This window comes from Dryobates pubescens, chromosome 6, assembly GCF_014839835.1.
Source record: "Dryobates pubescens isolate bDryPub1 chromosome 6, bDryPub1.pri, whole genome shotgun sequence".
Taxonomy (NCBI): Eukaryota; Metazoa; Chordata; class Aves; order Piciformes; family Picidae; genus Dryobates; species Dryobates pubescens.
In genome coordinates this window covers 40,341,971-40,601,943 of record NC_071617.1, presented here as the reverse complement: position 1 = coordinate 40,601,943, position 259,973 = coordinate 40,341,971, and the positions used below count along the sequence as shown (strand labels likewise).

Genomic DNA, 259,973 nt, shown 5'->3' with positions numbered 1-259,973 from the left:
TTTAAGAAGGACATTGAGACACTTGAACGTGTCCAGAGAAGGGCATCGAGGCTGGTGAGAGGCCTTGAGCACAAGCCCTATGAGGAGAGGCTGAGGGAGCTGGGATTGTTTAGCCTGGAGAAGAGGAGGCTCAGGGGAGACCTCCTTGCCCTCTACAACTACCTGAAAGGTGGTTGTAGCCAGGAAGAGGTTAGTCTCTTCTCCCAGGCAACCAGCACCAGAACAAGGGGACACAGTCTCAAGCTGTGCCAGGGAAGGTTTAGGCTCGAAGTGAGGAGAAAGTTCTTCACTGAGCGAGTCGTTTGTCATTGGAATGTGCTGCCCAGGGAGGTGGTGGAGTCGCCGTCCCTGGAGGTGTTCAAGAGGGGATTGGACGTGGCACTTGGTGCCATGGTCTAGTCCTGAGGTCTGTGGAGACAGGTTGGACTTGATGATCCTCGAGGTCTCTTCCAACCTTGGCGATACTGTAATACCTCCAGGGATGATGACTCCACCGCCTCCCTGGGCAGCACATTCCAATGGCTAGCAGCTCTCTCTGTGAAGAACTTTCTCCTCGCCTCGAGCCTAAACTTCCCCTGGTGCAGCTTGAGACTGTGTCCTCTTGTTTTGGTGCTGGTTGCTTGAGAGAAGAGACCAACTCCCTCCTGGCCACAACCACCCTTCAGGTAGTTGTAGACCACAATAGGGTCTCCCCTGAGCCTCCTCTTCTCCAGGCTAAACAATCCCAGCTCCCTCAGCCTCTCCTCATAGGGCCTATGCTCAGGGCCTCTCACCAGCCATGTTGCTCTTCTCTGGACATGTTCAAGAATCTCAATGTCCTTCCTAAACTGAGGGGCCCAGAAGTGCACACAGTACTCAAGGTGTGGCCTAACAGCTAACGCAGGCAGCATGAATAAATGTTTGGTTTTTAAATACATCAGATGGCATCTCCTGTATGACAAAGTCTTTGTGGTTTGTTACACAGTGGATTATTAACTTTCCCTGAGAAAACAACTCAGCACTAGAGTGAAAAGGGTACATTTTTCTCTGTGGACATTGTTGCCTCCAATAATAACTAAGAAATTAACATGTATTTCTCAGATGCACTCTGAGAAATACTGAACAGAAGCAACAAAAATTGAATACAGTTGTGATAGGGGGTATGTCAAGTTAAAAATTTAATGTCAAATAGTATAGATAGCTTTTAGAAATGTTGGAAAGGACTTAAGCATGGAAGAGTTGCCTTTTTATTTGGTTCCCTTCGAGATTGCTTTTATTAATGCTGGATAAATGGATCCAGAGCCTTTCCTTATTGTAGGAGAGTTTTATTTCACGGGCTTTTTTTTAACCATTGTTTCACTTCCATTTTCAGACATACTTGGCTATGTCTTGCTTATGTATCATTTAAGTAGTTGTAGGTGAATTCATTTATAAATTGATCACTGATAAAGAGCTTATCTGGATGTCAGTGCTTTGATACTGTGCCTGGTTTGCTGGCCTACCTCAGTGCCACAGAAAGCAGACCATGGAAGCCTTCACTAGACAGGATGTTTTATAAATACCTAAATGTGATTTGAAAAGTCTGCTACAAATAGTCCAACAGCTCTTACACTAAGCTGCTAGCTAAAGGGCCTCTGAAGGACATAATGGAAAAGAAATGTTGCTGAAAATATTGTACATAAATCTCTCAACCTTACACTACATTAAACCAGTTTTGAATGTCTCTAGGCTGTTTTGTATCCCTAGCAGTTCTTCAGTATGGTGCTCTAGGGGGCACAGGAGTACTGCAAATGCGCTGTGTGCTTCCCCTTTTCATACCCAAGGGTATACTCAATATTTGTGTTATGGTTAAGAAAGCAAAAGCTGAGAAGCTCTCATCAAATTAGGTCTTCTAATGCCGGGTTCCAGAGAAGCTCCTACTCGTCTTCTGGCTGTCTTCCAGCTTTCAGATGGCTCTTGGTTTTCTCCTAAGAACTATGGTCTGCATAGTGGAAAACCCAGAAGCAGTGTCTCTAGAATGGAGGGGTATATAGTGAAGAGGTTTCTGGAGTTAAGAGGAGGGAAGTGAGTGAAGGTGCTAAAGTGCAGAGGAAATGCATAGAGTATTTCCATTGGAAGAGACCTACAATGATCATCTAGTCCATGAAGTGCAGATGTATGAGATTAAAAGGAGAGAGGATCCAAGACATTGACATAGAAGGTGGAAGGATGAAGTCTGGTGATAAGAGTGGATTGTACAAGAGTGGAATAGCATGATGAAACTGCTGAAAGCATCCTTTTCACTCATGCACATTACTGTGGCTCCTGTTAACGGTAATTGTGCCTTAACTCAAGTAGTATTTCCTCTGAAGAAGTGTAGGGAGCTATTAGACGTTAGAAGTTACAAATTTGGCATGAAATGTAGTGGATACTGTTAATTTTTCTGTACTTTTAGTCCTCAGATTTAGAAAGGAGATGACAGTGACTAATGGGTTGAATGGAGAACCTCAAACTTGCTGAAACACAACCTCAACCTACTCAAACAAAAACCATGTTTGTAAGAGGTAACACCTTGGTGAGAGCCCATAGCATAAACTGAGTGCTAACTGACTGTTGCAGTGAAGAGGCTGTGGTGGAAAGTGAGGTTTTAAAAAACTAACATAGAATAGAATAAACCAGGTTAGAAGTGACCTTCAAAATCATGTCCAACCCATCATCCAACACCATCTAATCAACTAAACCATGGCACCAAGCACCCCATCAAGTCTCCTCCTAAACACCCCCAATGATGGTGACCCCACCACCTCCACAGGCAACCCATTCCAATGGGAATCACTCTATGAAGAATTTCTTCCTATTCAGTCTAAACCTCCCCTGGTGCAGCTTGAGACTGTGTCCTCTTGTTCTGGTGCTGGTTCCCTGGGAGAAGAGACCAGCCCCTGCTGGTCTACAACCTCCCTTCAGGTAGTTGTAGAGAGCAGTAAGGTCTCCCCTGAGCCTCCTCTTCTCCAGGCTAGGCAACCCCAGCTGCCTCAACCTCTCCTCATAGCGTTGTGCTCCAAACCCCTCACCGACTTTGTTGCCCTTCTCTGGACATGTTCCAGCAAGTCAACATCTTTCCTAAACTGAGGGGCCCAGAACTGGACACAGGACTTGAGGTGTGTCCTAACCAGTACAGTGTACAGGGGCAGAATGACCTCCCTCCTCCTGCTGGCTATGCTATTCCTGATGCAGGCCAAGATGCCATTGGCCCTCCTGGCCACCTAGGCACACTGCAGGTTCATGTTCAGCCTACTTTCAACCAGCACCCCCAGGTCCCTCTCTGCCTGGCTGCTCTCCAGCCACTCTCATCCTGGCCTGTTGCACTGCATGGGGTTGTTGTGGCGAACATGTAGAACCTAGCACTTAGATGTATTAAGTCTCATGCCCTTGGACTCTGCCCATCTGTCCAGCCCGTCAAGGTCCCTCTGCAGAGCCCTTCTACCCTCTAACAGATCAACACCTGCCCCCAGCTTGTTTTCTGTAAATTTACTGATGATGGCCTCAATCCCCTCAATTAACGTTAATGCCCTCATCATATTTTAAGTTATTTTAAGTATTTGTGAGGCAATAAATTTGTTGTTTATCCAGTGTATTGTCTTCAAATATGGAACTGCATCAAAAACATCCCTTGATGTCAGGGTGCTTGGACAGACCATGCTGAGGAATTCCTTGTGTCTTGATAGGCATCGAGTGACCAACAGTATCCAGCGTGAAGCATTTTGCTTTCAAATTTCTTAGTGCTTTCAGCACCTTTTTTCTTGTTCAGTAGATTCTTAGCTGTTTGATGATGAGCCTGCGTGCTGCTTTTGAGTTTAGCCACAATGCTGCTCACTGAGTACCACAACTTCCAATTTTATAAAAGCAGCAGGATTTAATGAAATAACTGATCCAAAGCAACTGATAGATGAATGTGTATGCATCTTTCACATTGTCAGTTATTGAAGCAGAATTAGTTGCTCTTTTTTCTTTTTTTTTTTACTTTTAGAAACAAATAAGAAATTTTCACTTGGATTCCCTGAAGCACAGAGATGGACTAACAAGTGCAGGTTGGTCTGCACTGTGAATGCTGGAGTTGAATAGCATCGCCTCTGTTAAGGGCTAGGGTGAAACTGTGCCATGCAGGCAAAGCAGGTGATAACTTTCTTCTGTAGCACTAACAAGATCTTAATGGTTGTTTAAAAATCCCAATGAAACAAAGCCAAAAAAGCCCTTCACTGTCTGTTACCAACTATATTGAGTAGTTCTATTCCACAGGGAGGGGGAATACGCTGATTACAGAATGAGATCTTAAAGAGTATCTTCCTGTAATTCTAGGCCTAGATGCAGTAGCACCACTAAGCAAAACCCCTAATCTGTCAAAAAGGGTGATTGCCCCCCCCCCCCCCCAATACTACCTTAATTGTTCTGAAGTTGCACATTTCTAAACACACCTGAGTATTTAGCAGAGATGTGTTTTCTAGGTTTCTCTAGTCATCCTTGAACAAGGATGAGACATTGGTGCTGAATTACAGCAGCTCTCAATTGTACTGGCTTTTCTGCACCTAGTAAGTTTGAGCTAATCAGCAGTTCCTTTACCATTGAAAAATCTTCAGTGAGCCTATTTTTTTCCCCACAATTGATGCAAATGATTGCAATTGACCAAAAGTATGACATCAGCACTTCTTTTGAGCTCTTCTTTCCAACCTCTCTCAGACACAAAGTGGAATGGTAGTTACCCAAGAAGCTTTCAAGTTAATGAACATATGTTTTATAATGTGTTTATTTCTGTTTCATAGAAAGTACCTGGCTTTCTGGGATTTTTTGTATTTTACTTGTCTCTCCTAGTGTAAGTTCAACTGTTTTCAGCCATGTCTTGTATAAATCACCTCTGAGCATGCTTTTCACTCGCTATGTGTACATCAGAGAGAAGATAATTCTGCCAATTTTGCATTACGCGTAAGTGGTGAAAAAGATTTTCTCTGTTGTCTTAATTTTGATGTTCATGTTGACATGACTGATGTCACAGTGGTTCTTCTTTTGGTATTTCAGTCTCCTCTCAGGGAGGCAGCACAAGCTGGTACTGAGCACTTGAGTATCAGCCTGAAGCAATGCATCCCACCTTGCAGGTTGACATAGTTCATTTTCATTGACTTTACAGGATGTGCAACAATGGAGTCTAGACCCAGAGAAGAGACGAAAAACCAAGCCTGTTTCCTTCCTCTTCCTAGGAAGTATAAAACTGAACAATTTTTTTACCAGTTTCGGTCAAGATATTAAAAAATAATGTGCCACTCCCTTGTAAAAAAACTCTCTCTCTAATCTTGTGCTGTAAAATGAGGCGTGGATCACAGATGCTTAACCTGGTAGAACTGGCAAGCAGGGCCTCCCCTAAGTCCAACACACATCATGTTTATCAGATTGTGTTATCTAGCAGCCTCTCTGAGATCTGCTGCATTGCATGCAAACATCTTGGGGATCACACTTCCAAATTTGCTGTGAGATGAGTGAATTTGGGTTTATCTGTGCCTTCTATGCACTCTGTAAGTACCCAGTGCAAAGATAAGAGAGAGGTCGTTGCTTTCGTGCTCGTTAGTCGTGAGATTTGCTTATTATATTCTGAACACCTATTATTTTTGTGTGCCAGAGCCCTTTGTAGCCAAGGTCTGTGTATAGCTACTGGATTCATTACACTTGTTTGAATCTGGGCCTTTCTTTGTTTCTAATTTGTCAGTTTCATGTTTTTTAACGGTAGGAGGACACCACTTGCTGTCTTACATTGCTTCTGCTTTTAGTTACAGCTAATTAATCTTCCTACTCTAATAGAATAGATGTGAAATTAATAGACTGGAACTACAATAAAATGATGTGCTCTGTCCAGAATTCCATATAGGCTGTGTTGCAGTATAAAACCACAACATTATATGACAGCACTATGGAGGTTCCTTGTTTTAAGAGAGAAAAAACATTTGAGTCATGACTGGGAGGAAGGTCAAGCAGCTTGGAAGAATTCAGCATTAGTTTACTGCCCTCCATTTCTCTTCTAATTTCTGAAATTATTTATAATACTTTATAGTTTTGTTGAGATGGAGTGCTATTTCAGTTTTCCTTCAAAAAATCAGCCAGCTGATTTTTGAAGATCTATCTTTGTCTCCAGTCTCTCCAAGATAATTGTGTTGTGGTGATAATAATGAAATACTATGTTGGAGAAATTAAGTATGTTAGGATGTAGAAGGATCTAAGAATGCTGACCTGTATCTGTATGTCAGTATGCATTAATTTTTGTTCTCTCCAACTGAAGCGACCTATAGCTTTACAATGCAAACTATGGTGAATTAATGAGTGGGACAATGCCAGACCTCTTAACTTGGCAGGATATTAAATCCCTATCCTCTCCCAAACCCCCTCTCAAATTGAGTTATTGTGCCTATGGTTGAATCATGTTGGCAGAACAGACTACCCACAATACTTTATATCACATGGTAGCTGCTCTGGCTGTTTGCTACCTTTTTGCTCTCTTGACCAAGTGGAATCACTTCTTTGCAATGCTGGCAACAGGCTGGCCAGTTTATATTTTCATATTCTTGGAGGTGTGTAGTCCTATGTCAGAGAACTGTTGCAGCAGGCCTGTGTTTTGCATTGTGCAGTTGCTTCAGTCCAAAGAGTCTGTTTGGGGACCACTGCAATAAACTGGCCTGCAACCATTACTAAACAAGTGGCTGAGAAGGGTCATTGCAGAGATGATATCTGGTGCAGAAATAAACATATTACTAAAATGAGTTTACAGAAGAGCCAGGGACTGAAATATAGTAGTATGCTTGCCATTTCCCCCAGCTGTCAAGAGTTAGGGCAGGTTTCTTCTTACCCTAGGGTACACCTTTGCTTCCCAGTAAGTACTGCGCTAAGTTAACGAGAAAATTGCCAATTCAGAAACTCGGTAGAAACAGGAAGAGTATAAGGATAACAATGCTTCTCTGAAACAACATGTCTCTTGTGAAGATGCCTGTATGGTTACTGAACTTGCAGGCTCACTGAAGGAATCTTTAGCCAGTGTGTCCTATTGTATTTTAAATTATGCTATGCACAAACATTGGTCATATAGTGGAGTTGTACTTTGTTCAGGATGTTCTCTGAATACAGTCACTTGGAACGGGTATCAGGTTCAGTGGCTTTAGGCTCTTAGTCACATAAAGCACAGGACATCCCATTTCCCTTAGCTGTGTTTTCAAAGAAGTCCTGGAGGCTGTACAATCCAGCTCCTCTGTTCTGCTGCAATGTGGAGATCCTTTGCAGTCAAAGATCTTTGAATCCTGGGAACAGAATATGAATTGCGGGCAAGGTGAACTTGTACTCCAAGACAGGTTTTTTGTGTTCCCCCTCCCTTTGTACTTCATTATGACTGTAGGGTGTAACTATCCACAACATTGTTTGGGTGTTGCGTGTTCACACAGTATAACCCCACTGTTACTGATCAACTGATCCTTGTAAAGGAGGCCCCAGGTCAAGTCTCCCACTTTTCTCTCTCTCTTTTCTACCTCTCCCCCTCTGCCTCCTCCCCCCCCCCCCCAACAACAAGCCTGTTTAAGCTGCCTGTGTGTGTTCAAGTGATCACATGAGATTTGGCAATTCCATTTTTGCTGTGTGTCTCCATTTGATTAACATTTCTTTGTCTCATCTGCTTCTGAATGGTTGCTGCTTATTTTGTACAATGCACGTGATCTGTGGGAAGTGAGAGAACCAAAGGCAAAACATAGAGCTGCACTTTGGCATGAAGATTGACTTGTAGCTTTTTCATTCATCCTTGCTTATGCAACAGTACTTCTCTAGTCCAGTAGAAGAGTAGGAAAGCATCTAAAATAAAGCTAATGTCTTTTTCTCATAGCACATAGACTTCTGGAAGAAACAATTGGCCTTCCACACACACGTTGACCTTCACCCTTGTGCAGTAATATGGTACAAAGCCTATGAAACATTTAATTCCCATTTGAACTAAGGCATTTGTGCCAATGTGAATAGTTCTCACTGTGGTTAGTTGCCCTTCATGCATGTAGAACATCATAATTTTCCCCTTAAACTTTTTTCTTGAACACACTATGTTCGTATGGTTCTGTTGCCTGTAAGCAGGCAAGCCTTTGGGTTTCAGACAAGAAGAATGATAAAATGAATGTACTGTGTTTGAAATTGGACTAGATGATCTAATGACTCTCTCTGGCTTTACATTTATCAGCCTGTTGAAATAATTTTTCTGAAAATCAATGGGACTACTCATATGCTTAAATTTAAGCACCTGTATAAACATTTGCATGAGTCAGAATGTTATTCAACACATAGTTATAAGCTGGGTTTTTTTAGATGGTATCAAAGATACTATTTTTTTAGCACTGACATTTGTGCTGTTGAGCAGCTGCTTCTCTTTGTAGAGCTATTTTAATGTTGTCCAATATTGAACATCGATTTCTTGCTGTGTTTTAACTGGGCTTCTTTTTGTGTTCCCTTTATACCAGTTCTTCTTTTTGAGTGAGACTACTGTGGACTGTACACACGTTCTCAAAAATTGTTGCTTTGCCCCAAAAAAACACCCTGGTACTTCTAAGCCTCTGCTCCTTTTTTTACCCTGTAATGTTGGTGGACTTGACTCTGACTTGGAGGACAAAGCTCCCTTGTAAGAGCATACGGTGTAGTGGAATAGGGGCTTAGGGAGAAATTAGGATACTTACACTGGAGCAATTGCATGAGGAATAATAAATCCTACTAAATGTGAGCTAGCTTTGCATGAAAGCGTGGCATGGTTTGTCTTTCACCCAAAGAGCATTATTTTTTTGAGTCATGTGATTGTACTTTTAGTCAGTTGGCTTTCCTGGAGCCAGACCCATACTGCCCACATAGTAGTTACAGTCAGGTTGGACTTGATGATCCTTGGGGTCTCTTCCAACCTTGGTTATACTGTGATACTGTAATTGAATAAAATATTTGACAGCCCTAGACTTCTTTATATCTTCTGGCAGAATAATGGCAGGGTAGAAAGCATGTGAACCTCCACTTCCTTCTGGTATATCAAATGATTTCATTTAATTTTTAGCTTAGAGCCTTAGTTACAACTCTGTTAGTACTTATGAACACTCAAAAGTGTTTATGTACTTGTTTATGTACAAAGAATCTCCTGTGAAGTAGTTAGACCCTAGCAGGTAGTAAGATTTTATAAGGTGCTGGGCTGTAAGCTTCATTCTAAGGCCTTCTGGAATGATTGTATCATCAGGACAGAACTCTTGGTTTGCAGACTTTGAACATATAAGCTTGTGAAATTCCACAGTTTTGCAACAGATCATCTTATGTGTGTGGTTCCTCCTCCCCCCTCCCAAATGCTACTTCTGTGATTATGTGACTACATGAAGCAGTTGCCATTTTTTAAACTAGGGTTATGCTAACTCTTGCAGTTACAGTGACAAGCTTAAAAACACTGGTATTAAGTTCTTGAAGAAGGAAAACCTAGCACTAATGTCTAAGCCAGTTTTTTTTTAAGACAATCCATTTTATTTGGTAACAGTAGTATTTTTTGAGCACCACTAGCTGTACTGCTAACAAATTTCCCTCCATTCTGAGTTGCTTTGAGTCTGTCCAACATGCTAAAATGGGAGAAGAGATTGAAGAAAGAGTAGGGTAGTTCAAACTACTATCATGTTCATCCCACAAGATACAGTAAGAAACAGAAACTAGTTGAGCAGCCAGTGGTGTAGGTTTGTCATTCAGAAGAAAATACTCCATTCTGAGTGGTGGAAAAAACTTTCTTGGCTTCAGTGCATTTGTGTCCGTGGCTTTCATGAGAAATTCATTAAAGATGTGTATGTATTATTAATGAGGCAATTTCCAAGTACCATCTGTAATATCTTTACCACAGATAAATGTGAGAGTGTATCAGTATATCATCACCTCTTTCTGCATCACATTGTAACTAGCTGATTTGCAAATGCTCATCTTTTGGCTGAGCCAGGGTCTCTGTTTTGTTGCATTCATTCAGTGATATTGAGCTTTAAAATACAGTTGTGGTGGGTGTTGCAGACCTGAATAACTCCAAGTGATCCCATGTTTGCTGTTCAGTTGTACTGCAATAGCTTTACAACTGACATCTCGCGACTGCATTTGTTCAACAGCAGAAATTGACGTGCTGCTTTGCTTCGGTAACTGTCTCTGCCTCCATTGCTGCTCTCCACCCAACGAGTTTTACAAAAGCTTATCAAATATAACAGTGGTTACACATTTTAATCTTAAATTTTTAAATTAAAACTTTTGTTTTCTTTTGTTTTCTGCCTTAGTCCGGGGCAATCAGTTGTTGAAATTGAAAGCAAGGAATGTTACCTAAGAGTATGCTAAGCTGTTTACTCAAATTGCAGTCAAAGGGGCTTCTAGTTTTACTTCCATTACAGGATTTTTATTCTCCACAGAGCATTCATTTCATTCTTGGAAATGAAAATTACTGTAAATAATGGAGTACTTGGAAATCAGACAAAGAAGAGCCTGATCCTTTCTATGAGCAGTTACTAATATATGCTTATTTGGAATTGCTTAGCACCTCCCTGGATCGGATTTTCAGCTGACTGCTACTGTTTACAATTGTCCTATCACAGCTTTTCACCTACATGGATGACATCCTGCCTTGCTATCTTCACAATAACAGACTCTAAACATAATAGCATCCTAGGGGGATACAGTAGAATAACAACACATCACACTTCCTTTTTACTTACCAGCTACTTTTTACAATAAAACACCAAGCTGAAGCAAAGTCTGAACAACACATGAATAATCTGATTGACATATGCATAGAGGGAAGGGAAGCTAATGCAAAAGTTGTCCTCATAGATCATTCAAAGAAGATATAAATAGAATTATAAACCCCGGAATCTAGTATTCTACAGTTTCCATCCTCCTCCTTTCAAATCACAATGGTGTTTCCTTTGTTAGAAGAGCAAAGAATATATTGGAAATTGACGAAATCAAACACAGTCTGAAAAGAACTTTTCATTTTCCCCCTTCAAAGTCTGTCTTTTTAATGCTAATTTAACAAATGAATACTATCTGTACACTGGTATGTCTTAAAATGGAGCTTTTTACACATGCAGTTATGATAGTCTAACTCTATATACAGTATCTGAAAACCATCTGACTTAAAATTTCCACTCCTTTTACTGTCGGTTTAAATTAGCCCTCAGAACGGTAGGTATGTGGTTTTTTAATGCTAAATCACAAGGAATGAGATCTATCAATTCTCATATATAGTACGTTTTTGTGTACATGCATGCACACAGAGACTCACAAATTACCTGCCACAATAAATCCTAAAACTATGGGAACTTGTAGGTGCTTTAATTGTGGCTAAGTTCCTGACTTTAAACATGCCTCGTGACTGAATGACCAAATTCTCCCAAAACTTCAGTTATAAGTTATGTCCATTTTGATGTGGTTGTGTCTTCTAAATCAACACATCTAGTATAGTTATATATTACATATACTTCTCCCTCTGTCTCTAAATCTATGTACTTAACCTGATACAGGGATGACTTCATTGTTTTTCTGAGGGGAATATAGTTACCATCAACATTTCTTTAGTACTTAATCACTGATTGTAAGATGAACGTGATACTGGTGAGGAAAATGCAATGATATCTAACGAATAGACATCAAGGGATCCTTTTGCTTAAGAAGAGTTCTGAAGAATATGCAATTCAGATGTCTTTATCTAAAAATCGGACATCCTGCCAAATCTTTACCTAAAAATCAGATGTGGCTCCTTCTCTAACACTCATTGTTTTCAGTTACCAGTTTGGCCACATCTGAAAAGACGTGGAGAATGCAGCAAGCAGAAATGCCAGGAGACACTTACCTTAATTGAGTAAGTGTCTAAATTTCGGCACACTCCTGTATTATTCTCACAATGTTGAAATGCTGAGATTATTTACTGCCAAACGGTGTCCTGTCACACTCAGCAGCCCTGAAGAGAGAAGCAGGCTTGTGCTGCTGTTCACTCCCAGCGGCTTCACTGAGGCTGGGACTCTTTTGAGCTCAATTAGTTCTAGATTGTTTGGCTAAATGGCAGCCACACTTCCTTCTATTCTTTCCCAACTTAGTTTTCCTGCCTCCAGTGGTGCTTTTTCCTTTCTTTGGACTATAAATAGGTCTGCCACAGCACAGTCTATAGCCATTAGGAAGGCAGGAAATGCATTTAAACAAAGGAAAGATCTTAGAGGTTTTTGCCCTCCACCACCAGTATAACAATTTGGTAAATACTGTGCTGCAGACACAGTTGTCTTGCATGAGGAAAACACTTGTTCAAAACCATTCTGGGATGTCATCTTTTGTACTGTATGAAAAATGAGGAGACATCGTGGCACTAAGCCTTTCAACCTTAGTCTCTTAGTAATTATCACTTCCAGTAAGTATTTAATTTTGATTAAAACTTGGAAATTGGTGAGACTGGAGAGTTTGAACAGAGGTTTTCTTTGGCTTAGAAAAACTGACAAAGATGGCTAACATCCTAACATTTTAGGATGGTAAAATATGTGTTATAGGAGGTGCAGATCATGCTTAAGAATGACATTTAAAGTCTGTGAATCATCTAAGTACCTTTCTCTTCAGTGAGACATCCTTTGCAGCCTCAAGCCAGAGACTAGGAGGTTGGAGGCATTTAAGCAAACTACGTGCATTTACATGCAGGGAAACAGAATTTTCTGCAGGTATACAATAATGTGCAATAATGCCTGTGCAGCTAAGTTAAAATCCTCAAATAATTTTTATGGCTTAATTTGAGGTAAAGAATTATTTTGATCAGCTTCACATAATTTTTTTTCTATCAGAAGCTTTCCAATTTGAATGATTTTCATCTTAGTGTTTGTAAAAATACACATCAAGCCTTCAAGGGTCTGTCAAGCTTAAAAATAAAATTCCACATTATAATAAATTAAGATTATAATATAGTACTATACTTACCTGGCTCTTTGTTTCTTCTCCCTATTCCCACTTTTTCTGCTCCCTGAGGCACATTCTTTTCCTTTGATTTATACAGATTAGGTAAAGTGCTGTAAAAGCTTTCTGCTGGTCTTTAAAATGATAGCTTCATGTGCATCAGGAACAGTGTGGCCAGCAGGAGCAGGGAGGTCATTCTGCCCCTGTTTGCACTGCACTGGTTAGGCTACACCTTGAGTACTGTGTCCAGTTCTAGGCCCCTCAGTTTAAGAAACATGTTGACTTGCTGGAACATGTCCAGAGAAAGGCAACAAAGTTGGTGAGGGGTCTCCTATGAGGGTGGGTTTGCTGCTAGGGAGCTGGGATTGTTTAGCTTGGAGAGGAGGAGACTCAGGGGTCACCTTATTGCTCTCCACGACTTCCTTAAGGGAGGTTGTAGAAAGGCGGAGGTTGGTCTCTTCTCCCAGGCAATCAGCACCAGAACATGAGGACACAGTCTCAAGCTGCTCCAGGGGAGGTTTAGGCTGGAGGTTAGGAAGAAGTTCCACAGAGAGAGAGTGCCCATTGGAATGTGCTGCCGGGGGAGGTGGTGGACTCACCATCATTGGAGGTGTTCAGGAGGAGACTTGATAGGGTGCTTGGTGCCATGGTTTAGTTGATTAGGTGGTGTTGGATGGTTGGTTGGACATGATGATCTTGAAGGTTTCTTCCAACCTGATCTACTCTACTCTACTCTACTCTACTCTACTCTACTCTACTCTACTCTACTCTACTCTACTCTACTCTACTCTACTCTACTCTACTCTACTCTACTCTACTCTACTCTACTCTACTCTACAACAGCACCATGCTTATTGAAGATAGTAAAGATTGTAATGCATGGTGTGGGGGTTGGGATTATTTTAGTGGGAAGGCCAAGACTTCAAACGTAGTTGTTGCCACGTGGATAAGTAGTTTTTCTTCTGTTTTAAGATTTGTGGGTAGAATACACACAGGTCCTGTTGAAGGTGGTGAGAGTTAAGGACCCTTGGCATTTGAGGAATTTGGGAAACTTTAAACCTTTTGTTTCAGTTGTGTTATGTAGCAGTGATCATGACTGTTAGCTAATACGGTGTTTTATGCAGGAGTTTGCAAATCTCTCTTAGCTTTAGATAGGCTGGAAGACACCATAGCAGTTTACATAAAAATCATGAGCCTCTTTAGGAAAGTGCCTGCCTTGGTGAGAACTCTGCAAAAAGTGTGTTTCTCATGACAGGAATGTGATTGTTTGTTTAAAAAACCAGAGAGCCATACAAGTGGTGGGTGAATAAACATTTTCGTTGATTTTGTTGAAAATGAATAATAGCTGAGACCAACATTTGCCTTGAAAGTACAGTACCTTTTTATAAAGTTAAAGCAAAAGGGAATGCTCCAAAGGAAACTCCTCTCAAAACCAGTGTTTTCATTTTTAGAAAGGGATCTGGAAGTTACAATATTTATGATTGGGGGATTTTTTTGTTAATATTTGTAATTATCAGACGAGTTTAAAGACTTTGGAAAAACGCCCTTTGCAGATCACATGCTACAAATCTGACAAAAAGGAATGCAATTCTTTGTAGTGAACCATGGATCAACTACTGACTTCAGCTGAAGCGTGGAACCAGTTTTAGCTGAAACAGTTCCATCATGGAGATGAGTGAAGGCAAGCTGCAGGCTTTCTGGCTCTTTCAGACCAAGGCTGAAGGACTGGCAATGTGTAAAAGTTGAGTCATTTCTTTTCATTATTGTAGAGCAGCTATGGAGTTGGCCTAACTAACCCAGTTTCTGCAGTGTTCATCTCTACAGCACAGCAGAACCGAAATGCAAAGCTGCTTAGCTGTATTCCACTTGTGCATACCTTTATTCAAATGCAGTTTAGTTTAAATCCCAAATCTGCTCAATGAGTTGCTAGTGGTTACAGACTTGAATCACATCAGACACAGTAGATGCAGTGCAGTTAGCACCAGGCACTGCCAAGAGCCCTGGAGAGGCTTAGTCTTGAATAGCTGCTCGCTTTGTGTCAGCATGGTGCCAATAGAGACCAGTTGCAGGAGCCTTCTTGCACTGATTTTGGTGGTGGCCTTTCTTTCAAACACACACATCTTTTCTCAGTGTCACTCAAAACATCTGCAAACATAAAAACCAGGATGCAATGCTAAAGCAGGATTTCTTTCCTTTGTCATTCTGACTTTGCACACTGGAATAAATTCTCACCCAATGTGCAGACTTTTTCATTCCCACTTTACCCTTGCAGTCTTGAGGAGAGTCTATCTTAGGAGAGGTCTTCAGAGGTTCCTTTGAGGATTGATCACGTAGTTGGTGGAGCTACAAGACAGCTAGGAGCAGGGTGAAAATGTTACTGAGTGCAAATGCAGGTACATTTTTTGTGTCAAAGCAGAAGAGATGTATTTTCTGTGGTAGCCCCATTTTTATGCTTTCCCACATGTTAGCCTTTACAACAAAAAATGCCTGCATGAGCAGAGTTAACACTGTGTTGCCCAGATCTTTTGGTAACTTGGAATTCAAAGCATCTTGTCTTCACAGCTCATTTACACTCTGTGCCCTAAAAATACATGAATGTGTGCATGTGCTGAGCCTGTAAGCAAACTTCCACTCCAGTGAGCTCTTGTGTGTGCAGTCAGCTTATTCATGTAAAGAGAACTGTGAATTCTTCACCACATAAAACTTAGACTAGCTATCAAATGGCAGCATGGCAAAACCACTACTTTTTGCTGGGCACCTCCAAGGGCTTCACATGACTACAGTGAGGCAGAAAACATCTAGATGCTTTGATATGGTTTTCCCCCTAGTGCTGATTACTGAGCTAGTTCTAGTTCTGTGTCTGACTTTTCACAATTAGAATGATAAAAATTCCCATGAAATTTGAATAGGGAAGCTTTTCAGAACAGCTTCCAAAATAAACAGCTGACCTGCCTGAGCCTTCTCCTCTGCTTTTATGCTGCTGCTTGCTGTGCTGCTGAGCAGCAGTGTGAATGGGCTTGACGTAAAGTCAGCATGAGCAGGCCATGGCAATACACTCTAGTTTGTCATGCCTATAATTCATTAAATAGCTTGAATTCTTTATAGTGTTATTCCTGTCTTTCTTCTCAGTTATCTCCTTCCTGCCTTCACATTTCATTGCCCCATGGAATATGTTACAAGAAATTACTTAACTGTCCCTGATAAAGCTGTACTGAGGAAGAAACAATAAACAGGTTTTTATCTCGTACAGTCTTGTTTAGTCTACCTGGCTTAACACCGTGGAAATCACTTGTCTTAGTAGTATCGAGTAAATTATCAGGACACAGACTTTCCTTTTGATTTCTGATCCTGTCAAACACAGATGGTCTTTCTGGACTGCAGTGCAGGCTGTGGGCCAGGTTCCTAGCTTCTACAAATTGGTATTGCTTCATCAGCTTCAGTGGAGCGACACTGATGTGATCTGTCTGGGGAATCAGGCCAGTTGGTTTTAGTGGATCTGTGCCAGTTTATAGCAGCTGAGAAGCTGTGAGTTTAAGGGCCTTTCTAACTCTAGCTTACATTCACTGCATAGAAAATATACTATTTTCCTCATTGTTCTCCTCCCTTTCACCACTGAAGAAAATCATCAACGTCTAGAAATATCCTAACAGATCTGCCACTTACAGCTATGGGGCAAGATGAAGAACAGTTCATTGTGATCTTAAAAATAGAAGGTAGGGAAACCATAGGTCATACTCAAGCTTGTGAGTGAATACACACACACATAGAAGATAATGTGCTGGTTGCCTGCCCTGTGTGTTTGTGGCCTCATGAGGTTAATACATTTAGTACAATCATAAACTGTCTCTTTTAGATCAATTGTGTGGTAAGGAAGGGAGGCCATGAATAGAAGTAATTGTTTTTCACCTTCTCGGTTACCAGAACACAATGTGTATTTTTTTCCTTGGTACCTTAAACAAAGAATATGCATTAAATCTGATGGCAGCCTAGGAGTGATGGAAGTTAAAGATTCATGTACAAAATGTTAAAGTTCTTAAGACTCAAACCTTCTGTGCATCCCCATCTCTTCCCTGCCATTGATTTCTTGACCACCGGGAGTTAAAAGCTTTTAGGCGGGTAGTGACAGAAAGAAACATCCCCATGATGTTGATGAAGAAACAGAGCAACTTGCCAAAGGTCTCACAGAAGTAATACTTTTATCTGGAAAGCTTATTCTGTTGGTTCTTTCTGTTTGTCATCTTTTTTCCCTGCCTTTTATTTTACTTGTCTCCTATTCCCTTTTTAGTTACATCTTTGTTTTTGGGTTTCTTTGTATTCTACTTCTGTCCTGCTCAGTGTGTGCATAATTTGCTCTAGCAGAGTCGATATTTGCTTCCATCCAGCTCACAATTTCATCTTCTGTTTCATTTTAGGTAAATTTTTCATGCAAGTACCTTTGTGTTTTCACCCTTAATTGTGAGAAGCTGCTATAAACAACTGTGACATTACCTCACTGTTTTTCTGCATAACTTTCCTTCATCCCACCGCCCCCCCAAAATGTCACCACCTTTGCTGCAGGGTGGCAGGTGGTATGTATTCCAGAAAGGTAAGAGGGACAATGTAAAATTCCAACAGGTTCTCCAGCTGTCTTCTGGTGCTGCCTATCTTTGTGGGTGGATTTTCTGCTCGGGATGCCAGGTCAGAGATTCTTCACTGTGAGAGTGGTGAAGCCCTGGAGTGGGTTGTCCAGGGAGGTGGTTGAGGCGCCGTCCCTGGAGGTGTTTAAGCCCAGGCTGGATGAGGCTCTGGCCAGCCTGATCTAGTGTGGGGTGTCCCTGCCCATGGCAGGGGGGTTGGAACTAGATGATCCTTGTGGTCCCTTCCAACCCTGACTGATACTGTGATTCTATGATCCCTGACTGCCCACAGAGTAGGAAGCTGCTCTCACTATTGCTAGGACTGCTTCAATACTATCTTGTATACTTTTCCCACCTGTATCCATCTTACTTTCTCATTTTATACCTCTGTTGAGAGAAAGCCTTTTTAACAGCACTTGGGAAAACAGGATGACCATTTTTGACTCCCACTATGACTCAAAGATATTGGTAATGGGTAGAAGACCCCAAGCATTATAGTCCTCCACTTGAGCTTTTAGATGTTTGATCCTTTCTACTCTTGTATTTATTTTAATGGGTGCCTTTTAGAACTGATTTTGGTTTTTTAAGGAAAAAAGTAACAAATCTGTTTCTTCTGTTGTATATATTGTACTAATAAAGGAGCAATACTGTATCTCACAGGTAATGCATTTCTAGCAGAAAGACTTCCTTACTGAAATCTGTTAACTTTTCCAGGGTTGCTAGAGGCTGGGTGCACACCATTTAACTTATCTTTTGTAGCCAGGTGTAGATTAGGAAAGAAAAACATTTTTAAATGGCTAAAATACACCTGCTAGGATGAGGTAGTTAGGTTCTTGTTTACACTATTTGCCAGTGCCATAATTCGTTGACCATGATGATTAACTTTCCCCATTTGTCAGTGTGAATTTATTCTCCTGTAGTTTCTTTTGCTGCTGTTCCAAAGGGCTTCTGTTTGCTGACCAAACATTTCTGGATTTCAAGGTGTTGCTTTCCAGTATCTGCCAGAACAGGGGAGGCAGATTAAGCTGTGTCAGCTTCTGGAACACTCTGTAATCCAAGCTTCCTTACTGCTTTTTGGGTAGTCTTCTGTTGGAGAGAGCTGACACACTGAAATACTGGCAAACGTGCCCTGTGCTGGAGCTGTGAATTGCACACCATAAACAGTCCTTGAACACTAATCCCTTTTCTGGCACATGTACTGGGAGGGGAGGTGACTGATTTGCCCTGCTTCAAGGTGACATCTCTTCAGAGCCAAATCTCTCTTGTCTGCACTTGTCTTGAGAGCGCTGCAACCTCCCCTTCTAAAAGGAAGAAAGAGTTTCTCTGTCACTGGTCCTGTCAGGTGCTGTGAAAGCCTGTCACCTCCTGGCTGTGACAGTAACTGGGTCTTAGAGAGGCCCCAGGGGACACACATAGCAGAGTGAACAGTGAGACTCCTTAACCATGATGTTTCTCCAGTAATTTCAAAAGGTCAAGGATAACACAGTGAGTTCTGTTGTTTTGGGAAAGATGAGTGTCTGTGGGGGTTTCCCCCTGCATTCCTAGGAACTGATCCAGCACAGTTAATGCTTTCCCCTATATCCTTGACCTGCATGTATGAGCTAGCTTTACATGAGCTAGACCAGCTGCTCAGAGTCTAGGATAGGAATGTTGTTGTACCAGGAGATTAAATTAATTATTTCTCATGCATCAAAAAGGGTCCTCAGAATGTTAGTCATCTGGGCTTTTTAAGTGATAGTTTTTACCTTAGGCTAATGGGTGGTTTGAAAATAGTCACTATTGGGCTCCAGTTGCTCTTGGGAACCTTTAAACCTGTAGCTTGCTTTTACTCTGATTTTGGGTTCAGGCTTTTTTTGCTGCTGCTTTGTTCTTTTCCTGAGGCTTCACGTCTCTCCCGTTGCAGAAACACAGATTTTATCTTCTTGGAACTGTTTTTTTAAGACCACTATTTCCTCTAAGAGTTGTGGATTGTATCCCTTAAACGTGAACAATGTTTTACTTCAGATGCTGTGCTGACCTCTAGTGACAAAGACAAAAGAAAGGATCTTTGCGGTTAAAAGGGCAGGCTTCAGTGGTTTTAAACTCTGGGTTTTGGGGTTTAAGTTATCTATATATAAAGCATTTTATTATAGGATCATAAATGGGATAAAGTAACATCAGCTTGGAAAATTTGAGTGTTGTAATTAATCGATATTAATAAAAGCTAGCAGAATTCTCCCACTGCACGACTTACCTGTAGGTTTTAGATTAAACCAATTATAAGAGCTTTATCTCTCCCACTGTATCTCCAGATCTTTGTGATGTTTGATAACATTTCTGCCCCGCTGTTGAACAGCTGGTTCTGTATTCAGCTCTTCTGCTGGTTGTGCAGTGGGAGAATCCTGCTAGCTTTTACTAATATTTATCAATTATAGCAGTAATGTATTTTCCAAGCTGATGTGTATTTTATCCCATGTATGATTCTACAGTAAAATGCTTTATATAAAGATGACTTAAACCCCAAAATCCAGAGTTCAAAAAATTGGTTTGACCCTTAAGATTTGTCCTTTTTAATTGCAAGTAGATCTTGGTTCATGTTTTGTATTGCCAGCAGGGGAGTTGGAAGGATTCAGTGAGCTGCCCAAACATGAGCCAGCAGTGTGCCCAGGTGGCCAAGAAGACCAATGGCATCCTGGCCTGCATCAGGAATAGTGTGGCCAGCAGGAGCAGGGAGGTCATTGTGCCCCTGTACTCTGCACTGGTTAGGCCACACCTTGAGTACTGTGTCCACTTCTGGGCCTCTCAGTTTAAGAAGGATATTGAGACTCTTGAACGTGTCTAAAGAAGGGCAGCAAGGCTGGGGAGAGGCCTTGAGCACAAGCCCTGTGAGAAGAGGCTGAGGGAGCTGGGGTTGTTTAGCCTGGAGAAGAGGAGGCTCAGGGGAGACCTTATTGCTCTCTACAACTACCTGAAGGGAGGTTGTAGCCAGGAGGGAGTTGGTCTCTTCTCTCAAGCAACCAGCACCAGAACAAGAGGACACAGTCTCAAGCTGCACCAGGGGAAGTTTAGGCTCGAGGTGAGGAGAAAGTTCTTCATTGAGAGAGTTGTTAGCCATTGGAATGGGCTGCCCAGGGAGGTGGTGGAGTCACCATCCCTGGAGGTGTTCAAGAGGGGATTGGACGTGGCACTTGGTGCCATGGTCTAGTCATGAGGTCTGTGGTGACAGGTTGGACTTGATGATCTTTGAGGTCTCTCCCAGCCTTGGTGATTCTGTGATACTGTGATACTTACTTTGATATTTTGAAACATAGAAAAAATTATTAGCAAATCTCTCCTTTCTTTTTCAACATGTTTAAAACACTTTATTCCTCATAGTTTTGAATGGGTTTAGTTTTTGAAATTTTGATGTGCTAGAAAAAAAATGCTATGGTTCATTGTATACTTGGAGCATGTGTGAGTCACTGCAGTCAATGGAGTTACACCAAAATTATCTTGGTAAATGTTAATATAGATACTGTCACTAGCACTTGTACAGAAGAATAAAGAGATGAAAGTGGAAATCAGAACTAAAATAGAGACAGAAGTATAAGGGAGTCACAGTGAGACAGAACTGCTGCAGGGACCTTTTGTTTGGTCTGCCCTGGAGACCATGTGCAAGGATCTCTTGCTCAAGGCCTTTGCCCTTGAGCCATGTGTGCTGGAGTGTCTCTTGGAGCTGTTTTGAATTAGGTGTTTAGACAGGGAAAATACCTATTGTGCTACATTTTCCTAGACTGTCTTCCTTGTGGTACACATTTGCAAGTGTTTTGTTAGCTCTAGCGTATGGTAGGCAGGTTTTCAGCAAACACTCAAGCATCAATCAAGTTTTACTGGATGAAGTAAGGTCCATCTTGGCTAAAAACAATTATTGCTGCCTTTTAGGGGAGTAAGTAACACAGTACAAGAACTGTTAGCAGATGTGAAATTAATGTGGATGTCTGGATTCACTGTGTATTGTTTTATTCAATACTGAAACCCTCAAATGCTCCCTATCATCTCCTTTGGTTTATACTCAATGTACTGAAATGAACTAACATTGCAATGAGTAATGTAGTTGCTGTACTTCCTTTTGTGATTTCCCCCCCCCCCCCCCCCTTTTGTCTTAGGGGAATTTTAAAATAACAAGTCTCTATTTTTTTTCTTTGGTTTTTGAAAACAACTTACATCTAAGCATGAGCAAATGTGAATGAAAATTCCATGTTCATTCAGCTCACTGTTGTGCAAATGAAAGGATTTCCCTTTCCTGTTTTATTTTTGAAACATCCTTATTCCATGCTTGCTTGTCAGCTCAGTTGGGTGATGCTGCAGGCCAAAGAAGAATACACGCCCTGGGAAAAGCATGCCTGATATTTCTTGCTTGTGGTAAAAGAAGCAAAATGAATGTGTGTCCAGAGAAGGGCGGTGAGGCTGGTGCCTTGAGCACAAGCCCTACGAGGAGAGGCTGAAGGAGCTGGGATTGTTTAGCCTGGAGGAGAGGAGACTTAGGGGAGACCTCATTGCTCTCTGCAACTACCTGAAGGGTGGTTGTAGCCAGGAAGGAGTTGGTCTCTTCTCTCAAGCAACCAGCACCAGAACAAGAGGACACAGTCTCAAGCTGCACCAGGGGAAGTTTAGGCTCGAGGTGAGGAGAAAGTTCTTCACAGAGAGAGTTGTTAGCCATTGGAATGTGCTGCCCAGGGAGGTGGTGGAGTCCCCATCCCTGGAGGTTTTCAAGAGGGGATTGGACGTGGCACTTGGTGCCATGGTCTAGTCATGGGGTCTGTGGTGATGGGTTGGACTTGATGATCTTTGAGGTCTCTTCCAACCTTGGTGATACTGTGATACATCTCCCTGGATAGTTTTGGGAAGAATACAAAGTTGACTCGATGGTGGTGCCTTGTATTCCTGTGAGGGGTGAGGTTGCTGTGAGGAACATGATCAGTTTCTCCTGGCAGAAGATTTTTCTAAGTACCCCGTGGTAGCTATCCATTTCACCACATGCCAAATCTGTGTTTAGACACTGAAAACTACTTTGTGAAGTCCAGCACCATTGAAGAGGAAGGAATGGGGATGCTGAGGCTTTGAGTGATGAGTGAATGACAGGGTATGCAGAAGCAGAAATACAGTGAGGACTGACCCTGAAAACGGATCTTGAATGGCACAGAAAGTGGAGAATGCTGTTGTGGCTGGAGCTGAGATGGATAGCTGCCTACAGCAGGAAGTGGAGGCATGGATCCTGAGAATGGTGCTCACTGACAAAGTGGCAGGAACCATTTAGATGTCAGGAAAGTTTAATTCAGTGGAAACAGACTGTATCCTGCTGGGGGTTTTGGAAGAGGTCCTACCCAGCTTTCCAGGCCTGGATGAGAAGTGGCAGAATTAAACTTAAAATGTGAAAGACATAAAGAATCTGTTTAACTGTACTCAGAACTTTTCTGCCAGACGCTTTCCTTGTTAAACATACATTGTGGGGTTTTTCAAAAGAGCTGAGTGCAGCCTTTGCTCTGCTGCCACTGGAATCTATAGAGGTGCCACAGATTTCATTTGGAGGACAGCTAAATCAATATGGAATGCTTTGGAAAAATCTAGCCCAGAATGAATCCTGGCAGTGTGAGTAGATAGGGATTGGAGGTGATGCTGAAATTGTCACGTAGAAATTTTCCATGCTGGCTAGCCCTGTCCTCTCCATCCCTCTTGGTTCAGAGCTAATGGAAAGCAATGTGTGGCAAAGCGTGACTTGAGGGGAGGGGAAAGTCAGTATAGAAAGAAATAAGAACATCCTAATTACTTCCCTGCTTTGTGTCATTTTCAGGACAAAAATTTTACTGCAGAATTTCCCTTCTACCTGAGGTTGCTACCTACCTCTTCCGGAACATATCGGTTGATAACAAGCAACTGTGCATAATGCTCCTTCTGGATGGGACTCTCCTGAGGTGAGCTGTGCAGATTAATGCTCTGTTTTCTCCAAAGTGAAAGGTACACTGCTGGCACATGTTCAGGGGTCACATCCCCTCTGTCAGGTTCCCTGTCTCATATAAGGACCAGAGGCTGCTGGCAACCTTCTTTCACACAAAAATGCAGCTTGGAAGGGACCTCTTGAGGTGCAATCTCCTGCTGTGGGCAGGAAAGACTTCAAAGTTCAGTGAGGTTGCTCAGCTGCTGAAGCACAGAGCTGTTGTTGCAGCCCTACAGCTTGAGAGGGAGAAAAGCAGAACAGTCATAGGCTGCAGAAACAGCTGGGATAGAGCATGCAGCCTGAAGACTTCCATTAGGAGTCTCTGAGTCAGAACATGTATCTGGTGATGGAATGAGCTTGAAGAAAATCTGACATGGCTGACATCCTGCATTTCTTTGGTGATGGAGTCACCATCACTGGAGGTGTTTAGGAAGAGACTTGATGGGGTGCTTGGTGCTATGGTTTAGTTGATTAGATGGTGTTGGATGTTGGGTTGGACGCAATGATTTCAAAGGTCTCTTCCAACCTGGTCTGGTCTATTCTATTCTATTCTATTCTATTCTATTCTATTCTATTCTATTCTATTCTATTCTATTCTATTCTATTCTATTCTTTCCATGCTGGATAGTAAAATCACTTACTAATGCCAGCTGTGACACAATAATCCCATTTCAACACGTTCACTTTTTGATACATAGGCACTCAAATGGTAAAGGTTGGTGGGAATGGTGTGTTGTTGGAGTTCAAGATCTTTCACAGCTTGGTGTGCAAACACACCTTGTGCCATCTGTGGAGGCAATGCTCCAGGAGGGTCCACATTTTCTAGTTCTGCTGTGTAAAGTTATTCCTGCAGGTGAATGTAATGGCTGTAGTGCCATCCTTGGCATTCTCCCAAAGAACTCTGTACTCTCTCACAAGGTGACACTGTCAGTCATTGGGGAGCCTTCAGCAAATGGCTGCTATTCCTCATTCGCTCTTAGTTATTTTGCTTCTCTTTTGGATACATCACTCAGTTTCCTGATGTAAATTTCAGCTCTTCTCAGAGGAGACAAAAAAAGCTATATAAATAGCAAATAATTTCAGAAGTGAGCAGTAGCCTCTGTAATACATCAACTCACCTCTTGTTTGCTTGAATGGCTCCTTAATAACTCCCTTGGCCTGCTTGGTGTTAGCAGAGTCCCGTCAAGAAAAAACTAGTCTCCAAAGTGGGTGGTATTATTAAAAGAACAATAGTCTGGTTTAGGGGCAGCAGAAGGACTTTTAAAGTCTGCTTTACACTTTGAATTTTAATTGCTGGCCAGATCAGGCCCATGACACACACCAATGGGTTCTGTCACCTATTCTTTAGAGAAGTTAGGAAAGAGTGCCAAAGCCAGGAGCCTCTACGCTGCCAGACTCAGAGTCAAACCCCCATTGGGGTAAGGATGTCTGTGAGCTAATAGGTCATGACAACCACTTTGATGCCTTTAGTGTTTTAGGACTTCACTTAGGAATTTATTTGAGTATGTAATTTGCCACTGACTAGCTGAGTATTTGTCATGGCTGCCAGTTTTCTCTCTTGGATTGAAATGACCTGTGCAGCTGCGACTGTTTTCCCTGAGGAATGGTAGTGCTCATTTTGAGCAGTTTTAACATTGGCTAATTTTTCACTGAAGGGTATCCCAACATGAATGCATCTGTTCCTATCACATGTCTTTCTAGCTGAAATGTAATTTTAGTTCTGTAGCAACTTAATGTTCTCATTAGCACAGCAGCATTATAGAGGAACTAGCAGAGTTCAGTTCTACCATGTCAGCAGTTTTATTTTTTTTGTAGCAAGGAAATGGCTGACTGAAAAGGGACTAAAAAGTCTTTGTTTTTCTTTTAAGGGTCCATATGGATGTAAAAAGGGTTGGTGCCATTTGGTATCAATTGTAATCAATTCCAAACTCTTGCATTCAGAAACCTGAATCATGGAATTCTACGTGGTGGTTTCTGTGTTTGGAGGGCTCTCACCTAAACCACAGCGCCTTTAACAAGTAAATGGCTACATCCATGGTGTCCAAGCCCTCAACTTAATGATGTTAAGAAAATGTTTAACTATGTTTCAAAATGTTATTCCTAAATCCTGCAGGTTTTAAGGTGAAATGACAGAACCAGCCTTGCTACACTGGGGCAAAGTAGGTGGGCTCCAGTGGCTAGGGTCAGATGGGCAGAATTTCCCTTAATTCCTTCAATTGTGGTTTCTTTGTTAAAACATTTCTGAATGCCTGGATCCAGGCAATGTGGAATACTAAGCACACTGGGATGTACGTGGAGTTTAGGCTGCTTGGGCTACTTCCATCTCCCTGTGCACGGTTTAAGGAATGTTAGCGGTAAGAAGAGGCAGCAGGGAAAGGCAGAAGCATGCACAAAGCATGTTGTTTGCTTATATAGTCTGTAGTAGATGAGTGCAACTGTGAGGAGGACAGGGTTGTTGAACCAGAAAAACATTTTCAAGCTTCATTCAGGGCTTGGGTCAACTGCTGTTCTCTTGAATCAGGTAGAGAAGGTGCCTGGACACACTGAAACCTCTTCTGTGAATTGCTGGTAACATAAGTCACAGCATCACAGAAGCAACAAGGTTGGAAAAGACCTCAGAGATCATCAAGTCCAACCCATCACCCAACACCTCATGACTAACCAAACCATGGCTTCAAGTGCCACCAAGCAGCCATTAAGGTTTTGGTTTGGTAGCTTTTAACCCAGTGACCAATTTCAACCATGCGTGTAAAGCAAACAAGACAAAAAGGCCAGTATGATCTGAGATCTGTGAAGTTTGATGAACAGTTAGAACAAGTGACCAGGATAACACTCCCTGCTGAGAGCATGGACAACATCATTTGGCAGCAGGTGCATCAATGCATCTGCATCCATTGCCGTGTCCTGGCTCCCTCAGCTGCAGATGGGTACTGCCTGTGCTTGTTCAGTGTGGAAGAGATGAAAGGAGCTGGCGAGAGAGTTATGAGGAAAGCTTATAGGAGGTCAGGCTTCATTTTTCAGTTTTGTTGCTTGTGGAACAGCACGGGTGAAGGTTGTTTCTTTGTCCGAAATAATGCAAAGTAAGTGGTCCAAGTGCGTACTGTCTGAGAATGGCAAAGTCTCAGGCTACTCTAAACTTGCTGTTTTAAAAAGGTGTAGTAAACCAGCCAGTCTTGTGGCTCAAAGTTACATGTTCAGTACAGTGTTTATGCCCAGTTGGAGATTCTAAGGGTATTGAAGTTTGAGTGTTGCTTCCTAAGCTGTCATACTGGTGTACTCCCAGGAAAAACACAGATTTGTGTTGCCATTTTAAGGCATTCACTAGGGAAGAACTGCTGGATGTTGAAAATCTGAAGCTGTGGTGCTGATTGTAATGGCAGCTTGGGGGCCTAGGCTGTCTTTCAAACATGAACACAAACCAATTTCTGAAACAGGAGGACAAACAAGAGGACACAGTCTCAAGCTGTGCCAGGGGAGGTTTAGGCTGGATGTTAGGAAGAAGGTCTTCACAGGGAGAGTGATTTGCCATTGGAATGGGCTGCCCAGGGAGGTGGTGGAGTCACCATCACCGGTGGTGTTTAAGAGGATCCTGGATGAGGCACCTGGTGCCATGGTTTAGTTGATTAGATGGTGTTGGGTGACAGGTTGGACTCGATGATCTCGAAGGTCTTCTCCAACTTGGTTAATTCTATTTATTCCATCATAGGCCAGCTGGAGGTGGGAGTCAAGGGAGCAGTGTCTTGTCTGACAAGCAGACAAGAGCTCATCTTGAATTTAGTGAAAGGCAGTAACTTTGATGTTTTATTAAGATTGAAGGATTAACTTTAGGCAGGACAACTAAGAGCTCTTTTGTTATGGAATTCTCCAGTAAGACCAGACCTCAGGTGAGACCTTCCTCCTTCTAACCAGGACAATGAATTCACAGATGTTTTTTATTTTAAATTGGTAATTATGGACCATTGCTAGTGTTTGTAGTTTCTCTCTGTTGACTGACTGGCTCTCCATCTGCTTAATTAAGAAAAGTCCAGGGAGTTGGGCACATTACAAAGAGCCTCCTTAAAGATGCCTCCCCCCACATTTTTATTCAGAATTTTTTTCTTGCATTTTAACATACAATCAGATCCTCAAGGCACAATATCTTCACCAGTCCTACTGTCAAATTCCAGCAGATAGAGAGGAGAGAACCATGGGAAGGACAGATGCTTCTGCACATTAACAGGCACATGGGTTTTAAGAAGATCTACTGGGTGTGCAGTATTGAAAGGAATATAACTTCTCATGGTTTTGGTTCAGAAACTGACCAAAACACTGGGAAAGAAATTGGATTCAGAACATACCATTTGTGTGTGTGTGTGAAACAAGAAATGAAAATCTAATTTTTGGACAATTGGACCCAATTTGACTTACTTTTTAAAAGTCTCATGTTACTGTTTTCCTTTTAATGCAGAGCAGGTCTAAAAGACACAGCAAAAATGTTTCATTTGGAAACTATCAAAAGGACCTGCTTCAGGATTTCCAAAGAAAACTCTTTCACTCTGGTTAAGGTCAAGGTGAAACATCTGTCAGTCCTCTAATCTCCTTCTCTCCTTCCACTGAAAAGTAGAGCTGATGGAAGGATACAGTTTATCAGAAAAAGAAACTCTCCCCCTTCTTTTCCACATTTTCTGAAAACCAGGCCATCATATTGAAGAGCCTTATTTGCAGATGTAGTGGGAAACATGCCTAAACCAGGAGAGAAGAAAAATTCCATGGGAATCAGTTTCCAAGTCAAACAGTTTCTGCAAGTCTGTGTTTGAAATCTTCCCTCTGGAAGCCTAACCTCAGGCATTAACTAATTCAAGTTCTAGTCTTATTAAAACAGCATGAGAAGGAGAAACCAGCCAGACAACTCCTTTTAAATATTGTAATGTAAATTAATTCGAGTACTGTAAACACTTGAGGAGTGAATTCTTGGAACATAAACACCAATGAAATAATAGTAATAAAAAACTGCCTACAATTAGTAAATAGCTTTTTTTTTTTTTTCTAAAAAAAGAGGTGATTTTATTGAGTGTTAATATACAGCTTTAATATGTTAGGGTAATCATACAAGATCTCTCTTGTGTTCAATTTACATATTACAATATAGACGTGAGCTAAAAATCTTTTGGTTTAATGTACAAAAGGAATCCGATGTTGTCCACTAGCAGCTTTGAACTTGGCAAGAAAGGTTCTAGAGACTTTAAGTGCAGTAACAACCATACAGGATACAAAAATGAATATAAGGACTTTTCACCAAGGTACATAAACGTTTGAAAACAAAATGTTGCCTGCTCCACAGGGCAGACAACTAGCAAATTGAAAAATAAAAGTCACTGACCAATGTTCCAGAGGAGAGGCATTACCCTGTGTAATGGTTCTTACAAAATGGCCTAAGAGTATCTGCAGTATAGAACTTGTACTGATCAGAACAAAAGATCTGAAAAGAAACGGTAGGCAAAGAACGGAACAACCAAAAAAAAAAAAGACATAATAATATAAAATATTTCCATCACTATTTAAATGCCAAATTAACCAAGCAATAGTAAAAAAAACAAACAACCAAACCCCAAACAAACCAAACAACAAACACAACAAAAAAACCCCAAACGAACGAAAAACCAAAGCTCTTCTGTTTAAAATAACAGCACTGGTTTTGCTTATTTTCAAAGGTTACTTTTCCTTATGAACACACTAGATATATTTGATTACTTCTTTCATACAGAGTAATGTGTCCATTTGGTCTGTCACTTTAGTGAAGCTGATACACAATCAGCCCATGGTGTCTCAATTTTGACACATTTGAATGCTTTTCTCCCCTTAAGTTTGCTGCTCCGGTGCCTTCTCTTCTCAAGTTAAATACTTTTTCTTCCTTTTCTTTGTACAGTGCAGAGTGTATGGGCTTAGGATATGGAGATTTTCCTCTACTCCAGTTCACTGTCTAGTTCTGAGTTCAGTGGTGTGCAGTAGTTTGGCTTGTCTGAAGGTACATACCCCGGGAGACACAAACACTTGTATGAACCTTCTGTATTAATGCATTTGGCATTCTTGCAGAGAGACATCCTGTTGTTCAACTCATTGCACTCGTTCACATCTGCATAAAGGGGACATCAAAAGACACATATTTAAGTCTGGTGCATAGGTAAAACTCATTAATCTCTGTCAGAAGTAGAACTTGCTTTATGAACACACAGAGAACTTTATTTTCAGTTAAGGTCAGGTGGAATTAGGCTGGGTCAAAAGCTGTAACAGGTGAGTTGGAAAGAGAGAGAAGTCATCACAGGAGATCAGTAGTGTATTCAGTGGCCTTAAACTGTTAGGTTACCATGTGCAAATTCAGCTTAAACTGCAAAACAAAAATGTAATAACTGATTATAAGTTCTTCTCTGATGACTGAAAAGTGGTTTATAAGAAAGAAGCTCAAAGCTCTTAGTATAATATCTGTATTTTAAAATATCAAGTATTTTAGGAACAGTTGTTGTTAACTAAATAGTTGTGAACAGCAAACCACCTGTGCTCAACATCGTGCAGCTTTGGCCTGAAATACGCAGGAGTTACAGCTTTTCTTCCTAAGGAGGCCCCTTGCCATACAGTCCTACAGATTACAAGGCAGGGAGGCAGTTTATCATGATACAGCTGGAAAACCTCATCTGTAGGCTATGAAGTGCAATGCTAACTGTGGTTACTACAGACCTCAAACTGAAGAACCCACACACTGTCTCTACTAGGCTTCTACATTTAGGGGTGTTTTGGTTTGTCTTCTGACACTTACTGTTCCCATGTTTTCTTGTCTTAATTGAAGACATAGTCCTTAGATGTCCTGGTTAGCATCTGTACAGATTTACTAGTCTGAGAGTGAAAGGAATAGTTGAGGCTGCTGAAATCAGTGACAGTCTGGGGCTAAACCTCATCAAGTGGTTATCTGCATATTTAGGTGATTGAACTGCTCTAAAAGTCAGCTCCTAAAATTACTCTTCTACTCTGTATCCAGTTCCACCCTCTTAGCACACTGAAGCCTTTGAAAAAACATTTGTTCTCTGTAGTAGTGTTAAATTATTTCTAGACTCGAATACAGCTCTAATGAGCAAGATGAACTGAGATACACCAATAGAGTTATTTCTGTAAAGATATTTACTATCCTTTGCAGTAAATCAAAGACAGCTGCCATATTTAAAACTATTTAGGTGATTATCTCCAGTCCCTTTGTTTCAGCCTCTCCCTGGGGCTAGTGACAGAGTAAACCGACAGGCTAACAGAAAAAGATGGAGTAGTATGTTGTCCTCACCGACACAAGTCATTTTGGCCATGTCCAGGTGATAACCATCAAAGCAGTCACAGGTGTAGCCTTCCTGGACTCTTACACAGCGGCCATTTTCACATCCGTTCAGAATACCACATTCCTCTGCTTGCAACTCTTCAAAGCTGTTCAGAAAACCTGTGTGGAGAAAGAGTTGCAAACAATTAGTTACTGAGCTCTTGAATCAGTACACCCAGATGTATAGTCAGAGGCTGAAATTCTCTCAGAAGTTCACTGGAATGTGACTTGACTTTGTGAAAAATAGGTCAGCTTTAGCAGATCTGCACCATCTGGAGTTTTGAATGCACTAGAAAAGTACTGTGATACATTTCAAGAGGAAAACTGAAAACCTTTGTAAACTGTGAAGCTTTTGGGTTAAAAAAAACAATCTGTGATTTGTTTTTGGGGGGGGGTAAAGGAAACTGCATAATTTGGCAGTATTTGTTTTAAAGGATAACCCAGTGTGTTCTAAATAGCACCCTTTATTTGAAATCCTCTGTGTATCAACCTTTATGGAAACAAAAATAAGAAGTGGTAGTGCAGTCTGGAGAAGAAGTTTCTTAAAACAGTATTCTAGGAAAATAAGGTGTGTCAGGGGGAAGAGATGCATTCTAATTTCTCTAGGAAAAAAACATATTAAAAAGAAAATCTCCACTGCCTTAAGGAAAGTAAGAAGAAATCAGAGACTTGCTTTCCTGTTGTGGTTTTGGTTAACAACTCTTTGGCTGGTACTTCAGTGACTGGTGCCAATACAAATACCTATGATCTACCCATTGCTCCTTGTCATGATTCTGGATGGTGAACAGTCCAAGCCAAAGAGTTGTCTTTGTATCCAGTGGTTTGTACAATGACTTTTGTGCTCCCTGTCTTAGGGCTTTTTTAACTGTTATGCTTTTATGTATAAGGAATTTAAAAGATCATTTGACATTTTTATGTGTTCAGAGATTCTATCTAGGACTGAATTGCTCCTGTTAGTCCTGCACAAATTTTTTTCACTAGCTTTCTCTTTGTGGAGCAGTGGTGTAACAGAACTGCAGATGGCAGTCCCTCACATGAAAAATACTTTTGAGGAAAGTGCTGAGAACATTGGAGAGTTGTATGTTTACCAGCATAATGGATATACAGCATAGAAATGGAGTGGCAACTGGAACTGGAGTGGAATAGAGGAGGATACATTTCCCTGTCTGTCCCCATAACGCACAGTTACTACAGTGACTCCACAAACAAATGGTTGGTTTACCTAAACCCTGTTTACTGATTCGTATTGTTGTAACAATTTTGATATGTAGACTTGCAAAGCTACCCAGGAATATGAATTTCTCCCTTTCCTTGTGCTTGTCCTGTTTTTTATATTTACTCCATCCTGTCTTGGCTCTTGAGGCCCTTTTTCTCTTGTCCTGCCTTGACCTTCCTACTTTGCCATTTCCATACAATTCTCCATTACACTTCTGGACTGTCATTTCCATTTCTCTTCTCTTTGACTGCACATGTGGTTTCTATCTTGGGTTTTTCCTACCATGGTGGGATTCTTAGTAAGGATCATATTGGTCAGTCATATACTGAATAGATTCTGGAAACACTAAACACAATGTGACAGAAGTACTTACTGACATATGCCACATCTCAAGAACGTATATAATGCAAAGGATGTGTACAAATGTACACTAAGTGGGAAACACTACAATTGTTTCCATGAACCTGGTACGTTACAGTGCAGTAGTACTGAGGATGTTGGGCAGACAGTCGTGATGTACGCTAACAATATAGTAAGGAACTTCACCAAGTTTCATTATATTTGAGTCCTCTAATAGAGCTTGTAGAGAGATCAAGAGAGTTCTTTAAAGTGAAGATCTTTGCTAATTTAGAAAACAGATAGTGCCAAGAAATTAAAAGGTACCTTCCTTCAATACATAGATATTTTCTAAATATAGAGTATATACATGTATATATGCATCTACGCTTGAACACGTGTTTTTTCTCTCCATCTCCCATAAATGCAGTACATTATAATTAACTAGCTAAAACCAAAGTGTTTATCATGCACAGCAAGTTCTGTTTCACAAAATACTCCAAAGCAGCTGGATGGCACTTGGGTTGTAATTCTAACTGGTGTGTTTAGTTCTGTAGAAGTTGATTGCACACAGGTGACAAATATTACATTAAAGTACTACCACAGGACAGAAGATATTTCTGTATTCCTCATACAGACCACAGCAGGACTGTAGCCTTGAAGCCTTTGATGCTCTAAACAGGTTGCAACTGTATCTGTCAGGGAATATTCCTCTGAGGACAGTCATACAGCTGTGTGCTTTGGTGTTTCTTATACATTAGTTTGCCAGTGTATCTAATTCAGCGATAAGATGGGAGCAAGACACAAGAGCTCTTCAGCCTCTGTCCCTGAGACAGTGGACTCAGCTGTGGATTCAAAACGGTCCATGGTTTTACTGTTATTTATTCATGACTGCTTAGAACTTACAAAGTGCTTCTTTCCTACCTTCTCTTTAGAGATTCTCTTCTTTGTAGCGCTAGATCGTTTAGATGCTAAAGAGACAAACTAATTAGCCTGATTTGTGTAGTTCTGGATGAATGTATGAAGTGCGATGTTTGCAAGAAACGTGTATCACCCTTTTAAGAGTGTGCTGCAATCATCCTGCTCTGTTCTCACCTGTTACTGTTATTTTAAAAATAACTCCTTACACAGGGGAGGCACTTTGGGAAAGAGCACAGTGACAATTTGTAGGCCACGTGTATAAAGCACGGGAAGTTGCTGGTTCGTTTTGATACCTCCTCTTGTCCTTTTTTTCCTCTACTACTGTGATGAAGTGTGCTTGACCTATACAGTGTGGCTGACTTTGAGGAAGATGTTGAGATACGTGAGCATTCCTCTCACACAATTCTTAACAGTGACTCGGGCTAGACCCATAAAGAACCTTAACATTGCTCAAGTACAACTGAGATGCTGTATACAATCCCTCATATCCTGCTTGGCAGGCCAATCCACTGAGCCTGAAGGCTGTATGCATGTACACTCCCTGATCATACCGTGCTGTACATTTTCTCTGTTGAGCAAGAATGACTTGTGTGCTTTCCAATTCCCCCATGTAAATTCTGCTGGAAAAGCATGGAAAGTTGGCATGAAGGACTTTTTTTCCCCCCCTTTTAAACTAAATGCACTCTGAAGAAATCTGTCCCATACTCCAAAGGAAAATTGATTTGTGAGAAGGAAAACTGGCAATCCTTCTGACCTTTAGCTGTAAATCTGTTGGTAAATACAAACTGAGTACAACTGGCACAAACTACTTCACTATATTGAAAACTGATATTGTACTCTGAGCCCAACCAGACTATTATACAACACCAGCTCTTGAGCCAGAACACCTGACTGAAAGCTAGTGTCAAAGGAATAACTAAAACATAAAACAGACCACATTTACTCAGAAGCAAACAGAAGAGTGAAGCCAGCTACAGGAAAATAATTCAACTTACAACCCCTATTTCAATTATTTTACATAAGAGGGAAACTTGCTTACGGTCTTCAACAAAGTAAGGATTAGTTTCTGGAGTGTAGTGCTCGTCAAGGTCAACCAAAGCATCTTGTCCATATGGCCGTCGAGAGCCTGGAACAGGAATGTTGCACAGCTGGGCATAATCCTCTGGGGAGGGAAAGAAAATAGGATATAAAACTAAACACACTTGTAACACAGGCTGCATTACATTAGTCCCATTGAGCTGTGGTTCATATTAGCTGGAAATAAACTTATCTTCCTAGAAACACCATAAATCTGCAATTTCCAGAAAGAATTCTCTCTTTAAGAAGAATGCCATTAAATGTTAATGAGCCAAATGCAGACTATTAAGTCATAATAGGAATAACACCAGGGATAGATTTGAGTCAATAACTGTACAAAAACTTAGGGGTGGGGTTCTTCTGGCCTGCATGGGAAGCAAGAGCAGAGGGATGCTGTGTGTCCTGCTGACAATGCACTCCTCTCCAGCATCATCTATGGTTATGTTCCTCCTTCTAGTGCAAGAAAGGCTTCTCCAGACTGTCCTGGCTACTAGCAGAAGTCACCCCAAAGGAAGCAAACTATAACAGGTGGGTCTGTATTTCTGTCACTGTCAGCCAATCAGCAGAAATCAGAGAATGAAAAATCCTTCTAAGCCCATGCTCATCTGCAAACTCTATCTTCAAACCACAGGCTTAAGTATGAGTGCATTTCAAAAACTCCTTGGCTATGGACCAAGGGGCAAGGGGAAATAGTTATAATCTGATTTTCTGCCTCTCTACAATAGCTGTACTACACAAGATGAAGCAAACTAAATTATATCTTCATTTTAGGTGTCAGAGTCCATGTCTGAAATGCTGCTGGAGAATTTTATTTGATTTATTGTGTCACCTCTGTTTACTAAAATATAGACAAGAATTGTCTGCATTTGGAAATAGAAGCGGTGTAAAAATACAGCACTCCAGGTATGCCTTTGCTCTTGATACAGACTATTTAGCATCTGTTTCTGTGAAGATTGCCTGGTGTTCTGAGAATCAGGCAGCATGAGGACGGGAAAGAAAACCACCAAAAGAGAGAGAGGAAAAACAAAGCCCTAAGCAGATACAAAATCCAAGAACTGCAGATGGCTACAAGGCCAGAAACCTCATGCTGTGTAGAACTCTTGCAGACAGCAAATAGTTGAATAAATTCAGACTGTCTCTAGACAGTGCTGCACACAGCTCTACTTGCTGCCCAGCATTGCAATTTTATTTTCACAGGTAGCATCTCCACCTGGAGTGGCTTTATTGTCTACTGAAAACAACACAGTGTTCAAAGTGTCTGTTTGAATTCTGTGGTCAACAACTTGGCTGTTTGGGAGCGTGAGACTGCAGAGTATAAGCAAAGTCTGTCTGCACATCCAGAACTGTCATGGGTGCCAATCTGGGTCTGCAGAATAAATTCCCCAGAGAATTTAGAAATCATCGTGAATCTCATCACCTGTTTGAAGTGCAAAGTGATTTAGTGCGATATGTATTCTCCAGAATATATTTATATACAGTAAGATTTATATTCAAGCAACCCTCTCTCAGATGAAAAGTACAATGCTCAAGAAAGACATTCCATGACACATGAAACAAAGCCAGCATGAGAAAATAAGTGATATATAGCAAGTGTTACTCACATTCCTTAATGCACAGTTTTCTACTGAGATGTGATGATAACATGATTAGTTTGAAGAGCTGCCATAGGATCAGAAGCACCCTCTTTTTCCTTCCTCACATCTAACCCTAGATAATGCCCACATATGGGAACAGCTAGATTATCATCTCATGCTGACCTACTCATTATACCCATACTGGTTCATGACAGCCTGCTCTCACAAGCAAGCTCCCCCTGCAAAGACTGGGAGGGAAAAATAACACAAATAGCCCTGGGTTGAGATAAGGATTGTAATGAAATAATGCAGTGTACAACTACCTTAGCTTGTTTTGCAGAAAAGGACAGCAAAAGTAGAAACATCAGCAGAAGCCACTGATAAAAACAACCCTCCTGTCCCCCAGGCCCACAGCCAGCCCAGTGGAAAAGACCAGCATCCCCAGACCAGAAGCAGCAACCGGCAGCAGGAAGCCTCTCATGTTACAATCTGAACTACAAGCCTGTGATACTTTGCTCCAGACAGTACTTTCATTTTAAGGCTGGCATGGTATTGAATACCCATCAGCAGATCAATTGGTCAAACCCATGACAATAGCCAAGAGCTTTGATACTTTCACAGCAAAAAGCTGTGCAGACGATTAAAAGCACTTTTTTCCCAGCTGCACACAAATGTTCTTGGCAAAGGAAATCTGTGCTCTACCACAAAACACTAATTCATCTGGTCTGTGTGGAAGAAACCACCACACAAACCCAGGCAGTGAAAGGCAAGGAGACAAAGCAAGCAGGTCTGAGGGATCACTACTACTCCCACATTAATATGATCTGATGGAAAGGATCAGATAGAACTTGGATGTTGGCTTCTCAGATTACTCAGCGGTAATGCTGCACTTAGTGATACTGGTAGTAGAAACAATGTTTTTCTTCTGAAGGAAGCAGTTGGAACGTTTGAAAAACCCATAAAGCTGGAGCTCTTGGGTACACAAGAGTCAGGTAGTTTCAAGATTGTGCAAGACTATTTTATATTGTATGTTTACCAGTGTAAAATTGTTTATTATGTAAAGAAGAAGAAAGAAATGCTGACAATAAAAACTTGTTTCCTGCCACACTGGTCCTTTGCCAGTCACGTTCGGGAGGTCTGCATTTTTAGGTCTTCTTATAAGTAAATTAGTGGCTACAAAATGATGTGAAGCTGTTTTAGGACCTACTGTAAGCACGGTGTTTGTTACAAAGAGCTATAACTACATTGCAGTCCATTATGCTTAATTAACCATTTGTCAATACATTATTTCAATATTTTACACATTGTATATACAGCTTTAATGTAAATGCTGACAGAGCATTTACGTAGTTTTAAGTTATAATGTATACACTTTATCCTCCTTATATATAATTGATATAATTTTTTTGATACATACTGTAGTTATTTGGAATTTTCCATAATACTCTTTTAATACTGTACGTTCTATGTAGTTGCTCAAGTAATAGAGACTCTCTTTTGTAATATGTGATGTAGTTACTAGGTGCTCAAGAGAGAAATCCAAGGAGAAGAGCAGCAACTCACCTATGAAACCAAGAGTAAAAATTCAAGGCTGGTAACAAGGGAAAGTTATCTATGACACCTTGTTGAGCATGTCTCTCTGGTTTTTTTTTCTTTTCTTCTTTTTCCAGGGAAGTAAAGGGTGGACAGGTACAAAGAGTACAAAGACTGAAAGCTATTCAGGGGACCACATTCTGGAATGATGACAAGAACCAATGTTTTGAAATAAGGATGCCTGAGAAAAGGGAATCTATGAGAGTTCCCTTCTGGAGGATAGAACAAGTTGCAGCAAGACAGGTATGTGTGTACAATTTCTTTTGTTTTACACTTCTCCCAGTGCTATGCTCTTTCTGCAGTTCAAATTAAAAGAGAATATTTGGGTTGCTGTGCTGTATGCAGGTTACAGTTTTCCAGGAAGGGAACTAACTGAATAGATCTCTTAAGATTTGTGGATAAAAGCGTAACTGGTGCATAGAAAGCTGCAGCAAGTATACAAATGATAGAACAGGATGATATTGCCCTAGGGAGATGACAGTCAGAGACTTAGTTCAAAAAGGTAGTAAAGGGGCAGAGAGCAAGGGAGAATGCGTAACTACATCTGAATGATAAAAAGATTTTGGTTGTCACAGAAATTAGTACTTTCAAAATAATCTTACATGTAAAGTGAAAAAAACCCCAAACCCAAAAAACAAAACCACTTTCCTGCAAGTCACAATCAAAGATAAGACCTTTTTTCTAGATGGACTTACTTTCTCTGCTCACTCATCTCCTGGCTGTGATCAGAGACCATACAACTGTAGTGTGTTCTGAATGTAACTTAGCCTACATTGCTCCATGTGTTTCTAAGTTTTTCTCCTAACTTGCAAATGAAGCACTGAGAAAGCTTGTGGTATAACTCAAGATAGCTAGTGTAAAAAGAAGTTGACGTATGCTTCCAAAAATGACAGTCGTGTGTTAGGGGATTACAGCTAGATGCACTGGCACAGATGTTAGCTGTAACAGGAGATGAAAGCTAGGCTGAGGTGACAATGCAACATAAACTGGATGGACTGACTGGCCTTTAGATGCTTGTTAGCACAAGTACAGCTGTGCAAATGTGCATCTAATCTGAACATACAGTTCTTGCAGCTGTGCAAGCTTGCCTAGGCCTTATTTGTACACAGAGGCCTAAAAATCCTAAATTCTCTACTCAGAAGAAATATTCTGTATTTCATGTACTGAAAGTAAAATATTCTATATAAAAAAAGCGTTTACTGACATAACCATGGAACAACACAGCCAATGTTAGCCTCCTGCCCATAAAGCGAGCTTTGTTTCTGTTACAGCTCACAACTGTCATCATCACACACATACAAAAGAGCCCAAAGCTATCAAAGCTATCAACAACACGGAAATGCCTTCAAATATTGAAAAATGGAAGTTTCACAATGGAAGGAATCATTGGAGAGAAGGATAAAGCCATGAGAGCATTTAATTACATGTAAGAGGTGTCCCTTCCCAACCACAGGTTCTGAATATCTGAATCCATTAAGAATGTGCTTTCCCTGGGGACTGCATCATCTGTGAATCAAAGCTGAAGACATTTCAGCTCTGTATTTAGATTGTGCTATTTAACAATTAAGATAATTTCATTGACATCTTCCAGGAACAGATGGCAAGTTTTGTGGTGGACAGCATTCATATGTATTCTACAACTCTTGGTGCTAAAGAAAAGGGGAAGGGAGGCAGTCTTAAAGGATTTTTCTCAGGAATTGAGAAAGATATTCATATCCTCATATGGACATATTCTAAATGAAATCACTGGGGAAAAGCTCTCAGTGGATGTAAAGCTCTTGTTAAAATGGAAATAATTACCAAATGGATTATTTCCAAACCTCTTGGTAATCACCTTTTGTTTCTCAACTAATGCTGCTCAAATTTCTAAACCAATCTCTCTCCTACTGCTTGAGGCAAAGCGTTAAAAGTTGTAGTAAGAGTCAGGTTGTTTCTGACACAGCTTTGCAAATAGCTTTCTGACTCCTTGCTGACTCCCATGTAGACTTGGAAAGTAAGGTTCCATGAAGAAAACCCTTCCAAGGCTATTCTGCTTGTTTCCCCTAGACTTCAGAAAAAAACCACTGAAAATCTTCATCACAGAAAAAAAAAAAAGTAGCAAAAATCTGCACAACTGAGCATTAGACTTGGAATATTCAAGGCCAAATCATTGTAATATTTTGAGTCCAAGACATAATCCACTTTTCCAGTGTCCTTACCAGAAAGGAAGGAGGCACAATCTCTTCCTAAACAGAAAGATAAACAGTAGCCCCCAGAAATGAACTCAGTGCCTCCCTGCTGATCTTTACCATCGCAAAAAAGGACAGATGGAAACTTGTCTTTCCTTTGTATTCATTGGTTTTCTTTGCACTTCCAGATCATCATGAGTGACATTAGCCAGAGCTTGAAGGGAACACCATGTTCTCAAGTATGGAAACTCAGCCCCAGAACTAACTTGCAATGTTTACAAAGGACACACAGAGTTCCTTGTGACAAAAATGCAATCCAAACAGTCTGTTCTGCCAGAAGAGGTAGAATGCAATACCTAACATGTAGGCTTCTCCAAAGGTCTGCACTTGAATTAGTCATCCAGTGTCCCTTTTTAGTCCGTGGCAGGACAACCACTTCTAAGACACGATATACTAAGTAGATGTCTAGAATGGGTCTGAGGAACTTAACACTAAGGGTGCCTATTTCTCTATAACTGATGGAAAAGGAAACTGGCAGGACCAGCACTGATGTCAGTTTCTGTTTAAACCCCAGCAGTGTAACTGTCCAAGAGAACTCCTACATTATACAACACCCCAGATGATTCAGATTACCCACTGCCCTCAGTCTCTTTCTAGTCTGGACTTTGCAAATGCTCTGATGGTGATAAAAAGAAATGCCAAGGAGTTTCACAAAAGCCCACAAATTACTAGAATTTAAAACATACAGTGAAGGAGTAAAAGGTATGTCTAAGTTTACACAAATAAACAGGCTGATAAAGTTGTTGTTGTGCCAGGGGAGGTTTAGACTCGAGGTGAGGAAAAAGTTCTTCACTGAGCGAGTCATTCGTCATTGGAATGGGCTGCCCAGGGAGGTGGTGGAGTCGCCGTCCCTGGAGGTGTTCAAGGGGAGATTGGACGTGGTACTTGGTGCCATGGTCTAGTTGTGAGGTCTGTTGGAACAGGTTGGACTTGATGATCCTTGGGGTCTCTTCCAACCTTAGTTACTGTGATACTGTGAAAGGGAATGCTTGTTTCCTAAGAGCGTGCTCAGAACATTTCCATAGTAGTAAGTCACCAAGTTTTTGCTATTGATGTATTAATATACCCCCACCCTTGGTAAATAGTTACCTCACTCCCTTTTTCTATATTAAAACTTCTCCAGACAGACAGCTGCAGAAGGACAAAGCACCCTTCTTAACAGACTGGCATATCTTTAGGTACATGGTTTCACCTTTCTAGCATCCTAAGGTGAAGCAAAGGTGGTACTGCACGGCAGTAACAGACTCCAAGAAGATAATTTTGCAAGTACAAAACCGGCAGTCTTCCTACATTAAACACTGACCTTGACACACCACCTTACACAGCATTTTCCACTATTACTTCTAGCTCCTCCTCTCAAATTTCCTGTAACAATACACCTTGTCTAAAATGCACTCCAGTCCCACAAGGGTTTTACAGGATCTTCTGGAAGCTCAGCAAGTTTACAATTCAGATGCTCTGTGTTCAGGTTAACATGAGGTATAGATTATTTTAGATACCATATTTTTTTCTACTCTTGGCCAGTTGCTCTATTGTCTGGCATGGGTGCCTTGACCAGGCTCCTAAACCCCTAGGTGCCTGTTCTGCAGCCAGTTACTAAGGTGTGGACTCTGGATGGGTCTTAGTGCAACAGCAGTAAACTGGTTATGGAAGCAGAACTTCTGAATGCAGGTCATCCAACAGAGTTTTTTTGGAGGGGGCTGCAATGAAGAAAGGGTATTTCACTTCTGTTATCTAAAACAGAGGTATCCACTTCCCTGATTTTCTTCATTTGGTCAGTTATTGCAGATTGCAAATCACAAACCTCAAATAGCAGAGGGGTTTCTTAAGGGTAATTACTAGAAGTTCTTTGGGCAAGTAGACCCTAACACACCACAATGAGCCCACAGAGAATACATTTCAGTAGTTCATACTTTGGTACTGGATGCAATCTGTGAAAGCCTTTATCTGTAATCTGATAAGATCATAATGTTAGAACCAATGTCATTGAGAACTGCCTTTGCTTCCTTTTTTTACTGACAAGAAGGTCTGCCCCACAACATTATTTGTACAGTAACGAGTACTCAATCACATCACTACAGTTCATGTTTGCACTGCTTTGATCAGGACTTTGAACTAGCATTTTGACTTTGATCCTTGATGTTGTGATGTTGTCATCAAAATACTTCGTCTTACTGTTAAGATGGTGCTGTTCAGTTGCACTACTTCAACAGGTGCTACTTATTTTTGCCTCAGGCTCTGCATGTTTAGCATAATTTTCAGTGGGGTCTGCCTGGTCAAGCACCTGTTACTATTTTTTAGAAATCTTAGCACCTGTGTAAATTCTGTTTTCATACTAATGAAAAGCTGGAGTTCTTTTTTAATGTATAGGGACCAATTCTACAGAAGTTTTCCGTCTGCCCATTGGTTTTATGCTGGATGCTACTCAAGCAGGACATTTAATTCTTGTAATGAAAAATGGAAGTGTCTTATTCAGCATCTTCATCTACAACCTGGGTGAGGGGATAAAGCGCACCCTCAAGTTCGGTGATCATACCAAACTGGGAGAACTGGCTGATACACCAGAGGGCTGGCAGTCATTCAGTGAGATCTGGATAGACTGGAGAGCTGGACAGGAGAACCTAATGAGGTTCAACGTGGAGTGCAGCACCTGGGAATGAACAACACCGTGCACCAGTAAAGATTAGGGTTTGGCCTGCTGGAAAGTAACTCCATGGAGAGGGACCTTGAAATCCTGGTGGACAGTAAGTTATCCATGGCACAGAAATGTGCTCTTGTGGCCAAGAAAGCCAATGGTATCCTGGGGTGCATTCAGAAGACTGTGGCCAGCAGGTCAAGGGAGTTTTTCTCCCCCTCTACTCTATCCTGGTGAGCCCACATCTGAAGTATTGTATTGGGCTCCCTAGTTCAAGAATAACAGGGAACTACTGGAGGGAGGCCATCAGAGGGCTAGAAGGATGATGAATGGACTGGAACATCAGTGTTATGAGGAAAGGCTGAGAGACCTGGGCTGTTTAACCTGGAAAAGAGAAGACTAAGAGACAATCTTATTAATGTTTATAAATATCTGACGAGTGGGTATCAAGAATCAGATACTAGTTTCTCTTCAATAGTGTCCTGCAATAGGACAGCAGGCAATGGATGAAAACTAGAACACAGGAAATTTCACTTCAACCTAAGGACAAACTTCTTTACTGTAAGGATGATGGAGCACTGGAACAGGCTGTCCAGAGAGGTTGTGGAGTCTCCTTCTCCAGCGACTTTCAAGACCTGTCTGGATGCATTCTTGCGTGACCTGCCTGTAGGTGACCCTGCTTTGGGTAAGGGGTTTGCTTTTGATGATCTTCAGAGGTCCCTTCCAACCCCTGGCATTCTGTGGCTCTATGATTCTGTATTTCTATATGCTACAAACCTTCAGAATGCCCCTAAATGCTCCCAGAACTTGTGAAATAAGCAAACATTTTCAGTAGTAAATCTGGTGAACACAATGCACAAATATTTTAAAATGGAAAAAGTCCAGGTTCTCCAGCCAGAACGTGAACCTGTGACCTCCTGGCCCAGAGGTGTGAAAGCACTCCCTTGAGCCAATGATATCACTTTATAGCACTACAAACTGAAACGATTAATTGATTCAGTTCAGTCAGCTTTAAATCTTTCTTAGTAAATGCTCCTGAAAACAGAGAAAGGCTCCCAGGTTTCTGTGTGTGTGCGTGCGCACGTGTGCGACGACACACAAGCATATCGCACCCCCACTAAGAAATGTGAGCTTGCATGTTTGTCCTGACATAGAAAAGACTCAATATGCTTTTGTTTTTTAACTACGTTCCAATCTATACGGATGATTTAATGTACTTTGGATCAAAGTATGCCTTGTAGTTTCAAGTTAAAGCAGATACTTTTGAGTGCATATTAGACTTCACATAAAAATGATCTTATGTCTGGAGGGAGAAAGATTTTATGATCCAACACAGTGCCCTTCAGCTTTGACTGAGGGTCATCCAAGTGACATTGAGCACGTTACCCATCGGGAGCCATTAGGTCATTTTCAAAAATAAATTTCCCAAGTTTCTTCATAAAGCTTGTTGGAGCCTGCACCCCACTGCAACCCCCACAGCATTGCTGCACCACTGTCCTGTGGTCCTAATGATCAGCATCCATTTCATTTCAAACCTAAATAGGTTCAGACTAAGCTTGTTCCAAATTCTTCCTCGTATCAGTACTCTTGGTTAATTCAAAAGCTTGTGGGAATCCTCTGTGATTGTGCTGTATAGCAGAGTCTCTGCTCTGCACCTGCATTTGGTTTTTGTATCATCCCTTGGATTCTCTGTTCCCTGACAATTTCGGTAGTCCTCCTCTGTTCCTTTTCAGATTTATCCTGCTTTAAATGTAACTGGCTAGAAATCCTGAGAAGCAAGTCTCATATCTGTCTGAACTCTACCGGGAGCACCTTTCCCTCCATCTCTCGGGATTGCATACTTGCATGACATCAACGGGTCACTGTCACAATGTGATGGACTTTGTACAAAGAAAGAAAGAATTAGCTTGCCCTGTATTGTTTTTTTACTATTACATTGTGTTCCATTGCAATTGCTATTTTAACAGGTGTAGCAATTCAATGTCTGTGAATGTCCTCCTGTAAGATTTGTTCTGACAAAGACATTCCAGAGATTGCCATATCTTATAAATCAAGCTGCTGCCATGCCCTGCTTTTGTTCTTCATTCTGTTTCTTAGGTAAGCATCGGCTTGCAGTTACTCCAGCCAACATCATCACAACAAGGCACTTTTTTCAGTTGCTGCACTTCCAAAGCAAACTCAAACAAACAAAGATATATAAGAACAGATTCAGGGACCTCACAAGTAAATTATAAAAACATAAAACCCAAGCAGACACAAACAGCTACATTAATGCTTCACTGAGATTCTTTCTATGTAGTTTAACAACAGGGCTCTTGCTAGAAATAAAACACATACTTCTGTAGCCACAACATAGAGTAACAGAGTAAAAATCCAGGTATGATCAGAATAAAACACTTTACTAGTGTTGCATGGTATTCCTACATGGAAAATCATACCAGTGTGGAAAGAAAGTTACATCCAAATTGTGCCTTCAAACAGTTTATATGGGGGAAGAAGTTTGTGCATACCAGGCTGCGTATACCAGGGCTGACGTATCTTGGGCACAGCATGACACATACCTAGGCTGCTTCCTCTAGTCTTTTCTCCAGTCCCCAGAAGTAAGTCTGTGTGTCAATGACAACATTTGTGTCTATACCCCCGTTTAGCTTTTGTAGCCACCACAAGAAGCAGCTTCTGCTTGAAATACCTTGGAACAATACCTAATTTCTAAACAGGTAAACAAAACAGTCTTCAAAAATTTGACTGTCCAGTAGCTTGCTTTAACATTAAATTATATTCTCTTGAAATTCATTAGACCTTATTTCCCTTATCTATCTGAAATTGCTCATTGTGAGAGATTAAATCTTGTCTCTCTTGATGTGACTCAACAGAGATAAAATCACCTTTGCTGCGGGCTCAGGCAATGGACTGAGGCCACTGCTATTGATACCTTTGGGAATATGCATAAGCAAGATCATCTCCACCCATCAGGTACCCCTGGAAAGGGAGGATGGTGAGAAAATGGATTCACCACCTGGCCCCTGATGTGTATTGGATGTGTGGGCAGGTAAATGGAGAAGGAGGAGACCAAGGTGCACCCCCCTCCCCCCCCACTTCCTCCAGACCCCTGTCCAAACACAAAGGAATACACAGGAAGGTTTCCTGGGGAACAATACCTGGACACTTACCTAAGGACTAAAAAACTGTATAAAAAGACTTGAGAAACTACTGGCTCAGTAGAAGGAAAACACAGAAGGAAAGGATGTGGACAATGCTGCTGAGAAGGAAAACACGAGAGAAGGAAAAGCCCGGGGCAATGCTGCTCTGAAGAAAAACAGAGAGAATACCAGGAGAGAAAAATGACAGAGACATCAGCAGGTAGCCTGGAAGAAGCAGACCAAGAGGAAGCCTCTCTCCTTGTCCTAAGTTCTGCCTGCTACAACTCATGGAGCTGAAGAGGCTGCTCAGAGGACAGCCAAAGCTGCAGCACCCTTTCTCTACAGACTCAAGCCGTCTTGGGGGGTGGGGGATGTGGTAAGACAATTTCTTTCCTCTTCTCTCTCCCTCTTCTCTCCCTCTCTATTTTCTCTCTCTCCTTCTGATCCATCTACTTTATTTGTGTAATAAATAGCCTGGCTGTTGATCTTTTGGCCTTGTTTGTGCCTCTAATTTCATAACATGGGAACATTCAAAAGAACTGAGTCTCTTTTCCCTCTCTGGACCGCGACACTCATCAGTACATTTCATAACATGTGAGTATAGAGCCACATAATAACAACTCTGACAGCTTTAGTGAACCACAACTTTCCAATCCTTATCAAGCAAACACATCTAATTGCAGCCAGCCTGGCAGAACACCACACTGAAAAATGAATCTGAATGTATAATATCAGAAACAGAAATCCAAAGCAGTTGTGTAATCTGTTGAGTGTCATATATCTGCACATATGATCTGCATCTGTGTTTTCACAAAGGGCTTTTAAATTGTCAGTCATCTTAAGGAGCCCTGCTACCCTTAAAATGTCCTCCTGTTTCCATCAAGGTCATAGGCTACCAATCACCCGTAGTTTCACCTAAAGGAAATAGGTCCTGTAAGTGCCACAAAAATAAAGGTAGCTAAATTTTTTAAATCTAGACTGTAATGATTTCCCCTTAATTAATGAGAAGTTTTCCATTAGTTCCTGAATGGTTAGGGTCTTTTGTTATTTCTTATGGTATTAGTCCAAATATTAATGCTAGGGATTAAACTGATGAAGTATTTGGGGTTTCACTCCGACAACGGACATGTACGTTTCCTTACCTGACTCCTTCATAGGACACAGTGCGCACTGCATGCCCCAGGCTTCACCATACAGGCAACAGCACTCAGTGTATGTAGTCTGCTTTCCAACCAGAGGTCGACTACAAACAAAATCATCACTTAGATGCTGCCAGCAAAGATCCTGGTAGACTTCAGTTTCTTCAGTTTGTTCTGATGAAGAAGAAGAGAGTATTAGATCATCATTGCAGCACTGTTATATGAGAAAGAAATTGGCAAAATGCAGAAATTTCTAACTTAGATTAGAACAATAACTTAGCTTTACAGGTTTAGGCTGGAGGTTAGGAGGAAGTTTTACACAGAGAGAGTGATTGCCCACTGGAATGAGCTGCCTGAGGAGGTGGTGGGGTCGCCGTCGCTGGGGGTGTTCAAGGCGAGGCTTGACAGGATGCTTGGTTGTATGGTTTAGTTGATTGGGTGGTGTCGGATGATAGGTTGGACATGATGATCTCGAAGGTCTCTTCCAACCTGGTTAATTCTATTCTATTCTATTATATTCTACAGGCTTTGCTGAATACAGATTCAAGTATATCCTTGGCACTATCCTTAGGCACATCAAGGACAAGAGGGTCACTAGGAGCAGTTGACACAGTTTCACCAAAGGGAAGTCATTTCTGACCAATTTGAGAGCCTCTTATGAGGGCATAACCAGATGGATAGATGATGTTAGAGCAGTGAACGTGGTTTATCTTGATTTCAGTAAAGCATTTGACACCATCTCCCACAGCATCCTTGCAGGTAAACTGAGGATGTGTGGTCTGGATGATCAAGTAGTGAACTGTTTGAAGCAAAGAAATCAGAGAGTTGTGGTCAATGGGACAGAGTCTAGTTGGAGGCCTGTGTCTAGTGAAGTCCCTCAGGGGTCAGTACTGGGACCAGTACTATTCAATATATTCATCAATGACCTGGATGAGGGCACAGAGTGCACTGTCAGCAAGTTTCCTGATGACACCAAACTGGGTGGAGTGGCTGACACACCAGAGGGTTGTGCTGCCATTCAGAGAGACTTAGGCAGGCTGAAGAGTTGGGCAGAGTTAATGAAATTCAGCAAAAGCAAGTGTAGAGTCTTGCACCTGGGAAAGAACAACCCCCTGGAGAAGTACAGGTTGGGGACTGACCTGTTGGAGAACTGTGAAGGGGGAAAGGACCTGGGGGTCCTAGTGGATGGGAGGTTGACCATGAGCCAGCAATGTGCTCTTGTGGCCAAGAAGGTCAGTGCCATTCTGGGGTGTATTAGAAGGGCTGTGGTTAGTAGGTTGAGAGAGGTTCTCCTCCCCCTCTATTCTGCCCTGGTGAGGCCACATCTGGAGTATCATGTCCAGTTCTGAGTTCCTCAATTCAAGAAGGACAGGGAGCTGCTTGAAAGAGTCCAGCACAGAGCCACAAAAATGATTAAGGGAATGGAACATCTTCCTTGTGAGGAGAGACTGAGGGAGCTGGGCCTCTAGCTTGGAGAAAAGGAGACTGAGGGGTGACCTCATTCATGTTTATAAATACATGAAGGGTGAATGCCAAGAAGATGGAGTCAGGCTCTTCTCAGTGATGCCCAATGACAGGAGAGGGGGCAGTGGGTGGAAGTTGAGGCATAGGAAATTTCATGGAAACACAAGGAAAATTTTTTTCCACTGTGAAGGTGACTGGAACAGGCTGCCCAGGGGGAATGTGGAGTCTCCCTCTCAGGAGATATTCAAGACCCACCTGGATGCATTTCTGTGTGACCTGGTATAGGTGATCCTGCTCTGGCAGGGGTGTTGGACTAGATGATCTTTTGAGGTCCCTTCCAGCCCCTACCATTCTGTGATTCTGTGAAATCTTGACCATTTTTCAGTGTCTGAGGTGGCTCAACCCTTGGGTGTTCAGCTTTGCAAAACTGTTAAAAGGTTCTGATCTGGCCCATTTGAAAACACACTGGGTTAGACACCAAAGAAATACAACTTCTTAAATCAGTAGTCATTGCCGAACACTTAACAGTCACTTAGCTCTGCTTTCGTGGAATTTAACAGAGCTTGATAAAAGTCAATGTTAGGACAGAGGTGAACATGTGGGGCACTCTATCTACAAAATGAATGTTTAGAAGTTCTTATTTTGCTTTTCCTATATTGCCATTGATGGCATCTGAAAGAACTGGGCAGAGCTGAACAAAAATTTTACATGGCCTCAACGGGAGACTGGACAAATACTTGGAAGAGAGTCCCATTAACTAAACAGACAAACTACATCAGGCTCAGGAAGTCCCCTGAGCTGAAAATAGCTGGAGGCTGACAGAGTGCTGGGGAGGGTGAGGAAAAGTATTGTTTATCTGCTCTTTGGGTCCCTAATCTACTTACAGCTATTGTTAGAGACAGAATACTGCTGTGAAGTACAGTCACATTCTTATGAACAGTAAGAAAATGATGTATTTTTGTCAAAGCTGGAATATTTCAGAGGCATACTAGTTTTGACAAAGATCTCAGTAGGCACAATTCCTTGTCCCAGCAATTTCTGATCATTGTGGCTTGAAGGGAGAGGAACTGTAAATTTAATCTTTCACTTGGAATGTAAAAACCTCAGCACAATTGTTTTGTAAACACATCTGCAAAGGTTTGATTTTGTTCCAACATGGAGTGAAAAAAAAAAAAGTGTTGCCACAAACCAAGGCTCTGTTTTGTCTGTGCATATCTATTTACTGCATTTGTACACCATGCCCTGGTGCATGGGCGAGTATAGAATGGAAACCTCATTCAGAAGCAAAGCATTAAGTTCTGAAAGTGCAAAGGTCATCAGCATAAATACCTCTTCTACTAAGAGTTTTCCAAAACACATAGTGAGCAGCAGCAGTGGATTTAGCAAAGCAAGTCCGAATTCTGCTGGCAGCAAAGGAACCAGCCTGTCCCCTCATCCTCTGTGTTAGGGAGGACACTGCCAGTAGTGATACATGGCTGGAGTGCTTTGTGCTGGGTGAGATCATTGCTGTGTCAGACCCAGTGTCGCATTTTGGAAGACTCTTTGGGCCCTTGCATTTGCTTCATGTCCTAGATGAACCCCAAGGAGAATCCTGCTCTTGGTTTGTTTAACTGAAGACTGAACAATAGAAATGCTGTGGTTCTTTCACAGTTTCAGGCAAGAGGATGACCACATTACTTCTCAACAAATACCAGTCTCATAATTTGGAGTGACTAAAGCAGGCATTGAGTCTGTATTCCAATTTCCTTTCAGAGAAGCATCTTAGAAAAAAGTCATTGCAAGTTGCAGGGATCAGAGTTCTGCATTTATGGCTATACGGTGCCAGTACTAATCAAAACCATTGTAACATTTCTTTCAAAGATGTGTGTGGCATAGACAAAGCTGTGCAGTCTGCACAGTGCTCTGGATTTCTGACATGGTTCTAAGAATCTTTTTTCTGAAATCAGTGTCTGTTGAAATTAGAAAAGCATTCAAATATCTTACTTTCACAGTGGTATTGCAGCCCACAGCTTGAATATATGAGCTCAATGTACCCTCAATGTTCATCAATTCAAAACAAAGACACAATTTCAGCTGTTTTCTCCTATATCCTGTTATTCCTGGTTTTATTTCTTGCTTTGTAGAAGCAGTTGCTCACTCTGAGCTGTACCTGCAGAGTTATTTAGTCCACAGCCAAACTCCAGCATTAGTGAGGCAGTAAGCTGGCTGTGGCTCATTACCTACAAGGCTGGACGAGACATACACAGAGCTGGTGAACTGAGGGGCTGAAGACTCCCCAGCCCAAGCTTAATCTCATTACTACTTCTAGCCATCATCTATCTGCACTGGCAAAGTGGAGCCCTGTGGAGTCCTACACGGTGATGCTTTCTGGATTAACAGATGATGGCCCAAGCATTGCTTTCCAAAATCCTTCAACAGAGCAGGGTCATCCAAACATGACCCAGTTTACGCTTACTGGGGTCTGTAGCCGTGTCAGCACCACCTCACAGAGGTGTACTCACTTCAGTAATATGTATAATGGATCATACCACTTGAATCTGCTGGTCTGATGCATCGCTTTTCTGTTGTGTCCAGAACCATTGGGTGTGTACAGAAACAGTTGTAAGATCCTTCTGTGTTAATGCACTGGCCATCAAGACAGCTGTTTGGGTCCTGACATTCATCCGTGTCTTTAAAATGGAAGGAAATATATCAAGGAGAGCCAGCACAGAGCAGTCGCATTCTCTTAATCCATGTTTATATTTTCCGATCGTAGGAGTGGATTTCCCTGCATGCCTTCTGCTAATGACCACAAATACCAGCTGCTGGCAGCAAAATCCTGTCTGTGCCCATGGAGAAGGATAGACACACCAACAGGATGCTGACCTCTAATCCTCAAGTACTAGGGAGCATCTGGATGAGGAGGCTTGCTGTTGGGGTTGTAGTGCCAGGCATACCCTGCACCCAGCACAGCGGCAGTTGCTTCCCATGTTCCTATGCCTCTAGGGCTGTACCCGCAAGCATTAGAGGTGGGCATACTCTCAGATTCTTCATGAGCTGGTCAGAAGGGATCACCTTAGCTAGCCACAGCAGTTCTATTCCTCAGTTGGAGGAGAAAATCAGAAACTTAGCTCATAGGGCAGAACAGGCGTTTTAGTTGACATAAATTACATTAAATCAGCAAAACCTCATCCTTGGTAAAGAACAACCATAGAATCCCAAGGTGAAAGGCTCTCCTATTGCAGCTGCAAAAATTACTTCCTTTCATTATGCTACTCTGCACATTATATGTGGCTTTCTGCTTACAAAGCAAAAGCCGGGGGCATGGCTATGAGTGCAATTTTCAACTGAACCAGAACCAAAACAGTACAAGGTTGTGCAGACCAAAATGGGCTTATCAATGACCTGAACTGAAATTTCACATTGCACAGTAACTTCCTGAAAAAAACCCAACCTTCATTGATCTGATTTCTTACAGTAAAACCAGCACAGTTACCAAATAAAAGGTGAGCTTCAACATACAGGCTTTCACTGCTCACCACATAACACAAAGAACAGAAGGCCAACTTATACCTTGGCAGAGTGAAGCAACAATGTGCATATGGGGAGGGAGCTGGTCACTTTGTGCTGCCTCCATCAAAGCTGGTACCAACTCTAGACTATGCATTCAAAGGAGCAAATGGGGCTGTTTCGGAGATGCAAACTCCTGGGAGCAATTTGCTGGAAAAAGAAGCAAGTAAAGCAAACCCTGCTCTACATGCCATCACCATGTCAGCCACAATTGCTGCCCAGCCAAGCAGAAGGGAAGGGAAATGACCCAATGCCTCTTAAAAAGCCGCTACAGGAATTTGGAGGCCCAGCATTCCTCCCCTTGCTGAGAATACCGCAGTTCTGATGGGAATCCTGCCATGAGTCTGCTTGTTTTGCCCATCTGCATACCGTTATAGTGACAAGGCCACTTTAAATAAACTTACCAAAGCACTGGAGCTTAACGGGGTCATAGTATGTGCCTTGTTTGCAGTAGCACTCGTAACCTGGCTGTGTATTCAAACAGAAGCCATTTTTACAGATTTCTTGTCCAAAGAGTTGGCATTCATCAGCATCTGGGGAGAAAACATTAAAGGCTGTGTTACCATAATTATTATGAAGCCATGCAGAGGAGCAAGATGGAATAAAGCTTATACACTTCACGGCTCAAGCAACTTGCTCTTAAAAAAACCCAACAAGTGGTGGGGAAGAAGCTAGTGTGCTCATAGCCAGAATGGAAAAGGAAAATGGATAGATCATGACTTTCCTTTTCCCTTGTCAGAGTAAATCCTGCTGCAAAGAGAGACTGGAAGAATATGCAGCTCTCTTTTCTGTCCTTTGGTATCTCATTGCTCTTAGCACCAAGCAAAACAGATTAAGAGTATGGCCTGTATTTTCCAGTATAATTTGCTTCACGTGGGGGATTCCCAGCATGGATCCAATTTCATCACACTATCTAATTACAAAGCTAAGTGCTTATTGTTATGGATGGGCTTTGCGACTGCTCTCCTCTCTCCGTACAGTCTGGTGACTCTACTGTGCATAGCAGAGAATCTTCATATGCATATTGCTTGCAACTGACCAACAAGGTTTTTTATTCCATACACATCGTATTTGGTACAAAGCTGAAGGATCACAAGGGTTCTTGTTCAATGGCTAGTGTCCAAGGGGGCCTTTGTTCCGCGTGTTCCTCAATTCCATTCCAGAATCCAGCTCCCATCTGCTGCTGAGTCTAGTCTGGGAATTCATCAGTGCTTGCCCACAGCATCAGTGCTGATGGTGACTTAACTGCTGTCAGGGGGTTTGGTTTGATATCGGTTTTGTATATATTTTATTATTTTCATTAATGTTGTTTTAGTTCTCTCCTCCAATCCATAAGTCTCTCTCCCTTATTCCCTTTTTATTCCCCTTTGGGAAGGTAGAATGATTAATAGAGAGCATCTGACACACATTCAGTGGCCGGACCAGCCACAACTCTTGAGACTTTCAAAGGAAGCTGAATATTTTCAGGAAGGTTTCATGGGAAATATGACAGCTCAGATACAGCTTTACACATCTTTTTCTCAGTCTTGCATTTGCATATTTGTTACAGTTGGAATTTCATTCACTTCCTTTTTAACAACCTACTTTTCAGTTGCTAGACCTACTGAGAGTAGTCTGTTAAAAGAGCACAGTGTAAAGTAGGTGGTTCTCCTCTCAATATCTGTGGGCCTAAATCCACTGTCTTCTGTAGATTCACTGCCCATTTGCTTTGGAGAAGCACAAATTTTAGCCCAAAGCTGTCATTTCAAGCTGTCATTTCAAGCTGTACAGTGGTTTCAAAGGTGTGTTATTTAAATGCTTACTTTTCCCAGAAGAACTAAAAGTGCTATAAAGCCATTTATTTTTAAAGCCACTCTTCCAGCCACTGAGTTGCATCAAACATTAAATATTTGTATTGCTTAGCAGCAAGAACAATGCAAACAGTTAACAAGAAATGTCATGTGCACATCAGTCTTTTCCCTGTGGAACATGAATTTGCGTCTAGGGAAAAATAGGAAAGCCTGGGAGCAAAGTCAAGGAAAGCTAGCTGAGTGTATTCACTTCTGACACATCATTCTGACTAAGAAAATAGTTGTTCCTACAAACTTGTGGACAAAAGTGACAGGAGCATATGAGTTAGGGTAACAGAGAAGGATCACATTACTAGAAGTAATTATCCTTTCATTGTTTGTCTGTTGTGCCATTCCTAAGGTTATTACAAAATAAACTTACAGAAAGCAGAAAATTTCACTGATCTCACTCTTCCTTAGTGATGCCAACTCCCTCCCACCCACACCCACCCACTCCTTCTATCACTCACATATCTCTACCATCTTTTGATCAATAATTATTTCATTAAATCCTGCAATTAAAATACCACTGCTGAACTTCTTCAATTTTTATGTTCAGAGGAGAACTTTTCTCCTCTCTCCTGACATCCTCTACATTTACATAAATGAGTATTTGAGTTTTCTGGTCTCAGATCCCTGCTCTCACAGTATATAGCACTTAGTAGAAATCAACCCAGAATATTACAGAGACTGCATAATTGATATTCCTAACAATCTGTCAAATGATGATTTTCAGTAATGCTTTGTATCACAAGCTGGTTTTGTCACTCAGTAAAATTTCATAGAATCATAGAATCAATAAGGTTGGAAAGACCTCAAGGCCATCAAGTCCAACCTGTCACCCAACACCTCATGACTACTAAACCATGGCACCAAGTACCATGTCCAATCCCTTTTAGAACACCTCCAGGGATGGTGACTCCACCACCTCCCTGGGCAGCGCCTTCCAAAGGCCAACAACTCTTCCTGTGAAGAACTTTAGAATAGAATAGAATAGAATAGAATAGAATAGAATAGAATAGAATAGAATAGAATAGAATAGAATCAGCCAGGTTGGAAGAGACCTTTGACATCATCGAGTCCAACCTATCATCCAACACTATCTAATCAACTAAACCATGGCACCAAGTGCCCCATCCAGTCTCTTCCTAAACACCTCCAGTGATGGTGACTCCACCACCTCCGTGGGCAGCATATTCCAATGGCAAATCACTCTTGCTATGAAGAACTTCTTCCTAACATCCAGCCTAAACCTCCCCTGGTGCAGTTTGAGACTGTATCCTCTTGTTCTGGTGCTGGTTGCCTGGGAGAAGAGACCAGCCCCCACCTGGCTACAACCTCCCTTAAGGTAGCTCTAGACAGCAAGAAGGTCTCCCCTGAGCCTCCTCTTCTCCAGGCTAAACAAGCCCATCTCCCTCAGCCTCTCCTCATAGGGCTTGTGCTCGAGGCCTCTCCTCAGCCTCGTTGCCCTTCTCTGGACATGCTCAAGAGTCTCAATGTCCTTCTTAAATTAAAGGGCCCAGAACTGGACACAGTACTCAAGGTGCAGCCTAACCAGGGCAGAGTACAGGGGCACAATGACTTCCCTGCTCCTGCTGGCCATGCTATTTCTGATGCAGGCCAGGATGCCATTGGCCCTCTTGGCCACCTGGGCACACTGCTGGCTCATGTTCAGCCAGCTGTCAATCCGTACCCCCAAGTCCCTTTCTGCTTGGCTGCTCTCCAGCCACTCCGCCCCCAGCCTGTAGCTCTGCATGGGGTTGTTGTGACCAAAGTGCAGCACCTGGCACTTGGACTTGTTGAATGTCATCATGTTGGACTCTGCCCATCTGTCCAGCCAGTCAAGGTCCCTCTGGAGAGCCCTTCCACCCTCCAACAGATCAACACCTGCTCCCAACTTGGTGTCATCTGCAAACTTACTGATGATGGACTCAATCCCCTTGTCCAGATCATCAATTAAGATATAGAACAGGATGGGGCCCAGCACTGATCCCTGGAGGACACCACTGGTGACTGGCAGCCAGCTGGATGTGGCACCATTCACCACCACAATTAGTAAGTTGAAGTGAATCAGTAAAATTGAATGTTTCCATTAATGGCTCAGATTTCTACCAGAACTATTGAAATAATTAAACTTAATACTGACCTATGTAATTCTGAGCAAGAAGCCCATAAGATGATTCTTCAGAGGGAATGAAACCTTTTCCTTCAGGACACAAATCAGCAAATTCAGCTAGGAGAGAGAAAGCAAAAAATTGTGTTAAGAAAAAGTTAGTCACATACATAGGTTACATTGGTGTTTCCTGGTATCTCAAGAAAGCTGAGGTGATAGTTCACTATATTTACAGCTATCAGGCAATCATACACACCTTTAGCTAAACAGGGTTTTTTAATGCTATAGCCACACTCAGTTTGGAGATCCAGCTTTCAAAAAAACCTAGCTAGAGCAGCAAGAGCATCACAGTGCTCCATACAAACTTATTTCTTCTGTTTCTTGGCAGGACAGTGTAGTTCTTTCTGGGTTTTATTGTGCACTGCAGTTCTAACAATATCAGTAGCCAAACTATCATAACTAAAGCTAGCATGGGTGTCTCTGAACTATGCTGCAAGCTGCAATTAGGCATAGCCCAACTGAGATGCAAACCTCTGTCCACATTCTTCAGTCCTTATACAGGAAAAACACTAATTGACTGGTGTGGAGTACAGAGGAGAATTATTTAAAGTCTCTTGGAGACTATATAGAATTAACTAAACCTATGCAAGTGGAAAGGCTCATTTCATTCAGTTTCACTAATTCTAAAATATGGCTAACTTGGGAATTAATCATGATGATATGTTTGTGTGAAAAGCAATCTTTAGTGTTTCATCTCAGAATGTTCTCTTGCGAGATTTTACCCCCCAAGCTGGATACTGAATTTCAGCCATCACTGTTGATGTTTCAAGTACTGTGTTCAACATTTGTGACAAACATCATATGGCTACGTTTTAAACTATAGAGGTTAAACAATGGTCTGCAGACAATGTGATTAAATGAATTATGCATTAAGTAGCAAAATGTAAAACTACTATCATCTTATGTATCACCAATTTGTAGTGCTGTAGATGCAGGCTCAGTAACATTGTAATGCTTAGCTTTATTTTCCAGCTTGTGGGAAAAATGTAATGCTACCATAACATCTGGAAAAAGCTTCTCTGAGAATCCATCTTCATTTAAAACCAGTTGAAGATAATGCTCTTCAGCAATAGGCTGTTTTGATCCCTAGGGTAACTGCAGTGAAGCAAGTGGATTTACACCAGCTATGAATTATTCCTATTGACTTTTCCTCTGTGGAAGTCTCCCACCTGTAAGCTTACCAACATCTACTGAGTATGTATGTAATAGACAAGCCTTCTCTGAAGGCAAAGCACACTACTGTTAACGTAAACACGATGCTTCAGAAGTTTGCAAAGGAACAGAAGGCCTCCTCTTACCAGTTCCAAAGACGGGGCATGGGAAAATTTCACAGTTATCACCCCAGCCAGCACCCAAAGTACAGCAGCATTCTTGTTTGGTTACATTAGATGTAAGCACATTGTCACAGAAATTTGCATCATTCAGATTGTAGTAGCACTCCTTCTTTCCATCGTCATGTTGATCAGCCTCTATTGGCAATTCTGGAGGTGAAAAGAAAACATAAACCACACAAGATGACATAAGTTCTACAGGAGAATCAGAAGAGCCACACTGTGTCAGTTTCACATCAATGAAGGGCTGCGTTGTTATTGACTCCATGGTAGGCAGAGGCATACAACACAGATATGTTGAAGTCAAGTTAACTGACTTGCTGCTTTACTATAAAATAGGCTTTTATTTAAAACAACCACCCTGCCAAGAAATTAGACTTTTCTGCCTTTAGCAGTTGAGTGGATTCTCTCACAATATTTGTAAGGATTGGAGGCAAAGTAGTCTTTCCCCTACATTCAATAAAAACCCCTATGAATACTCAAAGACCTTTATAAGGCAAGGCACTTCTAAGCGCACCAAGAAGCAAGTTGGAGAGTAATTCCCAGTTAAAGCTTCTATGTTTGCAGAACTTTATCTAACCTTTTACTTCCACAAAAATTCTCATGAAGACCTCAGAAGAGGGAACTATCACCTGAAATTATTATTCACACTCAATCAGTATGAAAAACTTCTCACAGGCCATCCATAAAGTAACCACGTTCTTAAATTACAAATGCTCACATCTATTATTCAAACCCAAAACTTTGCTCAGGAAAGTAAGAGGGATAAATCTTGAGGCTACTAGTTTCTTTCCCTTGTATCTTGTGACATTCTCTATGTTTAGCACATAACAAATGTTTAATTCACAAATTATTACACGTTGGCTGATTTTCCATTGTTTGAAATGTCATTAATTTCCACTCGGGCTCTTGCACAGTATGCCAGTCATGTGACATTTCTTGAGTAACACACGTATCCAAGCAAGGAGCAAAACTGATTTTATACCTGAGGGACCATGCATTAAAAAATATTAGAAGATTAGTAAGTTCCAAAGAGCTGTGGCATATAGACCACTTCTGTTTGCCTTGCAATCCTTTCAAGAAAGAGATTAAGGCTTGCCCATTGTGACGGTTTTAGGCTAGCCTTTAAGAAAGGGACAGTTACTGAAACACTCTGGCTGGATGTTTTGGTGTGAAAAGGAAAACAAAAGATAGTTCTAAATGAATTTCATTGGTAGATCAGTGAGAATGCAACTTTAAATTTTAGTTTTAGTTCAGTTTGTCTCAGTCTGTCTGTTTCAGTCTGCCTGGACAGCTGCTTCTCTTTCTGTGCTTGGCTGACCTTGGACTAATGAGATAAGAAGCTAATTATTTTTTCTTCCTTTAGCATATGCTTTGAACTAACAAAATTCCCCCCCTAATAATTACTTTTCTCTCTCTAACCCTTTTTGGGAAAAAAGGGAAGAAGGGGGGAAAAGGGTTTTTTTGGGGGGGGACCCTCCTCCAGCGAGGAGGGGCAGGATTTCTGTGTTACATTCTTTGCTGTGCATTTTTGTGTATACAGTAAATACTGTGTATTGTGTATATATTCATCGCATTTCATCCTGCTTGTAAAATATAGCCCTTCCAGGTTTGCTTCTCCGAATGAGTTAGCTGTGGTTTGTGTGTGTGTGGGAGAGCTGAACACCTCTCACCACCACACCCATTTACAAGTATTGGTATATCTGGGAGAGCCAAGGTCAGCTGACCACCTCATCTGTCTGACTCTGTTTCTCAGAGGTCAAGATCATTAGCCTCTTTATGCTTGTTACAGGATGGATTTTCTTCTAATCCCATCCACTTAAAAAATAATGTCTGAGAGGTGGAAGCTTGAAGATCATGATTATCCAACAAATGTTGAAGAAACTGAACAAATTCCATCTCTCCTTATCTGAAGCCTATAATCCCTGCCCACTCACATTCCCCTAGGATAGGGGGCAAGGCAACTTTACTGAGCATGCAAATACTAGATTTGTTCTGAGAAAAGTAGGTTTGAAAGCATCACCATGGATCGCCTATTATTCCACTTCAGTAGTATGAACGTGTGTAATAGTTCTTTTGGCTCCTAATGCCAAACAGACAATTGGATTTATTGCTATTTTCCTGAGAAAAGTGACTGTTGAGGGGGAATTGAGGAGCTGGCAGACACCTCTATTCAAACTTAGTACAATGTTGCCACCCACAAGGCAAAATTGCCTTTGCTGTTTTGCCAATATAACCAAGCTGTACATTAAAGGAAACACCCAGCCCAGTGCTTATTTCAGCTTTCTTAGTTTAGCCTGTGGTCTCCCGTCACCAGATAATGACAATTTTCCATAATGTGCAGAATTTCATGAAGTGTGGTGGGTTTGTGGTATCAGCTGCTATCCAACAGGAACTACATTAAGACCATCATGTCACAGAAACACAACTGAACTGAGTCTCTTATTCCAAGGTGAGAGAGCAGTACTTTAGCCACCACATTCGACATTTTCCTTGGCCACTTGCCATCTGTCTACCAGAATCACAGCCAAATAGTCAAGAAGAAAAAGCATGCCATTTTTCATTCTGTTTATCAGAGAAAGAACACCAGAAGCTGTCTGGAGAAGAAGGAGAGACAATCTCATCCTGTCATTGTTCATTCCTGTTTTACATACAATGTGATCGTTTCTCCTCCTGTTATCTGCTCACCAGCTTAAAATTCTGTTGTTTATACAGCTGTGGCTGAGGGTTAGTCAAGAAGGTATGATAAATATTTGGAAAGCAAATAAGACACAAATCTTCCATATATTTTTAAAAAACAGGACCAGTCTGTGTCTACAAGCTTATGGTTTCCCTCTCATACATTATTAACCATTTAGTAAACAGGTTGTTTTGAAAGTGGTTTCAGTAGGTTTGTTCACAGAATATGATAGGAAATGGATGCTTATTTTGCTGTATTGTTGCTGTTTCAGTCTAAATTAGCTGTAGGCACCTAAGTGGGTCCTGGTAACTTAATGGAGTTCTCCCACTGGAACTGTTACCTGGCTGAGTTGCAACCCAAATGTATGATCTTATTGACCTTTGTATATGTAAGCGAGATTCCTGCCAATATGTTTGTGTTTACACACACTTCTCTTTGCAGTTCTTGTTTCAAATCATACCTTTTACAATCCTCAAATATATACTATCCTCCTGGATTCAATGCTGGACCTTGTATTAACAAACAAAGAAGGACTGGTTGTAGATGATAAGGTTGGGGGTAATCTTGTCTGTAGTGACTATGACATGTCAGAGTTTAATATCACTAGGCAAAGCAGCAGGGTGATAAGTAACATTTCAACCCTGGACTTTAAGAGGGCCAACTTTGCCCTATTCAAAACTCTACTTAGAAGCACCAGTGGGCTAGGGTCTAGAAGGAAGGGGTGCCCAAGAGAGATGGTTAATATTCAAACATTACCTCCTCCAAGGTCAAGAAAAACGTATTCACTTGAAAAAAAAACCACCAACAAACAAGTAAGGGAGGCAGGAGACCTGCATGGATAAGCAGGGAACTCTTGGAAAAACTCAAAAAGAAAAAAAGAGGTTTACAATATGTGTAAAAAAAGTCTGGGCAATTGGGAGGATTGTAGAAACATTGACAGAGAATGTAGAGATGCAACAAGAAAGGCCAAGGCCCTCTTGGAAGTAAGTCTTGTCAGGAAGGTGAAAGAAAACAAGAAGAGCTCTTTTAAACACATCAGTGACAAAAGGAAGAGCAGGCAAAAGGAGAGTCCACTAGTGAATGATATGGGAGATATGGTAACAGAGGATGCAGAGATGGCAGCATTGCTGAATGCCTTCCCTGCCTCAGTCTTTACTCCTAAGACTGGCCTTCAGGAACCTTGGTCTCTGGGAACAGGAGAGGTGCCTGATGACTGGAAGAAAGAAAATGTCACTCCAGTCTTCACAAAGGGCAAGAAGGAAGACCCAGTCTACTACAGACCAGTCAGCCTCACCTCCATCCCTGGAAAGATGATGCAGCAGCTCATTCTGGAGGTCATCTCTAACCACATGGAAGAGAGTTAACAGGAGTAGCCAACATGGATTTACCAAGGGGAGGTCTTGCTTGGCTAATCTGATAGCCTTCTATGAATTTGATCTCTGGAGGTCCCTTCCAACCCCTAACATTCTGTGATTCTGCGATATTCGGTATATATTTGCAGTTTAAATGTATAATAGAATATGCATTATTCTCTTACTGAGAAATAACTATAACCTTGGTATTATGGATTGTTACTCTAACTGCATTCAGCTTCATACTTGCTAGAAATTCGTCATGGATGGATTTGTATAACTTGTTAAAAGAGCAAATGAGAAGACTATAACCCAAACCAGGCATTTTTTAATCTTTTAGGTACAAAGATGTGCAACAGCAAAGTTTTCATCTAATATAGAGTTCTTTCCTTCCTTCTGAAGCATTGTGAATGACAGGGCAGGGAGGAGGGCAGTAAGACAATCAAACCTTGCACCTTTTAATTTTTTTTCCTGTTTGTTACTGGAAGTGACCATATGGGTTTGATATACACACTGAGAAGATTGTTTCAGGACACAGCTAACAACAGATGAAGTTCCATCAAGTGAAATCTAAAGAGAAGCAAGTCTCGAGAGCCCTAATGGCAAGTAAAGTGAGTACACGCAGCATTCCACAAAGCTAACAGCCTTTAACCACGTGCAAGAAAGTTCCCAAATTAAAGTAACATTTGAAAAATCTTTCCTTATTTGCACTTGATATGAGGTGGAGGAACATTTGTTTATGCACAAAAATACAAAAAGGGGGGGTAAGTAAAGGCTGACTAAACCACACTGAACTACAGACATCTGCAACAAGAGAATGCAGATTAAATTCTTCTTTTCTGAAACAGGCATGATGCTAGTTAATGCTGACAGATCATGTCCACATGCACTGTAGAGGCTCTCAAAGCACCGTGCCTGACTTGAGTACGTGGCTTGTCAAAGCCAGAGGATATGTGGCTATTCCATCTCTATTTGCATGGTATTTCTATACAATCATGCTGCAGCTGGTCTTGGGAGAGGCTGAAGTACTTATCACTGGGCAAAACAACATAGCTGTTTCTTGTTCATCCTGCATCAAGAGCACATGGGAGGTGTGTCACAAATGGCAAGGAAAAGACTGGTTTTGTTCCCTCTTCTGTTGACAGCTACGCAAGGGCCACCCATTGGTTCCCAGAACAAGACAAGAATGAGCAAAGTGAGCAGATGTAGAGGAATGAAGTGTGTATTTTCATCTCCTGATATACCAAATCCAGAGGTACATGGAATAATGTCACCACTTGACAAACAAACACCCCAAAACTAGCAAAGGGTGCAAGACGTACAGGAAGGCAAGGTTCCTTTTTAGGAAGAAGTAACAGCAATACTTTCACAGAATCACAGAATCACTCAGGTTGGAAAAGATCCTCAGCATCACCAAGTCCAACCGATAACCCTACTCTACAAAGTTCACCCCTAAACTGTATCCCCCAAGCACCACATCCCAATGACCTTTAAACACATCCAGGGTTGGTGACTCCACCACTTCTCTGGGCAGCACATTCCAATGCCTGACCACCCTTGCTGGGAAAAAGTTTTTCCCAATGTCCAGTCTAAACCTACCCAGTCATAGCTTGAGGCTGTTCCCTCTTGTTCTATCACTAATTGCCTGTGAGAAGAGGCCAGCACCAGTCTTTCATACAATGTCCTTTCAGGTAATTGTAGAGAGCAATGAGGTCTCCCCTCAGCCTCCTCTCTTTCAAACCAAACAGCCCCAGCTCCTTCAGTAGCTCCTCATGAGATTTATTCTCCAAGCCCTTCACCACCTTCATTGCCCTCCTCTGCACTTGCTCCAGCACTTCCAGGTGCCCAAAACTTGACACGATACTTGAGGTGTGGTCTCACCAGAGCTGAGTACAAGGGGACGATCACCTCCCTACTCCTGCTGGACACAGCATGTCTGATACAAGCCAGGATGCCACTGGCTTTCTTGGCCACCTGAGCACACTGCTTGCTTGTATTCAGTTGCTTGTTGATCAGAAACCCCAGGTCCCTTTCTACCAGACATCTTCCCAGCCACACTTCCCCAGGCTGTAGTGTTGCTTGGGGTTGCTGTGACCCAAGTGCAGGACCTGGCATTTTGCAGATGGTGTGAGGATGGGAGTGCCCTGCTAAAGCTCAAGGAGGCACGGCCCAGTGCGGAAGAGTTGGAGAGAGTTGGTTTCTATAGCAACAAGTGCCAGTACTAGTACTGCCACTGCCTTGTTCGAGAGCACACAGTATAAAGTACATCTCACTGGATCCTAATTTGTATGTATTCTGGTCTCCAGTATCAGATCTTCCTCATTATGATCTTATTAGAGAAGAAATAAAAATGAGGTGCATTTTATTCCTTTATTAGGGTCCAGGGAAGGCTGTAGGGGAAGGAAGAATTGCTCCTTTCCAAACTGATCACAATAAAGCTATGTTCACTATGTAACAACAAAATAGAGTTAGGAATGGCAGAGGAGTATTTGTTGACAGTGCAATTGGTCACATGGGGTTTTTCATCTCCTCCCTCCCCAAAGTTATATTTGGGTATGTCTCTGTATGCTCCCCCGACTTTGACTTCATTTTACACAGACTCAGGTCCTTTGCTAACTTCCTTAGCTTTGGTTTTGTTTTGACTAGCAACTGAATTATTTCATATACGACCTCCTCGCAATACCACAGCCATGATGGCATTTGCATCTCCTGCAATTCTGGGTAACTGAAATAATCTTATTCCATAAATTTACAGAATAAACTGAAATGCTGCTACTTCAGCTATCATCAGAAGGTATGTAAGCTAAGCTGCTTCGTGGTGGAAAGGTACTGCCGTATTTTTCCTTGCAAAAAGGCACAAAGGCAGTACACTTGGGTATTGCTCTGATGCCTCAGTCATCTTAATTTCTTTCATTCCTCCTTCAAAACCAAGCCTCTGTAAGCCTGAATCTTTCTCACAAGATTTTGCCAAGGTTTAGGTTTATCAGTGAGCTATTAATGATACTTCACAGGCAACTTCTTATATACTGCTGAGTGCTACATTCAGTGATCCAAATACTCGTTACAATTAGGTCACAGATATTTCAAGTCTGTTTACAAGACTGTTTTCTCTGATAGGAGGAAACAGCCACAGTCTTGTAGGCTGTAGAGTCTGCATCCTGTCACTAAGAGCCGGTTAGATCAGCCTGCAGTGTACAAACAAGCTAACAAAAATATCAAGCATTGCATTATGGAGGGAAGAAAAGAAGAGCTGTGCAAGTAAATCCCTTTGTTCCTTGCACTCTGTTGCTCCGTGTGGTTAGCCTTTCCTTTCTCCAAATTGGATCATTGCAGAAATATGGAGGTAACTTTAAGAATTCTAAACTCAATTCTAATGAGTGTATTTCTAGTAGTATTTGCAACACCCAAACCAACTGACAACACACACAAATCCAGTACAATGGACTATCAAAAACATCAGGACAAGACAGACAAGATGGAGCAAAAAAAGCACTCAAACAGACTGACAGCAATTCAGTGGTTTGGTTTTTTTTGCTTTCCCGACTACTTTTTCTGAGGAATTGTGTTTGTACTAAACAAGGCTTAGAGAACACTGTTATATACACATTTAGGTTTTAACTACATGCTCCTTTAAGCACTGTCTGAGCAGACAAATGGATGTTTGCAAAAATGTGGACAAAAAATAAAACCTTTCAGGCCACAGACTTAATTCCATATCACATTTTGTTGTTAGAGAGTACATCAAACAAGTGCTTGTTTACTCTTAACTGCAATTACTCTTCATTATTACTATCAAGTCTGTTGAGGTATAAAATCTAGAAGGTGTTTCTGTAACGTACTCCGTCCCAGAAATGTCTCCTCTCAAGCACACACTTTCAAAACAACTAAGTTTAAAAATTTTCTGCTGTAGCTAATGCAATACCAGCATTTAAGTGGACTTCACCTTTCAATTGGTTACATATGCAGTGGAAATAATGCCAAGCACGCAAAAATCTGCTGGCATTTTACCTGGTGAGGTACGGAAGCGACACTGTCCGGTCATTGGATCGTATTCCTGGTTCTCATCAGAGCACAGGCACAGGAAAGAACCATCGACATTTTCACAGAGAGCTTCACCACAGACTCCACTCAGCATTTCACATTCATTCACATCTGGGGAAAAAAATCCAAAACATAAATCAACTCAGACCCATTAGTCAGTTCTTTTATCTGCTGTATCTGTGCCAATATTGTCTGCCAGATTATAGATGTGATCTCTGAGGAAGGTTTAAAAACTCACTAATAGCTAAGTGGATCCATAAATAGTCAGTCACTGCTTTTCACATTGGGTTTCTTTCTTTTTTTTTTTAGGCTGGTATGAATTTCTAATTTCTAAACATTTGCTTTTATTTGTACGCTCTTCTTGGCACATAAGATTCAGGCTCAATTATTTTCTTTGTTATCAAAATTCCAGTGAACTCAAGGAGCAAAACGAGTAGGTTTCAGTGTGATTCAGAAAGCACTATGGAAAAATAATTCCCCTTTCTTCTCAAAATCCTATTTTCCTTGCAAACATCCACTGAAAAGTAAATTCCTCAGCCCCACTCCTACCATGTGCATGTTGTATGCACAGCCTCATAGGCTGCTCTGGAACCCACAAGGGTTATGCCCAGGTCACAAAGGGAGTCCCTGCCAAACACTGCAAATCTCCTCTCCCCCAAATCCCACATACTTCTAGCCTGATAACTACCCTGAAATGCTTTTTTGATTGATGGAAGAGTTGTCTGCTTTTTAAACAAGGGTTACACCAAGTACTGTCAGGATCACTTTATCTTCTTTTCGGTTGTTAAAGTTCATATTTGACAATCTACTTCATCTATTAATTACAGAATCTGAATACTGTAATTCATGTATCACAATTCAGAAACATCTATAATTGAGTGTGGTCTAAAGTATAACTTGTGAGACATTTTATCCTTTTTTAACTCTTACTTAGCAAGAATGAAAAAACCAGCCATATGACTGAATGCTGATGTTTGTGTATATTAACATGCACTTTAATTTACTGTTTGCTCTGCATTTTCAAAATCCTTACATTTTTCTTCATCTTTATTGATTGATCCTTATCATAAGATTCCTTGCCTGGCCAGGAACTAAAGAGATTTTACTTTCTCCTAAAGCTGTTTTGGTAGATAACTGATATATAAGAGTATTTGATATTATACAGTGTATACAAGACAAAAATAAAAAGGCATTATTTTATGGTGCAGAATCACGTCACTGCTAAGTCAAAATTAAATTCCATTTCACAGTAACATTTGTGCTTTTTTCCCCCTTTTTCTTTTTTCCTTTCTTTCTTTGCTTTGTTTTCATCTGTGAAAAGTCACTATGTGCAAAAGATACACATTGGTATATTGCTAAGTAAATGCCAACCGGCATAAAGAATTTTGCCACAAAACTATTTAACATATTAGAAAACTCTAATATATTAGCAACTCTAATTTTAACTCCTCCTTTCTGTTTGGTATTCCATTTAGATCTCTGTTCCCAGTACATGTGTTTCATCCTGAATCTGCCTTGAAGAAATTGCTTAATGAATACCTGTTCTTGAACTGGTCTTAATCTTATATTAGAAATTTGTGCTGCCTCAGTCAGTTCTCAGGTCCAGCCATCACTTTTAACAGCAGATCTGGAAACCTATTACTCACAAAAGAAATGTGCAGCATTTACACATCTACAAAAATCTCACATCTTTTCATGGTGATCGGTGTCTTTCCTGGAGTTCAAAGCCAGCGTTAAAATCTGTTCAAATAGGATGTGTCTAGGGAGGTATGCCACCAAAGCCAGACTGGCTGTACCACATGCCAGACATAATTTCCTGTAGTGGGTAGCCCAAAGTTCTGGTTCTGCAGCTAAAGGACTAAACAGATGTGTTTAAATGGGCTGAAGTATTAAATTCTATTACGATTTGCAGAAAGGGACCTGGGGGTACTGGTTGAACATGAGCCAGCAGTGTGCCCAGGTGGCCAGGAGGGCCAATGGCATCCTGGCCTGTATCAGGAATAGCACAGCCAGCAGGAGCAGGCTATGGGAGGTCATTCTGCCCCTATATTCAGCACTGGTTAGGCCACACCTTGACTCCTGTGTCCAGTTCTGGGCCCCTCAGTTTAGGAGAGATGTGGAGTTGCTGGAACATGTCCAGAGAAGGGCAACAAAGACAGGGAGGGGTTTGGAGCACAAGCCCTGTGAAGAGAGGCTGAGGGAGCTGCGGTTGCTTAGCTTGGAGAAGAGAAGGTTCAGAGGAGACCTTATTGCTGTCTACAACTACCTGAAGGGAGGTTGTAGCTAGGTGGGGGCTGATCTCTCCTCCCAGGCAACCAGCACCAGAACAAGAGAACACGGTCTCAAGCTGTGACAAGGGAGGTTTAGGCTGGATGTTAGGAAGAAGTTCTTCATAGCAAGAGTGATTGGCCATTGGAATGGGCTGCCCAGGGAGGTGGTGGAGTCACCATCACTGGAGGTGTTTAGGAAGAGACTTGATGGGGTGCTTGGTGCCATGGTTTATTTGATTAGATAGTGTTGGATGATAGGTTGGACTTGATGGTCTTAAAGGTCTCTTCCAACCTGGTCAGTTCAATTCAATTCAATTCAATTCAATTCAATTCAATTCAATTCAATTCAATTCAATTCAATTCAATTCAAATTTGTAAATAGTCTGGCATGCAGATGTAGTGGGTTTTGTTTTCTTTTAGAGAGATAAAATGAGAGGCAAAACTTATTTGCTGTTGATTTCCATTCAATCCTAACAGGCTCTCATTAAACAGACACACAGGTGAGTTTCCTTCTGGCATCAAGTTCAGCAAGTAACACACAGCTCAACCTTATTTTACTAGTAAGTGATACAACTTCAACAAAAAATGATGAAAAGCAAAAATGTTCTTGTGAAGAAATGCAGTCTGCTCATATGCTGCTTCTTGCTTACCAGAACCTTGTAGAAATGACTACTTGCACCTAAGAACTCACCTGTACAACCTTGCCCATCCTGTGTGTCCTGATACCCTTGGTAACAGAGGCAGCGGTAAGAGCCATCCATGTTTTCACAGAATCCATGATTGCCACATATTGTGCCATTGGCACATTCATCAGCATCTGCAAGAAAGAATTTTAACATCAGAGAGGCTATGTGACAGTCAAAGGCAGGCATTCATGAGGCACACAGCAAAACAGATGGGCCAAACAGATGCAGCAACATCTCTCTATACATTGGGAAAGAAAACACAAAGGACAAGATGTGTAAGCACATGTCCAATATAAAAAATTGGTTCAATGTTTACTTTGCCAGAAATGGCTTATGTCAGACAACAGTTTTGGCCAACTGTTTCCCATCTGTATCACCAAACCTGCCAATTGTGGTGTGATACTGCATACCACAGAGCAAGTTGTAACTTACACATAACCATCTCTTTGGCTGACTTACAGCTTCTGCCAGTGTAGTAGCATTGGACAGTCAACAATGTGTGTGAAACTGAACCCACTATGCCTATAGGAAGAGTTCAAGGGTAGGGCTGCATCCATTGTGCAGAAAGTGCTGCACAGATCTGGCTCTGAGAATTTCATGATAAGTGGTAAATGTTTGTGTACTGAGCCTTGTGTCTTTAATCTTGTAAATTTACACACATGAATATTCTCAATCAGGTCAGTAAAGTAATCACAACGCCCGCATGCTTTCTGTACTGGCCCTTTCATTTGTAGTTCCCTTTTGTGGTTTGCTAGTGTTACAAGTAAGAGTGACTAAGTCTGTTCTTTGACTCAGCTGCCCAACAAACTATAATGTGGCAGAACGTGGTTTATTTTTGTAAGCATATTGCAAGTACTAGGAATGCATTATTTTTATTGTCACCCAAAGTAAGACCTAAATCCAAGGCTCTGTCCATCTGTGGTCATTAAAGATGTCATAGTGTGTTTTTCAGGAGGAACAAAATAAACTGAAACTTGGAACCTGCCAGGATACTAGGATTGGTACCTTCTGCCTTCTAAATTCCTCTGCAGTTTGAAGCAGAGAAATGATTGCTATATTTCTTTCCTAGAAACCACTATGGGTGTTGAGTAAGGTTGCTGTCCACTTGGAGTTGTCTTCTGCAATGTGCCTCAGAGGTAATTACATTTTAAATAGCGAAGATTTGCTTTTGATTTATCTGGGTACTAGCTACTATTTTTATTTCTATGCATTAGAATACACCTTTCTGTGATGGAGCCTACCTTCAGTGAGAGCCATAGGCACCCACTGAGTTGGTGGGATTGTATCCTGCACTGCCACAGAGAGAGGGCTTCTCTGAACAGATGAGCAGCACTGAAAGGAGAGAGTAGGGCTCCGTGTAGTCCTGTCTACTCCTTTAGCTCTTACAGCTGTGTCAAACAAAGGCCTAGAAAAGTCAGCAAAGATGCACCTCCTTCTTCTCCTAACAGTGTTCATCCAGCAAGGATGTTTTAACTCCAAATTGTGTATCATGCTCAGCACAAAGGGAATTCTTGCTCTTAAAACAGTCACATGGTCACAGCTCCCCAAGCCATGAAGCAGCATGTCATTACCCTCCACACAAGTTACCTGTTATTCTGCCTTCCTGCCCCCTAACTGCTCAGATTCATTCACACACACTTCTGTATGTGTGGGGGTATTGAAGATAATTTTTTTTCCTATGTGCTGTGCTTGGGGTTTGAACAGGTGTAGAATCACATATGGACTTGAAGAGACTACCTACAACCTCTTAAATAGATTAAAAACTGCCTGGCAGTTTATTCACCAATGGAGTAAACTCTGGAATTTTAACATCTTTTTCAGAAAAGCATCTAATTTTGCTTTAGGGTGTTTCAGTGATAGGAAACTCACCTCTTCTACTGAACTGATCCAACAACCTTCAGCTAAAATACAAAATCAGCATAAAACCTGTATGTGTTGTGTACATCAAAATCTAGGAGAGACATATAACTAATTATTGTAAAAATATTACTTGCAGAGCAATTTATGTAGTTGGTTGGATTTGTCAACAAAGGTTTTAAAGGTCTCTGTGTAGTGATTTATCAAATGAAGGAAAAATGCTGAAGGCATCTTATAAAAGGTTATCTGAATTTGTCAAAGAATATAATAGCTAGTGTGCCTATTCTTAAGGAACATAAGTATGAAAAAATGGGTAGTTTCTGCATACTGAATTTGTTGAACTCTACCACAATCCCTCTCTAGCAGAATTAAGTCACCAACAAGAACAAGCAACATGTTTCTATTGAAGACACTATTGCTGGTGAAAAGTCAAGTATTATCTTTGATACTCTTCTTTTCCTGTCACCATAATGACTGCATAGATGCATATGGAGTTACTAGGAGGAAGAAGATACAAATTTATGGCTGTATTTTTCTGGTCCCTGCCTCTTGCTGCTGTGCACTACACCTGCATAACGTATTTTAATATTTAGTGCCATGTGATCAACAGAGTTTCACATATCTGGTCAAAAAAAAAATCTGAATACTCTTATCTCTTATTTGGACACCCTGTTAAGAAAAGTAATTCAATGTGAGTAAACTACAGTGGATTGACAGACAGAAATTTAAGCCAACAGACAATAATGCAGTGTTTTATTTTCAGTGGCCAACTGTAGTTTAATAATTAGAGTTCCTGAGCCACAGGACAGTTGTTCAGTTAAAATCCTAGACAGAAGAAACTACAATTGGGGATTTGGGAATTACCTAAATTACAATGTTTCTCTTACTCCATATGTTAAAGGCAGCACAGGAAGGGATTGTGCAGCTGGTTCTCCAAAGGTAAACTAAGGTCATTGACTAAAAATTGGAGAAACAAAACCTGTGATTGTAGCAAGTCTCCTAATTTAGTATATAATACAGGCACAGAAGATGGTTTTGTTTTTAAAAAGCACAGAGTCTGAACATGACTGGATAGTTCAGTGTATGGGACATCAAAGAGAAGGTCCAAGCACCAAATATTTTTCCTTTTCTAGACCACTCACTAAAAGAACTCCTGCTTTACAGATGGAAAGGGCATTTGTTTCTTTAATCACCCTGTAATGCATGAGGCTTGTAATTGGTGATACTGTTGCTGTACAGAGACAAAGCAAGGAGAAAAACTAAATATGAAACTAATATATTCTTTATCTGCACAACGACTAAAGCAATTCTCTGTAATTACAACCTGTTTCAGAATTCATGACTCAGTGCTGCCTGCTTTAATCACAAGTCCTTTGATCTAACATCATCAGGATCTAAAGAAAGGCAAAACATGTGTGCACTCAAACGCATTCCTATTCAACTCAACACTGTGTTCCTGTTTTCTGCCAACCTGAACAAGATGAAGGCATACTTAACCTCAGACGTGCTATTGGAATCTCCCTGAAATCTACTTACATGGCAAAGTCTCTGGAAGAGGAACTGTTTCCTAAGACAGTTCTATACAGTGCTTAGGGCTATACAGAGCTCTGACTTTGAGACTTCCAGGGCCACCCATGACACCATACATAAAAAACACCGTCATGAGAAAATCAGGAAAGTGCGTATTTGAATAGAGACTTTGGCTATGTAGAGGCAACAATGCTGGATGGTCACTTCAACATTGCAATGACGTGGCTAAGAAAGAGATTATTTTTTTCTCCCTTTGTGTTCTCACTTTGCTAGCTGGCATTCAGATAAGAAGTAACTGGTCTCCTAAAACACCTCTGCAAGCAAATGTGAGAACACTGGTGAAGTCTGTGATTACTCACTGTGAAATATGAAGGTAGCTCACAGGGGAACACTCTGCAGATGCATACTTGAGTCTGCCTTTGGCAGAAGCCTGAGCTTTCTTAATTGGTGAAGCTGTGGAATTGTCTATTGCATAAAATTTACTTCATACAACAGATAATACTCTGCACCAAAGGCAGTTCTACATTTAATATACCTTTTTCCCTGCCTCGTCGTTCCTAAATGTGGGCAGAATTATGTCTGTAATGTGAAATCACAACAAATACCTACTCTCTTTAAATCTCTTTGGTAGCAGAGACAACATACATTATTCACAGCTTTACTGTCTCCCTGATTTTCAGACTTAAGGTATGCAGTCATCTTAGATTATGGAAAATGTAGCATCTTTGTGTACAGATTTGTGAATTATTCTTTGAGGCAGGCAGTGAAGCTCAGGGCTTGGGGCAAAGGGAAAAGTGAGGGAGCCTCTGAGAGACAAATGAGATTGGACGTGGGGATAGAAGAGGCACTTCTGGTAGGGTATTCGCTTAAGCATTAGAGAACCTCTAACTTGAGCGTTTGCCAAGTTGACTAGCAGCCCAGAGAGGTTGACATGAAGCTAGGGAGCACTCCGAGAGCCTCCTGTTCAGAGAGCTTGGCACAGGCAAATTGCTGAGCCTGGGGCCAGGCAGCAGTGGAATGTCACTGCTACAACAAAAGTTTGTCTACACCTTGGAAGAAAGTAGAGTCTCCACAGCTGTTCGGTTTATGTTGGCCAATGGTCAAAAAAACTCCATACCAGAACTGAACCACAAGAGGTTCTTAAATGTTTTAGGTTGTTGTTTCTGACTTCTTAAAAAAAAAAAAAAAGAAAGAAGTCTGGAGATATGGAAAATCTGTTCCCCAGGTACAGAGAGGCATCTGAATCCAGCAGAATTTCCTCAGGTTCTTTCTCTGATGGTAGAAACAGCTACTCTCACTCAACCAGAAGTAAATTCACAGGGGCACCTAGTGTAAAGAACAGTAGCTCTTGAGACTGGAAGCCACATCCTTTCTCAGTATCTGGAATGTCACACGTTCCTTTTGCTTTTAGTCCCTTTGTTTTGTCTTGCTTTTTTTTGCATGAAGCTGACACTGCTACAAATACTAACACTGATGCTGTCAGTCCCCCATTCAAATTCTTGTTTTCAATTCTAGAACTGTTTTTATTAAAATGACACAACAGATAAAATAATTGTGGCAGAAAAGGAGTGCTGCTGCTGCTCAGAAGACTAGAAGTACCCTTGCTTTGCCAAGTTATTAAAATACTTTTCCAACTGCCGAACATAAAGTCTGATCTGTATTCCATACACAGCACCAATTACTTGTGAAGCATGCTCAGATGGTTTTGTACTTCTCGTTTTATTCTTCATCACAAAAGTTCCAAAACCACTCACAATCCTGGAAATAAGATCTTGTGATTTCATCTTTTTCTATTTAGTTAAAGTTTGTATTTTTTGTTCCAGTGGAGATTAACTTTGTACTTCTTCATCACATGTGACAGTAACCCTTCCCTGGGAAGGAAATGTGATGCTTTATTAACTGTCAGAGACCCAGATAGAGGGGCTCATTTTTTCTGGTACATCTCCTAAAATCTCTTTTTTAAAGGTGTGTTTCTATTCAGTTCTGCCCTTTTTTGTTTGTTTTGTTTAAATTCTGAGAGTTTGATTTCACAAGATTAATTAGATTTCTTCTAACTTTACTTTGGAATAAAGAGTTTGGTTTCTACTAAGAGCAGGCTGCATTCTTCTCTGACCACTTTTCTTTTTTTCCCCCTAGCTATGCTCAATAGTGAGGCAAAACACCTGCTACTAGTTTTCTTGCAGAGATATTTAACCATATCCTTCCTAAATACTGCATGACATGTATACATGATGCCAAAAGGCTCCGTGAATGTGCTTTGAAATTATCTTCATTAACTGAAATGGTAAAACACTGTCCTGCCCGTCAGTCACTGGAGTTATTCAGATTCATTCTTTCTAGCCTTCTTGACTAGTCTTTTATCTTGGCAGTAACAGAATGTTTCTTTTCAATTTAAGCCATGATTACAAAATAAAGTAAGGGTTTACAAAGAAAAAAGCAATAAAAATACTGCAGAATTCTTTTTTTGCTATCAATAATAATCGAAACACAAATAGCATGTTTGATGTCACGCTATATCTAACTATACAACACTTATTCCCTTACATCAACATAACTATTCTTGCCAGCAGTGTATTTCATTTCATTAGCTATTGTATTACTAATTCTATGGCAGGTTATATGCTGCCTCAAGTAATAAGGCTGTGATGCTGTTTTTCCTCTGATAAAAATAAAGGGAGTAAGTGCAACAGTCAGAAGTTCCAATGTATCTCTTGTACTGAAGGAAGAGCATTTTCACTATCACCAAGTGAGCTATGAGAAGAGCTGGCCCATGAAAACCAATTACATTGGGATTTACTGGTCTGTAGCTTTGGAGGGAGCAGCTTACTTCTCAGATTTGCTAGTCATAGGTTTTGCCAGTGAGCTATCATCTGCTCAGTCCTTATCTGCATGCATTCTGTTGAACTACTCCCATGTAACTTCTTCCCCTTCTGATTTTTTCCCACAAAGCTTCTTGTCTCAAACAGTCCTCCTATCCACAAGAACAGCCATTCTTCATCCAATTAGAGGATTTTTTTTTTCCCCTCTGGCAACAGCATGGACTACACAAAAGCATTCTTGGTACCATCGAGCATGTCACCTATCTTAAATTCAGTGCATGAGAGTAGAATCACTGGCAAGTGTGTGCACTCCATTAGCAACAGGATATATTCTCATCTATAACCAATACACCCTACTTATACCTAAATTCTAGGCTCCTGTTGGATGTATCTCACCAGTGTTATTATTGAAACAGCTTTTACAACCTTTGATAAAGAATACCTGTTCAGGTTTGCTTGCATATACTTAATAATCTGGCTTTAGCACTGTAAAGATGAATTACTGTTAATCATTCCATCTGGGCCATTTCAAAGTGCCCAAATTTCTATCGCAGATGGAATTTTACTACAATTTCTCCCTGGAATTACTTCTGCTGTATGGATGATTCATCTGCATGTTTTTTTAACAACAACAACAAAGTCTTGACAGCTCTGGCAGTGGGGTTGGACTTCCACTCTTGCTAAAAGATAGAAATAATTTCCCATCTCTGAATAAATTTCTATATTATTACAGATGCCCACTGTTTTCATATACCTGAATGTGAGAATATCACTCCCTCCTTCAAGATAATTTCCCACAGTTCAGTTAGCATTCCTGCCTTTTCACCAAGAAAAACACAATCCAAGTACCATAGTGAAATTTTTAAAACTCAGGAAAAGTAAGCCACAGCTTGTTAACTACCTTTGTGCTGTCCAATTTTGTACATTTCCTGTGATACTTCTTCCCGTTCAAACAGCAACGCAGCACATGGTGCGTTAATGAAAAATGGAACAAAGGGCCTTTAGGTGGCAGATTATGGATTGAATAGTCATTTGGGGGTATTAGACACCAAATCAGACCACTTTTCTCCCCAAACTAATAACAGTGAATCAATGGGAATGCAATACTGTAATTTGTCTCACCTTCACATGTCCGGCCATCTGTAGACACAGAAAATCCCCGCTCACAGATGCACTGGTAGGAACCATCCGTGTTTAGACACTCCCCGTGCGGTGAACAGAGGTCAGATCTCTCACATTCATTGATATCTGAAAACACAGAGACATTGATGGCTTTGCTGTTGTAGTTTGAGCTGGGTGCCCCCCTGGTGCATTCACTTCCTGTGTCCAGAAGTCCAGCCCAGAGGGATGGACACAGGAAATTGTGTATTTCCTACCATAATTCTTTGCACCACTATAAGATCCAGTGCGGAGTCTGGCACTTCCTCTTTCCTTCCCTCTCCGAGACTTGGTAACTGGGGGAGAGATCTCCCGGCCATGGGCCTGGTTGGGCCCAAGGCCACAGGGGGATGGGCAGTCTCAGGCCTGGCCAGCTGAGACTAGCCCAGCAGAGGGAGGGGGAAGAAGGAGCCCTGGGGGTTTTGGATGCACCCTCAGGTGGGGATGGGATCTTTCTTTGTCACTGTGCTTTGGGTTTTCTGTAACATTCATCGCTTTCTATTTAAACTTTCATCACCTTTGCAATCCATTTGTCTGAGTCGTTATTTCTGCCTGTGGTGGGGAGGGGATCTGCCCCAACCCATTACACTTTGCAAATCATCGTATCCCTAATATTAAGACCAAGTTTAATCACTTTTAAAAGCAGCTTTTATTCCTACCACCTATGTAAATAGCTATGTAAAAAGGACTCATTTTTCAGAGTAAACAAATTCTCAAGGATGATTCTTAAATTCTGTATAAGCATCGGTGTGTCCTGCTGTGTCACACTCTCACTCTGTGATGAGGATGAGCAGATGAGAGCAATTTTTTAGGTATCAGTATAAGCTCCATACTAGCCAACATTTCTTCTCCATTAGGGGAATTCTAGGATGGCTCTGTGTGATCGTTTGAGGCTGTGCCTTTAAGACAAACAGTGCTGGGACACACTGGCTAAATGTTTTCGGTACTAGAACCAAAACATTCTGATATTCTAAACGAATTTCATAGGTGCATGGATAAAATGCAACTTTAGATTGTGGAGCAGTTGGAATTTTTTTTTTCTCTCAGTTCAGTTCGGTTTGGGAGTTGGGGAAGTTTGGGTTTCAGCCTGTTCTCCCTGCCTGCTCTCTCTGCGAACTGCTGGAGTTGGCCTTCAGATAAGCAAACACTAATCCTGCATGGGCTTTTGAAGCTTACTAACAACTCTTTCCCTTAATAACTTGCCTTTCTTTCTCTCTAACCCCTTTTTGGGAAAAAAAGGGAGGTAGGGGGGAAGAGGGGGGGTTACAGGGAGGGGATCCCTGCTGGGGGAGGGATTTTTGTTGTGTTATTTCTCTTTGCTGTATATTTCTGTGTATATATTGTAAATACCTGTATATATTGTGTTGTACATAACCTGCTTTCCATATATGCGTGTAAATATATAGCTTTGCTCCTTCGACTGGGCTAGCTGTGGTTTCTTACTCTGTGGAGGAGGGAGAGCTAAGCCCTCTCTCAACCTACCACACTCTGTCTCACTGGTGTGTGCTGGTCTACTCGAGCATCTGGCTCCATGTGTTACCAGGAGGTCTGGAGTAACATCTTTCCCAGTAGGCTAATTTTATATCATTTAAAACCAAACTTTTTTTTTTTCTTTGCTGGTGGGGAATGGTCCAAAAATGTTGCTATAAGAGTCCGTTCTAACTGGGTTTGTTTTCTTTTGTTTTATTTTCAAGCTTTTTTTTCAAACATTACCTTTCAGACACTATTTTTTTTTGACTGGGGGCTCATCTGAATAACAAAAGGACTGCATTCATTCACTGCGGAGGCACCACTTTGACATGACTTGCCAGTCACATTGTAACTGAACTTTTGCATTTTGCTTTACAAAAACCCATTGAGAAATTTTCAGCGTCATGCTGAGATCAAACACAAATTTACAATTAAAACTTTCAGAAGGGGCTCATTCATCCATCATCACAGATGTAAAGTTTTGTTATTCTTAACTGTGCCTTTGTTGCTTTGATTCCGGGCAGTCACAACCCTATAAAACGCGGGATGACAGAAATTTTGGCTACTAGAGATATTATTTCAACACCATCATTTCAAGATCCATGGCATCCATTGCAGAATGTTCTTTAGATACAGACTATTTCTGTCCTGTGTGTAAACCTTGCAGTCTGGTGTCATGAAGTCGCAGCACATGTGAAGAAAGGAGAGAGGCAGCTTGTGGAAAGGCAGGATTTGGGGCTGGAGAGGTAGGCTGAGGAGAATCTCATGAGGTTCAATAAGGCAAAGTGCAAGGTCCTGATGATGATGAATTTGAGAGCAACTCTGCAGAAAAGGACTTGGGGGTTACTAGTGGATGAAAAGATGGACATGAGCCACTTGCAGCACAGAAGGCCAAATTGCCAAAGGTCAAGTGATTTTGCCACTCTGGTCTGGTGAGACCTCACCTAGAGTACTATGTCCAGCACAAGAAAGACAGACCTGCTAGAGTGGGTCCAGGAGGGCCACAAAGATGATTGGAGCACCTCTCCTGTGAAGACAGGCTGAAAGAATTGAGGCTGTTCAGCCTGAAGAATAGAAGGCTATGGGGAAACCTTATAGCTACATTTCAATATCTGGAGAGGACCTACAGAAAGACTGTGGAAAGACTGCTTAGAAGGGCTTGTAGCAATAGGACAAGGGACAATGGTTTTAAACTGGAGCAAGGTAGATTTAGGCTGGACTTAAGGAGGAAGCTCATTACAATGAGGGTAGTGAAATACTGGAACAGGCTGCCCAGGGATATGTTTGAGGCCCTGTCCCTGAAGATACTCAATATCACACTTATGTGGCCCTGGGCAGCCTGGGCTAAATGGAGGTGTACCTGCTGAGTGCAGGGGAGTTGGACAAGACGACCTTTGAGGGTCCCTTCCAAGCTGATGCAATCTGTGAATCTGTACGAGGTGCACAGGGAAAAGACAAGTGTGCTGCACTTCACACAACACCTACATGTATAAAGTTTTCTCTGAATTCAGAGGAAATGCAGACCAGTGACATAGTTCCTGAAGCTCTCCAAAAGCCAGTAAGATGGAAGATCTGTGACAACAAGGACAGTATGGTACCTTCTCTGGACCCACACTGTTCTCAAGACTAATATGTCAGTGTCTTAAAGCTACCAGAAAAATACTGGAAACCAAACAACTGATTATACAAGGCAGAATGATGTTGAAATGACCAACAAGAAATGCATACCAGAAAGCTGGGGAGGGACTATTTACAAAGGCATGCAGCAGCAGGACAAGGGGTAATGGTTTTAAGCTAGAGAGGGGTAGATTTAGATTGGATCTTAGGATGAGGATGAACACTGGAAAAAGTCAGCCAGGGAGGTAGAGGCCCCATTCCTGGAGACAGGTCAGGCTTGATGGGGCTCTGAGCAACCTGATCTAGTTGGGGATGTCCCTGCTTACTGCGCAGGGGTTAGACTAGATGACCTCTAGAGGTCCCTTTCAACCCAGTGCATTCTATGATTCTATGAAATGTAAATAAGTCATCATTTATGATACATATATTGCTACTTTTGTCCAGTACAAAACATGGGACAAGAAAATATACTAAAGATTTCCATTTTGACAAATAGAAATTCCACTACTGCATCCTGTAACAGCTTAGTAAGTAGTCAACAGCGTAAAATAAGTCTAACCATACTTCAATTCTGCTAGCCAAAGTTAGCCCTTTATGTTCTTTTGCTGTGTCTAGCTCTGATATTCTCGCTTGTCTGTATTCATTGTATCAACTCCTCCTTCCTTCCATTTCTTTTCATATTGATCTGGCTATTTCTCAAGCAGCTTCACTCCCCTCTGCAGCAAGTTGCTATTTTTTGGTGTTGGTGGTCTTCTTTCTCAGGTGTATGCTCTTACTTGAAATTATTTCCAAATAAATGAAATTATTTCTTCATACACATTTTTCTGTTGAAGACACTGTCTGTACTATCTGTCCTCTATCTGACTCACAAGTGCTTTCAGCTTTGTTACATTTATCCATTTAAAACATGAAGCCTATACACTACTACTTTACACAGTGGAGCAGAAAGAATAGTTAACCAAAGCTGGCATTGATTTATAGGTTGTGATCACTGCACCTCTTTTTATTTGCTGAAGTGAGGCCCAATACAACACTTCTGTATGTTAAATGCAACATTTTGTCACTTGGAAATCAATCACATAGAACACTTGTGACTGTTTGACACTGTGCCTCTAAGAAAGGGGCACACTGGCTAAATGTTTATAAAATATTTTGGTATTCTAAACGAATTTCATTGGTAGAATTGTGGGAGGTGAGGTTAGACCCAGGGGAGTTGGGACTTTCTCTCAGTCTTCCTTTCTTCGCGGTCCCTTTCGGCTGGATCTGCTTTTGGGCTTCTTGCCAAGAGATAAGAACAAACTAACTTCCTCTGCACAGGCCTTTCCGCTTCTTTCCCTGTCCTGCTAACCGTCCTCGTCTCCTTTCTACCTCTTTGGGGGGAGAAGGGAGGTAGGGGGGTGAAGGGGGCACAACACTCAAAACTTTTACAGGGAATTTGCTGTTGCTTGCACAAGATCTTCAAATGCAGAAGCTGGAACACAGTCTCTCAGTTGAAGTCTAAATTGTGTGTGAGAGAGCAGTCAAAGCAAAGTCCAGTCACTTGAAGCACAAACATATTACCACTGTCCAGCTTTAATACCAGAATTCTTGTCCCATAAAAACGTATGGCAAAGGGGAGTTGTGAGGCATGCTTGGGAATTGTGCCAATGTGGAATTGGGATTGTTCAGAACTAAAACCTGGGAAATATTTCTTTTGAGTTTGGCAATGCTGACTCAGCCTTAGATAACACATTCTCTTTCTTCTCACCCATCCTCCACATAGTAATGCAAGTATTTTAGAGCTGAGAGAGTTTTATGCCCTATGAGGAGAGGCTGAGGGAGCTGGGATTGTTTAGCCTGGAGAAGAGGAGGCTCAGGGGTGACCTCATTGCTCTCTACAACTACCTGAAAGGTGGTTGTAGCCAGGAGGGGGTTGGTCTCTTCTCCCAGGCAACCAGCACCAGAACAAGGGGACACAGTCTCAAGCTGCACCAGGGGAAGTTTAGGCTCGAGGTGAGGAGAAAATTCTTCACTGAGAGAGTCATTTGTCATTGGAATGGGCTGCCCAGGGAGGTGGTGGAGTCACCATCCCTGGAGGTGTTCAAGAGGGGTTTGGACGTGGCACTTGGTGCCATGGTCTAGTCATGAGGTCTGTGGTGACAGGTTGGACTCGATGATCTTTGAGGTCTCTTCCAACCTTGGTGATACTATGATCTGCTGTGTCATGATACTAACTATACTGCTCTTTCTGTTTCCATTACTGATTCACAAACATAGAAGCTTCTACCAAACTAGATGTTTATAGGACTTGGGAAAATGCAGCACTCTATCTCTCTTAGTTCTCTTCCAAGTTATGAGGGTGGAGATTTCAGCCTCTTGAAATATTTTCTCAGCATACATTTACAGATGGCAATAAAAAAAAATGAGAAGAGCAAAAAAGTAGTACCAGCAATAAATAAAACCAGTTTCTCTTCCACAGAATGATCTGTGCCAATTGCAAGTCATGCTTACAAACTTGCATATTTAAAATAATGATCCAGGTCTTTTTTTTTTTTATGGCTGTTTCATACCTTGACATCCCCTGTTTGCTATCTGCTGGAAACCGTCTGGACAAGTGCACTTGTAAGACCCATCAGTATTCATGCAGTTTCCTCTATGGCAAATATCACTGTGCTGAAGGCATTCATCAACATCTGAAATAAAAATTTAAATGAATTATTAGGTGACATAAAAACTGATGAAACTTTTCACAGTGATACCTTGATACTAATGTAGCCATTCAAAGCTAGAAGGACATTTAATAACAGTAAGAATGTGTGGAAGTCAGGTTTACTACACTTTACAATGTCCTTTTATTTTTTCTTTCACATCAAATTTGTTCTTTTTCTAAAGAGCTTTAAAATTTGAGTTTGTATGTCATTCATTCCTAGAAAATTTGTCTAATGTGCCATCTGCATCTCTCATGAAAGCTATCATAAAAGATTGTTACATCACTCTCTACTCTGCTCTAATGATGAATGTGGTGTTATAGTAATGCAGTTAAAAAGATAATCCAAGCAGCTGTACCTTTAGAAGACAGATAAAAAAAAAAAAGCCTATTAATTCAAATTTGTGCTTTTCAATATCCATTTTTGCACATGTTTAATCCACTACAAGGAGATCCCTGAGCTCAAAGTGACCTGACTCAGATATCCCCAGAATATGGGCAAACCTAAACACGGAGTGTCACATCAGGAGACACACCTGCAGAGATTACTCACAAAACCACCATGTGGGAATGAGGCTTGTAGGACAGGGCTCACATTGTGCATACTGCTGTGCTAACAGTCACTTTTTCATGCAGTACATGCAATGCAATACAGCCATTTTGCAGGCTGAGCAGCTTGGCCACGAAGTTGAATAGCTGTTTCTGCACAGCCATAAATCCAGATTCAGAGGCAGGACATGCAGGGCCTAGGTCCCAATTGCCTATCTATACATGATACTCCCAGCATCAAGCCTCAGGCCTCTAGATATCCACAGGATACATGTTCTGACACATAGCAGGAGAGGTTTAAGGATACAAATTAGACACAAAGTAATGATATATTTCAAGAACAAGACACTGGCCTTGTCTCCACCTATTTTCTTCCCTATTGTCTTTCAAAAGGTTTAAAGGCAGCCCAAAGGAGGAAACTTAGCACAGCTATTGTGGGTACAGGATTAACTCAGCAACTCCCTATGCTTCAGTGATATTATACAGTTTTGTTACAGTTAAGATCACAAGATATTTGATGACTGTACCTGTAAGTTTTAAAAAACAAACAGAAAATGAGAGCCAAATAATAGAAGCATCTCATAAGCATGTTTCCCCTGCCTCCACAGTGCCCTTCCTTGTAATTCACTGAGTCTATTACTCTGATAGTGTGGATAGTTTCCTTTGAAAAACAACTATCCAAGACTTCTTCCACTGTCATTGATTACTTTGATTTCTTAAGAATGGATTTTAGCTGATAGAATTCTAATTTTTTCCCGTGTTGGAATTGATAACAATGGTAATTAAAAAAGCTAACGTGACCTCATTTCTACACTTATCTCTGGAACGCTTACACTACATCACAATGCAACTATCCTTGGGGTTTCATCTGTTTGATAAAAGTAAGAAATAAGGATAGCTTTCTTAAATAAATGAATGGTATTGCAGCTAAAACTGCTTAATGCTGATGGAGTTGTGATCTTTTGATGACTGCATGTTTTATAATAATTTCCCCCTGTGAAATAAGTTGTGGTTTGTTTATTCAAAGCAGCAATTCATTTTCACTAGGAGCATGAGAAAAAAAATAGCAACTGCCTTGTGCTGAGTTAATGTAAAGTCTCACAATACCAAGGTGTCTTTGGCCAAATTCAGTCAAAATTAATCAAATATATTATTTTCTGCATAGGATGCAAACTTTCTTTTTTCTGACACAAGTCTTGACAGGTCCTATGGTTGCTGCACAAGAATCTCCAGAAAAATCGGAGAGATTAACTCATGCTCGAAATGGCCAGTAGTTTTCACCGCCCTTTAACATATGCATGTGTAGAAAAGCAGTGAGAAGCTGTGTCTTCCATGGTTATCACCAGCTACAGGAAACATACCAGAGACTGGGAACCTTTTAGGTGCTAATACCACACCTACGGTGAGAACTTAACTGTGAGTTTTTTCCCCCTAGGGTGAAATGAGGAAGAAACTGAGGCACAATTTTTTTCAGCTCAAGGTGACTTCTATAACAACTGAGCAGTGCAACAGACGTACTGTATCAGGTGGTATGGATAACAGTGGAGAAGAGGGAGTAGCCTTGAGATAATTAATGAGAAAAAAAATCTGTTTCCCAATTACTGGGCAATCAAGTTTTCTACTTAAGAGATAACAGAATGTTTCTGTTTTCTGTAACACAATATTCCTCTCCTTGCATTTACTGTATGTTTTTCACCTCTTATTTTTGTTTTTTACAAGCTTAGTATGTTGACTGCCTTCTGAGACAGTGAAAGCTGTGAGCTTCAACAGATCCCCCTGGAGCTCATCTTATAATACATATTTTGTCCTGCCAGTGCACATGTGGGATTGTGGTGGCTGGCTACAGGCTCCCAAAACCAGCTGGAGAAGAAGTTTGAACTTAGCAGGTCCCCATGTGAATAATGTATGCTGGCAGGAGCTTTTGTAATATAGAACCTCTGTGTCAGAATTTGAGCAACAAGGTTTGGAAAGACTTAATTACTTTTGGTAATAATGTCAAACGCTCTTCCAATCGTACTGTTGGAAACACGTGCTGATTTCTTGTACATGGAAAGATGACAAGGACTATTTCTAGGAATTCATTAAATGTGCATCTGTGTAGGTGGGGACTGCTGAATGCTTGACAGTAAAGGAGAAGCAACATATCTTTCTGTCCCATTCTCAAAAGAGTTCATGCCTATAACTGAAACACTCACGATCTTATTGAAAATCAATTAATCAGTTGCTGAAGTCCACAAACTTACCTTCACACTGATCTCCACTAGATGATATTGTGTAGCCTTGGCTACAAATACATCTGAAAGATCCTTCTGTGTTCCTGCAGCGTCCATTTGTACAGAGTGATAGGTGCTGGCATTCATCTATATCTGTAGTGAACATAAAACATTTGAAAATACCAATTACTAATCAAATGGTGTAATAACCAGTCCTGGGGGGAAAAAAAGCAGTGTCAATATCCAGTACTACTTTCTCCTGGTCTTATTTATTAAAAAATGACAGAGAGAGTTGAAACAATGCATAAAATACATGAATTTTCGGACTGGATTTCCTTGAGATGATTGCACTCAGCATTCTCTCCTGCAGCATCAATATAGCCCTCAAGGTACAAGTGTGTACACAGAGACACAAATACACACATGCTGCCTGAGAGCTGCTTTTGTTTCCTTTAAGGTAATAAGCCAGCCACTCCAGTGAGTCAGCAAAACCCACAAAATACTTTCCAGCAGGATCACCACCTTTTAACAAGGTGTGGTTTTTAGATGCACACTGACAGGCTGTTCCCCTATTAAACTGTACCTTAAAGCTCTTTTAAATACTTGTCTTGTTAGAGTATTAATTCTCTAAGTATGGGGAAATGTCTCTTTGCTTCCACAACCACTGCTAATTCCCTCAACACTTCAGTTCTCACAAATTGGGGTCAGCTGAGGTCAACAGATGGATTTGAATATCAAACTTAAGTTTTCCTATGAAAAAACCCAAAATATTGGAAGGGAGTGGCACTTTAAATTCAGAACATAGCACATGTCTTCTTTGAGCTAGGAAGCCTGTTTTTCCTCCCGTATTTATAAATGACTCATTTAGGAATGATAATTAAATTGATATAGTAGGTTATTAGTAATTTCTGGGATTTAGGCACATCTGAATGTCTTCCTGAAAATACATCCTGAACAGGAGAAAGTTACTCAATGAGTTTTTGAGGTCAAAGTTATGGCTACATAGTCTGACCTTGTGAGTAATAGTTCCCTGTGACCACATTAGCTTTTAATTTAAGGATCACAGAAATCTGTGGGGCTGCATGAAGAATCTGAGCACATGCACAGGTCCTTACTTCGGAGGGTGCACTTTAAGAAGAACTGTCTGCACATGCCAGCTCAGCTTGGCAAGGACCCTTTTCCATGAAAGGCTCAGAGGAAGCAGTCAAACCTTGTCTACATACTTTCCCCAAGACCAGTCTGCTGTGTGTCCTGGGCTGCACATTTAACTCACTCAAGACACTTAACTCATACTGATGTTTTCTTTCAAACTTCCTGATGAATTTACATCAACAGTCATTTAGTTTTACTGCTTTTTTTTTTTAGCACTCGGAAGTCTGAAGATGTTTGATGCTGTACACAGACATTTAGGCAGGGGTGGGGGGAAAAGAAGAAAAAACCATCGTCTGATAAGAAATGTTCAATTTCTGTGTGCTTCCACAGCATGGAATCATTCTCCCAGATTCAACAAGTTTCAAAAAGTCCTCTCTCCCTAAGGAGAAGTATATTCATACCTCTTGTACATAACTCTACATTGTCTCAGAGCACTCCACTCTGACTTCAGACCTGTTCTTTTCCATTGGAGCAGTCCTGATGAAAATTTTAGATGTAGAAAAAGTGCTGACCCTGACACTTTTTAAGTACCTGTGCTCTTCTAAGAAGTATGACACCAAACTCTCTCTATTAAATGTACTACTTGAAATGCAGTAACACCATTGCAGGCATCAGCTCAGTGTTACCTCCTGGGCACCAAGAGGGTGCAGCATCAGTTTTTTGATTCCACTAACCCACATAAAAGAAAACAAAAATATATAAAGAAAAATAATTAAGGCAGGAAAAGTCACTGTCCTCCAACCTCCAAAACAACAGAAATACCAATGATTTTGCAGAAATTCCAACTTGGTAATATAAACTTACTAAGTGCTCTTGACTGGCTCTATAAGAAAGGTCAAAATCTGCAACGTGACCATGAAAGCCATAAAATGGAAATACCTATTCTTACATTATTGGATATTTAGCTTCAATATTGTCCATCTGTTATTTCTCCATTAAAAGGAATGCTGGGAAGGAAAAATATTATCTAAAAGGTAAGTGTAACCTTATGAATATCTGTTAAGTTTTTCCTACCTTCACACTGATTCTCTGATGCAGAGAGTTTGAAACCTTGGCCACAAATACATCTGAAAGACCCCTCCATGTTTTCACAACGTCCGTTTGTACAGAGATTGCCATACTGACATTCATCAATGTCTGTGAATACAAAGAAAGCATGAGTGTATATATTGGTACTTGGGTGCAACCTCCTTTCATCTGATCTTGGGAAATTATTAAAATTGATTTCCCTGTATATTATTGACCACAACAATTCTGCAGCGATTCTCATTTTAAGAAAAAGATTTGAACTTGAGCTTCTTTCTTGAGCTAAACACTCAACTACACCTACAGCCTGCACAACTGAAGCAATGCTTTCATCCCATTGCTACAAGGACTCTGGTTTAGGCTAACAAACCACCTTCTTTTTTTTTAATTTTAATTTTTATTTTTTTAAAATTATTATTAGGGGTTGCAATATGAACTGACTGTCCACATCATCTTTACCTGAATAAGATTATTTTGCCTATGATTTTCCTACAAGTAGCTTGAACCAATGAAGCTTTTGTACAGAGAAGAGGTCAGCGAAAGCTGAATTACACAGATTTACCCTTAGGATACACACCAGTGGAAAAAAGCACTAGCAGCTGCCAATACCTTGTAACCATTACCACTAATCCTTTGATACTGGCAAGGAACAGTCTAGAATAGCAGATGCAGCTCATGTTGGCAAGGCTGTGTTAGAAGCTCTTCTCTCCGAAGCCATTTTTAAAACAACATGTTTCTGGTCAGAATCCCCCAACCTGTTGCCTCCTCTTGTTTATTTGGGGCTTACCTATTGATGTGTAGGAGCAGAAGGTCCTCCCAGAAACTAGAACCGACCTCAGACACATTTTCTGCTATTGAGTTCGTCCTAGTTTTTAAAGCTAGGTCAATTAATGTACAGAATTTCAGAGAGTTCCTCAGTGCATAAGTTCACTATATGTGAGACTTTTTTAGATGACATTTTTCAAGATGACTTAAAGAAGGCAGGTTCTAAAGCACTGAGCTGACACCTGAGGAATTTCAAGGGGATTTCTGCACTTCATGCAGGTCCCTTTGTAAAGCTACTCTGCACTGGCAATAAGGAACTCCATTGGATTATGCTTTTATAACAGACATTTTAGAAGCAAAATCCCTATTCCTGGTCACAACTATCCTTTATTTAGAACAGAATAGTAGAGAATAGAATAAACCAGGCTGGAAGAGACCTTCGAGATCATCATGTCCAACCCATCATCCAACAGCATCTAATCAACTAAACCATGGCACCAAGCACCCCATCAATTTTCCTCCTAAACACCTCCAATGATGGTGACTCCACCACCTCCCCAAGCAGCCCATTCCAATGGGCAATCACTCCCTCTATGAAGACTTTCTTCCTAACGTCCAGCCTAAGTTTTCCCACAGACACCTATGTCTTGGTTTTGGTTGGGAGAGAGTTAATTTTCTTTAGTAGGTGGTTCAATGCTATGTTTTGGACATAGTGTGAGAATAATGTTGATAGCACACTGATGGTTGAGTTGTTGCTAAGCAGTACTTGTCCTAAGTCAAGGACTTTTCAGTTTCTCATGCTCTGCCATGGGAGGGTGCATGGTCAGGACAGCTGACCTGAACTAGGCAAAGGGATATTCCAGACCACAGAATGTTATACTCAATGTATAAACTGCGGGGAGCTGGCTGGGGCAGATCACTGCTTAGGCATCAGTCAGCAGATGGTGAGCAACTGCACTGTGCCTCACTTGTCTTTTCTCAGTTTTCATTTCTTCCTCCCTTCCCCCCCCCCCCCCCTTTTTTTTTTTTTTTTGGTAATACTCCTTGTCATTCTTGTTAGTATAATACTTTATTTTAGTTATTAAACTAAAGGAGGCAGGGGTGAGTAGAGCAGCTGCATGGTGTTTATTATTTAATGGCTGAGGTTAAACCACAACAACTGACTTTCCTCATTCTCTGAAAGAAGGGTTTTAACCAGATGGGCCATTCTCTTTAGCCAACATGAAAGCTGTTACATTACTAGTTGACACATTAAGAGTAATTTTCAAGAATTCCTTCTGAATACAATTTGTATAAATCAACAAAGAAAAAGCAGCAAATGCATAAATAGCTAAACCCAGCCAGAATTAATTCAGTACTGTAAAATAATCAATATTGTCTTTTTCTTAGAGTGGATTTCATTGGGGGAAAAAAAAAAGTTAACTGTCAAATAGTATTTATTTATTTTGGGGATGTAATTCACAACAGGCAGGTGTCCCCTGTTTGTATGGAAAAAAGCTGTGTTTTTTTAGCTTCAGTGATGCAGAAAAAAGAATTACACCTTATTTGCTTTTATGTGCCAGAAATCATTTTACTCCAAATTATCCTCTTTTGCCACCACAAAGCACACAAAATCTATCAACATAAAAGAGTAAATCTGTTGATTATTTGAGCTATTTAGGCAGCTGTAGCACAGGAAGAGATGGATTAGAAGTCTTTAAATCATCATCATGGGTCTTAATGAGCCATTGTCAATACCTACAACAACTACCACTCTTAGCTCAACTGAATTTGAATCTGAATTTGTAAGGTCAGAGAATGGTCTACCAACAAAAACATAGAATACATAGAATAAACCAGGTTGGAAGAGACCTTCAAGATCATCGCGTCCAACCCATCAACCAATCCAACACCGCCCAAGCAACTAACCCACAGCACCAAGTACCCCGTCAAGTCTTCTCCTAAAAACCTCCAGTGATCTCCCCAGATACAAATGAAATCACTGTTACTGTCCATATTTCAGATGACCTACCATTCTTGTTTCCTCCCTTGAGCCTCTAACTCTGTAAGTAAGATGCCCTGTTGCAACATGACTAGAACATAAAGTGGCATCTTCCCAGGAGATGACGGCACAGATCCACAGGTTGTCTGCTATGGCAGTTCAGTAGGTGACAATGCTTACACTTTCTGCAAGTCTACTTTCTCAAATTCCTACTGTTGCAAAATGTGCTTGCTCAGCAAAACACAACCTTTGCTTTCAATGTGTATGATCAATGCTCTACTTCAATAATCATTAAAGCACAGAGAACCTAACGCAGCAGTCAGGCCCATGAATTTCTGAGTAACAAATCTGCTTTTTACAGATTCGTTTCCATCTACTTATCTCCAAGCCTCTTGAGAATGAATCCTACAATAGTATTTCTGATTTTTGGGAGGGACTCAAAGATCAAGAGACTTTCCCATGAAGGAAGGCATCAGAAAAGCCAGGAACAGAATCCAAATCTTATGAGATTAAGTCTAGAGCTGTAACTGATTCTATTGATTCTCCCCACAGAAGGGTTAGAGGTATATTAATCAGCTCTACTGACCACTTTATTGGGCTTGAAGTCTGATACGGCCCCATATATGATGAATATTGTTAGTTAACCACACAGCTGCAAAACTCACCACAGTGATAACCATGATGATGAAATGATCTAGAAAGTTCTGCCAATCTATTTTTTTTTCATTTATTTATCAATACACAGAAGAATTCTCTACATTCAGGTTACTTATTGTTATTTTGCATCATGCTATATCACTTCATTTGAATGTGCAAATGTGGAGAAAGAAAGATCTTATTTCAAGTAGTCCATGTATGACACAAATGCATTAAGGGACCTGGGACAGTGCCAGTTTTAAGACAATGAGGGGGCAGGGTTATGCAGGTGCCATTTTTTGTTTCTTTCAATATGCATCTCAATTTGGATATTAAATGTATTCTACACAAGTTTGACTTGAACTGACTGACTTGCCTTTATTAAACAAAAGCAGCTATATTCCTGGCTTTAAGTCCTGGATATTACAGTATCATTGGCCTCAGAGAACTGTGGGATTGCTGCACTAGACTTTCTAGGGCATAAAGTGCAGGCAGAGGAATGAGGTGAGGTTAAGGAATAAAAAGTACTGAGAACAGCACTGGGGAATAAACTACAGAGCTGCAATTGACCTAAGCTAACAACAGGAACAAATTAATGTATGGAACAATGGACCTAAATACCCGTCACAGATAATTTGGGACGTATTTTCCTTTCCAATGAGTTTAGATCTGTAGCTTTGCAACATGGTACAATTTAAGACAAACTGTCTGCATTACATTTTCTAAAATGTATATGGCTCATTTCCAACATGATGTAAGCCTAGGATAAACAGAAAAAGAAAACTGATGAAGACTCACTAATGATGTGAGATGTCTAGGCTTAGAACATTTCATAAAACAAAGGAAAAAGCAAAACTACTTGCAGTAATAGAAGGGGAAAAAAGTATCAGTAATTTGGAACCAAGACTTATCCCTTACATAACTTAGTTCTATTTGTAAATCTAAGCAGAGTAGTGACTTCTTTTCTGCCATTTTGCTCCTATGAACCTTGTTAGTAAGAGCAAAACAAGTGAAAGTTATGCCATGGCATTTTCAACCAGGCTATTTTCATAAGCAGCTCCAGAAATCAAACTTGATGTTCTCAGACTGTGTCTGAGAGTGTAAAGTAATTTCAAAAATCTCACTTATTCAATTATTGTAAAATGAAATGGGGACCTAGGGCACTGTGTTGTCATGTGGTTGTTACAGTGATGGAATAGGAAATACAGTATTTCATAACAAGGATTATAGCCAGAGATACAAAGAGTACTGAACATACCATGGCACTGTCCATTCCAGCCTCTGAATCCCACTCTGCAAGGAATGCACTGGTAAGAGCCAGGAGCATTAATGCACTGTGCATCTGGACAAGTAGTTGGAGTCAGGCATTCATCAATGTCTTCAAAAGAAAAGATCAAAGGGAATACTTGTCAAAGCCGTAACAGAATACTGAATAATAAACTAATCTGGTTATTCTGACTGTGCTCATACTATACCAACACATTTAAACAGCTATGTACTGTACCTGTAAGAGACCCAGGAAAGCACCAGTTAGCACAGATTTGTACCACCAAAAGGACATCTCAGAGAGATAAACTATAGCCCACACAAATGAATTGGGATTTTCTGTTACACTGTGATCTTTGGTAGGCCCTCTGGAACACACAACAGGTCCTATTTCTGGCTTAGATAGGTAAAGAATAACTTTGCTTATGTCACCCCTTTACCATATTGAAGTGTCCTGAGGTTCTTCCTACCGTCAGTCTCGAGAGACTTCGGAAGCCCATGGCAGTCACGAGAAAATTCTAACTGGCTTCTCAAAGCAAAGAGCAATTTGGTATTCTTCAGTGTGTAAGTACTATGTGAACTATAAATGTGTGTGAACAGTAATCAAAGATGTTTACAGGGAGTAGGGCATTAATGATGTCTGAAAGAAGACACAAGCAACATGCATGACTGAGGCTGGCAATACTTAGGTTGACAGAGGGACTTGTTGCATCAGGAGAGGTTCTAGTTTACTTATGACAAAACAAGCGATGCTGGAAAGACTTAATGGGTCTCATGTCCAGGCTCTGAGCATCTATGAAGAACTTCTTACCCTGCACCAAAAAAACTCACAATATGTGTTATACATGCAATCTAAAAGAGACCACATACAAAATGACATTTACAACCAAGTTGCTGTCAAGTGACCAATGATCAGAAGATGCTGGAATTAAAAGTGTTGGCAGCCTCATTCCAGTCTACTCCTGTATTTGAGTATCAATTTATAATATTAATATGGTCTTTAATTACACAATAATTATAACCTTTCCTACCAAATACTTGCTTCATGCACTGCACAGAACAAATGAATTTGTCAAAGAAACCCTTAAACCCAGCTTTATAGGCTTCTGTCCCTTTCATGCCCCAAGCCTAGGTTATGTCTTCTTCAATCACAGACTGCTACTTCAGCAGAGATAGTAGGGAGGCAATTTAATCAGCTTTGGGAACAAGCTAATGGAAAGAAAATAGCCTCCAACACTTGTAATTTAACTGGACAATGCTCTGATGTTTAGAGAATTGGAACATCCCAGAATCAAACAACTCACTGTATGTGGGCAAGTCACATTTTTTCACAGAATCATGATTGTCCAGCTGAGAATACATTCTCACAAAAAAAAAAGGCAGCTTCAGCTGGAATGATGCAGACCTGCAAACGTTTCTCAGTGAAACTGTGAGGGTTTTCTTATTTAATTAACAAAATCTACTGAAATCTGTTCTCAGAACTGCCTGGACTCTATGTGTCTCAAAACACACAACAGAAGTTTTCAGTCAAAATAAAATCCAAATGCTGCAAAGCTTAAAGAAATCACAAGAAGATCTTATAGGAATCCTTAATTACAATGCAATGACGTTCAGGTATGTCTGTAACACTACACAACAGACTCTGCAACAATATATATATCCATTCTTTATATTTCCCGGGCTAAGCCTGTGACAAAGCTTGTGTGAGTCAAGCTTGAAGGAAGAAGATGAGATGAGGGAGTGTAAGTGAACTGTGTTCACTGGGTGCCAGTTGGAGGATTCTTGCCTTTGTTTTTGAAGTGTGGAGGAGGTGGAAAGCAGTTATTTGTGGAATCTGGAATCTGTCAGTAAAGTGACTACAATGTGTAGGTGTAATGACAGTGATATGATTCTGTGAATGTGTCACTTCCTTGGTTTGATAGATTTAGTGTAGGAGGTTTTTTCCCTTAAGCAACCTTAAATAAATTCCAGCAGAGAGTTTCATTTCAGAAATTACATATTGTTAAGTTAAATGACAGAGAACTACCACCACACTATGTGGTAAAATACAAGCTAATAAGAAATTTGACATGCTGTGATATTCCAATTTCCAGCCTATTTTAATTGAAGATTCCCTACTGAAAGAGAAGATTTGGAAAAAGTGGTTGTAAGAGTGGAGTGTGAGACACATTTATTTAAACAAATGACTCAACATAAAGAGAAATCTTTTAGCAATGATCAGAGCAGCACATATATTCACAGCAGATTTAAACTGCTTGTTTGCTACGCAACCTTACAAGTTATCAACTTTACTCTGTCTTAAGTAACTTAAACTAAAGCATGAAGTAAACTACATTTGAAATGGGTGCCTGTGATCTTTAGTTCACAATTCAAGCTGAAAATTAATAAAAGAGAAGGAAAAAAGGCAAAAATATCATGCTTAAAAATAATGTGAAGTTCGTCCTAGAAGCTCTTGCAACATGAAATGCCTGCTAGATACATATTTCCTATATAGAGAAAAGTCAACTTTATCATTTGCTAACTGCTATAATACAGGAAAAATTATACATTTCTGGGTTCTGAGCCAGAAACTTGGTAAAATATGCAGGGAGGGACTAACAATTAATAACTAACTAACAAGTTAAGAGATGGCAAGAGATGTGTACAGGGGAAATTAAATGACCTGAAGGCAAATTAAACAAAGAAAGTAGCTATGAGTGAAATATAGCAGTAAGATTAAGATGGATAAATTACCCATGGAAATAAGCAAAGAGTGGGATGGGGAAAGGGAAATCTGAACACAAAAATATATAAAGCCACTGTGCCAAGACATTCCATCTGAAAACAAACATCCAAATGGAAACTGAAAGAAATTACAAGAAATATAACAGGTACAAAAATACTGAGTTAAACATGAAAAAAAAATCTGTGTTGAATTATTTTAATATTTCTGCCTAATGGCCAGACTTCTTCAAAAATAAGGAAATATATGTGATTTTTTCTGCTGGGACCAGTAACAGCAGTAAATGTGAATCAGTGGCTCATCCCATTGCAGTTTGACTTGGCAACTGTTACTGTTGGTGAAAAGTCCAAACCTACCTTCACATTCACCTCTCCTGTTCATTTGGTATCCACTGTCACAATATTCACATCTATATGACCCAACGGTATTTACACAAAAGCCTTCCCCACAAGTATGAGGTCTTGAACATTCATTAAAATCTGCAGATGAAAAAGAGAAGTTAACAGAAACTTTGCTTCACCATGAAATTACTGCATTTCCCCTATCCCCTGTTTTAACTAACATAACTAAGTAAGTTTGGATTTGTGAAGCTGTTTGCACACCACAGCCTCACGGCTGTTCTTACTGAGCAATTCCATCTTTACCTCCCTGCTTGTAGCTGCAGAGAGAATGAGATTTAGATACAACCAGGCTGTAGGAAGAAGGCCAGTGGGTAGCTCTGTGGTTGCACTAACCTAAGGAAGATCACAGACAGTTTAGGCTGTTGGTATTGCTCTGTGAAGTCTGTTATCTGTTTGCAGCTGTATTTAAGCTGTGTATGTTTGTTACAGCTGCGAGAGATTAAAAGTTTTGGGTATTTGTATTTTCCACCACAGAAGGTGTTTTTACTAAATGGTAAATAAGCACAATACTGAACAAATTCTTGGGTTTTAACAAATAATAATTTTGAAAATCAGTGGGACCTACTCAAATGTTTTCCTTACCACAATACCTGGTGAGAGCATGCTAGAAACACTTTGACATGAGTCCAGTATCAATAACGCTGAGGAAAAAAACTGAAAAAGGAACTGTGGCACGGTTCAGACAAGCTTCTTCATTAATTTTTATTTTCTATAAAGGACATCAGTAATTACCAACACAGTCGGTTCCATCTTCACTGGCCATGAATCCAGCTTGGCAAATACATAGGAAACTTCCTTCTGTATTTTCACAGCGTCCAAGGGAACAGAGGTGGGGTGCCTGATTACACTCATTAATATCTAGAAAAGAAATAAAAGCATAAGACTACAGAATAACACATTTAATTGTGACTCCTTTAGTGCATTCTATGCTATGCTTTTGAAAAGACTGATCCAGTATTTACTTCAACTAGATCCAAAAGTATGCTTCCTCTCCCTCAGAACGGCAAAAAAAAAAAAAAGCATTCAATAGTTTGGGTTGGAAAAAAAATGCACTTGTGGCCTTAGAGGATAAGAACATTGCACTAGCCTGAAGCATGTGAAATGATTGCTACTCAAATCACCTCAGTTTAAGAAGGAGATTGAGACACTTGAGCATGTCCAGAGAAGGGCAACAAGGCTGGTGAGAGGCCTTGAGCACAAGCCCTATGAGGAGAGGCTGAGGGAGCTGGGGTTGTTTAGCCTGGAGAAGAGAAGGATCAGGGGTGACCTCATTGCCCTCTACAACTACCTGAAAAGTAATTGTAGACATAGAATACATAGAATAGAATACATAGAATAAACCAGGTTGGAAGAGACCTTCAAGATCATCGCGTCCAACCCATCAACCAATCCAACTCCGCCCAAGCAACTAACCCACAGCACCAAGTACCCCGTCAAGTCTTCTCCTAAAAACCTCCAGTGATGGCGACTCCACCACCTCCCCAGGCAGCCCATTCCAATGTGCAATCACTCTTTCTGTATAGAACTTTTTTCTAACATCCAGCCTGTATCTCCCCTGGCGCAGCCTGAGACTGTGTCCTCTTGTTCTGGTACTGCTTGCCTGGGAGAAGAGACCAACATCCGTCTGTCTACAACCTCCCTTCAGGTAGTTGTAGAGAGTAATAAGGTCACCCCTCAGTCTCCTCTTCTCCAGGCTAAGCAACCCCAGCTCCCTCAGCCTCTCCTCGTAGGGCTTATGTTCCAAACCCCTCACCAACTTTGTTGCTCTTCTCTGGACTCGTTCCAGCAAGTCAACATCCTTCCTAAACTGAGGGGCCCAGAACTGGACACAGTACTCGAGGTGCGGCCTAACCAGTGCAGTGTACAGGGGCAGAATGACCTCCCTGCTCCTGCTGGCCACACTGTTCCTGACAGGAGAGGCTTGGTCTCTTCTCCCAGACAACCAGCACCAGAACAAGGGGACACAGTCTCAAGCTGCACCAGGGGAGGTTTAGACTCAAGGTGAGGAGAAAGTTCTTCACTGAGCGAGTCGTTCATCATTGGAAGGTGCTGCCCAGGGAGGTGGTGGAGTCACCGTCCCTGGAGGTGTTCAAGAGGAGACTGGACGTAGCACTTGGTGCCATGGTCTAGTCGTGAGGTCTGTCGAGACAGGTTGGACTCAATGATCCTTGGGGTCTCTTCCAACCTTAGTTATACTGTGATACTATACTGAGTACAAGCCGAGCACTCAAGCACAAATCATTAAATACTTCCAGTTCATCCAAATTGTGTTAAAATTGCCATTTGTCTGTGTGTGAGTGTAAACTAATTTTTTTAATACAGTAGTTGCACCTGATAGCATGTGTACCAGGGTGAAGTGACTGAACATTTTGTAGCATGACGATAGCATGTAATATGGTAACACAATATAATAAGCTCTTTCTGATGCAAGTTACAGAGGAACCAGCATAGTCTGAGTGAAGTAAAGATAGTGATACATCTGCTTCCAAATCTGAAGTGGCTTATGTACAGCCAGTCTGGGCTCTGCTTCATGTTCATCTGAGCTGTCTGTTCCAGAACTTGCTAGTTTAGAAGGGGATAAAGACCTCACTTTGCAGATGTACTTTGGGGATGTTTAGGACATACTTTCTCTTTTCAGTAGAAGGTTGAAAGGAAAGACTTAACAGAATGAGTGGATTCAGTCCAGCTGCAGAGCTGGTAGCTGGGTAAATCGTTCCAAGAAGCAGGCACTAATTCAATCATTCTTTCTCCAAACAGAAGTGTATTACTTCCTAGCAGTCTGATGATTTTAGATACCTCATATAAAGCTGAGAAGAGATGGTCTCTCTAATCAGTTTTTCTCTTGTCTTACAATGGGAAAAGCTTTCATTCATTTTAGTCAAATTCATGTTCAGTTCTGAGCAGCTGAAAGGTTATATCAGAGACTAGCCGGCAAATTTTATTTGACATACAAAACCCAGTTTCTGTGTAGTTTGGAAGCATTCAGTAGAGGAAGCAACTCCTGACTGCTCTGTAGCATATTTTCCCTGACCAGACTCTACATTTCAAGCACTTTATAGCATGGTTATTTCAGAGTTTTGAAAGCATCAATTCATACCAAAGCACTTTGTCTGCTGATCATTTAGTTTGTACCCCTCATAGCAGATGCAAGTGTATCCCACAGGCAAATTAACACAGTGTCCTGCTCCACAGATATCAGGATTAACTGTACATTCGTTGATTTCTGTGCAAACAAACAAACAAAAAAGTGCAATGTTAAAACCTCTCACATAGTTCCCTGAAAGCACAATATTCTGCAATCCAAGTAGAAAGATCAGGCCTGAAAACATCTTTAAATAAAGTTTCTGACTTCTGAGTTTCTGTAATGGAAGAATCTAGAAACCATCTAGGCTTTTCCTACTGACATATTTTCATTTCCTATCCAAGACCCATAAATGAGTACATAAAAAATAAAGTAACATGAAGAGAATATAAAATCAAAAATTATATATTTTAACTTTGCATTGAAAGTTAAGAAAATAACTTTTGTGGATTTCTGATTATTTTTACAGAATTCTCATCTGTTACTGGCTAGGATATATTTTGTAAAGCAAGGAGATTCAGATACAGGCAGTGCTGGACGCTAAACCCATACAGCAGTTTTAGAAATTCTAAAAGTATATGTGTTACTGCAAAAAAAGCCAAACCCCAAACACTAGTGACCTTGCTTAGTTGCAATTTAAACTAAGGTTATACAGCAGCATGAAATCATGATTCCTGAAAAAGAAGTTATCTGTAAATAACAAACATTTATCTAGGTTACATTTAAATTTAACTAAATCTTAAAGTATGGTATTAATACATTCAGAAACTTCTCAACTTTAACAGCATATGGGGTTTTCAATCCAAATTAGGATTTTTGTCCTGCAAGTCCTGCTTCACTTGTATTTTACTCTCTCTCATGTATCTGAACAACACTTGGAACCGTATCTGAATAAGATTGATTTGTTTGTTTACAGCACAGAGCAATTTCTAGTTCCACTCCCTTTCTTTAGGAAAGAAAAAACAGTGGGACATGGAAAAGGACCATTTTGGGGTTTTTCTACTACCATTCTAACTGATGCGAGTTCCCAGCAGAGTAACTTCCTTTCTCTGTAAAGCTGGAGCTGGCTGTCAGAAGGGGCAGAGCCACAGTAAAGCCAGCTCCTACATTCTCACTAGACAATCACCTTTGATAGAACGTTCATATGGGCTTGATGAACTGTAGCTATAGGCAATTGAAGGGGGCAGCTGTATGCCTACAGAAGGACAGGATACTTTCTGCCCTTACAGTAGATTCAGGAAGATTTAACTGCAGACAGATTTATGTTTGAAATAACTGGGTGACTTAGACCCTGCACATGTTGTGTGTAACTCAAGCCCAGTCCTGCATGAAGGAGAGCTTTCTCTGAAGAATTAAACTTCTATTACAGCACGTGTAATTCCTCACTATGAATGCAAACAGGAAAGCCTCTTGGAAGGCCCAGATTCCTCTAACATGTACAATACTGCATCTTAAAGTATTTACCTGAATATTGCAATTATTTCAAAGCCTGTGCTAATTCTGAGAAACTAACCTAGGCGACACTGCAATGCTCTCATATATATACACACAGTACATGCACCTGTTTGTTTTAAAATTTACAGTAAGTGAAATTTTCATGCTTTTTGGACACAGTCACCACTTAGGCTCAGCTATGACAGGAACATTACTTGCATTTCTGTTATTGTCACTTGACACAGCTTTAGTGCTTTAAAAAAAGGAAGAAAGACAAACAGCAAAAAACATTTCAAAATGGATCTTACAGTAACTCATCTGCTTTTTGCAGAACATGCTGATCTACATCCCACAATCTACATCCTTCAAAGAACATGAATATATGTACAGACTATCTAAAGGCCTGACTTTTATCCAAGAAGTCCTCAGTTCTGGACTTTGATTTCAGCTGATGTAATCTGAGATGGAATTATTAATTTTTCCTTCTATAATTTATTTGTGGGCACAAAACCAGCAGGTACATCCTGGCTGGGCCCAGTCCTAGCTCTGTTGACAGTACTCTCATTGCAGTGCTGCTTTGTACTTTCTGTGCCTCTTTATGGTATTCCCTTCTATTCTACAGCGGCCTTCTCTTTGCTATCATTATTCAGAAGAAGCATGGAACAAATTACAGTGTCAGGAAGTCAATAATTATTTTAGTTCTAAAAAGGAAGTACAATACCTGTAACTTGAGTAGGTGCAATTACTTGACTGGCACTTGAAGTAGAGACTTCAGGAGCAACTTCAACAGGCAGAGGAGGAGATGTTTTCTCAATCACTACTGTGACATGGAATAGAAATCAATCACATCCAAAAAACACCCCTTAAAGCATTCAAGAAGACCAACCCCTTAAAAAATTCACACTTGATACTGAATGAGCCAGATGCTATGGAGCTTTTCATTAGTTTATATTGCTTAGATCTGGAGCAGAATAAATAGCTCAGTTTTCCATCATTCTACTGCTTGTGAAAAAATATGAGGTGCTAAAGAAAGCAGGCACAACAGTAAAACTTTTCCAGCAAAATTTATGTGTAAAACTAAAAGAAGGCACCTAAGGAAGGCTTCCTCTTCAAAGGGGTAGAAGACCTCAACTCTGCTGACATTAAAATTCCCACGTATGCAATGCAGGGTATCACTTTTGTCTAAAATACGTCTTTGCCTCCTAATAAGTCACCCAGCCAATATCAACCTCCCAATTCCTCCTACTTCAGCTTCCATGATTTTTTTTTTTTTCCTGTATTTTGCTCATGGAAAAATTGCTTATGAAGCTGAGATCAAGTTTGTATTAACTTCTGTTACAATTGCTACCTTCCCATTCTTTGAAGAATTGTAAGCACTTTCTCATACTAAAAGACAAGTCAAGAACAAATTACCTGGAAATTGGGGATGCAGGTTAATTGTTGAAATTCCAGGTGAAAGCTGAGGCTGCCCAGGCTCTAGATTAGGCTGCTTTTCTTGATCAAAGGAAGCCAGTTCCTAAAAGAATGATTACAAATTTACATTCTGAAAACATTCTCTTAATTCAGCTATCATAACAACTCACAAACTCCTGTCTTGAGAAACTGGTAACATTCTCATGAGCAGCTATGGATAGTAGAACATTCACTATCACAAATTTAAGGCTGAAAGGACATGGAATACTCTGTTCACATGATGGCACAAAATTTCACAGTGGTTTTCTTTGAAGCAGCCATTTCATGGAACTTCCAGTTGTATTTTTTGCTTTATTACTCCATAGCTCTCCCATCCTCTTGTCTTTGTAAGAGTATTTAACTGCAGTTCAGCATCACACAAAGGTACATAATCACATATGTCTATAAGCTTTTGACTACTGTGAAAGGTTCTCCCTTAGATATTGCATTGATCATCTTGTTTTCAAAGAAGTGTTAAATGCTTCTAAGTCTTTAGCAAAATGAAATTAAGTACAGCTGCAGTTATTCCCAACAAATCCTATTATCTTCAGCACAGAGAACCTGGAACTACTAGTATGAGGGAATTAACATATATACAGACCTGCACTTCTCCCCTGAATACAAAGCAACCCTAAAAAATCAGGAAAGTAACTGAGGCAGTAATACAAATCTCTTAAGCAAGTGCTGCAAATGCCTCATATTGTTTCTTTTGAATTAATTTTCTTTATCTGTCATTATCCAGGGCTCTCCTTTATCCTGTCTACATTTTTCAATATCCTCTTTAATATACAGGTTCCAGAACAGGATAGAACAATATAGTACTAGACCCTCCACTAAAATGAGGTTAAAGTTATCTCCTTCCTGTACCTTACTACCTGCCTGCTGTATACAATAACAGTAACACAAACTCTCTCTGCCTCAAGGTTTGCTCTGTAAGTCTACAATGAGTTGCCTGTTCCTTAGAAACCTTCAATCCTTTTCAGAGTTACCATATCACATCTCATTGACATTCTCTGCATAGTAATTCCCAGGTAAATCACATCATGTTTTACCTGATCAGGGGCTGCAGTTGCCACTGAAACCAGAAGGAAAAAAGAAAAAAAAAAAAAGAAAATTAATCAATCTTTACATGAAATTTACTTACACATTCTATTTAAAATGCAAGCACATTTGAAAGTAGTTGTTGCCATTGCAGAATAATCTCAGGCTCTAACTTTATTCCAAAATGGTGCAAACTTGATATTCCTGAAGCAAGTGTAAAAACTAACCTTGAAACCAGAATAAGATTCTACATTCTGACCAATGCTTATAATTATTTACTTAGGATTCAGCTACCTTGAAGGGTTCTTATTTGTTTGTTTCCTTTGAAAAAAATCTTAAAAACCTCACAGGTTATTAACTCAATGACTAAACTTTCAAAATTCCTTCCTAGGGATATCAACATTTGCAATTATTTTAAAGGTAAATTAATATCACCATGATATATAACTACCCCTATAAAAAATTGTGCTAATTTATGACAGGGGGGGAATCAATTTCTGAAGGGTGCTTCTTTAGGCAAACAAAAGTGGTATGAGCTCTTTTTTATCTCCAAAAAAAATTTGTTTTCCACTGCACTTTGCCTTTTTTTAATTTGCATTCTAATGATTAAAATCTATATGCTTCTGTAAAAAAAATTAACACTTTTTTTCCTTCTTCTTTCTTCTTCCTTTTTTCTTTTTTTTAAGTAACACTGCTCTTGCTCCAGTTTCTTCAGTACTAGCAGGGAAGTGGATTATGAGATCTGGAAGACCTTTTAGTATAATCTCAAAAATTTCAAATCCAAAAATGGAATATAAAACTTAAATGTGTACACATCATTACTGGCTTAAAGTAAGTATATTTTAAAAATTTTTTAATTTAAACCACAAAATAATTTTTTCTCCAGCTTCTCAGCATTTTGAGATTTCCTAGAGTGTGGCAACCTTTCCAATTCCTCAAGTAATATTTTAGCAATGATACACCACTTTTCCGCACTTTGTAACACAGAAAAGAAGAGAGTGATATGTGAGATTTTATAATCCAACAGTCTGTTAAGGAGTTTATTTTTCTCTCCAGATTCAGCTTTGCTCCATTTTCTTTTTGAAAGCAAAACTAGCATAGAGATTTTAACTGGGAAGTAACATGGCGCACGGAATTTTGCTAAGTCAGCTGACTAAAACTCTTTCTAATAACAGTCTGACATACAGATACATAACTGCTACCTGGAAATATCCTATTAATTAATCAAGACCACAAAAGGGTTCTTCAGCACTGCATTTCTACAGTTAGTTTGCTGGCAATATATTCATAATGAAGCTTCTTTCTGCATTCCTTTGCTTCTGCATTTGTTTTAAAAACAGAGTCGGGACAATTGTGGCTACTACAAGTTCTTATAAGACCTTGCAGAAAGCAAAGTCTGAGGAAAATATCTTAGTGGAGTCAACTATTTGTTAAACAGTCCAGCAAAGAGGGGCTGATCAAACAGGCTCACACCGAGGGAACGCGCAGCTGCAGGTGTGAGAGCAGACCACATGAAGAGGATGCACACCCACATCAGGTGGTGCTCATCTACAGGATTCGATAGAAGGAAGGTGAAAACCACTTAGCTTCTGCCACCCTGAACACGAGTAAATCAAAGCATGAGTTGAGTCCTTTCTTACAAGTTGGAGATTATAAATATATTTTAAAATGTCTTACAACAAGTATTTGCTATTTCCTATCATAAAAATTAATGACATTAAAGTGGTCTCTCTCTCCATGGTGTTCTTGGCATCTGGCAGGACCTAACCATAAAATTTCAGAAGTCACTCATGCAGTACAATACACTCCACAACATGGAGTGCTCTGCTGCGGGAAGTGATGCCTCTTTGTCCTGCACCATACGCAGGTACATCACAAAGAAACATACCACCGATGACACACGCACACAAATACAGAAAGACTACATGTTTCCACTCTCACCTTCTTGCACAGCCGTGTCAGTCTCACTTTTCTGTGAGAAGGTTAGTGCCTCCACCGGCTCTTCCTTTGCTGGGAGAGGTGGAGGAGAAGTACCTTTAGCAACAGGTTGAGTAATCGGGTTCTTGCCAATGACAGGTGGCTGTACTCTAACTGCAGGGTGATGATAAAGCTTGTTTCTGTGAGGGCCAGAAACCGTATAACCCATTCCACCAGGGCAGATTTCCTTAAAAGCAGCTAGATTTGGGATGGGAAAATATTCCTTTTAGGAGTCTAAAAGTGCAATATGTTGACATAGTGGAAAACATAACAACTACCACTAATAAATTTAATCTCATATTCTATAAACATTTTTACAAAAACCTAAAGATGAGCTATGCATTGCATGCGGATATGAATGAGCACTCTCCCAAAAGGATGTTCTGGCTGCTGTTCCCAGAAGGTTTCCACTCCAGATTACCATAATGTTTAACCATTATGTTTAACCTATCATTATATCTAGATAATTTTTTTTGTATTAATCCTCTTCAAACAGTATATCCTTTCTGACTATGAATATGCAAATTTTCATCCTCATGATCGCCGTTCCTTGCATAAGGAATGAAGGTCACTATGTCTATCAATATTCTTTTTGAAGAAACCAAAGGATAAAAGCTCACCATCCCTGTACTAAAGCAGAAGATTACCAACCAGTAACAATATTCATTCACAGGATCCTATTTGACTACATCAGGGGTCTCATACCAGCCAGAATCCAAATTTCACTGAATTGATTAAGCCTTTGCTCTTCAGTGGGCTGGATTAAAAAAAGGATGGGGATCATTAAAAGCCAAATCACCACTGAAAGAGAGGGAAATTATCTCATTCATACAGCTGCTACAGAAAAAGGTAATGAAAGTCAGGCAGCGGCACCTGCTCTGATCTATGCAGTTGCTCTACATGAGCATCAGGTATTGCAGTTACAGTGGAAAATTATAATTCAAAAGAAATACAAGGGAGCCTTCCTCCCCATCAAAGATAATAGCTATGATCCTGTCAGGGACAGGGAAACCTTCAGGAGTCTCGAGAGGGTAGTTTTTCATGGTCCTTATCACCCTAGGTATAGCTATGTTGGGATGAAACACCAAAGATTTAGTCTCCCATATGCCTGATGTAATTTTTAACAGCCTCTTAAGAGGTGTATGGAATAAGGCACTGGTGAGTTCACAAATTCTACTTTGAATACATCAGGGTTTTAAAATAAATTAGCATCTAAAATAAACCCACAAAATACTAGCTATAGCTACTCCACAGATTAATTAAATTATACAATAAATATCAGTATGCAATAATTGCATATCATGTTCTGATGGTGCTGCAGTAATAGAAAAGCTAAAGGGTCAAACTGATTCAATTCAGTGGCTTCAGAATAACTAACTACTTTTTGTTAGGAAATGCTATTATCAAAACTTGCCACATAAACACCTAGTCAAGGGCAGTAATTCTGGTCAAAGGAGGAAAACAAGGAAAGTTTGAAGCCTGTCCCTTCAGAATCATACTAAGAATGAAGGAAATAATGCTTTGGGTCATAGTCTCTCAAATGCAGAACAGAAATGTGAGCTTTATTCTACCACAGTTCTGATAAGGGTTTTCAGCACTCTCTTTTGAGGCTGTTCTACTTTGTACAAATATTTAAATAGATATCAGGGAATGAGATAATTGCTTTTTAATCCACTCTTACATTAACATTGGATGCTGCAATACATACATTACCCCATTCTGGAGTATCTCACTTTCACACATTTTTCATAGAAAACTCTGAAAGATTATGAATTAAACCTGTCCTAGAAAGGAACATATTTTTAAATCATTAAATTTGTCACGAAATGGGAAACATGTTTCCTACACAGCTCATCAGAATTTTCCCACTCAGTTTTCTTCTCTGAAGTCTTTTCTTAAAAAAAAAAAATAAAAAAAAAAATCACTAAAAGAATCAATTCCACAGAATAGTCAACAATGTAGTTTCTATGACAAGGAAGTAGTCAACAAAACAGATATATTCTTTGCTCCAGGATACACAAATCTGAGCATAAAGGCTTATTCAATATTCTCACATGTACAGCATTTGCATTTAAATTGCAAGTCATCTGAAGAGAGTATTTTTTTTCTCTGCCAGAAAGCCATAGAAAGATTATTTATCTGAAAGTGAACCATACTTAAAACACCTTTATCAGTGATCTAGTAACCCAATGGTCATGCAGGAAACAATGGCTTCAAAAATCAATTTAAGTGCTCAAAAATGGTCACTTCCATTTCTGTAAGCCTAAGTTTAAAAAGTAAGCAATCTGCTGCTCTCGTGTCTCCAATGCTAACTCTGGATTTTCCAAAGCTGCTATCTACTTCTAAAAATCTGAATATTGACAAAATACTCCAGAGAAATACATGACCTGTATCATAACAGCGACACCTGTAGCAGTAACTTCAGTAAGAACAGTAGATTACCGTTACAGATACTTGTGCTAAAATACTAAACGGTCTGGACGTCATGTACATTGCAATAAGCAACGATGCTTTAAAACAAACAAACAAACAAAGATTAATTTGACCATACATTTGGACAAAAAAGTAACATTGAAGTGATTTTGACTACAACTTTGGTTACTTAAGTTTTAAGCAAAATTGAGGAAGAGAAGATACTTGAAAACAGTTATCAGTATCTACATTATGTGGTACGTTACCCTATGAACAGCCTAAATAACAGTGGTGACCAAGCGAGCTCATATTTTCCACGTCCTTACATATTTATAAACCAGCAGGGCTCCAAGTGAACACTGACAATACAGGTGAGCTTTATGTATCAAGTAAGGAATTAAGTGAAAGGTGGCATGAAATGTTTAACCAGCAGTTTGTTGTTAAGAAGGCAACACTGTACTTAGCACATTCCTCAAAATGGATGGTAAAGATATGCACAAAGGTTGGAAAGAAGAGATACTCCCATATTTACCCCACTAACTGTAATGGAAACTACAACACATGACATTCTGTGACCAGTTCTCAAAAGCTGCTATCCTTTCATTGATGCCTTTAACAACTACAGAGTATTAATTAGATTTTACATTAATTTGTCTGTACCTGTAGTCAGAATTTAACGCACAATAGATTCATCTCCATGCTATGGAGCACCAAAGTTCAAGGACAAATTCTGAGATACAGACACTGCTAATCTGGAATTCTACCACAAATTACCAAAGACTTTTTAAAATGTTAAACTTTTATTTTCATTATCACAAATCCCTGTACAACAAAACTACTATGTATCTGAGTATTCCACAGTCATGTAGACAGTATTACTGATGGACGCTTCCCATTTAAAAATCAACGTTTGGATTTTAGATATCTTTTAAGTATGCACAACAAACCAGGTAGAGCGAAGAGCTTGTATTATGAGTGGGCAGTTCTTACCTGTCCCTGGAGGTGGACACTTCTCACAGTTTGGACCCCAGGCTTTGCCAACACTGCAACAGCAAAGCTGCTTGCTGAGCTGAACAGAAAGAGGATGCATGCATTGCTTTCCAGCACTAACAAACCGGTAGCAAGGTCCTTTCTCTTCAGCAACTATAGGATTATCAGCTGCAATGGAAGTGGAAGAGAGGATGGTACTGTTTACACAAAAAGCAAAACAAAGCAGTATTACCACCTGCCTCAATCTGTAATCACAACAGAAAACTCTTACTTTGCATCAAACGTCCCTGAATTCTAACTCATCCTAGACCAAAGATAAAAAGTGTTTAAAAGAATAAATACAAATAAATTCCAAACCAGCAGCTGTCATGCTGCCACAATAAAACTCAGATGAGGAGCTTAGGAAATTAGGTATTTTCCAATTTAAACATTCTTCCCTAAAAGCTGAGAATTTAGTTGTTCTCTATCCCTTCTTTTCTTCTTGAGGCAGTTAATTCTCAAACCAATTACAAGCTGATTAACACAAGAAAACGTCTGCATCCATGCTGTTTTACTTTTTCTTTCTTCTAATTATTTCTTAATTTTTAATCCTTCTTAATTAGAAGGAAAATGTGCCAAGTATCATTCTGGGCTGACTGTTTAGTAACAGAAGCTACCCAGGTCAAAGCTGCAGAATTGGAAGAGGGGTGGGCAGGACACAAAGATGATTGACTGGGGAACTAGCAGAGACAAAGGAAAAAACCATTGTGAACAAGGAGAACTCCAGGCTGGTAAGAAAGACCGAATGCGTGTTTTGTGACAAGAAACCCAGGAAAAGATGGCAAGCATTTCAGATAGGCACTGGTGGAGACAAAAGCTGCCAGGACAAAGAGAGAGAAAACAGGCATGAGCACTGAGACTGACTAAACAGAGTAAGTGAGGATGTGGTGACAGCAAAAAAGACAGAGACAACTTGAAAGAATAAGGACCAGCCAAACAAATCCTCATCTAAAGTGCAAGTAAGTCTCTGTTTTGGTACTTTAACACCATTACTTACGTATGCATCTTGAGAGGGTAGGATCTGGCACAAATCCCATTTTGCAGGTACACCTATAGCTGCCCATGGTATTCAAGCACTCTCCATTAGGGCATATACCCTGTAACTGACACTCATTGATATCTGTGGGAAAATTGGAAATAATCAGATACTGAAACATGTTTTGTTGTTCTCCTTTCTTCAGATGCTATCTTTTTTTAAATTTGTGCAGGAGAACTATTACACTCTGACACTTTTTCCCATACTGGCAACACCACTGAGAACGTTAACAAAAAACTAATTACATTTATACATCATTCTCAAGTACTCCGAATTAACAAAATAAATACACTTTGAATGGCTTATTAATCCCTGCTTTATAGACTACATGATTGCTTGTACAGTCAAACACAACACACAAGAGCAATGTATATTTTATACAAGATGGAACACCACTTGGCACATTAAATACAGTTTTTGTTAGTATTTGTATTAAGTAGAGCCTGAAGGTTCATTGTGCTGGAAGAAGTACAATGGAAAAATACAGTCTCTAGCCTAAAGAGCTTACCATTTTAATAGCAAGAATGTGCTTCAGGAAGCACAGACCACATGTTATATGGAGTGAGAAGGACTGCATCCATGGGAACACAATTTTGTAACAATTAACAACTGCTTTGATAAAGTTTGTCGTTACTACACTACCTCATCAGTGTCACTTTCAGAGTCTCACTAGGCCAAGCACTTGGGGGTGTATCTGTAATTCACTTAGCCACAGAATCACAGAATGGCAGGGGTTAGAAGGGACTTCTGGAGATAATCTAGTCCTGCCCCGCTGCTAACACAGGTATGCCTAGATCAGGTTGCACAGGAATATCTCCAGGCAGGTTTTGAAATCCTCAGAGCAGCAGACTACACAACCTCTCTGGGCAGCCTCTTCCAATGCTCCTTAGAATAGGACCTGTCTGGCAATCATCTGGATACCATCTGTAACTAAGTCAGCCAAACTAGGATTTTGTTTCAGGAGACAGTAACGATGTGGCTTGCACCAATAACCAAAACCTTAAAATAGAAAAATAATACAAAACCCAATGCCCCCCTCAACCTGTAATTGTCTCTGTCATAAATTGTCATGTCTCCTCTTTCAGAAAAACAGAGACAGCACATTTAAACAGACATACTTTACAATATTTACATGGCACTATTTCTACACAGGACTTACCTTGCCTATCCTTAAGCTAGGGAAAATTGCCTGTCTTGCTGGGTAAATAGGTTACAAGTGGAAGCCAGATATTCCAGCCAGCTCCTTGGAAAACAGTTATTAGTGATCATTTTATCTAAAATGCATAGCATTTATTACCTTTCTTCTCAGATTTTATAAAACCTTCACCATTTTATTTGGCCTCATCACATGCTGCTGCCTGATTGAACACATTGATGAAGGTAAGGAGTATGTAAAACATAACAGATGTGCAGGAGTTTGCTTTTGGAAACCCACAGAAAAAATCACATTCCTGCCTTCTTCATTTTCCTCCACAAGTTTGGCTACCTGTCCCACTACACAGAAGCACAAACCTTCAGCTCACAGTACAGCAGACTAACAGTTGCTATGTCAGCTGCAATTTTCCCCAGATATTCAGTGCTGAGTTAATCCCTCAGCTCTTCCAATCCTGTACCTAATCTAGTATCTTGACACCACCTGGAACAACTTCACCTCTATGCATTTAGCCACACGTGACAAGGAGTGATAATTTATATCCTAGAAATCTGGATGAAATGTAATAGAAACCACGTGAATGTACAAAGGATCAGCTCTTCCTCAAACGAATTTTCAAGTGAAATTCCCAGACTACATGACTTTCTGACCTCAGACAGATGGAATGGTATAAGAATACAAAAATCTCCTAAAATTTCTCCTACAGCAGTTTATGTTTTGACTGATCCAGTCTTTGAACAGGAAGAGTAAGTAAGTAAAGGAGGATCTTATTTATGAATTGCATTAATACAAAATATTTAGTAAGACAGACTTCTCCTGATGCACTCATTTATTTTTTTTTTAAGAGAGTTTCTTCAGTTCTTCCTTTGTCCTGAAATCTCAAAATATAACTGGGGGCATCTGCCCAGTGAAAACTGATTCCAAGAGGAAGATCGGCATTGTTTCAATATAATTCATGATTTTTTGAAGGGGTGAACTTAAATCATAACAGCTAGCAGAAAATATAATTGAAACATCCCTAAATACTGATGCTGTTTTAAAGTTATTGGGAGGAAAGGACATCTTGCTAACCCTCCATTTTTGTACATCAAGTGTGACAAGGAACATAACGTTAAAGGAGACTGAAGTACCTAGAAGCCTATACAAAGAAAATTCCTGAACACTGAAGAAATCACTATAGAATTTTCTACCTGATGGTGTTTCGGGTTCTCAGATCAGTCCTCACATGCTAAACCATGGGACAATTCTACTTGCTTTGATGAAGTGCTGACTGTCACTAGAAGCAAGTTAGAGAAAGAGACAGTATGCTTTACTCTGAATACAGGAATAATCTCAGTATTTGGGTCATTTTCAACACAATTACAAATACATAATTTGCACATACACACAAAAAGTATGTCTCGATTTTGGAGGAAGAAGAAAGCAAGGAGATATTTGGAGATGAAAGAAAGATAATATAAAAATTTTTAAATTGATACATATTTTTAACAAGTATTGTGTGCTCTTTTATGCAAATCTGGAGTTTGTTTTTGGTCATTTAATATTAATTACTTGTTGTTGTGAAAGTAACAGTGAAAATAATTGCTCGCTTTCTACATTGCAATCGCCAGACATTATTAGACAACTTTCTCCCTTCATAAATTTTAAGCATACTGGTTTTGTTATAGGAAAATTAAACTATACTACTGGAAAGAAAATTGGAAGATATCTCCCAGGGGACAAACATAACACATCATTTTTTATTGTAACTTTACCTGGAATATATATCCATGTAGAATTATAAGAAATGTTGATTTGGCACTTTCCTGTCTAGAAGAATAACTACTATTCACAGAATCACCAAGGTTGGAAGAGACCTCAGAGATCATCAAGTCCAGCCTGTCACCACAGATCTCATGACTAAACCATGGCACCAAGTGCCATGTCCAATAGCCTCTTGAACACCTCCAGTGATGGTGACTCCACCACCTCCCTGGGCAGCCCATTCCAATGGCTAACAACTCTCTCAGTGAAGAACTTTCTCCTCACCTCAAGCCTAAACTTCCCCTGGCAGGATATGTAATTACATAACTTAAGCACCTCCATACCTTCAATGTTTAAAATGATTAATGTTTTAGGGAATGTTAGAAATCGATATATGGGCAAATTCTATTTGAGTAGTGAAAGTATATAGGCATGTAAAAAAACCCCAAAAGTAAAATTCTGCAAAGCCACAAATAGATCAGAAGACATTAAAAAAGTTAATGAAACTTGCTTTCAAATTTGAATTTGAGTAATTTTATTCCCACCACCATATTAGCTGTACTATTCAAATGAACTATATCTTGTAAGTTTGCAGCGATATATTGGTATGTTGTAGTAGATAAAAATAGTGTTTGTTGTTATTATTCACAAACAGTTATTCAAACAATTGTTTAAATAGCTTAAATACTGAACTGAAATGCGTGCATATATATAAACATATATATACACCCAGAGAGAGTTACAGTGAAATAAAAAGTCTGTTCTGTAGAACAGGGCTCAAAATCTGGCTTTCCATTTAAACAAATTTGGGCTACAGACTTTAGCTGGCTGAGTGATCTGGAATATCTCATAGCAAACCTGTGCTAATTGGATTTTATAATGAATTTTTTTTATAACATTGCTTACATCTATGTCTTTATACAGATATCCTGTAATTGTGAATTTTAAAGTGGATGTAAATAAAATCTCAGTAGAAATTATACATGTTTCTACAGACCTGAACTTTATTTCCTGCCACTGCTAAGAACAACTGACACAGGAACATATCAGATGCATCTGGTGATACTGGGAGAATCTTAGTTTAGAATTTTGCCTACGAATAGCAAGTCTTTCATGGCATTATCTACCAAAGTGGCTAATTTGTAGTTAGATGGGATCTTCCTATAATTCAATACACAGTCATTTTTCTTTCCAAACGATTCAGTGGGAAACATACACAGATGCTGTCATTACTGCCTCTGTATTAAATCTCCTCCTAGATGAACTGCTCTTGTACATCTAGTATTCAAATATATAACGTCCTGTCCACAAGTACCCTGTTACTGGTATTTAATGTGGGCACTGCCACATTTAAATATCAGCCTACATCTATGCAAATATCAATGAATGTTCCTTCCAGAGGTAGTCCTCTTGCTAAATTTGCCCAGTTTTTGAAGGTAAGTATTGTGCATGTTCTGATGCCTCAGCATAACTTCCTTAGTGTATTTTTAATGCCTCTTCCAAATCATGTCTTCTCAATGAGCTCATAGAATTGCAGAGCTGATGCTCTATGCTGAACTACATAAGGCTATCTAGGGATTCAAGATAAACAAGACACAACCTAATTAAAAAAACCTTTCAAATTTTCAAAAGAAACATACATGTGTAAGAATAGTGTTCCAGAATTTTAGATGAGGGGGGACACTCACACATTATTTCCAGATTTAGAATTAAAGAATCATAGAATTAGTAGATTTACTATCTACTTCACTTTGTTTCAGATTTTGGTAAAAGGCCACCTACAGAAATGTGTATTTTCTACCAACTACCAGCCTACCCAGCTGTGCAGTTGTTTGGGCAGCTGGAAAAGAAATCCAATTCGAGATTAATAGTCTTCTCTTTCTTTCTTTCAAGCTTTTTGGCCCTCTATTTCTTGTATATGGACACACATAACATTTCAGTTTTAAATTATTATACCAATGCAATTTCATTTGGTCCACTGTAAAAACTAGACAGGAAGCTACTTTGAAGTTGTCTGAATAATCTTTCATCGTGCAGAAGTACAAACTGATAACATGCATGTGGAGTCATTTGATAAAACAAAACAGCTTTATCTACATGGAGGGAATTTTTAAAGCAGTACTATAAAACCACACACATGTAAATAAATCTTTCTAAATACCAATTAAATATTCATTTTCATTTTTCAAAGAAAATAGGGTAACAAAGTTCCACTGCTAAAAAGCCTCTGCACTCGTGATATGGAAAAGAATAGATTAAGCAAGGAGCTTTTCCACACAGCACTTTCCATGATTCCACAGGAAACTCTCATAGTATGTGCTGGTAAATAAAGTATTGATTTTGTAATAGTTGGTGCTTGTTTAGCCTGGAGAAGAGGAGGCTCAGGGGTGACCTTATTGCTGTCTACAACTACCTGAAGGGTGGTTGTAGCCAGGGGGGGGTTGGTCTCTTCTCCCAGGCAACCAGCACCAGAACAAGAGGACACAGTCTCAAGCTGCACCAGGGGAAGTTTAGGCTCAAGGTGAGGAGAAAGTTCTTCACTGAGTCACTAGCCATTGGAATGGGCTGCCCAGGGAAGTGGTGGAGTCGCCATCCCTGGAGGTGTTCAAGAGGGGATTGGATGTGGCACTTGGTGCCATGGTTTAGTCATGAGGCCTGTGGTGACAGGTTGGACTTGATCTTTGAGGTCTCTTCCAACCTTGGTGATTCTGTGATTGACAATGTGAATGGTAATGAAGTGGCATAACCCCACTGGCATGAAAGAAATGTTGTCATTCTGCACTGACAGTCTGATCTTTCAGTTACTCTTCAGTATTATGTATGCCAAATGAATGGAGAACTGGTCCTTGACACACTGTGCCTCCTGGATTTGGTAGTCAATTTCCATCAATGTCTGTTGAGATGGCAGTGGAAGCCGCCATGCCAGAGGCCCTGTTGGTGACTGTTTTAACTAGTTTGTCCAAATGCATGGACACTTTACCACAACCAGGGTTGTGACAGTAGCGTTGTACCATACAGAAGAGACTGCTGCACCTCAGCTGTTCCTATGCGGTCTTTTAAGCACACAGCTTGATGTTATCATGAGGTCAGCCACCATGCATTCCTCCAAATTCATCACAGTGCTCCTAGCCTTAAGTAACCCAGATGCTGTAACCAAATTGTTGTTAACCTATTCCACAATCTTCCCCATGAAGGAGAACCTAACACAGTCCTCTCTTAACAACAACAGTTAGTGTTTGATATCTGTCCACAGACTTCGATAGGTCTCCTGGGTGTCAGGTCAACCTGCTCTCAGAAAATGCAATGTGTTAAGGACTCTCTGCCACTGGCTTTCCTAAGGAAAAAAACCCCAACGAGCTAAAACAACCATTTCCTAACAGAATGCTTGTCTGCTTATGCGAAGAGTGTGACTACTAAGTAATTTTCATGAAACTGAGAGACCCTTCAAAAGCAAACACACACGAAACAGGAAGATAATATTAGATGGTATTCATTCAAACAAGAATGAACATGCTAAGGCTGAACTTGTTATAAACCATGTTAACTATACAAAGTTTTAATAAGTCCAAAAATAATTTCATCTTCAAAGAACTTTACATTTACTTTAATTAGTAGACACAAGATGGAAACAGGTAATAGATATCAAAATGAAAATTCACTTTACTCATGGCTTCTAAAAATCTTCACAAAGAAATGTTACTTGGATTGTTGTCCAGTGTAAGACAATCTTCGAGACTTCACATTAGAAATACCCCAAAACACAGTGATGATTTGACAGCACTTTACCAGAATTATGTTTCACGAATAGTTAGCAGAATCAGATGAATAACTGACCTCATTTTTGACTCCTGACCCCTCCCCCAACACACATTTGCAATTGCATGGCCTGAACTAAATTTTGTTAAGTCTAAATGCTCATGTTGCACATTAAGATGGAATAATCAATGTCAAACTAATTTGTGAAAATTTGACCCATTCTGGTAGGTACATACTGGACTTCACTAGCAGCGTTCATCTGACTGCATGATCTCCAAGCTGACTCAATATGTAGGCATCATTACTACAACAACCTATTCTTTTCTAATAACTGTGATTGAGGGAAGGATTAAATAGTTTAGAAGACATTAAAAGAATGGAAAAGGTTTGAAAAACAACTTAATCTTTATTTGTTACTTTCCCCTAAACAGTACTTGCTTAAAGATCTTAAACCCCAATGCTTTTCAACATTTCAAGCTAGATTAGGAGTGTTGGGCTCTTTCACTCAAGAAAGAGTCTTACACATGTTGCACACTGGGGAATTGTGATGACTGATAAAGAAATGTATGAATAAAAATATTAAAAGGATAGAAGTTACATGTGGGATCAAGTTCTGTTCTAAGGTACTTAAAGTGACAAAGCATTTATACACCTATGGAAATCTTACCTCTGGCTAATACACAGCTATGTCTGTACAGAAGGGTACAATACAGTAGAATATTTTTCTCTCAGAATCTTTTAATCTCACTACTGTATGATGATGAATGGAAGAACTCTGTGCTGGAGGGGAGGATGTGCTACAGAAACTATTATATTCTGATGTTCTTCTTGTATTCTACAATGGCTTTTAAAGTAGATTACTGTGTCAATTTTAGGCTGATGCCTAGGAAATTTTCCACAGATCTTGAGTAGAAAGTGGTAGAATGTAAATAAATTACCTTTGGATGTAAAGGGAAAATAATTATAAGGTCTAAATAATCCCATTGGTCTGATAACTAACATAAAGTTAGTTTTGTAAACTATTCTGTCTCTTTCTTAACTCTTCACTCCAGCTGATACTAGCTGGTGGCTTTTGCTTAGCTGTTGCTGACCTTGGCTGCATCCTTGTTGTGGCTAAGGAACTAACAAGCTACTTTCTGTGGAGGGGGGAAGCTATTGGTACTCCCCTCCATTTTTGTCCAGGGGGTCCTTGTGTTGTTTGTAAATTGTAAATATATGTAAATATTGTATATTTTGTACATATTCATTGCATTTCATATTTCTAGATTTTAGTTTGCTTGTACATACAGTTTCATTTGCTTCCATCCCAAACTGAACTGGTCTGGCAATATTTTTTGGGGGGATAGTTCTCCAAATTTGTTACAGGGTAGTTTCAACCCACCACAATTACAAGTATGGGGCTGCATTAGCTACTGTTCAACACTGCTTTGATTCTCTATGGGAAACCCACATGCATTATTCTCTTACCTTTCCTCAAGCAATTGCATATTTAATTCAATCAGACTCAGGAAGTGAATCACTTCAGCTTTATCCTAGGATTAATGACACCATAATATAGCCTGAGTATCCTTTCTCCAAGAATAATAAACCATGCCAAGTGTAAATGCCCAGTCCTAGGAAAAAATCCTGTATCTACTTAAAACAAGATCTGTACCTGTTACTTACTGATGAAAGAGTATGTTTTGATGGTCACTGCAAAACATGCCAAGTGATTTACCGGATGCATCATAAACCTATTGTAACCTCTAATTTGCCCACTTTACTGAAATATTTTACTAGATTCCTCAGCAAGCAAATATGAAAATGCTTCATAACCTACTGGTCTTCTACACATTAGCAGGTCAAAACTACCTGAAGAACCTGATGCCCACTATAGCCAAGTGAAGTGGTGCAGAAGGACTAGTTGATCAGCAGAGAGCTGATCTGCTATAGACAAACCAGCAAAAGCTGACAGTTGGAATATCAGCTCTCTAGTGTTTCCCTTTGACAGCCTCCAGCTGGCAAAGAATTTAGGAAGAGAAGTTCACTGTATTTTGGCTGTGTTAACCATTATAACAGCTCTTCAGACCACCCAGGCCCAGCTGGCCTAATGCAAAATCACAGGAAACACTAGAGTGGTGTAAAGCTGTCTTCTCTGCCTTCAGTCTTGTAGGATGTGAGTCCACTATCTACCCTTTTCAGAGAGCAAGTGAGACCCATATTTGGTTACAGACATACTGGAATTTGAAACATTCCCATAAAATTAAATTCATTCATTCATCTCCATGCTAAATGCACTGAATTTATGCTCATCAAGATCATCACAGCTTGGAGCATTTAACTTAAAAACAAAATTCTAGAACTGAATGTGTATGTTTATTAAGGGGTTCTGGTCAAAGCCACAATCTTCTGACAGTATACGATTTAAATCCATCTATTCATTTTAAAGAAAATATTTTTGCTCAAGAAAAGCAGTCTATGAGCTCAAGAAAGTCAAAGGCCACCATGAAAAATTTGAATAATGTAAATGTAAGCAACAACAGTATTTGCTTTCAGAAATAAATCATTGCTACTATTCACGTAAAGAATGCAGGCACATTTCAAGAGTACTGATAACTGAAATGATCAAAATTGCATGAGGGTTCATTTTTTACTTTATTATGTTGAAGTAACCAAAAGATACTTAAATTTTGATAATCACTTCAGCCTTGCTTAAGGCTGAATTGAAAAAATAATAATAATAATCCATCTTTTGAAACCATAGGTCTCATTTATTGACAATGTGTTTTCTATTTTGTAGGTGAGCTTTCACTACACGAATAAATCTGTCTCAAAACACATTGAAACCCCCAGATTTCCAGCCACACTACATGCATAAATGGAAGGAAACAACTTATAATTTGACAGTATTTAAGACAACACATGACAAGGCATAAAAATGAAATATACAACAGCCTCCATCCAGGACAGTCATGATATCCAGAAAGATTTTATTAACTGGACCAAGAAAGGGGAGTTGTACAAGCATAAAAGCCTACTCAGATCACCATAGCTGCAGTAGCTGTACTGAAATATTCAGAATCAACTTGTGTCTAGAAATTATTGCAGGCCTTCTAATCCCCTCTTGTAACCAAGTGCCTGGTGCCAGAGGATACAAGCAGTCCCAAGTGATTCCAGGCCTAAGCACCACAGACAGGCAAATTTCTGAAGGGGAACTCATTTGGACTTAGCTCTGAAATCACATTTCTATGCTTTCCAAAAATTTACCCTGTTTAAAGCTGAACAGAAAATTTTTATCTCCCTTTGATGCAAAGCAAGCAACTTGCCTTTCGATAAGAAACACATGCACTTAAGAAACTTTGCTGTATTTGAGCAAACCAATCCTTCTAGATGAATTATATAGTAAACAGAAATTGTCAACGTACTGGGCAACTTCTTTGTTAGAAATAACCCAGCAGTCAGACATTAACTGTTTTTTAGTTAAGATCTGACAGATGTTTTCATGCAGTAAGTGGTTTAATATACATGATAGCTCATGTTGCACGTTAAGATAGAATATTCAATGTAAAACTAATTTGTGAAAACTTGACTCATTCTGGTAGGTATATACAGGACTTCTCTAGCAGCATCATCTGACTGCTTGATCTCCAAACTGACTCAATATGCAGGCATCATTTTCCAGTCTCTTTATGAAAATCAATTACAACTGTAGTGAAAATCAATTACAAGCTCCTAATACCACAATTGTTGTAGCTATATTGTTAACTGCTACTAACATCCTCAGTTCTAAGAAAAATATAATATCTAGATTTTCCTGCCTTCATTATAGTTGTTTCAATAATAATCTGATTAATGTGAATTAAGGGGTAAAAGAAAGAAATAACAAGGTTTTGGTTGGTAATGAAATTATAGCTGCTTTTTCTTTCTTTCTTTTTCTTTTTTTAATTACAGAAAAAAATTAGTTGCTTATTCTAAGAAGTGAATCTCTGATTTCAGTGAGCTAACAGAATAGCAGCAGCAGAAATCTACTCAACTTGTTTTGTGCTGCGTGGAATTTACCAGAATGTGAGTTTGCACAACCACACTTTTCAAACACATAATCAATGTCCAAACAGCAACCCAGCCCAGTTTCTGGAGATATACTTACTTTGCAGTATGAGCATTGTAAAAGAACATCTTTGAAAGGAGTTTGTTAACTTAGTAGCTAAGGAACATTAAATAGCATTTCTTATGAAGTTCTTTCATTACTTAGAAGCAGTAAAACAAATATACAAGATGGAGAGGAAAAAAAAATAATACTTTATCTTAGGGACAAATGTAGGAAGGCAGAACATACCTTCACAATTTATTTCAAATCATGATGAAGCCAAGAAAAAAGCTTGAAGTCCCCAGGGCACAAGATTGCAAAATTAGATCTATCAACATACAAGTACTAGTTCCTGCACGCTCATCTACATTTAATTTTAAGCATATGGGGACTTCTCAAGAACTTCTATGCATATTTTGCTTTACTGAATAATAACAAGTGTCCAGGTATTTTTCCATTTCTCCCAGATAAGATTTTTAAAGTGCTCTACTGGCAGCATGTTAGTTTCCCGGAAAATGAATCAATCCTTTCCACCAGCTGTTTTTTCGTTCTATTTTAGTTTTCCAAGAAAACCATTAGCAGAAGAAAACAGTAAGTATAATTCTAAACAGAGACACAAAATTTAGCATCACATGTCGATTCTGACAAAGTTGCAACTCTGATAAGATGTACTTTGGCTTAAATGACAGCCCTAAGGCTTTCATGTGTGTAGTGTAATAAATCACCCCATTGAAAAGATAATTACTGAGGGGGGAAAAAAGGCTTTCTTGATAGCAATTACACTAAACTGTTCAAATTAGCATACCCACAGATGGTTCTTTGTTGTCCTACATACCCATTAGAGAGAAGAATGTTTCATTACATTAGTTCACTCACTCAAGAGAAAAACAATATGATCTGGTTATTATCAAATTAATACTACATAGACTTTGTAAATTAAGGAGGCCTTTGACTACAAAATCAATGTAGAACAAAAGGCTTTTAGGCCTGAGTTTGCAAAGGCAGTTAAAGTTGGACAGTATCAAGGTGGAAACAGCAGGGACTCAGAAATGTATCCCTATTACTATTTGGTCTGGCAATGTCAGCCCTTTCTTAGTATGGAGACAGCATGCACACTAAACTTTGGACAAAGAATAATCTAACTAAAACACATAATTGCATAAGGATGTGCTGTGCCTCTCCTTTTCAATTTAATGATAAGGATTATTACAGGAGTATGAATACTCCTGTGGCAGCTGCTTAAAGTTTTCACAGGTATTGCTGCTGCTTGGCATTGTGTTTGTGATAAGGACAGCTCTTTATTCATTAGCCCTGTCATCTTGTCTTCTCGAAAAGCTTGTCTGCTTCAGGAAAACACAAACAGGACACTTTTGCCCGATCCAATGAGAAGCACATGCTAATGACCATTTGACCATTTCAGGACTGAAACATACCCTGCCAGTAGCTTTCACATATGAAGCTGGCTTTTCTAAAAACCATTCAAACATGTCAAAATTTTGACTATCTGAAAGAAAATGGTAATCTTGTTATCTACTTCTACAGGACTACATTTAATTCTGGCTTTGTTTCATGGGCATTCCTTCTTCCAGTTCCTTCCTTATTCATATCTCCTTTTTGGAGTGTGCTGGGTGGTTAGTAAATTACAATGAAGTCATGTAAACCTCAGTAAGACAATGAGAGGAACCTGCTTCAGTTACCATGTCTATTTTCTCCAGAAAGACACTGGCCCCATTCTGAATTCATCAACGATCCCTTTCCTGGTGAGATAATCTAGCTTAAACTCTAGGCTCTAAGTTTCTATATATCAACTACAAGTTATATTTAGCCTCTATAACTCTCTTGTAGGATAATGATTGCAATAATAAACCAAACTATTTAAAGCTTCATATTTTTGCAACATTAGTTATATGGAACAAAAATATGTCAGAGAAAAAAACTATCAAAATCCAGTACAACAAACAATGCCATGGCAGGACCTAGCTCCCTCTTATGCTTCTACCCAGGGAGAAATGTTCTTCTTCTCTATCAGCCTGCCACTGCTCAGTGAAACAACTTCCTGGCCTACTTCTGGCAATCTTCACAAGCACCAGACCATTTTTTAACTGCATGTAGCCCCTGATTAAGGATCTTAGTTTCGTTGAAGTAAGTTTTGCCAACACCCATGCACAACCCCTTGAAACAAACTGAATGCTGTACTGGCCTTTAAATGCCTGCTGGGTTGCTGCTGTCTAGGAAACCATTGTGTATACAGTAGGGGTTGTGCACAACTACTGGAGATATCGAAAGCTCTTTTCCCTCTGACCATGTTCAGAGGGATGCATGATGGTACTAATGCATCATGGCATCTTCCAGACACTTGCTGTGCTCACACTTAGAAATCCTCTCTTTTGAGAATTTGAAAAATCTTGTAGCTTATATGTTGAATGAGAAAATCATTTTCAAAATGGCTGGAAACATGTTGTTGAAATAAATGAACTGCCTGTGTGTCAAATTTGAGACACAAAAAGGTGCCCCATTTATGCCTTACACTCACCTCCTTCACCTTTCACTTCTCAGTCCTCATTAGTAGCTTGCCATCAAAATCTTCCCATACCTTTTATTTATTAAGAAGACTCTACAGTCTTTCACTGGAGATGAGGAAACAAACTCGAGATGCAATTTGCATCTCTGCTCTATTTAATTTTTTACTATTTTGACCCATTTTCTCTCACAATCCTCCAAAGGGTCCTACCATGCAAGCTGCCAAACCACTAGATAGAGATCTGAGCAGCGGATAGCTTCAAGTGGCTATACATATAGCCACTATAGCATGTATGGCTATACATATAGCCACTATAGTGGCTATAGCAACTCATATCTTCCTCAGCAGTGGAAGCAGGGAGACCTTTGTATTTAGTACTCTACAAATGGTATGGCTTTGGTTGGTAAAATAATTTCTTTATGTGATTGGCTGCTGTAGATTCCTTTACTGACATGCTAACTGGAAGTTTTCAATTAGGTAACATTAGCTCCCTCTGTACTTTAACACCAATTACTGTCATTTTCTCCCTCTCTCCACCAGCAATACTATTTGTTGGGACCTCTCTCACCCTTGTAGTGTCAGCAATGACTAACAAACCTAAGCACAGTTCAGTGCCAACCTCACTTGAATTCATTCTTCCCTTTCTTCTCAAATCTCTCTCCTGAACACCACTGCAGGACTGCATCCATCTTCTTGGAGATCCTTTCTGTTGTTTACCTGAGCTGTGCCAAACAAGTTATACAAGCAATAAAGCTTCTCCCTATATCCTGATCTGGCACCTTTGCTCAATACTCCACTGAAAAAAAAACAAGCATATGTCTATGGTCATCTGTTCTGTTTCACCAGACAGATGACAAAGGCCAGGAGAATCTAAGTGCCTCAAGCCTTTCTGTGTGGCTGCATGATCACAAAAATCTCAGTCTCATACATTTTGATAACTTCTACCCTCACAGCTAGAAGACATAGGTTATAATCTTGGAGTAATATAGCAGTGTCTAACTCCATATTCTCATCTGCACTACGCACGTTCTTGAAGTGCATGGGTTACTGCTTTACATAGCAGCCAGATACACAAGGCTGTTCATTTCCACTTGCCAGTGACATTGTCTGTCTGTTCTCAGTCCTGTTATGTCTAACCTCCAAAGCCCAAAAGTATTGTTCTCCAACTGCATTACACTTTCATGATTACAGAAATTATTTTGTATTGCTAGTTTCATCTCACTTAACTGGAAAAGTCTGCAGGTTAAGTGTCAGAGCAATGAATATTTACTGAAAAACAATGTAAGTGAATCCTTGTGAAGTCATCTTTATACATCAGCAAAGAAAACAAGGGTATACCTAGAAATTTTGAAAGTTTTTCACCCTGTGGCAACTACATTTTATATGGAGTTGCCAATATTTGGAAGGAGTTAAAAGTAGTCCCAAAAAATGTCCCCTAATACAAATCAATGGACAGGATTCATCCACCTAAGTCAGAAGTATAAAAAACTTGTCACACAAAAGTAGTATCCAAAACAAACACAATCAATTCTGGGCACTATCATACCTTGACAAAATGTAGCATTAATCCTCTTGTAGCCTTGTAGGCATTCCATCACAGTACTGTATCCATGATAAGCTGAATCAAAAAAGAAAAAGATAACATCAGTTGAATAGTGGTGATTAACACACTGAATTAGAGAGCCTCACAACCAAATTATTATGCAACTATAAAAGAAAACTGTATTTTTTCAGTGAAGTATGTTTAGGCATAAAAGGTCAAGAAATAACAAATGAAGGTTGTACAGGAAACCTTAATTCTGTCTCTTTCCACCTGCATACCACTGGAATCTTCAGATATCCATTCAAATTCGTATTTTTTCCAAAACCAAAATCTTTGCAATCAAAACATTATCTTTCATCCTAGATGCTCACAAATATTCAAATACTTACTGTCCCAATCTGTCTACAAATATAATGTTAAGAAAAGATAAAGTTGAGGATTCATGATGGAAAGTCAATGGTTTGAAAACTGAAACTTGTCTGTGTTTGCCATTACAGACCTGGTTCAAATTCACACTAAACCCAAGTGAGTCTCAGCTTTTTGTAGGCATGAATGGTACCCTGCAGTACAGCCTGGCAGAGGAACACAGAGGAAGAGCAGAGTTATTCTGGTTGGAGATGGAGACCAGCCCATAAGCTATGCCAGGCCTTTTCCAGTGCTGCAATTAATTTTCCTTTCCAGGGTGACTCAGCTGCTCTAGAAAGTGTAGTGGTGGAGTGAAGTCAGAGGTTTTAACCTCTCTCTCCCTCATCCTCCTACTCCCACACTGAACAGGAAACAGCAGCTTACTAGCAGCTGTTTTCTTCCTTCTACAAAGAGCCCCAACATAAGCAGGTCACAGTAGAGGAAGGAGCTTGTTCAATGGTGGCGCCATGTGGGAGCTGGATTGAGTCCTACATTACTTACCCTTTACTCACTTAGACAACCTGTTTGTAATTAATAACTGTTAGCAAGAAGCTTGAACAATCATAGCATTTCCCATGTAACACAGAAATGCATTTTGTCTTAAAAATTGTCTTGTGCAGGAGCCTTCAAAAATGGTGATCTGTTCCAAAATGTCTTGGTTTTCAGCAACACCAAATAACCAATAAACTCGCAGACATGGGAGCTGTCTCAGGCCAAGGCACTTGACTTCGAAACAAGACAGCAGCCCTGACAGCAGTGGCTATTACCCAAAATACACAAATACATCTTCACAAAGTGACAAAGCCCTCTTTAAGTCCATAGGAACAAGACACAGGCAAACCTATGTACATCCTAAAGTAGTTGACTGAAGAGAGAAATAAAGCACAGGCTAATGAGACTGAAGTATATGCTTAAATGTTTTGCTCAAGCAGCTTTCACAGAAGATCATGTTAAATGCAACCTGATGACATATTATTATGAAAACAGGTCAATATTAACCAAAATGTATGAAGCATATAACCATAAAAGCAAAATAAAGTATGTTTGCTTCCAAAAAGTCTACAATAAAAAGGGCAATATGAATTTAGTGCAGTATCATGACAGGCCAAAATTACATGGAACTAATGTGGGACTAATTTTGCCTGCTGAGACACTACCATGGGCATCACTTAACTAATAACTTACTAATAATTTACTTGAATCTCAAGTTTTTCCATCCAATATCATATATATATATATATATATATATATATATACACACATTAAAATATACACAGACTCTTTTTATCAATGAAACATTCTCATTATTGTAAAAAACCCCAACCAAAAAAAAACTAAAAAACCCCTTAAAATACAAGTCCTTAAGAAGCCGCTCCACACATTCATTAGATCTTATAATAAATGTACATTTATCTTTGGAAACTGCTCTGCAGAAGCACAACACTTCTGACATGAAGTTTAATTTGACAGCTTTGCCCAAATGATAGTTAAGCCCCGATTCAAAATGGATTTAAGTTGTGTGCCCAAGTTCCAAATGAACACCTATAAAACTCTAAAATGCTGTAAGATCTTTAAACTCCTGCAACACTCTGAGTTTATCACCTTAAGAAATCTAAAAATTCACCACTTGTGCTCATGCAGAATTGCTATAAATCATGGCACAATTGAACAGCATCATGCTTATTAACTCATTCCTAAATCAAACCTCGCCTAAGAAAACAGAGATACAGCTACCAAAGTTTTCTGACAGTGATTATTCCTGAGGTATGCACCTACCAAATCATACTCTTGATATAATGCATGGTAGATGACACTGTATTTAAAATGGAGAAAATGGACAATGCACCCATCTTCTCCCTTCTTAAAACACTGATTTACAGTGAGAGCTCCCACCTAGAAAGATGAGAAATGTATCTCGTTATGTCTAGGAGACAAAAAGTCTTACTTTCCAGGAATGATTTAATCACAAGGAGAGAATTCTTCCAAGTGGCAAGATTCTGTCTCCTCTTAAAATCATACAGTTGCATAAAAAAATAATTCCAGATTGAGCCAGAAAGCACGAGTGAGCATGACTCATACCATAAATAATTAAGGTCACTGGGAAAGAAACTGGGTTCCCAATTCTGTTCCAAGAATTGTTTCTACATTGTATGGGTTAGGACATCTCCTCATAGGTAAGAAATGTAAATTAGAAATAGTTCTGGCATATAAAGGAACTCTGAGTAAGTGTGCTAGCCATTAAGCTTTTACAATAAAAGGACAGTGCTCATCTCATTAGGGCTTAAAAAAGATTGTTCTTTAGTAAGTGCTTCCAAAAAAAGGGTGGTGGACTTCCCTTCAGGAGAGGTTTTAGAGTTAGTTCAGGCACTTCTCTATCAACCTAGGAAGCATCTTGGGACCAGGATTTTGGACATGATGTCCCAGTGTTTCCCCGTTTGCTTGCTCTTCACATCATGCTGAGCATGTTGGTATTAGGAAGCTGCCTGATTAACTTCTCATCTTTTCTGGATTCCAGATTGAGACAACCAAATATGTTACATGAGTGATGAGGAACTAGCAAATGGGCTTCCCCTGGAATTAAGCACCTAAGAATGTGTATTAGTACTTCCAACCAGTTCAACCATGTTTCAGGATTTCATGATTTTTCTTACGGCATACCTACATCCACCAAGCAACACTCCGCATGCCCACGTGCTTCTGATGAGCTAGACTTTGAGCTGGAGTTAAATTGCTACCTCTTCAGAGAAAACTAAAAAATCAGGACACATTTCACAATTCATACATCAATACAAAATCATGTCTCTGTTAGCAATTGAATTAATGTGCTACAGGAATAACTTAATATAACCCTTGAAGACCCCAAGGAGGTTTTCTTTGGAAAGCACAGCAGATGGTAAACATACTCCAAAACACAAAATCTAAATGCTTTCTAAACTAACACATCAGATTGAGTCATCATAAATTTGTATCAGAATCTCCTGTGGAAGGAAGAGTCAAAGAAGGAGTAACAGCAGGGTTTCTGCTGGAATTGTACTCACATTCAGATTAAGACTTGCAGGCAAATATATGCTTTAAAAAAAATAATAAAATCAAACACTGGACATGTTTCCAGCATTGCTATCTGTGCAAATAACAGGGCCCTAGAATACCTAGATAAGAATGACTGCAACTCCCTGTGCTATTTTTGGCCCATTGAATGCAGGTCCACTCCATCTGCAAAACAGAGATTACATTATCATGTCTCATCTTTCATTTAGTGATGAAAACACGGCATGACAGAAGCGTTGCTGTGAAGAACAATGCAATTCACAAAAACTTTACTAGACTAGCTTCACCTACCACAGAAATAACTTGCAATTTCTTCCTCGTTATAATATGATATCACAGCAGAACAAAACTGTGAAGAAAGTCCAGGTCATTGCCTAATTGGTGAGGAAGATATTTCAAGAAAACGTAACTGACAATTTGGAGCCCGGAAAACTTTGGCTCCAAACTTGAAAGTTCGTCTGCAGTCCCAAGAGGTCACAGCATTCACTCCAAGCAGGAACTGGTGCCTCTGTAATTTAACTGGACAAACTTTTAAAAAAATAAATCCAGCTGGAAGAGGCAAGATAATTTGATGTTATCTTTCCTGCTCAGAGAAAATGCAACTGTGCATCACTGACTTAAAAGAGAAGGAAGCGGGGGAAAAAACCCAACCATGTTAATTTTGCTCGCTGTAATTAGTGTCTGCACATTGTAACCCTGCTGTCATGCAAGAGCATTCTGGTTTCTTTCTCTAATCAAACCATAGTACATTCTTTCTAATAGGTTACTTTTTCTTTTAGTATGGAAAAGAGGTCATAAATTGGTCCAGAGAATAACAACGACAACAAAAAAACAAACACTTACATGACTTCTTGGGACACTTCTGACATTTGTTAAAACCCCAGGAAGTACCCACAGTTCCGCAGCAGTCTTCTTGCTTGGAAAGGCCAGGAAGTGCTTTGCCACACTGGAAAAGCCAGGTAAAGAATGCTCTAGTTAGTGATACAGATTAACAGATTGTGTTGGGTTGGAAGGGACTCTCAAAAGGTCATCTTGTCCAATCCCCTTGCAGTTAGCAGGGACACCTCAAACTAGACTAGTCTGCCAAGGGCTACATCAAGTCTGATCTTGAGTATCTCCAGGGATGGGGCCTCAGCCTCATCCCTGGGCAACCTGCTCTGGTATTTTACCACTCATTGTAAAGAACTTTTTTCTTATGTCCAGCCTAAATCTACCCTGCTCCAGTTTAAAACCATTGCCCCTTGTCCTATACCATATAATGCTCATTTCTAGTAGAATGTTATTTTTCAGTAATCTTGGGTCAACCTCTTGCTGAGACACTGAAGAGTCACTGGAGTTCTTGGCTGAACTTAAATAGTGTCCGTGCATTACAATAGCACTCTACACAGGCATAAGTAAATGGTTAAGTTTCCCTGTATCAGCTTGAAAAGAAAGAGAAACAATCAGAAGAAAATAAGCAGTATGTCACATGATGAGTGAGTATATTTCCAAGGTAGTAATATGCCATTGGCATCTATTTCTTACATTTTTCCTTATAAAAATGTGCTTGCCCACTTTTTCAAAAGCTGCATAAATTACCTAAAATATCTAATTACTTTCTTAAAGTAAGCCAAGAAACTTGACTGTGATTTCTAGACTGTTAGTTCTGCTTAAAAAGCCTCAATTTCCTGCCAACTTACGTTTAATGTTTACGACCACTTATTGAAAACTGCCACATTATAATGACAGACTTTGCTGCTCAGACACTGAAGAAGGGAACACAGATGACTGAAGCCAGCTAATGTTATTCCTAACATTTTCCCTCATGCAAATATTTAAATTAATCTTTAGTAATTTTTCAGATCAAAATGACTTTTCTTTCCTTGATCAACAATGTATTTATTATGCATTTTATTAAAAAAATTCTAATTTTTGGAAGTTTGCAAGGCAATACTTATGTTCTTGATTTTTTTGCAATTTTAGAATAGAATAGAATAGGAATAGGAACAGAATAGAACAGAATAGAATAAACCAGGCTGGAAAAGACCTTTGAGATTATCGAGTCCAACCTATCACCCAACACCATCTAATCAACTAAACTAGGGCACCAAGCACCCCATCCAGTCTCTTCCTAAACACCTCCAGTGATGGTGACTCCACCACCTCCCTGGGCAGCCCATTCCAATGGCAAATCACTCTCTCTGTGAAGAGCTTCTTCCTAACATCCAGCCTAAATCTCCCCTGGTGCAGCTTGAGACTGTGTCCTCTTGTTCTGGTGCTGGTTGCCTGGGAGAAGAGACCAACCCCCACCTGGCTACAACCTCCCTTCAGGTAGTTGTAGACTAGACTAGAGTAGACTAGACCAGGTTGGAAGAGACCTTCAAGATCATCACGTCCAACCTATCAACTAATCCAACCCACCTAATCAACTAACCCATGGCACCAAGCACCCTATCAAAGTCTCCTCCTGAACACCTCCAATGATGGTGACTCCACCACCTTCCTGGGCAGCCCATTCCAATGGCCAATCACTCTCTCTGTATAGAACTTCTTCCTAACCTCCAGCCTAGGCCTCCCTTGGTGCAGCTTGAGACTGTGTCCTCTTTTTCTGGTGCTGGTTGCCCAGGAGAAGAGACCAACATCCGCCTGTCTACAACCTCCCTTAAGGCAGTTTTAGAGAGCAAGAAGGTCACCCCTGAGTCTCCTCTTCTCCAGGCTAAGCAACCCCAGCTCCCTCAGTCTCTCCTCATAGGGCTTGTGCTCCAAACCCCTCACCAACTTTGTTGCCTTTCTCTGGACATGTTCCAGCAAGTCAACATCCTTCCTAAACTGAGGGGCCCAGAACTGGACACAGGACTCAAGGTGTGGCCTAACCAGTGCTGAGTACAGGGGCACAATGACCTCCCTGCTCCTGCTGTCCACACTGTTCCTGATCCAGGTCAGGATGCCGTTGGCCTTCTTGGCCACCTGGGCACACTGCTGGCTCATGTTCAGCCTACTATCAACCAGTATCCCCAGGTCCCTTCCTGCCTGGCCGCTCTCCAGCCGGTCTGACCCCAGCCTGTAGCACTGTATGGGGTTGTTGTGGCCAATGTGTAGAACCTGGCACTTGAATATGTTCAATCTCATGCTGTTGGACTCTGCCCATCTGTCCAGCCTGTCAAGGTCCCTCTGCAGAGCTCTCCCACCCTCTAACAGATCAACACCTGCCCACAGCTTGGTGTCTTCTGCAAGTTTACTGATGACTGCCGCAATCCCTTCATTCAGATCATCAATAAAGATATGAAAGACCGTTTGGCCCAGCACTGATGCCTGGGAGACACCACTAGTGACTGGCTGCCAGCTGGATGTGGCACCATTCACCACCACTCTCTGGGCTCGACCCTCCAGCCAGTTCACAGAATCACAGAATCACCAAGGTTGGAAGAGACCTCAAAGATCATCAAGTCCAACCTGTCACCACAGACCCCATGACTAAACCATGGACTTCCATTTTGCATGGTAAAGAAAGCTTAAATTATTTCTGAGATGCAAACATTAAAGCAAAAAAATACATCTAAGCCTGTTAATTAGGTATTAATGAAAGAGCACAAAGCACAAGTGCACAATAGTTGCACTTAACACTTTCAAAACAAATGCTGATATAAACAGGCACTGCAGCAAACAGTTCAAATGTGAAATTGTGAATCCTCAGTACAGATTGAATAGACCTTTCCCAATTTAACTTTCCCTCCTGACACCATATAAACCTCTGACCCAAATGCTCACTGCCACTTAGCTTTCAGCTCAAGATAGCTGGCTCATTCTATAGCAAAGACTGTGGCCTTGTGGTTGCTTTGCTGGCAACCCAGTCACTCCACAATGGAGATGCATACTTGAATGCACAGGCACTGACAGCTTCTTCCAACCTTCCCAAAATTTTCCCATGTCCCCTTAATCATACTGACACCCATATGTCAATGAGGTTCTAGAAGTACAGAGTTAGTCTGTGTAGCTTCACAGCATAACTACTAACAGGACAGAAGGCTACTTCACAATGTCAGAGTTTTGACTCATCAGAGGGTTCCCATGTTGCATAGGGAAGGCTGAAGTCATCATCCCTGCTGTCCTCTCTGTCCCTTTTTCACAGATGCCAACAAATTAAAAGCACCACCAGTACACAGTTTAAACATCAAACAGTAATGTGCAACCTGCAGCAGCTCAGCGCTTTCCGTATATGAAGATCAGACATACATCAAGGGATGCATGAGCAGCCAGGAGCATCTTCTGTCCCAGTGAAAGTCTGCTTCACTCATGACACAGAGCTTTAGCATGAGGGCAACTTTGCAAAGTTATGCTGCACCTCCACACATCCCTCTTATAAGGGATAGCATCACTCATGCTTTGAGCCTCATTTTAGGGTGACAGCACAAACAGAATAAAGAACAGTGTGACCAAACAGATTAAAAGACACTGCTCAATTATTGTGCAGCTTTAGGAGTCTATTTTCACACTAACATCTGCAGAGGGTCCTGTGACAAATTATTCCATATTCTGTGGACTGAGGAACAGTCCTTGCCTGGATGGTATTTGGCTATGTTAAAACAGTAAAGTATCTAAGCAAGTCCCAGGTGCAGGCTCAGACTTACAGTATGTGAACCCATGTCTTTCAGGCTGTCTTGCACTTCCCCCTGTCTGGGGCACTGGCAGAATTAGTATGACATTGACCATTCCTATTCCTGATCATTCAGCCCAAGTCTGCTGAGTCCAGAAGCAGCTCTTGGCCTGGCATCTAACAAAGACCATCAAGAAGCACAAAGAGGGAATGATGGGCACAACTCCCTCTGCTGCAGCAGCTCAGCTGTTTTCAAATCTGGAGCTAGCTCTTTCAACTGCTTCTAGCTAAGCAGATAAACAGATACAGATCTTGCTGCAGTTCCCAGATCTGCTGCACTTCCCAGAAGCTCAAAAATCTTTCAGCTGGACATCTCATAATGTCTCCTTCAAGTGCCTGTCCTAAAACCTTAGAGAATTCATGTTATGTCTTTACACAATGCTGGTTTCTTAACCTGCATCCCAGGTGAGCATGCTCAAGGAAAGACCACTTTACTTTGCAATCACAGCTACTCAGTTGTTTTCTTTTTTTATAATTACAGTTGCTCCATTCCTTTCCTAGGGGTGGGAGTGCCTTCTCAAAGACAAAAAGGCCACTTACTAAAGTTGCATGCTGTGGCTGTCATTGAGAGTCAAATAAACTAGTCTGCACTGAAATTTCCCCTCCTTGCACCTCAGTTTTACAACTCTTCTCTCTCCAAAAAGGAGAGGGAGGAATCAAGGCTGGTGATGTACCTCCCCTTATGATCTCAGAAACAGAGCATTTGGGCAGTGCGGTACGTTACTTAACTCACAGTCCTTCTCTGCAGGGTCACAAGCCTCAAGGACACATCCTCGCAGCTCATTGCATTAAGGCAAGACTCCACTAATACAAGAGCCAACATGCTGCTATGAAGTTGGTTGGCTGTTTTGTTTTTTTTTTCTTTTTCTTCAGACTAAAAGATATCATTTAACAGTAGTAAATTAAAAACATATTAAAAAAAATAAAAGAAGGAGGAAAATGGAGTAAAGCCCACTTTTAGTTTAGGTGTGGTGCATTTGTACTCTACTGAAAATCATGATCACTGTGGCCATAACTTTTTCAAATGTCCATATAAAAACCATGAGCAAATACAAGGATGCCAAAGCCTGAGTCATCTGGCAACTGTGGTTTTCAGTCCTGTCAGTAAAAAACTGGCAGTGATTAATGTTGCTGCTCCCACTGCCTCTGTGGTGAACTAAAGCTTGAAGAATCAATGGTAATTTGGTTAATATCCAGATCATTGTAGAAACTAGCCAATGAGGGAAAGCAACTGCCACATGGGGCTCCTAGTGGTGTAAGATACGTGTAATTTTTGAGCTATGCATCAGAAAAAAATGACTGCTCTGCAAAGTCCTAAGCCAAGCAGAAACAGAGTTCTTCTATGACTGATAAACCCTGATTTCCCTGCTACATCTAAAAGTACTTTACATATTTTCAACACTCATGGCACTGCACAAACTACTTCCGAGCCAGCCACAGTTTCTTAAAATGCTCCTCCCTTTCACAAACCCTAAGTGTCAATGAACTGAAGCTCTGTTTCTATAGATTCAAAACCTTTTAGGCAATTTCTATCCACTTCAAAAGTCTTACCCACTTCCTCCCAAGAATTCATTAGTTCTTCAGACAGTCTGTTCCAGTCTCTGAGTCACAAGTGACTGGAAAAGTCACTTGTGGGAATCTGTAACTATTTTTGGTTTGTCTCACCATTCAACATAACTCCAACATACAAATATGAGGCTAAAATAAGCAGGGGTGCAAAACACAAGCATATAGCTTGCACTATGCATGGAGATGATGCCACTCTCTAAGCTAAGGTTTACACTTTTTTGTCCATCATCTACATATATTTTAACTTATTTAGCCTTTATTCATGGCTTCTGGAAAAGAGCACAGATTTTTATGAATGATACTTCTGTCACAAGCTTATGATTTGGAGGTAATTCTTGGTGGTTCAGAAGGCAAAGAACTCAGGAATGATTGGTATAAAAAAGCTCAGCTGTGCTGAAAGAAGCTCAGCAGTAGCAGCAGTGTGAGGCACACATGGTACTGCTATAAAACAAAATTCTTCCTGGGTTAAGCACTCGAACACACTGAAAGTATTGTTTCAAATCCACATATTTTTCCCCATGCGTGCCTAGGCTTCTATGCCAATATTTTATATAACTGAAGTAAATACTGAATATTACCAATGGCAGACTGAAATTCTGGCTGACCCTGTGTTGGTGCAAAAAGGCCACCCCAAGCCACATCACCCCTCTGTTCTTTTGTTGAGACTACAGCCTCCACAGTCTTGGAGTACTAATAACCCTTGAGCTGTGCGTTGCCACTGGAGTTTCACATGTTTTGCAAAGGCTGGGAAAATTAAGGATTATACACTCAAACCCCCTTTGCTATGGCAGTAAAAGGAATTTGTTTGGCTCCCTGTAAAGTAGAGAGCCTGGTCTGGCAATTAGTCTCAGGGCAAATATAGAGGATTCTGGCCAAAGGGCCACGTTTCCTCGGACTCCCACTCCTATGTGATCTGTCTACAAATCCCTGTTGTGGGCTGTCAGTTAAAATCACAACACACACATAAATAAATCAGTGTCACATGCTTAACTATGACTTAAATGGATAGGTGCTTTGCATGACTTAATAGCTAATGACTCTGGGATTCAGCTCAAAAGACTGCATTTCACATACCACAATAGCTGAAGTGAATGGATACACTGTTTAACTTTCTGTAAACTATTCCGCAGGCATAGACCTCGGATTCTTTCTTCTCTCTTTTTTTTCCTGTAGGCACAGGCAAAATAAGATCAAACTTCATAAACCCTATTACTGAAACAATTAACAAACGTACTTAATTAGTGTACTGGCCAGCTGAATGACAGGTTGTTACAAATTAAGAGTATTATCCCATGTAGCACTGGCTCATTAATAGGCATTGTCACATAAGCAGAGGAGAGAAACTTAAATACTTCCAGGCTTCCTAAAAGAACTGGTAAAGAATTTGTTTTGGCTTAAGCAGAACATTCTTCATAGGCAAGTAAAAATTATCCAGCTTTCTTCTATTTAAGTAATTAAAACAATGTTGGTGATTTTGGTATCTGATACATCTTTAATCTTCTGATATTTCAGAGTATTGATCTTGTAAATAATCTATTGTGAATGAAGCATTAATCCTGGAAATGAATCCATACCGATTTCTGACAGTCTATTTGTTTAAAAATGTCAGAAGCCAAATCATGAGCTTCAAGGAATTCCAGACAGTTATTTTATTTTATGAGATGGCATTTTAAAGATTGTTCTGAGGGGGAAAAGAAAAAGTTTTAAAAGTGCTCTAAGAGAAAAAGTACCAGTATGAGGTACAGAATTTTACTTGTATCGTTTTTCCTGCCCAAAGAATATAAATAGAGTAGTTCATTCCATACAGCTGTCAAATAATGAAAATATCTGAAATTTACCTCCATAGGAAATGTTTTCATAAATCTGAAATTCAGAGATATTTACACAGTTGAATTAATAACTTCAACTCACATACTGCTAGTGTCATTGCCTCCAGACTACGCACGCTATGAGTATATTGCATACAGGAGGTTATGCATTAAGAGCTATCAACACATTTTGCTACTCTGATTTCTAGCTTTAAAACTTTGATGTCTTTGTTTAACATTTCCCATCACGATCAGCAGTCTAAGTCCAGTCCCTAAAAATCTTTACATGTATTCTCAAACTTAACTGTTTAGTATATGTTCTTAGTGTATGGTTTGCAGTTACGACCTTTGTTGTGATACGATGACAGTTTCTGAGCATTTGAATGGACATGTGAGCGTTATGATCACACTGAAAAATCACAGACTCATTTCAGTTGGAAAACTCCTCTCTCATTGAAAAACATCCAATATAAACCTCCCCTGGTGCAATGCCAGGCCATTTCCTCTTGTCCTATCACTTGTTACTTGGGAGGAGAGACCAACAGCCACTTTTCTACAATCTTCTTTCTGGTAGTTGTAGAGAGCAACAAGGTTTCCCCTCAGCTTCCTCTTCTCCACACTTCAACAACTCAAATTCCCTCAGCCACTCCTATTAAAACCTGTTCTGCAGACCCTTCACCAGCTGTGTTGCCCTTCTCTGGACACACTCCAGGGCTTCAGTGCATTTTGTGTAGTGAAGAACCCCAAACTGAACACAGTATTCAAGCTGTGGCCTCACCACTGCTAAGTACAGGGAACAATCACTTCCCTGTTCCTGCTTGTCACACTATTCCCAATACAGGCCAGGATGCTCTTGGCCTTCTTGGCCACCTGGGTACACTGCTGGCTCATGTTCACCTGGCTTTCAACCAGCACCCCCAGGTCTTTCTCTGCTGGGCAGCTTTCCAGTCACTCTGCCCCAAGCTTGTAGCATTGCATGGGATTGTTGTGACTCAAGTGCAGGACCCAGCACTTGGCCCTGTTGAATCTCATACAATTGGATTCAGCCCATTAATCCAGCCTGTCCAGGTCTTTCTGTAGCGCCTTCCTACTCTCAAGTAGATCAGCACTCCCTTCCAGCTTAGTGTCATCTGCAAACTTACCAAGGGATTGCTCATTACACTCATCCAAATATCTTTCATAAAGATATTCAAGAGAACTGGCCCCAGTACTAAACCCAGGAGACACCGCTAGTGACCAGCTGCCAGCTGGATTTAACTCCATTCACTACAACTCTTTGGACCCAGCCAGTTTTTTATCCAGCTAATCATCCACCCATCCAAGCCATGAGTAGTCAGTTTCTCCAGGATGATGCTGTGGGAGACTAAAGTCTAGATAAACAACCAGCACAGCCCTTCCCTCATCCTCTAAGCAGGTCACCTTTTCAATGAACATGGTGTATATTGCCTTCAGCCATGTAAGGAATTTTGATATCATTCTCTCTTTAAAATAATAAATCTTCATAATTTTGGTTTTAATTTCTAGATGCTGAGATCACCAGAAGTCTCCTTTGGTCAAATGGATACTTTAAAGTATCTGCTGAAGAGAACAGCATTACTTCTGAATCTAGATAGAAAGAGCCTGATATAGACTCATTTGGAAATACCAGCTTCTCCAATGGCTTGCTGCTTTGCAAAAAATGCCTCCTTTACAGTTATGCAAAAAAGAGACCAAATGAATTTTGAGAAAAAAGACTATTTTAGACAAAATACTGAAATGCACTAACCATAGGGAAAACACATTAATATACTTGGTAGACATTTCAAATTGATCTTGAAGGGGAGAAGAAAGCAGTACTAAGTTATCTTTATATTCATTGTGGGTGATAGTAGGCACCTGCATTCTTTTCTTGAGTTATAAGTCAAGTAATCATGCAAAATTAACAGGACACAACATTACCAACAGAATGTTAGTAATGCATTGTTAGATGCAACACTGACACTGTACTGTACACTGGCAAATAACCAGATATTCAGTGTCAAAACACAGGCATTTTAATTAGAATTAAAATGAAAAGCCACCAAAGAAGAGCAATTGAATTCAAGAAGAGAAACATAATCATCCGGGCAACAAAGCTGGTAAGGGACTTGGAGCACAAGCCCTATGAGGAGAGGCTGAGGGAGCTGGGGTTGCTTAGCCTGGAGAAGAGGAGGCTCAGGGAAGACCTTATTGCTGTCTACAACTACCTAAAGGGAGGTCGAAGCCAGCTGGAGGTTGGTCTCTTCTCCCAGGCAACCAGCACCAGAACAAGGGGACACAGTCTCAAGCTGTGCCAGGGGAGGTTTAGGCTGGATGTTAGGAAGAAGTTCTTCACAGGAAGAATGATTGGCCATTGGAATGGCTGCCCAGGGAGGTGGTGGAGTCACCATCACTGGAGGTGTTTAGGAGGAGACTGGATGGGGTGCTTGGTGCCATGGTTTAGTTGATTAGATGGTGTTGGGTGATAGGTTGGACTTGACGATCTCAAAGGTCTCTTCCAACTTGGTTAATTCTATTCTATTCTTTGCTTTTTAAATAGGACATAGAGAAGCAGTGGTCTAAGATGACAGACTCCTTGACTATCAGAAACACCGAACTACATGGCTGTAAAGGACCTTGCACCACACCATGTTCATTCACCAGCTTCTAAGGGCACTGTAACATACAGTTCTCTCCAGAAATTTACTGTTTTCCATCTTAAGTGGGATTTCTATCCTACTGATTCCATTGTGTTTCCCAATTTCAAAACTCCATTTTTCTCAACACCGTTTTCTCTATGAAAAGGTAAAGTTTAGGTGAAGCTTTATTACCTGATTTTCGTGACAAAAGTAAGTTTTTGACCTTCAGCTTAACTGTTGATTTATGATGATACCTTGCAAAAAACATTTTTGGTACTAGGAAAGCATTGGGTGAAAGAGTTTTGTATGGGACATATCATAGTAAGCTATCCCATAACAAGGTAAGCTATGGCAACGTGGTAAGGGGGCTAACTCACCTCCCCTGTGAGGACTGGCTGAGAGAGTATACACATTTATGAAACCATACATCTTTATCTACTTTGATTTCTTGTTCTCACTAAGAAATGTCATTCCTCTAGCCACTGTCTCCCTCTAAGCTTGTAGGGCAACATGTTTTCACACATCATTTATCATCCTTTTCTTGTGACTGTTGCCTTGGTTAATCACTATAAACAACTAAGGGTACAAGAGATTAAGAAGAATTTCTATAATGTTAATTAGGAGTGATCAGAGGCCTAAGAATATACTCAGATTCTTCAACTACCTGTAACATAATGTCCTCCAAGCTTCAGTGCAGGGTGGTTCCAATTACTAACTTTAATAGTATGTGCTGTGTTAGAAGTACAGGCAGAAAATATGCCCAGGCTGTCTTGGGATTTGAGTATAGCAAGCATCCTACTGTTTTTGCAGGACTGCTGTTTCTGAATGAGATACATTAAAGGAATTTAAAGGTGGGGTAATGAAGAATGTTAGAAGATGAAAAATATTTCACAGAAGACTGTCAAAAAACCAAAGCATTTAAATCAGAGGACTTTAAGAAGGACATTGAGACTCTTGAATGTGTTCAGAGAAGGGCAACGAGGCTGGGGAGAGGCCTCGAGCACAAGCCTTATGAGGAGAGGCTGAGGGAGCTGCGGTTGTTTAGCCTGGAGAAGTGGAGGCTCAGGAGACACCTTACTGAAGGGAAGTTATAGCCACGTGGGGGTTGGTCTCTTCTCCCAGGCAACCCACCAACAGAGCAAGAGGACACAGTCTCAAGCTGCGCCAGGGCAAGTTTAAGCTGGATATTAGGAAGAAGTTCTTCACAGAAAGAGTGATTGGCCACTGGAATGGGCTGCCCAGGGAGGTGGTAGAGTCACTGTCCTTGGAGGTGTTCAAGAGGGGATTGGGTGTGGCATTTGAAGCCATGGTTTAGTAGTCATGAGGTGTTGGGTGATAGGTTGGACTTATATCTGAGGTCTTTTCCAACCTTACTGATTCTATGACATGTAATTTGAGGAAGATGGAAAGAAAAAGAGATGGAGAGAAACACAGAACGGTAGAGGTTACACACACACAAAACAACAGTAGAGATTCTGACATGGTTTTTATCCTGTACTTTCAGCCTGGATCAAAAGTTTAGCTAAGTCTTTTTTATCTTGGTTGATTTGCCTACCAGAGGCCACACACATACCCTTCCATCAATCTGCTCTAAGGACAGTACAGTCACCTGTGATTCCAGGGTATTTAATAAAACATTTCTGAAGCCACATATATAATCTACCTCACCAAACAGAAAAGCACAGATGTCAAAATCATCCAGAATAAACTCCAGAAAGCTCAATTTAGCATATTGTCTGAACAAAGACTCTCCTATTTAGCAAAGGAAATATCAAAGAAACAAAACCCCAACATTATTTTAGAATAGATCTATGTCAGAGTAAAAAGAATAGAAAACTAGAAGACAATACCCTTTCTTGAGAGCACTGCAAAGACATTTTTTGCAGGGGAATACAAAAAAAAAAAAAATTTAAAAAATTGGAGACTGAGCATTTAGTAGAATTCCAAGTCAGACACAAGGACAAAGCCCACTTCTGCTCCTGCCTGCTCCCCATTATTGAGCCTCTCCAAAGCTCCTTGTCCTGCTATGAGTGTGGTCTCTCCCCCTCCTTCCTCACCCCACTCTCTCAATTTTTATGTGTGTCTGTGTGCACTGCCTGGGAGTTTCTTTGCTGTCAGTTCTAACTCTCAGCATCACAAAATTCACTGAGAGCTAGAAGAAACAGTTGTAAAGGACATTTTGCTCCAGTCCTGCATTTCAAGGATGATGGGTGCTGTCCTTTGAGGGGAAGAAAGATCATGCTCTGTGCAGGTAAAATCTTCAGAGAATTTTGCTGCCAACATCTAAAAACATTTATGAAATATACTGAAAATTGACTGGGTTTAGATGCTTGAAAATTGACTAACTTTGTATGCACATTACTGGAAGGATCAAAGGCAGAGTAACCTTCATGATAAATTTAAGTTTCTACTTCAAAGCAAACAGAGAATCCAAATCTTCAATGAAAGAGTTGTACTTTTCATTTTAGCCTTCATAAAACAATATATTCATTCTCTCACATCATCCCTCAAAACATTTGAAAGCTTCTTCTGTTATCTACCACAAAATTTCAGCCTTAGGCATGTATTCAACCTGAAAAGTCACATTGTGGCCAGGTGACAAACAATAAGTAACAGTGTCTTACTTTTTCACAATCTCTTCAAAGATAGCTTTTCCCTATATACATATATATGCAAATGCAAAAATTCTATCTTATTCTAACTTAAAATGTCACTTATTAAAATGTGCTCAAGATCTGAAAGAAGATATGCAGTTTTGAATAGTCATATGTAAGAACTAATATGAACATATTTTAACCTGAATGAAGGTTTTAATGCTCTAGCAAACACAGCTGGCTTTCATGACTTTTTTTCTGCCCCATTCAATGGTCACATTTTAACAGATTCAAAACAGCCTACAATACTGTAAAACATACCAAGGTGCTGAATGGGAATTTCATTGAAAACTGCAACTCCTTGGAAAACACTGCCTGCTGAGGTATGCATGCAAAAAGTCTCATTAAACCAAACAAGAGTATAAGCCATGGAAGATGGTGTAACCACAGTTGTGCAATCAGAAGAGATAGGGCTAGGCTAGTTATTTCTAGAATAAAAGAAATCAGATGTCAGGGATCCACACCTGCAGAAAATACATTAGATTGAAGGAGGAGCAGGTTCAGAAACAAGTTATTTTGTAAACATTTTGCTTTCTCAAAATACTTTTCTTTTGGAAAAAAAAAAAAAAAGTCAAATTTATCCTTTCCTGGTGCTTGGTGATTATTTTTTTTTTTCATATTTTTTTATAATAGTGCTTTAAGGATACCTGTCTCAAAAGCCTTAGTATGTATTTCTTACCTGTGTCCCAACAGTCTCTTGGAAGCATCGCCCAAGCTGAGTTTTAACTGAAACAGGAAACACATGAGGAATGGGTTGTTGGTTTGTGTAAGTAGTATGTCCTTTCTGGGTCTTCTGATATGGAAGACCTTGGTAAGAGACCTGTGGTTGTACTGGCTGAGGTACTTTTGCTTTTTGTCCTGTTGATGTGCTGTCAATTCTTGAAACTTGATGGATCTGAACTGAGGCTTCAGGGGGATGTTTCACATGGATATTCACTATGTTAGGAGGAAATTTCACTAAAACAATTGAAGGAAAAAACACATAAAGAAAAGTTGGTAATAAAATATGTTTCAAAAAATATACATTTGGGCACCTTTAAGGCATTTTTTTTTTCCTACATGAGAATTTTTACAAGCCTTAAAGTGACCAAAATATAAATGAAACCTAAATGAAATATCATTTTAAAAAAACCAAAAACAACCAAAAAAACTCAAAACAGAAACCCACCAAGAAACCCACCATAACCCCTGACAACTCTTCACACAGAAAAAACAACATGATAGGATTGTACAGATTGCTATACAAACATGGATGTCTACATTGGCGAGAGTGACACTAATATTTGTGGTCATACTGTGTAATAAGAATCCCATTTAAAGTTCCAGAATTCAAACTCTGCTGGGTTATTTTTGGATATGTAGTAAACTTTATTTTCTTTTTCAGATCCATCATCTTTCTCTGGAACATAGGAAAAAAGCTTCAGATTTCATCCCTTCACCTTGATATACCTGCCAAACCCCAGGTCTCCCCCTACAAGAGTTGCCAGCATCTCAACCATCTATAATTGCCACTCCCTTTGATAAACTTTGAGTTCAGGATTTGGCAGATCAAGGGGGAAGAAATGTCTTTCACACACTTCCATTTTTTAAAATACAGATGTAGTTTTAAGTCTGAGGATATAGACTGAGGAACTTCAGCCAGTGTGCATAGAACTGTTTATAATGCTGAAGCCTCTTACCATTTAAACACAAATGTAACTCAAATTACTGTGGAGGGTGGGCAGGCAGGGAGGAGAGGTGTGTAGCAAGTTTTGTAGTTTGTATGTTGTAATAACAAACTTCACATTTACTGCATCTGGCTCAGCAAGTACTGCAGAGACAACTCAAGTCCAGACAATCCATTAGATCTAATGCCTCTTTGAAACACTGAGAGCCAATAAATATCGTTGAACACACTTCCTCTAAAATGCATACTGGATGGTTGAACCTTCTGAATTGTCTCCTTGCCTCAGAATTTGATTAGGCGTTTTCTGTTCTCATTTACAAACTTCAGCCTCACAACTCCACTTCTCAGGAAGCATATTTCACTTATTTTAGGTACTTCAAAATTCTATTGTTTTGTAGAAATGGCTTTTGGTCTGTCACATTATTTTTATTTTAATAGGCACATTTCAGTATCGATTGGTCTTACACTGGAATTTCTTAAAAGGAAAGAAAATTATTTTTACTCTGTCCTGCATTGTTTCATTTATGAAACTCTTCAACATATTGCAGACAGAAGTATCAGGAATAAGGCAGAAGGTGGTCAGCAAAATATGGTTACAGGGCCTTAATGGCTCTTCAGATCTTGCCTGTAGCCAAAAACAGCCTTCAGGTAAAATTTATGCTACATGAGAGCCCACAGGGAAAAGATTCAGTGTCACAGAGAGAAGCAGTAAGGCCTTTCTTAGGCTGTTACATGAGTTTTGCAGGGCCAGACAAGACAACATAGCTTGGCTGTGAAAAGCATGAAACTCACCCCAACTTACTATCTTAATGTATGAAAAGAGATCCCTTCAACTAGTTTCTCCAGCTGATATAACTGAGGATATAACTGAATTGCTCTGCTTTAATATATGAATTCATGCAAAACCATCACATTAAGGCTGGTTCTTCCCATGCAATATTATTACAATATTCTCCAAGTCTTGGATCACTGCCTAGATGTGCTGATTAACTTTTTATTTCTGCCAGCCATTTTAGGATGAATTATTTTATTCTTTCCTTGAAAGAAAAGGAACATTCCTTTCTCCACAATCCAAAAATCTCATCTGGGCACAGAAAGAGAAGAAAAGGTATTGTGACTGCTGACAGTTCTATGAAGACATGAGGATCAGAGGGGGTAAAAAAATCATTAAGAGAACAGACTCTTTAACAATAAGAAACCTATTGTGTGCTTTAAGGCAGCAACTCCACTCCTGAAAAACAGTTTTCTTGAAATATTTTTATGGTCCACAATGTTGTCTAAAACAATTTCCTCTGAAATTAAATAGTCATAGTAATAAATTGCTGCTCTGCTGAATGTATTCTTGTCTTCCCTTAATCCTCTCATCCCCCCCACCCCCCTTTTTTTTTGAAGTCTGGAACGTTCTTGAATGTTTTTGGAAATAATACTCCAACATGTCAGTGGAAACTATTTCCCAGAGGATTGTGTGGCAGTCCCTAGAGAGCAAATCCATTGAAAAGATGGAGCAGATACTTAAAAGTGTTTATAAAATATTATGTTTCTAGGAGAATACTGTTAATGCTTCCTTGACAGTTATGCCCCTTTCTGCAAACAGAATTACTACATTATATTTATCACAAGCCTTGAAATAATATGGCCTCTTTCACCAAAGTTATTCAGGAACTAGTTGCCAGGAACTACTTTTTTCTTTTTTCTTTTTTTGTTTTTTTTTAAACTCAGGGGCAGCAATCTTGGAGAGGTAATTGTAAAGTCAGCATCAACAAGGCAAAAAAAAGAAATAAAAATCAATCAATCAATGTGACAATTCAAACAAACTCCACATTAATTCACATGTTGTGAAACAAAATTGCAGGAGTCTTTCCATGTGGATAGGATCTTACCCAGATGAAAAACTACCTAAAGTCATAGGACACACCAGAAACAAAATCAACATTACTCTTCATAGTCATCAGAACTTGTCACCTCACAAAAAAGTACCAGGGGAAATGGAACTCTGAAGCTGAAACTTTTCATGACTGGGCAATATTTGATTAACAACCCAGCTTTTCTTATTTCTGATGCTCTGCCTTCTTCATGACACTAGCAGTAGAAAACGCCATTTTTTTCTATGGAATCATTACATGACCTGGAAAGAATGGTCCGTTTAATTGGATCATATCGTGGCTTATGTTCAACAGTTCACCACAAAATTAACTTATAGGAGTCTACCAAATCATTTAACTAAGGTATACACGGATTGTATTTTTAGTTTTACATTAGGTTTAAATTTTGTTTCTTCCCTCTACCATTAACTATGGAATCTTGCGCAGCTTTCTAGGTATACTGCAATTTATGGACTCTGATCAGCCACAATTACTCTCCTTCTGAACAGGTCTAAACTAGAAGAAGTCGCCTGCATTACCCTTCTGAATTCAATTCCACCATAAAGTGAAGCATATTTAATTACAAACTATTCTCAAGAGCATTGTTATTTCTTATTATTTCAGTCACTGAGCAAAGTACTTCCCAGTCATCATGGTTCAAGTTGTGGTATCCAGATTCAAGCTATGTAGACAGATCACTATGGTTACTAGTTGGATACCCAAAATTACTTGCTAAAATCAACTCCAAAGGAAAAAATATCTTTCAAGAAAAATAGTTACCTTTTACCCCTTGCTGTCCAGACATCGTCAGTGGTAAAGTATGAGTAGAATGGATAATTTGTGATCCTGCAGCCTTGTTCACCTGCTGCGGGTGATGGTGCAGTTTTGGAGTATTGGCAGTCTGCACAGGGATCTGACAAAGTTTACCAGTGTAATTAGGAGGACACTGGCATTTATCTCTAGCACTGCACTGGCCTCCATTCATACATGGAAGGTGGCAAATAACTGAAAAGAAAGTAGAAAGAGAAATTTTTGTAACAGACTTTAGTATTACCTGACCACATAATACACAGAAATTGAAGAAGAAAGGAATGGGGCTGGGACCCTTCATTCTTCCAGCATCAGAAGAATGACTGTTCATATGACATGCTCATGTAATTGCCATCTCTTCCCTGCCTTGTGACCTCTGTTTGGTTCACATCCTTTTTCTATGACAAACCCTCCTTCTGACCTCTGCCCAGTTCACACTATGTCTCCATGACAAACAGGACAAGCGCATTCTTCCCTTAGAATTCCCAGATACTTTATTTCATAATGCTAAATTAATATTGTGCTTGGGTGCACTTTTCATTCACAATTTGGTATTTATCCTATTTAGTCAGCCTCCCGTTTCTGAAAATCATGGACCACCTACACTTCCCTAGAAGACTAGGGAAAAACTCACCAGCAAGTAGACAGTACTGGGGATAAATTTTTCCATTTTCACTGAAAGCTCTGGTTGTTCTCTGGAAAAGTCAGGTCTTAACTGCATATTTGTATTTTTGCTTAGCATTTCTCTCAGATAAAAGAAACTAATTTGTATACCCACCCATCAAGATCCTAAAAATACTGAGAGATTCTAATCCAATTATTTCAGAGATACGTTTCAAAGTATTAAAGTATTTTAACTTTAATATAAAAACACAGGTAATTACTTCTGTGCCAGCCAGTACTTGCACATTTACAGCTAAATAAGTTATCAGATGAAACACAAAAAAATGTCAGCATAGAATGAAAAATATTTCTTAACTCAAAGATACAAACAGTAAAAGGCATGGTTCAGCACTTTCTAAAAGTGTGATGTGGGACTTTATAATCAACTATAATTTAGTTCAAGAACTAAACAACGTAGGGAAAATACTGTCAGATTTCGTTGAAGACAAACTAAGGCTGTTTTCTCAGAAATCAAAGATTTTTTTGAGAACTAGCATACAGTATCCATTTGTCAACTTTTATGATAAGATATTGGCTGTAGAAATAAATCAATAAAAATCTAGACTTTTAATTACAGCATTTATCTGGATTGATATTGCTTCGTCTATATTGAAATACAAGGCAAGACAATTAGGAACCTAGTGCTTATTATTCCAAGTGGTGTAATCTCTGGGCAACTGCAGCCTATTGCCATTATTAATACCACAAAACATCAGTATTGGATAAGCAATCCCTGTGTTGTATGTCACAAGACAAAGCAGGACATTTCAAACCAGCTGCGTAACCTGCTTAGCGCAGTAAGAGTGCTCAAGAAACGGCACTATCAGCTGGGTTTCTTGAAGATCACCCTCACATTGTATTGACAGGGTCTGGACCACTGACTCCTGATCACCAGGTAGGTCAATGCACAAATGTAAATGGACAGAATTTTTCTTCTACTATTCTATCCCTCTAGTCTCATATTTTCATTTCATATAAACTGAAAGTACTTCCAGTTGTACCACTACTCTAGGAGGCCCAGTTAACTTCAGAAGGCGATCCATGCCAACACAGGCCCCACTTCTTTTGGGTCCCACTTCATCTGAGTGCATAAAAGATGTTCTTACATAGCAACTGTTACTTCAGGGCAAAATGAAGTTCTTTTGACCCCAGCGGTAACTGAAGCATGACAGCTCTCTTTCTCTGCTACCACTTCTCCCTGAGCAGCCACAAACAGGCAGGCTTATTGTAATAGTGACAACATAGAAAGAATTTTAGGTACTTGTATAGACCTGCCTAAGTAAGGTTGAAAGCTGAGATTCCTTTCATGCAAAAGTAACTTTGCACAATGAAATAATGTAAAGTAGCATTACTGCAGCAGCAACTCCATGCTTGAAAGTAGTACAGTGTAACAAAGGCAAACAAATAGTCTAACTGAGGAGTTCTTTGTGTACAAGAAGTCTATAACGCACATTTTTTCCTGTCATGAGCCTTTAGGCAATAAGTTAAGATGCAAAATCCACCTTTTAAACAATATAAATATACCAACTGTTTCCACCAAAAGAAATTAATTTCTGCAAGCTTCTGTTCCTATAAAGCAGTCAGTGTCTGGAAGGCCATGTCACACATGAATCTGTGCGTTACATGTCACTCTTCAGGCTTTCCTCTCCTGCAGCAGCCCACCAGGTGAAGAATGGATAGATGAAAAGTTTTGTCTCCAAGCAAACAAAAATTCGTGCTAAAAATATCATGAAGGAAGATAGCAATTAAAAAAAAAAGAGTTAATTTAGGTCCCTTTTCATAACTGTCTGCTGAGGATATTTCCACAAATAATTTGTGCCAAAATGCGAAAACAAATTGCCACTGACAGGTCTAGTGAGAGCTAAATAATGAAGAATGTTTAATTTCTCAGTGTTTACATAAAACAGAAAATAAAAATTCCAAGCTGCTCGTATTATGTGGTGTAAATTACTCAGTCACCCCTTGAAGGTCTGACCTAATGTATCAGGAATGAACTGAAAATAAGAATACATGAAATCTATTCTGAGAATCTAACATCCTGTAATAATAATAATTGAAAAATTAAATCAGAAAGATGTAACTTTAAAGTTATATGTCAAAACAAAGAGGACATGATTGCTAAACTAAGCTGAAAAGATGATAACCTCAAATGGCAAATATTATAAGAACTTTTTAAAAATAGTAATTCAAAAAGAAATATAGAAACCACCCCCCAAATTGTGAATGAAACATGATGAAATAAAAGATCTGATAATGTTAAGCTGGCATAATAAGAACATATTCACACTAATTGCAGTGTTTTCTTATACAGTTTATAGCCAGGAAAAAGGGCTACACATGGTTATGACGCTGGTACTGGAAATCACAGGCGCACAACTTCACCAGAGCTGGAATTACACACAGATCATTTGAGAAAAGTGAGCTGAAGAGGAGTAAAGGTCTACACAGCCAGGGGAAGGAAACGCTACTTTTGTTAGACAAGGCAAATCTCAGGTTAACAATGACCAAAGAGCCCTAAGGAAACAACCACTTAAGATAGGAACAGGATAGGTTGGAATGGCTCAGCTTCTGATGAAAGTTTTTGTTTTGTTTCATTTTGTCATCGAGGTTAAAGAATTTAAATAAATAGAATGCCTGAACACTGCCAGATGTATCAGGGACGTTCTTGACAAAAACCAGACCCGTTCCCTGGGAGAAACCATTAGAAGATGCTGGGTTTGCACGTATGTTCACAACTGGCATTCAAACAATGGGCACACTGGAGCCTGATTCTCACTGGGCTCTTGCCATTTCCTCTGCAAAGGAGAAGGGGAAAAAAGGAAATAAAAGTATCCATTATGGTGTGAAATTCTAGCTGCATGGATAACCATCGAGATAGATCTGCACAAGACGACAAGAAATTTCAGTTTGTGTGTGGGTATCTCATAAACAAAATAAAGGATTAATGGGACCTAAGAAAGACAACAAATTCCTCATTAAAATATGCTGTAAGCCAAGTCTCTTTGCTGTCTCTTAAGGATCAGCCAACATACTTAACAATTTCTTAATATAAATGAAGAACAATCCTTTAGAAATGTAAAGACAGGTTTGAGGAATTACAAACATTTTAAGTATCTTCCTTATCCTTGGACAATTAATTGGTAAAAACAAGATTCAGTTTCTCTCCAGCAGATATCACTGTTCAAAATGAGCCAAACAGAGAAAGTGCATCAAGAAAAGCTGGAAGCATAGAAAAAGGAAAACCTTTGCAATATGTATCCAAATAATGCTCACGACTGTGCACTGAAAATGCAAGAACAGGGCAGGGCATTGGATAAATAACAAAGAAGCTTGGAAACCACTGATAAACACTTTGTCTATGTAATTACATCATCTAATTTGTTTTCATGATACTTAAACAACCTTGAATAGTTACAAATAAATAAATTTAATCAAGTCTGAACCTTTTCATTTAATCAAAATAATGTGTAACAACACAAATTTCAAGCACCTAAATCTTCCTAATCCTTAAAAAATGTCCCATGCTTACTGAAACAAGCCCTTAGAATGGATCAATCTGCAACCAATGTGAAGAAAATGAGGATGTGTTTCAAAGCATTCCTTATCTGACTCCAAAAGCTTTGTCTTTTACACCTCAGGGAATACACAAGCTTCTATCACATTTTCCTTCATGGTTGTTTGCCCTTTCTACTTGCATGCTATCAACTATTCAAGTGCAAGCAATATTCAATAACATCAAGACTCTCAAAGGAAAATTTAGAACTGTAATGATGTTACGATATTTCCACTGGATGCACCACAAATCAAATTAATTTTGTCTTCAGGTACTCCAGACTTGCCCAGCATTGCTACATGCTCCATAGCTGCCTGTGCATCTTTCATCCATGCTGTTACTAAACACATGGGAAGTGCAGGGACTAGCACACAGATCTACGACAGTCTTTCACAGGGAAGAAAAGATGGCGTCAGTGAGAGGAAACACTGCCATATGCAATATTCTTACAACATAGTGCCTCTAAAAACATATATTTTAGATAAATGTTGAAACTCGTAAGTGCTACCTATAAATCTGTGCAACTGCTTCAAACCTATTTTTACTTTCTAACTGCAGAAATTCTGTTACTCACAAAAGGCACAGAGGCAAGAGCTACAGTAATGATGATATCCTCCCACTTGGACTCTTCCCTATTCCCCTACATCTTTTGGGTTGGGGGTTTTTTTGGTTGTTTGTTGTTGTTGTATTTTGTGTGGCTGGTGTAGTTGGGCTTTGGCTTTTTTGGGGGGGGGCGTGGGGGGTGTTTAGGGGTTATTTTGGCTTTTTGCTTGGTGGTTTGGTCTTCATGTCTCCTAGTTTTGTCACTACTAATCTCTTGAGATTCCTGGTTTTAATTCAGAGATATTATGTAATGAAGCTGCCAGTTAAGTCACCAATTAATTTTTTTTAAAGTAATATTGAGATAATCTCGATATCACCAGCTGGTGATCGGGGAAGCAAAATAAGAAAATTTAAGTGGCCTTGATTTTGTAAGTGTAACTGTTCTATATTCACCTCTACATTTATTCTAATGTTTGTGTTTTGACAACTTCTAAGAGAAACATTCTATTGCAACACCCAAGCACAATTCTTAAAAGTAAATTGGATGGCAAGAGCTCTAGCAGCAGATGAAAAATGCTCTTCTCTGCTAACCGCTTAAGACAGGCCTGTGATGCTCTGCTCACGTGAATAGCCTACTTACCACCTGCAAAGCCCATGTTAATGTGCCACTGCTATTCAAACAGTGAAGACAGCACCAGGCATGATTCCAGATGTGAGCAATGTTGTAGAAATGGCTACTCTGCTACTGCTGAGAGAGCAGTCAGGGTATGTGACAAATGGCAGTACCGTGGGTGGGATAAGCCTCCCCATCACAGCCTTTTTAAAGGAAATCTCTAGTATTCAGCAAGAAGGGAAAAATGTTTTGAGGTTCTCCTCCATTTCACTGAATTGAATTCAATCAGCATAAACAATAGCTTAAGTACAAGGCAAGAACTCAAATTAACACCCTGTAATATGCATAGTACTGTGCAATTACAGTTTTTTGGATGATGTTTGTAAAATAAAGAGTGCTGTTGGAAAAATCAGTATAGGAGAGGTAGGTAGAGCAACAGTGCACATTTTTATCAGTTCAGTACACCAAAAAGACATGAAGTAAAGAAATGTAATTGAGGAGTTGCCATATTGAAATCTCTCCAGTAAACAATTTTATTTAATTTATTGCTAGTTTAAGTAGTTTAAAATTTGCTTTCACACATACCAGTTCCCCTGAAATGGCATGAATTTAAACTTACAAGTAGTAATCACAGGAGTGGGAATCACAGAACAGTATACATAAGGGGCATACTTCAAATAACATCTTCAGAGTGTCTGTCTTTATTATCTGAGACAATTTTTATCAGACCTGATGAAAGCCATTTGTAAGAACACTAAAATCTAGTTTGTTTATACACTCCCAGGGTTTTGTTTCTCCTTCTTCTGTGCTTCTTTAGTTATAATTATCATCAGCATAACACATTCAAAACTGCAATGCATGTTCCCTCCCACATGAACACTCTAATCTTCATCTTGCAAAAAATACACAGTAGTTACTTACACAATACAGAATCAACCAGGTTGGAAAAGACCTTGAGATCACGGAGTCCAACCTACCACCCAACACCCTCAAATCAACTAAACCATGGCTCTAAGTGCCTTATCCAGTCTCTGCTTAAACACTTCCAGAGATGGTGACTCCACCACCTCCCTCCTGCACCACCTATTTCAGAGGGTGCATTAATAGTTGCTCAGTGAGAAAGTACTAAAACTACTAGAACTGTTCATAAGTAGAAAAAAAATATATCTACTTAATGCAATTCAAGGTGGATTATTCCATTACACCTGATTTCCAACTAAAAATGGATACAGAAGAACTACAATGAAAGGGGTCCAGTTCACTGTCACCTTCATAGTGCTTATCGGTAGATGTTTAAATATTATAAGGAGGATCTTTTCAAACAAATTTTTACATCCTAAAATGCTGGTCATAATACTTAAGACACTTCAAGATGGCTCCTCTGTTTCACTGCAGGAAAAAAATTTCAACAGAAACTTTTAACCTCAAACTTAATGGTATAGGTAAAAATATGCAGCTACTAAATTGGGTTCTCAGCTATTGTGAATCAACATGGTCACTAACTTCACTAGAATTTGTCTTGTATTTTTAAGCCATTACTGCTAAGAGGACTTTTGACAAAGCAATGCACCCCCACTCGGGAATGGATTGCAAGTAGATGTTTATCCAGACAATAAACCAAAATCATTGCCAAAACAAACAAGCTTTATGGTGTTAGCCCTGTCTGGATCATGCACATTTTTGGGGTGGGGCATGTGTAATTAATGCTAATTACAGGGGTTATTCTGTTGGTTTGCAGTTGAGTGCACATGACATTTCAAGACTGTTAACGTTAAAGATGTAAGCAAACAGAGTCCAAGAATGAACTCAACTAATAAAGAATTCTTGAGCAAGAGAATGAATCATATTCAAGTAACCACAATTTTCTTTCAGTCTACAAGCTTGTGCCATTTGTTTTTCAGTATAAGAGCATACCAATATCGGGTTATCAATCATCCTTTAATGGAGGCCACATTATCAACTATAGGACATCCTGATACTGAAAACTGGGACACAAGTTCAGATTATAAAGGACAATGCTGCAATTTTAGAGGAATATATATTTGTTGAGTAAATATTGTGATCAGCAAGACGTGCCAATGTGTACACAGTTAATAAAGACATCGGATACGCCCCGATAGTGTTTCAACCACCCTTCAGTGTAGGAGTCTTATGGAACCTGTATCATATCCTTCTAAGCTCTTGATAAGCCAGCTATCCTCAGACATGTCAAATGTAATTGCAGGCCTGTGTCTAGGTGGCTGAAATTATTTAAACATTGCAATGTGGGAAATATGGGATGGTTGAAAACCAGTATTAGAATACTCAAATAATAGCAGAAAAATAAAAGGCATACTCTGGCATAGAAAATGGCCTAGAGCTGTGGTTACCAAACATAAAAAGTATATAGCAAAAATGATGGTAATTGAGAAATGATTGACTGGAGGATGCTGGCTTACTACCAGGCATGACGCTTACAGTAATTCTTTGCTAAATCTGCTTCTAATATTCTCATTATCAGATGGTTCAGACACAATTTTTAAAGCCATAGGAACAGACAGTGTAAAGGGATGACTCACTCCTACCCTCATCATATTTGGTGAATCTATTGATCTTATTAGAGCTGATCATCATTATACCGAGTACAACACAAGAGTTAAGCCTAGAATCAGTATACTAAAAGAAACCAATTAAAACCACCCCAGCAAACAACAAAACCATTAATGCATTGCAAATGGCTAATGTCAAACCTTTGATAATCATGCTAGCACGTACAGAAAAGCTACTCCAGGCACTTCTTTAGATTTCTGCAGTGGGTTGATATTAATTTTCCTCTTTGTGCAAGACATGCAACTGAAATAAAGTCTCTAGGAGAGGACCAGTTTGAAAGTGTAGCAAGTTAGCAACACTTTTTTTAAACTATTGCTTTCAAATAATTTCCTGCAGAACACGAAACTGAAGAAGACTGCAAAACTCTATGCTGCAGTACAAAGCCTTCATAAGTATAATTTTAAACAGTCCTCAATAACTTAATTGACATTGTCAAAGTGGAAACACTGAAACCAAGGTGATCAGTGTCTGATGAAGACTAGCTTGTCCTATGTTCCCAGAGGTTTTAAAGACACTTTCCTCTATAGTTACATGTGCTTGAGCGTGTGTAACACTAACATGTACTAGTCAATGTTGCAATGTATCCATTTTCAAAAGACGGAACAAGAACTCACTGGAAGGGCAAATAACAATGAACAAGCAGCATCTTTATTGTTACAGAATCCTTCCAGACTGCACTCTTCTTTCCTTCTTGTGTCAGCAGAGCAGCATTACCCACTTTTAAGGACTACAGGATTGACAAGTTACTTGACCAGGCTGAAACAAAGATGTTACTGCTCATGCACTGCTACAACCTGACAAAGTCACTGCACAGACCCTCTGCTCTGACACCATTCTCCTATTAGGTCATTTACAAAAAACACACCGAACTCTTGAGTAGTAACATGCAGTAGTGTACAGCAAAGAGCCGCTCTTCGACATCAAACTATTTGGTTATCATCACACAAAATGGCAAAGTGTCCTGAGAAACATTTAAGCAATTGGTCATGCCTCTGTTACGTAAAGGCTCTGAAGACCAGAGCAAATCTTATGCTGGCCAAAGACATCAGCATCCTTAGCATTTCTGGCAACTGAATGGTTAAACTGAGATTCATCCCATCTAACTTTTTGGGGCTTCCCGAGACATCTATGTTAGGATTGTTATCATCTAAGGTTTTCCACTGTGTCAGTGAAGAGAGGCTCACACAGCAGGCCACTCAGGCCATCCATATGCCAACCTGCCATAAGGGTCACACTCATCACTGACTGCTAGCCTTCTCAGGCACCTCAACAGGACTTAGTGAGGGACAAGAACCCCAAACCTTAGATCTAAAGAATCTATAAGCACTGATCCACTGCATCCCATTCTACAAGAAAACTTGCAGTAACAAAATTGTTCAGAATAGAAAAACAGAAACCACAAAAACTACTCAAAACATTTTCATAATTTCCAAACATCAGAATACTGCTCTCCAATTACTGTAACATTACCACAGCACCCATTTTTTGTGTGAAAATATTTACATGAAGAATAAAGTAGAAACAGATTCAAGTGGATTGCTCATTGACATACAAATAATAGCTCATAATCCAGATCTTCCTGGACTAGTTGAAAACCATGAAAAACAAACTCTCTAAGATTTTATGGCACTGACTACATCACAAGAAATTGGAAAATTTCCTAGGGAGTTGACCTTGAAGCGGTGACACAATATGAGAATATTGGGAAGGCTATTATTCACAGTTTGAGTATTAAATGAGGTCATAACAGCCCAATGAAAAGCAAGAGACTCAAATTCTGCAGTTCTGAAGGAATAGAGTCAGGGCAAATGAGTAAGAAAGATAAAGATTACTCTGCAGAGAGCAGGCATTTGGAAAACCCCACATGACCTCAGCACTTCTCATTGTGGTTCTTTTAACAAAGCATAATATCTATACAAATTGTAGTGCAAGGTGCATAAACGTAACACACAGTTAACGCTCTGAGTCATGTCCAGTTCCAAGCAATTAAAACAAGCATCCAACTTCCCTGGGAACAACCCCACTGACAAGCTTCACTCCAGTGCAGTGTTGTACCTGACCCTGTGCACTGAAATGTGTACAAGCACAGAAAAATCCCTTTGCCTCTGGGGCCTATGTAGCTTCCAGTTAGACTGAAAAATAGGTGTTACAGCACCTAATGTAACAGACTGAATTTACTACAATTAAACAACCAGTAAGAGAGACATGAGGGACACACACTAACTGCAGAAAGATAATATTATAGGTTATGTAATAAAGTTGGCCTCCCTCCTTTGTTTCCCTGTATGAGTGGTCTCCAAAGAAGGGTGTGTTCACTCCAGGTTGTGTGCAAGACAATCTACTGGGATGTTAGGAAAAAAATATGGTTTGCACCACTGATAAATAAAATGTATTTTCTAAATAGAGTTTACTTTGTATTTACCTCATCCATTTTCTATTTCTATGCTTTACAGTGTACCAATATATATAATAGTACATGTATATAGTTTATCGATACATATACTGAGGGAGTGTGCTCAAAAAGATTTGACTGCTAGGGATGAGTGTCATTAAAAAAGTTTGGAGACCACTGCTCTATACAACATATGGACAAACGCAGTTCCTCTCGGCAAGAACTCACAGAACTTGTGTTCCCAAATGTGCCCCATCCTCTTTAACATCTTCATTGATGATCTGGATGAGGGGATTGAGTCACTCATCAGCAAAGTTGCAGATGACACCAAGTTTTAGGAGCAGATGTTGATCTGTTAGAGGGTGGAAGGGCTCTGCAGAGGGACCTTGACCGACTGGACAAATGGGCGGAGTCCAATGGCATGGCATTTAACAAGTCCAAGTGCCGGGTGCTGCACTTTGGCCACCACAACCCCACGCAGAGCTACAGGCTGGGGTCAGAGTGGCTGGTGAGCTGCCAAACAGAGAGGGACCTGGGGGTGATGATTGACAGCCACCTAAACATGAGCCAGCAGTGTGCCCAGGTGGCCTAGAAGGCCAAAGGCATCCTGGCCTGCATTAGGAATAGTGTGGCCAGCAGGAGCAGGGAAGTCATTGTGACTCTGTACTCTGCACTGGTTAGGCCACACCTTGAGTGCTGTGTCCAGTTCTGGGCCCATCAAGTTAAGAAGGACAGCGAGACACTTGAAGGTGTCCAGAGAAGGGCATCGAGGCTGGTGAGAGGCCTTGAGCACAAGCCCTGTGAGGAGAGGCTGAGGGAGCTGGGGTTATTTAGCCTGGAGAAGAGGAGGCTCAAGGGAGATCTTATTGCCCTCTACAACTACCTGAAAGGTGGTTGTAGCCAGGAAGGGATTGGTCTCTTCTCCCAGGCCACCAGCACCAGAACAAGGGGACACAGTCTCAAGCTGCACCAGGGGAAGTTTAGGCTTCCCCTGGCGAGGTGAGGAGAAAGTTCTTCACTGAAAGAGTCATTAGTCATTGGAATGGGCTGCCCAGGGAGGTGGTGGAGTCACCATCCCTCGAGGTCTTCAAGAGGAGATTGGACGTGGCACTTGGTGCCATGGTCTAGTCATGAGGTTTGTGGTGACAGGTTGGACTCTATGATCCTCGAGACCTCTTCCAACCTTGGCGATACTGTGATACTATGACATGAAAAGCTGTTGAAAGTTCCCCTGAACTTGAAATATCAGAATCATATCAAGTATAAAAATTTGACTCTATAGCTTATAATCTTTAAATTAAACTGAAAATGCAGCCAACATGACAAATTAACAGATTGTTTGGCAGAATAAAACAGGACTTTGCAACCGATTTGTAAGAGAAGTTTGAAATTGCCACAGATTTCAACTCAGTGAAGATATATATATTGAAAATATAGCTTGTCTTCCAAAAGAAAGACCCAGAAATCTCTGTGCCACTACACTACAAAACAGGCCTCTCAATTACAGTGATACTCAAATCTAAGAGCTAATTTTAGGTGGAAAGGATAGGTGTAAGTGTTACAGGCTACACTGTGCAGAGACAGAAAAATTATCTGAGAATAAACAAAAACCAGAATAGACATTAGAAGCTGAATGGAGAGAAATTGTGATCAGTGGAGCAGCGGCAGCTGTTTGCTTCCTTCTGATTGTGTTACATCCAAAAGGACACACTAAATACAAACTCATTTGCTAAGCAATCTATCCATGAGAAATGCCATATTTTAACCAGTAAAGAAACTTGTCAGACTCTTTGGTGTTTCCATAATTCAAAGGTAGCTTTCTTCTTTTTTAAAACAAAGTTAGAGTATGCTTGATCTTCTGTGAGGTTATGTGCAAAGACATTTGGTTTAGCAGTAATAAAAATTATAGCTGTACAAGGTAGTGTGTTTATTTCAATATATTACGACAATGTAATCATAGTATCAGTCAGGGTTGGAAGGGACCACAAGGATCAGCTAGTTCCAACCCCCCTGCCATGGGCAGGGACACCCCACACTAGATCAGGCTGGCCAGAACCTCATCCAGCCTGGGCTTAAACACCCCAAGGGGCGAGGCCTCAACCACCTCCCTGGACAACCCATTCCAGGGCTTCACCACTCTCATGGTGAAGAACTTCCTCCTCACATCCAGCCTGAATCTCCCCACCTCCAGCTTCATTCCATTCCCCCTAGTCCTATCACTACCTGAGATCCTGAGAAGTCCCTCCCCAGCCTTCTTGTAGACCTCCTTCAGATACTGGAAGGCCACAATTAGGTCACCTCAGAGCCTTCTCTTCTCCAGACTGAACAGCCCCCAACTCCTTCAGTCTATCGTCATAGGAGAGGTGCTCCAGCCCTCTGATCATCCTCGTGGCCCTAATCATTCAAATAAATCATTCAAATAAATGCACTCCAAGTTCTCTTTACAGTACTTCACATTAGTGTACATAAACTAATCCCTACAAATTAAAACCACATACATTAAAATAATACATTATGCATTTTAACTTTGGGTTCTGTTTTGCTTTAACTTTGAGGGAAACATACTCCATGTGTCTTTGAATGAATGCAGGTGTGGATTTTGTACCATTTCCATTTGTGGTTCTTCCTGTGACTGCACATCCAAAAACTGTGTTCTTTATAATATATGGTTTGATAAATGCTTTGAGACCAGATGGACATTTGCTTCACAGTGATGTTCTGAAGTCCTTAAGGTGAGGAAGGGAGTGGAAATGAGTTGGTAAAGCTTGTCTAAATTCAACCTTATTAAAATCATCTGGCTGAACAATGTATCTTCTTTAAATTAGCATCTGGCCTCTGTTAGAATCAGAGTAAAAGACTTTAAATTTGAATAATTATTTTAAGATTATGAAGAAAGAATGCACAGATGCTCTAAGCTATAGGGTAGAAACCAGAACTATTTGTTGGTGACAAGTACTGATAAATACACAGGGGAAAGAAAGAATTTCTTCTGATGTAGATATCAAGGACAACAACAAAATCCTTAAGATGCGATATTTCCTTGTAATTTGAGTATAGGTGGCCGGTAACTCAAAATGCATTAAAACCTTGAGCACTGCTCAACTGCAGCATGGTACCTTTACATTACAGGGTAGAATTCGCATTAGGAAAGCTCCTACATTGCACAACCTGGATTGTAAGCAAATTAATTCATTTTCCTATCTGCTCAAATTTAGAATCATAGCATCAATAAGGTTGGAAGAGATCTCAAGGATCATCAAGTGCAACCTGTCACCCAACACCTCATGAGTACTAAACCATGGCACCAAGTGCCACGTCCAATCCCCTCTTGAACACTTCCATGGATGGTGACTCCACCACCTCCCTGGGCAGCACATACCAATGGCTAACAACTCTCTCTGTGAAGAACTTTCTCCTCACCTCGAGCCTAAACTTCCCCTGGTGCAGTTTGAGACTGTGCTCTCTTGTTCTGGTGCTGGTTGCCTGGGAGAAGAGACCAACCCCCTCCTGGCTACAGCCTCCCTTCAGGTAGTTGTAGAGAGCAATAAGATCTCCCTTGAGCCTCCTCTTCTCCAGGCTAAATAACCCCAGCTCTCTCAGCCTCTCCTCGTAGGGCTCATGCTCGGCCTCTCACCAGCCTCATTGCCCTTCTCTGGACACATCCTGGATGTTAGGAAGAAGTTCTACACAGAGAGAGTGATTGCCCATTGGAATGGGCTGCCCGGGGGGGTGGTGGAGTCACCATCGTTGGAGGTGTTCAGGAGGAGACTTGATAGTGTGCTTGGTTGCATGGCTTAGTTTGTTAGGTGGGTTGGATAATAGGTTGGACACAATGACCTTGAAGGTCTCTGCCAACCTGGTTTATTCTATTCAAGAGTCTCAATGTCTTTTTTAAATTGAGGGGCCCAGAACTGGACACAGTACTCAAGGTGTGGCCTAACCAGTGCAGAGTACAGGGGCACAATGACTTCCCTGGCCCTGCTGGCCACACTGTTCCTGATCCAAGCCAGGATGCCATTGGCCTTCTTGGCCACCCGGACACACTGCTGGCTCATGTTCAGCCAGCTGTCATTCAGTACCCCCAGGTCCTTTGCTGTTTGGCTGCTCTCCAGCCACTGCAACCCCAGCCTGTAGCACTGCATGGGGTGGTTGTGGACAAAGTGCAGCACCCAGCACTTGGACTTGTTGAATGCCACCATGCTGGACTCTGCCCATCTATCCAGCTGGTCAAGGTCCCTCTGCAGAGCCCTTCCACCCTCTAACAGATCAACATCTGCTCCCAACTTGGTGTCATCTGCAAACTTGCTGATGACTGACTCAATCCCCTCATCCAGATCATCAATGAAGATATTAAAGAGGATGGGGCCCTGGGGGGACACCACTGGCGACTGGCCACCAGCTGGATGTGGCACCATTCACCACCACTCTCTGGGTACAGCCTTTACTTTATAGAACACAAGGAATCTGGTTCCTCCTAAATTATTTTGCATTGGCTCTTCAGACTGGGAAATACCTTTTTCCTAGTACCTACTATATGGCAGAGGATGTAAGCAACTGAGTCTAGTCGGAGTTCTGTGCCTAGTGGAATAGAGTGCACTGTCAGCAAGTTTGCTGATAGCACAAAACTGGGAGGAGTGTCTGACACACTTGAAGGCTGTGCTGCCATTCAGCCAGACTTGGACAGACTGAAGTGTTGGGCAGGGAGACATTTAATGAAATATAAGGACAAGTTTAGAGTCTTGTACCTGGGAAAGAACAACCCCACGGAGCAGTATAGGCTGGGGGCTGATCTGTTGGGAGAGCAGTGAGGAGGGAAAAGGACCTGGGAGTCCTGGTGAACAGGATGACCATGAGCCAGCAATGTGCCCTTGAGGCCAAGAAGGACTATGGCATCCTGGGTTGTATTAGAAGGGGTGTCAAGAGAGGTTCTCCTTCCCCTCTGCTCTGCTCTGATGAGGCTGTATCTGAAATGCTGTGTCCAGTTCTGGGCCCCTCAGTTCAAGAAGGACAGGGAACTACTTAAAAGAGTCCAGTTCAGAGTGGAACATCTGCCTTAGGAGGAAAGGCTGAAGGAGCTGGGTCTCTAGCTTGGAGAAGAGGAAACTGAGGGGTGACCTCATTAATGTTTATCAATACATGAAGGGTGAGTTGTTGGGAGGATGGAGCCAGGCTCTTCTCAGTGATGTCCAATGATAGGGCAAGAGGCAATAGGTGAAAGCTGGAGCATAGGAGGCTCCATGTAAACGTGAGGGGAAACTTTTGCACAGGGAGGGTGACAGAACACTGGAACAAGCTGCCAGGGAGAGTCTCCTTCACAGGAGCCATTCAAAACCTGCCTGGATGTGTTCCTGCATGACCTGCTCTAGGTGATCCTGCTCTGGCAGGGGGACTGGACTAGATGATCTTCTGAGGTCCCTTCTGACCCCTAACATTCTGTGACACTGGGAAATATTTTCACCATTACTGGCCTTTTTTTTCTGTTTTAGCCACTCAGAGCAGAGTCTGGAGAAAAACACTTGGCCTTCATTTTGTCACAGCTGTTGCAGTGCTGCTGGTTGTATAAATATTTCAAACATGGTCATCATTTATACAGATAAAATTTCAAATTACCATCTAAAGCCGTAAATAAACTCCAGTGTTCTGATCCTTCTTTGGTTTCCCCCCCATCCCCACCCCAGAGAAAGAGACACTGACAGACTGAACAACTTCCTTGACTACTGTTGCAGAAAGTTTAGAAAGTTAATCTTTCAACCAAGTTGTCCAAGAATTCTGAAACTTTCAAGCGTCTGCCAGTGTCTGTTAAAACATAAAATATTTCATCTGGCAACAAAAAGAGCATAAAGCAATATCGTCTGACAAAGCAGATATGATAATTACTTCAGAAACACCAGAAACAAAACTTTTACCATATAAGGCTACAAGGTAGCCACTCTACAGTAAAATACTAGTGGAATAGCAAGGTTCTTAGATAACTATTTCAGAAAAGGATACTATGGCAAGTGTAAAAACCAAAGATATTTCCAAGTAACACATCCCTCTTATCCAGACAGCATACTACTGAAACCAGACAATGAATTACCATACATTGTTCTTGAGCTAAGCAGTTATTCCAGAAATAAGTTCCTTTTCAATTAGGATGTCTGATAGAATATAATCAAGTTGAAAACTAAAGCATTTTAAAAAATAAATTCCATTCTCAGTTATGTTACCAAAAGGAATTCACAAATCTCTGTGTACACAGTCATTTGCTACCAATTATGTTAAATCTTCCATTTAAGAAGTTACATGTACATCTGCTAAGTCTCAGATGAAGCCATAGAAATACTGATTTGCTGGGGCACAATTTACAGAGATCAGCCATGATGAGTTATGTACCCAGGCTGCCATCCTTCACTGAGTAGTAAACATCACTTTGTAACAGACAAGAGAAAGCCTCTCTTCCAACATGTCCACATTCTAGCAACTCTTACTAAACCCAATCTAACAAAACAAAGAACAAAATAGAACAGATAAAAAAAATGAAGATTGTACACCTCAAGCTGCCAAAGTCTGTAAATTCTCACAAATCAACACAAATGCTAGGTGTTGGTCATGTATGTCTTTATATGTCAGAAAATCCATCCTCCAATATTATTGACAACAAAAGCCGCCTCATACCAAACAAGATTGAAAAGTCTTCCTCAAGTGTCACAGCCCTACAGTAACTCCTACATGTAGTAGGATAGGTGGAGGATGTATCTCACAAAGCAAAGAAACAACTTTATTAGATAACAAATACTAGCAAGAAAATGTCACTCCTTCATCTCAGATTTCCTGCCATACACAAACTACAGGAAAAATGTGCTGGCTTGCTTGCAGCTTCAATTGTCCAGAACCATTCATACAGAGTTAACACAGTAAAGAAGAAAAAATATCTTGATATAAAATTTCAGCAGGGAAAGTGTCAAAATTCAACAGGCAATATAATTTGGGCATTACTGTGACAGGGTACAAGATATGCACATCAGGGGTCCATGCTGAAAGTTTTAAAATTTGTGATTAAATAAATGTATCAGAGCCTTCAAAACAGGAAGAATCAGATGTATTTTCACTTCAGATGCCATGACACCATGTCATCAAATTATGTCTCATAGATCCTTATTAATATGTTAATAAAAGGTCCAGAGACAAATTTTTATAGATGAGAAGAGAAAAAAAGTAGGATGGAGAAACATCTTCTCATTCTCTTCTAATCTTAAAAGGAATATTGGCTAACATAGACTGTAGGCCACAACACACATCTAACATCATTCGCAAGCCCACAACTCCCTGTGAAGACCAGTGAAGATGTAGGAGAAACAGTAACTTTCACTTAAATTCAATGAACCAAAAACCAAAGGATTCCTTAAAATCTGCCTTTCTTCCAAGGGAAAGTCCTCACCAAATAATGGCCCATGCAAACTCTGGTCATGCACAACAAAGCCAGGAAGAAGGACAACTGTGCAGGCTATATGAAAAGGGTTTAGAAGAAACGGGAAGGGGAATGTTAAAAGAAGAGATACTGATGAGTATTAAAGAGTGACATAAAGGGGAGTAGCAGAGTAATAATTCTGTCACCACCTCTGCCACAATCATCATCTATGTCTTGGGAAAAAAATTCTTAAACTCTCTTTGGTCTCCACGATTCAAAATGCTGTACTTCCCTGTTTGACATAGATATTGCCCAGTGCTCAGACAAAATTTCTGCAGAATGATATGCAATTCCACTGAATAGCATGCAACTCTAACTTCTCTAACAGTTTGAATGAAGCACTTTAAAAGAGATACAAGGCTACAAATAAACAGCAAATATAAACCTAAGTATTAAATAACTGCTTCCTTCACTAAGTTCTGTCATTTCTGTGCAATGAATGAGGTGAGGATGCTGTGGAAAAAAAAATAGAATACAAATCTGTAATTACATACATATGCACAATAGGGGGGAAATTAAAAGCACAAGGAACATTACTTTGGACATTTCCTAATTCCTTACCACAGCATTTTACAGTTACAAATTAATTGCTGTCCTCCTACTGCCCACAGAGAGAAAATTCATGCCAAAAAAAAATGGTATTTTGGAATGTGGAATAATTCTGAGGAGAAACAGCACACATAACTGAGCAACTTCAACAATGAATGAGACAAAAACCTTTTATGTTATTCTATAGGTATCCTCTCCTATGCACATATATCAACGCTGTTTTACAAGCATCTGTAGATATGTGAAGACTGAAATACCACACAAACTGCACATACCTCAGTCCAATAGAATACCAAGAATCATGTAGTGAGCAGAAGTTTCCACTTAGATTAAATGCTTTAACTCTCCCAGCCAATGAAATACTGGAGGTTGGTTAGTTAACTATGTAACATAGTCCATTCACAAAATGAAACTGCAAAATCCTCTGATGTTTCACTGAAGCAAACTGGCAATTAAGGAGACCCTTCCTTTTAAACACCAAGCTTTCATCACCTTAAGTTGGAGCACTAGAGCTCTTCATGATACCAACCAAAATCTCAACTACCGGAAAAGCTACACTTGCCCTTAGGTTATTTTTCTGTTGTGAATTTGTGTTTTTAATGGCTAATCCATATCTAACAAGATTTCCAGGAAACCATATTTGTTCCTTGCCTGGACTCACTGGTACCAAGTTTCAGCTGAAATGACAAACTGAGCAAATGTTAAGAATCTGAAATAACCCATGGAAAACTTCAGTAGCTTTAGTATAGGTACTGCAACTTATTCTCTCTGAAAATAAAAAAAGTGTTTACAAAATTCGGGGCAAAGTTTAAAACACACACACAAATGCCAAATAAACAGAGTAAGAATTTCTATGCATTTTGGATAAACTAATTTAGAACAGGAACTTAAGAGGGAAAAAAAGCACAAGTAAAACATGATACAGATGTTAAAAATATAACAAAAATAAGTTATCTCAGAAGACCCAAATTATTTCAGCTTTAGTCTATCAGGACAAGCCTAAGCTAATGAGAGGTACTAGTCAGAGAAAAGAGAGAAAAATTATTTCTGTAGTATATAATTTAAATCCTGATTTGAAAGCTCCTGAAAACCTGCAATCAGTGAAAGAGCTCAGTCTACAGGTGTAAGATCTCTCCTCTCTGGCCATTAAGTAGTTAAGTTCATTCAGCATTGCTTTTTTTCACTGGAACATCTTGAAGTCACAGTTTAGGTCTCTTCCTTATTCCTCTTCTGTAAAAATGATGATACTTACAGCTGCAGGGAATGCTTTCGGTCTTTTAAAAGCAACAGGGAAGATATATAGCTACAGGCAGGTTAAAAATCCCTATACATATGTAGTAACTTGTTTTTATACATTTTTGAACATAACCCTCCCTTATCTTTCCATCAAGTACTATTTCAAGCTGCTTTTGTTGGATATTTCTAGCAGTCTATTGCACACAGTGTGTCAGGATCTGCATGGCCTAAGGCCAGGAAGGAAGGTGTGGAACACGTCTTTACAGGTCAATTTCCACTCTCCAAGTTTTCAAGTATTTGAAAGGTCATGTTACAGCACAGACTCACATAGCAGACAAATTACACGACTGCCCATTCTCGGCATTTCATAATTTCAATTAAAAAATTAGGTCAAATGAAAGGAGAGAAGCATAACCCTCTCCTTTCACAGCAGCTGGAAAATTACACAAAAAATACTTATTTAGCTGTGGTTCTTGCCAAAACATTGGTAAAAATATGTATTGACAGCAAGCACAAGTATTTGACTCCCCATTCCTCTGCAACATTCTTTTCTTTTTAATGTTTCAGAACAACCATAAACAAACTCAAAGTGTGCTCTATTGTTCTTTTAAAATACTACTTTTGTTATTATTAGTTCAAAACATATATTTTTAAAAGCATGTATATCATTAAGGAACATGCTTTTAAATACAGTGCACTTTAAAAAGGGCGTTTTTGGCCAGCCTACCTGACATCATACTTATACTGGACAGAAAATAAAATGATAATGTTCATTCATACTTGGCATTCTTGGAGGATAAATTGACAAAATGATGATTTTTAAAAATGGGTTGGGTTTTTTTGGGTTTGGGGTGGGGTTTGTTTGTTTGTGGGGTTTTGGTTCTGGTTTTCATTTTTGTTTGTTTGTGTGGCTTTGTTGGATTTGGTAGTGTGTTTTGTCTGGGTTTTGGTTTGGGCTGTTGCCTTTTTGTTTCTTTGTTTTTGGTGGTTTTGTTTGGTTGGGGTTTTTTTTTGGGGGGGTGGGGTTGTGGGTTTTTGGGGGGTTTTCACCCCCCAAGAGATCACTATGATATTTTTAGGATAGCAATAATGTACTTTCCCCAAGCAGCTAAGGATATTATAATGTGAAACAAATACTAAGTGTGTTTTGGTATGTATCCAAGTATCTCGATTTCTCTTAGCTTACAGAGCTAATATTTGTGCACAAATTCCTACCAACATCATATAGTGTACAGTTAAAACATGCTAATCATTATCCTAGATAGCTTTTAGGTTTTGTTTCAATACAGTCAAGCAGTTGTAGGGTATCAGCACACTGCTGAGGCTCTTTATTGAGCAAGTAGAAAGAACACACATTATCAGGGAAATGATTGGCTTCAATAACTTAATTGGACTTAACAGTATTTTGGTTTCTAAAAGTGATAATTATGAAATCTAGTTTACTCTCAGCAGTAAGAAAAAGGTTTATGGTGATTTTTTAAGAGGATTTTAGGTTTTTAGGAACTGCTGAACAATTTTTTAAAGACAGATTCACTGCATTAGCTAGATTTTACATGCATTTGATACCTATTCAACTAGCAAAAAAAACCCAAACAAACAAACAACCCACACATAACTTTTTGAGAACTCTAACATTTTCTCTATTCACCAACAAAAACTTTGATGGATGAATTTCGCCAAAAGCTTCAGCTTAGCATGCTGCAGCCCTGCAGCTGAAAATTCAAACCGAAATTCAGAGAGTTGGATTTTTTTCTATGACACAAAAGGAACTCTTGGGAACATTTCCAAAGGATACCAGAAAGCTTGTCTAAACATACAATGGTTCCTACTCAGCATAGCCCTTCAAACAAAGAGCAACAGATGCACAACTGGTATTAATAATAAAACATCTCCTCCCTCTGTTAGTCAAGAGAGGACAGCTGAGGACAAACAGTTTCAGGGTACTTACCTACTCGGAAGTTAGTGGCTGTCAGAGTGTCAGCAGCATGGCCGTTTTCACTAATGAGGGTGGTGGTATTTCCCTTCTCACAGTTGTTCTGACAGTTGCCTTTGGTACAAGTTACTTTACAGATGCTGGGTGTAAAGACCACCTTAATGCGACCAGTGTGATTTCCCACTGTCAGTGGAGGCAAAGAAAAAAAGAAAAATAAACAGATCACTTTGGTATCCATTGATTTCCTTTAAAAAAGTTCTGAAGCAAGGAAAGAGGAAAAAAAGGCAGCGGGGAGAAAAAGGCGACAGGTCTACAGGAGGAGGGCAGTCTGCCGTGCTCGCTCATAGATCTCCAGTGGTGTCTCTGAAACAGGAGTAGGAAGCTTAGCAAACAGAACTCCGGGATCTGCTCCAAACCACATTTAAAGTCAAGTCACTGGAGTGGGATTAGTAATCACAATGCTGCACTTTATTCACAGGCAGACAAAAAGCAATACCAAGGGCATGACAGCTTAAATAGCCAACCCTGACAGGCAGATGTAATGTAAAGAGGCTGGCTGTGCACCTAAGGGTGAATAAACTCTTGTGTCCTCCTGCATACTTTTCCTGTTTCTGCACTTATTAAGTCACTATTTGTAGCTCGACCCCTGGAAATGTTTTAGGCATGCGGCATGTCTGAAAACATCTGTCTCAAATCTGCTGGCACCCCAGCCTGAAGTGGTCAAACCTTGTGACGCAGCTGCCTGGACCCATTTTTTTCACAGGTTTTTGGCACTGTTTTTCCACACGGATTTACATATTATAGACTAAGCTTTGCTGTCAACCTTTAAGTAACAAATAGCTCAGAGAAAAGGCTAAGTATCGATGCCTGAAAATACTGCTTCTGAACTCAAAAGATAAAAAATTAGTAGTCTGTCTTTTTTTATATGTACTTCCTTACAGTCATTTTAAAAACCTGACCAGAACAAAGACTAACAAGACAATAATTTTAAATTAATCTAGTTAGAAGAACTTCTTGTTATGTAACTTGATTTAAAACCAGATGCATTTGATTCCACATCTAACAGTTGAAGACAAAAAAAAAGAGAGAGATTAAAACTACTCATTAAGAAAAATTAGGGAAAAAAAGCAGATTCCATTTGCAATTATGTAAAAAGAAAACAGTTTATCCTCTGCACACTTACTAATAAATTCAGTTAATTTGAGTTAACATATTACAGCAGCCCTGTGGAAACTATGAGCCAAGACTTTTATATCAAACCTAGCAACCCTAAGAAATGACACACAAAACCAGAAGAATCTTCTTCATGTCACAGAAATTAAAAAAAGAAAAGGCAGATAGTTTCTAACCAATGTTATGAAATACCCTCTGGACAAATATTTTTTTTCTTTTTTTTAAATCTCAGTAAAATAAAGAAAATATTCCTACTTCAAAAGAACATAAAGCTTTCTTATTTCTGGGTCTTCATAAACAAATAAAACAATCATGCCAACTGTTTTGTCTACAGTAAAGGCACTGCTCTTTTTCAACAGCAGCTGTACTACAGATGCTCCCACCTTATTCTTCCTAAACAACTTAGAAAAAGCATAGCCCAGACAAATATAGGAATAAAATATTTCAACTGGAAGCTAGTATTGTGATATTAGTCACTTGAGAAGACACCCAGCTTGCTTTGTTGGTGTCTGGGTGGTATTGTTGCTCTTGTTATTTTGGTGTGTTTTGTTTTGTTTGTTTGTGGTTTTTTGGTTTTTCTGGGTGGAGTGGCACAGATGGCGGGGAGGGGAGATGTTCTTTGTTTTTAACACGACTTATTAATACATCTTTCCCAATAAGCTTCTGTTGAAGCTAGAACTTTTAAGTTTTCCTTGTGTTAAGTACAGCTACACAAGCAATACTGCCCCCTCTGTATTTTATTTGCATAGTCATATACACCTTTTCCTAGAAAAGTCCAATTCATTTTATGTTTTATATTTTCAGATGCTTTAGTAACATTTTTCCTTTAGGACATGATCTAATTAAAAAAATACAGTTTGACTCACAAGAGTCAGTTCTGCCTACACTGTATTGGGGTATTCACAGGAGTTTTCCAGCTTAGCTTAAAAAAACTAATAATAAAAAAAGTATAGATGGAACTAAACCATGATTTCATTCTCTTTCATAGTATTCTGTACTATGCTGAGTACTGAGCTGTGGCAGAATTTGGACATGTTTATACCATAAAAACCAAACTAAACCAACAACACACAAACAAACTCGTATTTTAAGTAGCAATTTTTACCAAAAGAATTCTGTAGAAGGTAGGTTTTTGGTAAGAGACACCTTAGTTTGAGACTGCACTGAAATTGTAGATTTGACTCTCAGCCCCTTTGGGTAAGAAAATGCTAGCATGTAAGTTTGGGAGGAACAAAACAGGAACATCAGTTCCACAGCACCTTAAAAAACACAGGCCTGCATATAAAGAAATAAAAGAGTACCCATGAAAAAAAAAATTATATTCAACTTTTCAGGGAAGTTAGTCTAAAAAACAACATAAAGTAAGCCCTACTAAATTCAAATGATTATTCAGCAATGCTTGTGCCATAAAACAAAGTCAATGCTCACAGATATTCCTGGTTTACTATTTGCATAAAACTCGAAATATGACAGCTTCATATTCTTTTGTCATGGGAAGATTTTCTCTACCTCAGATTTATGAAAGCTATAATTGCCTAGCATTCCACAGCTTTTAACTTCTTCAGTTCTTTTGGAGAAATTTAGGAAGAATGCAAAGCGAATAATAGCCTCAGAGCTGAAAATGGACCAGTGTATGAGGAGGTGATTCAAGGCAGAGACATTATCTTCATCCTTCTCCGTAACTGTACCTAAGTAGACAGTACTATCCCCATCCATCCTAAGGTTTAAGGGACCCTAACAGAATTAATTTGAGAATACACCACGAAGCCTTCTCCTGAAAGGCAGAAACTCTGCAAGATTAGACTCTGGGACTTCCTTGAATCCTCTTCCTTTATGCTCTTTTACCACCCCCCTCACCCCCCCCCTTTTCTCCAAAGAGGGTATGATTAATTACAAATAAGAAACTATATCCTTCAATACTCTTAGCTGTTTTAGCAGTATTAATGTTAAATGTCACAGTTTTGAGTCAAGAGAAAAAAATCATTACTGGTATGGCCTTGACCTCTTTTGGTTTTGAGCTAGTTCATATTAAAGGAAGACAGTGCATTAAGGTAGCACACATTATTTTCCTCTTTAAACTTCAGAAGCTATACTGATCATGCTACAGTGACATAGCCATGAAAGATCTGCAACTTAGATTATCTCACATACATTTCTGGGGGAAAAAAAAATGATAGTGCTATTGCAACACACCTGGAATTTATTTTTAATATGTACACAAAAATATATCATAAACTCTTCAAAATTAATGTTAAGTATGTGGAAATTAAACACTGACTGAAGAAACACAACTGTGAGACAAGACAGATAAATGAACCTAATATTACAAACACCAAATAAATACCAAAGGTACCAAGAAAATGGCAGTTCTAGAGATAAACTCATATTGTCTTATCTTTATTAGGACAACAATCTGAATTACTAATACTGGCTAAAGCTTCATCCCTGAGCTAGGCAACAAATTCATGAAGAGGCTCAGCCAACCACACCACGATCCTGCCTCATAATTCAGGCGTACACCTAAGATCTCTGATGTACATTTGTCAGAGAGATCAGTGGAAGAACATACTCATAATTTCCAAAATCTGTTAAACTCCTGAGCCAGATTTTAAAAAGAAAGATGCCTGGGTAAAGTGCTGAGATTTTACTTGCAAACTAGCAACACATGTATGAGAGTCTCTTTCCATCTCTGTAAGTCACTATGATAGAGTATTACAAACACAGCAAGCTCCTGCTGTGATAAATTTCCGATTTAGCAACAACTGCTGGTAAAATGGAAAATATAAGCAAGAGGATTTCTTCATACAATCCCTTCTGCCCCCACTGTCCATTATGATAAACTGATGATTTTAAATTTTTTCTGCATTAGAAAAGAAGGTGATGAGTTAAGATAGGCAGCAGGTTTTAGGTACAGGTGATCACAACTGTTCACATAGCCATGTCTCAGCAGAGTTGTGTAAGAGCAAGCATTCCACCTCGACCTCCTCAGTCCCTTTGTAATACTACTCAGGCCTTTGTTTCTTTCTAGAAGGATTTCTATAAGCATATCTTTTTCTTGTTTTCATGCCTGCTTGTACAGGCCCAGAATTCTGCAAAGACTTAACTAGACAATATTCAATAGTTAGAGTAGGTCTCAGAAAATTTGTGACATGCCCCTGTTTTGTGGGAAGTTAATAGACTACCAACATGAGTGAAAGCAAAACTGGTGTTTGGTTTAAAAATGACTACATTGTACTGCCTCACAGGTCAGGTGGGTTGAAGAGAAGAAAACACTTTAATATGTTGAACAAATATTGTATTACTGTGTGTATGATATTTTTGTGCTTCCAGTGACCTAATCAAAACTATTCACAATAAAAATGACATCTTATCTGTTAGAGCTTACACATAATTCTACCATAATCCTTGCATAAAACTTCTTTCTGACTTTACTTTTAGATGGATTGTGTTTGGATGTTGGTTGGTAGTACCTTCACATATGGCAAATATCCTGAGACTAATCTCCTGAGGAAATAGAATTAAGCAAACTGTACCATTGGTACCTCCAAGAATGATAGATACTCTTGTTTTCATGACACTTACTCCTGCACTGAACCCAGTATGTTTTCATATGTGTATCTCCACAGAATGTCATCAGACCTGGAGACCCCGTCTTAAAATTACATTCTTCTCCTAACAACAACAGACTACCTTAGACAATGTCATGTTTTTTAATTACAACCATAATGCACAAGAACTTTGGAATGAAAATCTTTCTCAAATCAAAGTCAACAAGCTTTTAAACAGCAAATAGATTTCACATTTTAATTTCTCAGACAACCAACTCTTTTTTTTTTTTTTTTTGCTTTTTTTCTTAATTAAATGCTGACAGGAAAAAAAAGAAGGAAGGAAGGAAATTACTTATTTCCTAAAACAGGTGTCTCCTAGTTACCTCATCAGTCCACCTGGTTTACTCCTTACTACTGGATATGCTTGTTCAGCCAAAAGGAAAGCTGACACTGCATTTACTGGTTGATAGTAGGCTGAACATGAGCCAGCAGTGTGCCCAGGTGGCCAAGAAGGTGAGTGGCATCCTGGCCTGCATCAGGAACAGTGTGGCCAGCAGGAGCAGGGAAGTCATTCTGGCCCTGTACTCAGCACTGGTTAGGCCACACCTTGACTACTGCATCCAGTTCTGGGCCCCTCAGTTTAGGAAAGATGTTGACTTGCTGGAACATGTCCAGAAAAGGGCAACCAAGCTGGTGAAGGGTTTGGAGCACAAGCCCTATGAGGAGAGGCTAACAGAGCTGGGGTTGCTTAGCCTGGAGGAGAGAAAGCTCAGAGGAGACTTTATTGCTCTCTACAACTGCGTAGAGGGAGGTTGTAACCAGGTGGGGACTGGTGTCTTCTCCCAGGCAACCAGCACCTGAACAAGAGGACACAGTCTCAAGCTGCACCAGGGGAGGTTTAGTCTGGATGTTAGGAAGAAGTCCTTCATAGAAAGAGTGAGTTGCCATTGGAATGGGCTGCCCAGGGAGGTGATGGAGTCACCATCATTGGAGGTGTTTAGGAAGAGACTGGATGGGGTGCTTGGTGCCATGGTTTAGTTGATTAGATAGTGTTGGATGATAAGTTGGACTCAGTGATCTCAAAGGTCTTTTCAACCTGGTTAATTCTATTCTATTCTAAAAATCAACCACACAAGTAAAATAGCTAAGCTTTTAGAACTATTGTGGAATGACTTTTTTCACTTTTGACAATATATGAGGAAGTTCTGTCTTATCACCACTTGGTCATAAATTTAGAAAAAAACAAAACCCCAAAATCTTGTTCCCAAAGATAAAAACAAATTGAAATTTAGCTATCATATGTCTTAGGTATATCTCAACATCTGGAAGAGTTAATAATGCTAGGGAGAAGAAAAAAAATAGTAAGATAAGAGCAATAAAGAGACACTAGACTCATATATAGACAACAGGCTGATCTTCCCTAAATTTCAGATATGTTGAGAGAATACAACCCTTGGCTCAGCATAGAAAGGAATACAAAAAGATTCTGAGATGTGATCTGTTCCCTTCTCTCTTCTTTTTCTTAACACAGGGTAAAAGTACAGCAGTACATAAAAAGTTTGCACATCCTATTCTCAAAACTCGTTACACAGATTCCACATCCCACCCTAAGGAGGGTATTCCAGTGCTTCAGTCTCTCGTTATAAAGGTATTCCTAATGCCTAACCCACACCCCCTGTTTCAGTTCAAGTTTATTGTTGTTCTGCCTTACTGGCGGCAAACTCTGACAAAACCTTACTCTTCTGTGGATCGGTTTCTAACATACTTGAAGACTGCTACAGTGAACATCCCTTGGTCTCGCTTTCTCCAGACCAAAGCCTATTTTCAGTTTAACAGGCCATACTCTGCAGACCTCCATTGTTTGTTTTGCTTTTGATATCACTTACTTGGTCCTCATCTTTCTTCAAATATGCTGTCCAAGACTTGACAATACTGCAGTCGAGGTCTGACCAGCGCTGACCAGTGGTGTGGTGGGTTGAAATTTGCCCCAACATTAACTTTGCCAGACCAGCTCAGTTGGAAGCAAATGAAAGCTGTATTTACAGCCAAAACTACAATCTACAATAGAATGCAATGAATATGTACAAAATATACAGTATTTAGAATATCTTACTGATATTTACAATTAACAAACAACACAAGAATCCCCCTGGTTAGAGACCAGGGAAGCTGTCTCTCTGCCCACCCACCCCCTGTCCAAAGGGAGAAAGGAGCAGAAAAAAAGTAGCTGTTAGACTTAACCAAAACAATGCAGCCAAGGTCAAGCAGAAGCAGATTACTATCCCTCTGGAGCAACAAAGTGAGAAGAGACGAGAAACCTCCACAATTGTTTCGGTACAACCTGTCTTATGGTAGATATCTCTCCAATGAAATTGTTTAGAATCATCTCTATTTTCTTTTTCACACCCAATAGTGATTTATTTACATTTTTCTACCTTTCTGATCAAAATCTGTTAAAAATTTCAAAGGCATAGCCTAAAATTACCACATGTGGAGAACAGCATAATTACTTAACACAGCTTATGCAAAATGCTTATGGGAGTATATTTTTTTTTTTCTCCTGGAATAGTTCATTAATAATGTCTCATGCTCTGAACCAGTCTACAGGCTAGGGCAAAAGGGCACAGATCTCCCAAATCCCCTTTCTGTACTGTTGTTACAGATGTCATCCCAGTAAAGTAATGTGGAACATACCCTACACAACTTCAGCAGAACTGAACTGAGCCCTTACTCTGCTCTGAGCATGGGAGTAAAACCTTCTGAATTCAGACCTCATTCAAACCTCATCCATTTGAAGATTATGCAGAATAGAAGCGTTATTCTTTCTGTAACAGTCACAAGCACAAACAAGTCTGGAAACCACATGGATTTAAAAAGGCAAGGCACAGCCACTGGGTAATTTCGGTTTTGTCTTCAGTATAGAATGCCTATTTTCAGATAGGGCAATGCACCTTTGCTCTTTCCAGAAATTTGTTACAGTACATTTAGACACCTGCCACCTGGTTCCCTTCACCAAGCATTGGTAAAAATTAGACATGGCAGCGAAACTAAAAATAAGATGACACAGCTCTATTTAATCCAAGATCCAGTGCCTCACCTGATGCTTAAAAGTATCTGTACCCAGTCCTGCATGAGGTGAGGTATAGCTGTGCATACTCACACAGTCAAATATTTTGAAGAAGGCAGTGTATCATGCTGCACTTTTTTACCCTCTGGACAGTTATAGCTACATATTACTTACATGTAATTAACTCCAGCACTCTCTCTATTTCTGTAACTCCTTATTTTAGTTGCATTTATATGATCTGGCAGGTATTTCATTAGCTAATACAGCTTAACCTTTGATATTTTGTCACTTTCAAGTACTCAGTTATATCGCCTTTGTGAAAACCAGCAGGGCTTTCAAAGAGCAAAACATGATCCAGCTGCTTGCCTCCAACACTGAGCAGTGATCTCCCCAGCTGGTCTTTGTGGCCATTCTTATTGCCACCATCGCTATTACACACACTTCTGTATACACCTATTTCTGATTAGCCATGTCATTACATCTTCACATCACTTCCTCCTCCTGTCTTGTTTAGATGCTCCTATCACAATCATCTTCTGCTTGCTTCTAAAGCATCCTTGACAGACAGGCAAGTAAATCATTGACAAGATTTGATGCACCCAAGGTAAGGAAGAAGATACCTGAAAAAGGTGACTGGAAAATCCTTTTCCCTTCCTGATTATCACAGAAATACAATTTCTTCCTTGCTTCCTGTCACAGCAGAGAGAAGAAGGAGAATTTCTGCTGTTTCCATCACCGTCATTCTCATTATGCGCACAACCCCACATCTCCCCCCCCCCCCCCAAAAAAAACCACACCCAAACAAACCCAAAACCAACAAACCACACCTGAAATAACAAAGTCTTTAGTCAGTTCTAGGAGAGGCAAGTAAACCACTACACAGTTCTATTAATCTCAGTTTAAGAAAGAGAGGAAGGTTAACAGTATATTGTTTGAAGTAATTTTACTACAGCAAAACTTGCTGTCTGTTGCTGTCTACACCACAGGTTTCTGTTTTCTTCTCTATGGATGGCTGTCACTTGAAGTATCAAAAGGAACAAGATACTCATAACTGTATCTACATGTCCCCCACAGAAGCCGGAGCCTTTTGCTGATAAAGTCTCCTACTCACACAGCCTCTTTACAGTAAGTCAGAGAAATTCACAGTAATTACATTAATTTTTGTCCTGTGCAAGTGCATAACAAATTCACACAGATTCAAAATCTGAGATCTGTCAAGCAGGCTTAATGAATCAGCTTTTGTCTTCCTTTTTTACCATTACAAAGATTCTCCACATGCAATCCTCAGGCAATGGACATCCTACTTTGAATTATACTTCCATGTTAAAGCAATTAAGACCTTAAGACCTGCTCTCAACAGTTGATCAAGAAAAATATAATTACCATTTCCCTTTGCACAGTTCAGAATGTTCCAGAACAATATATAAATTTAAAAAAAAAAAAAGAGAGAGACTGCAGTGTTGAGATGTCTGATGGAATAGCCTCTGCTTTATTCAGTTAAATTTATTTAGGCATAATTATTTTAATCTGTTTTCACTTTTACTTTAAAGGTATTACATGTAGACTAGAGTCACAAATGGATGAGATGTTAAAAACCCTAAATTTTACCCTTGAGTTGTACCCTCAATCAGCCCTAGGTCTCTTGTACAAGAGATGAGTAAAGTTCATTGCATGGAGCAAGCAGACTAACCAGCACATTGAAGAGGAATGTGCCCAACCCATTAAACAGGAAACACTGAGGACATGAGATTGCTTAGTTCAAATCCTTTTAGGGATCAGACACATTTCTTTGAAGAACTAGGCAATTCTTTGCTATACAGCTGGGTTCCAAATTCCATCATGACCATACTGCAGTGCTCCTTACGGAGCTTAATCCTGCAGGAAAGTTTAACAAGCCTTAGCTGTCTGCCTGTCTATCCTTAGAAGTGCAGTCAAGTGCTTCAGCTGCAGGTCTAGATAGGAATTAAGCAAAATGTTAGCACCCAGATGGCTTTCCTTCTTCAAAGATAATCACTTCTAAAACAGAAATTCAAGCTCTTCAGGAGCCTTGTGCTTTGAAGTTCATACCCATGATTTAGGTTTGGGGTTGGAGACAGCTCCAGCTCTAAGCAACCCAGCATAGGTTTTGGGACCACAAGCCTTTTCAAACTTCCATTCCAGTTATCCAGATTCTTTGGTACTTAAAGCAGATCTGAACTTGAGGGACAAGGGAACAAAAGGCAAAAAAGTCACCTTTCGATACAGACATATATCTAGGACAGAAAGTTATTCTACAGTGTTCATCTCACCTATAATTAAGCAGGAATGGCTTCACAGCCCACACAGTTTTCCACTCATGAAGGCTACCACAGGGACTATTGCAGGAACTGCACACCCCAGTAGTGAAGTCAGTATCTTCACACACAGACTTATATACACAAACTCAGGTGGGCACAGATGAACATGCATTATTAGTCATTGACATTTTATCATTACCAGATAACTACAATCAGTACTGCCCACTTTATCAATAGGACTCTTTGAGGCATGTCTCACCTAGGCCTTCATACTCCAGGAATGAGACTCAGTCCCACTTGATTTCATTCATCTGAAATTATGCATTTTGCCCAAGATAATTATCTGACTCCTTTTACAATCATGAGAACAGATTTTACCAAGCCTTATGACACTATTACAAGTCTTAAGTTGGAAGAGTATTACTTCAGAAAATAAATTCTTGAGGTAGACAGTTTCCCACTCCAAGCATACACAACTCCCCTTATATGAGAAAACAAGTCTAAGGTGCGACACTAAAAATGTTTACCATTTCCAGGAAGAACAAGGAATAAAAACTAAATTAATACTACCTTGCTAACTATACCCATTCAACAATCCACTTCCTGAAAGGAAGCAACTGAAACACACTAAGGAAGTCAACAAACTGTAAACAGTGCTAATGGACAGCAAGTAATGGAATTAAGTTATAAATGAACAGAGCCCACTCCACATGCTGAATCACTACTCAACTCTCCCAGCAATGCATAAAGTCAAGGTCTTTTTTTCCCCTGATTTTCTGAAGGGGGAGGAAATGATGGAAATAAGGATGTCACCAATTCTGAAGTCTCAGTTTCACTGGGTATGAGAGAATAGAATAGAATAGAATAGACCAGACCAGATCAGGTTGGAAAAGACCTCTGAGATCACTGAGTCCAACCTATCATCCAACACTATCTAATCAACTAAACCATGGCACCAAGCACCCCATCCAGTCTCTTCCTAAACACCTCCAATGATGGTGACTCCATCACCTCCCTGGGCAGCCCAGTTCAATGGCAAACAACTCTTTCTATGAAGAACTTCTTCCTAACATCTAGCCTAAACCTTCCCTGGTGCATCTTGAGACTGTGTCCTCTTGTTCTGGTGCTGGTTGCCTGGGAGAAGAGACCAGCCCCCAACTGGCTACAGCCTCCCTCCAGGTAGTTGAAGACAGCAATAAGGTCTCCTCTAAGCCTCCTCTTCTCCAGGCTAAGCAACTTCTTCTTGCAGTACTTTTTTTGGTCAATAATTTTGCTTTCCTTTTGGCACGGACGACAGTACTGACATCAGAGAAGAACACTTTCACATCTTTCACAAGTAGAACCACATTTGGCTACTTGCAACAGTCAGAATGAAATGTTGATATTGAAGACTTGTATCACAGCAACTCTGGAGTTAGCCTGGCTAAAGGCCTTTTAATGTTTAATTGTGTGGATTCAATTGGACTCTATATTCAGCTAAATTACTATTTTTCAAACACGTCATAGAGGTTTTCCCCTGCAGAGTTTTCTGGAAAGCCTCTTCTCTTTCACTTCTTGAGAAATCTTTGTGTTTGGAGCCAATTCTCTTTCATCATAGCAGTTGAAATGCATTTGTCTCAGTTTTTGTTTTCCCCTAGCTATAACACATTTTGAACTGATTTTGATTCTGTTTGCCAGATTACCAATCTGTTTTTCCAACATTTTCCCCTCACACTGCTGTTTATCAGTCTTGGCCTCCACATTTTAAGGTACAGAGAGGTCATCATTCATTTTTTGGGTCAATGAAACATTTAAATTAGTTCCCATAAAAGTATCAGCAGCCTTTACCTGTCATGCAGATACACAATTATTAGTGACCTCAGGGCCATAACGTCTTTTGAGACAAAGAGGAAAATACAGTGCTTTTTGGGGGCACAGATTTACTGACCTTCCCAGTTGTGAGGTCTTTATGGATATACAAACAATCACAAAAACAGCTTGGAAAGAGTATTGTTAAAGTGCCTGCAGCTATAGTATATTGACAGAATCAGTTTGTATTTATACAGAGTTGTACCGTCTCCAAGGGTTTCAAAGAACTCCATAATCTTGTACAATTGCTAAACAAAACAAGAAACACACAAACACCCACACCCCCATTAAAAAAAAACACAAAAACATCAAAGCAACTATGTTGATTTGTTAAACTTACTTTTTTTCAGAATTTGTCATTCTACTTCTTAAAGAAAAAGCAAAATAAATGTGCCAGATGATTTCATAGAGTTAACTGCATTAATGTGACTCTAGTTAAGGCACTTAATTTATATTTGCAATGTAGCTTCTTGTTTTCAAGTCCCACTGGAACCAAATGCAAAGTTTAAATGGCTGTTATGAACTACTATGTCTTTCAACAGCAGTATAGGTAATACTCTTCAATGGGAGAGAGGAAAAGGATGAGGCTTTAACAAAATTGCTCAAGTTCTAATAAATCAGAAAAGCCACGCTGTTGTTTGACCTGAGTGCTGACTGCACCAAAACTTTTCTTAAATGTCTTTGAATGTCCCTGGAAAGTTCCCTTCACCTCTTGATGAGGAGAAAAGGCTTTAAACACACATGCAAGTGTTTTGCATTTAAGGGAAAAAAAAAAAAGGCCCTGACATTCATATACTTACCCAATTCTCCTCTTTGAATTTGATTACATACCACCTCAGGAACATGACATGAATGTCAGTTCCCACAAGTGACTGAAGTGAACATGACTCTACACTCCCTGTAAATAGACTGTGTTGTGATTTTTCAATTATTTCCACTTGTTAGCCATCTAAATGTTAATTCTCTTTTTACCCAACTCATTCTGCTGGCTATACCTTGTTTAATCAGAATACAGCCTTAACATCACTCCCCAACCTCTGAACTGAGTCCAGGGGCCTGAGATTTAACACATCTAAGTGCTGGGTTCTACACATTGGCCACAGCAACCCCATGCAGTGCTACAGGCAGGGGTCAGAGTGGCTGGAGAGCGGCCAGGCAGAAAGGGACCTGGGGGGTGCTGGTTGATAGTAGGCTGAACATAGGATAACTTTGTTATTATAAAGACAGACTTTATCTACTGCACACAATGCCATTGCAGCTGTAGTAAGCTACTCTATGCCTACTCGAGTCTTCCTTTTGCTTTTAGAGCAATCTTGGTCACCTCAGCCACTACTAATACATTTTCACAAAGCCCCTTTAAGGGAAGTGGTAGCCCAGTGCCAAAGTGTCCTGCACATGTGGGCAACAAGTTCTAACAACACTGGACAACTGATTTCAAAAGCATGAATTTCTTTTTTTCAGTCAAAACCACTAAAAACTATCAAGTAGCTATCTCAGGCTGAAAAATATGGCATATATTTAAATGGATTTTCTGAAAAATTATTTAACACCAGAAGTGGATAGAGTGAAACTAAGAACTCCCTAACTTTTGTTGCCCTAATAATTCTCACAATACCTGTGTTGAAAGGAATTCCAGAAAAAAAATCAGTGTCTTTAATACTATTTCAAGCATGGGGTTTTGGTTTGGTTTTTAAAAATAAGACTTCTTCAAAACCAGTATAAACAGTTCTAACAGTCTCCTTCATTAAGCACAATGAATTAGCATTACAGATTTAGCACTGAACAACTCAAAAGTTACATTCAAGCTTTATGACTGATTTTGCTGGCTGGTCTCCAGAGAAGGCTTATGGTCCACAGCACAAAAGATCAAAATGTTTGATACTAGAAATGGCTACTGGCAGGTAAATGCATTTCACGGTGACTTTATATGCTATTACTGTAACCCAAATGGCTTACTGAATTTTCAAGCTCTGTTGATGTGATGTTACTTACACTTCAGGGAAAGGAAGCAGAGGGTTGCATTTCAGTATAAACAGACAGACCATAAAGATGCGCAGTGCAGAAATTCAGGGATGTTCACACAAACCATATCTCCAAATCAAGCCAGCAGACTCTCTGAAACATCTAACCCATAATCCTCTACAATCTTCATCTTTTAAGACAAACTTTTGGGGGGGGCATGAACCCAGGCTACAAACTGGACACCTACACACCCCTTTTTAATAAACATGAGGCAGAAACTCTCACGCAGCCTTCACAGTGTGCAGAAGGTCATAAACAGATAAATTAAATATAGAGAAAAAGGGTCACCAATGAGACCACAATCCTGGACTTCAGCTTTCCAATAAGGGTACCCATCATATTGAATGAAAGGTACTGTCATCTTATACTGGCTGCACTCACAGTTAAGCCTACTCAAGCAAGTGTTCACAAAGCACCTTCTATCTGAAGGAAAAACTATCATCCAAAAACAGCATTATGAGATTCCAGCAGCCAATTCAATTTTTTTTCTTCATCCAGGAAGTCTATTTTGCCTCTCAACAGGACACAGAATGTTGGCACATTTGCTAATCTAAGAATTTTCTCACATTTAATTCTTTGAACCTCTTTCTTGAAGTGTTAATGGCAATTCAGGTGAACGAAAGACATTTTCAATCTTAAAAAATGGGGGAGGGACTTTGGGGGGAGAAGAAGAGAAGGGAGCAGGCTTTTTGCAGTTGTACTCACATTGAAAAGGTGATGCAAGTTGGTCCTGGCCCAGTCTCAGTGGTAATGAGCCCTCAGTGGACTGTTCTCCCGCAAGCACTTTTTTCACTGGGTAATATTTGGGTTTGATCACATATTCCTGTGTTTGGCCATGATGAAGATTCATCATTAGTGTCTGTGATGAAAGGGGTATCATCCTGTTTTAGGAAGGAAAAAAAAAATAACAGAATGAGGTAACAGTAACTTAGACTCAGAAACTATTGGCTGAAAAAAGACAGACAAATTCATCTGTACCTCAAAAATTCTCAAAGCAGTTTGGGAAACTTACTAGCCTACAGTTAAGTACCTGATATTCCATATATTCTGCATTTTTGTTGTCTTGTTAGCTCAGCAAACACCTTACAAATACTAGAGGGACAAATAAAGACTACACTTCCTTTTTTGACACAGCAAGAGAAAAGTCATGGACAGCTCAGAAAACAGGGAGGAATGGGAAAAGGTCCTCAAAATCCTGAGTTGTTGTCCAACTTCATTAACACGGAGAGCTTTCAGACTGGTCAAAGAAGCAATGGTGCATTCAAACCTCTCTCTAAAAGCTGTCATTCAACACTAGGTATGTTAACCTAAGCCTAGCTGACTTGCCCCCTCTGATCCCAGAAACTCTTTTCTCTTCCTCACCATAATGCTCTAAGCCATAGAGCACAACACTGTTCCTCTTCCCTTTTTCAGTCTGCCTCCCATCTCACCAGAAAGTCTGTTTCCCAGCTCCCCATTACCTTCCCCATCCACTTGCTCTTTGCCTGCACTATTGAACATCTCTAACAAAAGACTCATAACCATATGGCTTCCCATTAGCAGCAAAACTATTTTCCCATCCTGTTAAACAAGCGGATTCCTTCAAGCTCACCCATTCTCATTGCCAGCCAATCACAGTTCCTTACTTGTACTGTTAGGCTCCTCCCTAAGACCTCAGGCTCTCACTGCACAAGACCTTGTGAGGTTTCATGAGAAATTCCCTTCTCCTCTCAAAAAATGTTTTATTTAGCCACCAACACCAGAATAAACAAGCAAGGGAGAAAATCATGCAGCTCTTAGCCACATGCAATCAAACTGCAAGCCACTATGAGGCTCTGAGCTTGCAGGGTTCTACTGCCTAGCAAGTAGCAGCATATCTTCAAGTAACAAACCTACTGATAGCAAGGCTTCAAGAAGGTGCAGCAAGTGTAGATCACAGTGTACAGATATGCATTCCTCAAAGAGTAGCATCAATTACTAATCTAGTAACAGTGGCTACTAGGACTACATTGTCCTTTGCTCAAATGAAGGAATAGAGTGGCATGCTGTAAGCCTCATTCACTTTCTTCTCAACTAAGGGTCTGTGCTAAGTTCAGTCTGCACAAGTAGAAAAGAAAGTTACAGGCTTTGTAATAACCACTCCTCAAAAAGCCACAGTTCAGGGTAAAAAACTGTCCTCTGAGAATAAGTTATGTACCCTGTATCACAGAGGACAGCTGAGCAGCACTTCCCCGCAGTGGTGAGACTGGAGAGTTACAGCTGAGTAAGAGGTCACATTGTTTTCTGACATGTAGAGCCAGAGCCAGAACCAGCTGCTGTCTCCAAAGCAATACCTGATTCCTTAGTCATGTTATTCGAGGATGCTTAGTAACTGCTGGATTTGTGGTTAGAACAGACAATGGGGTTTTGTTCTATACAACAAATGCTTGCTAACTTGGATCTGTTTGAGAGAAAGTGCTTTCATTAGAGACATTACATGACTCTTACACACAAGATAAACCTAACTCCTCAAACTATCTTAAGTTTTTTCTAATACAGTGTTACAGTCTCATTATATTCATTAAAAGTCCTTAATCCAGATTAAGAGAAAATACTGTACATTCCACATTGTCTTAAGTTTCCTAGCAGCAGATCAAATAGAGGTTCAGGGACATTGGACCAATTGGTACTAGGACCGGTGCTGTATAATATCTTCATCAATGACATAAACAGTAAGATCGAGTGCACCCTCAGTGAGTTTGAGCAGGACACCAAGTGGAGTGGTGCAGTTGTCATGCTTCCAGAGAAACCTGGACAAGATGGAAAAGCATACCTGTGTGGTGAACCTCATAAGGTTCAGCAAGGTCAAGTGCAAGGCCTTGCACCTGGGTTAGAGCAATCCCTGGTATCAATACAGGCTGGGACATGAAAGGATTGAGAGCATCCTTAAGGAGGAAGACTTGGGGGGTACTGGTGGATGAAAGGCTGGGTGTGAGCCAGCAGTGTGTACTCACAGCCCTGAAGGCAAACCATATCCTGGGCTGCTGCAAAAGAATTGCATCGAGCAGGTTGAGAGAAGGCAAATCTGCCCCTTTACTCTGCTCTGATGAGGCCTCACCTCAAGTACTGTGTCCAGAGAAGGAACCCTCAACCCAAGAAGTACATTACCTTGATGAAGCAGGTCCAGAGGAGGGCCTGGAGGACTGGAGCACCTCTCCTATAAAGACTGATTGAGAGAATTGGGGTTGTTCAGCCTGGAGAAGAGAAGGCTCCAGAAAGACCTTATTGTGGCCTCTCTGTACTTAAAGGGGACCTATAAAAAAATGGGAACAATCATTTTGGCAGGGCCTTTTGTGATAGGACAAGGGGTAATGGTTTTAAACTAAAAGAGGGCAGATTTAGGACTACATTTAAGGAAGAAAGTTTTCAGAGTGAGGGTGGGGAAACAGTGGAACAAGCTGTCCAGAAAGGCCGAAGATGCCACATCCCTGGAAACGTTCGCAGTCAAGTTGGATGGGGCTCTGAGCAACCTGATCTAGCTAAAGATGTCCCTGCTTACTGCAGGGTGGGGTTGGACTAGATAACTTTAAAAGATCCCTTCCAAGCTGAAACATTCTGTGACTCTATGAAACACTAGGACATGATTTACTCAGAAGTACACAGGAAAGCTGAGATCTTTGGAAATTCACAGCTTTTAAAAGGAAACATCTTCACCTGATGTGCAAGTTGCTATTTGGTTTCAATATACAATAAATCAGTTATTCTATCAAGGTGCATGCTTACAATAGTTGCCTGAACCCAAAGTTTGGGATTTTCTAGACCCTTTTTCTTGCACATTTGTGCTCAGTTTTTATGGTCTTGGTGTATAACTAACCAACGATCTTGAGCACAGGTATAAAACTCCATGTTTTAAAGTTGCCTGGTATTGAGTGCCTGCTGCTGCATTGAATGTAAGCTAATTGACAGCAAGCTTTGGTCAGCCATCCAATCAGTTTCACTGGTCTTGCTCACCAGAAGTGCAGTTCCAGTAAAAGCTGATATGGTCAAACATAAAAGCATTTATTAAATCCTTCTGTTCTGACGGTTCTTTTGATACTCAAATTCTTCTCAACATAACCTCACTCTTGAAGGCATTAGCTTGTAATCAAAAGGACATTGTATGGCTGAGATGATGCACATTCCATTAGAATGGGAGCTATCGGTAGCAGTCACACAGCTCTATCAACAGCTAGGGTTACAGATGCCAGTGAAAGACCTGGGGTTTCTCTTCCTGGACCAGAACATAGCGGGTCCATCAGTGCTGAAGGACCTCCAAGTAAGAAAGTATGATTTCTAGTGGGCTCAGCAACAAAGTGAGGAGTTTGGGGTCTTTTCCCTTGTACTGATCGCTGTGAAATCTTCAGAACTATCCCTTCTGGTTGATCTCAGCAGAGAGCGAGCCTGAGCTCCAGAGAGAAGGCAAGTAATATATTAGCACTGAAACTGATTAATAAAAAATGGAATATGTCACAAGGAAATATTTTGGGTTTGGTGACAAGCATCACCCCAATCCCCACTGAGCTTTTAAAATTAGTTTAACAGCTCTATTACAAGGTATTCCTTTTTAAAAAGCAACAGATGTTGCTATGACTGTTGGTGATAGCTTGCCACATAAATCTCCTACCAGCTCAGAAGTATTACTGCTTCTTCCTTTTCCTGTAAGATGGCCTCTGCCAAATTCTGGAGCTCTGTCCAAGCCCTCATGCAGCTCCTGTCTCTGCATGGGGGCTCAGCTACTGTTCCACAGTTACATCACCTGTGCCAGGGACCACTGGCACAAAACAAAAGCCAAGCTTGCCACTATGCTCAGATACAGAATCAGAGAATCAACCAGGTTGGAAAAGACCTCAGAGATCATCAAGTCCAACCTGTTACCTAATACCTATCACCACCTGACAACTAAACCATGGCTTCAAGTGCCACATCCAATCCTTTTTTGAACACATCCAAGGACGATGACTCTACCACCTCCCTGGGCAGCCCATTCCAATGCCTAACAACTCTCTCTGTGAGGAACTTTCTCCTCACCTTGAGCCTAAACTTCCTCTGGCACAGCTTGAGACTGTGTTCTCTTGTTCTGGTGCTGGTTGCCTGGGAGAAGAGACCAACCCCCACCTGGCTACAACCTCCTTTCAGGGAGTTGTAGACAGCAATAAGATCTCCCCTGAGCCTCCTCCAGGCTAAACAATCCTAGTTCCCTCAACCTCTCCTCATAGGGCTTGTGCTGGAGACCTCTCCCCAGCCTCGTTGCCCTTCTCTGGACACGTTCAAGTATCTCAGTATCCTTCTTAAATTAAGGAGCCCAGAACTGGACACAGGACTCAAGGTGTGGCCTAACCAGTGCGGAGTACAGGGGCACAACGACTTCCCTGCTCCTGCTGGCCACACTGTTCCTGATCCAAGCCAGGATGCCATTGGCCTTCTTGGCCACCTGGGCACACTGCTGGCTCATGTTCAGCCAGCTGTCAACCAGTACCCCCAGGTACCTTTCTGCCTGGCTGCTCTCCAGCCACTCTGACCCCAGCCTCTAGCACTGCATGGGGTTGTTGTGGCCAAAGTGCAGCACCCAGCCCATGGACTTGTTAAATGCCATCTTGCTGGATTTCGCCCATCTGTCCAGCTTGTCAAGGTTCCTCTGCACAGCCCTTCTACCCTCCAGACTGACACCTGCTCCCAACTTAGAGTCCACCTTTAGTATGTTTGCAGGCAACACTATCTCCTCACCCAGATCATCAATAAAAATTTAAACAGGATTGGGCCCAGCACTGATCCTTGGGGCACACCATTAGTGACTGGCTGCCAGCTGGATGTGGCACCATTCACCATCACTCTCCTGACTCTACCCTCCAGCCAGTTCCTAACCCAGTGCAGAGTGCACCTGTCCAAGCCATGGGCTGACAGGTTGGCCAGGAGTTTGCTATGAGGAATGGTGTCAAAGGCCTTGCTGAAGTCCATGTAGACTACATTCATAGACTTCCCCACTTCCACCAGGCAGGTCACCTGGTGGTGATCAGGTTGGTCAGGCAGGACCTTCCCCTCCTAAGTCCATGTTGTCTAAGTCTGATCCCTTGGCCATCCTGCAGGTGTGCTGTGATTGCCCTCAAGATGATCTGCTCCATAGCCCTGCCTGGCACTGAGGTCAGGCTGGCAGGCCTGTAGTTTACAGATTCCTCCATCTGGCTCTTCTTGTGGATGGGCATCATATTGGCCAACTTCCAGTCATCTGGGACCTCTCTGGTGAGCCAGGACTGGTGGTAAATGATAGAGAGTGACTTGGCCAGCTCATATGCCAGTTCACTCAGTACCCTAGGATGGATCCCATTCAGTCCCAGGGACTTGTGAGGATTCAAGTGGCTCAGCAAGTCTCTAACTACTTCCTCATAGATTTCAGGGGAACTATACTGCTCCCTGACCTCATCTACTGGTTCAGGAGGCCAGATATCCTGAAGCCCTCCTGCCTTACTGTTGAAAATGGAGGCAAAGAAGGTATTTAGTACCTCTGCCATTTCCTCATCTTTAGATACAATATTCCCCTCCAAGTCCAATAAAGAGTGGAGGCTCTTTTTGCCTCCCTTTTTACCATTAATATATTTATAAAAATGCTTTTTATTGTCCTTCACAGAAGTGGCCAGCTTAAGCTCTAACTGGGCTTTTGCCTCTCTAGTTTTTCTCTTGCATGCTCTAACAACATCCTTAAACTTATCTCGAGTTACCTTCCCTTCTTTCCAAAGGAAATATACCCTCTTTTTTTCCCCTTAATTCCTTCAAAAAATGCTTGCCCATCCAGGCTGGTCACTTTCCTTGTTGGCTCATCTTTCAGCACATTGGGACAGCCAAACTCTTCCTGTGCCTTCAAGAGTTCCCGTTTGAAGCAAGTCCAACTGTCCTGGACCCCTTTGTTCTTAAGGGCTGCTTCCCAAGGTACTCTACAGGTTAGTTGCTCGAATAAGCTGAAGTCTGCCCTCTGGAAGTCCAAAGTAAGGGCTTTGTTGTTGCTCCTCCTTGTTCCCTTGCATATTGAAAACTCCACTATTTCATGATTGCTGCACCCTAGACAACCTCCCACCACCATATCTCCCACCAGCCCTTCTCTATTTGAGAACAGCAGGTCAAGCAGGGCCTCACCCCTAGAAGGCTCGAGTAGCATCTGTGTCAAGAAGGTGTCCTCCATACACTCTAAGAACCTTCTGGACTGGCTCCCCTCTGCTGTGTTAAGTCCCCAGCAGATATCTGGCAGGTTAAAGTCACCCATAAGACCAAGGGCCAGAGATCTTAAGACAACCTCCAGCTGTTTGTAGAACACTTCATCTACCTCTTTGTCCTATTTGGGTGGTCTATAATATACTCCAGCCAGGATGTCAGTTTTGTTAGCCTTCCCTCTGATTTTTACCATACATTTAAGCTGTCCCAAGACAATGGTTCAGGCAGTTTCATCTCACAGTACACTAAGGCTACAGCAATGCTGGGTATTGAATAGAGCATCTTCATTAAATTGGATATTCCAACAGGAATAATAGATAAGTAAGCAGTAGGATGAGCTAATTTCTTCACAACACTACTCAAGGTTCAAGGCCACTATAAAGAGCTGGTGCTATCTTGCTATCATAGCCTACAAGAGGATACTCCACAGTAATTGTACATGTGGGTTCTATAATATAAGCAGATGAGGGGTAGATGAGGGGTTTATATTTTAATTCAGAAACAGGAAACTCATCAATTCATGGCCACTATATTTAATATTGAGAGTCAACAGTTATCTATTAATAACAGCCATCATCACAAGCCAGCAGTGTGCCCAGGTGGCCAAGAGGGCCAATGGCATCCTGGCCTGTATTAGGAATAGTGTGGCCAGCAGGAGCAGGGAGGTCATTGTGCCCCTGTACTCTGCATTGGTTAGGCCACACCTTGAGTACTGTGTCCAGTTCTGGGCCCCTCAGTTTAAGAAGGACATCGAGACACTTGAACGCATCCAGAGAAGGGCAACAAGGCTGGTGAGAGGCCTTGAGCACAAGCCCTATGAGGAGAGGCTGAGGGAGCTGGGATTGTTTAGCCTGGAGAAGAGGAGGATCAGAGGTGACCTCATTGCCCTCTACAACTACCTGAAAGGTGGTTGTAGACAGGAGGGGGTTGGTCTCTTCTCCCAGGCAACCAGCACCAGAATGAGGGGACACAGTGTCAAGCTGTGCCAGGGGAGGTTTAGACTCGAGGTGAGGAAAAAGTTCTTCACCAAGCGAGTCATTCGTCATTGGAATGGGCTGCCCAGGGAGGTGGTGGAGTCGCCGTCCCTGGAGGTGTTCAAGGGGAGATTGGACGTGGCACTTGGTGCCATGGTCTAGTTGTGAGGTCTGTTGGAACAGGTTGGACTTGATGATCCTTGGGGTCTCTTCCAACCTTAGTTACTGTGATACTGTGATACAACTGAAGGTATTTATACATCTCAACTTTAAAGCTTTGCATTACACCAGCTTATGTAATGAAGTTCTCTGATAGTTTGTAATTAGGTGGTCAAAACTGACATTAACTTAATAAACTTGACAAAAAGTTTCCCATTGCTTTAGTGTACACTAGGCAGACAAATGCATAACTGCGTTTTCAACAAACAAACAATCCGGCAAGTACTAATAAGGTTACAAAAGCATTACAGAGGAAGAACAAACATTTGCCGGTAACAGTCATGCAAATGAAAGCTCTCTCACTTGATAAAAGCACACCAGGAATTTGATGTATTAGAGTAACTCTGGCAAGCAGAAATGAGACCAGCAATGTTTGGCATGAAAAGCACTGTCTAGACTAAAGACAAGCCTGACTCAGGCTGTTTTCTTCATTTTATTTACTGTAAGTCTGATGCTCCCATGCCTAGCTCCTAGCTAGCAATACTTAAAAAAACCTCAATTGCTAACATAATTGTGTTGCACAAACCTAGAAATTAATTCCTTCTTCAGTACATCTGCTCAAACTCAGAATGAAGGGAAGATGTTTTCTAGAATAGGAGTTAAAGTATGCAGAACAGTTCAAAAGGCATGAAAATGGAACTAAATCCACCCCCTGTAAATTATTAAAGTTCATTTCCTAGTTCACCCTGACCTTTGCCAGCTGTTTACTCCTTAAATAGCTTTTCTAATATTTTTTTAAGATATATGAAAAAGTTTAACTTCCCAGCTGATGATGAACAGATGGGACTTCTTCAAAGCACTTTATATTATCATACTCAACATTAATCAAGCATGGCCTATTTCACAATGTTCTACCATTCACAACAGATGAAAGAGCAGAAGCCTTCAAGCTTTTCCCTTTGCCATTGCAAAAATTACACACAACATTAATTCTGTGTAAAAAAATATGTATTTTTAATGCATAATCAAAAATTCTACTCCTGAAATACAGCACAAACACTGCGAAAGAAGCACTTAGACCTGCCTGCCCTAATATAACCAGGGTTGCATTTGTTTTTTCATTATAATCTTGCCTTGACTTCACATCTTTGCAATACTTTTTTCCCCAGGCAAAAATCTGCAAAGATCACAGTTTGGATATGACTGATTTGCTTTTAAACAATATCTTTGGGTTACTGACTTTTACCTTTTTACGTCTTTAAAAGGTTAAGATGTTATTTACACCATCAACAAGACCTTATTTGATCATAATCAAGTTGATTTGAAAGGAAGTATTACTACAAATCTTAATAAATATATTTAATGTAAAAACGGTAAATATGGACTCAAAATTGTTTATGATGCTTCCCACAAAAAATGTGAAGTATTACCTTTTATCCACAACTGCCAGTTTTGCCCAACTTCAATATAATTTCTGTGGTAAAATCTTTTTTGATGACATTTTCAGGTATTATCTACTCTTTAGTGTTTGATAATAAATCTAGCCCTGCATTTGTAGACTCAACTAGGGAGGCTGCCCAGGGAGGTGGTGGAGTCACCGTCCCTGGAGGTGTTCAAGAGGAGATTGGACGTGGCACTTGGTGCCATGGTCTAGTCATGAGGTCTGTGGTGACAGGTTGGACTCGATGATCTTTGAGGTCTCTTCCAACCTTAGTGATACTGTGAACTAAATTGATCATAGTTTAGAAAGCTTTTGTCAGCACAAGCTGGTGTAATAGCTGAACTGAAGCTCTGAGAAACAACATTTTCAAACTAAGTGCAACTATGACTCCATTGATTCATTCCATTTTCTACAGCCAACACGATAAATTGAAACGGGTAGAATATAAACATTCCTCCAGGTTTCTAAGCAGAATGGGTACACTGAGTTCTCCAGAATTACAAGCAATGACTCATTTCCTAGATGTCAAAAAAGCAGAAAAAAGTTCTTAAGACAAAAGAAATGTATCTGTTGGTCAAACATTTATATACAGAACAAAACCACAAATGGTCAGACACAGCCTGATGGAAGCTACAATTCTGGCAAGTTATGCAAAAGCAGAAAAGCTTACTTGAATAGCAGAGTATTTAAAGGTTAAATTTTAAGAATATGCCTTCTGAAAATTAATTAAGTTACAGAAATTATTTTATCAGTGAGAAAAAGGCAAGACTGCCTTCATAGGTTTGTTCCAACCTACTCCCAAAATGCCACCAAGATACAACTAATTAAAATCTTTAAAAATCTTCTTACAGTGTAGGTTTTAGCTATCCTCAAATTAAACCAACACTTAAGGAAACTAGGAAAATCTAATGAGAGAGAATAATTAGCACAAAAAAGGCGTCTGTAGTCTCACGGCAACAAACTTCCTAACCCCCCTTTTCACCATGCACCAAACGAACAACTAGAAGCTACAGATTATTCATTATTTTATGCAGACCCTCACCATTACTTCACCAGTGAAGCTCTTCATGAATCCAAATTAATTCAAAATCTAGGTAATTTTACACAGGTTCTCAGTCATACATTCACCTTCAACTTGTCAGGCATCTCTTACCACCAAAGTTCAAGGAGGCAAAGAAAGAAAACAAAACAAAACAGGAAACCCTATGTGAGTTGCTGACTTGTTCTTGTTGACCTGCTTTTTGCTGATTTTTGTTTGGGGTTTGGTTTTCAGTTTTTTGATTGTTGGGTTTTTTATTGTTGTTGGGGTTTTTTTGCAGGGCATTATGTTCAGTAATACTAAATTTATGTCTTCTGGAAACCAGAGATCATTAAGATTTCAGCTTGTAAGAGTGGCTGCCAATCTTACAAACATTTGCATTAAAAATTTGATGTTCAGGCAGTCATCACATTACAACATCAAATTCAATAGTTAATGGGAAGCTTACTTAACCAGAGCATTGAGCAAGTTCAGTACATAGTCTTTACTAAATGAACATGACCTGTTTCACATTGCATTTTCTACAGAAAATTTGTTTCTGTTTCCACAGGACTAGTGACATGTTACATAACATTAAACTAGGGCTGTAAGATAAACAAATTACTCTGATACAGACAGATTAATGACTAATAATTTCTAATCCATCCACTCAGGATGCAGGCTTTGGTATTAGAAAAATATGCTGAAATGACCATTAAAAATAGAGACAAACTCCCACAATGGATGTTATATGATAAAGGCAAATGAGCACAGCTGCAACAAAGCAAAACCATGCATCACTAATCTACTCAAATTCTTTAGCATGTAAAACAAAATAGCAGACAAAGAGTCTAGTTGGTTAATATATTTTCTTTCAAATTCAAAAATGACTTTGAAGACTTATCCTACAAGAGGCTACTAATAAATTAAATCATAAAACAGTGTTGCAAGCTGAACATGGGTAAAGATATTGAACAGGACAGATACTATAATTACTATATGGCCAAGAAAATAAAGTATGTTTTTTTGAAGTCCACCAATACATATGGTTTGGCAATACCTCACTTCACTTAAGTAACTTTTAAGTATATGAAATGTTGTTACAGTAACTCAGAAAACCCTTTAATTTAATTTGGTTTTCCAGACTAGCAAGATTATAGTCTTCCAGACTAGCAAATTTACATTTGCACAATAAAAATTCATGGCCTTATCAGAATTAAGCAGAAGTTTATCATATAGGAATTCAATAACTAAACAAATGTACCCCTAAAGAACCCAAAACATTGGTGCACACCTGACATTTTGACAGGTTAAGTCATGATTATGAAACAAAGAAGTGCAATGAGTAATTAACTCCACCATCAAGTTTCTGCGTAGACACAGATGGATTAACAAAAATGTTCTGTCACTACAACTTACTACATTTAGGAAATGCTTTAAAAGTATGACCTTGCTGGTATAAGCATAACTTCTCGGGACTCAGAAATAGAAAATACATCTTCAGTTTAAACCTGAGGAGAGGAGAGGTTCGGAGAGGAGAGGTTCGGAGAGGAGAGGATAGGATAGACCAGACCAGACCAGGTTGGAAGAGACCTTCAAGATCATCGCAGCCAGCCCATCAACCAATCCAACCCACCTAAACAACTACATGCAAGTAGGAAAAGGCATAAAAACTCAAGGCAGTTAATAATGGCTGGACAGGAGGACAGAACTCCTCAGAGTACCTGGACTATAGATGAAATTGAACACTTATGAACATGACAATCTGCATTAGAAGCAACCAGATCTCATCACACTGACTGCAGCCACAAACCAAGAGACTTTAGCATCAGGTTGGTGGAAGTTTCCAGTGTACAAAATTGGATTAAAAGATATAACTCAAACCATTACTGAGTGTAAAGAGTGGAAGGAAAATAACAAGGAAGAGTTTTTTAGAAGCACTGATTCCCACATATCTAAAAGACAGTCCATAAAATGTCCAGACAGGGAAAAGTCAGACTCTGTGCAATTCCAGAGAAAATTCTTCAGGGAATATATGACAGGTATTTACAAAATAACCCTTAATTCAAAATTAAATGCAATAAGTTCTACACTAAAAAGGAAATACTTTCTCCACATACTTCACGATTGGTTTATGGAAAGAACTGTCACGAGATGTGGTGAATCATAACTGCTTCCAAGCCTGCTAATGTAAATGGCTGATTAATACACCTAAAATTTGATTAGGAGATCACAGAAGAAAAAAAAATAATCAGGAATCCTTGTTCTTGGGATCACTTTCCTACATAATAAACAATGTAAACAAACCTTAATTTTCTCCACCTAAGGAAGAGCCAACAAGTGCACAAGTCAGAGCACTTTATCCCTCTCTAATGCACAGGTTTCCTACATAAGCAACTACTAGCAGATGCTGCATGCTGACTTTGCCCAAGTAATATACACAAAAAGTGCCATGTGTTTACTATATGAGAATAAACCATGTCTTCACGTGTTTGAATAGAGAGATGATCATTGCACAATAACTATCTTAACCATATTTACTGAAGGCTTTCTAAATGTACTTGACAGGAAGCATAAAATGCATAGTATTTTATGACAGGCAAGACTAGAAAAATTCAAGATTAAATCCAGACTCCAACTTCAGTGCATGTGTTTCTCAGCAGAAGTTCTTTTGGTATACTGAATCATCAGCAACAAGCTCTGACAAACTATACTGGCTAGAGGATACACTCCCTGAAATGCCCCAAGGACTGCTCTTACTAAATTACACCACAAAATTTAGCAATCCTAGGGATGGAGAGTACAGAAAAAACACAAACCCAAGGAAGTTTATCCAAGTTTGCCTCCACAGAAGCCACCTAAATTCAAGTGATGCAACAATAGCATGCTTCCTGCAACATCTCATAAGTCTGGAATTGATGCAGGAGACCTGGGAAATTCCTCTGCAGGAAGAGCCTTGACAAAGAACCTTGACAGCAGATTAGCAAAACATGCTTTATTTATAGTCCCATTAGAGATACCACACAAAAAAAAATAATGAAACGCCACCAAAACACTATTTATCAGCTTATAAGCCAATTTTAACTACATGACTAATTGCTTTAAGGCTTAAAAGGAGCCACACTTTAGGAGTAGTTCTATGAGCTTAGTGTCCAAGAATCAGGAGACATAAAATATACACCTTTTAATGTCAGACATTAAAGGAAGAAAAAAGAGTTTAGCATATTAACACAGGCTCTTAGCATCTATACAAATCACTATAACATTTCACAGAATCACCAAGGTTGGGAGAGACCTCAAAGATCGTCAAGTTCAACCCAGTCCACAGACCAGTCCCCTCTTGAACACTTCCAGGGATGGTGACTCCACCACCTCCCTGGGCAGCCCATTCCAATGCCTAATGACTCTCTCAGTGAAGAATTTTCTCCTCACCTAAATTTCCCCTGGCACAGCTTGAGACTGTGTCCTCTTGTTCTGGTGCTGGTTGCCTGGGAGAAGAGACCAACCCCCCGCTGGCTACAACCACCCTTCAGGTAGTTGTAGACAGCAGTAAGGTCTCCCCTGTAAATCTCCCCAAATAAATCTAAAAACAGCATTCAAAGAATCAAGATTTAAAAATAGACTGTCCTTTTCTAATTTGTTTGCTTAACGAAATTCTGCTAGAAAAAGGTTGGTTGAATACAGAGTATTAAAATGATCTTTCAGTAAGCAAACTCAGATAATCTAAAGATATTAGTGGTTTTGTCTGAGAAAGGTTCATGATTTTCAGCAAAGATTACAGGGCTAAACATGAGCATAGATGTCAATGAACAGTGACTCACCATTGCATTGCTAATGAGCCAAATGAACTCTGTAAGTATAATTATAACGATGCACTGTTGTTCTTTCTACAATAATTAGGCAGAAGGTAAGCTTATCTTGTGCACTGAGGTCAACAATGAAAGCTAAACGGTTTGAAATCTCAAATTTTCCACTGATCTTGCTGTACAGAGCAATACAGTGTGAGGAGTGTGAGACTGAGAAGTCAGCACAAAAGTTTAAAATAGGCATGCTTTTTTTTCCTGTCCTCTTCAGTTCTGCATCTTTAAAAAAGAAATAAATCTACATACAATCTAATAAGATGCTCAAAAGTATTTATCAGTGCTTTAAAATTGTACAGTGCTTGGTATACAGATGAAAGAATACCAACACAGTTAAACTGGTTTTAACGTGGTCTGTTTCCCCAGACACTAGCATAAAATCCTGATTCCACTGAAGTCAACAGCAGACTCTCATTTATTTCATTGCTGGCCATGATTTCATCCCAGGACTTTGTTACTTGTCAAACACAGCTTTGCACCTTTGGACTTTAAACCCATAAATGCTATGTTACCCTGTCTTCAAATGGCAAAACAGAGATCCCTCTTGGTTCCTAACTCCAGTTCCTGAAACACGCATTTGTCACCCTGGAAGGCAGTGAAATGAAACAAACTTAAAGAACGCTGCATCCCCGACTTCAGCCTATAATCAACACAAGGATAAAGTATGTGGAAGGAATCTAATTCTTTATTATAAAAATAAGTCTAACTACAGTCCAATTTAGCTTGCAAGATAGCAGCTATGAGGAATTTCTGACATACAGCTGAACCGACAACGTCTGGAAGAACTTGGATCACTTATTCTAAACGTCTTTGCCTACTTAAGAAAAAAAAAATATGGTGACCAAAACCCCAGACCACATTCCAGAAGTCTAGGAATAGCTTGTTTTCCTATTTGCAGTTGGTAAATTTGAAATCTGCGAGGCATTCCTCTGGTTTTTAAGGATGTCTCCAATTTCTCCTCAAAAATTCACTGTACTCCTTTAGCTACGTGTAAAATGTTGCTTTCCTTAGAGCTATAAGCTTTGTTATATCTTTCAAAGTGAAATTTTAGAATGTGCAGTTGCTATATATCTCCTTTTTTAATGCTGTCCCAGTCCTTGGTTTTGGTCCACAACTTTTGGTACAACATATTACGCATCTATTCTAAGTTGCTAAAGTTTGTAATTAACAGGTTTGCGTTATACGTTGGCTCAACAGTAAACCACATTTCAGAATACTTAAATTTATTTTTCCCTTTCTGCACAAAGGATTTTTTTTAAAATGTAAGCTGAATTCTGTCATTCCAACAAGTCTAAACTATAAAAAAGGACAGGTTATACAGTGTTTGAAATTACATCCTTAGGGCTCAATTTCGAAGCTTCTCCTCACATTCCTTTGATTTGCAGACTTCACGATTGAAACGTCTGCTAGAGTTCTTTTTCTTTCCTCATTAATGACTTCAAAGAAATACATGCTTGAACTCCTAAATATATTTTACTAATTTAAATTATCTTAAAACACCCAGTGACTACTCAGCAAACCACAAAAGCAGACTGTGCTTCTGGAAATAATGTACTATTAAGTTGGTGAACGGCACACACACAAAAATAACGTAAACAGAAAGTACCATCAATATACATCTACATATAACTTGAGTTTATTAAAGTTGTTAAAGCACCAGAGTAACCTAGAAACAGAGATTTTTTTTTTTTTAAGTCCTGAAAGTAAGTAACTTTTGTGATATAAAAATTCTAAAAAAGTTTTCATGGCATACCATTTATGCACAATTTACATGTGCAATTCAAATCTACAAATCACTGCACAGTATCACTCCAATTGGTATCTGACATATCTAGGTTTGCTAACTTAATGAAAACCAGAAATCTAGAGTAGAGTATTTTCTTCTACAAACATGAGTTCTAATACACAGTCTTTGAAAATTGAAACAAGAATTCAATATTTATTTTTTTTTTAATATTATACACAGAACTGAAAATGCATCTTTAATGTAGCTATATTTTGGGCTGCAAAGGGGGAAAAAAAAAAGACAAAATTTTTGTTACTGAAACAGGTATCTTAATTATAAATCAAATCAAATTCTGTATTTTTAAATCAACAACAGTGACAACTAACTGCCAAAACCAACATGAAACTGTTCTCAACATCCACATAGGCTAATACACAAAACAATCCAAAGAACCTGAGAAGCATACTAAAATATATACATCTTGGAAAGAAAAATCTACTGAGATGAGTTACTGCAATAGGAATATTAGCAAAGTAACTCAGGAACACTGATAAAAGACTGTATTTTAAAGCATATGGTGCCATATGGTTTGTGAATTACACATCCTCAACAGCCAGGCAGAACTTGTTCCTGTGAACTTTTGGAATCTGGCATTTGTGCCAAACAGACTTTTTTGGGGCATGTGTTCAGCCCCACATCCAAACAGCCTGTAGATACTCCACAGTCCTTGGTTCTACATGAGGTTAATCCATATTCACCTTAACAAAGCAACAAGGACTTCAGAAAGCTGTGGATGCTACAGTGAAACTGAATGTTATACATTTCCAAGTTACTTGCTACCTTGAATTAGGATGATGCTGAGCACATTCCTGTTTCCAGAATTTAAACATTCCTGTAATTGCCTGGAATTTCTTGACATTGAGTCCTTTGGCAGGACTCAACTCAAAGCTATTTTTAGAAACTCCAGCAGCAAATATCATAGGTACCACTCTTTAATGATGAATAGGCACAGTTGGGCTTAACATGCTACTTTGGAACAAAGAGATGGAGCAGTCGCTGCTCATCTCCAATTCTTTAAACGCCGCTTTGGATTTAGCTTGTTCAAATGCCTTAATCTCTTCAGATACAGGTTTATTGACCCAAGATATACAACACGAGCAATGAACAAAAGCTGTAAACTCCACCATCCATAATCAAAGACACCTTGTTTAAGTGATGAAGACCTTAGTTCTGCCCTTTCAGCTGACAAGAGGATATGGAAGCCCTGCAATCTCTCATAGGCACTTGCAGGCCAGGCAGTTTGCCATCTTGAGATTGGTTCCTGTTCTGCTATAGTAGAGAGACTTGGGTTTACAATTAAAACAATCTAGTTATACCAAAATAATCTCATTTGCATAATTGTTCTTAAAGAGCAGCTTCTTTACAGTTTGTCTTAACTCTTGATGCAGCACAAATGGACAACCAGCTTTTATTGTGTCTTTGGTTTCACTCTTTCAGCACCCCCCCTTTTCTCTTTAGAGAGAAAATAGGTGACATTTCAGATATATTTTTAATGCCTTAAGTATAAGATAACAAATGGGTACTTTTAAGACACAAAGCAACTAACAATTTACCTTTTTTCATAATATTATTGCTAGTAATACAGTGTAAACCTTTAGATACCTCAACCATGATTTCAATGTTGCTATGTAAAACACTTCAAAAGTACATATCAAGTCTGAAATTACAGCACAAGGATTATACAGACTGCATGAACGCAGAGTGAAAGAAGAGGAGCTCCAAAAGACTTTGTCACCAGACCTCCCCCACATGCTTTTCATAAGTAATTTCTTTTATTTTCAACAATAACACCACAATATAAGTAAATATCAATTAAGCAAGCAGCAGTTATAACATCTCATCATGGTATGAATAACCTGTGCAGCATATGCATACAGAATATGCAGCTGCAGTCCACACTATGTGACAACACATGATAACATGACAGCATCCTGTTACCCTCTAGGTTGGATACAGGATAAGTTAAAAGAACTATAAGCCTCACTCCATACTTAGCAGGCCTTGCTAGATCTCATCCTTGGTTAAAGATTCATTACAGAGGCTATATAGTGTTTACACAGTTACACTGTATCACTTCACCAGACAATCAAGCAGACTGAGGATTAACCCCTATGATGCCTCCTGAAGGAGCTCTGCCATAAAGCATGCTAACATTTAAGGAAAAATTACATTCATTAAAGTGACCTTTCTCTTACTTAGCCCTACAACTCAAGAAGAAATGACAATGTCCACACAAAACACTCCTCCAAAGATGTCCTAAGTGAAGAAAGGCAAAATGACAGCAAGACTATGAAAAAGATGACTGTCTGCTTTAAGACTGTGATCAGCCAAAGCAATCAGAAGCAAAACCTGCTCCCCCACACAAAAAAAAATGGCATCCCAACTATAGAAATAGGAAGCTGTATCTCCCTTCTCCAATAAGAACATGAAAAATGGGTGAAATGTCATTCTTCCAGTCTAGCTATTATGGAAAGGACTGACAGACTGACTATTCTTGTATCACCCCTAAATGATCTCCTTACCAGAAGCACCATACAGAGGATTAGCAGTTCCCTTCTACTGTTTCAATACCAATAGAACCTGGGAATGAATGGGAAGAAAGGAGGGGGAATCAATAAAATATAGTATTTTAAAACAAACAAAACCACAAAAATCCCCACAAAACCAAACAAAAACCCCACCAACACCACACACCACTGAAGTTACACAGTTATACACCTTTTTCCTTTTACAACTTCCAATTATAAATGTTCTAAATGTAAGCTGTGGGTTACATCTCTTTATAATCTCACATCCAGAAGCACATCAAAAGGCAATCCAGGTTTGGAATTCACTAAATTTCTAAATAGTCCATAAAAAATATATATATATATACATACAGCCCTTCAGGGTACAAAAGAAGAAAAACAGTTCATGATGCAAAACATACACTTCAGTGAAAAGCCAATGGAATAGAAAAGGGGGGATGAGGGGGAGTTGTCTTCTTGCAAAGGATCTGCATATGTGCAACAGCTGGAATTCCCAAACAGGCATTATATAACAACAACAAAAGCTGTTCAAAGCAGTAAGAGAGCACAGCTGGGATTGTGGTGACCTACAGTTGTCCTCTACTTCAGTACTTCAAGGTTCTAGTGTAGGAAGCAAGAGAGAAACCAGAGCATATCCGTCGGTAAATAAATATATTTCTGCTTCACTGTAATTATTAATTTGACAATGGTATCAATTCTACAAACATCTTCATCCACCATGCAGAAACCAGAACATATCAAAGTAGTAACTAAGATCAGAGTATCCATTAACTGTACAGTTTATATCTGATTACTACCTTTCCCAGAAGCACATACAGGCTATTAAAATGTAAAACAGTTTCAGGAAAGACCTCTCCCCGTGTAAAACCAATACAAGTCTACCTTTATGCTCCCCAAAACTGTTACATTCTAAAAGTACTTTTTAAAAAGAAGCATTTAAATCTAAACCTATTTTAGACCCTCATATTGCTTTCCAGAAGTGATCACTGAACATGTGACTTAACAAAGTAGAAACTTTGTTCCAAGGTGATCTGGGAATGTGGGTCAGAAAGTAGTTGAGTGACATACTAGGGCCTAGTGCAGAATCATAGTGAGACTTTAAAGAAAAGAAAAAAAAACCCAACATAAATGTACTAAGGTTGTAAATCCTCAGGCTGTGAAGCTGATGTAAAGACAGGATTACCACTTATAGCCTCTAAGCTTAGATGTTGGTTGACCATTTCCCACACCACAACTTCAATTAGACTGATGCTCAAAACTTAACATTTCTTGTATTATAACAAATATTTTAGAATCATTGTGTTATATAGAGACATTTACTTTTTCTGTAAAAGAAAGATTCTATTTCTGAGAATCCTTTTCCTACCAAAGATACTAATAAAAACACTGAACATGCCTCTTTGGGAGATCTTCACTTGATGATAGTTGACATGTGGATAAAACCAGATGTTCACACAATGATAGGCTGATTCATATCAGGTACATCAATAATCCAAAGTGTAGGACACTGCAGCTGAGTCTCATGAATGTCTTACATGGTGGTGCAATGATGGTACTTTAATTTTCAAAATTCCTTCCAAGACCACTCTGGTGGACAGAAGTCAGTATACTGCTGAGAGTTCACTGCTTATGCATAGTTCCTGACATGACCAGATGACACCTAACTTGAGTCCATTGAAAGCTGTCTTTGGATACCTCCAGCTCCAAGGATTTAAACCAAAACAGGTATGGTTAAAAAAATAAATAAATGTTCATTTCCAACAGGTCTTACAAACAAGTCATAACAACAAGAGACTGGATTTTGTCCATGAAAACACCAAAGACTTCTCTCAAGACAGTTTGTTGTACAAACAGCAAGCATACTCAATTCAACAGAGGTAACTACAAATTATCTGTTGGTTTATGGAGTAGCATTGAAGTGTGCAGCAAGACTGTTCAAAAAGGGCACTACGACTAAGACTGAACACTGTCACCAAAAACTCACGTTCTCTGCCAACACAAATGATCCCAGTCCTGAGGGAGACCAGACATTTCCATAAAACAGTGACTTCAGCTCCTGCAGCCTAGTGACTACATTCCCCTAGAATGATGAATGAAGGTGTTCTTGAGGGCTGACTAAGTGCCTGGCAGCAAAGAGATGAGTAACTACCTTTGAACCAGTTTTTGTTGCAGCTCACATACATCAACAGCATTGCCAAAGACTACAGAAGTGAGAATATTTGCAGTATCAGAATCTCAAAACACTGGTTTCAATTTACCAGTAGTTGATGCCAAAGATCTTTCACATATACCTAGTGCTGATGCAGCAATTAAGTTAAGCATGCCCTCAACTGGCAGCATTACTAGTCCCACAAAACACTTCTGACCTTCATTATGAATAGTGTGAGGACACAAAGCCTTTGCAGTGAAAATGTAAACTCATATGCAGCCTCTGTTTACATAAGAATGTGCAGAATGTCCTGCTATAGTAAAAGAAAGAAATAATAAATGTCAATTACTGTTTTAGAATTTCTAGGATGACATAATTAAACAGCCATCTATATTAATATGTTTAAGTTTGGAATCAAGAAGTTCCAAGACAGCTGATCTTCCTCAGAATAATTATTATGAAGTGCATGCAGGGCAGATTGAGCAAGATGGCTATATGGGGGTTTAAATCCAGAACATACTTTTTAAAAAACTTAAAGCAAGAAGAACATGAACTCATTCACCATGAGAAAATTCAATGAAGAATTAACTTGGTTAACAGGTATATGTGTGTTCTGGAGAGCAGCTGAGGGTGTTCTAGCTGGACAACAGCTGAGACAAACTGCACAGGAATAGAGAAGCTGTGCCCTCATATCCTTGGTACACATACAGAGCTGGCTGCTAATTCATGGGATGTCAGATGACTGGGTAGGAAGTCTGAGCAAAGAAGAGGCATTAACAGTCATGACAACAGAAAGTATCTAAGGACAAGCACTCAAGCACTGCACTCTACATACTCTTAGTTTTAACTATGCAGTTTGCTTCTGCTTTCTGTCCCCCTGCCTGGTCCTACACATAAGAAGAGCAGGCTGGGTTCATAAAGGGGAGCTACAACAGTTCATTCATAATAGTAGAATAGAGCAAGGAGAACAGGAACAGACAATGATATATAAGAAAGGTAAACGAAACATTCTGCTATTTTTCCTTTTCAGTTACTCACTACAGAGATAGAAGTATAAATCACATTTTAGGAGGATCTCAAATAATTTGGGATTGACTGTGGCTGCAATTCACTTGGTTTTAATTTGTGTATTAGTAATCTGATGAAGCCATAAGAGAATACAACAGAGCTCATGTGTTAATTTGTCTGTCATTTGAAGAAGAGAGGCCTCACTTCAGCATTCAATAGACAGTTATAAACAATGAACAAAAATAGATTGCTCAAAAACACATCACGCCAATAAATTACATATTCCAGCATTCTGCTAGCAAATTCTGGCATACTGCAACATAAAAATAAACCCTAAGTAGAACAAAAAGTAAAGCTTGCCACCTACTGCCCAATGACATAATAGTATGTACTACTGTTGAATATGTCCCTTTAACAGACTATCTTGGCTTTGAAACCAACGTCCCTGACACAGAATGTACAGAACTGCACATTCAGTTTTCTTTTTAACAAAACCACAAAGCCAACACACAGAATATCCAAAAGTATCCTCTTCCTTTAACTGAATTTTAAATTCCTACAAAATCCCTGACCACCCTGAAACATCATTTATCATAGCATCCAAACTGAAAAAGAATTCCTTTTGACGTCCTCTAGTGGTGCTATAGGCTTTATTAAAGTCTGACCTCAGCTGCATGACATGCTTTCTGTATTTAATTTAATGTACTCTATACAAACAAACAAAACAAAACACACAATACAAAACAAAAACCATTGCAACAGATAAAGCCTATCAGAATTTTTTTTTTTAATTTTCTGTCTGTACCCACATCTGGAGAAGGTATTTTTAAAGCTATACAGATTACATTAGTAACAAAGCAGGGCTGTAATACTCTCTTCATTCTCAAAATTCCATGTCTCAGCAGCAGAAACAATGCCTTTTGTTTTCAAGCATGGAGAAATTTTCTCAAATAATTACAGTGCTTCTGTAAGTTCTTAGTTGGGAGGTATTTGTTTTCCTACATACAAAGAGTCTTTCAATAGATCCTTTGCTAGCACAGGTAGTTGCTGAACTCAAAGTCAAGTAGTCATGATTCAATTGCCTACATAACTTTTGAGCACACTATCAGAGTTATCTTTACATTCAACACTATCTACGCTGAACACTTCAAATTAGCCAACACCTCTTTCTGAGGCCTATGAGATAATTCAGAGAAAAACTGTTGAAGAGGGAAATCAACAATGATCTGAATCCCTCTAATAGACTACTGGCTGGTTGCAGTCTCCACATTTGAACAATAATATGAGAGGAAGATCCTACCAATCGATACTTGAACAGTAACATGAGGAGAAGACCCTGCTTCCTCCAGCTGCTTAGCATTCTTCAGTATTTACAGCCACTCACTTAAAAAACAAAAATTCTGCCTCTCACTAAATGCTGATGACAGTATCACCCAAATGTCAACATCAGATGCCCTCCTTGGCAGTGGTTACCAACTAATTACACATTCTGTAAAAGAATAGTTTGTGATTTGGGGGAGGAATTTACCAAAGTATAAGGATACACGTCACATGTAAGCATTGAGGAGATGAAGCAAATAGGAAACTTCAGTGGGAAACAGTGAAGTACTCAGATCTCAGCACTGAAGAAGAAAAGTTTCCTAGAGACTTAGTATCTCTTGGGGTTCCTAAATCATGAGAACAGGCTATTCATAGATGAGAAATCTATAAGGCATTTGTAATTAATCATAGATTGGCTTAAGTTAGAAGGGGCCTTCAAGACCATCCCAATTCAACACCCATTGCCATAGGTAGCAACACCTACAAGACCAGGTTACTCAAGGCCAACCTGGCTTTCAACACTGTCAGGGTCAGAGACTCCACAACTTCTCTGGGCAACTTCTTCCAGTGCCTTGCCACTCTCATGATGAAGAATTTCATTGCTGAAGACTCAGACAGGCCCAATCCTGAAAATAGGTCTGCTTTCGTCTAAGGATGCCCACGTCATTCTCTGAATGAAGATTCTTGACCAATATAGTTATCTTTTACACTAGCTAAATGTTAAGATTAAGTAAATCTCCCAAAGAAAGGCTCTTTGTGTCTTTGTTAGCTCTTTAATAAAGCTATTGAGTTCTCAGTGTAGACTGGAAGTGTTGAGACAATACCAGCAACACACAAATCTGCTAATAGTTCATGCCAATTTTATTTTAAAAGCCTAAAGATTGACTATTATGCAAGATTTGTGACATGATGACAAAAGGTATACACATCTACAAACAAAGCAAGCCTTTTCTCCGAGTTCAATATACTAAAACAGAAGACAGTTCAGCAAGCAATTGATCCCTACAATACTGAACAAAAATAGCTAGACTTTTCTAAAGACAGAACACTGTTAAATCATATTTCTACACCTGAAATCATTAATAATCTCACTCTCACTTTGCTTTTCTTCCTTTGGAAGTTAAAAGGTAAAGATGTATTGTGACAATAGACTCTTTGTATGTAGGAAAACAGCCAACAAGGAAAAATAACTTTCCCGATTCTCCCTAGAGGCGCCTTGTATTAGTAAACCTTGTAACAGTTACATCATGAGTTCATAGCATGTTAAAAGCCTGTGCTAAATACAGTCATCAGCTTTACACTGCAGTCAGTTCCCCACCTCTCTGACACAAACCAGTGGGATCAAAATCTGCTGTAAAAAGCTCACCTTTGACCACTGGAGTTAAATTTTGAAGGCTGAGAAACAGTAACACCTTGATGTTGCAAAGCACTGGTGCTGAGACAAGCTAACAGGATTTAGATGTTGTTTCTTAGAGCAAATCAAACACTTGTTACACTGGGCTGTGGCAAGGCTGAATCTAGTAGCCAGAGACTTGCAGACAAAAGCACTGAAGCCCAAGTTAACCACCTATGGTTGTGCCTTAACAGTGCAGTCACGGCTCATGCAAGGATTAGTTTGGGGCCCTCTATACACTCAATATCCTAAAGTATGCATGTGCCTAAGATTAAACCCCCAAGGTGCCTGGCCATTCAGTGTTTGCATGGGAATGTTTAGTGAGAAGTTTCAGAGTTTCTTGTTTCCGTGTTGTGAACTGATATATTATCTTCCATTGTGGCTCTTCCACTTTATTTTTCTTAAACTGTACTACTATTGTGCCTAAGATTAAACTCCAAGTTGCAAAAAGTTAGCTGGAGGTCCCAGTGGACAAACTGAACATGAGCCAGCAATGTGCTCACAGTGAAAATTGACAATCATATATTGGGCTGCATCAGCAACAACAGCCAGGCAGGGTCAAGAGAATGATTTATTCCCTGTATTTGACATTTGTAAGTCTGCATCTCAACTACTACATCCAATTATGGTCTTTCCAAATCAAGACCTGATACCAAGACTGTTGGGGACTGGAACACATAGTACAAGGAGAGAGAATGAAGGAGGCGAGTTGGCTCAGCTCTAAGAAAAGGCAGCTCAAGGGGATGATACTGCAAAAGAGGCTGTAGGAGCAATAATGTGGCACTTAATTGTATTATGGATCTTCAGCTCATTGATGTTGTATTCCTTTTCAGGACCATTTCCAAAATTGTACTAAAAAAAGTTCCCTTTAAAAGAATTTAAATTTTCTGATGCTACAGCTGGTAAATGCAGAAAATCAAGCTGTTGGAGCTGTCCTATTGCCGACAATTGACAGAATGAGATGTGAAAGGATCACCTAGAGTTACTGGAGAGCTATCACTAGAATTCAGGACCACAAGGGACATTGAGATCAGAATTCCCAACAGGTTCCAATAAGAAGCAGATTTTTTTCTGAGACACCTCTCGTTTTCACTTACAGCCTGCTACATTTTCTGCTAACATTCTTCCAAGATAAGACCTTGTATCTGATAGTATCCATCTTCAGCTCAGGGCTATGACAGACTTCACTAGTGCCATGTTCATTAAAAAAAAAAAAAAAATCCTCTGGAAAAAATACATCTGAATTCCCTGCTTCCCTAAATATTATTGCCACCATGATAGTAAGAAAACATGTAAGAACATACCTTGATGCTTGAAGTTAGAAAAGCTGCATTCATACACAAAACAGGGGGAAAAAATGACAAATGATGGCAACTCAGAAACACTGTAGAGACAAGCCTCCTCTAGAAGCTTATTTCAGTCTTCCATATGGGATTCTGCCCTGACTCTCACCACCTCTTGACAGCTCTGCAAAGTAGCAGTGTCTAGATCAGTGTACTAACTGTACTGGCAATGGATGATTCCACTCCTGACATAGTCTTCCCTATATTTGCAGGAGCGGGAACAGAAAAGTGCCATTCCAAAAATATCTGGGCACCCTCATACAATGTAGGGCATCAGACAACATTCAAACCGAAGCAGGAACTAGCCCGTTTGCTCTGTACCAGTGACAGAGACCTGCTCTCAGAAGAATCTTTCAGTTCTGTAAATTGTCCTAATAGTCTACACAAGAACTACTGCCAGCACTCATGTATCTAAAAATCCATCACTTTCTGCTGCACTTTGTACAGCTTCTTCGGTTTGTGAAACAACCTATTTCCTCTCCTCCCACTCCTATGTCTGGCTCCTGACAAATCTGTAGCCTGGCTTTCTCCTGACTACAAAAATTCAGTCCTCCATTTTCCTACTTTATTATTAAGCTGTTGAAATAGATTTATCCTCATGTGATCTCAAAGACTAACAGTCCTATCTAGCTGAATAGGTTTTTTTTTTTTACATCTAGGGGAAAACCCTTAGGTTGACAAGGGTCACATGAACAACAAAGGCCACCTGGGTTAACAGTGCTTATAGGAAGCATGCCATGGCACTTTGGATAGCACATAACAGTCAACAGGCAGCCAGTACCAAAACAAGAGGACACAGTCTCAGGCTGCACCAGGGGAGGTTTAGGTTGGATGTTAGGAAGAAGTTCTATACAGAGAGAGTGATTGCCCATTGGAATGTGCTGCCGGGGGAGGTGGTGGAGTTGCCATCATTGAAGGTGTTCAGGAGGAGACTCGATGGGGTGTTTGGTGCCATGGGTTAGTTGTTTAGGTGGGTTGGATTGGTTGATGGGTTGGACATGATGATCTTGAAGGTCTCTTCCAACCTGGTTTATTCTATGTATTCTATTAGTCTGAAGTTGTTTCCTCTACATCTGGCATGTTGTCCCATGCAAGCAAGAGCAAATATTTTAGTGAAGCATGGCATGCTGTAGGTAACCTCTAAAAACACCTTGAGCATCACAGCCTGGCAACTATCATAGTCACATAGAAGAATATCAGCTTAACACAATCTTTGCATACAAGAGGAACCCTTTATCCCCTGACTTTACTTTTCCAGAAATAATGGAAAAGTAGTCTTCTCTAGAGACAGCTGCAAGTCTTCTAAGCACAGTTCAGACCACCTGAAAGAAGAGAGATTTTTCTTTTTTCAGGCAAGAACAAACTGCATTTAGTTTTCTTGAAGTATATTTCACTACTCAATTTTGACAATTAGCCATTATCACAACAGGAGGAAGAATTGAATGCTTGTGTGTGGAGGGAGGGCGAAAGACACAGTACACTACACAGATATCAGTACTTATAAGACAGAACTTGTCTGGCCTCTTTGTAGTAATTTGCTGTACTGTCCTTTGTGGAGCTAAGCAGAAAAGCAGGGTGTTGAGGATTACTAGTCATGCTGATCTAGATGGAAAGGAACAGGGAAAAAAAGCTTGCTGATTCAACAGGTAATTTCCTCTTCACATTAGTCACTTCAATAACCCCTGATTCACTGATAGGAATGTAACTGGCTCAGTTACTGGCTCAACTAAAATTGGGTAATGACTTCTCTGTCCTTCAAAAACTATGGATGTAATTGTTCCTAAAGCCCACCCATACCCACCTACCTTTTCCCAAAGTACATACTGCCTTAGGGCTTAGAACTCCAATGGAACTCAGGTAAATTCCTCTTTCCTATTACAGAAGACATGTATGAACCCAGTTTTGCTTGTACCTCCACAGTAAGATGAGTGTGAAGACAACAGTAAAAGGAACTAGAAGGATTTAGGAGGAAAGAACCTGATAAAGATGTTACCAGATAGCATCAAACATCTTTGGCAGTGCCCAGTGATTTCTGTTCTCAGATCTGGATTTCGGCGCCAGGATGTACTTTGCTGTCAGGAGTGTATAATTATTCAGCTACAGACTTTTATGATCACACACTACCATTCTGCATTCATTTTTATAATTTTGAGTACAGGAAAACACAAGTAATTTCCCAGTCCTGATTATCTTGCTTAGGAAGCTAGAAGAGAGGTAGACTACACACTGGTTACAGCTATCCAAACCCAACACCAGTTACAGGATGGAAACACTTTTGTCACTGACTTCTACTGAAACTGGGAAGACAGCAACAGCAGCAGACACCTAAAACTGTCTACATTCAATTTGATTATCATCCTCCTGTGCACATCCTCTGAAAGAAGTTAAGGCCAGACACATTAATAAAACAGCATTATAGTCACACAAATTTCAGACTCACTTGAACTGTTTAAACCAATGAAAGTAACATCAAAATCTAAGTCACCAGCTACTGAAGAAGCATAGAAAAAAATTCTCCAACACGAAGGGTGCTTCTTTGCTGCATATGACATGCAGATAACATCCTGAACTTCCAATGGAAGCAAGCATAAGTATCCATTGTAGTAAAGCCATACACATTCATCTGAAAAATAATATAATGCAAATGGAAGAAAGAAAACAGAACACATGCACCAAAGCTTACTCTCCTCAGTTTCATTAGGTGTTGAAATTCCATGCCAAATTGTCCTAGGCTGAACTCAAAAAGTGACTATTACAAATCAAGAATAACTCCTCTGAAAATAGTAGTTTTGTTATTCTAAGGGAAAATAGAAGCTGACTGCTATTATGGGATACTTTATTCAGATGAGGTGATCTGGCTTACGAGTAACAGAAGTTTAAAAATCCACTGAAATCTGACAGTTAAAATAAAAAGCTCTTTAGAAAAATAAATATATATATCCATGAATGTGTTTCCAAGTGCGATTATCTGAAAACACTTCCAAGGATCAGTGTTCTGCAAATCTGACATACTGGACTTGAAAAGCAAAGAAAACACTTACTGTGGTTGCATTTGCTGAGGCTTCTGCTTGATGGTGAATGCCATCTGAGTCATAGGGCCAACCTTCGGTGGAACTTGCCCCTTTTGGGAGAAGGTCTGCTGGACTGCCTGCTGGGGTATGGGCCACGGAGGAACGACAGGGCTCCGGCCTCCAGTGGAAGACGTGTCTTGCATGACTGTATCCTCACAGGAATTACCTTTTGTTCCTGGTTTACACACACAAAGCTGGGGTCGCAGGCACATCCCTCCATTTTGGCACGGTGGCGCACAGTTAGCTAAGAAAAGATATTTTTAAAAGTACCTGTGAAACAAGGCATGATTCAAAATGCAAACCCTCCCCACAATAAGAAAAGGCATTCCTTCTTAATGTTAACTGTAGTAGAAGAGAGCAACATCACCAAGTTCCATGCAAATCTGAAAAAACTTGAAATGTTCAAAGAAGTAAAATACTGGTGAGCCAAAAAAGAAATCCACAGGTTAAATCAGGAAATACAGCATTATTGTTAATTACTCTTAGTGGCCTTTTACAGTCTCCTTCATAGAATCATAGAATATGGTGGGTTGGAAGGGACCTTGAAAGGTCATCTAGTCCAACCCCCTGCAGTAGGAAGAGACATCCCCAACTAGGTCAAGCTGCTCAGAGCCCCATCAAGCCTGACCTTGAATGTCTCCACCAACAGGGCCTCCACCATTTTCCCTGGGCAACCTGTTCCTTTGTTCCACTACGCTCATAGTACAGAACTTCTTCCTAAGGACCAATCTAAATACACCCTTCTCTAGCTTAAAACCATTGCCCCTTGTCCTACTGCTATGTGCCTTTGTAAATAGTCCCTCCCCAACTATCTGGTAGGCCCCCTTCAGGTACTGGAAGGCTGCTATGAGGTTTCCCCATAGACTTCTCTGAGAAGAGAGATCAGCCTGTCTTTGCAGGAGACGTGCTCTAGACCTCTGATCATTTTTTTGTGGCCCTCCTCTGGACCCTCTTCATCATGTCCACATCCTTCTTGCACTGAGGGTGACTGATCTGGAAACAGTACTCTAGGTAAGGTTTCACCAAAGCAGGGTTGAGTTGCAGAATCACCACTCTCAATCTGCAGGCCATGCTTCCTTTGATGCAGCCCAAGATTCCATTGGCTGCCTGGGCTGCAAGTGCCAATGCCCAGCTTTTTACCAACTAATACCCCAAGTCTTTTTAGACACCGCTGGTCTCCATCACATCATCCCCCAGCCTGTACCGGTAATGAGGAATTGTCCTGACCCAGGTGCACTTGGCCTTGTTGAACCTCATGAGGTTCACTTGGACCCACTTCTCCAGCTGGTCCAGGTCCCTCTGAAAGACATCCCATCCACCGGCACATCAACCACACCAATCTGCTTGGTACCATCTGCACTCAATCCCAGTCTCTATTATTAATGAAAATACTAACCTGGCCCATTGTGGACCCTTAAGGGACACCACTTGTCACTCATCTTCATCTGGACATCAAGCCATTGACCACTACACTCTGAATGTGACCATCCAGGCAGTTCCTTATCTACTGAACAGTACACCCATCAAATCCATATCTCTCCAACTTAAAGACATGGACGTCATGCTGCATCCTTCCTCCCCAGACTTCAACAAGCAAATTGCATCCAATGAAACAATATTATGCAGATTATAGAATTTTAACACTGATTCAGGCTTGGATTCATTCTATCACTGTTTAAAAATCACAGATCCTCCACAGGTAGCGTGAAGGAATCTTTGCAGTCACATACATAACCAAAACAATGCAGAGAAGCATATGTGATTCAACCCTTCCCCCTCTAAATCCCAAATTAAATTCCCTCTGATATCACCACTGTAGTAACAAAAAAGAAGACATGGCTACACTAAGAGGTTGCATTCTTTGAAGACAGGTGTTTGTGATTATCCTGAACGAGTTTCTATGGATTCTTTGTATCACAAGTGAAAGGGGATGAGATTTTTTTCAAAAGACAACTCACTTTCAGGTACCTGCCTTCAGATAGGATTAATTACTCTGTTTTGTTCTATCCACTGACTACAGAGGCAGTCTGAATAATCAGCCTAGACTCACTCAGCTTGTAGACTTCATTAACATAGGATCAATTCCATTCAGAAAGGGCAAGAAACTTTGAAGAAAAGCAAATCCTACTCCCACGCCAGGAAAAAAAAAAAGGCAAATGGAAGCAAAAGCAGTTGCTGATCAGATATATCCATAACATAGCAAAGTTATGTCTAATCTGAGGATTTATTTTGGATGCTTAAATGTACAATGCTATTGTATTTAGAGAATATTAAAGTAACACAAAGATAGCAAAACAAGTTAATTCCCTTATCCAAAGAATACAATAACAGTAAAACACAATTTTAATTAAAATAGCCATCAAAATAATTTCTTCAGTAGTCTCATCAGAAATGAAGCATTTAGAAGAAAAATCACTGCTAAGCTACTCTGCTCCTTCCACCTAAGCATACTTTCAATAATGTTAAAAGAGCTTTTAACACAGACAAAATTATATGGCACAACATAGTCTACAGGATTTAATACAATAGGCAAGGCCATATCTTAAACCATGACATGTGATTCTGCACCATGTTCGGGTATATCCAACTGCAAAAGTTTCTGTTTGGTTTTTTTGGTCAAAGTCTGTCCACAGCCCTGGTTCAAATAAATTGGAACACCTGGCACTTCAATCGAGTTTTAACTTATAATTACGTATATAAAGTAAATGCACAAGCATACATTTATTGGGATGAGACTGTTCATTTGGAGGACTAATTTGTCAACTGGTAATACAATACCAAAACTGCCCTACAACTTCAGCTTGAGCTTTTACATAGGGTTATTCTCACACACACTTCACCCTTATAAATGATGTTCAGCAACCTAACTTCTTTCCAACACTACCAAGCTGAGATAGTTTAATTGCATGTTAAGCACCTACCTGGCAACAAAATGCAATAATTTGCTTACTTATATTTCTGTTTATTTTTGAGATTGTATTTTGTCTTTGGCTGCTGGAAGAGTGAAGGTCAGTTCCACTGAAAACCTGACAGGCGATTTACAACAAGCATATGTTGCACTGTACAAGCCAACTCTTTCTTCCACCTTGCTTTTAAGACCTAGACTTTGTTACAAACAGTAAAAATCCACTTATATGCACATGACTGAAATTAGTTTTGTCTTTGGAAAACAAAACTCCTGAGTTGGAGCCATCAATTCCAATTCTATTTCACTGGCTTTGGAGAGTCTCCAGAATACTGACCACATCACCCAGGTCATCTGTAGAAAGTGTGCAAAGATCACAGTTGGGGAAAATAAACAAAACCCAAAAAAATAACAACTTTGGGCACTGTTGCAAGTGCTTCTGTTAAAAAATAAATAACTAACTATCAGGATTTTCACAAGTCCCATTTTTCCAGCATTATAAAAGCACTCCTACTGAACATATATTTCTGGAGATTTATGGCCATTCATCTATATTAATATCCAGGTTTCTCAATAAATCATTTTAAAAAAGGAAAAAAATAAACAGAAGAAAGCTAATAAAACCACCCCAAAACTCAATATAACAAAATGTCCACTCTGCTAGGACACTGATCATTGTGTATAACTTAACTCTCAAAATTGAACTAACATCCTATGCACACACAGAAGACAACCCTGAGAAAACTGCAACTCTATTTCCTGACATTAAGAACCAAAACTGCGCTTCAGAAGCCTGAGAAAACTTCATTTTCCCCTTACCAAAGTGACCTCAATAAGGTTGCAACGAATTTAAAACCATGCAACTGAAAACAGAACCTGTTTTAAAATTACCTCTCTCTTTTACCCAGACTTGAAGACTCTTACTTCATCGACAGCAATATACCCTCAAAGGTTCTCAGCTTTCTATATACATAAATCATACAAAGTTCTGCAGACAAATTGCATTACTCTAGCCGGTCTTACAACAAAACAAACACCAGCCGATCCAGCAACTACATTATAAAAGACACAGTTTGTCTCAAATGATGTGAATGGTGACAATCAATTAAAAACCTGATCTGCTAGATCTCCACAGCAATGCATCATTCGATTGAAGTTGTCATTAATGTTGTGTAATAAGAGATTACAAAACAGGACAAAAGGTCACATTTTCAGGGGAAAATTAACAAGAACAGTTTAACTGACATAATACAGCAGTTTAGCTTTAAAAATTTCAAGACAGCCACAGTGTGCCAAATGCATGACCTAATTATTTCATTTGAAGGCAACAATAATGGCACATCTAACTGAAAACATCATGATTTTCCATAAAGCTGAGCTTCCAAAAGCTGGAGCATGGAAGTATTAAGTTTAAAACTGAAAAGTGGGCTAATATACTCCTGTTAAAGACAATAGGCATGGTCCTATTCAATTCAAGGAGGTCATGATTGGAAACTCAAAATTGAGCTTGGCAAAGAGAAAACAACAAGAGTAGGCTTAGTAGGTCAGATATAAAAATCCTCTCTATTACTAAGGTAGATAAGCACCCTTAGTAATAAGGACAAGTGTAACAACAGGGTGAGGAAGAGCAAAAGATTGTACCACTACAGTCTTCAATAATTTGAGAGTCAGCAATTTCCTGAGCAAGAATGATGGTTTTCTGATTAATAACCCTTAGTTTGTTGCTGGTTTGTTTAGTTTGTTTGTTGTTGTTTGGTGTGGGTTTTTTTTCAGCAGTTCACCAATCTGCTTTTTGAATCTGTTAGTTTCAGCACCCAATATTTGCTGCGCTAAGGAAATCAGCCAGCTTGGAAGGCCAGGCACAGATTCTACAGCCAAACTCATCCCACTTTCCCAAAGCATGGCAAAGGAACATGAAGTTCTTTTTGGGGTGCTTTTTGTGTTTTAAGGCCATGAAGTCTGTAACTACTACAAATAAAGCCACAGTACCACATCTGCTTTGGAAGGCCCTAAATCACAAAAAGTAGAAAGCATTTTTGATGGCTGTATCCCAACATAGTCACCCTTTCTGTGCATCTTTCCCTAATCACAGTATCACAGTATAACTAAGGTTGGAAGAGACCTCGAGGATCATTGAGTCCAACCTGTCTCCACACACCTCATGACTAGACCATGGCACCAAGTGCCATGTCCAATCTCCTCTTGAACACCTCCAGGGACGGCAACTCCACCACCTCCCTGGGCAGCCCATTCCAATGACGAATGACTCACTCAGTGAAGAACTTTCTCCTCACCTGAGTCTAAACCTCCCCTGGTGCAGCTTGAGACTGTGTCCCCTTGTTCTGGTGCTGGTTGCCCAGGAGAAGAGACCAACCCCTTCCTGGCTACAACCACCTTTCAGGTAGTTGTAGAGAGCAATGAGGTCACCCCTGAGCCTTCTCTTCTCCAGGCTAAACAATCCTAGCTCCCTCAGCCTCTCCTCATAGAGGGACATGTATTAAACCTGATATGGCTGTATTTACAACATTCTTTCAGAAAAGCAACTATAAAATAACAACATTAATATTAGGTTTAAACACACTCCTAACACATCTGTATGTTGGTTTAGGACTGATCTCTACAAAAGGACTTTTTAGTCCATGTGTTAATGTTATTTTAGTTAAAGAGTACATACATATTCAGGAGCAAGACCTGAATTAAAAGGTTTATGACATTTTAAACTATGTAAATATTTTAAGACTTCTACATATACAAAATATATTTCTGTTCTAATGCATTCTGATTTAATATGACAAATTATGTTTATCTTCTTAAGTAGAAAATACTATCCTATGTTGAACTTCAGATAAAAGTTTTTTTTCAGCTCTTTTGAAAGGCTCAAAATACTGGTACAATCAGCTCTGCTTGTCATGAAACAAAAAACCCTTTTATATTAAATGCCTGGTAATTCTTCAATTAAGATATTTAAGATCCAATTCCTATGCAAATCACTTCAATTTTACCTTGATTTACAATTAAAACAGTAACTTCTCATTTGCGAGTTTATTGCCTTGTGTCTCTAGATCAGGTGGAGAACTGAAATTTATAAAATGGAACTTTCCAGTGGGAAACAAAAAACAAATGTTAGTGTCCCCAAAGTTTCCTGTACCCAAGTCTCTAAACTTTTAGTCTCTGCTAAGTTTCAGCCTCATTCCTAAATTTCTCTGGCTTTGATACGATCACACTACAACAGTGTTTAGAGTTTTGTGTTATTTCTAGTGAGCCCATCTACTAGAACTTTTCTTTCTGTTTCCACATAAAATGTAACATAAAATCCTCTTAACAACAGGTAGTCAAGCAGCAGTTTAAGCAGAAAGCACTGACTTCCAACAAATTTCCTTACTGTGCACACTGGTACAGTACATACCAACTTCTCTCATAAATCCTGTCAGACAAAATACATGCTAGAAAGAAAATAATAGCAAGTATAATAATTGCAAAGAGGATTTTAAATGTGACTCTTTCAGATTCCAGCATAAAATGGCTGACAAATGATGCATGCATCAAGTTCACAGGAAGGGAAAAACCCAGCACTGTGACATGAAGGTATCTGTGCTTAGAGCAGAAATTTAAAGTCCTTTTACATGTAGCACAGAAATACTGTTACAAACAAAGCAAACACTGTCGTGTTTCATTAATTCAAGATTTCTGTTCCTCAAGTAAACAAGGAAACTAAACCAAAGCTCATCCTGGTTGAGTGCTCATCCTAAACAAAAAAAGTTGTGATACAAAGGCACCTTTAACTCATGCTGTGTTGAAAGACTGAGTGATGACCTCCCAGGGATTCCAAAAGAAAGGCAGTGAAGCACTTTCTCTGAAGACTGACTAACCGCAAATTCTGAAAAGAAAGAGGAATATTCCAGTTTCCCCCAGAAAAATCTGAGTATGGTGCTGGCACCCTGGAGAAGAGCACAGTGTACAATGGTTTACTGTTCTCCAAATTGCCCTGCTGATTACCTCACCAGTTTAGCACTTTTATTCTGGATATTTAGAATCTTCTAAGTCATGGTGAGGATGCAAGCTGGAAACTAGAAACCCCAAAGATAACCAAAGCAATGCTTGGTGCTCATCATCTAATGCTTTTCTGGAGATCTAGCTCTCCAAATAAGTCTTCTCCTCCAAACAGCTCACAAAAGTTGAATTTTACAAGAACTATATCAAACAATTCCATGCATTCACTGAGGAAAGGGAACAGAGGAATTTATGTTAAAGGGAAAGACAACCATGTTGTAAGACTACTCAATAAAATCAGTTGAAATTACTTTATCAAAAGAAATGGCATTACCCACAGAAAACATACATGACCTCTACACTAGTAATGGGGGAAGCATTACAACCATCTGTGTCTTCCTACACAGGAATTTAGTTTTATCACAATTATATGGTCTTAAAGAATTTTTTTCTCTAAACACACTTCAAAAAAAAGCATGTGTCACTGTTGGAATTCTTCACTGATCCACCTCAAAATATCTGACACATTCCCACACTGGTGTGGATGCCTATGTAAACGTGACCTCCAAGAAAGGAGAGAAACAAAACCCAGTGCTTTGGGTATGCTTTTTTGGCACACATATTTCTTTTGTTTTGTGTCCTATAACAGGAAGCAGCTCTCCAAATCTTTAGGTATTTACAAGAACCGCTATCTGCATTTCACCCGAAAAAAATATATGGCCAAGCAGAACCATTTTTAGCTCTGTATTTAAATTAATATCTTGCCTCACTACAATGTAAAATTCTTGTTCCTTTCTATGTGCAGTCAGAAATACAGATGCTAAAGTTTGCTTTTTGTCTGTAGCCACTGGAGAAAGGATCTGTTTTCTAAGAATAAATTAGGCTACATAAGTCAAATACTGACAGTTTTAGAGGCTGGGGGCGGGGGGGGGGGGGTGCGGTGAAGGGGAGGAAAAAACAAAGAAAGGCAGCTTCTGAGCTTCCTGGGTTTCTTCTGATAATACATTAACAGAGAAAGTGTTCAGGACTTTTTATCTACTGTAGATTTACCATAACTTGCTTACATCCTGCTTATTTTGCTGCTATGAGCTGAACACCTTCACTATGAGCTGAACCTTGAAAGACCGTCTAGTCCAACCCCTCTGCAAGAGCAGGATCACCTACACCAGATTACACAGGAACACATCCAGGCAAGTTTTGAAAATCTCCAGAGAGGGAGGCTCCACAACCTCCCTGAGCAGCCTGTTCCAGTGCTCTGTCAGCCTCACAGTGAAAGAATTTTTCCTCATATTTGCATGAAACTTCTTATGCCCCAACTTCCACCCATTGGCCTTTGTCCTGTCATTGGGCACCACCGAGAAGGGCCCAGCTCCATCCTTTTGGGACTCACCCTTTACAGATTTATAAACATTGATGAGGTCACCTCTCAGTCTCCTCTTCTCTAAGCTAAAGAGACTCGGCTCCCTCAGTCTCTCCTCATACGGAAGATGTCCCATTCCCTTAATCATCCTCATGGCTCTTCACTGGACTCTTGCAAGTAGCTCACTGTCTTTCTTGAACTGAGGGCCCCAGAACTGGACACAACATTCCAGATGTGGCCTCACCAGTGCAGAGCAGAGCAGGAGGAGAACCTCTCTCAACCTACTGGTAAACAGATTTTTCTTCAGCCTTCTTGCAGGCTCCCTTCAGTTACTGGAAGGCTGCAATTAGGTCTCCTTGGAACCTTCTCTTCTCCAGACTGAACAATCTCAGCTCCCCATAGCAGATGTGTTCCAGCCCCCCAAGCATTTTCAAGGCAACAGCACACAGCATGGTCACGTCTATACAGCATGGATCAGCTAACATCTCCCCACCTTCTCAGTTCCTACTGCCTCCACTTGCAGAAGGGAGGCAGGCTGCCACCAGTGACCTGCATAAAACCACTGTGCTCAAAGTCTGCAACACCGCTTTAGCTTAGGTCAAGATTCTCTCAAAGGGTATCTTGCAAACTGCACTCACCAACGTTTGATTCATGGTGTGGAGCCATCTTATTTCTTTGAAATGCAGAGGGGGGAGAAAAAGGAGGAAAAAAATAGTAAATATAATAAAAAACTAAACTCAAATCCTGAAGACTCCATGAATGTACCAAATGTATTTCAGCCTCATACTGGCATTCATTCCATGAGACCAGACTACACCTAGCTTGAAATAAAGCACTAAGCCCTGAAACATGCATACCATGGACCTCAAGTCATCAAACCCAAAGGCTTTGGAGCAGTCTATAGATCTGCTCCCATTAGTCCACACTGCTTGCTAATGTAGACAAAGCCAAATATTACAAGAATTTGGATGCTCTTGTTTCCTTCCATTGCAAGGACAGTAAAGATAAAATAGAATAGAATAAAATAGAATAGACCAGACCAGATTGGAAAAGACCTTTGAGATCATCAAGTCCAACCCATCACCCAACACCATCTTATCAACTAAACCATGCTCACCAAGTGCTTCATCCATTCTCCTCCTAAACACCTCCAGTGATAGTGACTCCATCACCTCCCTGGGCAGCCCATTCCAATGGCCAATCACTCTGTGAAGAACTTCTTCCTAACATCCAGCCTAAACCTCCCCTGGTGCAGCTTGAGACTGAGAGAAGAGACCAACCCCCACCTGGCTACAACCTCCCTTCAGGCAGTTGTAGACAGCAATAAGGTCTCCCCTGAGCCTCTGCTAACCAATCCGAGCTCCCTCAGCCTCTCCTCACAGGGCTTGTGCTCCAAACCCCTCACCAGCTTTGTGGCCTTTCTCTGGACACCTTCCAGCAAGTCAACATCTTTCCTAAACTGAGGGGCCCAGAACTGGACACAGTCGTCAAAGTGTGGGATAACCAGTGCCGAGTACAGGGGCAGAATGATTTCCCTGCTCCTGTTGGCCACACCGTTCCTCATCCAGGCCAGGATGCCATTGGCCTTCTTGGCCACCTGGGTATACTGCTGGCTCCTATTCAGCTGGCTGTCAACCAGTACCCCCAGGTCCCTCTCTACCTGGCCGCTCTCCAGCCACTCTGACCCCAGCCTGTAGCACTGCATGGGGTTGTTGTGGCAAATGTGTAAAACCCAGCACTTGGATGTGTTAAATCTCATGCCGTTGGACTCTGCCCATCTGTCCAGCCTGTCAATGTCTCTCCGCAGAGCTCTCCGACCCTCTAACAGATCAACACCTGCCCCCAGCTTGGTGTCACCTGCAAATTTACTGATGATGGACTCAACACCCTCATTCAGTTCATCAATAAAAAACTACTGCAAAAGGCTGGTAAGAGCTTTCCCATTACAAAAGCCAATCTATGAAATTCAAAAGTTTTATTTACATAAATATGACAGTCACAAGCATAGCAGAGGCAAGCACAAACTATTCAAGTGATGTCTTTCAGTTTTTCAAATTTGAAGCATTTAAAAACAGTGTCAGAGGACACATTAAAAAGGACTGACATATAAGTCAGTTACATCAGCTCATAGTAGTTACATCTCTTTAAAACTGAGGTATTCGATTTAGACATAATTTGAAGGAAATTGATACTGTCTTTACTGAGATGATAGTCTCAGAATAAGAAGAAACATTTGGGAAAGTAGGTTACAGTTAAACTTTGTATACACAATGTAAATAAAGAGACCTTGGTAAAACTCAAAGTCACAAAGTAACTAAATACAAGCCTCAGGAACCGTTTATGACCAGAAAACCTCCATGAAGCACAGCTGTAAACATTTGAAGTACTCAGTTCCAGTAATAAGTACAGTTCTCCTGGATACCACCATTTCCAAGAGCTGCACTGAAGACAAAGAATGTAGATTCCAAACAACCAATACTAAAGCAGTGGTACAGAGTTCTATACCTAAACTGGGGGACCCATGCACTCTTCCAAGCTTTCAGGACTGTATCCCAACCCTGTGTCAGAACAAGATATAAGCATGCAACCTTTCCCTCACCTTTCCAGAGACAAATCAGCAGCGCAAGCTAGAAGCAACCTAGTGCATGCTTCATCCAGCTCTTGGACATCTGAAGGTCTAGAACTACGGCTCACACTCTGATGTGTCTTTGTCCTGAAGGAGACACAAAGCTGCAGCATGCTAACTCAGCAACAGCAACAAGCATAGCTCTGGAGATTTAGGGATCAGATGGCTCAAACTGAATAGCAATAAAAATGCATGTTCTGGAACTGACCAAAGGAGACCTTGCCTTTGCACAAGTATTAGAGCAACTTTTAGTCTCCTTCTCCAGCAGGAAGGCTCTACCACTGCAGATTTTCCTATTCTGAAAAATAAACTAAACCTTCTTTATCTATAGCACATTCATTTAATGTTGAGTCAGGAAGTCTTCAAAAGAGAAGAGAATGAGCATAATAATCTAAATACAAAAAAAAAAGACAGACTGCTTGTCTTATTTTCTGGTGGCTTTTCCCAGGTGTCTAAGCACACAGCAGACAGGAAAGAACTTCATAACTGAAAGAATCCACCTCCAACATCTTCACCTTGCGACCATGCATGGAATACCTGCATTCAAACAGACACCTTTAGCTAACAAAGATTCTTTTTCTCTTAATTGACAGCAATGATGTATGTGGGTTATACATCAACACAGACAGTAATTCACCTCCCTAAACATAATCCTGCAAAATCTGTTTGCCCTACAAGCCTTTCTTACACCTCTACAATAAGGAGCTCGTGCTTCCACATTCCATTTACAGCCAACTCTCTCCTTCCCACTAGCATCTCATTGCTATGTTAGTAAAGCATAGAATTCTTCCCAGCAATGCTTTTTTAAACCATCCAACTTTAACTGAGAACACCCACAAAGTGTATTATTATACACTTCAGAAGTGGTCTATTATTACAATAAGGTGGTGGTGATTTGTTGTTGTGTTCTAAGATATCCTGTCAGAGAGGTTGTAGAGTCTCCTCTGGAGACATTAAAAACCTGCCTGGATGCATTTCTGTGCGACCTAGGTGATCCTGCTCTGGCAGGGGAGTTGGACTAGACAATCTATCGAGGTCACTTCAAAACCCTAAATCTCTGTAATTCTGTGATCCTGCATGCAATACATGATTTCTTAACTTCCCAACATGGAAAAACAGCTCCCGGTAACCATTTAGAGAAAGAAAACCAAACCAGAACAAACAGATGAGCATATTTTGTAGGCAGCAGCATTAATTACCCCAATAGAAACTTAGTAGCAAGTAACAAAGCAGGAGATGACAGGTTTCAATAAAATAGACATGCAGTTGAGAGGCAGGAACTCCTAATTTCCATCTTGGGCCTTCCAGTCAGCTGTTGTAACTTGTCCAGGGCCCTGTTTAACCTACGGCTCAATTTTCACAAACTAAATAAATAACAAAAACCCCACACTCTAGGTTCACCTTGCCTTACAGCCATGTTATAGAGCTAATTAAGGTTTGTATAATGCTCAGTTCATGCAACAAGTACTAACAAAACACAATGTCTCCAGCCTTGGTGGTATCTTATTATTCCACTTAAACAGATTATAACCTGTGATAACTACGACTGGAAGACAATCTTTGTCATAAACCCTTTCACATGCTTATAACCTTCCAAGGTGTTTACTGCTGTGGTTGAATTTTTCTCACCTTTGTCTTTACCCAAAGCTGGATGTTCTGAATGCTTCAAAAGGGTAATTTTTGATTGTCAGACATCATTCTCCCAGTATAAAGTAATTCCAAATAATTTTAATGATGAGCTTCATGAATTCATCTGTTTAATTACAATGATGCAATTCTTCACAAGCAAAGTAACACAAAGCTTGAAAAAGAAGTTCTTAAGCTAAAACTTCACAATACAAAACTCAAGTATTAGGCAGAGAGGAGGATAACCTATATGCCTGAAATCAGATATGGTAGATGTTATCACTACAGGTAGTTAACAGAAAAAAAGCAGATCACCTTCTAAGGACATACAGTAAGGCTTCCAAGAGCACTATAAACCCCACAGGCAGTTCAGCTTCAAACTACAATTTAGAAAAAGGATTTGAAAAGTCCACTTGCCTCCTCTGTGTAGATGCTGCCCTCTGACCTGCAGAGAACCATTTCAAACACCCCCTGTTGCTGCTACAGAGGGAAATGTGATACAGCTGCCACTGGTCCCAGCTGAGGGTTGGAAGCTACCCAAGAGAATGGCAGTCTCAAACATAGCTCCGTGCATGAGAAATTAGGGCTAGCAATCACCAGCATGTAAGACAAAGAGCTGGGGAAGATTAACATAGCGTGTGCTGCAAGACCATTCCTCTTCCCTTCCACCCCTCTTTCTGAGGCTTACAGGCAAGCTTATTCTCACAGGTGCAGCAGAGCAGAAACACGTGGTTCTTGCTCCAGCCTGGGATTACACCTGAGCTAATAAGCCTCCCTAACCAGGGCTGGTTCTCAGCACTCTGGTTCTGGAAGAACAATGCAGACAAATGGAAAGCAGCTCTGCAAAGAGCCAGTATGGGTCTGGGGTTTATTAGCTCAGGCTTTGCACCACACACACAAAAAAATAAAGTGGCCCTAGAGGCCAAAGAGCTTATTTAAGTGATACTGAGCTTAAACTAATAACCCCTGACAGATCCAAATTGACTCTGCATGACATCAGTTCAGGTGTGCCTGCACCTGTAGCACAATAAATCCACAACTGCAATAATCCACTTAAAACCAACTAAGAATCCACTACCAAAATTTTAAAATTACTTATTTTTACAGGAAACACAGGGGTTAACTTTTGTTCAGTTATGGGGTTTCGCTTCTTCTGAAAGGCACATTTGGCAACTCAAGAAAAGGAGGTATCTGGCTTTTATGAGACTAATCTTCCACAGCTAAAACAAGTCAGTGCTATCTCATAGTTTGCCTAAGTTACAAAACAGACAATTTCAGTACATTTAGTGCTTCCCTTGGCTTGCCAAGCAGGGGTAAAACCAAGAAGATCCAAGACAAGCATATTATTCCACTGCTTGGAGGTGCCAGAGTACTATCAGAGGAGGCAGGAAATATCTCTAACACTAAAGAAAGCGTAGTATCAGAGAGACAAAATGAGAAAGAAAATTTCTCCACCTTTCTTTTAACTCTTTCTTTACTACTCTATTCCCCCAATAACTATATGAATGAAGCAAGTAATTAATTCATTTAGATGAGATTCTACACAGCTATCCCATAAAACTCTAATTGATTGACTTAGTCCTTACTGAAGACCCTAAAAATAGAATTAAAAGAAAGAGAAGACAAACAAAAGAAACAAAAGAAGAGGGAATAGTTGAAGGATAATAGAGAAAAAAGACTAAACTTAAAGGACAAAAAGCAAAGAAAACAACTTAATTTCTAAACAAAAGTTTAAAAGGATGGGTTTTATTCAAAAAAGTGAAAATAAAATTCTTTGACAATAGCATTGTAGTTGAAATACAGTTTTTAATCTCCTGAAATTAAGAGGCATGGTTTTTTTCCTACTTGGATTAGTTTTTCAGCTAAGGTAGGTGCTTACCAAGTTCTGCAATGAGACTCCAAATGCCATTTCAAACACTGTAAACTGAAAAAAATCATTCTGATCCCTGTAAAACATGTTACACACACACACACAAAGTGACTAACCTAATACAGCAGTATGTGTTTTAGGATGAAAATGTTAATTCAGAAGACCATCTGAAATGTATGTCCAAGTTGGCCAGGGAAACTGTGACATTTCGTGTTTAACAGCCTACTGTAATAAAGTCTTAGGAACAGCTCTATGCAAGTCAAAGATACTTAACCTTACTGAATGGGATTGCTCCCTATTGTGAAAAATTCCACACAGGGACAAAAGGCACTATGAAATTATTATTTTTAAAATAATAATTTAAAAAACCAACTAGGTTGCATCTTTGGAGAATTGTTTACTTCCACTCTTTCAGAGACAAAAGTCTGTCCTGCTCAAAGCAGCATTCCAAGATCAACCCAATCTTGCTGATGCCTAACAGCGGTTTCCTGAACAGGTATGTCATTCCAGTCTTCCACGATCTTATAGCAACATCACTCCAGTTATGCTACTTGCAAATCTGCCTACAACAGCAGAGATTCTTCCTCTTTCATATGAGGAGAAAAGACAGCCTTGGTGCAGTGCTATCTTATGTATGTATGGTGTTTCTAGATACCTCAGCAAAGGTACATACATCCCTCCAGAGGAGTTTCTTTTGTCTTTTTCAATGCTTCAAAAATTCCATGCCTTCAGCACAGGATCATCATGTGGACTGCTGATAAAGGGACCGTAAGGGTAGAGAACAACTCCCTGTGCTCTTCTGGCAGGTTCTTCACCTTACCAAGCCACTCTGTTCCAAAAACTCCTAACACCCAAGCATTAAGTTTTCTTCCTCCACAAACCTAACAAAAAGGCCGCTACCTGTGCTGAGAATAAACATAAGAAGCTTCCACTATTCATCCTTTAGCAAAGCTGAAGGTTAGCAAGCAAAGATTTAGGAGTGAAAACTGAAGTGTTAACACTACCGTGCACAATGGAGCTGTGGGAAAAAGCTCGAAACAGCATGCTGGCTGACCACGCCAGTGCTGCGCAGGTGGAATCTGTAGCTCACCAGGCACCTCTTCACCCACAGCCTGTGTCGGGATCCACCGCCTGGCCGGAAGACAGCGCGATCCCCACAGGTCTCCCCGGGACTGACGGCAGTGGCGTCCCTCCCCCGCTAGCTCCCGAGTCACAGGACTACTCACGTTTGATGCACCTCTGGGATCCCGTGGCCTTGCTCCAGCCGTGGCAGCACTGCCCCCCGCAGACATTGACCCTGCGGGAACAGCAAAGAGGGACAAGGGTCCAGTGGAGCCGCGTTGGCGGCCAGCCCTGCTCCCCATCCCCAGCCGAGCCGCGGGGCGGGCGCTGGGCTGGGAAAAGGCGGGAAGAATTAAACGTCCCGAGGAGCGTTGAGGGAACTCTTAGCCCGGCGCCAGCTCTGACTTGAAAGGCGGAGAGGGCCGGGGACGGAAGGCCATCCCGAGCACTGTTTTCAGGGATGCAAGCAACGAAAGCAGTAGCCGCGACTTGCGGCCGTGTCAGGGCCGGGGCCAACCCCGCCGCCCCAGCGGGAGGACCGAGCGGCGGGCGGATGTGGGGCGCCTCGCGCTCTCGACGCCTCGACTCAGGCGCGGGTGCCGCGGGAGCCGCCACGGACTGCTGGGGTGACTGGTTCCGCTCCCGGCCTCAAGTGCCGAGGGAAGGCGGCAGCGGGTTTGCCAGCCAGCCAGGTACCAGCAACGGGAAGGTAACGTCCCGCTGCGCCCAAGAAGGAATCCCGATCCCCTGCCCTTATCGCCCCCACCGAAAGGAGGCGACAGCGGGGGCAACGAAGACGTTCGGGATGGTAGGGAGGCTGCGGGCGGCCAGGCAGCACTGCCGGCGCCTCGGCCGTGCTGGGGAGCGGGAGACATGCGGGGCATGGCGGGCTGGAGGGGCGTCTTACCCCGGCAGCGGCGGCAACTGGTGCTTCTGGCGGAGGGGCAGGCCGGTGCTGCTGTTGGCGTGGGAGCCCGGCGGCAACTTGGGCCGCGGGCCGAAGCGGGCCGGCTTGGCGAAGGAGGAGACGTGAGCGGCGGAGTTGGGGTGGACCTGCCCGGCGGGGCCCAAGCGGAGCTGGGCGCCGGCGCCTCCCGACTTGCTCATCCGCCGGGTCCGCTCTAGGGTGCCGCCGTAGCGCGTGTTCAGCTGTACGTTAAACGTGCGCTGCTGCTGCTCCCCCGCGAGGAGGGTCGGGCGCTGATGCCGGCTGCCGGAGGAGCCCCCCCGGCCGGGCTGCAGGACGTACGTGATCCTCCTCAGCCTTCCCTTTTCGGAGGCAGCAAGCGCTGGTGACAAAAGTGCACAGGCAGCGAGTAGGAGAAAGCTCCATCTGATCCGAGCCATTTCCATAGCAGGAGCCCCTGCAGACGGCGAACTTCGCGGACCCCTAGTGCAAGAGGTTCCTCTCCTCCAAAAGCCGTGTGCAGATCCTTCGTCCGCTCGCTTCCCCGCAAGCTGCCCCGGAGGGGTAAAGGAAAAACCTTCAGGTCCCTCCTGCCCGCCCCCCAAACTGTTAGAAAAGTTCAGCAAACACGTCGCCCCGTGGAGCAGGAAAACATCATTGGAAGAAAGGAAGCGGCGGGTGCGAGCCGAGCTGCGAGTCGGAGAGGGAAGGGAGGAGGAGCAGCAGCAGGGGAAGGGTGTTTGCTGGAGGGGGGTGGTCGCAATGGAGAGCAGATGTGTCGGTTGCTGGAGCTGCCAGGGGTCTGCGGGTGTGTGTAAGAAACGGCCCTGAAGCCAGTTCGAGCTGGAAAAAAACACCTCTCTTTTTAAGAGTGTCTCCTAGAGTGTGTACGGGAGGGAAGGGGGGCGGGGGAGTTGCGGTGCCCCTGCTCCGGTGCCGGGCCCGCGCAGCCAATCTGGGGCCAACGGCGGCGCTCCCGGGGCGAGAGGATGGGGGACGGGGCCAGGTGAAAGGCATGGGGACGGAGAGCGGGGCGATCAGAGTCTGCGACAGACCCTTCACGGCTAAGCAAGCCTCAGAAATTCACGGGCGCTAACTTGTCATCTGCCTGTGGCACAGACTACAAAGCTGTCCTGTGCAGTTGGGGTAGCATACCTGTGCTTTTGCAATAGCTGAGTAATTCCATTTCAATGGAACTAAGGCTTTAAACCCCCAAAAGCTTTATATACATACTCCGTTTTGTAGGTAGGAACTCAATGAGAGTGCTCATGCACATTAAAGGTGCCTGATAAAAGCCATTGGTTTGCAATTGCTCCCAGCAGAAATCTTTAACAGAACTAGGAGGGACCATATTCTTGTTTTAATTTGTGTTGGTAAAGCAGTATGTATTCCCAAAGAACAAAATACCAACCATAATTGTGCACTTGGAATTAGTAAATAAACAAAACTGCCTACATTTTTCTCCAGTGTGTCACTAATGTCATCCTTTAGCATTGTAAATAAATAAATAAAGCACACACACACACACACAAAAACACCACCACCAAAGTTCACAAAATAACCCAGAGGTTACCTCTCTTAAAACACCCAGGAGTTGGTGCGTCAGAATTCTTTCCAAGAAACTTTGCAGAGAATCAAACAGTTTGCAATCCAATGGTTTGGCATCTAGGTTCTCCTCCCTGGGTTCTCTGCTGTTTTCCAAAGCTTTAAGGACATTGACCCTGGCTCCAAACTGGTGAGATTTTGTTCTTAAATGCTCTTGGCGCAGCTACACAGCCGGCACAGGGAACAGGAGGGTTTTACATTGACAGGATTCCAGGCAAGAGCCAGTGTTAAGAGCACAACAGTCCCTTCCTCCTTAGTTCTCATCTATTTAAAACTGCTCAAAAATAAATAGATGTTTTAAATAGATGAGAGTTTGGAGCTTTCTATAGTCACAGTGTAAGGGAGCCACACTGATGTTAAAGGCTTCTGTCCTGTGCCTCCAGTGTTCAAAAAGAAAACGCCACTAGCACTGGGGCTTTCTGAATCCACAGTGGGTTAAGTTAGAATTAAACTCTGTAGTGGTTCAGGAAAAAAACCCACTGAGATAAAACCTCGAAGGAGCCTCAGCATGAAGATAACTAAGAAGTTAGCTGCAAGACCACAGCCTTCTCTCTCAGCAAACATACATGTCTGTTGTTTTTTTCACTTGGACGACATTCTCAGCAACTAAACTGTTCAGCCTGCTGAGGATAATTATTGTCAATCCTGAGTATGTTAAATATTTTTACAAGGTTTAGGGAACAAAATTACCTTGAAATCAGAGAGGTGGGGTGACAATTAAGTAGTGAGAAACTGATGTGGTACTTGGGATTGTTGCTCTGCACAAGGCCGCTGTCCTTCAGAAGTTTTCCAGAATGAGATCACAACTACGTGTGTGGCTGGGGTTGTCGAACAGAGGGCAAAAACTGCATCATTCCACAGGAGAAGCCAGTTGGTTTTGAGAAATGTGGAGTTTAAGTCATATCATGCAGGGGGCAAATGCAGTATATTACTGGCTACTGTACAGCAAATGGTAAGGGACCTCAAGGGAAATGTATCCACAAAGGTGGATGCCTTGCATAAAGTGATTGAGGTTGAAAAACACTCTTGAAAGAAATATTAAATATTAGCTGAGATTAATTGGTTGAGGTCAAGCACTCCTCACAAATTCACATAGCAGATCAGACTTTCAGTGTTCTCTTTCAGTGTAAGAGGGAAATCCACATTTTTCTTCCATCTTTTTTCTGGTTTTGGTAAAGCATTTTTTCTCACTTTCCTCTCCTGCCAAGTCGGGAGGATCTTGGGTGTTAGGGACCTCATTTGGGTGTAGTAACACATTTGATTTGCTGTAGAAGTTTTAACAGCTAAAAGAGAACTTCAGTGAACCACCATCACAGTCTGAAAAAGAGTTCCAAATTTCTTCACACATAGAGAAATCCCTCCTTCCAAAGAATAAAAAGCACATCTGTCCAGAATCAAACAGTTAGATGCTAGCCTTTCAAAAACAAAACAAAACAAAACACCAAGCCAGCTGGCTACTAAAGTTGCTGACGATCCTTTACTAAGTAGTATCACTGCTCATGAGAAACCTGCTTTAGCTGCTTCCCCACCTCCTGTGAGGAACTGAGTGCAGTTACAGGAGTTACTATCTCACACCACCTACTAGGCACAACACTTTCTTAAGAGTTGGAAAAGCAATTCATGTTGTTTCTGTTTCCATTCCTTTTCCTTGTGATTTGTGATTAAAGGATAAACACAGGGAAACAAAAAGTAAAGTCTTTAGTCCACACACCTCTTACCAGAGGGACAGTCCTCTAGGTGCATCTACATTTAGCCCTTATCTGGGACTAAACTGCAGCAGTTTAGTCATCCAGTGACTCTATCACCCAAAGACTCCTCCCTAGCAGAGGAGGAGGATGGGGGAAAGGAGGTTGAAATGAAAATGGATTTAATGGAACAACAAAACTGTCAATGAAATATATTAAGTTATACTCAGCCCAGCAAAGGTACAGCAGTTACCCCAAAGAGGAAAGCCATCCTCAGAATCAGGAAGAGCAGGAAGCTTTCCTTTCCTCAGCAACTTCCCCCATTATGCTGAGTATGATGTTTATGGTATGGGATACATCTGTGAGCCAAGTCAAGTCAGCTGTCCTCCCTGACTCGAAACTGATAACGGCCTGCAGCCCGTTGCTTGCCTGTGATTCTGTACCGGCAAACCCAAGAACAGGGTGCTCTGCTGTAAGAGCTTATCTGAGGCTGAGAATGGCAGAACCATCTGAAAGACTGGAAACTGAAGTCATCTGAGCATGGGTGATCACTCAGCCTTCCTTCTGTAGCACAGTGCTACAGTATTTCCCTGTGGCCCAATGTCCAAGTTAGACATGCAGTAGTTAAATGATCATCAATGTGCAATGTGTCAGCCTACAGGACTAGCAAGAGGTCTTTTAGATCCACCAGGCAGCAACCCTTAGCCTGGAAGGAAATCTGGCTTGGGAGCTCACAATTAACAGAGTTTGAGAAGGCTGAGTACAGTGTTCAGACCCAATTTTGGCTAGAGAAGAGCACTTTTAATAGTAGTGTAGGTCCATTAGCTTCAATAGTATTACTTAAAACTTCTGAGCCAAAGAATTAAAAGCAGTCTCTATAATTTCTTGTAAGCTGAGAACCAGTTGGAGACATGTATCTGCTGTTTTCCATACTATACAGGTATCTGAAGAAAAAAAAAAAAGCCTGTATTTCGCAGGCTAAATTACACCTTTAGCCTCAACTTTGTACAGGTAACATGACTAATTTAGAAGGTATTTCTTCTGAGTAAATGATAACAGCTTAGTCTCATTGACATCAGAATAGGGAAAGAAGCAATTGTCACTAAAGTATCTAGCACATGTGACTCTGAATACATAGATGAAGTAGATTTGCAGAGTAAGACATGATAACATAATTTCTACACAGTATATTTTGAACAGAACTGTACCTTTCAACCAAGACTGCTGTTTGTTCCTTCAGGCAGAAATTGTAATTATGGTTTGCAACTAATATCCTGAGGCTGCAACTGTTCCTGAGTGGTACCACAGTATAAATATAATTAACAATATTTCACCAAAGGACAAGCCCTGCTTGCTTTATTCAAGTAGGCACTTACATTCACTTCCAAGGAACTCAGATAGTCAGACTGGGTCTGGGTGGATCTGTGAAGCTTGGAATTAAGTGTCTTAGGTTTGCTAAACCCATTCACTAGAGGTGGCCTTCTTTTGTGACTTGGAGATCTATAATGATCAACCCTGGCACATCTCAGTGTTTCCAGACTCACAGTACATTACCTTGACCAAACAACCTTCTGTCTCCCCCTCCTTGGATTTGCTACCATGAATGCATCTTTGTAGTGTGTTCTCCAGCACCTGCACTGAAAGAAGTCATCATCTCCCAATGCATCACTATTGCCACTGCGATCAGGGCTCTGATGCATTAGTCACTATAATCATGTGCAAGCTGATAAACCATACCATCTTTTCTGACTGAGAGTCACAGAGTCTTGAAGCAGAATAGCTTTTCACACATGACAGAACCTTTATGATGAGACTTAGAGCTTGGTCTGTATATGATTTCATACCTTGGAGCTAATATGCGTCCTGCATGGCACTGGGTGGCTGAAGCAGGCAGATTAACATTCAAATAGTCCAGACTACAAGGCTGGATGGGAAAAGAAAACACACTAGTGATAGCTGGGGTAATGGCAATCTCAAAAGAGATCATCAGAAGAACTTTTTTTTTTTTTCTATTTTAGTAAGTCACACCAAAAGTTGGATCCATTTGGCAAAGTTATCACTACTGACCACTGCTATGTCCAACAAAATACATCTTTAAGTCAAGTAGAAGTTGGCTTCTTTTCAAGTTGCTGACATAACTGTCATAGTAAAAGAAGTTGTGTGGATTTGGATAGCTTTGAATTCCATTTTCCTGTACTAGACTATTTGGCAGTTTCACAGTTATCCTCACATGCATAAACTAACTCACTCAGAAAAAAAAAACACAAGAAGATTTTGCTCAAGATATTAAAATTTCTACACTGTGCTGTTGCAATTATTCTTCCCCTCAAGGAAATAAATATGTCTTGTCTACAAAACAGAGTTTTTTATTGCACTATTCCTTGCAATTGCTTGTTTCTTTGTACAGTCCCAGATACACTGAAAGTAAATAAACTACAGAGGAAATTATGTGGAAAGAGGCATAAATGAGAAAAATACATGTAATTGTTTCACTTTACCTTAGAAAACATGTTTAAACAAACACATACTTCACAAAAGCAGTATGGCTATGTTGTATGCTAAGAATACTAACCTTGGCAAAACTAAACTTCATTGGTGGATCCCTTATTTTTCACTGTTGTACTGTGTGCTGCTCAGACTTGTTAGGCCAGCAGGAGCAGGGAAGTCATTGTGCCCCTGTACTCTGCACTGGTTAGGCCACGCTTTGAGTACTGTGTCCAGTTCTGGCCCCTCAGTTTAAGGACATCGAGACACTTGAACGTGTCCAGAGAAGGGCAACGAGGCTGGGGAGAGGCCTCGAGCACAAGCCCTACGCGGAGAGGCTGAGGGAGCTGGGATTGTTTAGCCTGGAGAAGAGGAGGCTCAGGGAAGACCTTATTGCTGTCTACAACTACCTGAAGGGAGGTTGTAGCCAGGAGGGAGTTGGTCTCTTCTCTCAAGCAACCAGCACCAGAACAAGAGGACACAGCCTCAAGCTGCACCAGGGGAAGTTTAGGCTTGAGGTGAGGAGAAAGTTCTTCACTAAGAGAGTCATTCACCATTGGAATGTGCTGCCCAGGGAGGTGGTGGAGTCACTGTCCCTGGAGGGGTTCAAGAGGGGATTGGACGTGGCACTTGGTGCCATGGTTTAGTCATGAGGACAGAATGGACTTGATGATCTTTGAGGTCTCTTCCAACCTTGGTGATTCTGTGACTTAGGAAAGCTGAAGGAAAAAACTCCTCCTGACATGAATTAGCACTGAAGAACATCTTAAGGATTTTGTAATTATACGCAATCTAGACAGATCAGCCCACTGGCATAGGTGGAAGAGAAACATACAGAAGTGGTATGAGGCTGTGGAAAGAGGAGCCACAGCTCATAGGAACACCAGACATGATTCCCCCTGCAGCAATTGGTTAACAACCTGAATTGCAATGTTTTCACCCCCTTGTTCATGCTTGGTCTCCCTCTCTGACAGCTTGAAATGCTGCTGGGTGGACAGCTTGGGAATCTACAGTTTCCTTTAAGTTTGATGATTTTCACAAAAAGAGAAACCCATCTCTGCTCAGATTTGTGCTAGGAACTAGTACCTGGGCTTGACTGTCAGAGTAAACAATAAAGACCAGCTGGGCCCAGAGAGCAGCAGATCCTGGTTCTCTGGATTAAAACCAAGACAGAATAGTACTTCTAATGATATATTTGGATTAGCTCCCAACCACATCAATGTTAGAGGTTGAGAGTGTGTGCGAGTAGGTCCTCTGTCTGCTGCTCTTTCAAGGTTTGTGGTGGAAGGTGACAAAATGAAAATTACAAGCTCTTTTTTTTTTAAGTAGGTAGGGAGAGGAATGCTTGGCTTTCATTTCCATTGCTTTTTCTTCAATAGCAAGAGGTGTCTGTACAGGTATTTAATGTCAGTCTGCAATGTGTCTGTGTTTTGCATCAGGCTGCTTGAACACTGACACTGGTCTGAGCAGAAGGACCTCTGAGGGTCTCCTACATCTCAGTTACTGTGTGAATCTGTGATGAGTTGCATTGTGCCTAAGTGGTCACAGGCATGGCTGATGCTCATTGGAGTGGGGCAGAAATCAAGTAAGCTTGCAGGGTAATAATATACAAGGCTTCCTGGTGCAGGTTGCAGGTGGGAAGCAGCTTGAGAAGTGGAAAAGCTAGGACATGCCAGAAGGGATGAAGACCCCCAGAAAAAAAGGCTAAACACCCAGACTCAAATATGATGCCAGGCACAGCCTGAATTGATATTGCCACTAGGCAGGTTGTAACATGAGAGTATTGTAGAGAAACAAGCCAGTCCAGCAGAGAGCCTCACCTGTATTTAGAGAACAGAAATTCAGTCTGGCCTTATAGCAAAGGGTCTTATTCAAGAAAGGCCTGGTGGGGGCTGACAATACCAGATCATCAAAATAAGGTTTGTAACCAGCCAGATAAAAGTTATGAGTGACTACTCCCAAAGCAGATGAACTGTAGCTATCCTAAATAGCCTGCAAAACCTTGAGCAAAACAGTCATGCAGAGACCAGAGGAAGCCAGTGACTTGATTTGTTCTTATCATACTAGCCTCATGTCCAGTTCCTAATTAAGGTCTTTTCATATGAGGCAGACTAAGTACAGCCAGCGGTAGTTCAGATGCTGTTGCATTCCTGTGCAAAGGGACAGCAGACAGAAGCACTGCTCCAGTGTGGGCTTCCTGGGACACAAGAAAGAGTGTGGGGACAGGATCTGTCTAGCAGTTCTCAGCAAGGTTTGTGATCCTCAGTTGTGTGTAATGGAATGACCAGTACTTGCCACAAAGGTATGAAGCATGGGCATGAACAAGTAGATTTCTGTTTTTCTCAAAAGGCTTCAATCTTAGTGAGCTGCAATCAGTGGAAAGACTTTCCATTGATTTTGCTGTTTTCTGGATTGAAGGCTATATGTGGGAAGGTACAGAATATTTTGTGCAGTAGCTTTAGCCTGCCTCAGAGTCTGTCACATCACTAAATCCTTTGTCCATCCCTGTTGATCAGGGTCTGTTTTGCAGTGTTTGCTTCTTGGGCTCAGGACACTGAGCCTAAACAAAGGATGATTATGAAGATTATACATTTGTATCATCCCTTAATGGCTCTGTTTATAATAAGTCTATATAAATGTCAGATTGCTTTATGCTTGCCATCATAATTTACTGTGCTTCCCTAAAGCAGTAGCAGATTAATCTCAGTGGTGCACAGCTTGTGGTCCATCCACTGCATGCCAGTGACAACATCCCACACTCAGACATTCCTGTGGCAGCCAGCCGCTGAGTCACACAAATGCAGTTCCTCACTGTCGGCAAAGGGAGCCTACCTGAGGGGCAGCCTTCCACTTCTTCCTTTCTTCAGGGACTTACTCCTCCTGCTGGGCCTCCAGTCTCCAGCATGGGCAGTGTCTCTGCAATGGTGTGTGGGTTGTCTCTTCATAAGCCCCTCTGCACACAAAAGCAGGCACTTCCCCTACACATCTGCACACTGATTTACAGGAATACACAGACTGGCAGGGCAATATAGTGTCACATAGAATAACAGAATCAATAAGGTTGGAAGAGACCTCAAAGATCATCAGGTCCAACCTGTGGCCCAAGACCTCATGACTACTAAACCATGCAGCAGATAGAAACAGCATGCACAGACTCTTTTAACTACACACATCTGTATTCCTGTTTGGAAACAGTGCTGAACAGTCTGTCTGTGAGATACATTTGTTTGAATCGCACGTAGCTGGAGTGTTAAGGAGTAGAGCCATTATCTGTTCAGACTAGGGTCACCCAGAAAAGCAAGCATTTGTAGCAAGAAATTTCAGCTCGTGTAGCACTTCCCTCCCCCCCCCCCCCCCCTTTATCTCATTCTGCCTATGTTGACTTCTAGCCCAAAGCACATAGAAAATATAGAAAATTCTCAAGATTCAGGATCCACACGTGAATTTGCTAGCATTACACAACATTCCTAGGCTCTGCAGGAACCTCTCGTGATTCCTTAGGTTTCAGTTCATCAAATAGTGACATTTTCAACTTCAGTATTTCATTACTTAAAGTAGCTTTTGCAAGTCACAATCATACAGTTCTTTAGTCTTTTCTTGTCATCTGTGTTATGTATCTTTTGAATGATTTAGCTTTGCTGATAAATTGAACTTTCACTCCTACTACCTCTTGTTAAGGTTTACTAGTTTTAAAATGAAAGATTTGGTTTGTAGTGGTTTGAGCCTTAACTGGGAGTTAAGAGCTCGATGGGGGCAAAGCTGAGAATCTCTCCCCGGCTCCCTGCTCCTCCCTCTCAACAGAGAGGTGTGAAAAAGGAAAGGGAAGGAGCAAATCCACCAAGCAATAATTTGGAGTAGTTTTGGAAGTAGAGAGGTAAACAGTTTTCTTTAAGCAATGTATCTATATATATATATGTATACACATATATATAACAATAACAGGTAAGGTTCACAAGGGCAAGGAACAAGGATGGATGGGAGGAGAAAAAAATGCAAGAATACAAAACCAGTCTCTCTCTCTGAAGAGGCACAGAGGCAGCAGGGAGAAGGATCAGGCCTGACCACGTGGCAGAGGAGCAGGAAGGCAGCCTCAGTAGCTCTCATCCAGGAGAGGCAGAAGCCGAAAAGGACCTAATGGCTGCCATGTCCTCCCTTTTATACCCTAGCTGGGCAGGGAGGGGGGAGTGGAACAGACTCAGCTTCCCAGGGGTGAAATGCCCTGCAGGGAGAGCAAAGCACTCGCAAGCCCTTCCCCCCTGTGTTTTCAGGATGGGCGTTAACCCACCACATGGTTTTATTGCAGAGAGGATCTAGGTGATGTGACGCCAAAATTAAGTAGAATAAAGTCTTTTTACAAAACTGTCAATAGTTATTCTGAACAGAAGATTCACAACAGCAGCTTAAATATTTCCTCATAATTTGCTGTAGGGTTTGTATAAAAAAAATTAAATCCATATTCAAAATTCATGTATTAAAAGTGTGTGCTTGGAATCTGCAGCCAAATTTTATCAGGGAATTAAGTTGTGCCCTGTTCTGGAGAAAGTGGGGAGTTCTGCTTAACTTATGCCTGGTTTAGATTGCTATTAAGAGCTCTGATCAGCACATCAGGGAATGTGGGGGTTTTTCCCCTTTCTTTTAAAACATGTTTGTAGAGATGAGCTGGGACCAAACTGGCATCTAAACTAAGCCTCTTTAGCAAGTTATTTTCTTAAACATGACTCTTCCTAAATGATTCCACAGCAAAACATTTTTAAGTGTCTGTAATGCTGTCACCAGGCAGGTGAATTATTATTCTCATTAGAAATAAAAATTAAAAAGATAGTTTTGATTGAATTTTCTAATGGAGCTTTTTGTGAATGGGAATATGGGTACCATGTTCTGCAAGGAGTTGCTATGGATTCTCAGTTCCTCAAAGCAGGGAGCATTTTTCTTTCAATTTTTTGGGTGTGTCTGCTGTAAAGAAATGTGTGACAATTTGACCTGTATACCAAAAAAGAATGAATGTGACCACCTAGTTAAGTACAATGCATGTGCTGAATATCCCGTCAGTTAGTTTTCACAGTTAAAGAAACATGCTTCAAGGCATCTTTGGCCTTTCCTGATGTACAATAATCTTCACTATATGCTAGCCTTTATACTTTATCATGAAAGCTTATCTTCTCAGCAAAGAAGGCTTCAAGTACTCTCTCACCAGCAAAGCAGTTTAGTTCTGTGCCAAACTGGAAAATTTCACCCTTCCCCAGGGGTAAATAAATTCTCTATAAGCAAGAGTTCAAGTTGAGCAAGTTCTTCACTAGTTACTCTTTCCATGAGTCACACACTTTTCTGCAGAATCTGTCCAGCTCCTTGTCTCAGTGATATAAGATCAACATAACCCGAATTATCCTTTATAGCTGAAAACAATACTAACAAGATTAAAAGCCCTCTGCAGTTACAAACCAAACTTCTCATCTCCTTTCCTTTTGCAGTTTTCTTTACTTTGCCATTCCTCTTGCTGCTTTCCAAGGTCTGGCTCTCTAATCAAAACAATACACTTACCTTTTAGGTTCACTTACCTTTTAGGTTTCTCATGTTAATTCTAAAGCAGACATCAGTCTTCCTAATGTTTCTCAATAAGGGAGAAGTTCTCCTTTTCTCATACTGTCAGATTGCACTTGCATTAGGAAATTATGTTGTTTGCATGCGATCTTTCTTTTCACCATTCCAGTGCATAAACCTTAGATTGAAATCAGCAGCAGTGTGGTGGTGGACATCAAGCCTATGTTCAAGGGCTAGCACTGCCTGTTACTTTTAATTTGTGCAAGATTCATGTCTTGGGAAGAGTGAATGCTCTTTGAGCATACTGGCTGATCCCACAATCAAATAATTTTGCATGATGTCTTGACTAGCCTATACAACCATTGTTTCCACAGGGTAATTCCAGTAAGAAAAATAAATAAGAAAATGTTCTTACTTTTGTGACTTAAATGAAAAGGTAAAATAGTGTCTGAGAGCATTACCTGTTTTGTGCAAACAGGGAAATACAGCACCCTGATTAGCATCTTCCAGGGCTAGGTGTTATGCATGGTACTTGGGAAACTTCTTCAAAAATAAGAAAATAACACATTCAAAAGAACAATGAATGCATAAACTGAGAATGTGGGTGAGAAGTCGTTCATTTTTGTTAATGATAGTGCTGATTCCACATATCACCAGCCCACACGAAACAGTGTAGACAGCAAGTGGAGCTATCCCAAGGTGGAACTATTTTTTGGTTTTTGGGGGGGGTGGGGGAGGGGGATATTATGGTGATGTGTACACAAAGGTTTATGTATTGTCCAAGATGATCTTGTCATAGACAACAATTCCACTGAAGTGCTTGGAATGTTTTCATAGTTTCGCTTTCCAGGACACAGTCTCAGGCTGCATCAAGGGAGGTTTAGGCTGGAGGTTAGGAGGAAGTTTTACACAGAGAGAGTGACTGCCCACTGGAATGGGCTGCCTGAGGAGGTGGTGGGGTCGCCGTCGCTGGGGGTGTTCAGGGCGAGGCTTGACAGGATGCTTGGTTGCATGGTTTAGTTGATTGGGTAGTGTTGGATGATAGGTTGGACACGATGATCTCGAAGGTCTCTTCCAACCTGGTTTATTCTATTCTATTCTATTCTATTCTATTCTAATTCTAGAGGTGTATCTGGTGATGTCTAGGCATTATGGAGGATGAATTATATTCTCTTGACCTTCAGTACCATGCTAAGCCACTAGTTAGCCTGTTGAAGCCAAAAGGAGTTACACTAATATTTTGGCTTCCTAAAATTAGGGTTGTTTAAAGTCACAGGTTTATGAGCACACTGGAGTAACACAAACTATAGCACAAAACATTTTCAAATGCAGGCAATGAATTTATACTTTGTTTATCTGTATTTGGTTTACTAAGTCTCTTTTTTCTACCTAACAAGAATAAACACCATTAGAATGTGTATGTAACAAATGCCAGTGTACTCGGAGGAATAGCCTAAGCCTTGTAACAGTTTTTGCTTTGTTTTTAAAGTACAATGGTGAGAAAAAAGAGCACAAGTTTTAGGTTCCCTTTCATCTCTTTAGAGTGTTTTCTGGCTTTTCCAAACCATAGACATAAATATGACTACATAAACTGAAGATAGGAAAGCAAGTGTTTGAACATGCGCATGCCCACAGCACCGTAATGTGCAGGGACTCAGAGCTGGCACTGCATTCTGACACAGAAATTTAAAGTCGCACCACACGTACTGAACAATTGCCCTAATGTTTGAAATACAATGGCCACACTGTTTTGTCTCCAAGTTCTTTAGGAAAAAGCAGTACAGATTTTTTGGTATGATATTACATCTGTAGGTACTGTAGAAAAGTATTCAGTGTATGATTTCTGAATATAGCTGTTACTTAAAATATGGTAAACCCCCCACATTTTCCCAAATTAAATCCTAGGCACAATTTACCCACTGGCACTTGGGGCCAAAACTCTGAAATTCAGTGGAAATGCTGTGGTAGCCTGTGAATTCAGAAGCTGCAGGTGGAACACTAAAACAAAACCAACCATACAAACAGGCTTTCTAAAAAATTTTCCAAGTTACATACACCGGTTTCCTACCAAGTCAACCAAGCACTCTGTTTTATGAGGTGTTAACAGCGACGGAGGAAAAGTGGTTGGGGTAATGTATCAAAAAGTAATAGAAAACCTTATATTTGTCCCTGTTAGAAGACAATTCCCTGTCTTGGGTGCAGCTGCAATGTATGTTGTATAGCTGCACACTTCCCAGTGCTCCTCAGCCTAGAGAAGTTAACTCAGAAAATCCATTCAATTTTCCCAGCTTAGTCTCACAGGGTTTTCTTCCGTAACACTGTGGGGATCACAGTCCTGCCACCTCTGCATATGGCTGCTCCTTAGTGAGCTGTTGTAAGACAAAAAAAATGGTGCTATGTTCATTCAAAGCTTATTTCTTGATGGGAAATCATCCATCTGCTTTCCCGGTGTCCAAAACTGACCTTGTCATCTCATCTAAAGGAAAGCACCCATGTGGCATGAATGCACTGAGCACGGAGCTGCCAGAGGTATGAAAGGACATGCTAGCTTGTCAGGAAATCTCTCTGAAAAGGTGCAAGAGGAGAAGTCAGCCCATTTGTTCAAAATGCCTTTTTTTGGAAAGTCTACATTAAAAACTTGAGTCAAAAAGTGATCTTTGTAAACTTGCAGGACTCTGCTTCATTTGACTCCACAGACAGAAGCCTTTGACAGAGTTACAGGAACACTTCAGCAATTAATTTTTTTCCTTCCACTCTAGTAGTTTTCAGCAGAACACTTTAGCTATCTGGGTTTAAAGTGACACTGCTATGGCTCACTGACTGTGGTTCATTTCTAATACCATCTACTTCTATTAAGCAGCTAATAATACTGACACCTATACAACCCTTCTCATTTCTAGGCAGCACACTGGCACAGGTATAGCCCTGTTTTACACCAGGAAAAACTCACAGAAAGCAAGACTGATGCTTCTAATTCATGCTGCACTTTGGGTGGCAAGAAGCTGACCGATATTAATTTTTTTCCCCTCTGGTGCGCTGGAAAAGGATTTAATTAGCCACAGGGAACTTCAACTGTGCAGCCCTTTATGAGGCTGAAGGCCCAGCAGTGTTCCCACACTCCTGCAAGCACAGCTGGTTGTGCTTTGGGCGTGGGGGGCTAAGCCCAGAGCGTGGCAGCACGCTGCTGCTGAAGCCTCGGGGCACAGCACATCTGCTACACCCAAACACCACCCAGTCCCACAATACAACGATAGGCAGAAATACAGAGGAGGTAGACACAGAACCTTAGAATGGTTAGTGCATGGGTCAGGGGGAAGGCAAAAGGGAGAAGACTGTAAGGAGGGACACAACTGCAGAAAATCCCAGGATGGTGAGGGAAAAATGCATTCAGGGAAGGAGGAGTGTGGTGGGTTGAAAATTCCCCCCAACATTAAATTTGCCAGCCCAGCTCAGTTGGAAGCAAATGGAGCTGTACTTATAAGCAAAACTACAATCTACAATGGAATGCAATGAATATGTACAAAATATACAATATTTACAATTTATAAACAGCACAGGAATCCCCCTGGCCAAAAACCACAGGAGCTGCTAATGGCTTCTCCCTCCCTGCACCCCTTCTTATCCCCCTGTACGCAAAAGGCACAAGAGAAAGAGCAGAGAAGTTGTCGTTAATACCAGTCACAACAAAAGCAATGAAGTCAAGGTCAACAAAGTTTAGTTGATTAGATGGTGTTGGATGATAGGTTGGACATGATGATCTCGAAGGTCTCTTCCAACCTGGTTAATTCTATTCTATTCTAAAGCCAGGAGAAGCATCAGCCAGAGCCAAAGAAGCAGAAAAAAAAGAGATTGTTTTGTACAACTAATTTAAGTCCATTATCTCTCCAATTGAATTGTTTAGAGTTATCATTATTTTCCTTTTTTACACCCAATGGTGATTATTTACATTTTACTACTTTCGTTTCAAGATCTGGGAAAAACTTTTGAAGGCATAACCTAAAACTACCATAAGGAGGGAAGTAGACACTCTCCACCTCACACACTCAAGTTTGGATCCAGCAAAAAAACAAAGCATTGCTTAAATGTCTTTTGAATTTGGGGAGTTGGAATATAAATGAGGTGCAGTGTGCACCTGCATCTGGCAAGACATGAATTAAGAGCGTGCAGACAGATTAAAGCCTGGAGTTCCCTATTTTGAGTTTTGCAGTCTTAGCATTTTTCCACACAGACATCTGTCCATATTCCTGCCCTCTGTTGGAAACATTAACAGATTTATAGTCCAGTTCTGACTACAATGCCCAGGTAACTGAAAACTTAAAAACAGCAAGCTGAGCACCTAGAATTACATATGAACAAAATGGATCATAAGGCAAGGTCCCAGGGTTAGAAGGGTCAACACTTCAATCCTTCTTAGGAGCAACATCATCATCCATGGTGCAGAGATATATCAAGCTTCTTCTTCCACAGCCTGCAGAATTTGTGCCTCACCACTTCTTTGTAAGGCTGACACACTATTTTGATTTTCAGCTTCCACTTATTCATCACCACCTTATATCAACTCCCTGCTTTTGGTGTGAGAATTTTCTTTCCATCCTAGCATAAACTTAAGGACTTTTCCCAAGTGGATAACATGTGTATTGAGTTAACTGAAAATCTACTGGCACATCACCTATGAATTAGTAACTGCTATGTTAATACAGGACTCTTTATTAGAATATGCCAGTTCTGATGTAAGAGGAGGACTATATATCTAGCATACTTCCTAACACCTTTCAGTTGTTAATGTAAAACATTAATTCCTTTTCAAGAGGCACAGACAACGTGCCTGACTTAAACCACTAACAACTCTGTGATGTTTAAGAATTAGTAAGCAGACTTAACAGATTTGTCAGTTAAATAACTAAGCTTTAGCCTTAAGAAAACATATAAATAGCATGGAATTAGGGCTTAAATAGAGACATTAGAGAAGACACAAATCAGTTTTTAGAAAACATCAAATAATAAATAGTTTTGTCTGACAGTAAAGATTATCAGCTTAAAAAAACAACATTGGGAAGCATAGAGTTACTTGCCAATTAATTTCATCATGGCTCATGTGTTGAACATGAAATACACACTGAGCCACTTCTGTTGAGTAGAAAAATATTTTTTATGTGCTTTGAGATTTAAGGCATTTGTACATTTACCAGTTAGATTGCTAGGTCAAAAAAAAAGTTCAACAATGAACAGAAATATATTCTAAGAATAGGCTACAATTTATTCTACCATATGCACTATATGCACTCAAATAATCAGAAAAAAATATAATCTGACTCTTTGTGAAAAGTTACCAACAGCTGATAGGTTCTCATTTCCTTTCAAAATTAGATTATTAATTTAGGTGCAACTAGAAGGTAAATTTGGCCATCCCAGTTTAAATCTTAGTCCTTGTATAACATTGTTCCCTATTCTGTAACAATTTGCTATTTACAAAGAAATTCTAAGCTGCTAGAAAGCTGTGCTATCAAACAGCTGGCATAGCCAATCAAAAATAGGATTTTCTTTTTACAGTCAATATTGCCATTCACAGCCACAGGTTGTGTGTGGCTCTAACCCAGCTGTTCAGGATAACAAGGGCGCAGGCAAAGGCATTTCAGACCTTGCTGTGCTGCCTGGTGCAGCTTTTACTTTGGGAAGTGAAGGGGGAGGGCATAGGCTGCCACCGGGGAATAGCCCTGGAAGCTGAATGGGCACAGATATAACATTCCTTGAAGCCGCTGCCTACTGTCCCCTAGGAGAGAAACACGGTGTGGGGTGAGGAAGCCAAGGGATTCCAGGAAGCCCAGCTTTGCCTGCCCTTCTGCTTACTGCATGAGGGAACACCCCAGGCTGGAGCTCTAAGGGGTACCCTCCTCATAAGGGCTGCTCCCTCCTGGAGACCGAACATGCAGCCTAACCCATTATAAGTAGAGAGCAATTTCTGTCAGCACCTGGGAAGGCAAACCCCAAAACCAGGAACCCCCACCACTTTGAATCTTTGGTCAAATTTGAGGGAGTGAATGTAAACAAGTATGCTGCAATACCTCTGTGAGCATGGGAAAGCAGACGGAAGGCAGGGCTGGAACACGCACAGGGAAGGTACACACAAAACCCTAAAAATAAGAGGCTATAAATGTACTGCAGAGTCAAAAGTAAGTGAAATGTTCTCAGAAAATCTTAAAGGGAAGAGTGGAAGAAAAGCAGACCATCCCTCTGGGAATTCTGCTTTCCTAAGTCATAAAAGCCTCTGTTTTCCCTATCTGGAAATGTTGTCCACAGTCCTCAGAACAATACATTTTTATTTTTAGTCTTTTACACTAAATAACGATGAAAAAAAAAAAAAAATAATCTGTGTCAGCTGCTGTGAGTGGCCAAAAGTACCATCTTATAGTTGAGAGAGGTGTTTTTAAAAGCTGGGGTTTGAGACATGAAAATGAAATTGTTAAACAAAGTCAACAAGTAAACTTAGTGTTTCGGAAACACGTTTATGTCCGTAACTAAAGCATGGTTTTCAAATTGCCAGATGTAAAAATGTTTCATGCTCTTCACTTATGACATTCACAGAGATTCAGAATCTCAAAAGCTTTCGAAAAAATGAACATGCCAAATGTGTTGTTAATAAACAGCAACAACAAAATTATTGAATGAAACGGTTTGAAATCAAGTCAAATTTCCAAAATGGAAAGGGAAATACAATTTTTCTTCTTTTTCTGAAGGCATCTCACTGTGCAGGAATGCTTTGTTGAAAATTTAAAGATGGACAAATAAACAAAAACTTGGTGGAGCATGGAGCAGCAGACTGTATTAATTAAACCACAATTATCTTTGTAGCACTACTTGGTTTTGCATGGTCACGCAGTATATTCACGCATATTGTATCTAATCCTGCTATCGCTAGACAGACAAAACTCTAGACATCAGGAATTTGGTTTGGCTAAGGCAAGCACAGTGACTTATTTCAGATGTTGGTATCTGTTTCTTAAAAAGAACCATCATTACTTTTCCCTGTGTATTCTACGGCCATAGTGAGGCTCAGATCATGAGGACATACTCAAGGGAAACCTTCAGACAACACTCAGATACTGCAGAAATTTATACAGCTGTTAACGGAAGCTTTGCCTGGGTGCATTGCTGTATCTGCAGATAAACTGGGTCAGAAACTGAAGCTCCTGGGCACCATCCCAGTTGCTCACTGTTGTTTTTTCTTTTTTCCTCTGCCAGAGGTTATCCTCCTCTGAGATCTGCCTCTGTCACTGCATGCTTAGGTTGACATTTGTGAAATCACGCTGTAGTCACTGTCATGATTGCTTTACCATAGATACCTCTCAATAGGTACTTACTTTCCAGAAAAGATCCCACCTGTATCTCTCTTTAATTTTTCACAGGTGGCAACTGAAGTGGAGTGAGCTTACTCAGTGGGCTTGCTGATGCCTGCACTCACCAATGTGGCTAAGGTGGCTGTAAGATTCCAGAGTTTATAGAAGCAGAAACTCATCAGACACTTTTTGCCCCTGGAAAGGTGAGCCCTTCCTGAGCACACCTCCTGAGAAATGGAAACCTCTGCTGCAGGTCACTGGGCTAGTCCTCATTCTCAATCTCTGCTGTACCATAAATGCCCTCAGGTGCCAATCGAAGGTAACCTTTTAGTCTCAGTTTGGCACACTACAGGATAGGTGTTAAGGACCAGATACAGATGGGGTTTCACTGTATTAATATGCATGGCAGGGGTCCCCAAAACTCTAACAAACTGTAAGCAGGGGAAGAGGTGGTAAAATGCTTGGATTTTGGCAGTCTACCACCACAAGCCAGTGGTTTGCAGTATCTATTTTACATGCAGATCCTGTGCAAAAGTAACAGCAAGCTAAACATTACAAATCCTAGAAGGTTCTTGCACAATTAGCATTTAAAAAAATATGATGTATTATATAGACTGCTGTGTTTTAAAGAGGCCAGGAGAAGGTAGCCTGCAGCTAGGAATGTGCTAATTAAAGTATACAATAGAAATATTAACCAAGGGACCTTAGAGGTTGAAAGGTTTCAGGAGAAAGGGGGAGGACATGACATAATCCCCTTAGTACTGTGTTGCATTCCAGTGCCATGAAAAGTGGGGCCAACAAGACAGGAAGAGAGTAGTCCTGCCATCCTGGCTGGGAAAAGATGTCTCCATTGAGGCAACAGCCCTGCCTGGCCCTAAAAGCCATGCACAACATCTCTGAGCACCCATCAACACATGTCATGGCTGGGGTATAAAGAGGCCTGCAGTTTCCTGTGTCCACAGAGGCCCACAAAGGATGCTTTCCAAATACAGTTTCCATAGCGGTTTTGGTTTACTTTTTCTAATTTTGTATTACAGATTGATAGTTTGAAGTAAGCCTCTTCTTTTACCTTCAAAATTTTTCCATTATAGGGAAAATCTGACTGGAAGTAGCCTCACATAATAAAGCACTCTGTTCTGCAAGCATGGCTTTTAAAGCTTTTCCTGTAACCATCATCCCTATCTGTATTTTTCAGGATACTGTAATGATAATTTAGTCAGCCTCCTCTTAGTCACACAGGCTGTTTGAGAGATGGTATCTCTGTGTCTGAGGTGGAGAAGCATCTGCCAACAGACTGCTTTAGCCAGGAAAATCCTCTGTCACACAGGGTGAGCCAGGGGTCTGCCAAGTACACAGCACTATGAGGGAGTTTGCAATGAAGTCTGTGCATGCTGCTTTGCCTGCTTTCTTGCTGCTATGGAGGGCACCGTTATGTTATGGCCTAATGCCTGGCTTGTTTTGTCTAGATCTACCAGTTCATCTTCCTATTCTGTCCCAAGCTGATCTTACAGGTAAATGGGCTCTTCCTATTGAACAACCCTGTCCGTCTCCCTCCACTGTTTCTCAACACCACCCTTGTGTTAAATTCCTGTTGAATTCCTCACTCAGTTCTTCCTGTTGCTTGATCATGACCTGATGCCTTTATCAGCCTCTGATGTTCAGGCTGCTGGGCATACAGCATACAGCAGCTTGGAGCTGGATTTCCCTGGCAGGAGCTCAGGGAGTTCTCAGCAGCAGCAGTGAGAAAGAAAGATGGAGTATCTTAGCCAGATTCTGTCACATGAATGTACCAGCTTAGAGTAATAGGATAACTACGTGCCCGTTACACCTGCCCTCAACTTGCTTACATACTGTATGTTTTCTTAGGACTTTTTTTCCTGGTCTTTTGAATAGCATGTTGGAGTGGCTCTTACTATCAGCAGCAGGATGTATAGGGTAGTCCTGTTCAATTTTGGTTTGTAGCTTGCACTAAGAATAGTAGTCAAATATCAGCTCTTACTAATGTAACTACATAAACTTTCTTGTATGCAAGCACTCAGTCAAAGGAATGCATGCCCATACCAGAAGTTCTTTCAATACCTTTGCTGGCATCCCTTGTATATTGCCTGAACAAAGAACTAGAACTGGCCTCTTCAGCCATTTACCAATTCATACCTAAAGTCTTTGTTTCTAGGGCATAGGAATGAAGCTGGTCCCCAGGGGGAAAAAGTGGTTAAAAAGACCTCTGTGTAATCTTGTTTCCCTTCATGATTAATTGCAGCCAGGGTAAAAAAATGGGATCTCTTTCATGAGCTTTAGGTCGCTGAAAACATATTGGAGTCATGCTGCTTTGTCAGCTGAACAGGAGCTCCCGATGTGACATTCTGCTATACGAGACAATGCTGCTCTTAGAGACACAAGCATATACCCAAGCAAGCAGGATGGCTATCATATGTCTGCATGCAGTCCTGAGGAATTACGCTAGAATTCTGCCCAAGGTTAGAGCCTGCAGTTCAAAAGGGATGCTAATAAGTTATAGGAAGTTCAGAGAAAAGCCACAACAGTGACTAATAGGGACATGACCAATCTTCTTTGTCCTTTTTATTTGTTTGATCCAAAGCCAGAACGGGACACTCCCAGAATGATCAATAGAATATTGATCCCCTAAGAGTCCCACTGCTCACTACATGAAAGGTGAGACAAAAGGCGTGATAAAAGATGGGTTTGTGACTCACCACCTTCTGTAACCATGCCTTAACTGCTTGCATTTCATGTAGCTCACATGCTGTCTGTTAGCCACCTAGAAAATAAAAGTCATATATGAAAAAGACCATGAATCCAGACTACTTAGCTCATCAGAAAGAAGGTTAAGGAATGCCATATTCAGAAACTAACACATGAATAACAAGACTTTGACAACAACTGTTCAATTCAGCAGAGGAAAAGGACTCTGATGGTTGTTCATGAATAGTATCCCCATTTCTTAAGATGAACAAACTATTTTTGAATGTAATCTAGCATTTGGCATTTTGAAAAAGAAAGTCCAAGGCAGCCATAGACTCCACTTTTTCCCTTTTAAAGCCATTTTCCTCTGCACAGCCTTGTGCACAAGTATTACTTACGCACATGGGGAATGGCAGAAGTTGTATAACTAAAAGAAATCTCATAAAAATGATATTTATTTTCTATAGTGAAAAGAAAAATAAATAATCTTAGAGATTTCTAGCCTTCTACTTTGGAAATATCTATTTTCAATAGACATTTACAAACTTGAAAAAAAGCCAAACATATACACTAAACTCTAACCAGTCCAGCTGCTCTGGCAGTCCACTTATTTTCTGATGGTGGCCTGTAGCTGTCAATAGTATACACTTACCAGCAAACTGTGAAGCACCTTCAGACCTGCTACAGAAAGAAAACAACATTCAGAAGCCCTTGGTCAGGATGAGCCCTGCTACCAGAGGTTTAAAACTTCAGCGTATTATGGCACAAAGCCATTTTTTGCAGTGCACGGGTCTTCGGAGAAGCTACTAGGAGACCTGGGCAGAGGTGAACCTCATGAAGTCCAACAAGGGCAAGTGTAGTGTCCTGCACCTGGGAAAGAATAACCCCAAAGTCAGGGGTTGACCTGATTGAAAGCAGCTCTGTGGAGATGGACCTGGGAGAGCTGGTAGACAAGTTCACCATGAACCAGCAATGTGTCCTCACGGCCAAGAAAGCCAATGGTATTCTGTGGTGTATTAAGAAGTGTGGCCAGCAGGTCAAGGGAGGTTCTCCTCCCCCATTACTCTTATCTAGTGAGGCCACACCTGGAACATTGCATCCAGTTCTGGGTTCCCCAGTTCAAGAGGAACAGGAAACTACTGGTGAAAGTCCAATGGAGGATCACTCTTATGAGGAGAGGCTGAGAGACCTGGGTCTCTTTAGCTTGGAAAAGAGAAGACTGAGAGGGGGCCTTATAAATGCAGATAAATATCTAAAGAGTAGAGGTCATGAGGAAGGGGCTGGGTTCTTTTCAGTGGTGCCCAGTAATGGGATAAGTGGCAGCAGGTACAAATTAGCATGTATCACTTGTCCTTAAGGAGAAACTTCTTTATTTTGAGGGTGACAGAGCACTGGAACAGGCTGCCTAGAAAGATTGTGGAGTCTCCTTCTCTAGAGGCTTTCAAAACCCATCTAGATGCATTTTTGTGCAATCTGATCTAGGTGTACCTGCACTAGGAGCGGGGTTAGACTAGATGATCTCCAGAGGTCCTTTGCAAACCCTGCCATGCTGTGATTCTGTGATACTAGGAGACAAATGAAAACAGGGGATTTGCAGAAACCAACAGTCTCAATGACAAACCCTTAAATAACACTATAAATATTTTTATGCAACATCAGAACAGAATAGGCTAACAAGAATCACATGACAATGATGAGCCCTTCAGCAGCCATTATTGTGGCTAGTGAGGTTTTAAAACAACAACAGAATTATTGTATGCTATTATTAAATCCTCTTTGTCACCACTGATAGAATTGATCGAGTGCTCTTGAGAAAATAAACATGTTGGTGAATTATTTTTTCTCTTGGTCAGCTCTCATGTTGACAGGACTTCTTTATTATTTGAGTGGCAGATGGTTATGTGTGGCTGCTGGGAGGCAGCAGACAGAAAGTCAAGTCAAGGGCTTAGGGGAAAAGCTAAGAAATGCCAGTGGAAGCTTGTGCAATGCACAAGAATCAGCCAGATTCAGATGGGAAGAATAAGTCTTGGCTAGTGACTGTCAGACTGATTTTGGACAACCAACTAGATTATCTTCCTGATGATATGGCTGATAGTTGCTTTTAAGGATGCCATAGCAACCTCAAACACTGTTTGATTTTTCCAGCAGTTTCCCAGATGTCATCAGATTGGAAGGGACTCTCAAAGGTCATCTTGTCCAAACCTGCGGCAGTCAGCAGGAACACCTCTAACTAGACTAGGCTGCCTGGGGCCACATCAAGTCTGATCTTGAATGTCTTCAACCACATCTCTGGGCAAACCCATTCCAGTATTTTGTCACTCTCATTATAAAGAACTTTGTCCTTATGTCCAACTTAAATCTACCCTGCTCTAGTTTAAAACCATTGCCTCTCATCCAATCACTACAAGCCCTTCTAAACAGTCCTTCCTCAGCCTTCCTGTAGGTCCCCTTCAGATATTGAAATGCTGCTACAAGGTCTCTCTGGAGCTTTCTGGAGCTGCCTTGATAGCAGAGCTGCTCCAGCCCTCTGATCATCTTTGTGGCCCTCCTTTGGACCCACTCCAGCAGGTCTATGTCCCTCTTGTGTTGGGGGTCTGTTGCTGGTTAAGTTTCCAGGGCAAAAACTCCATGGGACAGAATGCAGGTTATCCCACTCTCTCCCCTCCCCCTTCCCCCATAGGGAAAAGATAGGCAGAGGACGTAAGGGGCACACAAAAGGACTCAAACAGACTTGGAAGTTAGAGAAGTAATTTTAACAAAAAAATAAAGATATTTAGAGAAAAGGGATGTACAGAGATATTAGGGAAGGGATTAGATACAGATATATACAACCTCCAGTGGCAGATGGTGATGGATTCCCTGGTTGGAGGCCTGACTGTATGGAGGTAGGCCTCACCACATGGCAGCAGCTCTCAGTGGCAACAGCCCCCCAGGCAGGAACATGAAGGCAAGAGATCAATGCTGGAAATTCCTCCCCCTTATATAGAGGACAGGCAGGAAATGGGAGGGAATAACATGACCAAGGGACCCCTCCACCGGGGGTCAGGTTGCACCCACCTTATGGCCCACCTGCAGAGGGTCGGGTTTCCACCACAGGCCTTAAACCACAATGGGGTTCCATAGCTAGACACAGTACTTCAAGTGAGGTCCTACCAGAGCAGAGTGGCAGAATCACCTCTCTCAATTTGCTGGCCACATTTCTTTTGATGCAGCCCAGGATGTAATTTACCTTCCGGGCTGCAAGTGTTCATTGTTGGCTCATGTCCAGCTTCCCAATCACCCAAGTCCAAGTTCAGAAACCAGCTCAACCTCCAGGAAGTCAGATGTTGTTGAAATAACTTGCCTGAAAGGATGACACCAAACATTCTCACAACAGCAAAGGGAAATGCCCCTTGTTCACAGGAAAGAATATTAGAGGAGAAAGAAAAGGAAAAATTATTTGGAGAGTCATTGTCTTCTAAATTTAAGTGTTGTATATCATAATCCTCTGTGTGAGTTCTAATATATTTGTTATCACGAGGCCAAATCTACCAAATTATAAGGGTGCCATAGAAACTGGTAAATCACCTTATAGTCCCTTTCTGTACCTTGATAGGCCACATCCAGTATCCCTGTGGTTTCCAGTGATTAGAGAAAGAGCAGTCTGTGACATGTCAGGGATTTTTTCTCAGCAGTAAGAGTTTGTTTCCTATTTCTCCCTTACGATCTCTCCTGTCTCCAGCAGTAGGCCCAGCCCTGGCACCCTGAGTGCCATCCCTATACCTACTCTATAGCTGGGCAGGGAGAATTAGTGCAATGAGTTTTGCAGCTATGTGCCCGTCAGTGTCACCAGCGGCATTCCTGGGACCTGACATATGCTGGAACATCCCTCCAACACATTTTTCTTCTCTCCTTTTGGCTCATTCCCGAGGTTTTCTTAGAAAAAAATGAATTAGTATGGTCATACAACTTAAAAACATAAAGCAGACGTTTTGGCCCCTCAGCCAAACAGTTTGAGATTGAAATCCCACAGAAATGTACAGCTGTTGCTTTGACCACCAGAGGGGGCTTGCATCGCCCCAGATTCATTGTGAAAACGGAGAAGGATGTTTCAGGAGAGGAAGAAAACGGCTTGTCTTTGTACTAGCGTAGCACCTGCAGGTACTGAGTGATCATCAGCTGATTGCAACACACTGATGAGAAGCAGGGAACGCAAGTTTATGTGGTGTAAAGCAGGGCATGCTGCGGGGTACTTACTCCATCAGCTTTGCCCAGAAAGTATCATAGGGAGGAAATTCTTGAGGAATAATATGAGATTTTCTGTGACTCTGTATGTGAAATGACCGAGATAGTTTTGGCTGCTGTATTGAGCCACTGCTTCCTCCTGTGCTAATTCAGGAAAAGTAATGCTGCAGATGCAAGTTTTCAAAACTGGTATTGAATGTCATCATCTTGATATTTCTATTTTCACTTCAAATGGGATATTTTTCAATCATCAATATTTTCTCAGCATTTTGCATCAATCTAAGACAGGGTTAAGTATTCCAACTACAGTACAAAGAATACACTTTGGAAATACAGTTTTCAGTCAATACTTCTGATTATAGTGAGAGATCCTGGCACAATATTTAACATGTAAGAGTGGAAAATCTTAAAAGAAAACAAAGAAAAGAAAAGATAAAAGAAAGAAAGAAAAAAAAAAGTAAAAGGTCTTTCCCCTCCTAAGAAAATGAACTTAAAAACAACAGAGAGATATCACCTTTCATCAGTCTCTGCTTAATCATACTGTAAATCTCAAAAGCACTTGGTTTTCCCTTGCCTGTATTTTGCTCTTTTAATATGTGTAAAATGAATGCAAAGCATGTGTAATGCCATACTCCGTGCTTGTGCTCTAAAGCAACTTTCAACAGGCATCCACATAGAATCATATAAATAGTAAGGCAGCAGAAATTCTAATCCAGCATCTAATGTAAAAAAATCTTGTTTATGTTCTGTAACTCTTACAGTAGGCCATCTATGCAAAACAATGGCATTAGCACCACCATGTAGAATTTAAAAAGACAGGAAAGTTACCGCTGCTTGAATAGCATTTGAGAGTCTTGTATGTTCTTGCTTGAAAACATGGTACAAACAAAACATCTTCCAGCTGAAAGCCTCATTCCTAGAATTACCCAATAATACATAAATAGGACCACTTAAACACATAGGATTTGTCCCCCACCCTGACTTACTCCTCTATTTGTAGTGGGTATGAGAGCTTGTGGGTGGCCTGACATGGTCCTTTTTAAATTTTATTTAATTACTCACTTGATTTCACTTGAAAGAACCAATAAAATGGCATCTTAATTGCTCGGTGTTATCCAGAAACTCTTTCAAAGCCCGTAAACTGTCAAGGATTAAAAATTATGTCACTTTTCTCAATTATCTATTCAGAGGGGAAACAAAAAAGAAAAAAAAATCGCCATCCAAGCCAAAATAAATACATACACACATAAAAACACACAGCCCTTGAGGAGGGGGCCAGCTCTCCCTTTATGCCACACTTCTGCTGTGAGCAGGGTTTGGGGAAAACAGGTAGTAGACGAGGCTCTACAACCATAAAGGTTTAGGCAGGGGAGGAAATCTTGTATGGGATCCTTAGATTCTGGAAGATGGAGGTTCACTGCCACACCCCACTCCACCCCCCACCCAAACACACAGGAACTCCTATTTGGGGTCAGATGAAAGATTCATCCAGCCCATATCCTGCCTTTGACAGCAGATAGAGGCAGCTGCTTAGGAAAAGAATATAAGAACAGGGTGTGTGTGCAGAGTGAGTCTCTCTCTAATAAAAAATAAACTAAAAAAGCATCTTCCCCGTTTCCGACAGTCATAAGTTTATGGATTTCCTGAGCCAGATGTTGTACTGCTTTTAATAGAAAGCTAGAAATTGAGAGCCCCTTTTGCCGACGGAAAGATTCAGACTCTTGGCTTTAACTGCAGTCTGGCTAATGCAGTAGCAGCTGCAGAGGGGCTTTACTGCTTCTCTAAATTCATAGAGAGTCTCTTCCTTTTTCTGATCTTCACATATAAAAATGCCATAAATTCAGGATTAGCTTTAAGGAGAAATAGTAGCCACCAGATGTCATGAAGCTAGATTATGCCATCAGTAGTCTTATTAAGCAATCTACTAGTTGCGAGGAAAGCCCTCTTTATATGCACAAACATGCAGCCTTTGCAAGGAGATGCTAACTTCAAGGCATACAGAGCTTGTATGTGGTTGCATATTTGATTCAAATGCACTTCAATCTAGTTGGGAAGTAAAAATATTAATTAAAAAAAATAGGTAAGTGTTGGTGTAGAAACATGAGGCATTGGTGCAGTTGGCCATAATGTCACTTGAATTGCAACAGATTCCTTACGCAGCAGACCTCCCATGCAGGGATATAAGGACCAGCTCCCATGGACCCAGAAATTAAATTCATTTTTACCTTTGGATAAGTAAGGAAGTAAAGAGAATACTTCCTTCAATAAACCAGATTTTTCTGTGCTTGACCTCCATGCATAACTGTGACCCTTTTTTTTTTATTATTATGTGATTTGAATTAAGAATTGTTTTTTATTACTGCCTTAAATAAAATCACATCCCCTTTTCCTCCTGACCAAATGCCATTTACTTTTTTTTTTTCCTTTCCTTTTCTTTTTCTTTTTTTTTTAATGTTAACTCAAAAATAACTGAGCTCTGAAATCTGGCATGCAAATCGTTCTAATCTTAGTGTAGACACATGTTCAAGCTTGAAAACAAACTAAGTGAGATAAAAATAAAGGCGTTGGCAATTCTGAATATGGCTGCCAAGAATCTGCTAAGATCATTAGAATGTCCTGATGAAAATCCCCCATATTTTGTGTCTTGACATAGAGGTACCTGCCTGATCCTGGATGCTTATAAGGCTCTGCTGAGGCAGCAGATAATGGAGAGAGATGCCTCACAGTTAACACAGCAGAACCTTGTGAACGGTTAGAGGAAAGGAAGAAGAAATTACCTAAACACAGACACTCCAGAGGGTGTTTTCTTCAAAGCATTCTGCTGCTTTATGCTTTGCAGTTATTTAGCACTTGACCTCAAGTGGTTTCACTTCATCAGTTACTCTGTGTATCACAATTTACACTGAACTGAGCATACAACATTCCAGTGAAAGAGCCTCATTGACTAATTTTGTGACAATTTAGCTCCCGATTAGTCAGTACATGTTCACCTTCAAAGAATAAGGACACCATTCACGTACCCAAGAGTTTTGTTTAGTTGGAGTTCACTTTGTTTGAAGTTTACCTACTCTAAAATTCTAAAGTCACAAACCCTACTGCCTGTTCACTGAAGTTCCCAGCATCTTTAAGCTGCCCAAGGGAGATCTGAAACAGATATCCTCCAAGATCTTGGTCAAACCTTCCATTAGGTAGAGATGTACAGGTCTTCTCTATTTCTTCCTTTCTTTCTTTCAGTAACCTTTACAGAGTAAGTTGAGGTCCTCTCAAAAGTGCTTCTCATCTCACAGTGAATTGCAGGCAGTAGAAGTAACTCTCAGCTCCCTTCAATCTGAAAAGGAAAGACAGGGCAGATGGAGAAAACAAAATAATCCCCTTCTGTAGAGCCCCTTTAAGGATAGATGCAAGAGATAACCTTGCCTATAGTTTTTGGCAATAATTCTACATTTAAAATGATATTATTTGATTGTCATGTTTTCAGTAAATTCTTCTAAATTCCTAAGAAAATATCATCATGTACAGATAAATTGTCAGAGCCTTTCACATTGATATGGTGAGTTTGGATTGCCACAAATATCCACCTGCATGTCACAGCAAGTGACGCCTCTTAGAAAGAGAGGCATCACTGCAGTGCGTTACTTCACAAATGGGTGCCTGTCATTCAAATAGCGCCCAGCCTGAGCCCCACCACAGCCTTGTGAGCCTTTAAAGTTAAACATTAATTCACTGAAAAGAAGGGAATGCATAGTTCTGGGTACCAGTGGGGCATACACTTGTAAGTAAAATAGATAATGGCAATCTTCGGAGCCCCTGAGGTAATCTCTGGATTTTCTGAGCAAGAGGCATGGGCAGCTTCTATGGAAGTATTACAAATATTGAAAAATTCCAAAGTATACTTCAACTCTGACTAGGACTTGTTATGAAGTAGTGAGAGGCACTGCTGGTACATTAAAAAAACCAACCCAACACATTCTTGCATTTGTGCGTCCATTCTATACCTTAGAATTTGACTTTTCTTCAGGTATGACTTAAATGCAATTTCCTCTTCCGCAGAATCAGAGAATGAGAGGGGTTGGAAGCGACCCCTGTAGACCGTGTAGACCAATCCTCCTGCCAGAGCAGGTTCATCTGGAGTGGGCTGAACAGGAATGCATCCAGGCGGGTTCTGAGTGACCCCAGAGATGGAGACGCCTTGTTTGTGTATACATGGACCCACCTACACACAGGATGAGTAGTCATAACATGTTTTAGCATTAAAATAAATCTTTCTATGAGAAAGTAATGCTGAAACTAGCTTTTTTGTATCATTAATTAGAACTCCAATGGTTTCCAGTTATGAACACAGCTGTCAAAAATGAGTGTTTGTACCTCTTACCTACCAGATTTACATTCCATGACAGCTATAATTCAAGGACTCATTTAACTTTACATCTCCTACTGCCACATGCTGACTGCAGATGTGTTGTCACATACAGTCCTACAAGAACTACTCTTGTCAAACTCAAAGGCTCAATTTTCCAAAATCCAGCAGTAACAATTCACTTAGAACAAAACAGTCCAGTAGTTATAATCACACTTTAATTGGAACTGTTGGTGGAAGAAGCCTATTTTCTAAGAAATAATTGCTTTAGGCCTGTGAAAAACTGACTAAAAACTCACTTTGGAATATTACAGTACAGATTTTAAGCAAGTGACTTTTTTTCCCATTAGCTGCTTGTCAGATGCTAGCAGGATTGATGGCACATTTGCACAGCTGATAGAGATCTGTGAGTGTGAAGTTTACAAGAGACATAAAATGCATCTCCTATTTTCAAATTTATTATTTTTAACTATCCCAAGTGAAAGCAATAAAAATTCCCTGCTCAGCACTTGAGAAATGAGTATCTGACAAGGAATGCAACAGAATTGCCCTTAAATAACTTTGCCCTGACCCACCAAATAGAAGGATAAAACAAATGAGATGGTTCTTCACTCCCCTCCCTCCTTTTCTGAGAAGTCAGCATTCTCCACTGAAAATGAACCAATATCAGTAAGTGACAATTCTGGAATTCTCCCTGGGAGTTAAATCCCAGCTGAGACACTCAATCACTTCATGAGAATGTGTCCCATTGCAAAACATTTGTATCAGGGTCCCACTGCACTGTCCTTGAGTGCATTCTTTTAAACATAAAACAGATATTTTATGCCGCGGGGGCACATCATAAAATTGCCACCAAGTAACACTTCATGTGGCAGCTCTGTAATAATTGAATAAAGATGCCAGGTACATTATTCTAAATGCTAGCCCTAATCCTCCAGGCAAATACTAATGGACACTAACAACTTCTGTAGTCATTGGAGCATAAAAATGAACTTTTAAAAATATCTAATGCTTAAAAAGCAAGCAAACAAACACACACACACACAATAGCTTGCTTGTCAGAGCACAAAAAAATTCCCCACAAAACATCTGAGAAACATTGAAATGGCAAAAGTTTGAACAAATCCAGTTTAGTGTGTGGCTCTCTGACTGCACTAGGAAATGTTGATGCGTCCCTATTTTATACTGGCATGAATGCCACTGCTCTAAAGTGGGAAACAAGGAAACAAGCAACACCACCACCACCCCACCCCCCACACCCCAAAAAACTCCCCAACCAAACAACAACTCAAACAAAACCCCAACCAACCACACAAAAAAACCCCACACCAAACAAACATAAAAATCACAGAAGCAGCACCATGCACATCACCTGTTTGGATTTTTTTTGCTACAGGACAGTAGATACCATAGCTGTCAGTAGATGTCTTCGACCAAAACCATCAAAAAGTGATTGCAGAGACAAACACCAGCTGTGTGACATTGCAGATACACACACAAAACTAAGGTCCCCAAGTAAACAGGCCCATTTCTACTAGAATAATGACACTATACTATGTGTGGTATTATAAACAGGAATGTAAGGTACTTTTCAGATCAGTTGAAAACATCAGATTCTGTATTCTAAAAGCATAGTTTCACAGATTTCCACCAAACAGAGATATTGCTAAGGTTCTCTGAGCATGAATGTTGACTAATAAACAGTGTTTGCAGAATACTGATGTCTTCTGCGTTCAGGCTAGTTAATTTCATGAACTGAATCCTAACTAGCAGGAGAAGTAGCAGTTTTCAAAAGACATACTATTAAAATGATACAGGTCTTTACCCTCACCTCATCTTTCCATGAAGCTCCAGGTACACCTATTTGTTTTTCTTTGCCTTAAGTATTTTTATGAAAAGCAGGTAGTTTTTACAAACCGGCTTCTGTGTGTGGCTAGATTTTTTCATAGATGTAGTATCACAGTATCACAGTATCACAGTAACTAAGGTTGGAAAGTTGGAAGAGACCCCAAGGATCATCAAGTCCAACCTGTTCCAACAGACCTCACAACTAGACCATGGCACCAAGTGCCACGTCCAATCTCCCCTTGAACACCTCCAGGGACGGCGACTCCACCACCTCCCTGGGCAGCCCATTCCAATGACGAACGACTCATTCAGTGAAGAACTTTTTCCTCACCTCGAGTCTAAACCTCCCCTGGCACTGCTTGAGACTGTGTCCCCTTGTTCTGGTGCTGGTTGCCTGGGAGAAGAGACCAACCCCCTCCTGTCTACAACCACCTTTCAGGTAGTTGTAGAGGGCAATGAGGTCACCTCTGATCCTTCTCTTCTCCAGGCTAAACAATCCCAGCTCCCTCAGCCTCTCCTACTAGGGCTTGTGCTCAAGGCCTCTCCCCAGCCTTGTTGCCCTTCTCTGGACATGTTCAAGTGTCTCAATGTCCTTCCTAAACTGAGGGGCCCAGAACTGGACACAGTACTCAAGGTGTGGCCTAACCAATGCAGAGTACAGGGGCACAATGACCTCCCTGCTCCTGCTGGCCACACTATTCCTAATACAGGCCAGGATGCCATTGGCCCTCTTGGCCACCTGGGCACACTGCTGGCTCATGTTTAGGTGGCTGTCAATTAGCACCCCAGGTCCCTCTCTGTTTGGCAGCTCTCCAGCCACTCTGACCCCAGCCTGTAGCTCTGCATGGGGTTGCCGTGGCCAAAGTGCAGCACCTGGCACTTGGACTTATTAAATGCTATTTATGTTATATTATGTTAAATGTTATGTTAAATGTTATGTTATGTTATGTTATATTATGTTATATTATGTTATATTTATGTTATATTATGTTAAATGTTATTTGCTCCTTGAAAATTATTTAGGAAAATATGTTTACAGCATAATTCAGATAAAAGTTTTTGTAACAGTAAAGATAGAAGGTAATATTTGAAGGAGAGGCATTGCTGTTTGGTAACACATGCAAGGTATTACTGCAAACTTTGAGCTTTAGGCTGAACTCCACAAAGAGAGTTAAGTGTTCAAGCTGGAAATATAAAAAGCCAAAAATCCCTCACTTTGCTGCATCACAATCCACAGTCATCAAATCCCTTGCTTTTTGAGGTGCCTGGATTTCTATACACTTAGAGCCTCAGAAGCACTTACTTTTCTGGCTATGCTTGGGTTGATACTTCAGCCCTCAGGAGAGACCCAGTGCAATCAGCAAGCTGAGAATGTATTAAACACAGCTGGTTGGATCAGGCATGGACATGCATGCATTTCCTCAGCCTGAGGGGAAAAATTAGGTTGTCTGACCTTCTTGGCAAGGTGCTCCCAGAAGGACCATGGCAAGAGGTGTATGTCACTGCAGCACTGCATGAATATCCAATGTCCTGTTCTTGTTTGTCCAGGTTCATGGGTAAAAGCCTCTCTGGGATCCAGGATGGCTGGAGGATGGAATGGGACACGTAGCTCTGAATAAGTCAAACCAAGTCATGCTGGGCTCAATAGATAGCCTAGCATGCTGGCCCTATAGGGAAACCCTGAATCACTGCCTGGACCTCAGCATCAGGCTCCTAGGACATGTTAGCTGGGATATCTTGCTGTCTGAATGTAAGAAGGTGGGCCTCAGCAGCTTTTCCTGCTACCCTCAGTCATGGACTGAAGTTGGAGGATGTGCCAGTGTGGTGGCTATGTTAAATCACAGCCTCTCATAGGATATTACCACTAAAGAGAGCCACATGGGAAACCAGTAACTGGTACTAAAACTGCCTGGTCTTAAGCTTCTGTTCCTGGTAACTAATGTTCACACACTCAGAGTGTAAAACACATCTCTATGTTAACCTTGTTTCCATGAGCAGACATCCCTGCCTCACTGCAGGCAGTGGTGTTCACTTTATAAAAGCAGATGTTTTAATGCTGTGCACAACAAGATCTTATGGCTAGTAGATGAATTTAGAGAAGTTCAAAATGATAAAGCACACAAATTTCTGCTGTGACAAAATTAAACAGCTCAATGGCTTACGAATGGATACAGTAAATCCTCCAGGACTTCAAGGCTGTGTCAGTACTGACTTTTTTTTTTTCCACACCTGGCTCAAATAAAGCAAATCAAGAACTCCAGAGTGAAATTCTACAGTTTGTCCTACAAAGAAAGCTAAAAAAGGATGAATGTTAATGACTCCTCCTGGCTTTAAAACCTACCAGGTTTTTGACCTCTGATCTGAGTGCCACTATGACATTTGGAAGAATTCCCCAATGTATAATTTGAGATTTTTAAAAAATGCTTAATATTTTGGAAACACACTCCTGGTTTTTAGTGTTTGCTCCATTTTTTATTTTCCTGTTAGGTTGTTGGGGTTTTTTTGGGGGGTGTGGGGGAATATATCAAAAAGCAACCCAAACTTTCCTCAAAAGATTTGCTTAAATTGCTGAATATTTTTGTTTGCTTGAGAAGCAACTCTAGGTTTATGCATTCATAGAATCATAGAATCAATAAGGTTGGGACAGACCTCAAGGATCATCAAGTCCAACCTGTCACCACAGACCTCATGAATAGACCATGGCACCAAGTGCCATGTCCAATCCCGTCTTGAACACCTCCAGGGATGGTGACTCCACCACTTCCCTGGGCAGCACATTCCAATGGCTAACAACTCTCTCTGTGAAGAACTTTCTCTTCGTCTCGAGCCTAAACTTCCCCTGGCACAGCTTGAGACTGTGTCCTCTTGTTCTGGTGCTGGTTGCCTGGGAGAAGAGACCAACCCCCTCCTGGCTACAACCTCCCTTCAGGTAGTTGTAGAGAGCAACAAGGTCTCCCCTAAGCCTTCTCTTCTCCAGGCTAAACAATCCCAGCTCCCTCAGCCTCTCCTCATAGGGCTTGCACTTGAGGCCTCTCCCCAGCCTTGCTGTCCTTCTCTGGACACGTTCAAGTGTCTCAATGTCCTTCTTAAACTGAGGGGCCCAGAACTGGACACAGTACTCAAGGTGTGGCCTAACCAATGCAGAGTACAGGGGCACAATGACTTCCCTGCTCCTGCTGGCCACACTATTTCTGATGCAGGCCAGAATGCCATTTGCCCTCTTGGCCACCTGGGCACACTGCTGGCTCATGTTCAGCTGGCTGTCAATCAGCACCCTCACATTCTTTTCCGTTTGGCAGCTCTCCAGCCACTCCGACTCCAGCCTGTAGCTCTGCATGGGGTTGCCGCAGCCAAAGTGCAGCACCCGGCACTTGGACTTGTTAAATACCATCCTGTTGGACTCTGCCCATCTGTCCAGCCTGTCAAGGTCCCTCTGGAGAGCCCTCTCACCCTCTAACAGATCAACACCTGCTCCCACCTGGGTGTCATCTGCAAATTTAGTGATGACTGACTCAATCCCCTCGTCCAGATCATCAGTAAAGATATTGAACAGGATGGGGCCCAGCACTGATCCCTGGGACACAACCCCTAGTGACTGGCCACCAGCTGGATGTGGCACCATTCACCACCACTCTCTGGGCTCGGCCCTCCAGCCATTTCCTAACCTGGTGCAGAGTGTTCCTGTCCAAGCCACAGGCTGACAGCTTGGCCAGGAGTTTGAGGAGGTTTTTTAATTGCTTAACTTAGATTGCATCCTGAAAGACCAATCAAGTAGCTTTTTCCAAAGACCGTCAGAGATTTTCACAGAATCACAGAATCACCAGGGTTGGAAGAGACCTCAACAATCATGAAGTCCAACCTGTCACCACAGACCTCATGACTAAACCATGGCAC

At 40.4% G+C, this 259,973-nt stretch overlaps 1 protein-coding gene across 1 annotated transcript; it reads right to left on the bottom strand.

Annotated features, from left to right (window-relative positions):
- Positions 1–29,086: 29,086 nt before the first annotated feature.
- LTBP1 (latent transforming growth factor beta binding protein 1) lies at positions 29,087–225,117 on the bottom strand. Its single transcript, XM_054162365.1, has 33 exons — positions 224,302–225,117; positions 223,559–223,629; positions 207,926–208,199; positions 179,414–179,589; positions 164,790–164,957; positions 143,224–143,448; positions 139,595–139,872; positions 126,459–126,561; positions 122,166–122,237; positions 107,342–107,464; positions 106,306–106,473; positions 102,868–103,101; positions 100,938–100,960; positions 99,847–99,949; positions 99,155–99,253; positions 97,015–97,140; positions 94,650–94,775; positions 93,873–93,995; positions 90,787–90,906; positions 86,135–86,257; positions 83,999–84,121; positions 81,070–81,192; positions 75,398–75,523; positions 68,075–68,200; positions 65,081–65,224; positions 57,008–57,190; positions 55,683–55,769; positions 52,112–52,240; positions 50,687–50,827; positions 46,698–46,868; positions 34,348–34,470; positions 30,806–30,955; positions 29,087–29,614 (listed from the first exon to the last, which is right to left on the bottom strand). Exons 1-33 carry the CDS (start codon positions 224,745–224,747, stop codon positions 29,445–29,447), a joined length of 4,977 nt encoding a protein of 1,658 aa, XP_054018340.1. The 5' UTR covers positions 224,748–225,117; the 3' UTR covers positions 29,087–29,444.
- Between the last annotated feature and the right edge of the window lie 34,856 nt (positions 225,118–259,973).

Excerpts from the sequence above, each read along its gene's own strand:
- LTBP1 (XM_054162365.1), bottom strand. The coding sequence starts at position 224,747 with ATGGAAATGGCTCGGATCAGATGGAGCTTTCTCCTACTCGCTGCCTGT. Across the intron at positions 106,474-107,341 it reads TACCCTCTCAAGATGCATAC|CTGATAATCCTATAGTTGCT; the intron begins GTAAGTAATGGT and ends CTTCCATTGCAG. Across the intron at positions 103,102-106,305 it reads GTGTCCACCTCCAGGGACAG|CTGCTTTTAAGGAAATCTGC; the intron begins GTAAGAACTGCC and ends TCCCAAATCTAG.